The sequence below is a fragment of the Sarcophilus harrisii genome, chromosome 3, assembly GCF_902635505.1.
Source record: "Sarcophilus harrisii chromosome 3, mSarHar1.11, whole genome shotgun sequence".
In the NCBI taxonomy this organism is placed as follows: Eukaryota; Metazoa; Chordata; class Mammalia; order Dasyuromorphia; family Dasyuridae; genus Sarcophilus; species Sarcophilus harrisii.
Window position 1 is genome coordinate 523753843 of NC_045428.1, and position 276514 is coordinate 524030356.

Consider the following 276514-nt stretch of genomic DNA (forward strand, 5'->3'; position numbering starts at 1 on the left):
ACATTTTAATCACATTAACTCTTCTGTAGGTTGATGGATTTCAATTCAATTACAGTTTTTATGAAGAGCCAAGTCTTCAAAGCAATAAATTCTATTCTTTTTTTTTTCTTCTACCAATGGTAAAAATGGATCAATCTAGCCCAGGCAAAGGGAAGCTAGGTGGCACAGTGGATGGAGTGCCAGGCCTGAAGTCAAGAAAATTCATCTAAATCCTATTTCCCTCAGTTTTCTCATCTATAAAATGAACTAGAGAAGGAAATTACAAACTACTCCACTATCTTTGTCAAGAAAATGAGATTAGGAAGAGTCAGACATGACAGATAGCAACTGAAAACTCAGGCAAATACAGATCCATATTTGTTGAAATTTAGCATTCCTAGACTCTCTTCATAGGTCCTGCAGAGTAGCTGCATCTTGCCCATCCTCTGAACTTCATTAGGGTACTCATAGAGGTCCTGAGTCTTTCACTCCAAGAAAGAGGGAAGGGTGGGGGGTGAAGGGATGTGGAATGTTCTGCCCTGACGATTTTTTCCAACAGCAACATTTTTCAATGTCTGACCTCTCCCACAAATGTGGCTACAGTTTGTGTGTGGCCATTTTAAATGATGGCGAGAAAAAGGCTGCCAAAGATCTCATTTATTCTGCAGTTCATTCACAGTCTGAAGGCCATGTCATCTTGCCATGGTTACCAAGCTGGGGTCTCCTTTGTTTTATAACAGAATCTGGATCTCTTCCACTAGAGCATATACTGCAGCAAGCTGGTTTCCAATGCAGGGTTTTCTTATTATCTGATTTTGTTTGTAGAATCCAGTCCACCATGGTACCAAGCCTTGTCATAATCAAAGGGAATTCTCTGTTTATTGCGTTGTTGATCTTTCAGCTATAGATAAAGAAAATCCAATATAAATTATCACCTTCTATCTGGCAGGTATCATCATCCCTCTGACACTTTTTCCATTTAGACCAAAAATTCTTACTTTTTGGTGTCATGGAGTCCTTTGGCATCCTAGCAAAACCTATAGAGCCCATCTCAGAAAAATGTCTTCAAATGCATAAAATAAAATATATAGAATCACAAATTAAACAATTATATTGAAATCCAGTTATCAGTCTTTTAAAAAATTAAACAAGTCCATGGAAACCAGGTCAAGAACCTCTGATCTCAATTCTAAAGGACTCATGATAAAAAATGCTATTTACCGCCAGAAAGAAAACAGATAAACTCTGAATGCAAATTAAAGCTTTTTATTTTTCATTTTTTTTCTTGCAACATGGCTAATATGGAAATATGTTTTGCAAGACTTCACCTGAAAAAAAAAAAAGAACATCTTGTCTTAGACAAGAAATTGAGGCATAATTAGTTTTTTCAAGATAATAAAAGTCTAAGAGGCAATCAATATATTTTGCTTCTCCAAAATGATTAGGCTGATTAATCCCTCTCCTTTTATAAATCTGTTTAGAAGAAAGACAGGCATTGTGTTTCTCTTAGCCTGGAATAACGTGCTTGTATGCATCAATGGTTCATTCTACTTTGGTTCAGTGATACCTGCAGGAGTACGTGTTCCATAACTTAAGTCCATTTCTGACGCAATTGATTTTCAATCTAATATTCTCTGCCATTTCTCTCCATTTTGGATCCTGGATTTCCTCACCTGAGTGTAAATCTTTAATATATATCCTTCTAATCCTTTACCTCCAATCTATTTCCCTGCCCTCCACACCAAACTCTCCAGTCTCTTCCAAATCTGGTATTTTCTTCCCTAGCCATCTTGCAGCCATGGGACTCTTGCAATCAATGACACTGGGAGGTCAAATCTGCCTTCTCGCATTAGAAGCTCAAGTTCACTCTTCTTGTCGCCCTTGATTATACCTTAATTGATAGTGCATGTACCTCCTCCGCAGGGTCTTTCTTGATTATACCCAAATTGATGTTTCCTAATCCTTGTGATTACTTTCTGTTGCTATGCACATATTCTATATTTACTAATCTGTGTATATATTATATTCTCTAGAAGAAAGAAATCCTCCTTGAAAGCAAGGACAATTTCATTTTTTTCTGAGGCCTAACACAGTGCTTAATTTTTATATTTAATTTTGTATTTATATATCTAATATTTGTATTTATATATTAATTTTTTTGTATTTTTGTTTTATTTTGTATTAAATCTAAAGGTGAGGCAGAGATATATGATGACATTATATTCATGGACAGAATTAATCCAATCTAATTATCCATCTCTTTTCTTATGTTTCTGGAGTGTTCTCTCTGACCTTCTACTTTTTGATCTCTGCTTTAGGCTTTTGGAGATTTTAATTGGTGGGGAATTGGGGCAGTTTCTGCTTCCCATATTTTTAACCTTCACTTGAAAGTGCTTTGGCCTTCTGATTCATCATGGCCTTGTTTATGGGATTGTCCTTGGCACATAGCCTAATCCTGCATGGTTTTGGTAAGACTTTTATTTTATCCAGGAAAAGGTCCTTTCAGGAATATGTCAGGAATACTACCAAGCAAGTGAAACCTTTAAAGATGTATTTCATCCAATGATATACACATATTTCTTTGACCTTTTGGAGAAGAGGAGATTGGCTACAAAGCTCCTAGATAGGGGTTCTGCTCTTGATTGCATCAGACACAATGAATTTTAATATTTTAGGGCAAAAATATTCAAGGATTTATAAGAGTCCTAAAAGGGATTTCTTGAATAGGATAATTCATCTGTGGTTTGAGGTGTTTAGCCCCTACATGCCCTGGGTCAATGCAACAATCATCTTTGTTAATGATCTTAATCAGCCATCTTAATAGAGTAGCCAAGGATTTTCTCCAAAACTGCATCATGAGTATTTAGCATTTAGTCAGGAAGAGACTCCACGTTTTGAGCTGCCTGATCAACAATTGTCTAAATTTTAAATGTATTTAAGCTGGGGATAACAGTAAAGCATAATGGGAAGAGCAGTGCTAGCAGTCAAGAGACTGGGGTCCTTGTACCATCTGTCACTAACTAGCTGCATATTCAATCAATTAATGAATTAGCAAATATTTATTAAGTCCTTACTATGTAGTAGGCACTGTGCTATGTCTTGGGAACTCAAAGATAGAGTCCCTTACTCAGGCAGTTTATGTTTTCTTGGAGTGATAGATAACACATATATAAAGAAGAATATACAACATACATATAGAGTAAGTGGAGGCTACTAAGTTAGAGAAGAAATCTTTCAGGAGGTGGTATTCAGTTGAATATGGAAGGGAACCAGGGATTTTAGGAAGCTGAAGTGAGGAGAGAGAGCATTCCAGACCTTGGGAATGCCAGTGTGTACATATGGAGATCAGCGATGGTGAGTGGGAAGAACAATAAGCCCAATATGGTTGGACCATAGACTGCATAAAGGGAACTAACGTGTGAGAAACCTTAAAATGTAAGTAGCACCCCTTCCCAAAAGAGACTAGGGGACCACTGAAGTAGTCTTGTGTTGTTAGATATGTGGAGATGTGACTCCTAAAGGTCTTAGAGACTTATGGGAGAGAAAAGATGAGAGATAGAAAGCAGAGAAAGTATGGAATTTTGATAGTGAACAAGAGTACCATTAGAACTCTAGTTGTGTGAGAAGGCACCAGTTTACCAATATATCTCTTGATTTCCCATCAGCTGCTAAAAGGGAACTCCTGAGACAAGACATTAGACAACAAGTCCCTCCTTGGTCAACAAGAGATTTCATCTTGCACCTGGGTCACACAGTCCCTTAGTTCTTGCGGTTTCTTTCCAATTTCATTTGGCAATGTCAATGACCCTAATTAGCATCCCACTATCAATTTAATTAATTGATATCATTCTGATATCGATAGCTTATTAATTTTTTAGCTTTTATAAAGGGCTATTTACTGAAAAATTATAATAAGGACAAAAATACAGAAATATCTCCCTGAACTAGGGCACACTCTCCTATCTGATGCCTCAGGACCTAAAGAAAATGAGAAAAGTTAACTTTGTAACTTTGTGAATTCACACCTCCCTTAATCCCTCCCTCAGAGGAGGATCAACCTTTGGGAGATCATATATGAAGCGGACAGAGGCTCAGTCAGTTAGTTACTTCGGGAACATTGCCAGGAGTCAGAGAGGAGCACTCTGGGAGGAAGCCCACAAGCCCACAAGCCCACTCTCGGAGGTGGAGTCAGATTCATTCCATTTTCCACCTTTGTGCTGGCTGGAGGCTGAAAGAGGTAGAAGCAAAGGACAAAGCTGCAAGAGCTCTTAGAGAAATAAACGTTTGAATTTTATCAGCTGGCCGTATTTGAAGTGATTATTATTTTGAACCAAAACTAAGACTGCCTCCAGAAAACCTCTCCAAGAAACCTGCTCACAAAGAACCATCATATATTATATAAAAAAAGAAGAGAACACCACAGCATACAAAAAAACCCAAAAAAACAAAAACAGAAAGTCTTAAAGAGTTCACATTTTCTTGGGGTAACCAACACATATGTTACTAGAAAAATACAAGCTACATTTAAGGTAACCTTAGAGAGGAAAGTATGAGTAGCTGAATGAATTGAGGAATGTCTCCTGCAGAAGGTGATAATTTAGCTGAGTGTAGAAGGAAGCCAGGAATTCTAGAAGCTGAGATGAAAAGAGAGCATTATGGGCCTCAGGGATAGTCAGTATGCTGGGACATAGAATACAAAGAGGGAAAAAATGGGGGAGAAATCTTTAAAAAAATTAAAAATCAAACAATGCATTTGCTTTAAAGAATTCAGCTCCACCAAGTTCACTTCTACAATATTCTTACAGCAAACATAACTGGACAAGTCACGCCCCTGCTTCTAGAATCTGGAATTTCAACTAGCTGATCCAACCAACTGCCAGGCTGCATTTGATAGGGAGTTCCTTGAGGCTGTGCTTCCCACAGGGTTGTGATGCTGACAAACTACTCCAGACCTTAGTTTATGAATGTTTGACGATTCTTCCAACCCTTTGGTGCTCACAGGGACATAGCTTAATCTATTCCCTTTCCAATACACATTCATCAATAAGCATGAAAGAATGAGACAAAAGAAAGTGAAAAATAGTCACATGGGCTTATAGCTTCATTTCAGCCCAAGAATACAGAATAGGCTGCTGGTACTATTTCTCCCTACCAAGGGGCTTACAGAAATCCTTCCTTTTGTCATCACCAGAGAGAGATCAATTTGGCCAACTAATGTCTTTTGTATATATAATCCATTTCGATTCAACAACCAGTCAAAAATCTTTTCTTCATTCATCAGTGGATAAGAAACAGTCACAGAATATCTGTGCATTCCATGGAACAGAAAGTCTGGTCTTCTTCATGCAAGTAGGTTCACATGACTCAAGCCTCTTGTTCATTATGAACTCTTGTCATACTCTCAGATCTCTGGACTTTCACTGGTCAGCCTCTATTGCAGTTAAGAGAGATCAGCTTATAAAGGGCTTTAATTGCCAAACAGAAGAGTTTATATTTGACTCAGGTAAGGTACCTATTCGGGTGAATAAATTATTGGAATTTGTTGTTGTGAAAGGGTGCATGATGTGGTCAGAGCTGTGGTACAGGAAAATTACTTTGACAGTTGTGTAAGACAATGAATTAAAGTGAGGAGAGACACGAAGTAGGGAAACCAAATAGGAAGCTATTATATTAGTCCTGGAAAGAGGTGTTAAAGTTCATAATCAGAAGCTTAGGCATGCCAGTTTAATTTTTAAGGTCTTGATTTTCTAATCTGTAAAATAAGGTTGCATCTTAGACTATGAATCATGACCTTATATGGGATCATGTAACTGGATATGGTGGTCATGAAAGTATGGTTTATTATTAGTAATTGTTTGATTTGTTTGCTTATTTTATATACCAGGGATCACATAAAAATTTATTGGGTGAAAAGGGTCACAAGTGGAAAAAGTTCAAGAACTAGATGATCTTTAAGGCCCTCTTTAATTTTAAATCTATCATACTTTCCCTATCCCTAACGCATCTTATCTTTTATCATTGGAGTCCTGTTTTCTGTCTTGCCTTATCACTGTCTTGTACATAGTAGACATGGAAGACTTTTAGAGCTCAATCTGTCTCAGTACCTTATTGAACAGGGATTGACAAATTGTTTTACTCAGTGTATTTTCTCTGTGTCTCATGGGAATGTTGTTGCTGTTGTTTGTCTTTTGTTCTCAAAGGAGACCTCCATCAGGAAGGCACTGCCATGACACACAAGTGAATTGGATTGAAGTAAGGGGAGGCTGTGCAAAGTCACCAGCTTCATTTTTCCTCCACAGCCATCTGGACTCAGTGGTAAGATATAGATCAGGATGACTGGAGATGGCTCTAATTTGTGTTTCTTGAGCAACAACAGGACAACCAAAGTGGCCTGTATTGACCTGAACAATCAGTCAATTCAATGAAACAGCTGGTTTCATTGATTTCCTCCACTTTGTTAGTTTTTTTCACTGAATTGATGGCTATTCCATTGGATTAACTACATCAACTAGTTGGTTTGGCATCCTGTAGACATAACATAACATCCTGGAAAATGAAGAAGGTTTTTTTTGTTTTATTTTGTTTTGTTTTGTTTGCAGAAGAGGATATTCAGGTGCTTTATTCATTCCTAAGATGGTGATTACTTGCTTCTAAATCCATATGTGATCCAAGCATACAGATATTTGGAAAGAAATAGACAAAAAATAGCATTTTCAGGAACAAAAAAGAAATTGCAAATGAGTATCCATGACACTCATTTTCTTATACTCTATATCTTACAATTTGGATCCATTTTCATTTTCTCTTCACTATTTTCAGATACTAACTAGATGGCCCCTTTCTAATGTGAAAAGCTGTGCCATTCTGTGAAGAAAAAAAAAAGATGATTTTTAGTATTTAATAAATCTACTTAAATTTCAATTAAGTCTAAGTCATCTGCTAGCCACTGGAGTGGTATCCTAAGATCTCTGGTTTCTTTTTCTGAAATAGCTTTTCACATTTCTCAGTCAGAAGCAAACTTGCATTTATTGAGAATCACTGACAAAACAAATATCCAAAAAAAAAAAAAAGCGAGAAAGGGATGGGTTAAGAGAGAGGGGTGGCCCAGTAATGGCTGAAAGTATAGATGCATTTGAGTGAATTCCAGAATTCTTCAGTTTGTTCAAGCCTACCAGGCCTCTTATCTATAATCACCGTGTGAAATTGAGGAGGTGTCCCTCATCTGACAAATAGGTCTTTAACAGGTCTCACTTTGACTGTGCATTTTGACTGAAGCATTTTGATTGAGTGATTAGGGCTAGGTTGACTTTATCATGGTTACAAAAAGATTTTCCCCAAATTAATGTTAGATATTCTTTTTATTTTATTTTTTTGTCAGATATTCTTAATAAGGTAAGATTGCTATTCATCTGCTTCTTATTCAGGGGAGGTTCAGGACCGAGAAGTAAACAAACCTTACAGAGGAAATTCTGGCTTCTGGGAGCATATTGTTGGCAGTCTGTGATGCCATGTTGTTCAAGGTCATCCACTATACCATGCTAACAGCAAATATCTGGGCGGAGAACGGAATGGAGCAAACTGCCAACTGGAAACAGTATCTTAACATCCAAATGGTTTCTATCATTTTCCTAATCTTCATTTATACCTTTGGTTTTGTTCCTTTTTATTTAAAAATTTTTATTGCCTTTTTAATTGTTGAGAATTAAATTTAATTTATTTTCATCTAATTAAAAGAAAAACAAAAAAACCCCACTTGTAATAATATGAAAAATCAGGCAAACAAATTTTAACATTATCCATGTCCAAAAATGTAGATCTTATTCTTCATCTTGAATTCATCATCTCTATCATGAGACGAGTAAGATGCTTTATCTTCATTCTTTTGAAATCATGATTGGTCTTGGTAATGATCAGAATTCTTACATCTTTCAAAGTTGTTTGTTTTGACAATGTTGTTTTTGTCTGTTTTTTTATTTTCAATTATTTATTTCTGCCAATTTAAGAGGGGTATTTCCCCAACAAAAGCCAATGGCTGAGACAATTAGCAAGTTGCCCATGTGAAGATCATGAACTCTTAAAGAGCCAGGTTCATCTCCTGCCTTCCCCTCTTCCCCCCACTGCATCCTGGACTACCTCCAGTCATTCTGATCTATATTTAATCACTGGACCCAGATGACTCCAAGGGAGCAAGTGTGATTGCTGACCCTCACTTAAACCCAATGTACTTGAACATTATGGCATCATGTCCCTGATGTCATGGTCTTCTGTAAGAACTAAGGACAAACAACAACAAAACCAATCTATATTGTGGCCCTGAATTTCCATACAAAGGTGGCCACTTTGTGATTTCAAAATGAATTGTATCTACTCCATAGGCTACATTTGCTTTTAGGCTATAAAAACACTAAAGGAGCATCTAGTCAAAGAACATCATGAGTAGGATGTCATGGCTATTATGAAAGTCTCTTAAGTTACTGCCCTACCAGAGTAGCTGCTGACTCCTGACCTTCTCCATGCTTCATTCTTGGAGCCCCTGCCCTTTTCTGCTTCCCAAAATGTTATTTAGAATGACTGTATTTTATTTCAGAAATCCATGTGTTTTCTATTAAACAGGAAAAAATATATTAAACTTTTGTTCCCATGACTTCAAAACATTAGGTCATGAAATTACAAACTTCCATCATTCATAGTTTAACAAAAATATATAAATGAATTTAATAAGACTTATTCTCTTGGCTTACACTCCATGCATTTTATATTACTGTTATTGTTATATAGGTGCAATTTGTCTACTGTCATTTTTGTTCTATTTTCGTCACTGAATCCCTTCATATGCTCATCACTCCACACTTTCATTATTGCAACAGCCTTCCAATTGATCTCTCTATATCAGTTCTCCTTATGCTAGTCCATCCATCCCCCACTCTGCTACCAAAATGATTTTCCTAAAGCACAAAGTTAACCATGACAGTCTTCTATTTAACAAACTCCAGTCGCTACTTATTACCTCCAAGATCATCTATGAAGTCCTCCATTTGACTTTTAAATCCTTTTATACCTGGTCCTTCCTACTTCTCCAGTTTACTTATATACCTTATCTGTTTCGGTGTACTGGATGATCCAATGGCACAGTGGTCTTTTTGCAAATATTTGCACACTTTTAATCTCCCGATGCTATGCATTTTCACTGCTTGTAACCCATGCCTGAAATGTCCTCCTCATCTCTGCCTTCTGGCTTCCCTAACTTCCTTTAAGTTTCCTCTAACATTCTACCTTCTGCAAGAAGTCTTTCCTAGTACCCATCACTACCAGTATCTTCTTTCTGAGATTATCTCCAAGAATATATGTGTGTACACATATGCATACATACATACATATAACATGTATATATATACACATACATGTCTATATCTTACTAGTATTTAGTTGTATGTATGTTTTTTCTTCTATTATTCTGTGAACTCCTTAAAGGGTAGGAACTAGTTTTGCCTTTATTTGCATCCCTAGAACTTAGCACAGTGCTGGCACAATATATATTTAGATGCTTAATATGTATTTATTGACTATTGTTGATTTGGTTGCTATGCTATGCTATATTATAAAATTAACTTTAAAGTAGGCATTTTAAAAGGATGAAATAAATATTTTAAAATATTTGGAAACATTATTTATTAATGATATAAAAAGATTTTGTTCTCACTAAAAATGATGAATAATATCTTTAATGAGAGTGATTTGATTAAATATGTTTCATTATCTTTTAAAGTCTTGATTTAAGATTTTGTGATCCAATAATTCAAAGGTCTGATTCTAAACTTATTTTATTTTAAAATTTAGTTTTAATGGTATTCTGGTTATCATTGCTGAAAGAAAAAGCCCATAAAGATACATAGATTCAAATGGAAGAAATGTGTTATGGGCCAGAACTCTGAACTTAAAATAAAAGATTCTTACAAGATACTAAGTCAGTGGAATTGATAGAGACAATAGTTATCTAATTTAGCATGGTTCAGTATGATTGATTTAATCCTACAAGGAGATTGTTACAGGCCACAACTTGAAACAAGGTACTAAGTGGAATTGAGGAGACAATGGTTAAATCTAGTTTAGCAGTGATTTAATCCTACAACAAATAATGGTCTCCTAGTGATATAATGATTGGTGTATACTCAGTGTGGAGCATATAAGCTAGAAGGTCTCAGGGTCAAAAAAGACAAGTGCACTAGAAGCTCTCAGAGGTTGAGACAGATGAGGGCAGAGAAGGAGACAGGAGCTCAACCTCTAGGAACCAAAGAGAAAGATAAACCTCTAAGAAAACTGGCTGAGCCTCAAGTGAAGGAGTCAGAACTTTGAAGGAGACAATAAAGGATTTGGACTTTAACACCTGGCTGCACTTCTGGTGATTACTGAACTGAAAGGAAGGCTGCCTCCAAAGACCTCAAGAAAACCTCAACAGAGAACATTGCATTTTAAAGAGAACATTACAGAAATGCACCTTTAGTTATATGTACTAAATTATGGCACTCATTCAAATCCATCTACCAACTATGTAAAGATTTTTGCTGAAATTTTTCTAGCAAATTTTCATCTTCCCAAAAGTCAATGAATTGTTCTTGTAAAGTAATTAAAAATTATTACATTTTTATATTTTCAACAAATAAGTTCCAAACTCGGCTCCCAGAGAGAAGAAGAAAGTAGTCAACAGTGTTAAACATTATGAAAGGATCAAGAAGAATGAGGATTAATAAGAGACATTATATTTAGTAATAAAAGAATCTTTGATAATGTTAGAAAGAGCAATCTCAATTGAATGCTGACTCAAAGATAAAGAGAAGGCTGAAAACTTGGGAGATTGGAAGATATGGATAGTACCAAGGACAGAGATAGGGAAATTCAGAGGAGGGATAATTTAGGAGGAAAGGAGAGAGTGGATTATAATGAGACTTACAATGCAGCTCTCAAACCAACCATGCATCCTTATGGTGAGAACTATATTCCATTCAAAACGAAAATTGAAAATAGGGAGTGATAGAGCTTTTCCTCACCTACCACAGATCTGGAATGCAGAGCCTGACCCCCAAAGGGAAACTCCTGAAGTCATACATAAGGTGATCTTGGGGACAGCCTGAATACATTGGGGCAGGGGGAGGATAGGAGGCTTTTTCCAGTGTTGCTGGTGGCCTGGGTCACAATCCTCGCTGACTCCTTATGAAGAAAAGGAAAAAGCATGACTTAGCACTCTATAGCCACTGGAGGCCAGAAGTAAGAAGAGACAAAGTGGGAGAGTTTTACATGCTAATGACAAGAGCAGGACAAAGTAGTTGTTGTGTAGACCAGCAGCAAAGATTGTTTATCACAGAAAAGCTTGAATGTCCCCCATCTTTCCACCCTCCAATTGGTTATTCTTTGAATCATGTTCTCTTACAAATTATTTTGGAGATACTCTGTTTTCCAGAGCTAAGATCAGTAAGCAGGTTGTGTTCTGAGCTTGGATAACAATAATCCTTTGCACTCAGAATATCACCTTCTGGTAAAGTGTATTGCTAGGACCAGTACCAGGTGTTCACTGAGAAATTTAGCTCTCCCTATTCCCAGGGTCATCCATCACATATTCATAATCCCTGTTCTTTGTCACTGACAGATAATCCCCTCCTGGAGCCATCATAAAACTCTGATTCTGTGCCCCACAGGGTGGCCATAACACTCAAGACTTCAGACAATATTATTTTGAAAAAGCCGATAGGAATAAGAACTCAATATCTAAAAATTATGTCAGTAATCTACCCTAATTGTGGTATATAAGACCTGCGTTTGGTCCAGCATGATAAGCCCTTCTTCTTAGGAGAGACGGCTTCCACAGGAAAACATCATTTTCCTCATTCTAAAACTTTTATTTTATGTCCTGAATTTCCGGTCTCTAGCCTGCTTTATGTAATTCTGGCCATCCACAGGTTAGAAGCTGAGTCTAGTCCAGTTGACAAGATGATGCCAGAGCCCATTAGGAGTATGCAGCCCACACTTTAGGGAGTTGTTTCCTTTTTCCATTCTGTCAAATCTATTTTGTAAGGAGTTATATGCTTTTTCCACTTCACTAAATCTATTTTGTAAGGAGTTTTCTTCAGATAATTTCTATGTTTCCTTTTCCAAGCCCTCTTGCAAAGTTTTCATTTCCTTTCCCCATTTTTCTCTTAGCTCTCTTTTAAGATTCTTTTTAATTTCTTCCAAAAGAGCCCTCTGAGATGGGGACCAATTCATGTCACTCTTTGGGGCTTCATCAGGAGATGATCTACTTTTAGTGTTCTCAGGGTTTGTAATCTGTTTTTCTCCTCCATAAAAAATATCTATGGTCAGAGTTCTTTTTGCTTTTTTGTTCATTTTTTAAAAGATTGATCTCTGCTTTTAGGGCAAAGGAGAGATTGTCCAAGCTTCCTCTACAGGTGACAGACAGTCAGCCTATACTTTGGAGATCAGTGATTCATGGAACTACCAGCTAGGAAACTCATTCTACCAAAGGTGATCTTCAACTAATCTTACCCCAGATACTTACTAGCTGTGAGATCTTGGGCAAGTCACTTAACCTCCTTTCAGATCATTTTCCTCTACTGTAATCTGAGAGTAATAATAGCATCTACTTCCCAGGATTGTAGTTAATATTCTACCTAGGTTCAACTCAGTAGAACAAGATGCCCTTCCAGGATAAGTTCATCACTTCTAAACCCACCTCCATGTGGTTAACTCAAGTTTTTATTGACATCTTCTTCAGCCTCCTTTTCCCCCTAAGGGATGGAAGGTGGAGTACCAAATTCTTCCAGATACCTTCCTTTAGAGAGAGCAAAAACCAGACTCAGCTCACTCCACTTTGCAGTTGGCATCCTGCCTGGTTTCAATTCCACAGATCATAAAACCTCCTGGTACCTTGTTCCCATCCACACTTTTTGCTGCTTCTTTTTGTGTATTCTGTTCCTCTTAGATTGTAAGCTCCTTGAGGACAAAAACTGTCTTTCCATTTTATTAATTATATCCCTAATGCATTGCCTGGAACATAGTAGATGTTTAGTGTTTATTGGATTGATCAAAGGAGAATACTTCTAAAGCCTTCCACACAATGTTCAACATACACTAGACATTTTTATGAATATTAGTTATCTCATTATTTACAATAGCAAAGAGTTACCTGGGATAGAAAGAGTTACCTAGAAGAGAAAGTTGAGTAGATTGTCCAGAGTCCCATAACCAGTATGAATAAAAGTTAAGAAAAAAAACCCTATGTTTTCTTGATTCCAATGTCAGCTCTCATTCCATTGCACCACATGGCCTCTCTAGAACTAGTCATTGTTGAGTATTGGTGATATAAAATGTATGACAATTATTATTGACAACTTCTCATTAACCCCTCGGGTTCCAGAAGGAGTTTATGACTAAAAATTCATTTTAAGTATTTAAGTAACATGGTCTTCAACCATCAGCATCATTCATTAAATCAGAATTCCTTAAGACATGCTGTGTTCAGAGCCCTTTACCTCCAAGTCAACTTTATAAAGATTAGGACATGCAAGGACTAATACAGATTGCACTTATCAAGAAAATGCAGCATATGTTTGTTTGGTTAAAGAATTTTTTTAAAGTATTCTATAAACTGTCGCTGCCTCAGAAATGAGTTTCCCACCCCTTCTCTTTCTTTTGCCTATCTTCCTGACTACATCCACAACTAAAAGATTTTAAGTGACTTCAGAGTGCTATCAGGTAAAATTATACAGTGTATAATGTTTTTATACTAATAGTTGGTGTGAATATAAAACATATAAGTTTTACAAAATGCATAATGGATTTTTACTTCATTTGATCCTTATAACTCTATTAATTGAATTAGCCCATGTAAGCTCTAAACATCCTTAGTCACATTTCCATTTCCGTTGATGAGTCAGATTCCAGATTTCTTCTCTGAGGTTATACAAATACCCTTGAAGAGTCAGAGGTGATTTGCTAATGCTTGAGTCCAAGACATGAAACTTCTCCCTAAGATTATCAATTAAGAATCATTTTTGTTAGTTAGCCTTAAGTAACTTTTAGAACATGGTCATTATTTCTTCTTGCTTCGTTCTTGAAGAGGACCAAAGACACATCATGAGAGTGATATCTTGACTTGCAGGTGATGGCCAAGAATTACTAAAGGTGGGATAGTAATGATAGTTGGTACAAAACTGTATATATGGAAAAGTGTGTCATAGAGTTTTTGGATAGTGTTTTGTACCAACTATTACATCATTCCATCTTCCTCCTACATGAGTGTGTCTTTAATTACAAGTATTCTTCCACTTGTGAATCTCCACTCCTAATTACATTTTTCAACTTGTTTCTTATTCTGAGTTCCCACCCCTGATTATACTTTCCCTCCTTTGTTTATGTTTCCTTGTTCCATGCTAGCCTAACCTCCATTTCTTAGGTTTCAATTTCATTTTTCTGATTTGTTTTATAACTCCGTGGAAACTAAACCCTCATCTATTTCTCACAGTAGCAATAAGTTAAGATACTGAATTGTATTTATATTGTTTTGTTAACATACACTATAATTCTTATATGGTTATCAGTGCTTTCTCTTTGGGAATAAATGGCTGGTCCTATAACTGATTCATAATATACACTTGAGCACTTCTTTTACCCCCCCCCCTTTTAAAGGAAACCGTAATCTAGAGCCCAGGTAGCTAGGGGGTTCAGTGGATAGAGCACTGGGATTAAAAGTAGAAAGACCCGAGTTCAAATCCAGCTTCAGATGATTATTAACTGTGTATCAGCTCAATTTCCTCATATATAAAATGAACTGGAAAAGGAAATGGCAAACCATTCTAGTATCTTTGCTATGAAAATCCTACATAGTTCAGATACAACTGAATAATTTAGAGCCCAAATAAAAACTATTCTTGAAGTAGCCACTTATTTAAGGGTAATATAGTGGATAGAGAGATGACCCTGCAGTCAAAAAAATCTAAGTTTCTGCCCTGTTTCTGATTCATAGGGCAGTGTAACCTGGGCAATCCATTCAGCTTCCCACTACCCCAGGCTGTGGGACTCTATGTGAGTATGTGACTCTAAATAACTAAGACAAAGAGACCTTACATGAGAATGGAAACTGCTTCTATTAACACAGCAGGTTCCTCTAGATACAGACTGAAACAACCACAATAGATAGATGGGGAAGGAAAATGGTGCATAATCTTAATGACCATGGCCAAGCATTTCTCTAGTCTCTATGCTAGACTTTGGGAGAGTGGTTCAATATGTGATAAATTCACATGAGAGACATTTGTAACATTCACAAAAGGATGCTATTTATCAACTGTAATGTCTCACAGACTAAACCAAATATGACTAAGCAAGGTTGAATCATATCTGATTAAACAACATGTTCTGAGTGAAGATGAACTTTTAAAGTGCAGGGAAGAGAAAGAGGAAAGTAAGGATAGGGTCTAAAAGGTTAGGGAGGAAATGGGGAGTTGCTAGGGAGGGACCTAGTCTAGAATAAACTCACAAGCACAGTAAGCAACAAAGTACACTGTTGAGTCTGTCTCAAGAAGGCTAACAGTCTCAGGAATTGGGCTGTCTCTATGTAACAATGGAAAATTGGATGGATGCATTAAAGTCCTGACAATGGAGGCAGAATAAACAACCTATGAAGTAGGTGGTGAGAGTATCAATATTCTAGTTTGTACACATAAGGAAATTGAGGTTTAGTGGGATGAAATGACCTGCCTATATACACAATTGACACAGCTAGAACTAAAATATAAATTCCATTTCAATTGGTGTAGGGACTTCCATTGTAAAACTCAAGCCAGAAAACAAATAGCAGAGGGAGTTATTGAAGAAGCATAAAGAGAATAAGAATCATCTACATCCTCCCTTGAAGGCTGAGGAATCTCTGTCAGGCTATTTAAGAAACATATGGAGTAAAGGATTAGGAGTGAGAAGGGAGACATACAAGTAAAACTTCTTATTGCCATTGTTGTTCAGTCACATCCAATTCTTCGTGATTCCATTTGGAGTTTTCTTGGCAGAGATACAAGAGTGGTTTGCCATTTTCTTCTCCAGCTCATTTCAGAGAAGAGGAAACTGAGGCAAAAAAAGATTAAGGGATTTAGCCAAGGTCACATAACTAGTAAGTTTCTGAGGCCATATCTGAACTCAGGAAGATTAATCTTGCTAATTCCGAGTACAGCTCTCTAGACACATAAGGTTAATTGTCAGCAATATGACTGGTTTGGTTGGACCAAAACCCACGTTGAAGTACATGTTGCCACAGAACTATAAGAAGCCCTCTTATTTTATTTATTTTTTTTTTTAGCCCTCTTATTTTATAGATGGGGAAAGTTTAAAAAATAAATTTGTTTAAGTTCACACAGCTAGTAAATTAAAAATCTGGGATTTGAATCTAAGTCTAAATCCAGTCCTCTTCAAAATATACCAATATTACCTCCTAGCTGACCTGTATGGCAGAAAGAACACCATTGATAGTGCATATGTGATCTTGAGAAAATCATTTATTTAACCTCTTTGAGACTCAGTTTCTTCATCTGTAAAATAAGGGGGAATTGAACTAAATGGTTTCTGAAGTCTCTTCTCAGGCTAGATCTATACACCTCCAAATTAGTTCTTCATCTTTCATGCTAATTTCCTGGGAAGCTCATATGTTGATTCCCATGCTCAAAACCTTTGGAACTAACTTTAGAGATGATTTATAACCCATATGAGAAAATCTGTTTCATTGAAGAAATGTACTTCTCTACTTTTGGTAGAGAGGTGGGGATTTCTATACTGTGGGTATAGAAAATTGAATATATTCTCACTTGTAGTCAATTTATTCCTTGGATTTGCTCAATTGTTTCTCTTTACTACCTGGGAAGGTACTTTGGTTCAGGTTGGTAGAATCTGAGAGAGTCATATATCTAGAAATGACTGTAACATAAAATAAAAGACTTTAATTAAAAAAAAGTAATGAAATAAAATGAATTTGTATAGTGTGACTCTTCCCACTCAGTTTTGCCTTGTCTTTATGATATGCCAAGGGCCTCAATCATAAAGATTTACTATGTCTTTTTACTATTATGACATATGACTATGACTAAGACTATTTACTATATGTCTTAATATATTCATGTGATCATAATGATTAAAAGCCTCCCTTTAAGAAAAAAAGAAAATACACAATTTTTAAAACTTTTATACTTACCCCCAACTTTTGACCCTGAATGGGTTAACCCAGCATGGCCACACCCACCTGACTCCTATAATGCCTCCCTGTAATCTTGGCTATTTTGATGGCCCCCTTTTTTTGGAAGGGAAGGGAAGGGAAGGGAAAGGGAAGGGAAAGGGAGAGAGAGAGAGGGAGGCAGAGAGGGAGGGAAGAAACTCTTGAAATACATCAATCTATCAACATTTATTAAATGCCTATTATGGCCCAGGCAACAAATCCACACAATGGCCTTGTCAAAAAATATATGGCTTCCTTTGCATCTTGAATCCATCATCTCTGTCAGGGGGTAAGTAACTTTTAGAACAGAGGTTTGCTTGAAAACACCCCAACTAGGTGTTTCACGCTGAGAGCCAACAAAGCACCAATCAAGCTAGAGGATTGTGAAAACTTCTCTGATTGACCACAGCCAGTAACAATAAAAACTCAAAAGTGAGAGAATGTAGAGGACCTCATAGATGTAGTCCAAATCATCTTTATAAAGTTCCAAAATTCCCATGTCTTCCAGCATTCCTGGAAAGAACAAGCAAACACGAACTGACTGACTGAAAGCCCAGCTAAGCATAAGTCTGTATTAAGACCAAGAGAGTATGAGAAATAAGTGTACCTCCTGATCTTTTCCTATAACAGGAAGAAGATTCTAATCATGAGAATGAAAGACTACTTCTTTATAGCCTTCTCTTAAAAAGAGACACCCTTCCCCAAAATCTCCTTATAAATGCCCACCTTTTCTCCTTTCTCTGCTCTTAATGGAATGAAAAGGACAAATTGCTCATCAGCAGAGAGAGGACTCTTAAGGTTGGGGCAAAAGAACATAGCTTTATAGAAATATAGATTTATAGAAGTCTAATGATGGAAGAGCCTTTAGGGCTCTATCAATTTTCTCCTATCCTAGATAAAGACATGAAAATTCACTATTTCAGGACTTAAGTTATGGTCACATGTTTAATGGCAGAACCAGCTTTAGAACCCAGGTCTCCTGACTCCAAGTTCAGTGTTCTTTCCTTTGTACAATGGGATATGAGGAGGGTTTCCTGTGGAGTCAAAGAGACTTTCTGAGTGCCAGGCATCTGAACATGTCCAATGTTTTTTGTCCTAGTCCATGAAAACTACTAGAGCAATCCAACGCACTGTGTTTGAAGATGGAACCAGAAAATTTTCTGTCAATGTATATGACAGTATGTTCCCAGTGTGATAATCCAATAACATCTGGAAGCAAAGAGAAGAAATGTACACCTTGAACTCAGAATGTACTCTGTCTAGCAGCTGTAGCTGAAACTTAATATGAGCTTTACATATTTAGGAAATATGCCTAAAAAATGATGCATATGTTTTGGGAAATAGAATGTCATGTAGTTCAATTTGTCCCTCATATTACAAAATTTATCAGCCAAAACAGATGGTTGGGATTCTGGAAGCAGAGGCAGTGTACAGGGTTATGAAAACATTATTCAAAGTAAATGAAGTACAAGATCACATGCCTTTTACAGCTACAGGTAAGTGATACATTCTTAATCAAACAAAGGAAATAGGCAATTATAAAAGATAATATAGATAATGGATTACATAAGACTGAAAAGTTCTTTAAAAAGTTAATGCATCTAGAATAAGAAGAAAAGTAGTCAAATGGGGAAATCCTTTCCATCAGATTTCTCACATAAGGGTTTGGTATCCAAGATGTATAGACAAATAACAAGACGTGTGTGTATGTACACACACACACACACACACACACACACGTACAACCAAAAGTCATTCCCCAATTGCAAGTAGTCAAAGGATTTGAACAGTTTTCAAAAAAAACTGCAATCTATTAACCATATGAAAAAAATGCTGTCCACTAATAACAAAGAAATACAGATTTTTGAAGAAATCATTCTCAAAGGAAAAATTGCAAACTATTAACAACCATATGAAAGAAGACTATAACTCATTAATAAAAGAAATGCACATCAAAATACTCATACTCTTTCAGTTAGGAAAGAGATCAAAAGACAAGAAGAATCAACATTGAAAGGATTGGAGGAAAATAGTGAGTACACTATTGGTAGAGCTGTGAATCAGTACCAGGATTTGCAAAGTGATTTGGAAGTATAAAAAAATGACTAAAACGTGTGTACCCTTTGAGACTCCACTACTAGGCTATGTCCCATCCCAAGAAGGTCATTAATAAAAAGAAAATCCCCTTATCCACCAAAATATTCAAAGCAACACTTTTTGTAGTAGCAAAGAATTAGAAAGAAAGTAGATTTCTATTGTTGGAAAAAGGCTAAAGAAATTACAATATATTAATGTAACAGAATGTTACTAGACCATAAAAACTATAAATATGATAAAGGCAGAGAAACATGGAAAGAATTATTTGATCTCATTCAGAGTGAATGAGTGAACTAAGCAATGCCAAGAAAACATACATAAACAAGGCAACAACATAAATAGAAAGTACAACCACAAAGCAATTGAAAGACGATGTTGCAAAATTATAAAGAATAAGCATGACTCAAAGAAGAAATATAGGAAAAGACTCCCATTTCACTCTCCTGTGTGGACTAAAGATAAACACATATGGCAAATAGTATACACTTTCAGTATCGATCAGTTTTGCTGATCATTGTCTCTTCTTTCTCTTTTTCTCTACCCCTCCCTTTTAAAAACATTCTTTGTTTATATAGAATAATTTTTTGAGAGGAAAGAATAATACTGGAAGACATTCTGATGATATAAAAACAAAAATATCAACAATTTTTAATTTAAATTTTAAAACTAGACGTATGTGTTGAATGCAGTTCATATATATGTATATATATGTATATATGTGTATGAATGTATTTAACTTATAGAAGATGGGAATAAAAGTCAACAACTAAAACCAGACTTTAAAACAATCATACAATTGTGTGGTACTCATATTAATATATTCATTATCTGTTCTATAAGATGCTAAAGTGTAAGAGTTGGTTTGGGTATTTGTTCTATACATAACGTAGAACTATGTAGATGGACCTCCAATAAACTAAGAGCAATAACAGAATTATCAGTTTTTTTCCTAGAAAAAGCTCTGATTTTTCCTTGAGAATCACTCTTGTGCTTCCTGAACAAAGTATAGAGAGATTATTGATCACATGGATATATTTCTCTCTCTCTCTCTCTCTCTCTCTCTCTCTCTCTCTCTCTCTCTATATATATATATATATATATATATATATATCGACAAGTATATTCTTCCATCAATGTTTATGGCTGTGAGCCATGGAACAACTGAAGTTGTAGCTAATCTAGTGGGTGAGGCTACAGGTTGTAAAACATCACTCAAGAAAAGTGATGTTAAGTAAATGAAACAATAGCCCTATTACATGGTGAAAGTGAAAGATAATTTACAAAAAGCCTTGAGTTCCATTAGTATTCTTGTGATATCAAGGGAATGCAAGGAATAACCATAATACATTTAGTGGAATCTCTTGTAGTGAATTATGGGAAGAAATAAGTGGTAATTGCACAGATTGGGCAGACATAGGTAGGCTATGTTTAGCTTCCTTGGAGGAAATGTTTATATAGAAGAAACAAATCACATATCTATTATAGTATTAAACGTTGGCTTATTTAGTCTCTTTCAATGGAAGGCCCAAGAGCTCTAAGCATTACTCACAATCTAAGAGAAAGTTTAAGAGCAAGAGGAGAGATATTGAAAATAAAACAGTATTGCATGCTCCTCATAAAGACTTGATTACAAAGATAGAATAAAATCCCCAATTGGTTTAAGGAGTTATAAACTCTGTCATCTCTTGTGTTAGGTTTCTATTTTTTGAAAGGTAAGTCCTTTCCCCTTTTGCCTTAAGTTTTCCTTCCCTACATCAAGAGACCAGGAACTGCTAAATCCTAAGGACTATATCTTTAGATAGTTCTGTATTGTGCAAAATCCACTCTTTCACCGACAATAAAGTGGAAACCATTCAGTACTACTAGGCCAGCTTTCTCTGATTGACACTCAATGACCCCCATTTTCTCAAAAATGCTTTTAATTTTGTCTTTTTTAAGGATGGCAACTGGATCCCTTTCTATATGTAGCTCCCCTGAAACCTGCTCCAGGTTCAAAACATCTTGTAAGTGGACATCCATTCAAACCTTTAGTGCATAAATTCAGCACTATTTTTTTTTCAAAAATGAAAGACATTTAATCAAATGATATAGAAAAATAAAAGATATTAAAAATTTCTCCCATGTGCCCAAAGTTACACTCTCCCAAGGGCTAACAAAAGTGAGGAAAGGTACACACATTGGTCACACATGTAACTGAAATAGATGGGGAAAAAAGGCACACATGGGAAAATATGTGTACATGGGGAAATATATCTATACATATATATCTATATACATATACTTGTATATAAATAATATATTTACACAAACACAAATATAGCTAAGGAAACCATGGCCAGGAGAACATGTTACTGTTCAGTTATGTCCAATTCTTTGGGATTACTTTTAGGATATACTTGGCAAAGATACCAGAGTGGTTTGCTATTTCTTTCTCCAGTTCATATGGAGAAATTGAAGTAAATAGGTGTTAAGTGACTTGTCCAGGATCACATAACTAGGTATCTGTCTAAGACTGGATTTGAATTCAGGACTTCCAGAGTCCAGGCTCAGGTCTAGCTGCCCCCTCAAAAGACCACGAAGTCATAATAACTCTGTTTCTGTTGCCTCTTATCCCCTATGAAGCTGCTGATGTCCCCTGGCTAACCCTTATTAGATTTAAGTTACTTCCTCCCCAACACTATGAGACGGGAATCTTTGCTTTACTCCCCAACGACGACCAAAAATTGATGCTCAAGGCATGAAAAGATGTGTCCTAGTGTCATATTCTATACAAACTATCAGAAGCAGCACTTAGCATAGCACCTGGTACATGCTAGTTGACTGACTGACTGACTGACTCTTTTTTGGTACTAGTAGCTTTAAGCACAAGATGAATCGCTCAAGTCACCATAAACAAGCATTTAGAAGATTAGCATGTGCTAAGCTCTGGAGATAAAAGATAAAAATGTCTTATCTTAAGTAACATATTCTACAGGAGAATGGGGAGGATGTACACAATAATGTACACACCAAATGTATAAAAAATTAATATCAAGTAATTTGAGGGAAGTCATTAATATTTGGGGAGAATCAGGAATGGATTCCTATGGGATATGATGTTTGAAGTGAGCTTTGAAAGAAACCATAGATTTTAAGAGGTAGAGATATGAGGAAGTATCTTTATGTAAACAAAAGCATATGCAGGACATGTGTAAAGGCACAGATGTGGTGATGGAACATTATGTAGAATAAATAACAAGGACAGATTGACTAAACCATAAAATATATAAATAGGAAGACACACACAAAGAGAGAGATAGGGAGAGACAACAGACAGAGACAGAGAAAGTCACAGAGACAGAAACAGAGAATAAGAGACAGAGACAAAAAGGTAGATATAGTGACAGAAACAGACAGAGACAGAGAGAAACAGAAAGACATATAGAGGTAAGATTATCTTCCTTGAAAATACAGCTCCCAGAAATCCTGAAATCAGCCTATTCCAAAATGTATTATCACATCCTGCCATATACACATGCAATGATACTGCAAAGAATAATCATAGGATTGTATGTCAGCTTCCTATTTCTTTGACCCTTTCATTTGTCCTTACAATTCCCTTCCCTGATCACATCAAGGTTTCTTTTGGCTATCCCTGATTGCATCTTAATTGATCATTTGTTATAATAAAAAAAACAAACACAAATGAAAACTATTAGTACTCACAATTTCCAATAGGACAAAATGGATTTTTTTTTTTACTTATGAATGTTTATTCAGAATGCACAAAGAGCTACCGAACTAGACAAAAGCTCCAAGCACTAAGCAGACCAAACTGTATCCAATTCATCTCACAGCTTCATAATTTTGAAATCTAAGCACTAGTCCTAGAGTCAGGAGGACCTGAGTTTAAATCCAGCTATGTGATCCAGGACATGTCACTTAATTCCAATTGTCTCCAAAACCAAATAGCAATAATTTTGAAATCCAGAAACCAGAACTTTAACAGTCCATCAGTTCCAAAGAACTTTTTTCAAGTTCAGGTTCTGAGGTTATGTCAACACTAAGACCAGTCTTTGTGGATAACCTGAGGGTAGTGAGCATCAACTCATTGGATAACCACCCATACAAGAATATAGATCTTCCATGTCACCATGTGTCCTTTATCATCCAGGAGAACTACAAATATCTTTGGTAATCAAATGAATAGCTTTTCTGAGTATGTAAGGAAGAAATAGAAACTTGACAGAGCTTCAGAAAATAGTCACATAGCACCCTTTCAGATTTCATTTAAAAAGGCATGTAAATATTGATCTCATCTTGTAAGTTAATTTTATGCATACAGTGTATCAAGGACCTGAGATTTCTCAGATATAGAAAAATTTATCTATAATTTATAATTTTAAAGATTTTCCTAAGGGACAGTTCTCAAAGGAAGACAATCTACCTATCTTTAGCCCTATGAAAAAAATGCTCAAAATCCCTAATAATTAGGGAAATGAAAATTAAAATAACTCTGAAGTTCTATTTTATGCCTATTTGATTGGGCATAATGAGAAAAAAACCGAGGGTAAATAATAATTGTTGGAAGAGTTATGGGGGAAAAAGGGAATATTAATGCATTGCTAGTGATCCAGCCATTCTGGAAAGAAATTTGGTATTATTTTTTCTAAGTCACATATAATTTGACTCAGTGACATCTCTGCTAGATGTATAAACTTGAGAGAGCAAAAAAGCAAGAAAGCAAAAGGTTCCACACATAAAGAAATATTTGCAGCAGTTCTTTTCTGTGGTGGCAAAAAGTGGGAAATGAAGTTGGTACCCATCATTTGAGTTTATGGTTGAATATTTTATGGCATAGAAATGTAAGAAGCTACTCTCAGGCTATTAAAAATGATGAAAAGAACAGGTGCAGAAGAACCAATTGTATGAAGTAATACAGAGTGAAGTGAACAGAACCAGAACAATTTGTACAATAACAATGTTGCAAAGACAAACAATTTTGAAAGGTTTAAGAACTCTGCCGACCATAATTCTAGAATGCTAATGATGAATTATGCTATTTATGGGCTGGACGAGAGGGGATGGACTTAAAGATGCAGAATGAGACATATATTTTTAAACATAGATAAGGTAGGGTTTTTTATTACATATATTGGTTACAAAGATTTTTTTCTCCCTTTTAAATTGGAGAGAGATGGAGAAAGAAGAAACAACATATTGTTAATTGAAAAACAATTTTACAAAAGAGATAGTTGCCTCAGATACAGAAAAGTTGTGACTTATTTGGTCACACAGATAGAATGTGTACAAGGCAAGGACTTGAATCCATTCTTTAAATCTGCCATCCTACCCTTTATGATCCACTGATTCTCATATAATTCCCACTATAATCATTATGGCATGGAGGTAACCCAGATCACAGGTCTTTTTTCCTCCCAAGGGAATGGGAGTTAAATGACTTGCCCAGGGTCACACAATTAGTAAGGACAGGTATGCTATAACTATATGGCTGCTTAAGAAATCATTCTTATTCCCACCGGAGTTATTTTTCATACTTGTTCAAGAGCTATGGCGTAGCATGTTAATTGAATCAATTATACTATCTTTTTTAATATTATCATTCCTATCATTGCTACATTAATCACCAAGATAATGCTGCATCATTCATTAACTGACTTCAATAAACTTAATAAAATATACTTATTGTGCACAAAGAACATGGCTGGGCAGTGGAACAAACACATTTAGATAAACCACAAAAGATGGTACCTATCTTTATGGAATTTTCAGTCAAATCATCAAGCATTTATTAAGTGCCTATTGTCTGGGCACTGTATCAAACATTAGGGGCAAAAGTTAAGAGTGTGCTGGATTTGGGATCAGGAGAGACAAGAATGTGAGGCTCACCTTTGCAGCTATTAGTTATATATTATATATGCAGTTATATATTATTATTAGACTATGGGCAAGTTGTAAACTCAGTGATCCTCAGTTTCCTTATCTGTAAAATATCTCTAGCACCTAAAATGAAAGTTCTTTATAAGAATCAAAAATTGTGTATATATGCAAGTATGCATATACATATGTGTATGTATGTATGTATACCACTTTGCAAAGCTAAAAGCAGATATATCAGTTACTATTATGATATTTGGAACACAGATTGGGGCCTTTAAAGCTGTTTTTGTTCCTTCCATTATATGAGATTTTTAACTATTCTAGTTGAAGCACATACTGTTAAAAAAAAAAATACCTCTGTAAACCTGGAACTAAATTTAAATATGATTTGCTGTGCATTTGCCCTTTATTTCAACTACACTTCAAATCCTGACCTAGCTTACAGGTAAAAATAAGAGATCAAACTGTTCAGATAATCCTCTTTTCTTTCTTTTCAGTCTCTTTTGATTTTCAGAAATATTTTCCCAGTCAGCCTGTTTCACTGAAGTCTTCTTCAACTCAGGCTGTTCTTCTTGCAATCCTTGACCTTTGCTTCTCATATGCAGTTTTCATTTCCAATGACTGTTTGATCTCTGCCGTAACATCATCATTCATTTCTAGCTAGTAAAATTTTTAAAAATCTTTTTGACAAATTTCCCAGACTCTTGTCTGGCTTTCATCTCCTTTTTGGCTGGCTTTGATTTCTGCTAAAATGGAAGCCACGTTCCCTCTATGTCTCCGAGTCATAATCAGAGATCTTGTCCAAGTTAAAATTCAGTATCAGGACATATATCAGTCATTTTCAATCTTTCCTGACTGTATCTACATGACACTAAAATATCTGTATAAAAAAGGAAGTAAGTTAATCAATCATTGGCTTATAGCCTTCAATAAGACATTTTAAAATGTCTGTTTACTATTAGCAGAGTACATATTAGGTGTTAACTGGGAAAAATGCTTTTGAAACCTCAAAATACTACATATTTGTGTCTTGTGTACATATTATGTATTAATATAAAATATTTTATATAATATATAATTATTATATGTTATATAAACACACATGTATTGTGTATTAATATTAACTGTTACTATTGCTGATATTATTTACAATTTGAAAAGACATGGTTCTTATCTTCATGTAACTTTAAGGAGATAGGAATATGAAAATGGCACTTCTGGCTCTAAATCTGGGACTGTGAACTATAATTCAAAATAATATTTACCAATTATTTGACAGGTAGGTGTCATAGTGCAGTATTTCTCAAACACTTTGGTTTCAGGATGTTTTCATTATCTCAAAAATTACTGAGAGTCATAAAGAGCTTTTGTTTATGTGGTTTATATCTATTGATATTTAACATATTAAATTTTTTGGCAGCTGGGGGGGACATTAAATAGAGCTCCAGGCCTGGAGCCAGGAAGATCTGAGTTCAGATATGGCCTCAGACATTCACTAGTTGTGTGACCCTGGCAAGTCACTCAATAAATTTTGCCCCAGTTTTCTCATCTGTACAATGAGCTGGAGAAGGAAATGACAAACCAATCCAAGGTCTTGGCCAAGAAAATCCCAAATGGAATTACAAAGAGAAATATACAATTGAAATGACTCAACAACAACAAAAAAAAATAATGTATTAGAAAATCAAATATCTTCACACAAATAAAAATAGTTTAGGGGATTTCCAGGGATCCTTGGAAAACTACTAATGTTGTAGATATAGTGCTACGTTTGAAGTGAGGAAGGTCTGAGTCTGAATCCTGACTCATATACTTATTAACCATCTTACCCTGGACAGGTCCCTTAATCACTTTGAGCCTTACATCATCTCTAAAATAAGAGAGTTGATGCACAATATGACAAATATGAAAATATGTTGGAAAGGATTGCATATATTTAACCTATATCATATTGTTTGCTGTCTTGGGGAGAGGGGAAGTAAAGAAGGGTGAGAGAACAATTTGGAACACAGTCTTACAATTTACCATTTCCAATAAGATCAGGGGTGAAACAAGGTTGCCCATCATCACCATTATTATTCAACACTGTATTAGAAATGCTAGCTTTGGAAATAAGAGAAGAAAAAGAGATTAAAGGAATTAGAGTAGGTAATGAGGAAACCAAATTAACACTCTTTGCAGATGATATAATGGTATACTTAGAGAACCCTAAAGAATCACCAAAAAAACTATTAGAAATAAACCACAACTTTAGCAAAGTTGCAGAATACAAAATAAATCTACATAAATCATCAACATTTTTATACATCACTAACAAAATCCAACAGCTAGAAATACAAAGAGAAATTCCATTTAAAATAACTGCCTATAGTATAAAATATTTGGGAATCTATCTGCCAAGGGAAAGTCAGGAACTATATAAGCAAAACTACAAAACACTTTCTACACAAATAAAGTCAGATCTAAACAATTGGAAAAGTATCAAGTGCTCTTGGATAGATCGAGTGAAGATAATAAAAATGACAATACTACCTAAACTAGTCTATTCATTTAGTGCTATACCAATCAAACTCCCAAGAAACTATTTTATTGAACTAGAAAAAATAACAAAATTCATCTGGAAGAACAAAAGGTCAAGAATTTCAAGGGAATTAATGAAAAATAAAAAAGCAAATGACAGTGGCTTAACTGTATCAGATCTAAAACTATATTATAAAGCAGCAGTCATCAAAAGCCATTTCATACTGGCTAAGAAATAGAGCAGTTGATCAGTGGAATAAGTTAGGTTCACAGGACAAAACAGTCAATAACAATAGCAATCTAGTGTTTGATAAACCCAAAGACCCCAGTTTTGGGGATAAGAATTCACTATTTGACAAAAAATGCTGGGAAAATTGGAAACTAGTATGACAGAAACTAGGCATTGACCTGGACATAACACTGTATACTAAGATAAGGTCGATAAAGAATGATATTATAAACAAATTCAAAAAACATAGAATAGTATACTTCTCAAATCTGTGGAGGAGGAAGGAATTTGTGACCAAAAAAGAATTAGAGACCATTTTTTTAATTACAAAATAGATAACTTTGATTTTATTAAATTTAAAAGGTTTTGTACAAGCAAAACTAATGCAGACAAGATTAGAAGGGAAGCAATAAACTGAGAACAGAATTTTACATTCAAAGATTCTGATAAAGGCCTCATTTCTAAAATATATAGAGAACTGACACAAATTTATAAGAAATCAAGCCATTCTCCAACTGATAAATTGTCAAAGGATATGAACAATTTTCAGATGAAGAAATTGAAACTATTTCTACTCATATGAAAGGGTGTTCCAAATCACTATTGATCAGAGAAATGCAAATTAAGACAACTTTGAGCTACCACTATATACTGCTCAGATTGGCAAAGATGACAGGAAAAGATAATGTAGGAAAACTGGGACACTGATACATTGTTGGTGGAACTGTGAACAGATGCAACCATTCTGGAGAACAATTTGGAACTATGCTCAAAAAGTTATCAAACTGTGCTCCCTTTGACCCAGCAGTGTTTCTATTGTGTTTATATTTAAGATCTTAAAGAATGGAAAGGGACCTGTATGTGCAAAAATGTTTGTGGCAGCTTCTTTCATAATAGCAAGAAACTGGAAACTTGAGTGGATGCCCATCAGTTAGAGAATGACTGAATAAATTATGGTATATGAATGTTATTGAATAGTATTGTTCTGTAAGAAACAACCAATAGAGTGATTTCAGATAGGCCTGGAGAGACCTACATGAACTGATGCTGAGTGAAATGAGCAGAACCAGGAGATCATTATAGACAGCAACAAGACTATACTATGATCAGTTCTGATGGACATGACTCTTCAACAATGAGATGATTCAAAACAGTTCCAATTGTTCAGTGATGAAAAAAGCCATATACACCCAGAGAGAGGCCTGTGGGAACTGAGTGTGGAATATAACATTGTATTTACACTCTTTCCGTTGTTGATTGCTTGTATTTTGTTTTCTTTCTCAGGTTTTTTTTTCTTTCTTGATCCGATTTTTCTTGTGCATTAAGATAATATATGTATACATATATTAGATTTATCATATATTTTAACATATTTAACATGCATTGGACTACCTGTTATCTAGGGAATGAGGTGGAGAGAGGGAGGAGAAATTTGGAACAGAAGATTTTACAAGGGTCAGTGTTGAAAAATTATCCATGCATATGTTTTATAAATAAAAAGCTTTAATAAAATAAATAAATATATGATGGAAAAAATTTTATTATATCACTTAATCCTTAAAACAACCCTAAGAGGTAGGTTTTTGTTATTATCCAGATTTTACAGTTGAAGAAATTGAGGTAGACTGAGGTTAAGTAAGTAACTGCTAGTAAGAACCTGAGACTAAATTTGAACTCAGGTCTTCCTGACTACATGCTCAGCATTCCGTCCACTGTGTCACCTAGCTGCCTTGATGGATATTATACTTACTATTGAGGGGGCAAGCCCAGTTTAGTAAGGGAACAATTTAGAAGTGGGGCAGACAAGCCACTCCAATATCAACTTAATCAGCTGAGATGCTCTGTCCAGTGGAGTTTTAGTTCAACACACCCCATGTCAACTGTTTAGCAGTGGAAATACTTACTTGTCCAACACAAAAGCTATATTATTAAAGAAACTTTTATGAACAACCCCCGAGACAAGATGATACCTACATTGGCCATTGAAACTGATCAAAGTTTTATCTCTTCCTATTGACTGTTGTTTTTGTTGGAGAAGTGAATAAGTCAGGTGACAGAACAAATTCAAACTGAAGATGGGTAGGTCAGGAACAGCAGGTGGTAATAGAGACAAAGAATAGATACTGAGTAAAGTAATTATTATGAGTAATTAATCATTCAAGTAGTAGACCATGAAGTCAAAATTAGGTTTGAAGTATAGTGATAGATCAAGGGAATAGAAAGGCTAGGGAATGGGGGTTTACAATAAAAACATATTTATTAACATGAATATAGAAGACCCCCAGAGTATTAGTAATACATGGAATAGAAAGGAAAACCATAAGCTAAGAATGAAATTGATACTAAAAGGGACTTCAGAGACTATTTAGCCCAGCTCCTTCATTTTAAAGATGAGAAAGCTGAGGCCCACAAGAGTTAAGGTAATTATTCAAGGTCACAGACTCAGGAGAAAATATTGCTCATTGTTTGGGGAATGATGAAACAAAATGAATGGATGTAAAATAAAACCATTTAAGAAGCTACATTGGGAGAATGAGACCCTAAAGATTGATATAGATAGCAATAGCAAGGATGGGATGAGGGTAATATATAATCTTACTCTTCAATACTGGGATTTAATATCATGAAAAGCTTAAATGTAAAGTGTGAAGGGATTTGTAACTTTTCATCTGGATATTTATTAACAGCATGCATACACAGCTTCTGTGTGGGCCAAAAGTTGCACAAGTAAGAGTGAGGGCAAAGTATTGTCCTAGCATAGAAAGTGGTATACAAGCCTAAAGAATAGCTACAAAGGTACAAAAATTCAACCTCTCAAATTCTTCTAAACAACAGCAACAATAAATCTTCAAACTTGAGCAATATTTCCAAGAAAACTGCACAAATCATCTTTGCTATCCTTATTTTTGTCAGGATTTCACCCAAGTCATTTTTAGTGATTTGGACAAATTCTATTATTATTATTATTATTTTTGCTGAGGCAATTGGGGTTAAGTGACTTGTCCAGGGTCACATATCTAGGAAGTGTTAAGTGTCTGAGGCCAGATTTGAACTAGGTCCTTCTGACTTCAGGGCTGGTGCTCTGCACTGCACCACACTGAATCACCTAGCTGCCCTGAAAAATCCTATTTTAATGACACCCAAAAGAAAATTTTAAATTCTTTCTCACTGACATTTACTTCCCTCTGCCTCTAAATCAGGGCTTAACAGCCCTGTTGTTGTGCAAAAAGAAACAAAAACAGAGCCATCGTCATGGCCTAATTTTTTGTTTTTAAGTGTATTTTCTACTTATTAGGTAATGTAGCATAGTGTTAAAGGGCTGGCCTTGTTACAGCTGACACTTAACAGATGTAACACAATGGGAAAGTCATTTATCCTCACAACACTACTCAACACTATCACTCAACACTACAACACAATTCACTATAATGAGGAGCTGATGGGGAAGGAACTGTTTTATTCTTATGAAAAGTCTGGTAGGTCTAGATTAATTTTTTTAAAATTTTCTAAATATGATTTGAAAAAGAATAATAAATAATCAAAAGGCTGAATTTAGGGATATCACCAGTTTTAACTATGATTTAACTTGGCTTCATTCCCCTTTCATTTCCCTCATCTCTCCAATTTTATAGAAACCTTCTCCCTGGCTTGTCTTTGCACCTAAATCTATGATCTAATGTAGTTGAAAAATTAAATCAAGACTATTAATCAATTCATTAAAGAACATGTGCTATTCTGCTTAACTTCCTCCCTTTTCAAACTCTAGATTTTCTGCTTTTCAGGAGGTTTAATAATAGCAAATAATAAACAAAAAGCAAATAAAGGCACAGCAAATTGAAAATCTGGACCTGGAGTTAGGAAGATGTGAATTCAAGTGCCATTCCTACCATGGACTCAGTGCCACAAGCAATTCTTTTAAGTGTATAAATTGCAAAGAAAACATGAATTTGCATTGGTGAAGGAAGTTTCTCAACAGAAGTATCTCACCCCCATGAAATCATAGAAGTGATAACAAATCTTCACTCCTACCCTCCAAAAGAGAGTCATAGATAAGTTGCCCTACTTGTCAACATGGCACTAGAGTTTACTCAGAAAGGAATATTTCTTCTATTCAGCTGTTTCTCCTAAATCATGAAATCAAGATTTGGTGATTGGAAAGGAGCCTGAGCCTCGGTCATATTGTTTCTTCCCCAGGTTCCACTCCTGGATCCCTGAACTTATTTCTCCACCATTGACAGTTGTCCACTCATCCTAGAAGATGCTTCTGTAAAATATGCCTATTTGGCATAGCTGTCAGGACTCCTGCCCACTGGGAAGACATTCTCTTCTCAATGCCAGCTTTCATTTCCCTAATAAGACTTTGCCACTCAGAAATCAGTCTTCCTAGCAAAGCTGACTTCTCATCCAACAATAAACTTCCCTTTTGCCATTCAATATTTCAGGTTCATCAATTCTTTCACAAAGGACCTGCGCTGACCAGAAGGGGATTCCCACACCTCAATTCTCTGCACTGCCACTAACTTCATCAATAGGGATATTTTAGGAATATGTGTTGTTGGAGATGACCTAAAGCCTATGCTAACTTTCAAAATCTCTGATTGAAATAGCTTTATCTCCTGTGGCTGATTGGTAGAAATAAACACATCAGTGGATTATGAACTGTGCTTTTTGAGTGAGTTACTAATGCACAGAATATCTTAAATTTGGGGTAGCTTTTCTGGAGCCCAGTAATGAACAAGGGGTGTTACCTAAATGATACTGATAATCGTAAATAATCTGGTTTATTTTATTTAGCCAAAATTCTCTTTGTCACATGGGGGGGCTTGTTTTATATTATTTTTTGCTTTGGTGACATTTAATTTCTTTCATGTCTCCTGATGAAGTATCACCATTTTTTTTGTTGTGAACCCATCTGGCATTTGATGAAATCTATTGACCACTTCTCAGAATAACATTTTTAAAATAATTAAAGGAAATTCTAAATTTCATTTCAAGGTTAGTGAAAATAGAGACCCAATTTTGTTTCCCTATTCAAGCTCATGGACCTCCTGAAATCTCTTCATAGGAGAGGCGGGGTTAAAAACCTCAGTTTAGAAGACAGATCTAGAAGCTCCAACAGCCAGGGTGACCATAGGGACAGGACTTGTCACCCCTTTCCTAACTGTGGTGACCCTGATTCTATGCAGGCTAGGTTTATCTTTTTCCTCTTTGAAGAACAGGCACAGGGTGAAACCCCACAGCAAGGCAACCCAGCTAGCCCCAGATTCCTGGATGCTTGCCATCACTATTTCTGGGGCCATAGGACTTTTCTTCTCTGTGCTAATTGTGTGTTCAAGGAGTGCCTCAGTGTTGGGCACAGCCAGGCCACCAGGAGCACAGCCAGAATCTTTCCCCCGCTGAGATTCCAAAAAGGCTCTTCTCCTCTTTTTTCCTCTTTGTGACTGAGGAATGCATTGAGGATTACACAATAAGAAGAATTGACTCCATTAACTGAATGCTTATTGAATCAAATTGAATTATTAATCCAATTCTGCCACTGTGCAAATGGTACTTCAGAGTACTATTTAATAAATTACAATTTCAGCATGCTATCTGCAGAGATATTAAACATCTTCATTACTGAAGTAAGAAAATGAGAGATGGAGGGACCAGCTCTGTCATTCATTGGCACAATTGTTCAATATGGAAATACAACTAAATTTTTCCTTCTGACAAACAAGCGTTTTTAGGGGAAAAAAACCCACTTTTAAATTTACCTGTGATGATATTTTCCTTTCCTCTCCTCTCTCCCCTAAGTTGATACGGGAGACTGGTAGTAAACTTGGAAATTGCAATCCTAAGGAGGGTATTACTAAATATTAGCTAATGTTTTTATGTCACTTTAGGGTTTACAAGATGTTTTACTGACCTTCTCATTTGATCCTCACTGCAACCCAGTAGGGTAATAACAGGTGTTATTATCTCCCATTTTGAAGGTGAGAAAATCAAAAGACTCCATTCTCTTACCATCATTAACTGTCTTCATAGCTCAACTGGGTTGTGCAACTATTTCTGGATTCCCCTAAGTGTTAATGTCCCTTCTCTCCACAAACTAATATTTGCTTATCTATTTACATACTAAAATCTCCAAAAGAATGCAAACTCTTTATGGAAGGACATAAGTGAATTGATGCAAAATGAAGTAAGCTGATCTAGGAAATAATACATGCAATGACACTGACAACATAAATGGGAAGAAGGGCAATCACAAAACAATTGAAATTGAATGTTCTTCAATTATAAAGACTAATCTTGGCTCCAAAGAACAGACACCTGCTCCAACTCCTATGGGGGTGGGATGGGGTAGTTTCTACATGCAAAACATTGCATGTAATTTTTTTTCAATGCATTAATTGGTTTTATTTTTCTCATCTTTATTTTATTAAAAATTATTTGTTATAAGGAAAGGATCTCTAGGAAGGCTAAAGAGACAAATGTATAGATTGCTTTTGCTTAATTTTTTTCCTTTTAATTGTTTATTCTTTATAACAATCTACAAGGGAATCTGGGAAGTGGGGAAGAGAAGGGATGTGAGAGGAAATGCAGGCGATATAAAGTCAAAATAATAAAAACTTTATTTTGTTTTTATATCACCTACATTCTGTCCTATATCTCTTCCCCTCTTTCCATAGGCATCCCTTATAACAAAGAATTTTTGAAAAAGAGGAAGAGAAAAAATTCAGCAAAACTGATCAACATATCAAAAAAAATCTGACATTATATTCAATGTCTACACCCAAAGACCACTCAGAATGGCAAGAAGTTTGTCTCTTCATATATTTGCTTGATTTTTATAATTATGTTACATTTAGTTTCTATTGTTTCATTGTATTTTTTTTTCCATTTGTATTGTTAGGGCTATTGTGGGAACTATTTTCCTGACCACTTACTTCTATTTTGTATTAGCTCTCATAGATATTTTTCCCACCACTCCCCTTGTTCATCACATCCACAATTTCTTACAAAAGTGTAATATTCCATTTTATTCATGTAACACAATTTATTTAGCCACTTTCACAATTGAATGGGTACTTTGTTTCCATTTTTTGCTACCAAAAATGCTGCTTTAAATATTTTGGTGCATATGGAACCTTTTTTTTTTTTTTTGTCCATACCCTCTTTGGGGCATAGCAATGGATTCTCTGAGTCAAAGAGTCTACATATTTTAAGTCACTTTATTTCCCTAATTCCAAACTGTTTTTTTCACAATGGTTGCACTAAATCACAGTTCCACCAACTATGCATTAATGAGCCTCTTGGAATTGCAAAAACAAAAAACAAAAAAATTACATCAATAAGATATCTAGTTTTTTTTTTAAATGTAAGTTTTTGGAGGGGAGGAATTGTTTTCCTCTTTTTATACCCCCCCCAAAAGGACACTATTGCCTATAGCCTATATAATTTAAACTATATTCTTTCTATTGGGGAAATAAATGTATTTGTATAGTAAACACTTAAATTTTTATCAAGTGACTCATCCAATATTATTCATCTAGTGTGAAGAAGAGGATTTGCACCAAGTCTCAACACTTTCTTTCCACTTCTCAGCATTTTTCTTTCCATTACATGATGATGTCTCCCTAAACAGGAGGATCCTGAAATTCAAAGAACACAGGAATTATACATTTTAGAGCTGAAACAAATCTTAAAGAGTTCACCTTTTCCAATCTTTTTGTTCTATAGGTAAAGAAACCAAGGCCCAGAAAAGTTGATTGACTTGCCTGAGATCAACCAAATTCAATCTTCTTTTTAATAAACCTCCCAATTTCTCAGTTGCCATGCACAGAGCTGACACATGATAGCAGTTGATAGATGGGTAACAATGATCCTGCTGTTGTTAAGCTGTTTTCAGTCATGTCTGACTCTTTGTGACCCCTTTTGGGGGTTTTCTTGGCAAAAATACTGGAGAGATTTGCCATTTCCTTCTCCAACTCATTTTATTGTTGAGGTGATTGAGGCAAACAGGGTTACGTGACTTGACCAGGGTCACCCAGCTAGGAGTTGTCTAAGACTAGATTTAAACTCAGAAGTAGAAAAAGAGAATTAGAAAAAGATGAATCTTCCTGACTCCTGATCCAGAATTCTATCCGCTGTATCACATAGCTCCAATTGTAATTTCAAGTTATTTTCACTCCCCATGCTGATTCCAAAATCCTCTTAAGGTTCAATAAAAAAAGACAAGTCTTCAATGTGCAATTCCTTTGAACACATTTTTTTCCTCCTAAGACTGTCACTAGGAGAAAAGGAAAAAAGCATATCTTTTTGTTTATTTTCTGAGCATATTTTTCAGTGATTAGGACAATTATTTCAACATTTATAATGCTGACAATGCTAAGATTACTGCAAATCTTATACTACTGAATTGGTATTTATCTTAGAGAATACATACATTAATATGCTATCTGTAAGTCTGGGAAACCTGTATCTGGTCATTGCATAGTTATCCAAAGAATAGAGATCCATGAACTAGTAATTTGCACCCTTGCATGAAACTAAAGAGGTAAGAAATTGGATCAATCATTTTGAGAAAAGAAATCATGATTAGAAAAGTCTTAAGCAAGGGCTCAAAACAAGATGAATCGTGAAAAAGTGGATCAAATACTTGCATGTATTTACATGATGACAAATATCTAAATATTTTGAAACATTCAAATATTTCACAGAGACATGGATAAAAATGTCTGGATGTGTTTTTAATTTTTCCTTTAATTTTTTCAACAATTTCCTTTTGTATGTGTAGGAAAAGATATGTTCTATTAAATTTGTTTCTTATCTGACATTCCACATACATGGCCAATGGTCGTCTTGTGGACCCTCTAGTCATGTTTCTATCTTACTAACTTTATCAGAGCTCCATCTTGATCTTTGAAGTTTATTCATTCTCCAAGATATCCTCAAACACTGTAGTTGTCACTTCTCCTTAGCACACAATTAGAAACAAAACAAAACAAAACAAAATTATATATTCTTTTTTCTTTCTAATTTATTCTTCAATAGAAAACATCAGAAGCCTCATAACACTGCTATAAATTTGACCTTCTGCTGAACATGGGATTGTGCCATTTTAAATTTACATATCTAAAGCTGAAAGGAGCCTCAGAATCCATATAGTCTACCCCATTCCTATAGATAAGGAATCTCAGGTCCAAAGAGTCAAAGTGATTTCCCCAAACCACAGCATAGGAGGAAAGGTTGAAAAGTTAATCTATCCCATTTCCTTAGATAGAACTACACAATCCAATTGTTGCCGTATGAGGATAAGAGTGAGAATCAGCTGAAACTTCTGAGTGTCAAGGCAGAATAGAACCAACAGAGCAAGGCAATGCTAGGAGTCTTGTCCCTGGGCACCTTTTCCTGAGTGTCCATATTTCACCAGCCTGTGTGTATTAATAATCCCTTTCAACTTTTAACAAGCTCTATCTTCCCAGAAAGCACTTTTGTGGCTCAGTGCATAAAAAGTCTAGGCCTTGAATCAGGAAAACTCATGTTCCTGAGTTCAAATTTGGCCTCAGACACTTACTAGCTGTGTGACCCTGGCCATTTCACCCTGTTTGCCTTAGTTTCTTCATTTGTGAAATGGGCTTGAGAAGGAAATGGCAAACTACTCCAGTATCTTTTCCAATAAAACCCCAAATGGATTCATGAAGAGGCAAACACACCTGAAAAATGACTGAACAACAACATTCCTAGATCTATGGGTCAATAAACCACAATATGCTGCCACAATTGGAGGCGAATGATTAGAAAGATTGAGAAGAACATGAATTAATTTGGAAAATGAATTAAAAAATTGTCTTTTAAGGTTGTTTATTTTTATTTTGAGTTATTTTGAACTTGAACATACCAACAGAGATGAACATTTCTGCTTGGAAGAGTAGAAAAAAAGAATTAGATATAACACCATCCATCTCAGTTGGGGATAGGTTATTCTGCTTTCTGTTTTCTTTTCTGAATTTTTTAGAATTCTTCAATGACATTCCTTTCTTTCTTTTGTTTTATTTCCGTTACTATCATTACACTTTTCCACATACCCCAATTTTTCTTGTAATAAAGAAACATAGTCATATAAAAAATTGACCATGTTCAAAAATAAGTGCTTCATTTAATAGGTCCAGTCCATTACCTCAGGAAATAAGGTATTTTAATTGGTCATTGCATTTATCATGGTTCTTAAGTTTTTCAGTTATTTATCTTTACAAAGTTGTAGCCATTATACAAATTGTTTTCCTGATTCTGCTCACTTCACTCTTTATTAGTTCATATAAGCTTTCAAAAGTTTTTTTTATGAATCCATTCTTTTTATCATTTTCAATGTAGAACAGTATTCCATTGCATTTATATACTATAATTTATTCAACAATTTTCCAATATTTTGTACACTTCTCCCTCCTCCAATGCAGTTCTTTGCGACAACAAAAAGTGTTACTGTGAACATTTTTGTACACATGAGTTCTTTAATCTCTTTGTGGTTTATGCCTAGTAGTAGCACACTGGGTGAGAGAGTACTTATACTTTAGTGACCTTGGTGACAAAAATCCAAACTGCATATCAGAACAATTCTATCACATCATAGCTTTATCAAGAGTATGTCAGTGCATCTTACTTACCATAGTCACTTGAACAATAGAATTTTCCATTTTATTTTCCATGTGGCTGTCAATAGATTAGGTTTCTTCCTTTGAGTACTACCTATTCAAATGCTTTCACCATATATTAATTGGATAATGGCACATATTCTTGCATATCTGAATCCGTTCCCCTATCCCATAACATATATTGTATTTCATATATTTATCAGAGAATCTTGCTTTAAAGATTGTTTCCAAGTTTTGACAGTTTCTCTTCCAATTTTAACTTCACTGATTTTCAATTTAATTTAACCAATACTCCCCATTTTATCTTTTTTGATTCTCTTTCTTGTTTGGTAAAGAAATCGTCCCCTATCTATAGCTGTGAAAGTTATCTCCTCTACTTCTCTAATTCATTTATGATATGATTTAATATACTTAGTTGCTGTATCCACCTTACTTCCTGGTCACATGAATGCATACATAATCTTCCCATTTCTTGCTCTTCAACCCTCTTAAATATGTTTTCTTATTCTATTAGAATACTTCTTAAAGTCAGAATCTGTATTGCTTGCTTATATTTTTATTAGCACAGTGTCTATCACACAGTAAGTACTTAATAAGTGCTCTATCTACTCAACTCTGATCTTTCTTTAGAAATGCTTGAAAATCCTCTATTCCATCTAAGATAACATCATACACACACACACACACACACATACACACACACACGCACACACGCACACTGCTCCTACTCACACTCCCATAGGATTATACTTAATCTTGTACACTAAATTATCACAATCCTGTCTATTTTTGGCCTTTGAGAATATCGAATTTCAAGATTTTCTCTACTTTAAAAACAGTGACTTTTAGGTCTTCTGTGATTTTAATGTGGCTCCTGGTTACTTGGAATCTTTCTAGCTTCTTGAAAAAATATTTTTCTTTGGCCTAGAAATTGGATTTTGGCTATGACATTCCAGAAGTTTTCATTTCAGGGTTTTTAGTTTTACTTTGCTTTCTGATTGTAAAAAATCTGCGTAAATTCCCTGTATTATTTACCAAAAAAACAGTGTTCAGATTGATTGTTTGGCTATGGTTTTCAAGTTTTACAGCAAATCCATTATGTTTTATTTATTTTTAAAGCTATTTTGTTCTAATATTTCTCATTGTCACACTGAGCCATTGAGTTCTGTTACTTCATTCTAATTTTTTCATTATTGGGTAAGATTTTCCATCATCAGTTCTAAGCTATTTATTTTCCTATTAAATTTCAGAGCTCTCAGGGGATAGGTATAGACTATGAATTGATTTGTATAGAACAAGTGAAGTAACTCTCTTTACCAATGAAGGTCAGCCCTTCCTTTTCAACTTATTGTATTACACTGTTGTGTAGAGCATTGACAAGGTGAATGACTTGCCTAGAACTGGCACTTGAACTCATTTCTTCCTGGCTTAAAGAAAAAAAATCTCTATCTTCTCTAACACCAGAGCTTCCCTTATAATTCCGTTTTTTACTATCTTGCTTCATTTTTTCCAGGTATTCTTACAGTCTTTATGGTCAAATTATTTTTCCTCTGAGGCTTTGCTTACAATTATTTTGGAATTATTATCTTCTTCTTGGCGTACTTCTTGGTCATCTTTGGACCCATATATTTCTTCAGAATGTTTGATGTCTTCTACTCGTTGTCCAAGCTCAACGTCTAACAGAAAATTGTGCAAAGGGCAGACTCCCACACTTTTGGATGCAGTAATTTTGTCAAACTGTTTGATTCTGATCTCAGTTTTTGAGGTTCCTGACAGGAAGGAAGGAAGGAAGGAAGGAAGGAAGGAAGGAAGGAAGGAAGGAGGAAGAAAGAAGGAAGGAAGGAGGGAGAGAGGGAAGGGGGGAGGGAGGGAGGAAAGAAAACTTGTTAAATGTTGATTAAGTGTTCCGTTAATAGACAGAAGGATCTGCTCTTTACAAGGTCCAAATAGGTCACTCAAATCCAAGCCTGTTATGGGCCAGAACTCCATACTAAAACAAGGATTCTTACAAGGTACTTACTCAGTGGAATTGATGATACAATGGTTATCTATTTAGCATGGTGATTAATAGTTCTCTAGTTCACTACAAGTACTTAGTACTTAATATAGTTCCACAAGATTGACACCTATTCTACAAGATTCACATTATAATAGAGTATATAACAGCCAGCAGGAACTGAGAGACAGATTCATTCACTTCATCTCATACCACTTTGGTGGTTGGCCTCCTGCACTTCCCCCACTGAGATCAAGGCTGGTCTTAAAGGGCTCTCCAGAAAGCTGCCCAGCCCCAGGAAGGAGATAATAAAGAATTTGGCTATTCTCGTGGTGATTACTGAACTGAAATGAAGGCTGCTCCAAAGACCTCCAGAGAACCAACAAGAACACTACATTTTGGCACTTGAACAGGGACTAAGGATTTACAATCAGCAGTTCAGACTGACACTATCCTGAGTTCAGTGAAAAAGTCTCTGTGACTCAGAAATTAGGGCAAATATAAAAATATACAAGAAAGAAACTTTGTTAAGGACTAAAGTAATCTTTCAGCTGAAATGGGACAAATGTTTAGAAAACAGCCTTCTTTTCCACCTCAAGGAAAATGTGTCAGAAGGCATAGTTAAACTCATAAAAAACCAAGGTTTGATTGTAACTTGGGATCAGTTCACTGAACTTTTAGAAACATTAAAATACACATCTCCTTGGTTCTCTAAGGAAAAAGAATTAGATCCAGAGGAGTGGAAATTAGTTGGAGAGCAATTAAGTGAATATTACAATGATAATGATTCTAATTCAATTCCTAAAGAAACACTCTATACATATAACTTAGTACAACTGGCTTTAAGAAATTTTATAAGTATTAGAATAAGAAAAAAGAAGAAAGAACAGGAGGGGAGGATACTGACAAAATAGGTGAAAAGGATGAAGAAATAAACAAGAAAATGGAGTTAAGTACAATTCTGATGAAATTAAGGAGTGTGGTGCTTCACAGCAGGAGCCATTAAGGCATTCCCCATCCCCTGACCTACCCCCCTCAATTAACCCTTTATGGGTTGAGGGAGAAAGAGGAGGGGGAGGGGCAGTAACACAATCAGCACCATGCAGGAGCTTTGTCCACCCCCTATGACAAGATTACAAAAGGCACTAGTTAAAGTTAAAAAAGAAGGACAGGGTATATCTGATTTGATAAATGCATACACTGTGATTGAAGACTTTGATTCTTCAAGTCAACAAAGGAGAAGATACACTCCTTTTGATATGGAAAAATCAAGGATTTGAAAAAGAGTTACACTCTTTATGGGGCTACATCATTTTATGTTAAGATGGTATTAGAGAATTTGTCTTATGAAATTTTAACCCCTAGTGATTAGAAATCTATAGCAAGGACATGCTTAGAACCTGGACAAAACTTGTTGTGGCTTTCGGAGTATAGTGAATTATGTAGGATAAAAGCCCAACAAAATAGGCAAACTGGAGTTAATATACAAATCACCTTTGACCAAGTAGCAGGTAAAGGTCAGTATGCAGACACTTCAGCACAGATTTATTACCCTTTGATAGCATATGAGCAAATTGCTGCTGCTGCCATCAAAGTATGGGGCTCCCTCTCAGGAAAAGATAGAGGAGAACCCTTCATGAAAACAGAGCAAGATCCAAATGAACCCTTTGCTGATTTTGTGAGACGTCTGCAGACAGCTGTCATGTGAACGATTGAGAAAATGCAGCAACATGAATTATGATAAGACAGCTGGCTAAAGAAAATGTTGATGAGGTTTGTAGAAGAATTATTCTGGGACTACACAAAGATGCTCCTTTAGAGGATGTCATAAGACACCGTGCCACAGTGGGCACAAATGCCTTTTATACCCAGGCTATGATGCAGAACATAGGAAGAAAGGGTTCCTCTTGACAAGGGACTCCCAGAGAGACTCATTGAGGCTTTCAGTGTAGTAAAGTAAGGCATCTGAAAGCTCAAGGTAGGCATAGAGATAGAGTGAGAGAACAGGATGGGAGAACAAGACCCAAAACCCTGTGTCCAAAATGCAACAGAGGCTTCCACTGGGCCTCAGAATATAGACTGACCCAGAGAAATGAGAGGCAGGGCCCAGCTCCAAAACCTCAGACAAAAAGCAGGTGGGGTATGATGGCAGCCGAGGTTACACCCAGAGAGTCTTTAGAAGGTCAGGACTCTGATATGATCAATCAGCCAAAAAGCAATCAGTGGAAGAAAGGGATTACGATTGGGGAAAACACAGGCTTTTTAACCTGACAGAAGGTCAGTGTCCAGTGTGAGCAGCTTTAATATAATCATCAGGTGATGAGGAGAGATCCAGAAAGTGGTGAATAGAAGGGACTAGATAGGTTAACTGTTTGGACAAGAGGGTTTGCTTGTATCTCTCCAGATGGAGAAGGAATCAGATGGGTGCCAACAAACACCTTGAAAGAGACAGAAAAAGAGGAAAAACCTCTAAACAAAGGAGACAACCTAAGAAACAACTGACACTGAAAGAGCATGGCTGATAATGAGACTGTTACAGAACTTCAGAACCAGCAGGAATCATTGGATTCCCTGAGATGAAAACTTGTTGATAAGACTGTTGCAAAACTTCAAAACCATCAGGAATCATTGGATTCCCTAACACATGATAAGAATGATACAGGACTTTAAAATCTGCAGAAATCATTGGATTCCCTGACACAGGAAATAATGGACAATAGATTGGTTTTGGACTATTTTTAGGACTTTTGAACATGTATAATTCCTCGTGTTGATTCATGTTGTCTGTTACATCACTACTAGCTTATGTTACTATGTGCTTATGTAATAAGCTCCATGTTGATGGATTTATGTATACCTGTTTGAAGTAAGCCCCTTCAAAAACCCACTAATCTGATTTGATTTCCCATTTCCTTTGGTGTTTTCATCTCCCTTCCTGAGACATCGGGGAGGGCATAATCACCTCCTTTTTTGGTGTTTTCACTCCTTTTTCTGAGAAGTCAGGGAAGATCTGATCACCTCCTTTTTGGGGTTCTCACCTCTCTGAGAAATCAGGGAAGGTGTGACCACCTATATTCTAAAACAAAAGAAAGTGGGAGATGTTATGGGCCAGAACTCTGTACTTGAAACAAGGATTCTTACAAGGTGCTAACTCAGTAGAATTGATAAAAACAATGGTTATTTAGTTTAGCCTGGTGATTAATAGTTCTCTAGTTCAGTACATGTACTTAGTACTTAATACAGTTCCACAAGACACCTATTCTACAAGATTATACTTATGATAATGTAATTATAATAGAGCATATAAGCTGGGACAAACTCAGCCAGGGTCAGACTCAGAGAAGACAGAGGACTGGAGGTGGGAGTTCAAGCTTTTGGAGTCAAGGAGAGAGATTCATTCCATCTCACTCCACCATGGTGGCAGGTCTCTTCTCCTGCACTTCTTCACTGAAACCAAGACTCAGGAAGGCCTCCAAGAAAGCTGGCCCTGGCCCCAGGTAAGGAAACAATAAAGGATTTGGACTTTAACACCTGGCTATTCTTGTGATGATTACTTTGCTGAAACAAAGGCTAGTCCAAGACCTCCAGAAAACCAACTAGAACACTACATGAGCTTCTCATTGTCTTGGTTACCTGACTTTTACATTCTATAATTTCATTAGATAAACTGGGAAGATTCAATTGATCTGTAACCCTAATTAAAATCCACTACACTTTTGATTTTTCCAAGCATTTTAATAAATGGTACTCCATTTTGTCCCTGGAAGTTATGTAGTACAAGCTTGAGAATGTGGTGCTCCACTTGGGAATCTAGACTGATGATTTTGCATATTCAGAGAGTACATAGCATAAGCAGGGCTGAATAGCACCGAGAGCAGGAACTGAGCTTTCATTCATTAAAAAAGAGCTATTTGTATTGTCCTGAGACTTTCTAACTCTTAACAGCTTATCTTTAGCTTCATTTATCCTTCTGCCATCTGTCCTTCTTCCCCTTACATGTAGCACTAGTGCTTTCCTTTGTCTAACTACATTTGCCAATAGTTGATCATTTTTCTTGTCATGGTCATAATATTTACGTTCCATGTGGCAGGCTCTTCCAGGACTTGGCAAAAAAATTATTTTCTGGGTTTTTCTCATTTTTTTCCAAGGCTTTATTTGTCTAGAAAAAGACTTTTCTAAAACAAGATAATTGTTCTTTCAACTCTCTTCCAACACTTAGCACAGGGTCTAGCACATTGTAGGTGCTTAACAAATGTTTAGTTATTAACTCTTAATTCTTCCGGTTTCATAGATAACAAATGTTCACCTCACTTAAAAGCTTTTATAGTTACTGCTGACCCTTTATCAATTGAGGTAGCAAGGTTGAAAATAAGAAATGGAACTTAGGTGGCCCAGTGGATAGAGCAATGGTTTTGGAATTAGGAAGACTCAACTTCAAACTTACAAACTTCAGACACTTACTAGTTGTGTGACTCTGAAAAAGTAAGTCACTTAACTCTCTTCATCTATAAAATGAGCTGGAGAAGAAATGGTAAATTATGCATTATTTTTGTCAAAAAAATCCAAATGTGGTCATCAAGAGTCAGGACTAAAATGACTCAATTACAGTCACAACAACAACCATTACCACAACCACAACCACAAGAACAACAAATTTGGCCACTTTTATTCCTTAGTCTCTTATCTATCACAGGGCCAACTTATGACCTTTTGTTTTTTTCAACAATTTTAAAAAATTTTGCTCTAAAATTCATGATCTATCCTTTGATTATTCTTTGGCATACATCCTCAAGAAGGACAAGAGTAAAAGAAAAGTTCTTCCAAAATATTCATAGCAGCAAGAATTATTGTATTACATACATATGTATATATGCATGTATATATTATGTATGTATGTATGTATGTAAATGAGAAAACAGTACAATAGCCAAATGGGATAGTGAGAAGTGATGGCCAAGGAGGGATAATTTGGTTTGGAAAATTCCAGAATTTATTTGGAGCGTTTCTTTTTTTGTTTGGGATTTCTTCCCCAAGAGCTGTATGTTCAAATCCTTAGACTCATAAAGTGAGTTGTGTATCTACTTGATTCTACAAACAAAACTCTCTATTTTTCTAACTGGGACTAAATAGTTTTGAGAATTACTGCTATACTACATAGCACAGCTAAGTTCCTTTTTCATACTTCTTTTCATCATTTCAAAACAATGAAAAAAAATGCTCCAAATCATTACTAATTAGAGAAATGCAAATTAAAGCAATCCTGAGGTTCTGCCTTATATCCATAAGATTGGCAAAGATGACAAAAAAAGGAAAATTATAAAAAATGGAGAGGCTACCGGGAAATGGATGCATAGAAGCACTTTTGGTGGACCTGTGAATGGGTACAATCATTTTGGGAAGCAATTCAGAATTAAACATAAAATTACTTCTGACCCAGATATATCATTGCTAGGCCATTACTCAAAAGGAATTTAAAAAAATAGGAATAGATCTTACAAATAAAAAAAAAATTATAGCATCTTTTTTTTGGTTGTGGCAAAAAAAAAAAACTGAAAACTAAAGGGATAGCCATCAATAAGACAATGACTGACTAAGTTATGGTATATGAATGTGAGGGAACGATATCTTGCGTTAAGAAATTAGGAAATAGATTATTTCAAAAAGACCTAGAAAGACTTGTATGAGCTAATGTATAGCAAAGTGAACAAATATATTAAACACAAGTATATTTGTATATAGCCAATGAGAAAATTTGTTTCGCTTGATTATATATATTTGTTATGAGATATTTTTGCTTTTTTTAATGAGGTGGGGAAGGAGTTGAGAGAAAATAGATTTCTGTACATTAAAAAAAAAAAAAACAACTAAAAACAAAAAAGCCGGATGGGTGCTGCAGATTAGCTAATTCTTCTAAGCATCTACAATTCTGGTAAATATCTAACTATACTTTCATCCAAATGTAAATGTAAAACAGTGTAGAGCCAAGTGCTGATTTCTGGGATGCAGAATTGGAGACCTCCTTCCATTGCATACACTTGACCACTTGAACTGAAAAGAAAAATAGGTAAGAAGTTGAGAAAACAGAACACAAACTTCAAATGACACAATGGTGGTGAGGTGTTTGTGTATATCTGTGGGAGTGAGATAATCTATTATTAGGACATCTGCTGGCAAATTCTCTTCTCCTAAAGCAGAGCAGTCAATAATTTATTGACTTACCTTAGTGATCATTTCATCTTTCAAAAAAAGTACAGAAAACAAAGACAAAGTTCTATTCCCCTCCAACAAGGAGGGTCTGTTTGCTAAGGTGGCAATAATTGTAGAGTCTTTTAGGGAAGTGATATCTACTCTTTTCATACGTAAACTGTGAGACAACATATCCTAGTGTGTTGAGGAGATTTATGTCATTTGGTGAAATGGTTTTTGTTTTTTAGCAAATGTGTCCATTGGCAAAAGGTGTATACCCGGGGAATGAGAAACAGTTGCTCTTAGGCTATGATTAAGAATGGGTGCTGACCCACAGAATGTCTCCAAACCGGGAGAGCTATGCTAAGGGCCCAAGTGCTACATAAACAGAAAACAAAACCCATTATAGGCATTCTCTGATTCAACTTCATCTGATCCCTCTGCCAGTTTATTTTACCAGCTTAGAGTGAAGAATTTAGTTTAAGTTTTCCCCAAAGTGTTAGTTAGAAAGAAAAAGAAGAACCAGGCGCCTTACATGCATAGTAAGGCAATCTTTAGAAAAATATCCAAGTCCTGCCTGATTTACACAAGATAATATTATGGAACATCATCAAGGGGTAATTTAAATGAACTCCAGCTTGCCAGCTGGGGATGAACACTACTCTGACCTCTGGAGGGCTTTTCCAGCCTTCAGGTCTGCTAATTATCTTCAAACAGACTAGCCTCCCACTTATTAGGTCTTTTTCCTCTGGAGTTGAAGGTGTTTTTCTGATATTGATGATCTCATTAATCCAACTAACCCTGGAGACAAGTATGATTCCAGTTTTGTTGTTTGTTTTAAAGAATGCTTTTTTTAAAAATGAAAACAAATTAGGATAGAGAGGGGAAGAGTCTTGTGGGATGGATAGCAATTAGACTGCTTTTGAAATAGGTAATAATTAATTCAGTGTTGCAAACTATGATGAGAAAAAAAGAAGAAAAACATCTAGGTGTCAAGCCTAGGTCACTGGTGGAAAAGATACTGGAGCATCTTCAGCTCAGCTTCAAAATTCTCTTCTCTATTTCAAACTTATAATTTGGGGAGAGTGGGGAAAGCGGGTCAGTAGAAGTTCCTTGATAGACATTTATAGAAACGCTCACTCTCCTGGTGGCCTTCTGTGATTTAGCGCTCCTTAGAAGGGAATTTGGCAGTCAAAGAGTTCGTTTGATGTGTTTGTTTTGCAGATAAGAAAATCGAGGCACGGAATCATAGATTTGGAGATGGAACTTTAGAGCCCATTGAATCGATTGCACCACATCATAGATAGATAGAATATATGGGACCCACCCTATTCATTTCTCAGAAAGGGAAACTAAAACACAAAAGTTTTGTCCAGGGTCATATATTTAGGAAATGAATGGAGTAGAATTTGAACTCGGGCCCTCCTGCCTCCAATACCCTATACACTACATCATGTTCGGTCTCGTCCTACAAAAAGCCCTTTGGGAAGGAAATTATAGACAGGAGGGGAAATATACCCAGCGAAGGCAGCACACGAACGTCCATCCATGCACACGCGCGCGCGCACACAAAAGCACACAAAACACACTCACAAGCGTTGGGAGGGAGGAGCGTGGCCATAGTAGCAGGAGAGGAGGTGGGAGGGAGTGGGAGGAGGAGGAGGAGGAGGAGGAGGGAGGGGGACTCTGACACCCAGTGTGCACAGCCTAGCGAGGAGAAAGAAGGAGGCGGAGAAAAGAGGTGCAGGCGCCGGCCGCCGCCGCCGGAGCACGGATGCCAGAGTTGCGATTGGAGAGCGGGGAGCGACCGCTGTCCTCGGACAGGAGCCAGGCGGGCCCCTGTGGGAAGGAAGGAGGGAAAGGATAATGTCACTGCTGCTGCTGCGGCTGCCAGCCCGGGATCCCGAGGAGGAGTCGTGACTCGAGCCTGCCATGGACCCGAAGGCGGGCGGGGGCGAGGAGGAGGAGGATGACTGTGTGGACTCGGGAGCTGAGACCGGAGGGTGAGGAGGGATGGGAGGGATACCGATATTGGAGCTCAATTGGGACGCGGGGAGTGCGAGCGCGCAGGCTCAGCTGTAGCTGGGGACGCGAAGAGAGAGGGTGGTAGGGGCTCCCCAAGCTCGGTGGGGAAGCGGGCGTCGGAAGGGCGCGGGTCGGGGACCATGCCCCCCCATCTCCATCCTTGGAAACTCCCCTCCCCCACTCCACCGAGGGAGGGGAGAGAGCTAGAGTGGAGTAAGGAGAGTTTCCATGTGGGTGTTACCTTGCTCTCCCCGCTGGGCTGTAGATCAGGCTCCCCCCCCATGGGGGAAAGATCAGTCTTTTTCGAGAAGTTTTAGGGGGTTGGCGGTAGTCACGAGGGAAGAAGAGCCCCGGACCCCAGGTAAAGGCGGGGGGGAGGGGAGGAGGGGAGGGAGCTGGGACCTGCTGGCCGGGGCCTGGAGAGATAGGTGAGCCCTCTTGTGTAGGGGAAAGAGTCTAGGAGTGGGTGTCGAGGGCACTTCTAATGCCCCCTCCACCATCCGCTCTCTGCTGCTTCGGAACCTCCTGCTGAGAGCGGCTGGAGATGCCGTTGCACTTGTTGCTGCCCTGGCTTTCTTCTTGCCCAAGCTATTAAAGTCTGTCTAGGACGTTTGGGCAGGATTACAAAAGACTGTTCGCATCTGGCACTTCCAATTAACACACACACACATGCGTTTTTTGTGTGTATAAATGTATACATGCAAGTGAATGCATATATGAATATTTCTATGGATACATTTATATTAGGTATTTAAGTACTACAAATCAGGATATTTGTTTGCTCTGTCTGGCTTTAGTGCAGACTTCCTGGTCATACCCTCCCCCAGGAGTCCTCCACACCGCAGTTGAATCATTAGAGTGTCTCCCTCCCTTCCTGAGTCTGATTCTCAACTTTTGAGATAAAGGGGAGCGGGGTAAGCCTAGTACAATACACTTTTGATTATCTAGAAGACATATTTCCTATCAGCCAGCAAAATAAAATAATAAGCCCGAAATATCAGTAGAAGAATAATTACTCTTTTCCTAACCACCACTGTTTTCCTGTGTAGGACAAAAGGCTGAATGCTGCTGCCAGTGCTTCCTACCCACCTCCTATCTCGGCCTGGACTTCCCAGTGCCTCCCCTGCCCAGTTCACAGGATATAGTAACAGACCTGGGATGACCTGGAGTGGAAAGGGATGATATCTCTTATGGGGAAACCTTGAGGGACAGAGACTTGCTTAAGAAGCTTGTTGTTTCCAAACTAGAAAATTAGTCTGGGGGCAGTTAGGACTCATTCTGGAGTTTGGCTGAATTGCAGGGCAGACCTGGGGGAGTTCCTACAGAGTTCACCCCCAGAATGGACCTATTAGTCCATGGAGTATTTACTCTGGACTTGGAATGGCCTCAAGTGCAAGCTCTCCTGGGACTTCCCCATCCCAAACTTGAGAAATTTAACCATTTATGGTATTCATTTTGTTGGAGGGCTTCCCTTTTAATGATCAACTTTGACTTCGCAGCTAATTTTAATCTAAGGGATAATATAATTTGTGATTTTCAACTCTTGTTTTTTTTATAAATTTGTGGGGTTTTATCAACTTTCATTTTAGGGTTTTGTTTTCTATATGCTATGACCTGGAATGTGAATCCAAGAAGCCATAAAAGCAATCTATTCTTAGTTGGTTCAAACCTCTGGCATTTCAATTCACTTCCAATTTGCAATTTCTAACGAGAAGAGATAAAAAGGGTCTTTAGCTAGGCTGGTGGAAGGCACTGACCCAGATGGTGACATTATCCTTTAGACTGAGACAGTCAGCAGGACATCTGCTTATGTCTGCCAGCAATGGGCTGTTAATGCTGATGATTTTATGGAGCTCTTTAGTGCCTGTGGTACTAAAACTGTGGCTACCCCAGTGCAGTTGAAAATTTTCTATTCTTTCAATATCATCCTTAAACTTTGAGGAGAGAAATGAACAAGATATATCTAAGTAAAATATTGTTATATTTGTTAATGCGACTAGTCTTTAAGACATAAGCTTTATTTTCTCTTCTTTTAAATGAGCATTTTAATTTAAATCTTCGTTTTGTCACTAGAGCTATTTCTAGTTTCTCTATGCTTTTTTTTTTTAGTTCCCTGTCACAAAGCAAAATTTCTTTTGCCAAATGTACCATGCTTTATTCTTCTCTCCAATAGTTATTGGCTACTTCAGCATTCAAGTCTGTTTTCTGGTATCTCAGCCAAGAGACAAAATTTGTTAACTTTTGAGTTGAGTTTAGTAGGATTTACATTCTGAAATCTTTCATAACAATTTTCTTTCTCATCTACCACATTCCTTATTTCATGGAGACCTGTAACTCCAGACCCTCTGGTGTGAAAACCTCCTTTTCCAATTAATACTGATTCTATATTATGAATTCTATATTATGAAACTATATTATGGTTACTGTGTGTGTGATTTACCAATGTTCATACAGCTCGTGTGTCAGAATCTAATTTTGAATTATAGTCAATACTACCATTACCTCTGGAAAAGGCTCTATCATTCCACACAATGTCTTTGTGACTTCCCAGACCATAACTCCATGCACTGGCCATAACTTTACTATATATGCTGCCTCTCCTACTAAATGTAAGATCCTGGAACTCTCTTTCATTTGAAATCGTTTTTGTTTCTCACTCCATCCTCTGCCCTTCAATGAGACATGTCTCCCTCCTGATAATGTGACTTCCCTCATTACTTGCCACACTTCCATATCCCCATAATTCACATTAGAATTCTTTTAGTTTATCATTGTCACTTCTGTACAATCTTTTCTCTTTTGACATTCATAATTTCCAAATTTATTATCGTTTCCAGTTACTGATGGCCATTATCACTGGACACTCAGATTTACTGTTTCCTTCTTCATTGAGTTCAGTGTTTAGCTCATAGCCTCACCTCCTATCTTACTAGAGTTCTGCAACATGCCTAGTAATATTCCTTCAAACATCTTAGCTTCTTGATTTCTCAATTTTACTCAGTTTCCATATTTCTTCATTCTATTTCCCACAGAGATGATCAAACCCTTGATCTTACCATTAGCCAGAAGATTCTACTTTTTTCTTCATGGCCCTTGAAATTCTTTTCTCTGATCATAAGCTTTTATTGTTCCATATTTTCCTATGCTTTTTAACACACATATACACACACACACACACACACACACACACACACATCCCTTTTTCTCCTTTCTGTGATCTCCATATCTTGCATTCTGCAGCTCTTTCTCAGGCAACCATCCTTGTAATACTTAAATTCTTCTTTCTTCCTTCTCTGTCTCTTGCTTAACCAACTCTTGGTAGTAAAATAGATAGTAAATAACTTCATAATCTTCACTTGATTCACTATTCTCTACCTTGAATCTCTTGCCTACATGTCCTATTGCTGATCCTGCCTTACCAAATCTCAGCCTCAGTTTAATCTCACTGTCTACCTCCTCAGTTATTCATGTGTTGTTGAATGGAACTAACATAATTCATGAAACTGTACAGATTTTCAAATTTTTGTTATCTACTCTCAACTGGGTTCTTACTACAGCAGGGCAAGCATTCTGTTCTTTATAATTGTGTTAAACCTTGTCTCTCTTTAAGCTTCCTACTTTCTCTGCTAATAACCTTAAATCATATTGAGAGAGAGAAAGACAGAAGATACAGATAGAGAGAAACAGAGACAGAGAGAGAAATAGAAAGAGGAGAGAGAGAGAGAGAGAGAGAGAGAGAGAGAGAGAGAGAGAGAACACATTTATCAAAAGGCTCCCTCTATATTATCTTTCATTACCACCTCCTCTCCAGTTTTAACTTATGAGATTGCCTTTATGCCTACCAAGGCAAACTCTTATGTCCTTGAAACCATCCTTTTCCTAACTTCTCTAGCTGATTTCTTCAACTATCATAACTCCTTTTTTATTAATCTTTAGTCTCCCTCTATCTACTGACTTGTTCCTTTCTGCCTATAAACATGCCCATTTTTCCCCATCCTTAAGAAAAACTGTCCTTGATCCCACTATCCCCACTAACAATTGTGCTGTGATTCAGGAAGATTATACTAGATTTGTGATGGAGAGAGATCCATCTGAACTCAGAGAAAGGTGTGTGGGGACTGAGTGTGGATCACAGCATAGTATTTTCACCTTTTTGTTGTTGTGTGCTTGCTTTTCATATTCTTTTTCATTTTTTTCTTTTTTTATCTGATTTTTCTTGTGCAGCATGATAAATGTGGAAATATGTTTAGAATTGTACATTTAACATATATTGAATTTTTGTCATCTAGAGGAGAGGATGGAGTGAAGGGAGGGAGAAACTTTGGAACATAAGGTTTTGCAAATGTGAATGTTGAAAACTGTCTTTGCATATATATATATATATATGTATATATATATACATATATATAAATTTAAAATAAAAAGCTATTATTTAAAAATTGTCCTATGTCTCCCCTCCCATTTGTAACTAAAGTCTTTCACGCTTTGCTTCTATTTTCTCTTCTCTCTCTCACTTCTAGATCATCTACAATCTTGCTTCTGATTTCATTATTCAATTGTAATGTCAATCTCCAAAGTTACTGAAAGTTTCTTAGTAGGCAATCCTAATGGCCTCTTCTCAATTTTTGTCTTTCTTGATTAGGTGGTGCAGTAGATAAAGGACTGAGTTTAGAATAAGGAAGACTTGAGTTTTAATATAAAACATTTACTATCTGTATGATTGAACAAGTCAACTTTTGTCTCAGTTTCCTTATCTGTAAAATGGAGAATGATAATATCACCTGCTTCTCAGAGTTGTTGTGAGAATCAAATGAGATAATATTAGCACAATGCTAATTTTGTGCTAATTTTTCTCCTATCCCTTTTTTTCATTTTATTTTATTACTGTCATAAATCCAATGATTCCTGAGGGAGCACCACTGTCCTTCCAGACAACATTCAAATAAATATATAAAGCAATCTATAAACATGATAGATAGGAAATAGTACCTGACATAGTAGGTGCTTAAATATATGCTTCTTGTTTCCTTCTTTCTAGCCTTTGACACTGTTGATCATTTTGTATAACCTCTCCTAACTAGGTTATCATGATATTGACCTCTCCTGGTTCTTTTTTTTTATCTGTCCAACTACTCTTCAGTCTCCTCTGCTGGTTCTTCATCCATATCACCTCCACTGTCCATGAATATCCATCCCAAAAAGCCTTTTTCTGGGCCCCTTTTTATTTTTTGTTTTACATTATTTAACTCAGTGGTCTTATCTGCTCCCGTGGATTCGATTATCATCTTTATGCATCTGATTCCTAGATCTCTATATCCAGGTCTAGTCTCTCATTTGAGGATATCGTCCATTTCCAGATGCTCTTGGACATCTCGAACTAAAAACATTTCAAACTCAGCATATTTGAAACAGAACCCATAATATCTTCCCTTTCCTTTCTTCCCATCTTTCCATCTTTTGCATCATTGTCTATGCATTCTCCCAGTCACCCAGGTTCACATATTTGGTGTCATCATTGACTCCTCATTATCACTTGCCTCACTTATCCAATCTCTTTTCAAATTCCTTTATGGCATGTATTTTTAAATAATAATAGCTTTTTATTTTTCAAAATACATGAAAAGATAGTTTTCATCATTCACTCTTGCAAAACCTTGTGTTGTACACTTGTCTTTTTCCCTCTCCACCTCCCCCCTTCCTTGGACAGCAAGTAATTCAATATAAGTTAAACACATGTAATTCTTCTGAACATATTTCCACATTTATCATGCTGCACGAGAAAAATAAGAGTAAAAGGGAGGGAAATGAGAAAGAAAAACCAAGCAAGCAAACAATAATGACAACAAAAAAGGTGAAAATTCTATGCTTTGATCCAGTCTCCATAGTTTTGTCTCTGGATGTGGATGGCTTTCTCCATCACAAGTCTATTGGAACTGCCTTGAATCACCTCATTGTTGAAAAGAGCCAAATCTTTCACAGTTGATTATTGCTGTGTACAATATTCTCTTGGTTCTACTCACTTCATTTGGCATCAGTCATGACATGTATTTTGAAAAATAAAGTTACAAAAAAAGATAAAAGATCCCACAGAAAAAGATAAAAAATAAAAAAAAGATCCCACAGAAGGCAAATTAATTCTATTTAATGAAAAAAAAATCCTTCATGACATCTCATATCCACTTCTTTCTTTCCATTCATATAGAAGCAACCTTAGTTCAGAACTTCATTTCTTCTTGCCTGGGTTACTACAGCTTCTGGTTCTCTTCTGGTCCATCTCCCTGCTTCAAGTCTCTTCCCACTCCAATCTATTCTTTGCTAAGTTGCCAAATAAATCTAACTGTGTCAGTCCCCTATTTTGTGTTTCCAGGTGACTTCCTGTTATTTCTGGGATCAAATAAATATAAACTTTGTTTTGAATTTAAAATCTTTTGTATTCCAGTCTCTTCTTATTTTTCCTGTCTTCCTTTGCTTCAATCCCCTCTGAAGGCTCTGCTATCAGAGACACTGACCTTTCTGTTTTTCATATTCAGTCACAGACTTTGTCCTATCGCATTGGCAGTCCCCCCCAAGCCCCAAATGCTCTGCCCTCTCACCTTCATTTCATAATTTCTTGCCTTAAAAATTCAGAACAAAGTCCATCTTCTTTTTCTTTTGTGGTCAATTTTTCCTATCCCTAATTTTTCTGTCCCCTTGGAGTTTATTCTCCATCCATTCCCTATATCTTATATGTACCTAGTGATTTGTGAGACATATAGGTGCACAATGGGTTAAGAATTAGGAATACTAATCTTCATGAGTTCAAACCTGTCCTCAGGCACATACTAACTGTGTGACCCTGGGCAAGTCAATTTACCCTTTTTGCCTCAGTTTCTTCATCTATAAAATGAACTAAAAAAGGAAATGGCAAACTGCTCTAGTATCTTTGTCAAGAAAACCTCAAATGGGATCATGGAGAGTGGACATGACTGAACAACAGCACCTAGTAATTTAAATGGTATTTCCCCCATAAGAAAGTATAATTTCTGTGACCAGGAACTTGTTATAATTAGTATCTTTATCATTTAACACTATTTGACACATAGTAGATACTTGTTAACTGACTTACTGAGGGCAAAGACTATTTGCTTTTGTGTCTGTATTACCAGTATTTAACACAGGGCTTGGCACATGGTAAGTACTTGTTATCCTTTTGTTAATTCATTCATTTCATCTTTGGCACCTGGTGGCTCAGTGGATAAAAAGCTGGGACTGCAATCATGAATATCTGAGTTCTAATGTGCTCTCTGACACAGTTGAGCTTTGTGACTTTGAATAAGTCATTTAACCAGTTTGCCTTAGTTTTCTCAATTGTAAAATGGGATAATAATAGCAACTATTTTTAAAGGTTGTTTGAGTATGAAATGACATAATATTTATTTAAAAGTGTTTAATACAGTGTCTGGCCCATAATAAGTGCTTGATAAATGCTTATTGCTATCCTTTCTGCCTCCCTCCCAAATTTCTAACTATATAATAATAACTCACATTTTTCTAGTAGTGTGAAGCTTATAGAGATATTCCTCAGCCCCTTTAGCCTTATTTACCTGAGTTACCTTCACACGTGTTGCGTTTTAACTAAACTAGCTTTCTTGCTGGTAAACACTTAAGACATTTTGTCTTCTGTCTCCCATGAGTGAAAAGTACATCCTCCTTCCTTCTACCTCTTAGAATATCTAGCCCTTTTTAGAGCTCAGCACAAGTGCTGCCCTTCTACACAAAGCCTTTCTTCATGCCCACAGTTACTCTCTCCTTCCCCTCTGATAATTGTTGTTCAATCACATCCAATTCTTCAAACCCTATTTGGGTTTTTTTGACAAAGATACTAGAATGATTTGCTATTTCCTTCTTCAGTTCATTTTACAGACGAGGAAACTGAGGTAAACAGGGTTAAGTGACTTGCGTAGGATCATATAGATAGTAAGTGTCTGAGGCTGGATTTGAACTAGGACTTTCTAACTCCAGACCCAGAACTCTATCCAAGGTACCACCTAACTGCCCATATGGTAATATCACCATAAATACAAATTGCAATTAATCAGTTTGGATGAAAGTGACAGTTAAAAATTTGCCATGTATAGATATAAAGAGAGAACTATCAAAAGGATAAACTTTGTCTTTTCATTATTTAATACTCAATTGGCTTTTTGCCCATTAAACAAGTAGCAAATGCTATAGACCAGAATAAACAAAGAAACATATTATGGACAGTGTTATCTACAGCTACTTATATGCTGTTGATTTGTTCAAATAATTATAGTCTTTCAGTCTTTAATTAATTCTTGTGTTTTTTGCCCTGACATTTTTCTCTTTGCTTGGTATGGCATTGCCACTGCCCCACATATCCTTCAAGCCAACATTGTAAGCAAGGCAGTATTCTTCAGTTGTAATTGCTTTCGATTGGAAGCCACAATTTCCCAAATCCACTTGAAAGCAAGCTTTGTACTTCAGCATGCTTTTTATTGCCTACGGCTGACGAGCAGACTGCTAGAGAGTAGTAAACTATTTTAAGTAACTGAATCCCCTTAACAAAGGGACAGGCAAGATTGTTTTATATCTATATAAAAGAAATAGAACAAATGAAGCTTGGCTTTAGAATGGCCATCAGTAAGATTTGTCCACTGAAACACTGTTTCAAGTAGAACTATATAAAGTGGATTCATTTCTTTGGACATTGTAGTCAAGCATTACAGAATCACCCCCTTTACGTCATTCCTGAACCACTGAATCAGGGTCATACAGTGCCCCTTACCTAGGCTTCCCTCCAGTTGATGATATCATAGAATTGGGAGATGAAGCCAGACCATCTAGTGCTTTTAGAATGGGTAGATAGACAAAGAATAAACTGAAGAAACCAACTCTGAAATAGATAAGGAGAAAGGCAAGGAGAAGTCATAGTATTTCTTCTTTCTGATCCAGAGAAGGTGATACACTTAATACTCACTGTAGATCTTTGTTTTCTTTTACATAGTATCTGGTCCAGTGCCCTGGATTTGCTGAACATTAAACCAATGAGGTTTGTGTTTCAGTGAATGATATTATTGATAAAGGCAAAGTGGCTCATCAATTCCAATTTTAAATTTTATGCCAATTTCCTAGAGAAAATTTTAGGAAAATATAATTGGAAAACCCAGAAATTAGCCAAAAAAAACAAAAAACAAAAACCCTAATGTTCACTGTTTGTGCTCACCAAGTTTCCACTGTGCTTGATGGGGAGTTCCCAGGTCAACTGGATGAGTTTATAAGATGTGACCTTTTGTGTCTAAACTAGGACACATAGCTAGTAAGGGCCAAAGATATGATTTAAACCTAAAAAAAGTCTTTTTGATTCTTTATTAGACCAGTAGTCTAGCCATTAAGCTAAACTGCCTCATATTTCTGTTATACACAGAGTTAGTTTCATCTACTAATTAAATAGCCATGGAGCCAATCAATCTTAACTTTCAAGCCCCTATAGTGTTGAATTGAATAAGTTATGCCCTATTGGAGGACACTTAAGAGGCTCCTGATTAAGAATCTGAGTAGAGCAAAAAGTTCTGATATGACAGCTAGCTAGTTTTCATATCTAGGTAGCTAGATATATACATAGATATAGACATATATGATATATATTTACATATAAATATATATAAAACAAAATTATATATGTGTGTATGTATATATGTATATACTCACATATCTTAATGCTGGTTCTAACGTACAACCATACCATTTTGCTACTCATAAAACTTGTATGCATAAAATAAGCATACAAAGTTCGATAAATATTTCAGTTGATCATTAAACAAGCATTTATTAAGTGCCTACTTAATGTCAGGCACCATGTTAATATACTGAGGATACAAAATCAGAAATGAAACAAGCCCATATGTATTCAAATCCACTGAGACTAACTGGAGATGAATGTGGTGGGGTAAAGAGTGAAGACTGGTTCTGGAATTATAAGACATGGATACAAATTCTCATCACTTACCCCGTAGTGATCCTAGGCAAATCATGTTATTTTGGAGGACTTTAGTTTCCTTACTTCTAAAACGAAGGAGCTTGAGTCCAAATGAACTTTAGTTCAAGTTTCTATCTTAAACTAATAATAGAATGAACCAAATAGATTTGTCATATTTTGGCATTTGCAATAATGGAAGTTCTTTGAATAAAATGTTGCATTTGTGTATTTAAAATGTTCAAATCTGAAATTGTGGTCTAACAGAATGGGAAGACAGAAAAGTTGAGCTCTTGCCTCAGCTTTGTCACCAATTGACTATGTATTACATATATAATATATGTATATAAAATATGTACACATACATTATATATATACACACACTATTTATATATAGCGTATATGTGTATATATATATATAAATCCAGCTTCATACATTTCTTGCTGTGTGATCCTGGGCAAGTCACTTAATCTTATTTGCCTTAGTTTTGTCATCTACAAAATGAACCAGAGAAGGAATGACAAACCACTTCAGAATTTTTGCCTAGAAAATCCTTAAGAGGGTAGTGAAGAATCAGACATGACTAAAAAACAACTAAAAACAAAATGATTATTATGTGAATATATAGCTTAACCTAATATGTATCTATGTAATCTATTGCATCTTCTCATGTGCTTTGGAATTAGTCATTTTAACTGAGAAAACTAGAAAATTATTAAACATTTTATTACAAAATTGTTACGGTATTTTATCTCCAGGCATTAAACATCTTAATATTATTTCTATCTTAAACTAATAATAGAATTAGCCAAGTAGATTTGTCATATTTCGGCATTTGCAATAATGGAAGTTCTTTGAATAAAATGTTGTATTTGTGTATTTAAAATGTTCAAATCTGAGATTGTGGTCTAACAGAATAGTAAGGCAGAAAAGATGAGCTCTTGCCTCAGCTTTGTCACCAGTTGACTGTAACTTTGGAAAAAACACATAGTCCTTTCTGGATTTCAGTTTCCATACACATTAAACAACGTAATTGGACCAGACGATCTTTAAGATTTTTCTATTTTTCAAGTTCTATAATTAGCAAGGAATTTCATTTGATAAGAGAAAGCCAAATGCTATTTTCCTAACATTCTGTTTTGTTGGCATTATGTTCTCTGTTAGGTCATTTAAATAAGCAACAGAAATAGTTTTCAAAATATTTTTAGTTCAATATGTTCAAAATTTTTTAATTGGAAAGAAACGTGACATTTTAGCTTTTAATGACAGCTGGGGAGTTGAGAGAGTATAATACTCTTTAGTCAAACTAAGAGGAACACATTAATTCATCCTAATGCCTTTGTCATTGAGTTGCCCAAGTCTTTAGCTGATCAGCATGACTGACTTGGAATCTATGAAGTGCTGTTAGGTGTAAGTCATAATAGAAAAAGTACATGACTTGGGGTCCAGAAACCTAGTGCAGAACTGTGACTCAAACATCTGCCAGCTTTGACATTGGAGAAACAAAACCAAAAAAAACCAGTTTCCTCATCTGTAAAATGGGAATAATATTTCTACTGTTTACCTTTCAGGGTGGCTGTAGGAGAAACGTTTGGTGAATCTTACAGAATCATAAAGATGGCCCAACATAACAAGCTCTGGGTTTACATAAATAATAATTTATGTAAATAATCTTAAGGGCTGAACCAAGAAATTAGTACTTTAGCCACATATCTAGAGAAATCTTGTTAGATATCTTGCATCTAAGATGCTACGAATGTGATTCACAAGGTCACTGGTTTAGAACTGGAAAAGAACCTGAAAGGCTGCCTGGAATATTCTCTTCATTTTACAATAAAAAGGTCTCTTCAGATACCATATAAGTCCTGAAGGCAATGAGGATTTTATTGGGTTCAGGGCAGATTTTTTTTTCATCTTACAAAAAAAGCAAAAAATTCAAAGGAGTCATAGAGGAACCCATGATCAAACAGTACATTTCCCTTCCCTTCCACGGGATCCTAAAATTATCTGAACTTGTGATGGATTTGGGCTCTGACCTCAGAAAGAAACTGAGATTGAAACTAGTAGGTAGGTAGATAGCACTCTAACATTACAGTGAGCCCTTCTTGAATTCTACACATGCCTTATGGTACTGCTCTAAGGACTTGGACATCCCTGGAAAGGAAACACATCTGGGAATGCTAGGCAAATAATCTTACTACCTTTTGGACCCATTCTATCCAAATAACTCACTGTAATAGCAATGAAAAATCTAAGTCCCTTACTTTTTTATATTATATCTTTAGTCCCTCTTCACTGCTCCCATGACCAAAGTCAAAGTCTTCTCTCCTCTTCTCTTCCTTTTCCTTCTCTCTTCCTTTCTCCTCTCCTCTTCCCTCCTGTCCTTTCCACTTCTCTTTCTTTCTATCCCCTTTTCTCTCATCTTCTCTTCTTTCCTTTTCTCTTTTCTTCATCCCTTCCTTTCTCCTCTCCTCTCCTTTCCTCTTTCCTCCTCACCTCTTTTCTTCTTTCTTGTCCCCTTTCCTCTCATCTCTCATCTTTTCTTTTCTTTTCTTCATCCCTTCCTTTTCCCTTTCCTTGCCTCTTTTCTCTACTCCTCTTTTCTTCCTTCCTATTTCCTTTCCTCTCCTCTCCTGTCTTTTCTTCTTTCCTTTCCTCTTTTCTCTTCTTTCCTTCTAATTCCCTCTCATCTTCTCTTCTACCCTCTCCTCTCCTTCTCTGATTGATAATTCTTGAATAATTCCTATTTTTTTCAAAGAAGACTAGATTTTTGAGCTCTTAAACCTGAACTAACTTTTAGGACAACTTCCATGACCTGTTACCTATGAAGTGTTTCCTTCTTTAACTAGAAAGCTAGAATTCAGGAATGACATTGTCTGAGAACTTGATCTTGGGCCATGTGGATAAACATGCCGTCTTACCGTGTGCTTCTGCCACAAGGAAGCTCTCAGGTGAAGTTCTCCTTCCTGTTGTGCTCTCAGAAATTCTCCAGCAGGAAAATAGAAGAGAAAAGAGATGAACACTCTTCTTGATTTTTTCCTTATAGAACATATAAGAATTGTTCTTGCCAACAAGGGTTCATCTTGCCAAGAGTCCAAGTCAACCAGTTTATCCTGCCCTTATCATGACAACTTGCCCTCTAAGAGAAGAGTTCTTAATCTTTTTTGTCTGGTAAAATTTATAGATCCCTCCTCATAAATTTTTTTTAAAAATACATAGTTTCACAAAATAAATTTTATTGAAATATAGTTATCAAAATATTTTCAAAAATAAGTTCCTAGACACCAGGTTAAGAATTACTATTTTAGGGCAGCTAGATGGTACAGTAGATAGAGCACCAACCCTGAAATCAGGAGGACCCGAATTCAAATTTGGTCTCAGACACTTAACACTTCCAGCTGTGTGACCCTGGCTGGACACTTACCCAAATTGTCTCAGAAAAAAAAAATGCTGCTTTAGAGACATATCTATATGTTTTATGGAGAATTGCAGTCCAAAGTCCTAATCAAAGGCTTGCTTACAGCATGCAGAGCTTATCAAATTGATTCATTCATAAAATATTTATTAAGGACCTATTAAGTGCCAGAATTTGTGCTGGTGGCAGGAATACAAAAACCAAAGCAAAACACTTCTTATCCTCAAAGAACTTATGTTCTATTAAGGAGAAGCAACATATATACACCTAAAATTAAATCTAAAATATATAAAAAAGTAGTTAAAAGACAGTTAAGTGATATAGGAGGAAGAGCACTGTGCTTGGGCATTCATCTTCCTGAGTTCAAATTTAGCCTTAGACACTCATTAGCCGTGGGATCCTGGTCAAGTCACTTATTAAATGGATTGAGAAGGAAATGGCAAACCACTCCAGTTTGTTTGCCAAGAAAACCCCAAATGGGATCACAGTGAGTCAATTATGACTGAAACAATTTAACAACAGCAAGAACAGGCTAAAAATAATTTCCAAAGAGAAACCTCTAGCAACCAAGGGAATCCAGGTGGGCCTCCTGTAGGAAGGGGCACTTGAACTTGAACTTGAACAATTTTTTTTGTTGTCCAGTCATTTTTCAATCATTTCTGACTCTTCACGACTCCATTTGGGGTTGGGTTTTCTTGGCAAAGATTCTCAAATGGTTTGCCATTTCCTTCTCCAATTCATTTTACAGATGAGATAACTGAACCAGAGTTAAGTGACTTGCCCAGGGTCTCCCAGTTGGAGGCTCAGGCCACATTTGATGAATCTTCCCAACTCTAGACCTAGGGCTCTATGCACTATGGTTCCACTTTAGCTGCCCCAGCAAGCAAATAGGCAAGTTTAACTAAAGCAAGAGTATGTGAGGGATAGAAATGTGCAATGAGATTTCTAACATAAGGAGTCAGATGGTAAAGGGGTTTTAAAGCCAACAAAGACAGCCTTGATTAACTGCACCTTTGCCCCAGTTAATTATTAGCAGTCCTTTGCTATCAAATAACAATGAAATCCATAACTTCAATTCTGAGTGACCCTCTGAGGCTGCAGGAAGGCTCCATGATGTCAGGCAGCTTGCTTGATGCAGAAACTGCTTTTTTGGGGGGACCGCTTTCTTTAATCACTGTATGCCTCATAGCTAATGCCTTTGAGCTTACATTCATCCCATTCCATCATTGTCATCCCCCAAAAAACCCACATAATCATACAAAGTTCCCCTAGGCTCATACTTCCTATTGTTTATCTCTCCCTCCCTCCCTTCCTTTGCCCTTTCCTCTCTCCTTCCCTCTTGTTCTCTTTTTCTCCCTTTTCCTCTCTTTCTCTCCTTCTCCCTCCCTCTCCTTTTCTGCTTCCTTTCTTTTCCGTTCTTCCCTTCCTTCCTCTCCCTCCCTCCCTCTCTCATTTCCCCTCATTACTTGCTTCTCCCCTTCCCTCTTCCTCTCTCTCTCTCTCTTTCTCTCTCTCTCTCTTTTTTCTCTCCCTCCCCTCCCTCTCACTCTTTCCCCCTTTCCCTCTTGCTGTTTCCCTTTTCTTTCTTCCTTCCTTTTCCCTCCTTTTCTCCCTCCCTCCTTTCTTCTCCCTCATTCCCTGCCTCTCTCCCTCCCCCCCCCTCTCTTTCTCCGTCTCTCTCTTTCCATTTGCATATATGTATATATACACATGTATGTATATATGTATGTAAATACACATTTATGTAGTGCTTTAAGACTTATAAAGAACTTTACAAAATTCTCATTTGATTCTTAAAACAACCATGGGAGGTAGGTAGATTGGTTATATCATTATATCAAACTAAAGTGATTATATCATTATGTCATATTAGATATATGTGAACTAGAAAACCATTATCTCCTCAATTCCACTTAGTTAACACCTTGTTTCAAGTATACTTCTCCAAAGTTCTGCCCTTTACAGGTATGTACTATCATTATCCTCATTTTATAGATAAGGAAACTGAGGCAGGTAGAAATTAAGTGGCTCACCCAGGGTCTCACAACTAATACATATTTGGATGTGGCTTTGAGCTCACATCTTCCTGACTCTAATCCAGATCTACCAATTCTTCACCTTTCCTTTCCTTTTTTTTTAGGAGGAAAACTAAACTAAAAGGAAAAAGTGAAACTATGAATTTTACATTAGGAAAAAATGGTCAATGAAAAAAGAAAAGACTTTTCCTTTCAAAAGAAAAAGAAAAATTAAATCTAAAATATATAAAAAGTAGTAAAAAATTAAGTCATATAGTAGATAAAATACTGTGCTTGATCTCTCATCTTCCTGAGTTCAAATTTGAGATTTGCTAGGGAGTCTGGCAACCCCCTTTCTATAAACTTGATATTAGTAGGAATTCCTGGACAGCCCTGAATGTTGTCTCTTGAGTTCACACTATAGCAATACAAAGAGTTTAGGTCTATAAAACAAACAAAACAAAACAAAACAAAACAAAAAATCATGAGTCTAATGTAATTCCACTGGCAACTATCAAGTCCTAGACTCATATAGCTGAGATATATCCTCAGGATTGGAGGATACCCTGAAATCTCATTAAGTCTTAATCCCATGGCTCCAGTCCTCTTAACAGGATGTTAATAAGTATATCCATACCTGCTACAGGCATATACATTCTCAAATCCTAAAGGCTTACCATCCTATAAACTCATCAAAATGATCAATTGAGCCCCCTAGGTCATTCCCTATATATAAATCATTTATATTATAAATCAACTTCCAAATTGGGGAGATCTTTGAATCCACATCCAAAAATAGCAACTTAATGAAGATGAAGTCATGAAGGATTCTTAGTCAAGTTCCCTTTCTTCAGGAAACAAATTCCGTTGAGTTTTTTTTTTTGTCTGGATGCTTGCGATTGGCAATTTTATACCTATTCTCACATCATCTCTCTTTTCCCTATTCCCCTGTGGGGTTGCTTATTGAGGTCAAATATATCAAAACATCCTTCTTCCTTGTGTCAAATAACCAGACATAACAGTGGTACATATCTTCTGCCGCCAAGATAAAAGGTGTGAAGGATACCATGATACAGGGAAGTTTTTTTTTCCCCTGAGGCAATTGGGATTAAGTGACTTGCCTAGGGTCACACAGCTAGGAAGTGTTAAGTGTCTGAGACCATATTTGAACTCAGGTCCTCCTGACTTCAGGGCTGATGCTCTATCCATTGCACCACCTAGATGCTCCAATACAGGAAAGTTTTTAAGATTTATGTTTGTGTTTTATATTTATGCATATCTATTTCTAATATTATGGTACTATAGTTTTACATTTTCATAGAGGCAGCTGGTGTAATGGTGAAAAGATCAAATTAAGTTTCTCCCATATTGATTTCTGCTGTATTGATTCTACAATGTATTTGATTTTTTTTTTGCTGTATTGTTTTTTTATAATTGAGTTTGCATCTGCCTAAAGCCATATGTCTATGCCCTTGAGTTGAGCTCAAGAATTCAGCTTTCCCTCTGAATACAGGCTTCCCCTCTCACACAGATAGCCCCTGAGATACCTCCAGGACATCTATTTATTATCTTTAAGCACCAAAAGTTGACTTGGTGGCATCCCCAAAGGACATGTCAACTGTCCTTCCCTGTCCTTGTATAACTTTCTTCCAGGAAGATAGCAAATCTGGTAGATTTGATCCCCTAACAAAGGTTACAAGATGATGGCTGGATCCCATAAAACCATTAACATTCTTTAATTGTCAAAGTGAAGTAGTTACTAGCCACATATAGGTGGTAGCCCACTTTCTTTGTTATAACCAATCATATTGTCCCCATCTCTATGAGGTTATCTACTCTGTAACTATTTGCATTGTTTTTCCCACCTTCCAAACCCTGTTTTTTTCTCTTTTAATCCAGAAATATACAGAGGCTAGTAAGCTTTGCTTTGGGTCTTTGGTTATTGGTACTGGTAGCCTAGCTAATAAGTTGATCATGCTCAGACCATTGTCTCTCAGTTTCCCTTAATTTTCAAGTGCAAAAGTGCACACTACATTGGATAATTGGGTTTAAAACTTAATTTGCTATTTATGAGACCATAGCCAAATGATTTAATTTTCCTATATTGTATTTTCTTCCATATATATGGATTAGGGATGATAATCATTGAACTAAAGAGTTTACAAAATTATAGTAAGCAATCTTTTATGTGTTTTATTCATATTTGAGGAGGTTATACTCTACCCCTTTACTTCCCTTAGATTTCTCTCTTTTAACAAAAAACAGTGAGTTAAATAAAATCATGTTAGATATAATATGTAACATTCCACACCCACAGTCTCCCCTCTACCTAGAATATACTTCAGTTCCATCTAATAAATGCAAGAAAAAACATTTCTTAAGTGACTCCTAAGTGAAAAGCATGGTGCCGAATAAACCCTGAGGTCACAAATACAAACCAGTAAGACTGTTCCTGCTTGCATTCTAAAGGGAGAAGACATCATCAAAGAGAGAGCAAGAAGTTGGGTGAGGAGGATTTGAACACAACCCTTTGATTTAGAAATGAATCACATTGTTGTGGTGGCCTGATTAAGGGCAAGAGAATTCAGAGGTTACCTTTCAGAGATAAATACCCCAGGAGCAAAGTCTGAATTCTTATGGGAAGAGGATAAAGAAGATGGCCAGAGCATGGGTAGAATGGCTTGAAAATGTCTGGGAAATGATTGATCATTGAAATTAATCTGAGTTTAATTGATTTTAGTGTTGTTTTCATTTACATCATGTAGTCATTATGGATATTGTTTCCCTGTTCTTTCTTTATTCTCCATCAATAATTCTCTTGTTTTTCTCTGAATTCCTTATATTTGATGGAGTAATACAATCCCTTTACATTCAAATCCCACCATTTATTAGCCTCTTCCCTAGGTGTTTGACACTTTGTTTTCAAATATTTTTTCTGGGTACCTAGACAGGTACAGTAGGTAGAGCACAAAACCTGGTGTCAAGTAGACAGAATTCAAATCCAACCTCAGACACCCAGTCACTTAAAAAAAAATTCATGTTTGCATTAGTTTCCCCAAATGTAAAAATGGGGAATTACCTTCCAGAGTTGAAATCAGGATCAAATGAGATAATATCCTGAAAGTTCCTGGAACAAATTAAGTGATTTATAAATTGTAGCTATTATTATTTCTATGGGAAAAAATGATACTATGAATATTTTTCATATCAACCAATCAGTAAACATTTACTAAGCATGTACTAAGTTCCAGGTACGGTGGTAAGTGCTGGTCAAACAAAAAGAGGCAAAAGACAGTCTCTGTCTTCAAGGAGATTACAATCTAGATCTTCTCAAAATATTGATCTATTAGTAGATTATTTCTAGGTCAAAGTTTAGTGACTTTTATTGCATAATTGTGAAGAATATTTATACATTAAATCACAATCACTTATCAAGAATTTACTATGTGCCAATCACTATGCAAAACACCAGGGAATACAAAGATGAAAGTGAAATAAATGAAGCTTGTCCTCAAGGAGTTAAAATTGTCTTGGGAGAGACAACATGTAGATACACAAGGATATACATAGAAAATGAATACTAGGTTGTTTGGGGAGCAACTGGAATACTAGCAACTGAAGACAAGGACAAATTTCATGAAGAACTTAAATTGCTTGAGCTGCTTTGTAGGAAACTAAGGTTTCAGAGAAGCAGAAATAAATAGGAAGTTTATTCCAGGCATATGAGACAGACAGGGCAAAGACACCCAGATGAGAAATTTGTGTTTTGTGGGTGGAACAATAAGTAGGTAGGTTAACATGACTAGATCCTATAAGAAGTTTGAAGTGGTAGAAAAGAAACAATTTGTGAAGAGATTTAAATGTTAAGCAGAGAAGTTTATATTTGGTCCTCAAGTTTGAGCAGAAGGCTGACAGGGGAGCAATATTTTACAAAAATCACTTCTATAACTATGTCAAGATGGATCAAGGAGAGACCTGAAGTAAAGAGACAAATAAATAGTCCTGGCAGAAAGGTGATGAAGGCCTGAATTAGGGTGATGGCAGCATGAATACAAATAATAGAAATCTTAGAGATCTTTTGGAGTTCAAGATGATGGGATTTGGCTACTGATTATATGGAATGAATGAGAATGAGGAGTTTATACCAACCAAGATTTTGACTCTGTTGATAGTAAAGAGGGGAGTTTGGAAGTAGGGGTGATGGGTATGATGATTTGTCTTTTGAACATACTAAATTTGAGATGCTTATAGGACATCCAGCTGAAAATGCCCAATAAGCAGTTTATTATGTAAAACAGGCACTCAGGAACGAGACAACGAGAGAATATAGGGCTCAATCTATAAGTAATCTGCATAGAGATAGTACTCAAACCCCTGAGAGCTGATGAGAGTCTCAAAAAGAGTAGAGGGAAAGAAGAGAAGGCCCAAGACAAAGCCTTGGAAGATATCCAGTTAGTGGACATGCTATAGAAATGTCAGTTCTTACTATTTGGGGGAACTTATTCTAATGAAATTTTGAACGGCAAATGACCAACTCCAATATAAGCAATTACAATAAAAAAAAGTATATATTTTAATCTGGTAAATTTGCATAAGACTATATGTATAACATATGTATATGCATAAGACTATATACATGTGAATCAGTTCATATAGTAGAAACAGCTTTGGTTTTAGAGTTAAAAGTCTTGGTTTTAAATTCTGGTTTTATTGTAATGCCAGAGAAACTGAGGCAAGACAGAGACTGGTTTTTCATCTTTTAATGTGGAGAATTTTAGGCCAGCTGACTGAAATGGGACTCTTATCCAAAAATCATTCCATCCCTGAGCCAGGGAACTTATATAGGGTTATAACTGATTAGGATTTGCAAACAGAATACATAACCTGAGAATACAATCTTATAGGGGCAACAAAGGCAGATAAAGGGGGTGAGAACACTGGGTGGATAGATAAATCATAATTCCAGAAAAGGATCATAACTTAATCCTGACTGGATGAGGGTCAAGATAAGGTCAAAGGCAGGAGACAACGAGGTGAGAGGCAATGGTCAAACAGAAGGGGGAATTATCCTAGCAAGGATCAAGATAATGTATCTGGACTTTATGACACTATGGTATGTAAAGGTGAGTTCCAAGGTTTTTCCAGACTCAATTCTCCCAGTCCTGATGGCAAGGAAGGGGACAGGGTTGGCCATAATAACTTTATTCAGAACATAACAATTCAAGGCATAACATTATGATTACCTTAGCTATATGATAATGGGCTGGTCACCTACCTTTTCAGAGCCTGTTTTCCCATACACAAAAGGAGGGGAATCATGTTACCATACAAGGCTGTTATTGGGAAAGTGCTTTGGAAAGCTTAGTATGTAATATGAATGTGAATTATTGCTATTGTTTGGATAAAGAAAAATTAAATTGTACAACTATACTTATGTCATGGTTTTTATATTTCAGGTCAGACTACAGCCATATGTCCTCTACTAGCAGTAAGTATCACTTGAAAAACCATTCTTTATTTTCTTAAAAGTTACTCCTCTTGTTGTTTCAATCTCTCTAATGTATATATGGGACAGTGAAAGGACTACTGATCTCAAGCCAAAAGCCCCCGATACCAGTCACAAATCTGACACTTGTGATTTGTGGGGCCAAAGGCAAATCTTTTATCTTCCTTGAGCCTCAGTTCTCTCATCTATAAAATGGGAATGATAATACCTCACAAAGAAAACACTTTGTATATTCTAAAGTACTATATGGAAATTAGAGGTGATTATTTTATTAAAATAGTGTGTAAACTATAAAAAAAAGTTCTTCAAATGTGAGAAATTATTAATAATGGTAAAAGTATCATAAATAATGTGTTACCAGACTTATCATCCAAAAATCAAGTGCTAAAGATCATACCTATATCTGAAAGTTCTTTGGTAGAGGAGAAAATCTTTGAGAGTATTATGTACAGCATGGAATAAGTAGCGAAAATCACTGAATTTAGAATTAGAAAAATATTATGCAAGTGCATGCATTTGGAATCAGAGCATCTATATTAGGTCTTAGTCTGCTCATTTTTAAAATGGAAATATTGGGTTAGAGAGTTTCTAATATCACTTCTAACTCTAGATTCACGATCCTGTGACTTGATTTTAAGCCCTGGTCCCATTATCAGAGTTGTTGGAACTACATAAATTCTTTTATCTGATCACAATCATTCCATGTCTCCTGTCTTGCAACCCTAAAAACTGTTCTTCATCTTCATCATGATCTCTGAATCCTCCAATCCTCAGTTCTTTGCCATCACCCCTATACTGGTTTCACCCATCTTTACCCCTTGATGTAAATAGTTCAACTCTATACTGATCTCTTCTGTTGAATCCTTTGCCCTCCTGTCCTATTACCCCTCTTGTGTTGCCAACCCTTGCTTTGGATTATTCTCAGATTTACTTCCTTAACTCCTATTTATATAATCCTAAAGTAAACTGGAAGCAGTCATGAAACTACCAATTAGATCCACTACAAATTTATGTTGCATAATCTCAACTGAGCACTTGCTGCAGCAAAGCAATCTTTTTATATCTCCTTAATTATTTCACTTGAGAACAACTGGGTGGTGCGAGTAAATAAAGCACTGGGCTTGGAATGAGGAACATTCACTCATCTTCATGAATTCAAATCTTAATAGCTGTGTGACCCTAGGCAAATCACTTAACTCTGTTTGACTTAGTTTCTTCATCTGTAAAAATGAGCTGGGGAAGGAAATAGCAAACTAATTCAATATCTCTGCCTAGAAGACCCCAAATGGGATTACTGAGAGCTAGACCAGAATGAACAACAACAAATTGTCTCATTATCCTATTCACCATAATGTCTTTTGTAAACTTTTTACTTAATATTTCAATGAAAAAAACTGAGGTCAAATCCAGGAGTTTTCTTTTCTCTTCTCTCCCTTACCTCAAAACACTTATAGTTCTCTGAACTGTGAGACACATGGGGAGTAAACCCCATGCAAACCCCTCTGCATGCACAAATATCCCATTCTGTCTTCGCCAACAGATTGCCCTCCATCATCCTCATTCTATCATTTCTCTTTAACCTCTCCTATCTAATAATCATTTCCCAGTTGCCCATAAACATGCCTTTGTCTCCCCTATTCTCAAAAAACCATCACTTGATCCATCCACCCCTACAAATTATTGTTCTACCTTAATCTCTGCTATCCAGTGGCTAAATCCTTTAAAAAAGTTATCTTTAATCAGTACCTTTACTTTCTTTGCTCACATTCTAGTCTTTAACTCCCTATTCTAACTTCTTACTTCATTGTTCAATTGAAACTGGTCTCTCTAAATTTACCAATGATTTCTAAACTGCCAAATTTACTGACCTGTTCTCAATCCTTATCTTTCTTGATTTCTCTGTAGCCTTTGACCCTCTAATCATTCCTCAGTTTCCCTTATTGTGGTTTCAGCCAAGTCACACCCAATAATACAACCTAATATCTGTCAGGGGTCTCTATTCTTTTCTTATCTTTTCCCTCTAAACCACTTTGTTTGGTGATGTCATCTGTTACCACGGATTCAGTGATCATCTCTATGATAATGATTCTCAGATCTAATTATCCATCCCTAACCTACCTTATAACTTCCAGACTTGAATTTCCAACTGTGTATTTAACAGAATATCCTATAGATAGTTTAAACTCAACTTATTCAAAACTGATTTTTTTTCACTCCCCCTTCCCCCAAATTATCCCCTTTGCTATCTTTCCTATTACTATGGAGAGCATGACCATTTTTCTAGTCACCCAAACTTACAATCCCAAGTGTCTTCCTTGACTCTTCCTTCACTTTCTTTATCATACATATTTATTATGTTATCCAATCCTGTTAGTTTAACCTTCAAAATATCTCTCCAATGCCCCTTTCTTTCCTTGCTACCACCTGGTACAGTCTGTCACCTTCTCACTCCTGGGTTAATTTGAAAGCTTGCTGATTGGTCTTCCTGCCTCAAGTCTCTCTCCATTCCAGTTCATCCTCAACTTAAATATCTAAATCATTTTCCTAACACACATATCTGAGCATGTCATCCCTCTATTCACTCAATCCCAGTATCCCTCTATCACTTGCAGAATGAAATACAAAATCTTCTGTTTGGAATTCAAGACCCTTTATAACTTGGCCCTCTTTTACATTTCCAGTTTTCTTACATTTAATTCCCAGCTCCCCCATACACTGCAATCCAGTGAAATGGCATCCTTGCTAATTCTTGCATAAGATTTTGCTATCTCCTGACTCCAGTTTTCACCACGGTCTCTCATGCTCAAAATTATCTCTCTCCTTATCTCCATACCTGGACTTCCCTGGTTTCCTTCTTATCCCAGCTAAAGTCCTCCCTTCTACAAGATACCTTTCCTGATACCCCTCAGTATTAATGCCTTCTCTCTGAGATAATTTCCAATTTATCCTGTATATATTTTGTTTCTATATTATTCCCCCCTCTCCCTCCATTGGACTTCAAGCTCCTAGAGAGCAAGTCTTTTGCCTTTCTTTATATCTCCAGTGCTTAAATCAGCACCTAGGACAAAGTGGGTGCTTAATAAATGCTTCTTGACTTGACTTGTCACTTACCTCCTTGGGAATCAGTTTCTCCTTTATAATATGAGATTGTACAATGTCCTTTAAAGTCCCTCCTAACTCTGTAATCCTTGAATTTAATTACCTTGAAGGGCGCAGTGGTTCTCAAACTTTTGTTTTCAGTATCTTTATCCTATTAAAAATTATTGAGGATCTCTCCAAAGCATTTTTGTTTATCTGGATTATATTTATAGATATTTACCATATTGGAAATAAAAACTATTTTTGAATTTGTAGACCTTCTAAAAGGGTTTCAGAGATCCCCAGGATTCTCTAGACCATACTTTGAGAACCGCTGGGCTAGAGAATATGAAAGAAAATTTGTTAGGATATTCAGCAAGGTCAACTTTTAATAAAGCATCTAAAGATGGAAGTACATTAACAGAAAACAATTTCACTAAATCCACATAGTTGTACTCTCACCTAATTTACTAAGAAATCTCATGGGATTTCCCCCTCTAATATATCTGTATCTGGAGAGAACTGTGGCTGTGTTTAGAAGATATTCAGTATTTAGAGAAACCTTTTCCTGTGAATGAATACTTTAGACATAAACATCAGTATAAATGGGGAGAGTGTAGCCAACTTTTTAAAACTTTAAATATGGTTTGAAAGAAAATAAGAATAGAGACAAGAGAATTTTGAAAAAGTCTCAAATGACATGCTTCCATCGATCTCTAAAGGTTTTTCTAAGTCATGTTCTTAGCCTGGAGTTGCTCTTTAAATGAAAACAATGGAAACATAATTATTTATGTTTATTTTACATCAGAGATTTGTTCCTGAAATGAAGAACTGGTTAGAGTCTGGGGACAATTTATTTTACTGACTTATTGTCCCTGCTTATGGGGACTAGTATGTCTTACACGTGCTGAGTCTCACCAAGATCAAAACATAGGACAGTCTGTCATTATTGCCCTGGGTAGGATGGGGGCGAGAAGGGAAGATTCTTTCCAGTGATACTTCCCTCTGAGGTCCTTTACCTGGACTGTTTGGGGCTGTACTGTACTGCTGCCTCCTCTCTACCTTGCTGCCTTCCCTGACTTCTGGAGTCCCTTCTTGCTTTCTTTCTGATGGTACTGCTCAGTTTAAGCAGATGGCACTTGATAGGGATTCTTCTGGCACTCAAGAGATGAGTAGATGGGTAGCCTATATCAGCTTTAATGATTTGTGTTATCAGTATATTTTAATAATAGCTTTTTATTTTTCCAAATACATGCACAGATAATTTCAGCATTCATCCTTGTAAAATCTGGTGCTTCAGATTTCTCTCCCTCCCTTTCCTCCACACTTCTCCTCTAGACAGCAAGCAATCCACACAGGTTGAACATGGGCAAGTCTTTCAAACATATTTCCATACTTCTCATTCTGTGTAAGAAAAATCATATCAAAAGTGAAAAGTAAACACGAGAAAGAAAAAAACAAGCAAACAACAATAACAAAAAAAGTGAAACTATTATGCTTTGATCCACATTCAGTCTCCATGGTCTACTCTCTGGATGTAGATGGCTCCCTCCATCACAAGTCTATTGGAACTGCCTTGAATCACTCATTGTTGAAAAGAGCCAATTCCATTATACTTGAGCATCACATAATCTTGTTTTTGCTTTATACAATGTTCTCTTGCTTTTACTCACTTCACTTAACATCAGCTCGTGTAAGTCTTTCCAGGCTTTTCTGAAATCAGCCTGCTCATGCTTTCTTATATAACAATAACATTCCATTACATTGATATACCATAACTTATTCAGTCATTCCTCAACTGATGGGCATCCAATCAGTTTTAGTTCCTGGCACTGGTAAAAGGGTTGCTACAAATATTTTTGCACATGTAAGTCCTTTTCCTTTTTTTATTATCTCTTTGGGATTCAGACCCCATCAGTACATTTTATTTAAAAAGGCTTGGGAGCAAAAAAATTGTAACTACTTTGTGTCACATATAGGCATGTCCCTCGACTAAGGAATGACCGACAAATACTTCTTTTTCTTCTCATTTTCTTTGTTATCTTCGAACTTGACCACCCTCAACAAACATGAATATTTCAATATTCAGAGAACAGAATAATTGAAGACGTTGTATATTAGACTTGAACTTCTATTACATATTTTGGTTTAAAAATATTACATATTTTGATAATAGCAAACTTTTTTCAGTGCTTCCAATTTTACTTTATTTTTAATTTATGGGTTAAAACAAACAATCTATAACATAATATAATAAAAAAGTCATTATACCTGAAACTGCAAATACAACAATAGCAAACTTAATAGCAACAAAATTTCCCTGCTGCCTGTACCCCTCTTGAACTTCCTCCTGCTTTCTTCTATGCATAATTTTAATGGCTCATTAATACTCCTTTTCTTTCCTTCTTTATTTCATCACTAACTCTACCAACTAACTTCTCAAGATCCTTTCTCCTAACAAATAGAAGTGCTCTCTTATAAAAATTGAACATAGTCAAATATAAAGCTCAATAAAAATATCTCCCACATGTAAAATGAGTCATGGCACCCCACCATTTAATGAAATTAGACTTGTTCCAGTCTCCTACATACAAGTTTGGAGAAGATTGGTCTCTTTGGGAAAAACTAATAATTCCATGGATGCTAGACTCCATCTATAATATAAAATATTGGTAATAGGTAGATATGGAGAGTCACTCATTCTATAAGTCCTTGACTCATCTGTGAAGTGCTTCTAAAAAGGGAGGGAATCTAGTATATACCAACAAATGATTCCAGAAGGATACTTATCTCTTCTTATTGTTCTGGGAAGGTTTGCAAAATACTTCTAGTCTAAGAGATTTTGATTCCTGTTAAGAACATCCTTCTGCTTGCCCCCTGCTAAAAATATTAGAGCAATGTAACTGAAAAGATCTGTAATCTTCCAAGGAAGAAATTATTATTCAGCTATCACCCATCCCATACCTCATGTTAAGTGCTGGATGTGCCATGGAATCTCATCCTGCCATTCTATTTTCCATCGCTGTGGATAACATTGGCCACCCAATGGGAGTTAGTAGCCTCTAATTTCTTTCTATGAAAATGGAAATAAGCAGCTTTGAGGGAAAGAACAGAGAAGTAATGGGGGAGGGGAATAATCTCTGGGTGTTTGCAGGCAGCATAGCATAGGTTGCTGCCAACTGCAATAGAGAACTGGTTGGCTGCTTTATTTAACTTGTTTCTCTCCCAGAGAGAGGTCAAGGCACTTGCTTCCTTTTACAGCTTGAAATTCTGGAGAAGAATATTGTCTCTACGGAGAAAATGGGAGATCATCTCTCCAAACTCGGTCTAAGTCAGCATCACATTTACTGCAAATTGGATTCTTTGGAGTCTCTTTCAGTTTAATGTTAACTATATTGCTAATGGTGACAATTGCTACAGCTACTTCTCAGTATCTTTTAGGGAAACACAAAGGAGCACAAATCAGCAACCAGCTCTAGACCCTGAAAAAAATTCCATCTCGTAGCAATACGGAGAAAGAAGCTCCACAATCTCCAGTTGTAGATCTGGTTTCTTTGTCTTTCTCCCAAGATTCTCTGCAAACAATCCTAAAAACTCCATTGATATCACTAGGCAATGGATTTTACATCTTCACCAGCATGGTAATTCTGACAGAAGGTTACACAAGTAAAACAAATCCATACATTCTCTATGTCTGAAAATTTTTGTCTCGTTTTGTGCCTCTAGTCCATCTCCTGTCTGTTAAAGGAGAAATGGGGGGGGGGGGGAGGAGAAAAGTAATGACTGGTTGCTAAACAATCAGTTTTCTTTCAAAGTTGTTTACTTGACAGTCATTTCATAAATTGTTCCCTTACTTCTGTTCACTTTATTCTGTATTAGCTCATACAGGTCTGTCGAAGTATCCTTGAATCCACTTGGTGTATATTTCTTTGTCCTATATTAACATCTGCTCAAATAGATTGCCCCCATCTCAGGTCTTTTTTCCACTTGTATTACTTCCTATTTTCTCTCCATTTTTCTTCTCTTGCTACAGAAGTCTTTCTTGCCTGGAACCAAGTGCTCCCTAACTCTATCCCTTAATTTTCAGTTCACACAAGGATCAACTCAGGATATGTCTTTAGTGGAGTTATTGGTGAGGTTAAAGGGGAGAGAAAAGCAGCCATACTCCCCTATCCCAGTGATTCTAAATTCCCAGTCTCCAACTCCTACCATCCTATAGTTCTTTAAACCAGTGCTTCATCTCTCCCAATTGTTCTCCAGATAGAGCATTAGATTTGAAGTCAGATTAGCCCAAATCTTGCCTTGTGATCTTAAAAGGCAATTCCCCCTCTCTGGGCAAAATACAAAAATTTTACTGAATGATCTTTAATGTCTCTTTCAGCTCAAAAGCTATGGTCCTGTAACCCTCTAGTTGTCACTCTGTAAGAGCCCCATGCCAAGAGAGTCATTGATATTATCTTGGAGCTAAGGAAGTCCCTAATCCTACATTTAGTTAGAAAAGAAAGTGGGAGAAGTCATTGATGCCATTGCAAGGGGCAGGACAGTGTGCTTCTGGCATAATGAGTTGTTATTAGAGATACATGTTCCCTATAGAAACGTTGCTACTTCTAGTGGTTTACATTGTATTCAGTCTGGTTAACAAGATTCTTATGAACTGTTCTGGGACAAGAAACAACTTGTAATATTTTTTCTGGGGAAAATATATTTCAAATTCCAACTAGATGACAGTAATGAGTTCTGTTCTATTCATGAAGTATTCAAAAAGATTACTATCGCTGCTTAATCAACCAAAATCATTAAAATTGATCATTTTCTTTAAGTATCATTAAATAATTATGAAGCAATGAAAGATTTGAATTTTTTAATGAACCAGTAAACAGAGTTTTTAGTTCTGGTCCAATATGACTTATTCATTAGTATACCAGGGCATTTTTACAGAGTAAACAGTGAATCATTTTATTCTCAGATAATCTGATTTCTTTTTTTAAAAAAAAAAAGTTTATTGATGTTTTTAGCATCCTCATTCATCACTTCCCATAGAGCTATTCTTAATGACAGCAGATTAGAAAAAGGAGAAAAAAAATGAGTTCAGCAAAACTCTTAACACAGTGAAAGAGGTTGACATCTCATGTTCAATACCTCAGATCTGCGACTCTGACATTATCTGCAGTACCTTATATCCCAGTTCCTTACTTCTGCAAAGAAGGAAGAGAAATGACTTCTCATATTTTTTTTTCTTTGGAGTCAAGTTTGGTCATTTATAATTTTACAGCATTCCACTGAAATTATTTTATGGTTGTTTCATTTACATTGTATCATTACGTGTGTGCATATTATATTTTATCAGATTCATCATTTTTAAAGCAAAATAATATTTCATTACATTCATGTATCACAATTTTATTAGCTATCCCCAATTAACCTATCTTCTAACAGTCCTTTATTATTATTAAAGTGCTTCTGTAACTATTTTGGAGTAGATGGAACTTTTTTTTTTTAATTTACCTTTTTTGGGTATATACCTAGCACTAAAATCTCTAGGCTATCCTTTTTCTGATACTAATGACATATGTGACTTTGAGCAAGTAATTTCACCTCTCTGAGCCTGGGATTCCTCATCTTAAAACAAGAGAGTTGTACTGTATGGCCCTTGAGGTCCTTTCCAGTTCTAATATAGTTATCAACTTATGATATTTTTGTTGTATTTTTAACATCATTCCAATTTGCTTTCCAAAATGGTTAGACCAATTCATAACTCAGCCAATTATACATTATTCATTAATGTATACATCTTTCCATAACCTTTCCCTCATTTACTTTTCCCTTCTTTGGTAATCTTTGCCAACTTACTGGTTGTAAAGTTATTTTCTATTAGAAAAAGAAAAGGTGTATTTGATATTTATATGTTCTGAGGCAATAAGTTGGTGCCATAGAAACTCTGGTTGTTGTTAGAAAGGGATTGAGTAATTGCTCATAGCTCTATGAGCAGCTGCTAGCTTGACAAAGCAAGGGAGTCATTTGTTTCCCCTCAGTCACCTAGGACTGTGAGTAAGAATCAGAAAGAATGACAGACAGCTTTGCCGGTGTGCCTTTTCATTCCCCAAAGGGCTCTTGCCTTCTAAAGTTAGGGAAATCCCTAGACTTCTGTCACTCATAAAGAGGCTACACTTCCCTAGGCATCAAATTTGAAAAGTGGTTTTTTAATATGTCTGCTGGATTTGTAAATCCATCACAGTGATCTGGGGAAGATCTTATGCATATTTTCTAGCCAGAGAAATGCATAGTTTGTTTTGTGAAGGCTTTTTTAAAAATCACCATTTAAAACAATTTTATTGATGATTTTTGTTTTACATCATAAGTCATTCCAGAACATATTGTTTGCATCTTTCCTTCCTAAGAAATGTTCTCTTTTAACAAAGAAAAAAAGTTAAACAAAAGTGATACATTGGCCATGTCTGAAAATGGAAGGAGAATTTTCTACTCAAAGTCCTTCATATCTTCACCAGAAAGAGGTAACATCTTTCAACAACTTCTTGTTGAAGGTAAAGATGGGGAAAAAAAATCTTCCCTTTTGTGGTTTCGGTGGAAATGGGGGGAAAGACATTAATGCGAAAGATTACAGAAGTACAATTAAAAGGACTTATTAGCATAGAAGACATGGGAGAGGGAATTATCAAAAGCAATTCTTGAGTTTTAATCCTAGGTGTCTAGAAGGATGGTTATGTTATCAATAGAAACTGGGAAAGTCAGAGGAGGGATGGCTTTTAGAAGGAAGATAATCAGTTAAACTTTGGTGATGATACTGAGTTTCAAATCTAGTAGGGCAGATAGGAAATAAGCATTTATTAAGTTCTTACTAAGTGCTTTACAAATATTATCCTTTTTGGTCCTATGTGGTGCTATTAATATCCCCATTTTATAGTGGTGATATTCAGTAACCAATTGAAAATAAATTCCTGGAAAAAGTTGAGTTGAAGGCCAATTTGGGGATCATCTGCATAGGAAGTGATAATTGAAGCCAAAGGAGTAGTTCAATCATCTTCTCTTTCCTAGTTAAAGCAGAATGTCTATAGAGAGAAAGAGGTTCACCAACTTAGTGAGCATTTTCATATAAGGGAAAAGAAGGAGAATGAGCTAGAATTCTCCAAGCAGGAGGTAAGAGCTAAGAAGAGAATCCTGAGAATATAATGTTTCAAAAATCTCTTAAAACCACTAGTCTCCTATAAGACTCGGCTTAATCACAGTCATCTACAAGGAGCTTTTCCTAATTGCCATAGCTAGTAGTTCCCCATCCCAGATGAGTTTATATCTATTTCATAGATACTTATATACATATATGTGTGTTTGTATGTATGTAGGAATATACATAAGCATAGTGTTTATATAGATAGGTACACACATATGTATTTAAAATATGTATACATATATATGTATATACATATACAAATATGCACATATAAATATATCATAGATTCATATTGTGTGTACATATATTCATATTATAGAGAGAGCAAAACTCCATTGTTCAAATGCTAAATGTATGCTTGCCAAAAAGATTATTTTATGGAGAATTCACACATAACAAGCGCTCACAAGATGGTCAGAAAAAGTGACACAAGGACACTCTCAAGGTCTCTCTTAAGAACTTTAGAATTGATTGTATAACACAGGAGACACTAGCACAGGACTGCCCAGTACACTGTGCCCTCATCAGAGAAGGTGCTGTGCTCCATGAAAAAAGTATAATTGAATTAGCTCAGAAAAAACGTGAGATGTGCAAAATTAGAGAAGCCTCTTCAAATGTTTGTGGGACTATTTATTTCGGATCTGTGGCAGAACATTCAGAGCTAATATTTTTCTGATCAGCCACAATTGGATATATTAACTTTATTCTAGCATAGTGATGTCATTATGGTCCTCTTCAAGAATGAAGGACAACCAATATGTGTGTGTGTATAAATATATGCATATATATCTCATATACGTGTGTAGTATATGCTCTTCATATACTATGTTGTTGTTCAATTGTGTCCAACTCTTCATAACCCATGGCTTTGTTCATGGGGTTTTCTTTTGTTTTCTTTTTAAATTTTTTTAATAATAGCTTTTTATTTTCAAAATACATGCAAAGATAGTTTTCAACATTTATTCTTGCAAAACCTTGTATTCCAAATTTTTCTCCCTTCCTTCCTCACCCTTCCTCTAGACAGCAAGTAATCCAATATATGTTAAACATGTGCAATTCTTCTATACATATTTACAGAATTGTCATGCTGCACAAGAAAAATCAGATCAAAAAGGGGAAAAAATGAAAAAGAAAAAAAAAGCAAGCAAACAATAATAAAAAAGGTGCAAATGTTATGTTGTGATCCACACTCAGTTCCCCACAGTCTCTTTCTGGGTGCAGATGGCTCTCTCCATCATAAGACCAATGGAACTGGCCTAAATCATCTCATTGTTGAAAAGAGCCATGTCATAGCTTTTCTTGACAAAGATACTGAAATGATTTATCATTTCCTTCTCCAGTGGTTCTCCATTATACAGTTGAGGAACTGAAGCAAATATTGGGTGACTTGCCTAGGATCACACAACAAATAAATGTCTGAGGCTAGATTTAAATTCAGATCTTCCTGACTTCAACCTTGATACTCTATCCAATGTATCACCTAGCTGTCCTATATATAACTATTCCTATTCATATATAGATGTGTGTGTGTATATATGTTATTTGCCCTAAGAGACTGTGAGTATCTGGCAAATAGTAGGAGCTTAATAAATAGTTATTGATTAATTCTACGATATCACTATTATTTTCTGTTGCATTTACCTGGTTAAGACTTTGTGTGTGTGTGTGTGTGTGTGTGTGTGTGTGTGTGCGTGTGTGTGTATGTGATCATATAGGAATCAATGTCTTGTTATCAATTCTTTTTCCAACTCAAAAATCACCAGAATTCTAACTTTTAGATGTGTTATTTATTGGTGAGTACATACAATGTTTCTCAATTCCGCCTGTATTCTTAGCCTCTGATTATTTGCTTCAATGAACAAAACATTCCAAAGTGACCTTTCTAAAAATTTTTGCTTGGGGGCTCAGAACTTCAGTTTAACTTCAACAATATAAATCAAGGCATAAGGAAAACTACATCAAAGTAGATCTTTGAAATTTCACCTTCATAGAAGTAAGACCTTTGTTGACAAATAATTGAGTGTTTTCAGGTTTCTCTGTTCAGTGAACTGAAAGTCGTAGTGTCTGACTTAAATGGCCTTGATTAACCTTCTTATAAGGGTAATAACTTTATTATTTATCCTATCAGAAGCTTCTGCTTCATGCTTCTTGCAGCTGGTAAATGTAGCTCAGAGGGGCTAGCCTCCCCCTTCTACTCCCACTTTACAGTGTTACCCAGAAGGCAGGGATTACCCTGCACTTTCACAAGCACCATTTGTCAGTCCTGAAAGGGATTAGTGTTTGGTGCTGGCAGCCTGTTCAGCCAATTGTTGTGATGTAGGTTTCTGCCATTGGAATTGTTTACATGGGAGATTGACCATGTGACATATTCTGAGCTTGTATAGTGACTTCTGTATTGATACACCATGCACAATGAGTACATACAGCCTTGGCTCATCCTTTGCTGAAGAGGATGAAGGAAAATGGAATTTTTTTTCCTTTTGTTTCATAGCTATTCTTCAATATTCACATTGTACTCCCTCCTATATACCTCATGTATTTACTGTTACACACACACAAACACAGGACTATCCAGGGTCCAGAGTTCAGACCCTCCAATATCTGGCCACACCAGCCAGCTTGATCTTTATGCAGTTCTTTCTGCTACGTTAGCAGATCCATGATTCCCTTAGTATGGGTGATCTTTCCATTTAAGCCAATCACCACCTTAAGAAATAGCATTTTTTGCCACAACCATACATACATTTATAGAGTAAGATACTTCCTATATAATAAATGCCTCAAGCAAATGTGTATAGCTTACATACTTATCCAAATGATAACATAAACTATATTTTATCTCTGTCTTATATTTGTCTTTATAAGAAATTATTATAACTTCTTTCTTCAGTATCAGGCATTAACATTTCTAGCCAAGCAACAGATCCTGTTCTCTCTCTGCTCATTCTTCTCTTAACTGAATCAGATTTAAATCAATTTGCATGTCACTGAGATGATCTTCTGAATAATAGAAATCCTTTTTCACATTGCTTCCTGTGAGTCACATTTAAAAACCTGAAGTTGGTGAGCAGAGTGTGGAAAGTACCTATTTTGGCCTTCAGCATTAATGAGAAAGCACAAGCCAGTTCCTGGTGAATCCATATGCTTTTCTCATCTATATGTCTGTTACTATAGCAACAGCACGTGTGTTGGAACAGTGGCCTTTACCTTATTCCCTTAAGTACAAAGATCCTTTGTGAGGTAGGGATGTGTGAATAGTGAAAGGTGTGCTGTGGCTAGGTCCACCATATGTGCCTCTGGCATTGGAGGTTCCCAGCCATAGTCTTCCCCTTTCTATTAGGAGAGTCTTATCTGATCCCTCTCCTTTGGGTGCTTTATTTTCATGGCAAACATCAGTTTTGTTTAGGGTTTTCTCCTATTCTAAATGTGTCAATTTTCAATTGACAGACCAGACAGGATTTTTCTTAACATTTTCTAAAAAAGCGAGATATACCATTGGCACTTGGTGAATCTTTAGGAATCACAATCTGTCCCCAGGAATACTGGCTGAACTTACCTTCTCAGAATATTAAACTGCTTCCAGAAGGTCTGGTTAGGAGATTAGCAAGCCACAGTGTATAGTTTGGGTTCTTATGGATTTAAACAAGAGGGGGAGGATTTATAAACAGGAGGAAAGAAAAACAACAATTATGCCAAGGAAACTCAATACTTCCATGTCATGCTAGTGAAATTCTCATCATGATAGGACTAAATATTTCCACATAAATAAAACCGTGGTCTTTAAACTATTCAGAACTGAATCTGAAGGCTCAGAATTTTTTTTCTTTTCCTTTTTCTTTTCTTCCTTTTTTTGTTAAGGGTAATGTAACCTTGAACATTCCACTTTGTATTTTCATATTGTCATCAGCATATTTATTTATACAGATGTAATAGAAGGCAACATATAGGCTATTAGACCAGAAATTTGAAAGGGAAAATAGTGACAACTCTTTTTTTCTTCTCCACTAAAGAATATATTCAGATGTAAGGGAGGGCTAAAGGGAATAATCTCATTTGCCTTGTTCTTATTCTGGGTTATAAGATCTGATGATTAAGGGTGCCATGATAATAATAATAGTTAGCATTTATACACCATTTAAAGGCATGCAAAACACGTGCAGTTAGGTTGTTTAGTGGATAGAGTCAAAAAGACCTATAGATAGATAGATAGATATAGATATAGATACCTGTCTGCCTCAGTTTCTCTCAGTAAAATTCAACTTCCATAGAAGTATTTGTTATAGTCACTTCAGTCCTATCTGACTCTTTCTGACTCCATTTTGGGAGATTTCCTGGTAAAAATAGTGGAGTGATTTACCATTTCTTTTTCCAATTCATTTTACAGCTGGGGAAACTGAGTCAAACAACATTAAAGTGACTTGTCCAGAGTCATGCAGCTAATAAGTGTCTGAAGACAGATTTGAATTCAGGAAGATGTCTTCCTAATTCCAGGTTCAGCAGTCTATCCATTGTGCTATTTAGCTACCTCCATTCTAGAAGTATTATGAGGATCAAATAAGATACTTGTAAGTGTTTTGTATACCTTTAAGTGCTGTATAAAGCTATTATTACTATGGCACCCTTGATCATCAGATCTTACAATCTAGAATAAGCACAAGGCAAATGAAATTATTCCCTCTAGCCTTCCTTTACATCTGAATATTTTCCTTTTCAAATTTCTGGTCTGGTAGCCTATATGTTGCCTTTTATTGCATATGTATAAATAAGACAATGTTTTTCAGTACACTTTGAGACACAGAAGGTAGGGATCGTGATTTGGGTTGAATGTTCTGCCCGCAGAAAAATTCCCCAGTGTTGACCATGGCTTCCATATGTCTATGGCACATGGAAACAGATGGTTATGAGTAGTCACTCCTACACTGTCCAGAAACTGTTTATCCCCTCCTCAGCCCTGTCTAAACTTTGAGGTTTACCATAGTTCAGTGGCAGACCCATAACTGAGAAAGCCACCATTTTGGAAAGTGAGAAACTGAGGCATGTAAAGGTTAATTGTCTAGGTGGACAATACAGGAAATCTAGAACTAGTACTTATAAGCTCATTCTGTGTAGCAGACTGCTTTTTCATTAGAAAGGTTTAAATTCTCTTCCTGAGTAGCCTAGAAGGAATCTATATCACACATTGCTTTTTCATTCACTAACCTCTTTCCCCAATAATTATGGCAATGGTTCTTTCCCTCACTCATGTTTGCTAACCTTCCTTTAATTACATCATTACCTTGTAATTTGAAGAAATGGAAACATAGCATGCTTTGATAGCTGAAGCTATAATAGGAATTTTGAAAGCGTCAAGTGCCCACATCTGCTTTTGTGCACATCTGTTCAGCTTTTCTGCATTAAAAAGAAATTAGCTAATGTGAATGAGCTGATTTTTTAAAAGGGGTGGTTGAGGGTTTTTTTTTCTTTTATAAGCAAGGAAATTGAAGAGCTGATTACATGTTGCAAAATTAATGGATGATTTAGAATATTGTATATGAGCTGTGTACAACATCCAAGAGTCAAATTCAAACTAAAAATGAATGACAATCACTTGGTTTTTCTTCTGTTCTATAACAGGAGGTAGTGACTTACAGATTTTACTCACATACAGAGAAAGCATTTGTCAGAAATTCCCTCAAAAAGATAACAGAGCTTACAGTAGTTATATTAGCTTCATATTTCTTTTGCGAATTTAACACAGTGGAAAACATCTTATCTTCTCCATTATATATCTGTGCCTTACCTGGATGCAGTTTTAAACAGAAGCTATAATTCAGCATTTCTAATTCATTCTGTGTGTTTAAGTACAAAGTATTTTTCTGAATAATCTCTATTGTCCTAATCACATAAAATTTGGATAAAACAGAAACCTATTTGTTGGGCTTTTTATGAGGAGTAATTTTAGCTATTGAATTGACTTATCTTCAGCAGCAATAAGATATTTGGTGCTGCTTATATATGTTTGGAGTTATTTGAAAGGTTTCCAAGAGTATCACTCATCAGGTTATCAATTAAGAAACATTTACTGACCACCCAATATGTGTCAGTAAATATGTTATGTCCTGGGTTTATAGACATTCTAATAGGAGAGACAAAATGGACACATGAATACTTACAGAATATATAATGAATACGAGATGATTTTTCTTTAATTTATTTATTTTACTACACATTGCTTTATGAATCATGATGGGAGAGAAAAATCAAAACAAAAGGGAAAAACCACAGTAGAGAAAAAAAACAAACAAACAAACAGAAAAAAGAAGTGAACGCAGTATGTGTTGATTTACATTCAATCTCCAGTTCATTTTCTGGATGCAGATGGCATTTTCTGTCCAAAGTCTATTGGGATTGCTTTGGATCACTGAACCAGAGAACCAAGTCTTTCACAGTTGATCTTCACACATTCTTGCTGTTATTGTATACAATATAAATGGATTCCTAGTTCTACTTATTTCACTCAGCATCAGTTCATGTAAATCTTTCCAGGTCTTTCAAAAATTACTTGTTCATAATTTTTATAGAACAATAGTATTTCATTACCTTCATTTTTTATAGAACAATAATATTCCATTACTTTATTCAGCCATTCCCCAATTATTAGGCATCTACTCATGTTCCAATTCTCTGTTACCCAGACTATTACTCAGAAAAAGAACTGCTATAAACAATTTTGCAATGTTGGTCTTTTCCCCACCTTTATAATTTCCTTAGAATACAGACCCAGTAATGGCACTGCTGGGTCAAAGGGTACACACAGTTTTGTATCCCTTTGGGCATAGTTCCAGATTATTCTCCAGAATGGTTGGATCATTTCACAACTCCATCAACAATCCATTACTGTCTCAGTTTTCCCACATCCCCTTCAAAATTTATCATTATCTTTTCCTGTCATCTTAGTCAATCTGATAAGTGTGAGGTGGTACCTCAGAGTGGTTTAATTTGCATTTCTCTAATCAGTAGTGACTTAGAGCATTTTTTGATATGACTACAGATGGCTCTAATTTCATCTGAAAATTGTTTGTTCATATCCTTTGACCATTTATCAATTGGAGAATGACTTGTATTCTTATAAATTTTGACACTTCTTTATATATTTTAGAAATGGGATCTCTATCAAAAACATTGGAAATATTTTCCCCCAACTTTGTACCTCCCTTTTAATCTTGTTTCTGTTGGTTTTGTTTGTGTATAAACTTTTTAATTTAATGTAATCAAAGTTGTTTATTTTGCCTTTCATAATGTTCTCTAGGTCTTCTTTGGTCATCAATCCCTCCCTTCTCCAAAGATCTGATAGTTAAATTATCCCTTGCTCTCCTTTATACCTTTATATCCAAATCATGTGCCCATTTTAATTTTATGTTGTTATTTTCCAGTTTTCTCAGCAATTTTTGTCAAATAGTGAGTTCTTATTCCATTTTGGGAATTTGGAGTTTGTCAAATACTAGATTAACAATAGGCCTTGGTTATTGTGTCATATGTATTTAATCTATTCTACTGATTTACCACTCTTATGGTAGTACCAAATGGTACTTAGCCAGTACCAAATGGTTTTGATGACTGCTGCTTTATAATAGTTTTAGGTTTGGTACTGCTAAGCACTATCTTTTGAATTATTTTTTTCATTAATTCCCTTGCTATTCTTGATCTCTTGTTCTTCCAGATGAATTTTGTTATTTTTTCTAGTTCTATAAAATATTTTTTTGCAGTTTAGTATGGCCCTGAACAAGTAGATCAATTTGGGCTTAATTGTCATTTTTATAATATTATCTCAGGCTATCCAGGAGCAATTAATATTTTTTCAGTTGTTTAGATCTAGTTTTACATGTCATTTGTGTGAGAAGTGTTTTGTAATTGTGTTCATATATCTTGGGTTTGTCTTGACAAGTATTTTGTCTATACTTTTTAATGAAATTTCTCTTTCTATGCTCGCTGATGGGCTTTGTCACTAATATAGAGAAATGCTGATGACTTGTGTGGGTTTATTTTATATCTTGCAACTTTGCCAAAGCTGTTAATTGTTTCCAGTAGGTTTTTGTTTGATTTTTCAGGATTTCCTAAGTATATCATCATATCATCTGAAAATAGTGATAGTTTTATTTCCTTATTGCCTATTCTAATTCCTTTAATTTCTTTTTCTTTTTTTATTGCTAAAACCAACAGTTTTAGTATAATGTTGAATAATAGTGGTGATAGTGGGCATCTTTGTTTCACATCTGATCTTATTGGGAATATGTCCACTGTGTATCCATTAGAAAAGATACTTGCTGTTGGTTTTAAATATATATTGCTTATTATTTTAAGGAAAGCTCCCTGTATTCCTATGCTCACTACTTTGTTTTAATAGGAATGGTGCTATATTTTGTCAAAAGCTTTTTCTGCATCTGTTGAGATTATCATATGATTTCTGATGTTTTTGTTATTGACATATACTGCATATAGTTGGGCAAAATAGCTCTTAATTATTTCTTTTTCATTGGTGATAAGTTCACTCTTTTCATTTTTTAATGATGATTTGGTTTTCTCTTTTCTATTTGTAATCAAATTAACCAGAGGTTTATCTATTTTTAATCCATTTTTTCATAAAACCAACTCTTAGTTTTATTAATTAATTCAATAGTTTTCTTAATTTCAGTTTTATTACTCTCTCCTTTGAGTTTCAGGATTTCAAATTTGATATTTAATTGGGAGTTTTTAATTTGTTCATTTTCTAGTTTTTTATTTATTTATTTTCAATTCATTGATCTCCTCTTTATTTTATTCATGTAAGTATTTTTTAGATATATAAATTTTCCCTTAATAACTGCTTTGGTTACGTCCCATAGGTTTTGTTATCTCATTGTTATTCTCTTAGATGAAATTATGGATTATTTTTCTGATTTGTTGTTTGACCCACTGATTAATTTTTTAGAATTAGATTATTTAATTCCCAATTGATTTTTAGTCTTATCTTTTCGTGACCCTTTATTGAATATAATTTTATTAAATTGTGGTCTGAAAAGGAAGCATTTACTATTTCTGCCTTTCTACATTGATTGTTTTATTTTTATGCCTTAATACATAGTCAATTTTTGTGTAGGTTATCATTTACTGCTGAGAAAAAGGCATATTTCTCCCTGTTTCTATTCAAGATTTTCTAGGATCCTATTAACCTTCCTACTTTCTTTCTTGTTTATTTTGTGGTTAAATTTGTCTGATTCTGAGAGGTGAAGGTGGAGGTCACTCAATAATCTAGTTTTGCTGTCTCTTTTTTCCTTTAATTGGCTTAATATATTCTCTAGGAATATGTATGTTCTACCACTTGATACATATACATTTAATATCTTCACTACTTCACTATTTCAATGGTACCTTTTATCAAGATGTACTTTCCTACCTTATCTCTTTTAATTAGATCTATTTTTATTTTTGCTTTATCTGAGATCAAAATTGCTACTCCTGCTTTTTTTTTTAATTCAGTTGAAGCATAATAAATTCTGTTCCAATATTTTACCTTTACTCTATATGTGTCTCTCTGTGTCACATGTTTCTTTTAAGCAACATATTGTAGGATTCTGTTTTTAATCTACTCCATTTTATGGGACAATTCTTCCCATTCACATTCACAGTTGTTTGTTAAATCCGGGCTAGCTCCCTGGAGGCCTCAATATCAGCCAGAGCCAGAATAAGGTCTTTAGGGGAAGAAACAGGCAAACTTTCAGGAGTTTTGCCGAAGATCTCTTCTCACTTCTGGAGTCCAGAATCTCCATCTTTCTCCTCCTCATCCTGCTGCCAAGTGAGTTTCTGGCCTCTGTCACCCCACCCTCTAATCCTTGCTTATGATTATCTTAACTCCATACAGGCACCAAACACTGAGAAGGGCTATTTTTCCAAAAACATGCTAATAGAGTCATTGTCAAATAGGAGTGCACCTTTTTATAGTTTCAGCCCTTTACAATTATTCACACTTCTGTATTTTTCTACATTCTTTTTTCCCCCTCTATATACTTTTGCTCTCTTCACCCTTTCCTTAGTAGTATTTTTGACCCATCCCATCCACTACTTTATCTTCTATCACACTCCCCCCTTCTTTTACCTTTTTTCCCCTAGTTTTTCTGACCTACTTCTTATCTAGCCCCTCCCTTTTCTTTCCTCTTTTTTCTCCCACTTCTTTATAGGGTTAAAAAAAAAAATTCTACACGCAACTGAATGATTTATTCCCTCTTTGAGCCAAAACTGAGGAGATTAACCTTCAGAAAATGTTCATCCCCTTCCCTTTTTTCCCTCAGTTGTAATGGATCTTTTGTGCTTCTTCATGTGATCTGATGTATTCCATTATACCTCTCATTTCCTCTTCTTCCAGTAACGACCTTTTCCCACCTCTTAGTGTTTTTTTTCTTTGATATCATCACATTGGAGTCCATTTATAACCATACTTTTTGTCCATGTGATGTCCCCTTCAGTTTGCTGCAGTAATGGGTACAATTCTCAAGAGTTACAGATGTGATTTTTCCATCTAGGGATGTAAACAGTTTAACTTTTAAATATTATATATTTCTCCCTTGTTTACCTTTCTATGCATCTCTTGAGGTCTGTGTTTGTAGATTAAATTTTCTGTTTAATTCTGGTTTTTTCAATAGAGATAATTGAAAATCTCTTACTTCATTGAAGATCCATTGTTTTCCCTGAAAAATAATGTTCAGTCTCACTGTTTAGTTAATTCTTGGTTGTAACTCCAGGACCTTTGCTCCAGAATATGGTATTCAAGGCCCTCTGATACTTTATTATACAAGCTGCCAGATCTTGGGTAATCCTGACTGTTGCTCCTTGATATTTGAATTGTTTTTGTCTGTCAGCTTGCAGTATTTTTCCTTGAGATCATAGTTTTGGATTTTTTTCTCAATGTTCTTTGGGGCTTTTCCTTATGGGATCTCTTTCTCAAGGTGATCAATGGATTCTTTCAATAAATATTTTCCCCTCTATTTCTAGAATTTGGGGGCAGTTTTCCTTGATGATCTCTTGAAGAATGCTATCCAAGATCTTTTTTTGGTCATGGCCTTCAAATAGACCAATAATTTTTAAATTGGATCTATTTTCCAGATCATCTGTTTTTCTAATAAGGTATTTCACATTTTCATTCATTTTTTTCATTCATTTTAGTTTGCTTGACTGATTCTTCATGTCTCATAGAGTCATTAGCTTCCATTTGCCCCCTTCTAGTGTGTGATTTTCTTCAGTTAGTTTCTGTGTTTCTTTTTTTCCAGTTGGTTAACTCTACTTTTGAAGATGCTGTTTTCTTCAGTGGATTTTTTTTTTTTGCATTTGGCCAATTGTGTTTTTTAAGGAATTGCCTTTCTTTTCAAAGCTGTTGACTTTCTCTTGCATACCTCTCATATCGTTTCTTATTTTTTCTTCTACCTCTCTTATTTGCCTTTTAAAGTTTTTATGAATACTTCCAAGAAGCATCTGGAGGTTTGAGACCAATTCTGTTGACATTTTGTACTCATCTGAATTGGTGTTTTGGTCTTCCTTGTCACTATAGTAGCTTTCTATGTTCAAAGTTCTTTTCTGTTTCTTGCTCATTTTCATTATTTTTATTTTTGTATTTCCTCTTTTTTTTTACTTTTATGGCTGAACTCTGTTCCTGTGATAAAGAGAGTCCTGTCCAAAGCTTCCTGTGCATTATACATAATTGGAAAAATAAAATACTTTCAATCATTAAAAAGAATAAAATAAAAGTTTTACTTGTTTAAAAAAATTTCACAAGCTAAGGTCACAGTATCTCCCAGTTTACTTAACAATTTCAAAATTGATAATATTTCATTAAGGAAGTATTAAAATTATCTTACTGAAAAATATAAAAAGAAAACAGATTACATGCTCTTTCTCATTCCATGCCCCTTCAGTGATTTGGTTTAAAACTATCATTTGGGAATTAAGCTAGAATTACTTAGAGTCTTCTAGATGAGCAGGAAGCAGCAGCATGGGCTGAGTTATGGAAAATAAGAAGGGAAATCTTAGAAAAGAATTAGATTTCGCCCTTTTGGTTTATCTGTGTTAGAGAGAAAGTGTTGGGCTCTGATTCACTAGGGTGGTGTGTAATGCAGCAGGAATAGTGCCAAGAGCACTGGACATTAAATCAAAAAACTTGGATTAGAATCTCAGATATGCTGCTTATTCTTTGATTTTAGGCAGGTCATTTCAAAGCTTTAAACCTTAATTTTCTCGTTTATAAAATGGGGAGTCTGGTAGGTGATCTCTAAGGTTTTCTCTAGCTTAAAATTCTCTAATTCCCTCCCTTTGAGGTTTCCATAGTCTTTCCCATCCATCTAGTTCCTCACCTTACCCCCATCTCATACTCCCACTAGAAACTGGAGTATTGAATTTGAAATCAGAGATCCTGATTTCAAATCTCAGCTCCCGTGTATACTGATTGTATTTATTTTGGTCATATTTCTTACTTTAAAAATGATTTTGGGGGGAGCGAATTATAAATTTTGAGATCTAAATTACCTCAGTGCCCCCAGCATTACATAACCTAGTAATCTGCACACAGTAGGTATTTTACATATGCTACATTAGTGATCATTCATTTTTAGAGTATTTTAAGATTTACAAAATGTTTTCTTAACAATGGCCCCCTAAGAAGCAATAAACTGGGAAAATATTTTTACAGTCAAAGGTTCTGATAAAGGCCTCATTTCCAAAATATATAGAGAATTAACTCTAATTTATAAAAAATCAAGCCATTCTCCAATTGAAAAATGGTCAAAGGATATGAACAGACAATTCTCAGATGAAGAAATTGAAACTATTTCTAGTCATATGAAAAGATGCTCCAAGTCATTATTAATCAGAGAAATGCAAATTAAGACAACTCTAAGATACCACTACACACCTGTCAGATTGGCTAAGATGACAGGAAAAAATAATAATGATTGTTGGAGGGGATGCGGGAAAACTGGGACATTGATGCATTGTTGGTGGAGTTGTGAACGAATCCAACCATTTTGGAGAGTAGTTTGGAACTATGCAAAAAGTTATCAAACTGTGCATACCCTTTGATCCAGCAGTGTTACTACTGGGATTATATCCCAAAGAGATTATAAAGAAGGGAAAGGGACCTGTATGTGCACGAATGTTTGTGGCAGCCCTTTTTGTAGTGGCTAGAAACTGGAAACTGAATGGATGTCCATCAGTTGGAGAATGGCTGAATAAATTGTGGTATATGAAAATTATGGAATATTACTGTTCTGTAAGAAATGACCAACAGGATAATTTCAGAAAGGCCTGGAGAGACTTACACGAACTGATGCTGAGTGAAATGAGCAGGACCAGGAGATCATTATATACTTCAACAACAATACTAGATGATGACCAGTTCTGATGGATCAGGCCATCCTCAGCAACGAGATCAACCAAATCATTTCTAATGGAGCAGTAATGAACTGAACTAGCTATGCCCAGAAAAAGAACTCTGGGTGATGACTAAAAACCATTACATTGAATCCCCAATCCCTATATTTATGCCCACCTGCATTTTTGACTTCCTTCACAAGCTAATTGTACAATATTTCAGAGTCTGATTCTTTTTGTACAGCAAAATAACGTTTTGGTCATGTATACTTATTGTGTATCTAAGTTATATTTTAATATATTTAACATCTTACTGGTCATCCTGCCATCTAGGGGAGGGGGTGGGGCGGGGTAAGAGGTGAAAAATTGGAACAAGAGGTTTGGCAATTGTTAATGCTGTAAAGTTACCCATGTATATATCCTGTAAATAAAAGGCTATTAAATTAAAAAAAAAAAACAATGGCCCCCTAAAACATAATTCAATTATGCCATTTTGCAAATGAAGAAACTGAGAGATTACATGTGTTTTCCAATGCTTCATAGCTATTAAGTATAGACCTGTGACTTGATCTAAAGTCTCTGAGTGCAGGTTCCCTGTTCTTTCTCACTATACCATGCTGCTTCCTCTCTTTTTTTGTTTTCCAACTAAAAAGATGTGATATACTGCTATAGCCCATCCTACCCTAAAATAAAGTAGATAAAAAAGCATTCTTATCAAGGTAGTCTATAAAGTTGGATAAGGTGCTGTTCTCTGGTTATAACAGATTCTATCTTTGTGAACCAATGACTGTTTGAACTTCACTGAAAGAGAAGAAAGGTGTAATTTCTTGTGGGACTATTATAACACTAAGAGCCCCGGACAATAAAATTAGCTGAAGTTCTAATTTCTTGACATGAATGTCGATACACTTTTGTAAATTTTTATGACATAGATGCACAAAGTTCCAGATCATTGAAGAAAGCAGAATAGCTCTTAAATAATCTAGTTTTTGCAATCTGGGAAATTGCTTCACAAATCTGCCTGTGTCATTGCCCTTATGAATAGATTCTGGTGGCTCCATATTGTCTCTAGGATCAAATGTAAACTGTATTTGACATTTGAAACCAATCTGTCCCCCAGTCTACTTTTCTAGTCTTATTGTATAGTATTCAACCCCCATACTTTATGATCTAGGTAAACTTCTTCTCATAAACAGGCTTCATTTCCCATATCTGTGCATTATTGCATTGACTGTCCCCCCATGCCTGGAACATATTTGTTCATCTCCTCTGAATCTTCAACTCTCTATTATTTTTCAAGTCTTAATTCAAGCATTGTCATTTACTTGTTATGGGAGAAATATCTCCTCTCTGAATTCATGTGGTTAACAGCTGCCAAATATATATTTTTACCACAACACAGAAATTATAGATGCAAAAACCTAGGTTTTATTATTATGCTCAAGTCTAGCTTCAGGCCTCAGAGATAATCTGATCCATCATGAGGATTTTGACAAGGATTCTCAGAGGCAAAATTACATCAGAGTGGCAGAGAAATAATTCTCCAACATATTGCAATCTTGTACATTCCTCTTACATCATAAAAGTTAAAAAGAATATAGATTTATAATTCCATGCTTTTTTCTATGTCATTTGGATGAACTTTGTTAAACTGAGTCACAATCTCACACATCCTCTAAGAAAACAAAATTTCATCAAACTATGGGTGAATTAAGCTAGGTTACAGATTACACTATATTTTAGAGGATTTTTAAGCTGATTGGGGAGTCTGGGACTATCGAGATTCTTACTCTGACTTCTTATCAATACTTAAGTTAATTTTTACATCCCATAGGACACTTTTTATTCAGGTGAGGTTAATATTAAAAGAATTTTAGTTAACCAATTCTCATGAAGGACATGGTTCTGAGGTCCAAATAATAAAGGGAAATTTAAAATTCCTGTAATATACTTAAGAATTTTTCAGACACCTACAACTAAAGGGGCTTAACTCTTTCATCACCTTATATCTATTGGGTATATTAATGTATTTAAATTTTATGTACCTACTGTATAGGTATAGAGGAAACATGGTGTAAAGAGAGAACTGGCCTTAGAGACATACAGGACTGGAGTTTTTTTCCCCTTCCCCATGGCATGAAATTTTAATTGGGAAATATTTCACAAAATAAATAAAAATATAACAGAACATAGAAAATGTTAAATATGTGATTTTCTAAGTTTTTATGGGGCCTACATGGATCTTTCTGTATGGGTTGAAGGCTCTATTTTCTATTTGAGTTGTATTCAGCTATTTGGGTAACACTCTGAGACTCTAAAGCTTAGGGGAGCAAGCCTTCATTGAAGGGAATTTCTTCATCTAAGAGTTCCCCACAACAACAGAATTTTAGGTCCAGTCCCTATCACATTCTTATCTCTAGAGGGACAGCTAAGTGGTCCAGTGGATAAAGCACCATATCTGGAGTCAGAAAGACTCATCTTCCTGAGTTCAAATCTAGCCCTAGATACTTGCTAGCTATGAGATCTTTGGGCCAGACCTCAAAGTCAATGAAATTCCCTCCTCCTTCTCCCAGGTACCATTTTACAGATGCTAAAACTAGGGGAGATGATGTGCTTGAATGTGAATCCAGGTCCTTTGACTGCAGTGGCTACTGCAGTATTGGAATAGAAACCAGGGAAATCTGAGTTCAAATCTTTCCTCAGACTTGTCTAATTGTGTGACCCTGGCCAAGTCACTTCATCTCTGCCTCAGGTTCAACTGGGAAAAATACTAGCAAGTCACTTAATCTCTGCCTCAGTTTCCTCAAATGAAATAATAATACCTAACAAGATTATGTGAGGATCAAACAAGATGACATGTGAAGCTTTTGCAAACCTTATTAAAACACCATATAAAACATTTTTATTACTGTTGTTATTGTTATTGTTATATTTCCACTGTACCACTCTGCTTCTTATTAAGGTCCCTTCCAGTTTGAGGTTTATGAATCCAAAAGATAATCAATAAATACATACTGATCCAAAGATTTTACTGGTCCTTTCTACATCCTTCTGGGGAAAAAAAGGCTTCACAGAATCCTATACTCTGTCAAACTGAGAAAAAGATGCCAAGGCTGACATATAGTAGTAATATAAAGTAAAGCATTATCAAAATAATTTGAGAAAAAGTATTTTTTCCTTGAATGGTATAAATCAGTGATGTCAAATCTAAATGGAAACAGGACCACTAATTCATGCATAAACATCCCTGCTGGCCTTATACTAATATAGAAAACTACATATTAACTATATTCTATTATATTTTTATTTATTTTATTATATATTTTCCAATTACATATTTATCTGGTAATGGGTCGCATGCCACTCTGGAGTGTTGTGGCTACACTGACAATATGATTGACACCTATTATAGATAATTGCCTTGGTTCCTTTCTTAATTACTGTGATATTAAAAGATCACTAACAAATATAAATGTTTATCCAGCATATTTCTTGATTGCTATTAAGCATGTCAAGCATAATTTCAGATCTTTTTTGGTATAAAATATCCAAAAAACTACTTGATTTTAACTTGCAAAAACTTATTTTTATGCTAAAATTAATTAAAATTTTCCAGATGTCTTGGAACATGTAATTTCAGAGGCTGATGGATTGCTTGAGCTCTAGAGTTATGGAGGACAATAAGGCTAAAGTGTCCCTGCTAAATCTAACACTTATATGATGAGTCACTGGGTTTCGGGGCTTTCTGCCTATAAATAGTGAGAAATGGGATTGCCCTGTGAGTGACCACTTCCTGCCTGAGCAAATTAAGGACATCTGCCTCATAAATAAAAAATTAAGTACACAAGAGATAGATAGATGAGTAAATTGATGGATGGATAAATGAATGAGTGAGGTTAAGTAAATGAAATAATGAAATTTGAGAATGTGCTATCTTGAGATTAATGATTGATCTAAAACTGGGAGATTTGGAGCTTTGTGAATAAAATTTCATACTATATTAAACTTGATAGTATTTTAACTCTAACATCTTTTATTATTGTTGTTCAGTTGCTTTCCAGTTGTGTCCAACTCTCCATAACCCCATTTGGGGTTTTCTTGGCAAAAATACTAGAGGTTATTTTCCATTTCCTTCTCCAGTCCATTTTACAGATGAGGAAACTGAGGCAAACAAAATTAAATGACTTTCCCAGTGTCACACAGCTAGTAATGTATGAGGCTGTATTTGAACTCAAGAAAATGATTCAGCCTAACTCCAGGCCAGAGCTCTATTCACTGCAACCCCTAGTTGCTCTAATATCTTTTATATTGCTTTTAAATTCTTGAAGAGATTTTTTCTTAGTATCATTGTTTAAAAAGCAAAGAAGAAAACAAAAAAAAAAGGCAGTAGGAAAAGAGCATTTGCCATGAAATCAGGAAAGACATGGGTTCAAAATTTGGCTGTGCTACTGACTAAGCTATATGATCATGGAAAAGTCATATAAATTTCTTGAGCCTCCTTTATAAAAGGGGTAATACTTGTAGCTCTTTACATTTACTCTGGGCCATCAGAATCCAAACAATGACCTCTTGAGTTTGGACTGGGACCTCTAGGTGGCCAATCAATAAGACCCAGAGTGTTTTGCGTATAAGGTTCTTAAGAAAGAAATGTAGACCCTAAACCCCAAGATATCTTGTGATATATTGGAAGTCCCCAATCAAAATTTGCATTCCTTTGGACAGAGCACTGGCAGATATATACCTTATGTAGACAGATTGTTTCTGTTTTGGCCATAAATCTGGAGGGTCTAATCTTCTCAGATTGATTTTTCTCTTTTTTTTGACTTAGTAAAAGAGGCTATTTTCTGCCTCATTTCTTACACTTAATTACTCAATGGGCTGTCCCTCAGTCAAACATAGCTTAAAAAGGCCAAGGTCTCCCACTGCATCTAGGGCCATCTCCAGTCATGGTGGTTTATATCTGGCCACTGGACCTTGATGGGTTTTAGAGAGAATGTGAGCCTGGTGACTTTGCACAGCCCTCCCTTACTAAATTCCAAATTACTTGCAAGTCTTGACATCACATTTCTGATGTAATACCTGTAGTATTACGTCTCCTTTATAGTATTGTTGTGAGGATTGTAGTAAGACAATTTTAATATTGCCTCCAAAATTTTTAAGACAGTTAATCACAAGCTAGAGCTTGCAGAATTTAGCAGAGACATCAAATTTTAACTTAGGTAATTAACTGGGCAGTGATAGAAGAATTTCTGGCTCAGCTTTATTACCCCTGTTTACTTAAGCTGAGACATCAACTGTAACCCTGTAGGATCTGCTAAGTTCAGTTAAATCTCCTAGCATTTGCTCATTAATTTATCATTTTCCCTTTTATACATCTTCCCCTTTTTGCTGTTAGTTCTTTGATGTGTAAATCTTTCCCTATGGCTTCTGTGGAATTCCAACAGTATCCATCTTGCTGATATAATTAGAGACTATATAGGTTTGCTGAAAATCATATTGGAGCCCATTGATTTTTATGTACTATAAGACTGTGCTCTGAAAATATAATAAACAGATACTAAAATGTTTATGTTGGTAAATATGATTGGCATCAGTACCTATCAATGAATTTTTAATTTTATATCAGGATTATATCAGTATCAAATAAGACAATGTTTAGAGATATTTGGCAGACTTTTGGGGGACCAGATAATGAAAGTCATTATGGTTTTTTTTTAGTTGAAGGTTCTAATTTATACCCTCATATTTACCATTGTCTATTCTAATATATATATATATCCATTCTCTCTGGATGCTAAATATCCAGAGGACCCCTAACTGTCTCTCTTAGGAAGACATTTAGAGTTGGACAAGCACAGAAAAGGTGATCTTCTAGGGTTCTCACCCCTTCTTAATGAAATGAGTGATGAAGATGCTTTTGTTCTCCAGCCCCTCCATTTATACATGTTATGATATTGCCCTGTTGTTCTCTACCTAAGGAAATTCACCTCTAGTTCTTGGGTTATTTAAATTAATTTTCCTTGATAATTAAATGCCTTTTTCTTGACTCCCTCCAATATTGTTTGACATTTATATCATGAAGTTTAATTGTATTTTAATCACTATTCTTTCATTATTAAATCTTGGGATTTATCTGTTAGTAATTATAAATTTTATCAATAAGTACTTTAATATCTGTTTTCAATATTTATAAATAATTTGCTTGTATTATTTATTACAGTATAATTTTCAAGTTATTCAATTTGTTGTGTTTTTCTGGGAGATCCAGGATCCTTAGATTATCTTATGTATCCAGCCCTCAAGGTTGATTGCTTTGAATTCTAAAAAAAGTTACATGTTCTTCCAATGATATTGTCCTTTGTTTTATCAAATTTTCTCCCACATCCATATTTTTGAATTCCCATAATTGTCTTTCTCTTTGTCAGAGCCTCTATGGTTTTGGACAAAATCTCCAATATCTAAATTGCCTACCCTCTCCTTTGTCATATTGGGGTTTTTTGAGCGCCAACTCTGATTTTGCCTCAATCTTGATTGTGATCTCCAACTTTATTTTCTCTTTTAATTTTCTTATTTCTCTTTAGAACCATTCTGGGTTTTCCTACTGTCATTCCATTATGCCTAGTAGTCTGTCTTTTTTTCTCTCCTGAGAATTTTTGCCCTGCTTTCTCTCACTGCATATTAATCCATTGTTTTCCATACTTTTCTAGTGTTCATTTTCCTTTCTGTCTTTGTGAGCCTCACCCATTTTTCCCAGCTTGGGGTCAGAACCTATACTGTGTGTGTGTGTGTGTGTGTGTGTGTGTGTGTGTGTACACATAAATATACAGAGAAATATATAAAGTATAGCCTTTTTCTGTTGACTCTGTTTCCTTTTGTTTCTGTTCATAACATTATATTTGTTGGGCTTCAGCACAGTTTGCTCCCTTCCCCAGCCATTCTGTAACCATTTTTTCCTATTCAGACCATTATTATGAGGCAACTTGAAAACCTGCCTTCAAAATATTCAAAGCATTGAAGGTGAAGGGATGGAGCCAACTGGTACTGAACCTCCCTGATTGTTAAAATTTCCAGATGAGTATTTACACTTCAACCAAAGAACTAAAAATCACAGCTTGATTTATTGTTTTGTGGGTCATCTAGAGTTAAGAAAATGATGAAAAAAATGTTAATTATGTAGATTAAACTTTGAAGTCATCTTTTTTTCCCTCCTGGGGAATCAGACTAGCTCACTACTAATCCCATGCTGCCCTTTTTTACTTTGCATTTCTATTTAGTTATTTAGTTCTACTTTTTTCAACGCTGATGTTTTTTCCTTAGTCTTCTGTTCTGCCTTTCCACAGTCTGAAGCTTTATCTAGCAGTGGACTATTCGTCTTAATGTTACATGCTTAGTATGCTGTACGTGGCCTCTCCTGGGACTTTTGCCACTTGACCTCTTTCTGGGAGACGAGTCCCGGTGGCGTAGTAACTGAACTAATAAGCGACATGATGCAATCAAGATACTTATTCACCCTCTGGCATTTGAGGTGGGAAAGGTCTCCAGCTAAGTTCTGGGGCCAATTTTCCAGAAATAAAGTCCCAGACACCATGTGTCAGCGGCTTGGGTCAGCCAGCCTCTGTCCTTCTGCCCATTTTCAGGTTCCATTGGCCCAACACCTGGGGTCTGGGAGAAGCTGTACTGATAGTAATGACAGATCCTATGATTAATGTCTGTAATCTCTAATCTCCATGTTGGGCAAAGCTCTTCATCTATAGTGTAAGCAGAAATCTAAAAGAGTAAATGGTTTTGCTTCTTTCATAATAATAATCATCATCTGTATTCATGGTATTCTGAAATCTTAATGCATTGTAAGCTCTTAAAGGTTATAACTGTCGTAAGCTTTATAAATTTAATTATATATATTTTATATAATGTATATTATAATTTTAATTTTAAAAATTAAATAATAATTTTATTATATATGTAATTTTAAAAGCTTAAAACCACACTGAGACTTTTGGGACACCCTGTATAATGTTTGATAATATAAGCATTTAAGCTATTAAAGTTTACAACTGCACTGAGACTTTTGGGACACCTGTGTAATGTTTAACACTTTTTAATAAGCATTTAAACTTTTAAAGCTTACAACTGCACAAGATTTTTGGGACACCTTGTATAAGTGTTTAATACTCAGTATAAGCATTTAAGCTATTAAAGCTTACAGCTGCACTGGGACTTCTGGGACACCCTGTATAATATTTAAGTTTTGCATAGCCCTTTCCTTATAATCTCACATGAGGCAGAACCTGACAGAATTGTTATCTGCATTATTGTTGTTAGTATCCATTGGACTGTGTCTCTGGCTGAGTTGTTTATTAGTATATTTATTGGTGTCTGAGATTGGACTCTGATTTATAAGGCTCTAATGGAGAATCCACTGTTCCCTTTAGCCCTGTCCCCTAAGTCAGTTTTACTGGACCCTCTGCATGGTCTTTCTGGCTTCTTGTCCATGTAGGGACGGACTCCTGGCTTTAGGTCAGTGAGTGGGTGGATAAAGTGGGGCAGCAGGTGTATACAACTTTTTAATGAATTTAGCTTGGGAGGGGAGAAAGGATATAAGAAGATAGCTAATGGCTAGAGGGGATGCTCAGATCAAATGAGGATTTTTTAAGGATGTGAAAGTAATGGGAGTGTTTGTAGACACCGAGAGGCAGATAGAAGACAGGGAGAGACTAAAAAACAAAGAGTAGGGATGATAAAAGGGCCAATTTCTGGCAAAGATGGTATGCAGAGGAATTAAGGATACAGTAAGGGCCACATCCTCACATGAGATAGGGGTGAGAAATAGTGAGAGGGGATATTTAAGTGATATGAAATGAGGAAGTGGGTAGAAAAGGGAGCTGAGAGTACAAAAGGTTAAAAGGTGCTGGGATTACAAAGGCAAAAATAAAATAGTTCCTAGCCATATTTAGTCAAAGTTTGCTGGAAAATAATTGAAACAAGAATAAAATAATGTTTGTGTTTTTAAAAGTTTCCCTTTCAGGTTAACCCCATTAGTTAAGTCAGAATCACAGAGCAAAAAGCAAAATATACTAAAAAAAAGATACAAAAATAGGAAAAGAATAATAACACATTAGTGATATATATATAATATATATGCTCATTTTCTGTTTAGTTGCTTGTTGGATATGAAGGCAGGAACAAATATAAAATCCTTTGGCTTTCAAAACCCTTTACAAACTGCCTCCTCTCTCTTAATAGTCTTAAACATCACAGCCCACTCTTCTTTATTACCCTTCCCACTCCCATCACATCACTGTTACATCTAGTGATACTGGCCTCCTTTGCTCTTCCTTAAACAAGACCCAATCTTCTAAGAGTTTTCTCTGGCTATTCCCCTTGCATAGGATGCACTTTCTCCTCATCACCACCTCCTAATTTAAAGTTCCTGCTAAAATCCTACCTTCTACAAGAAGTCTTTTCTAATTCCTTCTCTATGTTGATTATTCCCCATTTATCATGTAATATAGCTTGCCTGAGCCAACAAGCCCACTTATAATGCTTTATTTTGCTGGGGTTATTAGTCACAATAGGGGTCACAGAATTACAAAAGCACAGAATTTAAAAGGGACCATCTCTGCCCTCAACTCCAACTCATACTTGAAAGGAGTGCCCAAATGAGCATTTGTCCAGTCTCGGCTTGACCTCCAAGAATAGGGGAGCTACCACCTCTTCAGGCAATAGATTCAAGCAGCTGATCAACAAATATTTATTAAGCACCTACTATCTTTCAAGCATCATGCTAAATGCTGAGGATATCAAGCAAGGAGCTTACAATCTAATGAGAGAGACAACACGTAAACAATTAAATACAAATTATATACAGAATAAATTGTTCAACTCCAATTATTGGGAAGTTTTTTTCCTGACATTAAACCCAAATTATCTTGTTTTTAACTAATTCCCATTAGATTAGATTAGATCTTTATTCTCTCCAAAAGAGTCAAATAATTCAGTTTTGTGAAGATATATTTATATATACTCCAAAACTGTTATTTTCTCAATTCACACTCTTCTCTATATCAATTTCCTTTGTTTCCTTTTGAAGCTTAATTTCTCTTTCCTTTAGGAAAACCTCATTCTCCTTAAAAATGTTCTTTAAGACTTCTCTTCCAGTAAGGAAATAACTTAGTTATATTATAACATAAATGCAAACATCTCACACTGTGCAAAGTCTACTTTCCATAATGGTAGAGATTTTTAACCTTAGCTTTTAAAAACTATTTGCTAGTATTTACATTTATTTCAATCTAGTTAAACTTTTTATAGGCTGTTATCCCCTTAAATTACCTGCAGGAGCCCTCAAACTATGGCCCATGGGCCAGATTTGGCAGCTGAGGACATTTATCCCCCTCACTCAGGACTATGAAGTTTCTTTATTTAAAGGCCCACAAAACAAAGGTTTTGTTTTTACTACAGTCTGGCCCTCCAACAGTCTGAGGGACAGTGAACTGGCCCCCTATTTTAAAAGTTTGAGAATCTCTGTTTTATAATATACTCAACTTCCTTTCTTTAGCCTTAACAACATTTCAGTCACATCTATCCTTCTTCAGTCTTATGTCAGCCTTCTATTTCACTCATTTACACTACTCACTAGTCTTCTCTATCAGTTTAATTTACCTTCTAATTCTTTCACTTACATTTATTTTTTACTTTGCCTTGCCCCTTCTCCTTTTTCTTGAGTCTACTTCTTGGAGATCTTCCTTCTGGAATAGCTAGGTAATGCAGTGGACAGAGCACTGGTCCTGGAGTTAAGAAGATCTGAATTCAAATTTGACCTGAACCACTTGATATTTCTTAATTGTGTGATCCTGCGTGAGTGACTAATTCTGATTGTCTCATGCAAAAAAATATATAGATAGATATATAGATATAGATATAGATATCTTCCTCCTAATTCTCCTTGGTTCTTTTTCATCTTCCTTAATCCTTTTCTCCTACTTAAATTTTGATTCTTCCCTTCAGTCCCAAAAGTAGGATCTCATAAGGGGCAAAAAGCAAGGGAAAAGGAAAAGAAAGAATATAATTATGTGGAAAGGAGGTATATATATATATATATTTTTTTTCTTTTCTCCATCAAATTGTGAACCTCTTGTTGTATCTCCAGCACTTAAGCACAGTGCCTGGCATACAGTGGGTACTTAATAAGTGTTGTTAATTATGATGATGTTCTTGTGTAGCATAATTATGGAAATATGTAGAGAAGGATTGCACATGTTTAATATATATTGGATTATGTGCCATCTAGGGGAGAGAGTGAGAAAAATTTGGAACACAAGGTTTTGTAAGAATGAATGTTGAAAATTATCTGTGCATAAGTTTTGAAAATAAAAAGCTTTAATAAAAATAAAGAAATATTCTATTAAAAAAATAATTATAATGATGGTGATGATTTTGGAAGGCAATATCAGACTCATTTGAAAGCCTAACTCACTGTGAAAATAAACTCTCTAATCCACTATAGAAAAGTTCAGCAAACTTTTCAGATTCATTCTTTCTTTTGCATTGGTGGTACTGGCAGTGGGTTGTTTTGGTTGGGTTTTTTACCCAACTCTCTGAACAGCTGGCATAAGAGATCCTTACGGAAGATGATAATGGAAGGCATGAAAATAAAATAGCTGTGTCTCTGCTTCTAGAAAGCAAAACTGTTATTAATTATTAATATCATTAAATATTGATGAGCAACATAATTTTCTCCTCTTTTTTCTGTTGTACTGAATTTTTGCTAGTTCTACTGAGCTCATTTTCTCTGGTGGGTAGATAATCTTAATATCTAATATGATTACTATGTTGTCCTAGGAAGCCTTTTCACCTTCAGGTCCTGAGGGGCTCCTTCAGTTCTGGAATACTCATGCCAAGGATGATCTTCACACAGTTCCTCTTCTTTAGGGATGGTCTGGGTATTCACATCCACTAGTTCTTGCTGAGCAAAGGGAAGGCAGAGAGGTCATTTTCAATCCTATTTTCTTTGCTTGCTTGCTTGCTTTTTGGCTACCAATAGAAGAGCTCATAGGAAAGGTGTTTGCTAAAATTTCCATCTTGTCTCTTTGCTTCAGTGTTCGTGTCTTGGCTCCTTTCAAGGCAGCAAGGTTTCATATAGACATCAAGAATGACCTTTGTTATGTCCTGTCAGAAACTTTTGCTTCACTAAGGATATTGGGAAACTAACCACATTGATGGCTTTGTTTAGAGAAGAACAAATTTATCTTTATTTTAATTTTCAAGCCTCTTCTTAGCACTGGATCAATTCACTTGACTTCACTGCTCTGCTTTTTTAATTTTAAATTTCAAAAATATTCTTTTCAGCTTCAGTATTCTGACACTGCCCCTTTTTAAGAGGTGACATCAAAAAGAAAGCGCCAGATGAAAGAAGAGGTCTTTCCCTAAAAGATTTCCTTGCTTCCCAACTATTCAGAGGTCTTTATTCATTCTGTTTCATCATGATGGAGCATCAATTAATATATAGACAAATCACAATTATTCATAGTCATGGAAGACAATCCCCAAACCTCAGTTTAGTGTATAGTGTCAATCCCCCCCCTCAGCTAAATCTCTTGCCAGGGTGGCTGACAAGTGGAAAAATTAATTAGTTTTAGTTTGAGCATTTTTTTTTGTTTCCCATGATCTTCTGATAGTAGCATAAATATCAGTGAAATGGCCAATGGGCATGTAGCCAAAGAGAGAAGGCAAAGTAATGGAGCTGACTAAATTACAATTTGAGGCTATTTTTTTCCTAGGAGAGATTAAAAATATATGCAAATCCATATTCATTCTCCCACCAAGTATCCCTTATGGCTAAGTGCCCATATTTGCCATGCAGCTGATTGAAGTCAAGGACACAACTTGTGATTAGGAAACAGATGGAAGCCAACTACCCTCTACACGGATGTAGCCCATGACCCTATTAGCATTGTGTTCTGATAACTTCCCTATTTCTGTCAAGATTACTGTCATCCTTCCAGTCACCCAGAGTCCCCCTCTCATTTTTATCTTTGTTTCTTTATTCTCCTTTACCCCACGTGGAGAATCAGTTGCCAAACCTTTTGTTTTTCTATTCATGGCGTCCTTCTTTTTTCTACTAGCATGACCACCATCTTAGTTCAGATCTAAATTACCTCTCATCTGGACAGTTGCAATAACTTTCTAATTAGTCTCCCTGCTTCAATCTCTTTCCTACTTCAGTTAATTTTCTATAAACCTACTAACATGATTTTCCTAAATCAAAGTTCTGATCATATCACCTTCTTACTCATTATTCTCCATTGGTTTCCTAATGATTTTCAAATCAAATATAAGCTATTCTGGCTTTTAAAAACTTTCATAATATAGCTCCAACTTATATTTCCAGTATTTTTCTATTTTGTTTTTCATCTCATATGCTATAGTCCAACTAGATTAGCACAGCCTTTCCTCACACATAACATTCCCTCTTCCACCTCCATCTCCCATTTCCATGCCTTCTTTTTTTACTTTTTAAAAATTTTACTTTAATAATATAGTATTTTTCCAAATATATTTAAAGATGATTTTCAACAATAATTTTTGTAAGATTTTGAGTTCCAACTTTTTTTCTCCCTCTCTCCCTTACCTCTCCTCTCCCCAAAATGGCAAACAATCTGATATAGGTTATATGTGTACAATCATTTTAAGCATATTTCCACATGAGGCATGTTGGGAAAGGAAAATCACAAAAAAAGAGAAAAACAGTGAAAATAGTATGCTTTGCCCAATCCCTATATTTATGCACACCTGCATTTTTGATTTCCTTCACAAGCTAATTGTACAATAATTCAGAGTCTGATTCTTTTTGTACAGCAAAATAATGTTTTGGTCATGTATACTTATTATGTATCTAAGTTATATTTTAATATATTTAACATCTACTGGTCATCCTGCCATTTAGGGGAGGGGGTGGGGGGGGTAAGAGGTGAAAAATTGGAACAAGAGGTTTGGCAATTGTTAATGCTGTAAAGTTACCCATGTGTATATCCTGTAAATAAAAGGCTATTAAATAAAAAAAAAGAAGCAAACTTCAAAAAAAAAAATAGTATGCTTTGATCCACATTCAATCTCCATAGTTTTTTCTCTGGATGTGGATGGCATTTACTATCCAAAGTTTATTGAAATTGCCTTGGATCACTGAATTACTGAAAAGAGCTAAGGTGATCATAGTTGATCATCACACAATCTTGCTGTTTCTGTATACAATGTTGTACTGCTTCTGCTTGCTTTACTCAGCATGAATTCATGTAAGTCTTTCCAGGCTTTTCTAAAATTTTCATGTTCATCATTAGAGAACAATAGTATTCTATTACTTTCATGTACCATAACTTATTCAGCCATTCCCTAATTGATGACATGCCTTTTTTTTCCCTTTTGGAGGTAATCGGGATTAATGACTTGTCCAGGATCACACAACTAATGAGATATCTGAGGTCAGATTTGAAATCAGGTCCTCCTGATTTCAGGACCAGTGCTCTATCTACTGTGCCATTTGGTACCTCCATGCCTTTTCAGTGACTCTCCTATATCCCAAGAATGCAAACCTTCCTTACTTCCATCTTAGAATCCTGATGTTTCCTTCAAAAAAATTTCAAATACCATCTTTTACATGAAGTATTTGCTATTCTTTCCAGCTTTTAGTACCTTCTGTCCTCCAAAAATTGTCATGCATTTATTATCTCTCTCTCTCTCTCTCTCTCTCTCTCTCTCTCTCTCTCTCTCTCTCTCTCTGTGTGTGTGTGTGTGTGTGTGTGTGTGTGTGTGTGTGTGTAAACTGTGAGTTCTCTAAGGGTTAAAACTACTTTCTTATCCCAAACATCTAGCAAAGTTCTAGCATAAATAAATGTTTTAATAAATACTTATTGATTCATTTATTCTAACGCCAGAGTTGATAGGGAAACTTAGATGTTAAAGGGTTATAGATTTAGGGCAAGAAAGAGTACTTACAGATAGCTTCCCATTTTATAGATGAAGAAATTACCATTTACAGATAGTAACCTCCATAGAGATTAAGTGATTCTACTCAACTATGTGAGTGCAGTTAATTGTTGAACTAAGGTCCTCTGATTCCGAATCCAATGTCTCACCATGTGTTAAGATCTCCTGAGAGGCCTTTTCTGAAAGCCACATGCCTCAGACTCTTTAGCTCTGAGCCATACAGCAGCATTGCCCTAATTATACCAAAGAATGAAAAATTTTCCTGTTGGAGATACAGAACTAATGGCCCAATGATTAATTTAGTCCAACCATCTCTGTACATATTTTTAATTTGTTTAGTATTGCTATCTTTTGTGTTAGATCATCCTCATTTACGATTACTGCCTCCATCTACCAGTCAGTGAGTCATCATCCTTCATAACAAAAGTTAAGAAATTATTTTAAAACTGTTCAGCAAAACCAATTGACATCTCAATCAAATCTAACAGTATATGTATAATTCCATTTTTGTATTCCTCCACTCCTATAAAAGGGGATAAGGAAGTCTTCTCTGGGACCAATATTGACCATTAATACTTTATATGAATATTCCTAAAGTAACCATGCACAAGGTTTAATATAATCTAGATGAGTCATCTGAGCAGCTGAGTGGTGCAGTGGAAAGAACACTAGGGCTGGAGTCAAGGAAACCTGAGTTCAAATCCAGCCTCACATACTTGCTACCTGTCTGACCCTGGGCAAGCCATTCATCTCTGCCCATTTCCTAATTTGTAAAATGAGCTAAAAAAGTAAATGGCAAACCAAAACATTATTTTCCAAGAAAATCCCAAATGGAGTCATGAACAGTCTTCAAACATGATTGAAACAAGTTACAATGACAGTAATAAAGAGAAGTCATTACTAAATCAAAAGACATCTCTTGGGTAAAATTCACTTAATCTGTCTGAAAACTTTTGTAAATACAAATTAGTTTTCTTTTGTTTAATATATCCTTTATGGGACAAAGTTAAATGAATTAAAAATCCCTCCTTGTCTCCCTCCCTCTGTCTCCTTTTTTCCTATTTTTTACCCTAATTCAGGATCAGAAAGTTTGTTTTGCTTGTGGTTATTCCCTCTTGGATACTATCCTACCACTTAACATCATTTCTTCTCACTTCTACTAGTTTCATTCTTGAGTTTGATGTATTTCTACACCAAATTTCATGTGTGTGCATGCGCGTGTGTTCAACCATCTTTTGTTTGTATAAGGTAAAAGTAAGGCTCATATGATACTCACTTCCCCTACTTCTTCCTCCAATGAATACTTTTCACTTGCACAATTATGAGAAATAGCAAGTTTCACCTTCTTTTCTCTCTTTTCTCTATTCTTTTTCATTTCTGTTCATTCAGTTGCCCTCCCTTCCCTTAATCTTTTAAAAAACCATCATAATAAAGTCAACCCTTCTATCCCCTCCAATATTTTTCTTATTTAACTCAATCAATGCACATGGAAGATATTAAGGTCCTGAATAGGAATTTGTTATTTCTCCCCCATTAGGATATTAACACTACAACATCATATGGCCTCTTTCAATTTGCCTTTCCAGGTTTTTCTTGGCTCTTATAGTTGTATATTAATTCTGCTTATTTTTCCCCTACCTGGAATTCTTTTTCAGTAAAGATCCTTATCCTCACACAAACAGTTATAGTCAGCATTGCTAAGTTATTCTTGGTTATAAACCTATCTCTTTTGATTTGGGGGATATTCTGTTCCAAGATTTTCTCTCATTTGTAGTAGAAGCTGCCAGGTCTTCTGTGATTCTAATTGTGATTCTTTGGTACTTGAATGGCTTCTATCTGGAAGCTTATAACATTTTGTTTTGTTTTGTTTTGTTTGATGTGGGAGCTCTAAATTTTGATGATAACATCATTGGAATTTTTCCTTTAAGGATGTTATTCTTTTTTCTATCTTAACTCTTCCTTCTGGTTCTAATAGATCTTAATCTATTGGACAATGTTCATTTATGATTTTTTGAAATATAATATTCAGGATTTTGTGGGAGGGAATCATCAGTTTATAGGGAGTTCAGTGATTCCTAATTTATTTGACCTGTTTTCCAAGTTACTTATTGTGGATATCATATCTCTTACATTTCATTTACTTTTTTTCTGTCTTTTGATTTTGTTCTAGTATTTCTTGTTGCCTCATGTAGTCACTGATTTGTTTATTCTTTTAGGAAGTCATTAGATAGACAAGGTTCACTACTTTTTTCTAATTATCCTTTCAATTTTTCCCCATAGTTTATATTTCATGTTTTTGTTTTGTTTTGTTTTACCTCTTGTTCAGTTCTTTGAGATTTTCATGTAATCCTTTTAGAAGAATATTTTTTTAGTCTCTGCCTTCAGTTCTATAACAACTATTCCTTTCTTCTATGGGGAGAATCTCTATATCTGATTCCTCCCACAGTTATGTTGATGTCTTTTTTGGTTTAATAATCTCTCTAGCTCTAGTTCCCAAAATTGGGCTCTTTTCCAGGGTCAGGATCTGCCCTCACTACACTTTTGCAGTGATAGGTCTTCTGAGTCAGCTGGTTCTTGTTCTGACCTCTGTCTCCTAGGGTTTGGGGTCCTCTGAATCTTTTGAGATTCAGAGCACTGGATCTTCAGGACCTTCTTCTCCATGTCAGAAGAGTTCTGGGGACCCCAGAGACGATGGGCACCCAGAACCTCAGGTCTAAGCACTGCTTCACAGGATTAGTTAGAGTCAGTCCCTGGAGGACTTGAGTCCTCCTCATCCTGAGACTCTTTCACCACCATGGAACTTTTCAGAGTTCCCTGAAGCTAATGAGAGATTCAGAGCTCTTCTCTTTCTACTTCGGGACTTAAAGTTTTTAGAGGCTACCTGTATTTGTGTTTTGTCTCTGATTGTACTGGGAAGCCATTATTTGCCTATGTTGGTGCTGACAGTCCTTTCCTAATGCTTGACATGTAAAAAAAAAACCACTATGTTTTTCATTGAATTTCTTGATTATTATTAAGGCTAGTATGAATTTCACATTTATTGGAGAAAGTGTATGGTAGTTTGCTACCTCCTTTCATGCAACAATCTTGGTCAGGATTTGTGTATTTTAAAATTTTTGTATGTTTATTATTACAACTTTTTCTTTTTTTTAAGCTTTTTATTTTCAAAACATATGCACAGGTAAATTGATAACATTGACCCTTGCATAGCCTTATGTTTCAGATTTTCTTCTCCTTCCCTCCACCCCATCCCCTAGATGGCAGGCAATTCAATATATGTTAAACATATTAAAATGTAAATCCAATATGTATAAATATATTTATACAATTCTCTTGTTGCATGAGAAAAATCAGATCAAAATAAGAAAGTAAAGAGTAGGAAAACAAAATGCAAGTGAACAACAACAAAAAGAGTGAGAAAATTATGTTATGGTCCACACTCATTTCCCATAGTTCTCTCTCTGGGTATAGCTGACTCTCTTCATCACTGAACAATTGGAATTGGTTTGAATCATCTCATTGTTGAAGAGAGCACTTCATCAGAACTGATTATTGTATAGCCTTCTTGTTTCTGTATATAAAGATCTCCTGGTTCTGCTCATTTCACTCAGCATCAGTTCATGTAAATCTTTCCAGGCCTCTCTGAAATCATCCTGCTGGTCGTTTCTTTTCTTTTTTTCTTTTTTTAAAATTTATTTATTTATTTTTTAATAACTTTTTTTTGCCAGAACCCATGCCAGGGTAATTTTTTACAACATTATCCCTTGAACTCACTTCTGTTCCGATTTTTCCCCTCTCTCTCCAGCCCCTCCCTCAGATGGCAAGCAGTCTTATACATGTTAAAGAGGTTACAGTATGTCTTAGATACAATATATTTGTGCAGAACCGAACAGTTCTCTTGTTGCTCAGGGCGAATTGGATTCAAAAGTATAAATAACCCGGAAGAAAAAACAAAAATGCACTGCTGGTTACAGAATCATCATATTCCATAACATTCATAAACCATAATTTATTCAGCCGTTCTCCAAATGATGGGCATCCATCAGTTTTCAGTTTCTTGCCACTACAAAAAGGGCTGTCACAAAAATTTTTGCACATGTGGGTCCCTTTTCCTCCTTTAAGATCTCTTTGGGATACAGACCCAGTAGTAACACTGCTGGATCAAAGGGTATGCACACTTTATCTCTTTTTGGACATAGTTCCAAATTGTTCTCCAGAATGGCTGGATCCATTCACAACTCCACCAACAATGTATTACAATTTTTTCTATCTAGGTCATCTACAAGGGGTTGATGAGGGAAGGTCTTAATTATTTTACTAGTGAGAGAAAAGGAAATAACATGTGCCTTTCTCCCTAGTTTCCATGACATGGACTTCTCAACACCAAGGACTTATATTGGCTTACTTCAGTGTACCTTAGAATAGGAAATAGTTCCAGCTATTCAAATCTCAAATCCATCCATACTTGTTATTATTTTTTCTTTTTTCATCAGAGTTTTTGTTTATTTGGGTACTTCTTTCAACATCTTGATCTTGTTAGGGATTTAAGATAAATATTTTTGTTTGAATTGAATACTTTTTTCTTACCTTTTTAACCATGTTTAATATGTCTCTGTTTAAAAAAAAATGTCAGAAGCAAACTTGTATAGTGGATAGTGTTGAGCTCAGAATTTAGGGTGCTGTGAACTGTGAACTGATCTCTGAATCTTACTGCTGTATGACCTAGGACAAGACATTTAACCTATACTAGCCTCAGGCAACCCCATAGGATTTATCCGAATCAATGACTTATTCCAAGATCTGCTTTTGGTAGAGAGAATTCTGATGTCGAATCAGAATCTTTTCCCATGACATATTGAAAGCATTTACATGGTTGTAGGTAAATCTAGACATGATATTGTCTAAAAAGAACCCAGAGGAGGAAAACTGACTCTGCTGGTAACTCCTTATATGGCCTTGATCAAGTGGAGGTGTTGATGTGAGTTAATGAAACTCTGATTTGAATCCCTTGAAAGTAGATACTCTATTGTTATTAGATAGTAGGGCAGCTAAGTGGCACGGCAGATAGAATGTCAAGCCAGGAAGACTCATATTAAATATATTTCCACATCAGTTATGTGGTGAAAGAAAAATCAGAACAAAAAAGGAAAAACCATGAGAAAGATAAAACAAAAAATAAGTAAAAATAATATGCTTCAATTTGCATTCATACTCCATGCTTCTTCTCTAAAGCAGAAATTTTTAACCTGGGGCCCATGAATATATTTCATGAATTTGGGTGGGGAAAATACATCTTTATTTCAATATGCATGATTTCTTTTGTGATCCTAGGTATTTTATCTTTTTATTTGAAGACATTGTGAGAAGGGGTCTCTTTAGGCTGCACCAGTTTGTCAAAGGGGTCCTAACAACAGAAACATTAAGAGCATAAGATGCAGAGTATTGCTAATTTGGATTGGTAAAAGGGAATTTCTTTTTCTTTTTAAGTTTTCAAATATTTTTCCCATTACATGTAAAAACAATTTTTAAGATTTATTTTTTTTAAAGTTTGTGTGCCAAATCCTCTCCCTATCCTCCTCCTTATGAGAAAGCAATAACTTGGATATAGGATATACATGTGCAGTCATGTAAAATATATTTGCATATCAATCATGTTGTGAGAGAAAACACAACCAAGAAAAAAAGAAAAAAGAAAAACAAGAAAAATAAAGAAGAATATGTTTCAATCTGCATTTAGACTCCATCAGTTCTTTCTCTGAAGGGGACAGCATTTTTCATCATAAAACCTTCAGAATTGCTTTGGATCATTATATTGTTGAGAATAGCTAGGTCATTCAGCTTATTGCCATATAATATTGCTGTTTCTGTGTTCAATGTTCTCTTGGGTTCTGCTCATATCACTTTGTATTGGCTCATGTAAGTTTTTCCAGATTTTTTCTGAAAGCATTTTGCTTGTAACAATAATTTTCCATCACAATCATATACCACAATTTGTTCATCCATTCGATGGGAGTCCCCTCAATTTCCAATTCTTTTCCATCACAAAAAGAGTGGCTATAAATATTCTTGGGCATATAGGTCCCTTTTCTTTGATCTTTCTGGGGTACAGACCTAGTAGTGATACTTTTGTACAGTTTAGTTACTCTTTGAGCACAGTTCCGAATTGATCTTCAGAATGCTTGAATTAGTTAACAACTCTGCCAACAGTAGAGTTCCAATTCCAATTCCAATTTTCCCACATCTAGAGGGTTTTTTTTCAATGTGAATTCTCTATGACAATGAAGACCCCCATCTCCTCCCTCAAAAAACCTAAAAACAGAAAAATAAAGTATTCATTAAGGATAATATTTGAAAAAAAACAACACAATGAAAAAAAGTAGAAACATAGAGAATAGGACAGGAGCAAATTAATGAAGAATACATTGCATACTAATGTAATGAAGAGGATGCTGGATTTAGAGTCAAGAAGACCTGGATTCAAATCCAGTCTCTATCATTTACTATATCTATATTACACTGACCCAGTTACAAGTTTCCTTAGTTTCAGTTTCCTCATCTATAAAGTGGGGTTAACAATAACACTTATCTCCTAAGGTTGTCCTAAGGATCAAGTGATATAATTAATATATGTGAAGGAAACCTCAAAGTACTATGTACATGTCAGTTATTATTCTACAGGTGCTTTTCGTTGTCGCAGTTCAAAATTCTGAGACTGATCAAACACTGTATGGTCCAAGCAAATGTTGAGCTGCAGGGTTATTTTCCCTCTCTTAATTTAGTCCCATCTCCCAATGATGCAGACACTTGTGGAGACGGAACTGATGGAGGGCAGCCTGGCTGGTGTGCCTTTCCTTTTTCTGTCCAGTCTTTACCATAAAAATTTTTTGAATTTTTTAGAGAAAAAAATTTTCATTAACACTATCTTTCTATTGGTTCTTTCAGGTGAGCTTTCTGTGGAAGATACCCAAGATCCCTTCCTTGTCAGTGTCCACGTTATCACAGACCCAGGTGAGTCCAAAGCCCTCCAGGAAGCCATTGACAAGGTATTGGCTTGGGTCCACCCAGATCTCCAGCTCTTCCGTGTGTCTGAAAGAAGAGTGGCTCGGAAGCGGAAGAGGCAGAACAAGGCTTCCCAGCCAGCCCTTGCTGTCGTTCTCTTCCTACAGGAGGAATATGGAGAAGAGCAGATTTTAGAGCTCCATGAAACTTTCCAGAGGCCACCGTGGCACTACCACCACACGGAGCGGGTGCATGGCAGGTTCCTCCCCTACCTCCCCTGCAGTCAGGATTTCTTCACCCTGGCCCCAGGAACCCCACTGTGGGCCACTCGTCCAGTGCATTACGGGAAAGAAATTGTCCGGTTCACTATCTACTGCCGCCATGAGAACTTTGCTGACATCTTGAAGCTCTATGAGCTGATCCTGAAAAGGAACCCAAGTCAGAGGAAATCAGACTTCTGCATTTTCCCCATTTACTCAAATCTGGATGTGGACATCCAGTTCTCTCTGAAAAGACTCCCCAGTGGTCAAACTCCAGTGCCCACTGATTCCTCCGTGCTAGAGTTCCGAGTGAAGGACATTGGTCAGCTCGTCCCTCTTTTGCCCAATCCCTGTAGCCCAATAAGTGAAGGAAGATGGCAGACAGAAGATCATGATGGGAACAAGATCCTTTTGCAGGTACCTGTGTTAGATCATGTCTGTCTGTGGGTGAGGGAAAATTTAGCCAACTAGCTCATGCTGCCATCTTTAGATCCTCTAAGAAATAAGGGGAAAAAATAAGCACTCATTCTTTGTCCACTCACTTTTCTTTACTCAAAAGTACAAATTGGGTGGTTCATACTCCATCTCAAACAAAGGAAGAAGCCTGAAGGAATCTCTGCTGGATTGTTTCATTTTCCTGTTGTGCCTCCAGTCGGTGCAATCAGCTTTCTTTGAGTGGCTTTTCATTTACTCTGTTGCAGCATCCACGGCTGCACTTACAGAAAGGAATGCCAGTGGGTTTTAGTTGCAATGACTATCAAGTTCTGATAGAGCAGATGTTGCATGGTTTTCAATGTGGCCAATTCATGGTTTAAATATTCCTTGAAGTAACCTCTTGAAGTCAGTGAGTTGTCAGCAATTTCAGTTCTGAGCCCCCAAGCAGAAATGGCAGAAAAGCACCCACTTCCAGCTTGTTGATTGCAAAATGCATCATTTTGCATTAGATTTATTCATTGTTCCATACCCTCTTGTCCCCAGTTGTTCAGAGGACAATGTGGGAATTATTAGTGATTGTTAGATTGAGCAATGCATTAGGGAAAAAAATACTTCTTTTATAAACTTATTTAAAGAGTATGTTATTTTTGAGAAGTTTATGGACCTGATTTTATTGATTATCCTTGAAAAAGAGAAAGAAATGAAGTTTAATGAAATCTACTCACTTGACTTTTTTGCCTTTCTATAATAGTTACACTAATGCACAACTTGAAAGTCCTTCTCCCCTGACTCCCTTGCCACTAGTGGGTTTCCTAGATCCTTTTAGCCTTTTGGTCACAATTAATTGTGCTTCAAAATTCAGAATTCATAACTTAAGTCCATCATACATCTCTCTGGGATCATGAATATATATGCTTTCAAGATTTTTTTGAACCAAAAGTGATTAATTCTAAAAGTTAGGAACCACCCTGGAAAGCATAAGTCATAGTGTTAGATGGTACTTAAGAGTCAACCAGTATCATTCTTTTGTTGTATAGATAAGGAAATTGAGGTCCAGAGGTGTTAAAATGATTTGCTTTGTTACTTGCCACCATTCCAAAGTTGCTTCAGTGGTTAGCTTTTGAGTTCTCTATATAATAGCTTTGCAAGAAAGAAAAAGCTCTTTCCTATTAGGAAAATGCTATTAGCAGTTCTTATTCCTGAAATCACAAAAAAGTTAATATAACTCCAGGTAAAGATATAGAATTTCTATTATATTTTTATTACATATTATATAATATATTTATTATATTACATTATAATAATATATAATATAGCATTATATTGTTATAATAATACACATTATAACAATATGTATTATGTTATAATAATATTTATTATATTATATATATATATATTTATATATCTTTAAATATAGACATATTCCCACAAAATGAAAGGACATTACAATTTGGCAATGATGGGGTTAATTGCTTAGAACAAGCAATCAGGCTACATAATTCAAGCCAAAAATAGGGCTACCGAGAGATCTGAATTATTCAACCTGATTATCAATGCTGGCTGAATAATGTTCAAGAATCCGGCTGAATACACGGAGCCATAGTAATATGATACTCCCAGAGTAAGAACTTAATAGATGCTTTTTTATTTAATCATTTATTCCTTCATACTCAACAACAACAAAACAATACAAATCTAATTTTTGATTTCTAATCATTTTTGAATAGGGATGGAGAGTAGACCTGAGATTTCATTGGCATAATGAAATTTTAAACGAGGAATCTCCCTTTACCAGTGCACCCACTCTGTAATTTATAATTTGAGAGCTTTGCCAAGGTCAGTGAGAGGGCGATTTGCCCAGCATCATCCAGTCAGGATGTGTCATTGGCAGAATTTGAACCTAAGTCTTCCTGATCTCTATCACCTTTTCCATGCTGTTTCTATGATAACTTTTTTCTAATATGAAGAAATTTCTCTTCGGTTTTTTCAATTAAACCAGATTCTGCATTGGTCCAAGCCGGTAGGTTGCATGGACTCTGTTAGCATAGCTCATCTCAGGTTGCTCATGCTCTTTGTTGATCTGTATTTGCACCATTTGGCAGGACAGCAAAATTGAATCAGAATTCATGAATGCTATAGCATTTATAATGTTGAAAGACCAGAAAGAATCAGATGTTTGCTGGGATGATTTTTGCCAATGAAACAATTCAGAAATGGAGGATCTTTTCCCCCTTTTTGATCCCCGAGGCAGAGTATGAAAGCTTGACCTGAGTTTGGTTCAGAGTGACCTCTAAGATGTATTTCCAAAAGGAGCCCCACAAAACCTAGACCCTCCAATTTGTCCTAGTTCAGCCTTTGGCATCAAAGTGAAGAACATCAGAGAAATGAAGCCGTGCTCTGGGCTCAGTAATACATGACATCAAAGGGAACTTTGTGTGGAGGAGAGAAAATCAATGTGGACAGAAAGGAGTGACTGACCCTTTTAAAATAGCCATGTAAGAATCATGATTCATGGTTAAAACTAGTTTGACAGGGCAACATTAATGGATTGTGGTAGAAAAGAATATTTTGCTTTATCACAAAATATGAGCCTCTAGGGTCCTTAAAGGAATCTCCAAAAGTGGGTTGCACATTGTGTGGTTGGCATAAAGTTATTGTGAATGGGGATGGATAAAGTAGAGGGAGAATTTATTTATTTATTTGTTCGAATTTATTTATTCCTATGCTTTAAAAAACCTTCTCCCCACTCACTCACCCTGGAAATGCAAGGACTTCGCAGGAGTCAATACCATTTATGATGAGCATGGAAGCCTTAACCAGCTCCATGTTTTTTTTTCAATCTAGGCCAATTTGGCGCTCCTTAGGCTGCCAGGTACCTCACTTCCCTTTCTGGGGGCTCACCATATTTATGACAGACCCTATCAACTCTAGCCCTTGAGCCATTTGTGACTCTGAACTCCAGCCTTAGCCTTCCTTGTAATAGGGACCACAACATCTGGTGGAAGGATAGTAATAGAAAACCTGTTTTTATCCATATTTTCCAGAAGTTTACAATAAAAAGCATTCCCTCTCCTAAGCTGCTTTTTCTACTAGAATTTCTGCCAAAGTCTTTTGTTCAGTTTGTGGGAATTCAGTGTGGAAGACCAGCTCAACTGAATATTGTTTAATTGCTTGCTTAAAATACAGATTGTATTTCATTGTCAGACTAATCAACTTAACCCTGTTCCCCTCTCCCATGTTTCAGGAAGACTGCTTCCCCTAAGGTAGATATTTGTATTTGAAGTAAGATTATATTTCCTCTTCAAAGGAAGGAAAAAATTGACATTAAAATATGTTTATAAATTCTCTAAACATCATGTGGCTTACGAGAGGATCGCAGAGATGCTTTTCTTAGAGCATTCTTTTTCTTTGGTTTTTCACCAACCAAAAACTTAGATATAAATAAGTCTAGGTTCTGGTGGGCTGGTGAGATGCTACCTCTCCTACTCCTCATTTCTTTAGAGGCAACTAGATGCACAGTAAAGTACTCTGCCCAGAATCAGGGAGTCCTGAGTTCAAATCCAGCTTCAGACATTCTAGCTGTGTGACCCTGGACAAGTCAGCCTGTGTTTGCTTCTGTAAAATAGGAATGATAATAGCACTTGCTTTTTACAATTGTTGTGAGGATCAAATGAGATATTTGTAAAGCATTTAGCACATAACCTGCCCCATAATAGATTTTATATAAATCCTTATTCCTTTCTCCTTCCATTTCTTCTTCATGCTATCCATAATTGAAAGATGCAAAAGCTGTGACAACAGCAAAAGCAAAGAAGTAGATATGAAGAAACATACTAGGTCCCATAAGAAAGCATTTTAGTCGTTAATTTAGAAGATTTTGTGTTATTGTTTAACAGATATCCAGAATTTATATAATTCTTTGCAATTTGCAAGGATATGGAACTCATAATAACCCTGAGAGTTTACTACTGTTATTATCCGCCCCCCCCCCATGTTTACAATTCAGGAAATTGAAGCAGACAGGGATTAAGTGATTTGCCCAGCATCATACAGCTAATAACTATTTGAGCTCTCTTTGACTCCCAAATCCAACAGAATTCACTGAGCCTACCTGGCTGATACTTTTAGATTGTAAGCATATTTTTATATTCTTCACAGCATCTAGCTCAATATCTTGCATGTAATAAGAATAGAAATTGGATCTGTTATTTCACTGGCATGAAGAACTTCCAGGGAGGAAACTCCCTTTAACCAATGCAGATTGGCAATGTCTTTGCAATGTTATGTCTTTTGCCTTAAGCACTGAGAGGTGGTCTGTCAAGGATCTCACAGCCAGTATTCATCTAAGATAAAACCTGAACTCATGTCTTCCTGCCTCTGAGCTCAGCTCCCTAATTACTGTACTGTCCTGCCTTTTTCAAATGTAATCAGTACTCAGTAAATCTGTGGAATGACTACTGTGTGAAACAAGAGATGATATGTATTAGAGTTGGGAGTGGGGGAATTTGTAGCTAGCTAAGAATTTATTTTATGTCTTTGAATGTGGAAGAAAGATTTAATGATGATCTTCATATATATATATATATATGAAAACTCCTTTCACAGAAAATAGAGAGCAGTTGTTTATCAATGGGCTTGTATTGATGCCATAGGTTAGGTTCAAATAGAAAAAAATTAACTGATACAAAATGAAGGATTTAAATACTGAGTTGAGCTCCTCCAGAGGGTTCTGAAATCTTCACTGAGAAGCTTTAAAGCTGTCATCTTTGGTGTAATTGAACTGTAACTCAGTCTTTACTATGGAGAACTGAATTAAATAACTTTTTGTGAAACATTTTGACCTTGAAGTAGAATGAAAAAGAACACTAGTGTGAAAGTCATGTGGAATGGGCTAGCTTGGGAACAGAACTCATATGATTAGTACCTACTAGCACCTTTAATACAGTACCATCAATAAAGACAAAGCTTCCATTGACCTTGCTGCATAAATTCATCAGTTAGGTATGGGTCTGGAGTCCCAGCTGGATCAACTTACAAAAATACAAACTCAAAAGACTTCACTAGAGAAAATAGATGGACAAGATTGAGGCTAGGATGGAGAATAGGAACAATAGAATCAGTTCTTATCGTGGAATTGGGAAGACCTGAGTTTAGATCCAGCCTCGGACACTTACTACCTGTTTGACCCTGAATAAGTGATTTAACTTCATTTTACTCAACTAGACAAAAAGATAATAGCAGCATCTATGTCCCAGAGTTATTGTGAAAATCAATTGAAATATTATTTGTAAATCATTGAGCACAGTACCTGGCACATAGTTGGTAAATACTAGCTAAAATTGTTAGTGTTTAACAGTGGTGCAAAGGAGCAGCTAGAAAGTGTAGTACTCAGTCTTAATTTCCTCATTTATACAATGTGGAATTGGAAGTAGATGATCTCTAATCTATTAGCACTGATTGTATAAATTGCTTAATTTATGTAGAGTATTCTGGGAAATTTAGAGCACTATATAAATGTTAGCTTTGTGTTGTTATTATTACTATTGTTAATTTTGCTCAGTGTGGGTTTTATTTTTCCATCCATGATGCCCAGAGTGGTTGGAAAAGTTATCCCAGAAAAAGACTTTGCAAGAGCATGGTTTGATGTTCCTGCCAAAAGAGTTGGTGATGGTGACCTTGTTGTTGCTCCAGACTGGGAAGGGAGAGTGACTCTCTTGAAAGATGCAATGGACCTTCACCAGTGGTCTTGGGGATGATTTAATGTCAGACTCTAAGGGCCATTCATAGCTTCACAGAGTTGGAAATCACCTCAGAGGTCACTCTGCCCAACCTTTTCCTTGTCCAGATAAAAACTGAGGCTCAGAAAGCTAATTGATTTGGCAAAGCTACAAAGGTACTAAGTTTCAGAAGTGGTGTTTCAACCCAGGAGTTCTGCCTCCAAAACCACTTATTGCCCTTTCCACTCTACTTTGTTTCCTCCCAGAAGAAAGGAAGAAAACAAGAGAATTTAAAATTTCTGCTTGAACTCTTTCAAAAAAAAAATCTCTTTGTCTCACATGGTCCATTTCATTTGTTCTCTCTAGGGCTTCACTCTAAAACATATCATATTCTGCATGTTTTAAAGAAACAGCTGCTGTCAGTTATCTGTGGGTACTCTTAGAATAGCAGGTGATGCTGTGGCAGCCGGGTGTCCAAATCCCCACCCAAGCATGGGACTTCTGCCAAGGAGCACAAAATTCCCTTTTCAGTGGGTTTCCAATAGGGATTAGCATTCCCATCCTTTTAAAGCTGAGTTTTCAAATGTTGTTGTTGAAGCCATTCAGCAGCATTTTGTTAATAGAGTGCAGATCCAGTTGCTCAATCCTTTTTTTAAAAAAATTTATTTCATTAAATATTTCCTAATTACATGTAAAAAACTTAACATTCATTTTTTTAAAATTTGAGTTCCAAATTCTACCTCTTTTTTGGCCAAAAGGTAGGTTTATTTAGGAGATGAGTTTACCAAAAAAATGAAGAGATAAAATAGGAACCAGGAGTGGTGAATATGAAATAGATTTGGGAGAGCAACAGGGTTACCAAGGAAAGGAGTTGGGAAGAATTAATTAAAGGAATATGCTTAAATATACCATTGACTGGCACATTAAATCCACACAGGAATTTAACAATCTAACTGGAGTTAAAGTAAGGAAAAAGAAACCATTAAAGGGAAGGCACTATGAGGAAGGAGAGAGTAGTTCATAGTCCTGAAAAGGACAAAGCCCAAATGCTCCCTCTTTTCTGTCCCTCCCCCACTCTTTGAGAAGGCAATATCGATCATATATGTGAAGTCAAGCAAAACATAATTCCATATTAGCTGTGCTGAAAAAGAAAGCAGACACAAACAAGGAACATACATACAGTATGTTTCCCTGAACTCAGAGCTGGTCAGTTCTCTCTCTGGAGATGGAGAGCATTTTTCATAATGGGTTCTTTGGAATTGTCTTGGATCATTGACTTGATCAGAGTTTGCTCAATCTTTTTAAAGATCTTTTTATTTCTGAAAAATGTGTGTGTTCATTTAATGGTCTTCCAACACATGATGTGGCCATGATAAAGGAGTCTAGATGATAGTAGATATCTGAAAGGGTCAGAGTAAAATTTTTCAACTTCCTCTTAAAAACATTTATTTTTGAGCAAGTAATTTGACTTTCAATAATGCATTTTTTCTTATTTCCTTTCCTTTTAACAAGAATATATTGTTATAGTCATGCAAAGTAGTTCCATCTTCTGAAAAACACATTTTCACTTTGTTGTTATTTGATAACATGGTTCCATGTCAATAGTTCTGACTTTGAAGTCAGATAGCCCAGGTTTAATTCCCAGGTTTCATATTTATGACCTCAGGGACCTTGAACAAGTTATTTAACTTATTGAAACTCTGTTTCCTTACTGGGAAAAAAATGAAAAAATTGGACTTCAATACCCTCTGAGTTCCTTCTAGCTTTGCATCTTTTGATTCTATAACAGTAAATCTGAGAATATAATACAACTAGAAATTATAATATGTATTTTGATATTGAAGTATCAAGATAGTTCTTGTTCCCATGTTGGAAGATGAGATGGTCATGAATCTCCAAATAGATGTCTTCCAGAGATTTAAACAAATGGGAATGAATATTTCCTCCTCTGAGGTCAAGAAGAGGACCATTTTTTAAGAACCTTCTGTATAAAACCAACTCTTCCCAAAGTTTAAGGTCATCATTTCACTGCCAAAATTTTCCATATATAGTCATCATACAGTCCCAGAACTTACTGAATTGAAGGTAACCTTTTGGAACTAGTTCCAAAACCTACTCTAAGGTAGTAGCTAACTTCTAAGCTTTGTTCTTTGGTTATGAAAAGGTAAAGGGTAGAATGGTCTGAAATGCAACTCTTGTGGGAGTCAGGTGGAATGATAACCAAGAAAGAGAGTTTATAAATTGACTGAATCTTTTTTTGTTTTATATCACCTTGATTTTCAAATATCTGCCTCCTTCCTTACCTACCCAAAAAGGCATCATTTGTAGCTAAGAAAAAATAAAAGACAGAGTTTTAGCAAAACTAATCCACACATTATCTGAGTTGGATCATCCATGCAGTATTGCACCATAATCTGCCACCTCTGCAAAGAAAAGAGGGAATTGCATCATCTCATCTCCTTTTTGGAGACAAATCTGGTTTACTGATTCTTTCCAACATTGGATATGTATGTCATAAATTTCCATTCCCTAATCTAGGAAAATTATTTTCTCTGGGGAAAAAGATTCCGGATTCCTTCTTTAAGAGGACTTTCTCACCTTGGTTTTTGAGAATGTAGGAACCCTACTTTCTCTCTTGTATGTTTGAAGAGGACATTTAGGATTGAGACTACATAAAATATTACAGGATAAGTCCCCACCAAAGTAACTGAACTCTTATTTTTCTGCCTTTTTTTCCTATGGTGATTTTACTGAATGTCTCAGAGCATCCTGCTTCTCACTGTGCTATTGTTCCTCAGCTAGGAGAGTGCTGCATCTGTTCCACAGCTGACAAGTCCCAGATGAATTGCCAACAATGACATCCCATCACTACATGAGTTACAATGAGAATGTTAATCACACATATAAGTGTGATGCTAAATTGATTCAGTGGATTTATGGGTGAGGGAACCAAGGGTGAAGAAGTATGAATGATTCCCTTTGGATGCAAAACTACATTGCCCACTTTGTTTACGAAGGAAGTCAGAATACATTCCATGAATATGCTCTCAGCACATTGGACGATTTTTTTCTAGGTGATAGCAAGGGTTCAAGAGAGAAAGCATAGAATTCTGGTAGTTGGGAAGACCCAGATTCAAGTTTTACCCACTGACATGTACTGGGCCTCTTTGTGCCTCCCAAAATAAGCTAAGATTATAAATTGCAGAGATGAGTGGGAATGGTTAGAATTCTTTATTTGTATTTCAGTTTTTTTCTTTTTCTTTAAATAATGTACATAAGTTGCTGTAGAGGTAGATATTATATAAAAATGGATGGATTGCCCTATAAATGTGAGCATCATTGTACATTGTAATTACTATTAAAAATCAGATAAACGCCTCTTAGATCTTTAGAGGTTATGACATAGACATAAGTTATATTAAAAAAAGACCATAGGCTCTTATTTTAAGAAACAGAAAGGAATCTTTAGAAAGCATCTAGACAAACTTCTTCATTTAATAAATGAAGAAATTGAATTTCAGAGATATTAATTGACTTAGCCAAAGTCATACAGATAATAACAAGGCAGGATTCAAACTCATAGTTTTTAACTTCAAAGTTGATTCCTGCTAGAAAAAAGCTCTGGAAATGGAATCAAACTAAATTCTTCCTTTTGGCATTTAGCATGTGACCATGAGTAAGTTGTTCAAATTTTCTGGGACTCAGTTTCCTCATCTGTAAAAGAGGAGAAATACTTCCTGAAATACTAACAGTGAGGTTGCTAGGAAGTTCAAATGAAACAATTATATAAGTTGAACTTGAACTTGAAAGTGTTTTATAAATGTCAGTTTTTAGTTTGTTGTTTGTTGTTTCACAATACACATGAATTGTTTTTGACAAGGCTTGAGAAAGGGTGGAAAGGACTGCTACATGGTTATGTTTTAGTAGAGAGGAAAAACCCCTCTCCACTAATCATTGTGGCCATCTGTGCCATCGAAACTGTGACAGCTGTCAGCACCCTATCATGGTTAAATCCACAAACCTTGACTTTCCATCCAGAGTGCCTCATTAGGACTGTGGTTTTCCTGGGAAGCAGTTCTGTATATGACCATAAAGAAGAATCCGTTCTCCCTTTGTATAAATCTCAACAGGAGGCCTTTCTGATCATCTTCCCTTCCTACCGTGGGGACTGAGTCTGTAGTCAAAGAATATATTTCAACTTCTGGCTTCTAAGAAAAATGTTCTGAGATTGCCCGTATCAATTGGAGAAAAGTGAAATGATAATTTTTTAGAAGATGGCAAAACATTCTTTCATACTGGAAGCACCTTTAAAACTATAATTGCTTTTAAACTATTTACATGTAACCTTAAGCTGGAAAAGTCCTTTGAAGAAATCTTTTGAGGTGATTAATCTTTATAGCAGTCATTGAAATCAGCACAGGAACATAATGTCTGCTTGCACCCTAAAAAGTTATCTCAAAAAATTGACCATGCCCAAAATAAATCACAAGATCTCAATGTTGGGAGGGATATCAGAAGTCATGTAAGCCAACTCATATTCAAATATCTCCAGCAATGTATTATAATACCCTATTAAGTTTCTTGAAGGCAGGGGCTTTCGTATTTCTATATTTGTATTCTTAGAGCCAAGAACCTAGTAGGTGCTTAATAAATGCTTATCAGTTGATTTATATCCCTCAGTTCTTCTGCAGAGAGTATTCATTTGGATAATTCCAGTGATGGCGATCTCAATACTTCATGAGACAGCTCTTTTTTTTTTTCATTTTTATAATTATTAGGAAGTTTATTTTCTTTATAGTAAGCTCAAGCTCTAATCTGCTTCCCTGAAACTTTTATCCATTTCTCCTAGTTTTTTACTCTGCAATCAAAAAGAAAAATAAATCTAATCTCTCTGCCACATGGGATTGTTTGGAATACTTAAAGATAGCTATAGCATTCTGCATCCCCGCCTATCACGCTAGGATTTTTTTTTCCTGTGCGATAGTGAGCAAAGCTTTGGCCCTGGAGTCACAGGACTGAGGTTCATATTTCATACATTTGTTCCCTTGACTCTAGACTAATAAGCCACTTAACTTACCTACTTTAAGGCCCTCATCTATAAAATGAGAAGACTCAATCTGATGACTCCGGAGGTCTCTTCCAGCACTGGATCTGTGATCTTTTAAGAAAAAATTGAGCCCAAATATATTCTACCTGCTTTGCTAAACTTTTAGTCCCTGAAATAATTCAATTCTTCGAAAAACCTTTATTTCATCTTCTTTTCTTTGAAATATATTATTTCATGATTAGTTTAAACATAGCCTAAATAGCCTAAAGCATTTCAGAGAAACAAAATACAGTATTCTTGAAAAGGGAGAGAAATCTTTTACTGAAATAGCAGAGAAAATAAAATAGCTCGTTATTGGACTGATGTCACATCTGAATCATCCCAGACAACTGCCTATCTTTTCTCTTTCTGAACATTTCTAGGAAGAAAGGTTACACAATTTTCCTAGTCCCATAATTTTCTTTCATTTGTGTCAGGAAAGATTATCTCCTTTCCTGTTATGAAATTACATTTAAGCAAGTAGTTATATGAGTTAAAATTCAGTCTCAGACATTTACCAGCTGTGTGACCCTGGGCAAATCACTACACCCTGTTTGCCTCAGTTTCCTAATCTGTAAAAATGATCTGGAGAAGGAAATAACAAACCCCTTCAATATCTTTGCCAAAAAAATCCCAAATGAGGCATGACCGAAATGCCTCAATAATAGCATATAAGTGGGTAATTCAATGTTTCTGTTTAAAATATTAACAATTTTGAGCTTCTGAACAATAGTGGGACAGTTAAGATTTAGGAGTGAATTATTCTTTTCTATTTGGTACTGGTCAATTTTGTCTTAGGAGGACTGAGTCCACTTTTGTTTGTTACATATGCAAATCAATCAAGCAGCTCATGCTGTGGGTCAGACGCTATTCCAGGTGTGGGGGTTACCCACATACCATCAGGACCTGCTTTCAAGAAGTTTACATTCTGCTGGGGAAACATGTATGCAGAGAGCGCTATAGGAAGGATATGCAAAATCAATACTAGGTAATTTTAGGGGGTGAATGTTGCTGTTAGTTATATTCAAGTCTTTGTGACCCTATTTGGGGTCTTCTTGGCAGAAATACTTGAATGGTTTGCCATTTCCTGCTCTCAGATGGGAAAACTGAACAAACAAGGTTAAGTTACTTGCCCAGAGTCACATAGCTAGTAAGGGTTTGAGGCTGGATTTGAACTCAGGAAGATGAATCTTCCAGACTTCGGGATGGTCCTTCTATTCACTGTGCCAGTTAGCTGCCCCCAATATTGGAAGTAAGGTCTAGCAACTTAGGGGTAATGAGTAACAGCCTGTTGTGGAAGGTGAGACAAATCTACATACATGCAAAACACATTTACTCACACACACACAATTTTACCTACAGGTGTATCTTTGCACAAATACAAATATAAACACATTTTTAAATGACAAGAAAATGAGATCAAGAGGAAAAGTATGAAGGAGCTATTCTTATTGACAGAATTTAAGGGGAAATAATAACTTGTGAGAGCATGGCACTTACTGGGAATTCTATTTATAGAGGATTTTGAAGTTTGCAAAGCATTTTGCAAATATTACCTCACAACTTTGGGAGGTATACATTATAATAATGTCCATTTTATAGTTGAGGCAACTGAGGCAGAGAGGTTAAATGACTTTCTCAGGATCACATAGGTAATGTCTATGACAGTATTTGAACTCGGATCTTTCTAACTCCAAGACCAGCCCTCTATCCAGTGCACCACTAAGCTGTCTGTTATTACCATGTGCTTAAAGCATTTTTTCCTGTAAATTTATATTGATGAAAGTCTAGAGGTGGGGGATTTTTTTGCAGTTTTTGAGAAATGATTCATCAGAATAAATCTGGCAAAGTTGTTAGATTTGTGTAACTGAGATGGGAAGAGTAGATCAGACACTGAATTTGGAATCAATGTAGGAATGATGCTCAGGCAGTCAGCAAGTTCTCACAGTGGGATAAACCCTGTGACAGCCAGAAGCCTTCTACTCGGGGGATCTAAAAAGTGAGTGAATTGCTTTAGAGAAATTAAAAGAAGGAAGAGACCTACTTGGGTGGTCAGTGGCAGTGGACCAAGGGAGACTAAGAGCCAGGGCTCTGGAGAAAGAAAAATAGAACATAAGCTATGGGCAACTGGCCTGGCATTGAGAAATGTCTCCCAAAGGTTTAACTGAATCATGGCATTCTGGATGTCCACATACATTGCTTTCTTCATGTTATAAAGAAGACTTTGGACTGGTTTATTGTTCATTTTTTTCCTCCATAACTAGAAGACAGAAGTTTAAATTAGTGCTAAGAAAAAAGGTTTCTTGATTTCAGATTAGTCAACAAATAATTGACCATTTGTTGTGTTAAAACATAGTACTGGGCATTTAAGAAGAACTTTAAAATGGGAGAACTGCCTGAAAAATAGATTTTGCTCTAAAGTGGTCTTGAGATTCAACTATGGTTTTCAATTATTCCAAAAAGAACTGGTACAAATTTGCTCTCTGAAATGAGCTTAATCCCCTAAAGTAGTCCTGAGATTCAACTGTAGTTTTCTCTAGAAAGAACTGGTACACACTGTGACATTTTAGGAGTACAGGACCTGTAGACACATAAAAAGTTAATGGTGGAAGATGATATGTAATAAGTGTCCAATCCAATCATGGTGATAGGAAGGCAGGAAAAGAGATCTATGGGCTGGACAGCAGAGCTTTCATGAAGGAGTAGGGACATGAACTAGATGGGAGATAACTGGTAAGATTTGATGAAGATGTAGAGCTCATTCCAGGTAAAGTTAGCAGTGTGAGAAGGTATTAATTAGGGATAATCAGAGGCAGTGAGACAACTGTAAGAGATTGCCATGCTGGGAAGTATTGGGTTGTTGTTTGTCCTTTGTTTTCGTGATAACATGACATGCAAGTGAATTGGATTAAGGAAGGAAGGACTCTGTAGGGTCACCTGCCTCAGGTTCCCCTCCAGAGCCATCTGGATCCAGTATATGAATCAGAATGGGACATATTTGGGAAAGGGAGTTGGAGCTGCATTGTGAAGAGATTTTAGTCCTAGAATAAAAAGTACATTTAACATTGAAAAACACATGTCAATTCTCATCCCTAGGGATGTTTAATTATGGACAGCCATTTGTGTCCGTTAGTTTATGTGGAGCTGAGATGGGTGACGGAACCAGCTGATCTTTAGAAGTTTGTTTCACATTTGTGCTTCTGAAGACCTATGGCAATCATGGTAATAAACATTGATATGGCACTCTTCTTAACAATCCTGAGAAATGGGTAATATAAATATTATTTATCTCCATTTTATAGATTAAGAAAATTGAGGCTATTGGAAATTAACTGAGTTGCTCAGGATCAGAGCAAATATTGGAACCAAGATTCAAAATCAGATTTTTTTATTTCAAATACAGTGCTATATACCATGTGACAATCAAATTATATCTTTTTAAAAATAGTGTTACACTTAAGGGATTAAAAAAGAGAAAATCAACACAAACCTATACTATAATTATAATGTATAATTCAAGAAAAGATGAAGTGAATTCAAGACTTTTTCTATTATTTGTGACTCTTCAAATACAATGGGAAAATAAACTTAGATATTGAGTGTTCATGTTACAGAGACAAAAGGAAATTGCAACAGTTTTAGCCTCTAGTGAGATAATAGATTTAGTGCCAAAAGGGAAAAAAAAAAGACTCACCTTTAAGTTTAATTGCATTATTAATTTTTTTTCATTACTTTCTTTAGACAATTGACAAAATACTATATCAAGCTTTGAATAGACTAGTGTTTTCTGATTTCCAAGGTATAAATGCTCACCTTGAAAAGTTAACAATTTTGGCTGGTTTGGGACTGGCTCTTGCATACTCACCCCTATAAATTACAAGGACCTTTACAAGTCATTTTATAGATAAGGAAACTGAGTCCCAGAATAGTTAAATTAGATACCTTGAGGAATGCAAGTAGTAAGCAGAACACCTGGAATTGGAATCAGATTTGAAATGCATCATGCTTTCTAGTTCAAACCTAATAGATAGAACTCAAATACATATAAACATGACATATGAGGATAAAGAGAATTACAACTGTAGAGATTTATTTTAAAGGCTAAATTATTACAAATTATAAATTATGAATTAGGTTTCCCACATAGAACTTGTCCGTTTTATTGATTCACATAAAAATAATTAAGGAATTTAGTGACCTAGATTTTGAGGAAATTAATAGAGGGGATACCATAATTGATGAGGTGGCTAAATGGCACCATAGTACATAGAGTGCTGGGCCTAATTCATCTTCCTGAGTTCAAATCCAGCCTCAGATACTTACTATTTGTGTGATCTTGGACAAGTCATTTAATCCTGTTTGCTTTCGTTCCTAATTTTAAAATGAGCTAGAGAAGGAAATAGCAAACATTCTAGTATCTTTACCAAGAACCTCAAATGGGATTACAAAGAGTCAGACATAATTGAAATTACTGAACAGCAGAAGCCATGAAATGCTAAGAGGAAGAGAGAAAAAATTATATTATTAAAATCAGTATCTTTTGCTTATGTCAAAAGCATAGAATTAAATGAAATGTATGAAAGTGATTAGCTACACCTCCTGGGTCAATTAGTGTCAAGCCTTTAGATTTGATTAGTAGTTACTGAATACTAAAGAGGATTATCCCAGAAGTTTAAGGAAGATGGATTTTTATTAACCTTATATAAGTTAGAAAGTGGGAACTGATCATTGGAAGATTATTGGTGTTAGATGTCCAGATCTTCAACTGTAAAGCCCTAAATGGAGGCTATAGAAATAGTGTCTTCTTTACCTGGATTTGGAGAGGTAGGGGGGATGAAAAATATATCCAAGATGTAAGAGGCAGAAAAATACAATATATAATTTTATAGGCTCATAGAGACAGCTCAATGGTACAAAGAGTGAGAAATGAAATTGGAGTCAAGAAGGCTCAAATTTGAATTCAGCCTCAAACATTTATAAATAGTTGTGACTCTGGGCCTAATTTCTATTTCTTCATCTGTATAATGGGGATAATAATAGCATCTACCTCCCAAGGTTATTGCGAGGATCAAATGAGATAATTGTAAAGGACTTAGCACAGTGCCTGGCACATAAGAAGTTCTATATAAATGCGAGCTCTTTTTTCTTTTTAGGAATTTCCAATTACATTGTTACCATCTGAGGTTTATGTCTTTTCCAAGCTCCCTGTTTCCATCACCCCCCAAAACTCATTAATTTTTTTCTGATTATACCAGTCCTTATCAGGACTTTATCCTAGGAGCACATAAATTGAGAGAGTGAATGGGTAGTCCCCAGAGCCAAGGTGGGAAAAGATGCCAAGTCTGCAGTTTTGGAAGGAGTTGATTGTTACATTTTCAGTGTAATTAATTATATCTTGGAAATCATCAAACTAATCAGGGCTTGATTTATTGTTTTGTTGATTGTCTGGATTTAAGAAAATAATGGAGAAAATATTAACAATGCAGATCAAACTTAAAAGTTTATGCATATACATCAGGGCACACACATTTTCTCCCTAGAGTCAGTGTTAACCATTTACCGAAAACTCAGTGTTTGGGGTTTTCTTTTCCATTTTCTAGAATCCAGGGATCAGGAATCAGTTTTGCTTTTTCATTTCCTACTTTTCTCTTCACTCCATCTTTTCTTTCAGACCATCCCCCAGTGAGTGGTGTGAGGTGCTTTTTGATCTGAACCCTCCCAAAACAACCTCAGGTCTGACTTTAGCTCAGACTTCTAAATCTTCTCCAGTTTAGGATGCCATTCCATTAAGTCAAAGCCAATTAAAGAATGAATTCCTAAAGCCAATTAGAGAATTTTATTTAGGATGCCATGTTTGGGAACTGGGAGAATAGTGCCATCTCTGAAAATATAATCACTAACAAACTCACTTATGTATAATGTAAAGACTTTTCAGTGGATAGAGCATCGCCTTGAAGTCAGAAAGAACTGACTTAAATTTAAATTTAAATCTGCCCTCAGATGCTTTCTATCTACAGGACCTTAGGTAAATTATTTAATCCTGTTTACCTCAGTTTCCCCATCTGTTAAAGAAACTGCAGAAAAAAATGACAAACCACTGCAGTATCTTTGCCAAACACACACACACACACACACACACACACACACACACACACACAAAACACACTTCAAATGGGATCACAAAGTCAACAAATTTGCTGCATGTCTATTTAAATGTCTTTCCTGAGGTGCTTATGTTTACATGAGTAACTTAACTTGCCCTCTCCTTAAAGGCAAAGTTCTTTCCTTAACTTGCTTCTCAGAGCCCCGCACAGCATCATGCTCCTGTGTGCTAAGAATCAATATTACTGTTGATTATCTGATCTGTCACACATCTCTAACAGGTATCATGCTCTGTCCTGCCATGTAGATTTTGGAAATATAAGGCAGCTAAATAAGTCCCTGTCCATAACTGAGCAGATCTGGGATTTCTAAATTCCAAGAAGTCACAGATATGTGTTGTTTGATCATCCCCAGGGAAGGCTGTAATGGGAAGGGTCTTTTTGTACTGCAGAGCTATTCATTTTGCATTTAACAAAGGGCAATGAATTGCTTATGAAATATTTGTTTGGATCCTAGAATTGCTACCAATTGGACCCAAGCTAATCAGCACACCCAACAATGGCACCCATTCCTATATGGCTTTGAAGCTCACAGAGTACTTCCTTTTCCTATAAAGGAAAAAGGCAAGAATTATTATCCCCATTTTATAGATAAACAAAGGCTCAGACAGGATATTTTTCTTCCCCAAAGGCCATGCAACTAGTAATTGTCAGAATTCAAAGCCAAAATTTCTGATTCTGGGTCCAGTGCTTTTTCTATTTTGATACACAGTGATGCCTCCTATCTTTCATTGCTTTTATTATATATTTCTATCAAAAATAATCATTCTTAGGTTTCAAGAATTAAGCAAATTGGGTAAGATTTGTTTGCATTATTTTGCCAAAGAAAATTATTTCTAAAAGCTCAAGAACTTGATTTTCATATATATATAAAACATAGAAATGGAATGAATTGCAAGATAAAACAGAAAATCCTTCTAGGATAACAGTTATTAAGCAGGAAAACAAAACTCCAGAGAATATGTCAACCAACTAAAATTAATTAAGAGCTTGTTTTCTATATGTCAAGCATTGGGCAAAGTACTGAGGAAACAAAGAAGGGCAAAAGCCATTCCCTGCCCTCAAGGAGTTCATATTCTAAGAAGAGAAACAACATGAAAAATAATTTATGTATGCACAAGATATATACACATATATAATATATATGTTATATATGAAAATATATATATTTCATATATAACATATATATTATATATGTGTATATATCTTGTGCATATATTACATATCTCATTAATGTTAATGTTAGTTATTTGTGTTAATGATGCTAATGATAATGTCAATCATTAACAATTCTTTTCCTGTTAACAATAATTAGATAGATAGACAGATTATAAGCTGGAAGTAATTTCTGAGATAAGGCACCAAGATTAAGCAGGACTGAGAAGTTCTTGCAGAATGTAGCATTTCAGCTGAGATTTTCTTGAGGAAATCAAGAAAGCTAGGAAGCAGGGATAAGAAAGGATTCCTGGAATGAATGACTCAGAGTAAAAAATCTTAAGAGTCAGGAAATGGAGAATGTGCAAAGGAGTTTCCTCATTACAAATAAACTAGGCCTAATATCTCTGAAATACATAACTAATTTGACTCTACATGTTTTTTTTTTCCAACCTTGAGATCATAGATTTGAAGCTGGGATTATGGAACTAATAAACTTTTTCCACTCACAACCCCTTTTTGCCCAAGAAATTTTTGCATGACCCCAGGTATATAGGTATATAAAATAAATATTCAGATCAAACATTTACTGATAATAAGTCATAGTTTCATAACCCCCACATTCAATTATGAGACCTCATATGGGATTGCAACCTACAGTTTAAGAAACTATCCTATGCCATTTTCATTAAACCATATTACTTCCCTTTGTATTAGGCCCCTTCATGTACTCTTGACTTTTAACCAAACTGACCTTAATTCCCATTCCTTGTACACATCATTGTACATCTTTGTACAAGCTATCCACTCACTGTGCTTCTCTACCTCTTGAAACTTTTCAAGGCTGAGCTATGAGATGCCCTTCCTCATTCCACAATGCTCCAAATTGTTAATACCCTCCTCACCAAAATTATTTCAGATTTCTTTTTGCTTTCACTATAGAAATTTAGCTCTTTAGAGTATCTGAACACAGGAACTATCTCATTTTCATCTTTGCAGTTATTAGTCAGTCAACACTTACTATGTGTCAAGCATTGTGCTAAGCACTGGAGATGGAAAGAAAGGAGGGAAAAATCTCTCTTCTCAAGGAGTTCAGTGTTAACTAATCCCAGATTGTGTCCCAAGAGCTTAACACAGTGACTTATAAAAGCATGAACTTATTAAGTGTTCATTGAATTGGATGGAATGAAATTGAATTCTCCTATCTGTTTAAGTAATAGTTTCAATTTAGTAAGAAATCTAGCATCATATTTCTATAGTGTATTTGCAAGGAAAGGGAATTATTTATTATAAATCGAATCTATCTAATTAAGACTTTTTCATTTTCCAGTTAAGCAAAGTCAAGGAAAGGATTAATTCTGCTTTTGCTATGAAAAGTTTAGACTGAAGTCTGTTTTCTGTGATAGACTTTTGTTCTTCTGGAGAACTAAGTATCCTCTGATCTTGGTACTGTTTTATTTCTAGCATTGACATTACAAGTATGTTAGACAGCTCTGGGTCAGTCTCAAGGGAAGTAATAGATACTCCAGAAAACATCCAAACAGTGAAAGAAGAGTGAGATCCATTTGGGCTTTGTTATCCAAATGTAGATTTGCAAAGTAACTAGAGCAGACCCAGAGGATGAAGGAGGCGGGGCAATGAGGAAGCTTCCATAGGAAAGGGTCTTCTCTCTGACTTTTAAGTTGCATTTTTCCTTTCCAGCTATAATAGAACCGTGAATTGTAGGAGCTACAACACTCAAAAGTAGAGGAAATAGTAGAAGTGAGTGTCTAATCAATTCAAATGGAAAAACACATACACAGAGAGAGACTCACAGGTTCTAATTCTGGTCTGCCACTAAATTACACATTGTTTTTTGTTGATTGTTTATTACATTGGGGGAGGGAAGTTTTTGTAAACTTAAAAGACAAATGGTCATTAAAGTAAGCAGATAGCTTAGCCATGTGGGAAATAAGTTTAAATGAAGGGAAATCGAACGGAGCACTGAAGAAATTAAATAAAGTCTCTCTTCCCTTTGTTTTATCTCCATGTGAATCTATTCTGAGAGAACCAACCCCGAGTATCTTTTTCTCTCAGACTAATGATAGCTGTCACAGGAGAAGAAATTAGCACTGGTTGGGAGGGAAAGGGGAAAATGCCGGTCAGTGTGACTGTAGCCAGAGTCAGCTTTGCAAGCTGTTTTGTTCAATATGTTTGCAAAACCAACTAACTGAAACTGGGAGAGATACAATGATAGGGGTATGGCTCCAGTCTAGAGTCTTATAATAATAGTTTCCATTTACAGGGTGTTTTGTGTTCTATAGAGCTCTTTCTTTTTATAACCTTACAAATTAGGTAGAGAACATTTTATACTCTCCATTTCAGAGAAAGGAAGTGAGAGAAGTTAAAAGATTTGGTTCATCCAAGGCCAGATCAGTAGGAACTGAAGAGAGAAAAGGTATCTACTCAAATAGATAGGATGCAAATTAGAATGTGATAAGCATATTAGGAAAGCATGAAACATCTGTCATGTGAGAGAGATTGCTCTTTGCTGGGGGGTGTCAAGGAAGATTTCATAGAGTCAGTGACATTTCAACCAGACCTAAAGGTTCAGTAGAAGGGTAACAGATGGAACCAATAGGTGGATATTCCAGGTTTAGGCAATGACATTAGCTAAGGCTAATGTGTCTGCCCACAGCAAGGATTCCTATTTAATTAGAGGGTAGGGGATAGGAGGGAGGATATGATATATAAATGATAGATAAAGGCAAAAAATAACTCAGAGAAAGATGAGAGAAAGTAATTAATGGCAAAGTAAAGTGTCTGATACTTATTGAGTAGGCAATTGGAAGCATGGAATGATGGGATATTTTATTTATATAAGAAAGACTAAACTATTGTGATACAACATGACAATGAAGCCTGATGTTTTTTGTCATAGAGAAACTATACATGAACATTCAAAGATTTCTGAGTTACTAGGCCTTGTCAGTTCTTTCAAACTCCTGCTGGGATCACAAAATTTCAGAGATAAAAAGAATGTTAGAGATGAATTTATTTTATAGCTGAGGCTCCGGAAGATTAAAATTCAGTTCAATTAATCAAATATTTATTTAGCATTTCCTAAGTGCCTAGCATTGAGCTCAATGATTCAGTCTGAATATGATAAGAGGAGGGAAGGTAGGTCTGTCTCTCCAATTTCCATCAATTTCCATGATGTAAATGTTCTTCACTTATTTGTTCTGTGCCTAATGTGTGCCAGCCTATGCTAAGCACTTTACAAATGTCTCATTTAACAACAATAATAACAAAAGCTATCATTTATATGGTGTTTATTATATGACAGTGTGCTAAGCATTCTACAAATGTCTCATTTAACAACACCAAAAGCAGCAGTGATAACAATAACTAACATTTATATAATACTTACCATATGCCAGACACTATGCTAAGTGCTATACAATTATCTGAGGAAATGGAGTCAGACATTCAGTGACTTCCTAATGGTCATACACTGACTCGGTGTTTTAAGAAGGATATGAACTTGGGTTCTCAATCTACTTAGCCACTCATGAGTGTGTGTTATACAAATTGTGACACCAGTTTTGTTCTTTGGACAATGTATCTCATAATACCTCATACCCTCCAAGGCAATCCAACTTCTAAATCAAGAGGATGATGACTAAAACCCCTGAAAGTTTCTGCCATGGTGATTAGTTTCCCTCTTGGAGAATTAGTAAGTCAATAGTCAAAAAATTTTTTCTCAAGACTAATCCTACCTTGAGACTCTTTTACTCATATTTGTTTGATCTGTGGATCTTTGGCCTCATCTAATATCCCTTGATTTGATAATTTCATCTGAAGTCTTTAGGGATAGGGACTATACCTGTGATTTTATTGATTTAGGGAACTCTCAAATAAGGAATGTTTTCTCCCTTTGTAGGTTGGCATCTTCTCTACAACTTATAGTCTTCAGTCTTGAGAATACAATCAACATAGTTATCAACCATGATTCTGAAGGACTCATGATGAAACAAGTCACCTTCCACTTGATAAAAGAGTGATGTACACTTTTTTATCAGAGTACAGATTGAAGCATCCATCCATCCATTGAGATAGGAAGAAAGAAAGGAAGGAAGGAGAAAAATAAATATATCTATATAATATATACATGTATTTTTGGACATGGCCATGTTGAAATTTGTTTAGTGTTACTATACATGTTAGGAATAAAAGATTTGAAATTGTATACTTTCTTAGTAGGGAAAGTGAAAGGGAGAGAAAATAGATGTTTGTTTATTTTTTTTTTATTTTTGAGAGTTGCCTAGAAAATTGAGAGGTTAGATGGTTTTCCTAAATACTAGTATTTGTCAGAAACAAGACATGGAGTCTAAGTCTTTTCAGCTCTGTCCACTAAAGGGGGGGGGCAGTAAATCACAGTTTCAAAGGTCAAATTTTCCCACCTGGTTTCAGATAGTCCTGGAGCTAAAAATGGTTTTTATTACAAAAATGTAAGTAAATGTTCTTAACTGACAAAACCAGGAAACAGGCTGGATTCCAAACTCAAGCTATAATTTTGTTGTTATTGTTGTGTTGTCCCAGTCCTGCTCTTTAGGACCCCATCACTCTGCACTCAAGCATGACCCCTTTGAAAAATATCAAACAATGTAATGTCATAGAGAAAAGTGACAAGATTATCTTTGATAATCTAAGATAATTGTCAAATCAGCTCTACTTCCAATGATATGAGTAATCATCCCAGCCTTCTTCTCTCACCAAATTTCCTTCCTATAATATCCCGTTATTTTTTAAAAGTGGATTTTCATTTCTCTTGTCTGGTTAGTTGCTTTTTATTTGGCAGTGTAGATAAGTCCATAGAATAATATGAAGGGATTCTTCTTTTCCCAAATTCAAAATATTCTGATGGAAAAATTCTGCCCACCCTTCCTGAAAACAGGAATCTCCTTGTGATAGTAACAATTAACTTATTTATGTCATACTAAAAATATTCAAATAAACAAAAATATCCAGGAATAACTTCATCAGATTTATATAGATGGAGAAACAACATCTTCTTTTGTCAAAGAAATTTCCTCCTTTGCACTTTATTATTCTGCATGTCTCTCCCTTGCATCAAATATTTATGTTTCAGCTCATTTCCCCCCAGATATATGAGTTAGCTTATTTGACTTAGGTGTCCTTCTGTTGTTTCCTATTTAGATTTATAAGCTTTCTAAATATATAACACAGATTAATAACCTAGTTGTTTCTCAGCACTTCAATGCTCATACTCTTTTCAATTTAATATACTTTGAGTTTGACTTAATGCGCTGCTTCCTACCTTTTCCCAAGTGTGACTGTGGGTGATAAATAAGACCAGTCCCTATGGCATCCCTGTTGGCAATTCTCAACCTGAAAAATGTCATTTATTATTGGCTCTTGTTTTCACTCTTGCAAGAGTTTAGTCCTCTGACTATTCATAGCAAAACAAAATTATAATGGGTTCTTGGTTGTATAGTAGGTTTTTGAATAAACATGGAAAGCAAGGATTAACAGAGTCCCTGATGAAATATTTGATAAGAATTGCTCACATTTCTATAGTGAATTGCATCTTACAAAGCACATTCCTCAAAGTAGCATGGTATAATGGTCTTTTAAAACCAGAGATATGTGAGTTCAAATCCTGCCTCTGACATATACTGGTTGTGTATATGGTTTATAGAGTTTAAGTAACCCAAATTATCAGAGTTTAGAGCAGCTCTCTAGACTATTAAATGCAATGCACCTGCATAGATAGAAGAAATGCCTTTACTCTATATCAATGAAGTCATATATCTAGTATCTCTCCCTAACCCTATGGAGTAAGTATCATCATGCCCATTTTATAGATGAGGAGACTTTGGCTCAGAGGAGCTGATTTGCCCTGGGTTTCAAACTATGGAGATTTGAACTTGTTTTCCTCCTCCAAATCAAGCTTCCCCTCCCTCCCCCACTACATTGTAATATTATCATGTGTTTTTCTTTATTATGAAATATTACTTATCAAGCAAAATGTTTTGTGCCCAGAGGGATATTTATCTGAATATTCAGAGAATCATTGAGATGGGAAAGGTCAATTAAGTTCTAAGTCCTAATCATCCAGGGAGCTCTAACCATCTAAGACAAGCAACCTTCAGGCCTCTTTTTCAGTCTTTCTCAGACTGTAAATCCCACAACCATCTTCAGTGGCCTGAAGTTCTAAGTAAATGAGCTCCCCTTTGATTTGACTGTCTATATCCATTTATGGATACCTATGAGGTAGATTGTAGAAATAGTGAAAATTCTTGTGAGGACTGTAATGCAAATTAGATGGCTGGGTTTTATCCCCCAGTCTAAGAATTTAATGGAATTTTTTTTTAAAGTGTCTGGAAAGGGTAGGAATTCCATAACTGAGTGTATTTTTTCCATAGGTGTATAGCACCATCACCACCCCCTCCTACCCCCAAATCCTGTAAAATCAGGTCTAGAATTTCATAAATCTAAGATTATAGGCACTCTGCAGAATCACTAAGATACTGATGATACTCTGTATCTTTCTTACTCTGATACAGAGGGAGGAAGTTCACTGTGTATCCACTTTCCTGCTGGTGTGTGTCTGTGTGTCTGTTTCTGTGTCCGTATTTTTGTGCTTTGTTTCAGATTCCCTGTTAAGGTGTATTTATTTATACAGGGGCAAGGAGTAACAGATCTCTAAAGCAGAATACAGAATTTCAGAGTTGAAAGGGACCAACAGAAGCCCTCTAGTCCAATCATACCCCACATATATTCCCATTACAAAACATGTGAAAAGGGGTCACAGAGTCTTTGATTAAAGAATTCAAGTGAGAAGGCTCCAACTTCTTGTCAAAGCCACTTAGTCAAACTTTGGATAACTCTTATTTTAGGAAGTTTATTTAATATTGAACCACAATTTACCTTTTTTTCCACTTCCTCTCCTTGCTGCTGGTTCTGCCTGAACAAACTTAATCTCTCTTGAGTACTTAAGCTTCAATATTCAAAAGTAGCCACCATATTGCCCCCATAGGGTCTTCTCTCCTCTAGGCCAAACAGCCCCAATTCCATTAACCAGCACTCACATGACATGGATCTGAACTATTCTTGTTGCCCCCCTCTCTGTGGTTTTCAGTTTATCAGTGTCCTTTCTAACTGTGGCTCCCAAGAACTTAACACAACACCTAGTTGAAGTATGACTAGGGCAGGACAGAGTAAAACAATCTGGGACATCATTTTTATCTTAATTCAGTGTATGAATATATGCATTTTTTGCCTGCCAATCATATTTTTGTTCACATTGAGTTTGCAGTCCACTACCTTACCCAGGTATCTTTTTCCAGATGATGAATTAAGAATCTTACATGTGGGTTCAAGAAATCAACTTCACATTTCATTTTCTTATATTCAGCTCAATGTTCTGTCTTATCGAGGTTTTTTAGAATTGTGATTATCACTAGCATATTTGCTATCCATCTCACATTTGGCTTTCTGGATATTTAATGACTTTAGCTCTATTGAGGGATTTGATACAAGATGTCCCAAAAGTCTTTGTGTACTTTTCAAGCACATGAAGATTTTTGGGACACCTGGAATTATTCCTTTTAAACTTCATGTTATTCAGCTCACTCAACATTAAATTCTGTTGAATGTTTCTTGGATCTAGATTCTTTTATCCAGCATGTTAGCCAATCCTCCCTATTTTGTGTCAGCAGACAACTTGATGCTCATACCATTTCTTACTTCATCTAAGACATTGATGAGGATATTAAATGCAAAGTCCAAAACAGTTTCCTAGAGTTGAGGTTAAGATTATTCTATTAGAGCTCTCCCCGCCCATTGACATTAATTCACCAGTAACTGCTCTTTGGATCTGAGCATTCAGACAGGGTTGTTTTGGATTATATCTAGCTCTTTGAAGAAAGATAACAGGATTTTAAATTTTATTTTAAACTTAAATACAAAATGAGAAAAGAAAAAAGAGAATAATTTCAAGTATATAGCAGAACATGAGAGGATGAAGATAACTTTTTTATAAAGTTTCATCTTCATTTAATGATTCATAGCTCCAAAATCTAGCATTGAATTAGACATAACTGACCTGATTCATACTTACTGAAGGAAATGATGAAGTATAGAAAGCTGGGAGGGAAGAAAAAGAAGGAAGGAAAGATGGAAGGAATGACTTGCAGTCTCAGTCACCCTAAAAATCATTTTAGATGGACTGTTACAAATCTGGAAGGGTCAAATTAAAATCTCCACATTCAAAAAAGAAAAATGCCAAAAATGTAAGAAGCATAGATGAATGGAATCCCTCCAAATACACAAAATATGCCTCCATGGCTATTTTAGCAATTCATATGGATAATCTTATATCTTACTTTCCTTAAGAAACACAACAGTCTGGGCTAGTACGTTGCTATAAGTGGATAATTATTAGAACCTATGGCAGCAAAGTAGAACAGTGGATAGAACTCTGAGCCTGAAGTCAGATCAAAATATAAATCCAGTCTCAAACACTTATTACCTGTGTGACTGTGGGCAAGTCCCTTAACCTGATTACCTCAGTTTCCTTAAGTATAAAATGAGCCAAAGAAGGAATGGCAAATCATGCTAATATCTTTGCCAAAAAAATAACACAAAACCTAAATGGGGTCATGAAGAGTCAGCCATAACTTATTACCTTTTTTTAAAAAATAGAACCTGTTCTTGAGAAGCAGTGAGGTATTGAGTATGAGTCTTACAGTCAGGAGTTCTGAATTCAAGTCCTTGTAAATACTAACTTTGCTATCCCAGAAAGTTATTTTCCATAGCTATTCCCTTTGTGATCCTGGCAAATTATGTCACACTATAGAGCCTCAGTTTCCTTAAGTGTAATTTCCAAATTATAGGCAGCTATATATTATCAGGGCTGTTGTAAAGAAAGGGGTATAGTAGTGTTAGTAATTATTATGGGTGAGAAGGGAAGAAAGAGGAAATTGTAATTTAAAAGACTTTATTAATCATTGTTTTCAAGTTTACTTACATCACAAATCTTTGGGGGACCAATATTTCAAGATCTTCTAGGTATAGTCCATGTGAATATCTGGAAGCTGAATCCCATGAAATAAAGATAAATTTTCCTCAAGAGAGAGAAAAAAGGAGAGAGATTTAATGGAAACTATCAGGCACATAGACTACCAGGGGAAATTATTAGCTCAATAATGAAGATATAAATCCAGTAAAAGTTGAGACCTATCAAACACATAGACTACCATGGGAAATTCCTAGCTCAGTACAAACATACAAATCTATCAAAAATGACTTGTATATGATGAAAATAGAATTTTTAACAATAATCCTAAAAATATAAGGCAAGAAATTATTCCTGAAAAGAGGACAATGTATTAATAATAGATATCTGGTGGGGAATGAGTGGCAGGGGTTGGGGGGAGGAAGTCTACCTTGAAATGACTCCACATTGATTTCCCAACTCCATGTAGAGAGCAAAGAAGAAATAGGGAAGATAAAGACTGATAGCTACTCTGTCTACCGGAGGAATAACTTTATATCCAGGCCTATATGGAGCAGTTGATAAGCTTACTATATTCTTCATTATTTTGTCCTCCAGAAGAGCAAAGAAGAGAGAGAAGGAGACAGAAACAGAGAGAGAGGAAAGGGAGGAAGGGAGAAGGAGAGGAAGGGGGAAAAGGAGAGGGAAAAGGAAGGGAGGAGAAAGAGAAAAGGGAGAGAGAGGGAAACAGAGAAAAACAAAACAGACAAATACGGAAAGGAAAAGACAGAGATAGTGACAGAGACAGACAGAGACAAAGTAGCAGAGAGAGAGAAAGACAGAGAAAAAGTGTGTCAGTTTCCAACTGACAAGGAAGAGAGGAAAAAAAGGAGAGTCCACAAGAACATGACCACGTCTCTTCTCTTCATCTCTATCCAAGTTAAAAAAGAAAAATAGAGAGAATGTGAATTCATGGCTAACCATTTGCTCCTCTGCTGAACCTGAGAGAAAAGGGGAAGACCAATATCTTCTCTGTTTAACCCAAGAGAAATGAGAGAAAGCTCAGAACAGAGCCAAGAAGCTTCTGCTTCCATGGCTGACTAGGATATAAGATGGGTCGAGAGAAAGTTTTCAGATAACCCTGGTTTTGAAGCCCAGTCTCCTTCTGCTGGTCATGCCAGATCACAAGCTCCTAAACTCATGGGCTCTTGCTAGCATCCCATGACTGTTCCCGTTCCAATCCCAAGGGTAGGGACAATGTCTCTTTCCTTCTACATTGTGGATTTTTCTAGGAAGGGAGCCACCTTTCAATTAAAGGAAACCTACTCCATCAGTGAATCAAAGACTAACTTCTCAATCCAATCCACATGATGCATTTAGAAACCACAATTATGAATTAAGAGGGTCCTGTCCTGTTAATGAACAGAAGTGTGCTCCTTCAATTCATGACCTTGATTGCAGTCCACTTGAGTGGGAGGTTATTCCATACTTCCCCATTACCATTCCAAATAGATGGAAGGTATCAATTTTTACTTATAACATTGCCCCAAATTATGAAGCTGAGGAAGCTTCATGATATTATAGATTTGTAACGCCATCTTAGTCTGATACTTCTCTATGACTGTACCCGTAGATTTAAGCTCTGGCAGTTCTAACCCAATAAGGAAGGCTTTGACTACAGGTCTGGTAATGGACCATTTGTCATCCAAGAGCCAGTCTCACCAGAGAGACAATAATGACTTATTATTAAGGTTCTTGTGAGCATTCCCTCCACCAAAGCATTTAGCAATACCTCCAGGGATTAGAGGGCAGCCAGATGGCACAGGAGAAAGAGTATCAGATCTGGAGTCAACAGGACCCTTCTTCCCAAGCTCAAATCTGGCTTTAGACATTCACCAACTGTGTGACCCTGGGCAAGTCACTTAACCCAACTTGCCTTAATTTCTTATTCCATAAAATGAATTGGAGGAGGAAATAGCAAATCACTCCAGTATCTTTGCCAAGAATGCCCAAGTGGGATCACAGAGTCACAAATGATAAATAACAAATAAATCTACCTGCACACACATACATGTATATAGCACACATGTATATATGTGTGTGTACAAAATACATGTATATATCTATATTTTCTATATTCACCATTCAATGATCACATTCTTATAAATAGTTTCTTATTTTCTTACTTATTTAAAAAACTAATTTTCTAAAAGTATTCCTCAAAGAAATTATTTATTTTTGTAAAATTTGAAGCAATATTTTCAGTAAAAACAGCATGATGCCAAAAGACTGTTGGACAGAACATCTGGATTCTAGTCCCAACTCTGCCATGTTACTAAGCCATGGGTGTCATTCACTCTCTTTTAGTCTCTGTGGAGTCACCTGTAAAATGAAATTATCATTAGTCTAGTCAACACCAAATGAAATAGCAGATCATAGATTTAGAATTGGAAAGGGAAATCCCATCTATAGCATTTTCTATATAAATTTGAGGTATTCTTATTACCAGTATGCCATTTTCTTCCTCTCCAAACTGTCTTCATATTTTTCTACTGGGATACATAGTACTAAGTTGGACAAAGCCCAAGCTTTGCCTGAGCCCACAACATTCAAGATAAATGGAATAACCAACCCCCTGAAGGCTAGTAAAAGGCCAGATAAGGCATATAAATGAACTGTGCTTCTCCTTCTAATGGATTGGTTTTTATTAATCCCTGTAGCTGATTGCCACTTGACATTCTGAGATTTCTTTTAGGCTCTGGATATGTGATTTTCTTGGCCAAATCCTTACACAGAAACTGATGCTATGATATTGCATTGTTCTGTATTGCCACAGGAGAGAACAAAGGAAAGTGTTCTTATGCTAGAGGAAAAGGAAATAAGGTTCCAAAGTAGTAAGAGGGGAAAGAGAATGAGAAGACAAGTTACTGAAAATCACTAAATCCTACAGGGAATGATAGTTGAAGATGTGAGATGCCTTTGGTATATTTTATATATTATACAAATATTATATATATTTCAGCTGTCCATGTATTGGGAAGTGGATTAAAACAGGAGTTCTTAAGCAATTTGGTGTCATGGCCTTTCTAGCAGTTTAGGGAGAATTTTTTCTCAGAACACCTAGATGGCACAGTCAACAGAGCACTGGGTTGGGAGTTAAAAGGGCTCATCTTCCTATGCTCAAATACTGCCTCAGACACTTATTAGCTGTGTGACCCGGGGAGAGTCACTTACCCAGTTTCCTCAGTTATAAAATGAGCTGGAATAAGAAATGACAAATCACTCTAGTATTTTTGCCCAAAAAAAACCCCAAACAACACAACTGAACAAGAACAAATTATCAGAATAAGATTATTTAATGTATAAAAAGAGCATTACAAAGGAAAAAAAAAAACTATAGCGAAATAGTTGATGTGGATGATGTAGACACCAGATGATGGTAGGCACCAAAAGTTGGGATTGAGTCATGTGAAGAATTCATGTGGCCATTCTCTTTGGCAAAAGGTAGATTTATTTAGGCAAAATGAAGGAATACAATGGAAACTGGGAATGGTAAATATGAAATAGAGAGGGAGAATATATGAAAAACAAGTTCCTCAGTAGAACTCATAATTACCCAGAAAAAGGATAATTATGAACCTAAAAAATCCTTTTAGGTTGGGACATATCCTTAGCTGGCAGGCTAAATCCTGAAAGGGCTTGGTACCCAAAAAGAGTTAGTTAGCTGTAAGGAGGAGAAGTGGGGTGGGGAAGCATAGTGGATTTAGGAGAGATACCATATGGCATGGATGAGAAGTAAGGAGAAAGATATCATGAGGCAGAATGCTATGCCAGACTGACCCAAAGGAAGGGTTTTTTAATAGGAATTATAGGGAAAAAGTTTTTATAGGAAAAAAAATTAACCTCAGGGGCATGACTGGGATTTCTGACAGGACATTGCAAGGTAAGGTTGCCCAAGATTGCTACAGAGAGTGAAGCTCAGGGATTTGACATAATTTGGATTTCTGCCTTGGAAGACCTTCCCAGAGGGTGGGACTTTGGAGCTAAATTGATCTCTATTGGTGCCTTCTCCCTGCTTGTCTTGGGGATCAATTTTTTAATTTTTTTCTCTATCCAACACACCATTAAAGACCTCTTCATAGTTATCAAAATATTTTTAAACAAGAATTCAAAAATCTATTGATTAAATGATGAACAGGCTCTTTCCCTTTTACTGGCTATTATATTGTCATTAAAAATCATGAAAATGCATAGATTCGTTTCTGACCTCTGCAACTATGCTAATAACCTTCTATATTCTAAAAACATTCACCAAATATATTTCCACTTGTGTGCCAGCTGTCTGCAGAAGCTAGATCAAAAACCCTTAGGACTTGCCCTGAAGTCTAGTTTTATGCTGATTTCTGGGAGGGAACCAGATATCTCTGCCAGGAAAATCCATCTCCATCCCCTTGGCATTCTTGGGCAGGTTAATTTGTGGAAAGCTATTTGGTTACTTAGTGAAAGGTGTTTACTCCAAACATCAAAGGAATTCCCTGAGCCCATGAACCACTTGAGTAGGGATGTCTGGGAATGTGAACTCCTGTCTCTCCCTTCTCCCTTACTTCAAAAGGAAAGGAAGCAGATAGAACAGTAAATTTGTTAATGTCACTGGGAATAGCCTGTGAGAAAAATTCTAAGGTAACCCTAGGGAGTTCAGGAGAGACTTCCAATATAATGAAGCTCACCAGTTATTATTCATTCTGGAAGGACTCGTTACTTTTATACCCTGGGTAATTGTTCATTTCTAGTTTCTATTGTTTCCATACACTTTCTTATACAGTAATTGAATCCCTCGAGTTTATGAGCTGCTATCCCAGCCTACCTCTCCAAGAATGAGGGTCAATCCTGATCTTGAAATCTTGCCACACCTGATCCCAGGACTACTTACACCCAGATGAAGATTGACACAATTACTTCAGGAACTAAAGAGCATTTGAATATAATCCTTTCCCCTGCTCCAAAATCTCTATTATTGTCTATTTCTGGCACTCAGTTTATGTGTGCATTTTCTCTGATCTAGCCCTGTGTAATCATGGAATTATATGACCATTTCAGCCAGGGAAGAACCTAAAGGCCATCTAGTCAGCAACATAGAATGTTAAAGATAGAAAAATTATCCAGTCTAATCCTACCAGTCTTCTAGAGGATAGCAGAAATTACTTGTCCCTGATCACACAGAAATTGGATCAAGCCAGAGCTACAGCTTAATTCTTTGGAATCCTTCTATAAATCTCCTGCTCTTTCTACATTTTTCCTTTCCTTTTGTAGAAGGAAAAAAACCAAGGCTGAAAAAGACTTAATGCCTTGAAGAAGATGTCCCTGCTAGTTAGTCAATAAACAGTTATTGAACGCCTACCATGTGCTAGGTACTGTGCTAAACATTAGGGATACAAAAAGAGACAAAGACAATCCTTGTCTTCTAAGAGATAACAATTAATCCATTAGGTACAAACAAGCTTTATGCATGATAAACAAGAAATAACAAAAAGAAGGGAAGATATTAGAATGAAGAGCTGAGAATGGCTTCCTGGAGAAGATGGGATGTTAGTTGAAACTTGAAGGAAGCCAGGAGGCAGAGATAAAGAAGGAGAGCCAGAGAAAATGTCCAGAGCTGGGATGAAATGCCTTGTTTGGGGAAAAGGACAGAAGCCATTGTCACTGGGATTGAAGATTGGCAAGAAAAGGGCCAAGTTGTGAGGGGCTTTAAATGTCAGGATTTCCTATTTGGTCCTGGAGGTAATAGGGAGCTCTATAGTTTATATGGTTGAATTCATGGGTGTGGCAAGTAAAAACCATCCATAATTATTAGTAATAATTATTAGTTCAGAGATCTATACTAGAAAGGGACCCCAGAGATCAGTTAATTCAACTTCCTCATTTTAGAGATGAGAAAGTTGCAACTTAATCATGGTCATACAAAGAGCTAAGCTTTGAATTTAATTCCCTGGGTTTAAATGAAATGCTTTTTTTATGCATCACAGAGTACCAGTGTGTGCTTGGACTCATTCGGTTTAAGAGTAGACTGGGAGTGGCTGGGAACCCTAATGATCATCATAATGTATATGTGGAAGTGAGATGCATGTTTAATAAGGATACATTTAGGGCTTGGTTATTAGTTATCTCTTCCTAGCCCAGCAAAGCCAAGCTTAAACCAGTGGAATAAGTAATGATGGGAGCTATGAGAGCAAATTTGGTGGGATACAATGTATCTGAATCATAGGCAGTCACAGGTTCTTGCTTCCAAGGAAGAGCATCTGCATAGGGACTGACATCTTAGCATCTTAAATCTTAAAGTGCTATATAAGTATGAGTTTTCAACAGTGGAATTGGGACTTAAAACCAGATCTCCTAATTCTTATGCATGAGCTCCTTCAGCTATACTTTACCATTTAGCTGGAGTTCACATTTAGTGGGAGTTCTCTTCCTACTGCATAGGTACATCCCCTTTACTGATATACCTATCTTCTTTTCAAAAGAGTAATATATGAGTCATTCCAACTTTGACATAAATTATATAATTAAAAAATTAAACAGTACACCATTCCAAATACCATAGTAACAAATGTCTATACAACAAATATTCCCAATTCTCAGACAGTGGACCAGTATTTTGAGCTATATTCAACACAATCAAATTCCAAAACAGTGGAAAAATTTGGATAGCCTCTCGAAGGGTCATGCAATGAACACTGCCCTTTAGCTCATCATGAATTAATAGCAATAGGGACTTTTTAGAAACATAGACTCATGGAGCAGGAATCCTTATGATGATCACATTCTTTGAAAAGCCTAGGGGAAAAACCTGCAAAAGTTGAAAATAAAGACAGATTTTTTCCAAATAGTAAGAGAGGGACATAGGGAACCAGAGAGAGCTGACACTCCTGGGAAAGTACAGCAGAGTTTTAGTTTTACTCTCTTTTGCCATAGCCATTACAAAGTTTTCTGGAAGCAGAGTTCATATACAAAGTCTTCCTTTTCTGGAAAACTTGTGACTTACTTATTTGCCAAGCTGAAATCATGAATAATTTTTTCCTTCTATAAATATATGACATTCGTGTACCCCTTCCTCATAAATTTTATTCCAAGCCATACTAGGAGTCCTCCAAGCCTTGATAATTTTGGCAGATATCCAAATTATTTCAGCCCTTGCTCATTTGGTGACAGTCCCCAAGTCCCCTTCTGAGAAGATGGATCTGTCCAAAGTCAGATCGGCATATCAGGTCTCAGCTGGTTTTAATGATCTGAAGCATTGACTTCTGATCTGTCCAACTACATTCAGAATCTCTCTTTTTTAATTGTAAGCCACCTCCTCATTACACACACACACACACACACACACACACACACACACACGTTCTTACTTTAATTATTCTCTGAATTAATATACTCTGAATTATTCTGTTTATCATTGTCTCTATTTGATGTAATATTGATGCAAGTCCTTTTTCTCCTTTTGAAGATAATTCTGATTTTAAGATTGTCCAGAGGTCTTTTGCATAATCCTGAAGTTTATCAGCTATTATGTTGCCTCCTTTTTCTGTTTTACAAACTTGTGGATTAAACATGAATTATTTTTCATTATTTCAGCATTCTGTCATAGACAAACACAAAAATATTAATCCTTCATTATTATCCTCATTTTATAGATAAGGAAACCAAGGCAGACAGAGGACTAATCCAGCACACAGCTAGTAAATCTAAGATCAGATTTGAACTTTGATCTTCCTAACTCCAAGTCCAATAAAATTAATCCTTCATTATTATCCTCATTTTACAGATGAAGAAGCCAAGGTAGACAGAGGACTAGTCCAGGGTCACACAGCTGGTAAATCTAAGATCAAATTTGAACTTTGATTTTCCTAACTTCAAGTCCAATACTCTGTCCACTGTACTATCTAGATGTTTATGAACAAACTGATCTCAAAGAAGATATGAGAAAATATCTCTTATTCCCCTCCCTTCTTGCAGAAATGAAGGAATGTGAGCATGGAATATTGCAAATATCATCAAACTTCTTTTACATGTTGGTCATTTTTACTGAATTTTTTTCCTTTCTCTTTTTTTATTCTTTATTATAAGGGAGAGATTTTTGGGAGGAGAAAAAGAATATTGGAAAATCCTAGGTATATAAAAACAAAAGATATCATTGAACCTTTTTAATATTAAAGGAATGAGTAGCAAACATGGAGAATTGGGAGAATCCTTTGGGGAGGTTTTATGAATATAGTGATAAGAATTACATAGGATGCTGAGATATAGATGAGTTCTGATCTCTGTTGATACAGGGGAGGGGTTTTCATATCGATGTGATCATAGATTATTGAAATACAGAGAGAACCTTGGATGTCCAACTGAACAGTCATCCTGTCCAACTCTGATCTAAATCATAAGCCCTGTCCAATATCATCAGAATTACATCAAGAGTTTCAAAGCCCTCTTGATCCAACTTCTCATTTGGAGTTTCAGACTTACGTACCCTAGCTCTGATCTCACTGAGAATTGTTTTCCTGACCTCTTGGGTCAATGTTGGATTGTTCTTAGAAATCCTTTACTAATCTGTCCTGATTTTGAGACTGATCAGCCTCAGAAAGTTTCCCTTACCTCTGTTTAGTTTTTCCAGCCAGTTCCTCCTTATGGTCTCCTTTTTTTTTTTCATTTCCTCTACATTCCAAGGGATGAAATGATCAACCTGGCAAGTCAAGAATTTATCAGCTTTTATATGTTGCCAAAGTGCTCGATGGAAGGATTTTGATGATAGCCTCATTACTGTCTTCAAGAAGAAAAGCAAAAAAGCCAGCTGAAACAACCATTATATTTTCTCACTTCTTTCCATTGCTGACTCCTAGAAGAGTCCTTTTGAATCATTTAAACAAAATCTTCATCCATAAGCTTTTAAAATTTAAGCATTTTTTATGATGTTACAGTACTACAGAACTTTTTTTGTGTCAGACACAACAAAAGTACTGGAAAGAAATATCATCAAGTACAATGATCTTACCAAGGTGTCTGATACCATAACAGATCTCTGAACATATTTAATTCAGCAAGCATTCATTCATTTACTAAACACCTACTATGTGTCAAGCACTGTGCTACTCCTGGGCATGCAGAGACAAAAACAAAATAGTTTCTGCTTTGAAGAACCTTGCATTCTATTGCAGGAAAACAACATATAATTAGAAAATTAAATACAATTAATCAATACATAGTTATTAGGTGCTTACTAAATGTCAAGTATATGCCAAGGGCATATTCAAGAGAACTAGCCTATCTGATCTAAGGGCTGCTCATCTACCTTTGTCCCCTCACTTGTCCACTTGTCCCCCCACTCTCACTTGTGGCTCCAAGAAGTTTATAGCATGAAAAGCAGCCTCATCCCAGTAAACTATCTCAGCAGATGGAATAAACCAGATTGAGGGACCTGACAAACTAATGTACCTGTAGGTGAATTAGGGGAATGTCTATTCCAAGTAAATGATGACTTGCAGTGGAGATTGAAGGGTCTGACAAACTAATGAATCTCAAATCAATAGCTGAGTTAGGGGAATATTTATCCCAAATATGTGAAGATTTGCATAAGGATAAAACTATAAAAAGGGATTTGAATGAAACCTCGAAGAAAGATAGGGAAGGTACAGGATGAAGGTGAATAAACAGTCTACAGAGTAAATAAAAGTAATTTCAGAGTCAATGAAGAGCAGTAGCAATCTGGGAGATTTGCCTGTACAGAAAAAAATTGCACACTTGCTAGAAGTGAGAAGGCTGAAGTTTTCCCTTCACAGATATGTCCTTCAGGTGAGTAACTGTTTGATCCAGATTTATGATGCTGCAGCTGGCCAGGGTTTGGGATACTCTAGGACTATGAAACAGATGAAAGCAAACTGGACATGTAAAGCCATTATGGGCGTGCTTATCAGGACCAAACTTCAACTGCTTCTCCTTTCTTTCTTTGCTTAGCCAGCTATAGATAACACATCTTATATACTTGCAGACCCAGATTTATCAAAACCCCAGACCTCTTCTTAATTAGACAAGTAATATATTCCTGCTACTTAGTGTAGTACCTGGCACCTTGTAGGCTTTTTAATAAATGCTGGTTAATTGATTGACAAATAAATCCTGTTTAACTTTTTATCTATTGTTTTACCTGGGAGTGTACCACACAAAACATCCTTAACAATTCCAGAATTTTATCTCTTCATTTCTTTTGTTGTCACATCTGACTCTTTGTGACCCCATTTGGGATTTTCTTGACAAAGATACTGGAGTGGTTTGCCATTTCCTTCTTCTGCTCAGTTTGTAGATGAGAGACTTAGGTAAAAAGAATTAAGTGATTTAAAATAAATGTCTTAGGCTGGATTTGAACTCAGGAAGAGGAGCTCCCCTAATTCCCAGCCCAGTGACCTATCCATTGTACCACCTAGCCATCCTTACTTCTTCAGGTGACTGTTTGTAAAATTTAAGTGAGAATTATGTAGCATGGCATGAGAGAAAGGGAAGAATGGAGAATAAAGTCACAGAATCTTAAAGTCAGAAGGAATATCAAGTTTCCTCAAGATCAAGTTACTGGACCAAGAATTCTCCATCAGGACTTCTTACATTTTTTCTACTTGTAATTTCTTTCCACCTGAGAAATTTTTATGTGACCCCAGGTATATAGGTATACAAATCAAACATTTACTGATAATAAATCCCAATATCATGACTCCCACATTAAGTTACAAGATCTCATAATGGTCTCTATATCATCTTCATAAGTCATATATAGATTGTTGGAACAAGTGTACTAGAACAACTGGCTAATACTTTCTGCCCCTTTTATGTCCAAAAGTGATTATTTAAGCTTTGTCTGAAGATTTCAAGTGAAGGAGAGTTCACTACCTTCCAAAATGGGCCATTTCATTTTTGGATTCTTCATTGTTAGAATTAGAGGTGGGAAGGGGTGTTTTTTGTTTATGTTTGTTAATTTATACATGGCTTTGACGTGGTTTTGCATCAAATCTAAATCTCCCCTCAGCTCAGTATTTTCCTTCATTGCTCCTAGTTTTTCAGAACCAGGAGCCAGATGGAATGAGTTTAATCTGTCTTCCACATAACAACTCTTCAGATACTTGAAGACCTCATTTGCTTCAGGCTAAACATAGTCTAGCTGAAAGAAAAGGTGACTGGGTAGTCATGACTGCCTATTCAGTCAGGGAATATATTAGAAGAGATCAAAATGGAGGAAATACACAGAAAGCCCTGAGATCAATGGAAAACCTCTAGAAGGAACTTAAAATGTGACCAAATATCCTTTTGTGAAGGAAGTGTTTGACTGCAGGATTTAGAAATCCTTGGGTTTGAGCAAATCAGACTTGAGGAAGCAGGGAAAAGTTTCTGTGGAAATGAAACCTGATTAAGCCTAAATAAAGATTTTGGCTGAAGGGAAATGGGAATAAGGATTTCTTCTGTGAGTGGTCTAGACTGAGGCAAAAGAAAAGCACACAGGTAAAATTTGGAAGGAAAAGAAAGAGCTTTTGAATCACAAATAACTCAGGTGGTGTTCACTTCAGAACAGATTGTAAGGCCCCAAATCTTTTCAAGAAAGACACAAGATGGTTTGGCAATTAGTTGATATGAGGTGTAATGAAGTCATATCTTGCATTCCTCCATATGACATGATTCACTTTATAAGACAAATGTGCTCCTAAAACCTCATTTGTAAGATGAGTTTTTATAAACAAAATAATTTCCCCATTGATTTCCATCATAATTTAGGTAATGGATTCAATCAGAACATCCCATCTGGTCTCCCATCCACTCCTAAACATTCAGACCATTGCAACTAGTTCCACTCAGATCTTGAGGTGTGGACCTCTTGTGATCCAGAGACATTATCTATATTCATATTGAAATGATAAGAAACTATAGTCATTTGCCATTCAAAAAAACATGACCTAATGGAAACATTTCATGGCACCCCAGGATTGCTGTGGCTGTGTGTGCTAAAGGCACAAGGTCTCAAGCCTTCTATTCATTTCCTTCTTAGTTCCAAGCCTAGTGCAGAAAGACCGCACTTTCAGACCTGTCCTAATGGCCATGCTAACTCCTCTTCCTCACATAATTACCCCCAGAGCTCCTGAAAACCATCTCACTTTCTGCTCCAATACACCAACATTTTTCCTGTTTCCCAACACAAATTACCTAGGTTCATGCTCTCAGTGTAGTCACCCATCCCTCTTCTGGTCTCCTATTTGAGCTGTCCCCCTGCCAGTTACAGTAGCATTCTCTGTAGCCCCTCAGTCCTTATCTCATTTTGTAGTGAACACATTCCCTCAGTCTTGCATCCAGAGATTACTATCTTCCAGCATGTGTTTTTTGACACCATTGTCAGAGATATGTCTCCTCCTGCCTGAAAGGGAAGTTTTTTTCCTGACATATCTCACAAGAGTTATATTTGGGACAAAAACACTCTTGCCTAATTGTGTAGCTGGGTATTCTCTGGTGTCTAGAAGTTTTCAGCCCATCATATTCCAGGAATCATCTCATAGAGACTGATAATCTGTTGAACTAGAAATAGCTCCAGAAATGAAATTTAAGAGATTGAATTCAGTTCCTTGCCCCAATGTTTATCTGGGCAATCATGAGATGTCACTTTACCTCTTAGTTTTTCCCTTTGTAAAACAGAAACAATAATACCACAATATGATAATAATGTAATAATAGCAAAGGTTTTATTTGTGCCCTAGACAATGAGTCCACCCCATCAATAAATCTGTCATTATGAAAAGAATCTGACAGTTGGAATACTTAAAGAAAAAAATGAAAAATAACAGAGAGCTCAACAAAAATTTTTAAATGAACAAAGTATAATCATGACAAAACCAGAGGAACTAAAAAGAACTTGCATGCCAACAAAACCAAGACCTCAAAAGAAATAGAGGAATACCTTCAAAAAATATAAAATACCTAAATTAACAGATCCCAAATAGCAACATTTAATCCAATTTCATAATCCAATTCTCATTGAAGAATTAGTCTACAAAGGTAGGGGAGCAGAAATCCTGGCCTAATGAATTTTGAGAATTATATCAAAATTTTAAAGAAAATTTAATATCTGTGTCATACAAATTATTCTCAAAAATTGATAAAGAAAGCAGTTTACCAAGCTCCTTTTATAAGACAAATATAGTCTTAATGCCAGAGAAGGGTAAGGCAAAAGATTAATATTATTTCTGATTATCAATTCAACAATTTTAAAATAAAATTTTGGCAAAAAATATCACAGCAATTTATTCAAGAAATCATTTATCATAAATTTTTGTATTTCTTTATTGTATTTATACTATAAATGTAAAGATTATGAATTTTTTTGGAAAACAGTTAAGGTAATAAAAAAACACCTAAACCCACATGTTTATAACAGTAGTTGCAGAAAAAGTTGTTAACAGAGTATGATATTGATTTATACTAGAAAACCCAACAAAGTATGGACTTCTGTTATTTTTTATTGTTTCAATCATGTCCATCTCTTCATGACCCATTTGGGTTCTTCTTGGCAAAATAATGGAGTGTTTTGGCATTTTCTTCTTCAGCTCATTTTTTAGGAACCTGAGTCAAGCAGTTGACTGCCTAGACACACAAAGCTTACATCTTGAGGCCAGATCAGGAAGTTGAGTTTTTCTGATTCCAGGCCTGGTGCACTATCCAACAGGCCACCTCTCTGCCTACAGTGTAGATATATAAGTATTTTTTTTAATATAACAGAAGTATCTATCCTATGGGATAGCATAGCAATCATCCTATGGGAATGCAATACACCGGAAGATTTTCCATTAAATAAATCAAATAAAGAGATGCCCTTATCCTGATATTTTATAGACAGGCAGAAGAAATTAAAGGCATAAACATGGACAGAGACAAAAAGTATCCTTCTTTATTTATAAGATTTTGGTTTACAGAGGAAATTCTAGCAAATCAATAAAAAAGCTATTTGAGATGATTAATAGCTTCAGAAAAGTTTCAGGCTACAAAATAAATCCACACACAAAAAAAAAAAAAAAACCAACAGCATTTCTGTATAATAACAGAATCTAAGAGGAATGACAGGAAGAAAAGTTTCATTCAAAATAACTTCATAATGCACAAAATATTTGGGAATCTGTCTACTAAAACACACAGAACACTTGTATAAACTGAATTACAAAATGTTTCTTAAAGAATAACTTAAGCATGTATATTTATTGTGTATCTAATTTATATTTTAATATATTTAACATCTAGTGGTCATCCTGCCATCTGGGGGAGGGGGTGGAGGGTAAGAGGGGAAAAATTGGAACAAGAGGTTTGGCAATTGTTAATGCTGTAAAGTTACCCATACATATAACCTGTAAATAAAAGGCTATTAAATAAAATTAAAAAATAAAAAAAAAGAATAACAAGTAGCTGGCGGGACGCTTAGTGTTCATAACAATGGTGAGCAAACATAATAAAAATTACAGTATTTTCAAAGTTAACTTGTAGTTTTAAAGCAATATCAGTCAGATTACCAAAGGGAGACTTTATAAAACTAAACCATATATTTGGACAAACAAAAGATCTAGAATATCAGGGAAAATAGTGTGGAGAAAAGCTAGGATAGGAATGGAAAAGGAATAGCACCTCCAGTACTCAAACTATATCACAAAGTAGCAATCATTAAAATTACTTGGTATTTTAAAAAATTAAAAAGTAGTTTAAAATAGATAAAGATGAAGCAGAGATAATAGAACCTCATAAGGGGTGTACTAGAGCAGCTTTTACCAGCTAGAGAATTCCAGTTCTTAAATTTTCAGTATGAGCATTTATACTTCAGAAATGTAAAAATAATTCCAATCAGCGCTTGATTTCTTAAGTTGATAATTTAGATTTGAGAAAAGGATGGAGCAAGTATGAATAATGCAGATCAAATTTTAAAGTGTGGTTTTTTTCCCCAGAAAGTTAGCTAGCAACACATCCTTCTCCACAACTCAGTATTCGATAAATCTGAAAACAAATTATTTATGAGAAAATTACCTATTTGATAAGAACTATTAGGAAAACTGGAAGAAATTAAACTTAGACCAACATCTTATACCATATTTCACAATAAATTCAAGATGGGTATATGATCTAAATATTATATCATTAAAAATTTCAAGAGGTAATTATATGCCTTTCAAAGCTATGAATAGAGGATGAATTTTTAAACAAATAAAGAGTAGAAGATTTTTTTTTTCTTTTTGCTGAGACAATTGGGTTTAAGTGACTTGTCCAGGATCATCACATAGCCAGGAAGTGTTATGTGTCTGCGCTCACATTTGAACTCAGGTTCTCCTGACTTCAGGGTTGGTACTCCATCCACTGCACCACCTAACTTTCCCAGTAGATGAAATTTCAAAAGATAAACTAAATAATTTTGATTATATGAAACTGGAAAAACTTTTATACAAATCAAATGAGTTCTTTTAGGGTAACAAGATAAGTGGCTTAATGGGGAAAAGATCTTTGTATCATGTTTCTTTGATAAGAGCTTACCATACAAAATATCTAGACAACTAAGAGAAATATTTAAGACCAAAAGCCATTCCCCAATACAGAAGTAATCAAAAGATATGATTAAGCTATTTTTTGATCCAAGGAAGAATTTAATCAACAGATATCATAAACAAATCAAAACTAGTTATAAAATGTTACCAACTGTATTTTAAAATGCTCTAAATCACTAGTAATAAGAGAAATCAAGACAGCTCTAAGATTTTACTTCACACCCTAGCAAATTGGCAAAGATGAGGAAAGATAGGAATAGACAATGTTGAAGGAGTTGGAGAGAAATAGACATACTAATGCTTTGTTGTTGAAACTATGAATTGGTCCAACCTTCCTGAAAACTAACTGGAATTATAGATAAAAATAGCTTAAAATACTCATTTCATTTGATCTAGAGGTTTTGTTGTTAAGCATATAACCCAAGGAGGTCATTAATAAGAAAGCTGAGTTGAGTAGAAAATCAGGGTCATCAAGAGTGGATCTCAGTTCCTAAGTTACTCAACTAAGCGGACATTGACCTATTGTGAAACTAAGTGGGAAATGACTAGAAAATGTTGTGTAACAGTTGGAAGATCAAGTGGGAAATGCTAATTTCTGATAGGAGCAGCCAACAGGGAAATTTGAGACTAGGTCCATGAACTATGTCCAGCAACTTCTAGATCTAGGATTAGTTTATAAACTGTAAAAAGATGCCTGAGTTTGGGAAGAACTAAAGTATAACTAACATGATAACTATTGTTTCATATTTGAGATTTTTTTCCCTTTTGCTTGTTTGAAGTTGAACTGTCAAAAGTTAAGCTATGCTTCTGTGTTAACTCCATTATTTTATATACACATGGTTAGGATCCATTATTATATAACACAAAATAAAGAGTGGCATTTTCCCAATAGTGGGAGCTGGAGCCAAGAGATTAATTGAATAAATCCATATAGATCAGACCCTTACACTATGATAAGCATTGCCACCTACTTCAAAGGAGAGAGTTAAGATAGAAAGGTCACTTATTCTGCAAGAACTATGGGGAGGTCAGCATTTTTGCTAGGTGCTCTCAGATACTGAGTAGTATGCACGTTTCCAGAGTGAAATCCTTCATTTTATACATTACAAGACTAGGACCTGAGCCTTCATCACAAAAAAAAAAAAAAAAAAAAAAAAAAAAAAAAAAAAAAAAAAAAAAAAAAAAAAAAAAAGGTTAAACACGTGCTCCCTACCTTACAAGGTTGTGAGGAAGATGCTTTGCAAGTTTTTTTTGTAAGTCTGGATGCATTTTGTAATTGGGCAGTAGTAACAAATTCTAATCAAAAGGGGAATCTTAGCAATTTACAGGAGATACCTGAAGTTTGCATATTGACTTAGAAAACTACATATTAATATCATCTAGTTTATTACATTTTTATTAATTTTGCTAAATTTATTTATTTTGTTGAATTTTGTATTTTGCCTATTTTGTTAAGTTTCTCCATTACATTTTAATCTGGTTCCAATATTAGGGAGTGTGATAGAGGGCGGACATTGAGACACAGATAAAACCACTGTCTCCAATCCCTTTGCTTGGGTCCTTTGTGGAGAGATACATAGTCAATCAATGAGCATTTATAAAGTACTTACTGTGTGTCAGGTTGGAAAAGACTCTGAGTATACAATAGGGAGAAAGCTACAAATGGCTGTCTGGATTTAAGGCAATGTTTGCAGATTTTAAGCAGCAGTAAGCAGCAGGCTTCTCTTTTGAATTTCTGAAAGCAATGGACAGAAAACAGAAATACAAGAAATAAAACTAAAGAACAGGCAAATGCCCAAGTCCCCACATAGAATCTGTGGCAGGTGGGATTAAACCTGGTAATTAATGATTCCCATAACTTATTGGACAGTGCTGTTACAAAGTGGATAGAGTATTAGGGAGAGAGCAATATCTACTAATTGTTTCTATGCTTCTGAGGTGAAATATGTGGAATACTTGTTGTTTTTAAATTGTGCTCCACTCATTTTAGGGCTTATTTAGTATTCTCAGTTATGACAAGTTCTAGAATTTTATCTTAATTTTGACATAGGTTTTTAAATTGACAAGCTGTGACTTTCCAATCTGATCCAGCCAAAAACTACAAGCATGTTTGCATACATTTCTATAATCCAATGTAATATAAGATGTTACTAGCTTTCTTTATATATGCTATAACACTAAAGGGCAGGGAGTGTGAGGAGCCACTCTTGCTTCCTTTTTATTAGGAATTTTTCTAGAAATTTATTGCTCAGGAAGGGCAAAATCTTTTTTTCAATACATTTCATTTCACTATAATTTGGATCATCTGATATAGTTTATAGAATATGGTCAACATTTTTTGCTGAAATAATTACAATGCACTTAAATTATTACTATTATCAATCATTGATATTACTGTTTTGTTTTCATATTACTAATGTTGTTGTGCATCTAAGTATAATGTCCTGTTTCCATTGAGTTATCTTGTTGTTCCTTTAGGCTTTTCCAATGAGATTATAGCAAGTATAATATTGCAGAGGTTGACAATTCCACATTAATGGAGTGTTTCCTGTCTTCTTCACAGGCACACAGTTTATATAGAAAGTCTAGAACCAGCAGGCTTCACTGCTTCTCAGAGAAGGCTTCTTCCTCCATCCCTTCATCTTGCTTCATCCCTCGGAGTCGCACCCTCAGCAGCAGCCAGCAGCAGCCGTTCGGTGGTCCAGCCAACGGGCTCCCCAACCCCGACCTAGCCCGTAGGGATCGGGGAGGACGGACTCAAAGAAATGCTCAGTCCCCTCCCTGGTCATTCCAGAGGAGCAAGTCATTGTTTTGTCTGCCCACCGGAGGTGCCATCCTTGCCCCTGACTCTTTGCCCTTGGCTGACCCACTCTGGGGGGTCAAAAGGGACTCCCCAGCAGAAGAGCCATCAGAGCGGAAACAGAACCCCAAGCTATCTATGGATGACCTGGAAGATGCCCAGGAAACGGATGTGGACACGGGCCTAAAACTCTCCTTCTCAGATCTGTCTGTGGTCTCAGCCTACTCGGCTCCTAGTGGGTTTTGCAATAATTTGGAAACTTACCTTCCCTCAAGAAAATGTCATCCCCCTCAGCCAAAGCAAGGAGCTTCCAATGGAAGGCCACTGTCTGCTTCAAGCACCCCACCAGCCGAGGCTTCCTGCACTTCCCTTTCCTGTCTTACTGAGGGGTCATCCAGCTCTCCCCCATCATCTCCCTTTGCATCCTCCTCCACACTCAAGGAGACCTCTGAGCCCCCCGCTGCCCATTCTCCAGAAGACAGAGGGACCAGGGACAGCCCCCAACCACTTGCAGAGTCCTCTAGACCCCCAACTCATGAAATAGAAGAGTTCTACATCTGAATTTTCCCTTGCTGTCGCCCCATCCTTGGACTCTCAAAAAGTCTCACCCACCCTTGTCTCCACAGTGCTGCTGAGTTAAAAATATTGCGAGTATTTATGTAGCAACATCTGGAAATGAATCCCTTGCCCTGTTTCTAAGAAATTCATAACCTTTGTGATATAATCGTTACTTGTTAGCAGAGAGCTGTTCTCTTTCCAGAGACAGTAGAGAAGCAGTGACGTTAAGCCAATATTGTGTATCTTTAAATTGCAAAATATTGTTTTAAAAAGAGACTCAACTTACAGACATAATTTATTACTTGCATCTTTTTACCACTTGAAATGGACAAAAATAAGCCAACCTATGTAATTATGGTTTGATAATTTTTACAATTATGAAGGCAAAATAATTAAAGCCAGGATGCTGAAATTTGAAAAAAGTGGAAGATGCTTTATTACTTTCATAAAAAATATGCAAAATACTTCATATATGATATAATGAATAGCATTATTCACATGATTAGAGTGAATACAACTTCATATATTATTATGATGAAATATCATATTCTGTATCTTGTTAAAGATCTACAAAAACTCTTTCTGTTAACCAGAAGAGATTTTATGGATCTCTAACAAGGTAAATATTTGTAAATTCAATCATCAAAAAACACCTGGGTAACACAGATGTAGGTGCCTACTTATTCATAGCATACCTCACTTAAGAAAACCCAATATATGGGGAAAATTAGATTTACAGATGTCAGATTGTCTACTTAAAAAAAAACAATTTTTTTTGCTCATGAAAAGATTTACAACAGGATTCCTTTTAGTCACACTGCCTTAGCACATTTAAAATGTGACTTGCTTCACAAAATTTGAATTTGCTTGAGTCTTTCAGGAATATATACCTACTATGTAAAAGGAAGCATAGTAGTGATTAATCTACTATCCTAAATTTGTGGTGCTCTCTTAAGGTATTAATAATACATCACACTAAACATTATAAGCTTGGTATATAATATAAGCACTATTATCTCATTTTTCAGTTAAAGAAAGAAGGATTCAAAGGGCTTAAGTGTTAAGTAGTATTTGAGGCAAGTTTCAAAGGTCTTGGAGGCCTTCCTACCTCCAAGTCCAGTGGGTCTAGTCGCTGTACTTGGACTAAATCATAGTCTTTGGCGAGGAGGACTTCTTGTGTGAGTTCACAAGTGTGAAGGATATATATATATATATATACACACACACACACACACACACACACACAATAAATCTGGACCTCCATTAGCCCACAATAGTATTCTCTCAGTTAAGTGTAAATCTATTATTTTTGCATTACTTTCATATCTAAACACATCTGCTACTCTACCCATTGAGCCATCTCTTATAATAAAGAATTAAAGAGAAAGAGAAAACAATCAGACCACCAACAAAGCCTGACAGCATATTCATCATCCGATACCCAAAACTAAGTGGCAGAGTGGATAGAGGGGGTCAGAACAAACTGGATGTAAATATTGTCTTGTATACTTACTAACTGTATGATCCTAGGCAAGTCATTTAACCTCTGTCTCAGTTTCCTCATCTGTAAAAAATGAGAATAACAAATAGCACCAATGTTGTCACGAGGATCAAATGAGATAACACATGTAAAACACTTTGTAAAACCTTAAAATGCTATGGTAAATATTAGATGTTATTGTTCATTTTCTTTGAGCCAAACTTCCCAAAATTTTCTTTTAAAAAATGTGAAAACTAATCACAGTTCAATTACAGTGGGTAACAGAAATGAAAATTAAAAATAAGAAATTTAACATAGCATCCACCCTACCCTCACTACCCCCAACCCCATCCTCAACAGAAATTGTGGAGGTTTTTCATTTATAGGTTACTGTCCTGCCTGCCTTCATTGAATTAAGAATAGGAGTCAGCATGAACATTTCCTGCCTTTTGTCCACGCCCATTATAGCATGAAAAATGTTTAAATCTCATCCTTTGTCCCATAGGGTTGTGTGCATGGCTTGTGCTGGGCCCTGGCACTAGGGATAGGGTCGGGTATGCCCTGGATACCAGACACATTGCCTGGGAAGGGAGGATGAATTGACTTTGTCATTTCCAATTTGTTTCATGAAGGTGACATTTTCTTCTCAGTTAACACTGTGCAAACTCATGCAATAACTCACCCACTTCCAAGGGAAACACAAATAATTAGATTAAAACAACCTCTGATGTGGATAAGTTCTGCCTGTTTTGGGTCTGTTATTCCCATAAAACCACCTAAATCAGGATTGACACAGTACAAAGCCCAGAATTACTGAAGACTAGTTTCTAGCCCGGCCCTTTCCCCCACCTTCCTTCTATCCTGTAAATTTGGCACTCAGTCAACAATCATAGTAATCATAAGTAATACTTTAATGGGCAGAGAAGAATTAAGTGGACCAAAAAGAAAAAGGTTAAAAAAAATGGAAAAGCAATGATTGAATGAATGAATGAAAAAGGGTGTATCATGTGCTTACTATTTGCAAAGCACTGGGGATATACATATAAAGATAGCCTCCACTCTCAAAATGCTCATGGGTGGGAGACAATTATGTCAATTGTAAATCAAATGAAAAAGTCCCATGGTCCGCAGCACAGCAGATGATAATACATCTTTAATGGCATTTCCACTGTTAAAATCACATCAGTTTCTGTTGCTGAAACATTTCAGAACGCCAAGGACTTTGGCTATAAGATCTGCCCTTTGTGGCTCTTCAGTAACTGTGGCTCTACGAAGAAATTTTCAGGTCACATCCCCATGATGCTGGTAGGATCTGAGCTGGTAGCAAAACTCTTGACAAATTCTGGCAGTCTAATTAATTGGATGGGAGAGGGGGCTACCATTTCCAGTGCTTTTGAGTTCAAATTTCTGATATCTCTGAGCCTAAAAAACAGTGGTAGTTGCAGGACTGGTGGTATTTCATCCTATCTGGCAGAGATCACTTTGTTTCTCCCTCAGGATACTTTGTTGCTCCAACTGACTCTTCCTGAGTTCAAATCTGCCTCAGAGACTTTGCTAGCTTTGTGACGCTAAACAAGTCACTTTATCCTGTTTGCCTCAGTTTCCTCATCTGCAAAATGAGCTGGAGAAGGAAATGCAAATTACTTCAGTGTCTTTGCCAAGAAAACTCCCAATGGGTCCACAAAGAGCAAGACATGACTGAAATGACTGAATAATAACAAATAACAAAAATACCCCACAGGTCGTAAGTATCCGAGGTGGGATTTTAAGTCAAGTCCTCTGACTTCAGGACCCCTCTTTCCACTTGCCAAAGTTCTGTCTATGGTCTAAAGGTCAGGTGACTTAGAGAAAACCAATTCTTACCATAGAACTATAGAATCCCAAGAGATGAACTGGAACTCAAAAGTCACATAGTCCTACCCAAATTCTACAGAGGCCATTAATTCTTTCTCTGTGTTTAAATAGAACTTGACTAGCCACACACAGGACTTAAGCTTGAATATACCTCTTCTACCCCTGATCCAGGGCAACAAGAGAGCATCTCAAGCCTGAGTAAAGATTTATATTGATCAGGAGCTCAGAATCTCCCCAGTACCCCATTCCACGTGGGGACAGCTGTAATTATTAGAAAAACTTTCAAGATCACGTATTTGCCCAGTCGTCCCAGCTGTGTACTCTGGGACTGTCTTTCTCTTGAACAGCCTAGTAGGTTCATTAGGACAGCCCAATGTCACATATAGGGTCCTCACAGAGTTAATATTCTGGATGCAAATGTGGTCAGAGGCAGCAGATGTTTCATTGAAATCACCAAGTAAATAAATATGAGCAAAATATCTGAATATTCTCAAGTGGAAATTGTTTTATAAGTACAAAGAATACTTAACAATTTATTGTGTGTTTATTGCTCTGAAAACCATATTTGCTGATTAAGTACTATGTAAATTCCCCTATCTTTTTTTGAGATTTATTATCTGAGATTTAGAGTCATGATTACAAAACACATTTTCAAAGCTATAATTTACGTGATTTGTGACTATAACCATTTTTTAAAAGTTCAATAACATTTTATTTTTTCAGTTATGTGTGAACATAGTTTTCAATATTCATTTTTCTAAGATTTAGAGTTGAAATTTTTCTTCTCTCTCCCTTACCTCTCCCCTCTCCAAGATATGGAGCAATCTGATGTTAAGTTATGCATGTACAATCATTTTAAACATGTTTCCATATTTGACTATAACAATACAATATTGTTACATTCTATATGTAACTATATATATATATATATATATATATATATATATATATATATATATATAAATTTGGTTGTAATGGAGGACTTGGAACGAGTTAAATCCTTTATTTAGCACCAGCTGTCACATTAGACAAGTCATTTGGCTCTCTAGGTCTCAATTTTCCTAACTGTGAATTGATTAAATGATTTTTGAGGTTCCTTTCAGTTCCAATGTCCTATGACTCTATAAACTTTTTTTATATTTTTACATTTCTAGTTTAGCAATAATAAAAGCTATTATCTAGTCCATGAACTGCAAGCTGCTGACTTGCAGGTTAATTTACTATGTAAGAGGACAAGGAAAAGAAATAACTGGAAAAAATGATTTCTAAAGTCTCTCTTCAGACTCTCAAAATCCATATTCCTATTGTGCTAGTGTATTTGGTAGAGTGGGCAATCTAATCTACCTTGTGTTGCTACATTTTACTATCTGCTCTTTTTGTCTTTCTGATAATTTGTATGGTAGTTTAGGGTTCGGAAAAGACTTTATATACATTATGTATTATTTGATATATTGAAATTATTTTATGTATAAATAATGTTTTATTATTTATATGCTTATAAATATATTATGTTCTGCTGTTTATATGTAAACATGTTATTTATATGCATATAAATAATGTTATATTATTTATATGTATATAATTTGGTATATATCAAATATATTGTATTACATATGTATGTATATATATAATATACACAAATATAATGGATTTGTGTGTGTGATAAAATATTCACAGAAATCTTGAAAGATAGGTGCTATATCATCCCCATTTTAAGGATGAGAAAACTAAGGTTTAAGTAAAGTGACTAGCTCAAGATATACAGCTATTAAGTATTTGAGGATTTGAACTCACATCTTCCTAATTTTCAGTCCAACACACTATTCAATGCACTACCTAGCTGGAATGATCAGGGAAATTCCTTCTCAGACTCCTGCACTGCCGCAAGAAAGCACAGGATGTATACCAACCTACATATAGATTGTTCCCCAGCCCACTTACTACTGCTCCTTCCTGGTGTTTTTTGCATTATTTACCAGTGCTCTAAATCTGAGTGGCTAAAAGTAGAAAGAGCCACCCTTATTCCCTTTTGAAAGCTTTGTCCAATGCTAGAACTAAAATGAGGTCAGTTTTGATGGTGACTTTATAATGCATGGATGGGGAGGCAGAGTGATGTGGTACAGTATGAAATTCTTGGCTACATGGAAGCATCTTTCAAGAAAATGTCATCATCTCCCAGTGAAACATCACAAGGAAACCAAGTCTCGGGAATGGAGACTCAGTTGTTCTGAGGGTCAGGGACTTGCAGACCTGGGCAGCGGGTCTAAGGGCCGGCTCTAGAGCTCTGGCTAAGATGTCTCTACTCCTGAGAGCAGGTGGTCTATGGCCCAGCGCTCCCGACCATCCCTTACCTATAGTTCTGCTCTTTCTTCCCATCTAGCTCCCGCACCTTGCCTCAAGTGCAAACTTTTCAGCTTGCTCCATGAAAGCTCTTAGTGCCATCTGGTGGCTACTGTTCTCCTAGAGAAGGTCCTATTTTTGTTGTTAATTAATGTGGAGAACATGCAATGTGAGTGAGCACTTAACCTGGGAGACAGACAGCAAGTCGGATTACTTCTCTTCGCTGACCACCAGGGTTTGGGAGGCAAGAGAAAGAATATTGTGTTCAGAAGCTCATAGTATTGAGCTGGGAGATCTATTAGAGATCAGAGTCCATTCCCTTTATTTTTCAGAAGAGGAGACTATTGAATTGGGGTAACTGAGCTGGAGAACTGAAAGGTGAGGTCACTGCTGAAGGGGCCCAGACACAAATCATCTCTTGTCTTCAGAGGTGAGGTGATTTACCCAATGTTCCACGGCAGGAACAGAACGAAAATATGAATTTCTAAAGATAAATCCAGCATCTTTTTGTGCTGCAACATCTCCTGCTCAGCCTTAGCAATGGAAAATGCCCTTAACCCACCTTGCCACTGAAAGGTCCTTTAGGTTCTATCCTAAATATTCATGGAAAGAAGCAGGAAGATCTGCTCAGATTCTTGATCAAAAAAAATATTCTATGAAACTATGGAGATGATTCATGAAAATCTTTTACCTACCTCTCTACCCCATGTAGAACAGAGGTGGTTGATAGGGAGGAAACATGGGGACTATTCTATCCTGTGAACTCCTGAAGAAGACCATTTTTCTCTGATCTTTCTTTTGTATCCCATGCATTTAATATCGCACCTGGTACATAGTAGGTACTTAATTTTTGCTGGATGGCAGACATTTATGTAACTGAGGTTTTCAGACTGGCATAGTACTTAGAATGATGGGTCTGGAATCACGAATACATGAGTTCAAATCTTTTTTCAGAGCTTTAGTATTTGTGTTGTCCTAAGTGACCAACTTGACCTCCATGTACCTCAAGCTTCTTATTATGTTTTCCCATTACCTAGAGTTCTCCAAGCTTATAAAATCACATATTCTTTGCATATTCTAGTTTTCCTCATAATCCAATAAAATATGCAGGTTCTCTAGGATCATACACATTGTAGAGATGTATAAACAAAGGCTTCAGAGAAGATAGTGACATGAGAAAAATTGGACTCTCCATTCTGGCTGCCAGGGGGTTTTGTTTTTTGTTTGTTTTGGGGTTGGGGTTTTTTTTTTTTTTTTTGGTTTGTTGTAGTTGTTGTTGTTTATTTTTTGTTTGTTTTTGCTGAGGCAATTAGGGTTAAGTGACTTGCCCAGGGTCACACAGCTAGGAAGTGTTAAGTGTCTGAGGCTAGATTTGAACTCAGGTCTTCCTGACTTCAGGGCTTCCAGGGGTTTTAAATAGATAAGACTATATAACCTTAACTTACTGGGAACCTGGCCTTCATGACATTTTCTGCAATTTCCTCGTGGGTACCCACATTCACCCCTCCCTTCCTATATATGTTATCTCACCTCTTTAGAATGTAAGATCCATCACAGCTGGGAATGTCTTGCTTATATTGGAATCCCTAGTACTGTGCACAGTCCCTGGAGCATAGTAAACACTTAATAAATACTTTGACCTATCAATCACATCTAATAACTAGCAGAATTTAGATCTGAATCCAGCTTTTGTGACTCCCAGGGAAGCACTCATTTCAGCACACTATAACTCTATATATAATTTTTCTGTTTTTATAATTCTATGACTTATTTAAATATGAGTTTATTTTATATATATTATATATAATAAATGTAAATTTATTTAAATATAAATTATAAATATTAGTAAATATAAATATCTATTTAAATAGTTCTACTTAATAAATACTTGCCTGACTGGTGCTGTTTCCACAGCACTTTGTTGGGCTGGTGGTTGGGGAAACCTTAAGAATGCCATCTCAATTCCTAGATCTTCAGAGGGAGGTTATAAGAATTCTAATCCTGTATCTATAATCCAAAAATGCATGGGGAGACCTGTACCATCTTAAAGAACCTGTAATTCCATTCTCAGACTAAAGAGAAGGTCTTAGAATACTCAGGTTCTAAATTCAAAGGAATTGAAATCATTGATTCCCTTATATTCAGTTGTTTTTCAGTTATTTCTGACTATTTATGACCCCATTTGGGGAATTTTCTTGGCAAAGATACTAGAATGGTTCACCACTTCCTTCTTCAGCTCATTTTACAGCTGAGGAAACTGAAGCAGGTAGAGTTAAATGGCTTTCTCAGGGTCACACAATTTGGAAGTGTCTAAGACTGGATTGGAACTCATGAAGATGAGACTTCCCGATGTCCTGCACCATCTAGCTGCCTCATTGATTCCTTGCATGAACACTACTGGACAAGTTCTATCCCCTGTCTGTGGTGACAGTTGGCCCTGGGTCACTTCCTCTGCCTGCTTTCTCTGATCCCAATGTCTAAGCATTGCCAGTGAGAGCCACCAGTCACATTACGATCTCTGACTATCCAATTCCAACTAGAACCTCGCTGAAATTTGGCAGACCTTTCCTGCAGCTAATCCAATTCTCCACAGGAACTGCTCCAAACCTTTTCCACTTTCCATAAATTCCCTATCGCACTCCCACACTGTGCAACACTCATGGGATAGATAACTTGCTTCCTACTTTACCACAAAGATTAAGGTCATCCGAAGTAAGTTCCCTCGATTTTCCACCTCAGTATTTTTCTATTTTTACTCGTTCTTCCCTTCTTCTCTCTGACTCAGAGGAATAAATGTCTAACACCTTCCAAGGATGTGCTTGTGTAAAATTTCAGTCACGACTGCTCTTCATGACCCCATTTTGGGTTTTCTTGTCAATGATGCTGTAGTGCTTTGCCATTTCCTTCTTCAGCTCATTTTTACAGATGAGGAAACAGAGACAAACAGGGTGAAGTGACTTGTCCAGGGTGTCTGAGACCAGACCTGAACCCATAAAGACGAGTCGCCCCAAGCCCAGCATTCCATTCACTGCACCCTCCAGGCAGTCATACTCTAAGATAACCCTCTACAAGTAATCTTCACCCATGTTTTCCCTTCTTCTCTTCAAGACCCTTGATCCATTAATTATCCTCTTTCTTAGATCAACAGTCTCTTCCCTACTGTGTCAACCTTTTTCCTATCCAGCCATCTCTGAAGCATCCTGGGACTCACTCCAAACTAGTCTCTTTCCTTTTAAAGTTTCTCTTTCTTTTCACTGCCTAATTTCTGGAAAGGTATCTCTAAAAGTATTCACTCTCATCTTGCCCTGGCCGTCTTCAGCCCCGCTGACCCCTCTTCCCCAAGCATCCCCTACCTCTTTCTCCAAATGCTATGACCATATTGTTCATACATCAAGGACCACCTTGTTATTTCACTCTCCATCCTTTTGACTTCTCAGACTGTAGCTCCCTTCTGTGGTCGCACACCACACACACACATACACATATGCACTAATATATAATATATATTGTATATATACATATATGATTCTATCTATACATTCTATCTATACATGTATGCCATGTATGTTTGGTTGGTTGCTGTCTTTTGTTCTGGAAAAGGACCAAAATGACATTACTATCTTAGAGTCGAGTTCCAGTGGGTCCGACTGTGGCCGATCAGACCAGTACGAGCTCGGAGCGCTCTGCCACAGGTTGGACACAACTAGTCCCTGTGAACATGCGGGGTGGACTCTCTAACTTAGCTCACCTCGCGTTTCCTCTGAGCTAATTCAGTTCTGCTTTGTTCGTAGAGAACAGCATCTTCTCTGATGAGGGGATGCCACGGTGGGTACCGGTATCTCTCACATATGCAACATGCATACATATATAACATGTGTGTACATGTACATAATGTGTATATTATATGCACATTGTATATAAATGCACATACATCATGTGTATATCTAGGCTATGTGTGCATACAATATATCCATGTATTATATACATGCATATAAGTATACATATATACATGTATTATGTATGTATATAAATATCATATGTATGTTTATTATAAATAGACATTGTATGTATGTCTAGAGCTTCCAGCATCATAATGTAAGCTTCCTGAGGGCTGGGACTCTCTGATATTTGTATTTGGAATATAATAAGCCCTTGACAAATGCATTTTCATTCTTTCATTTATTTGTTCCTTCCTTCTAGGACTAGCGCTCCATGGGAGACAGGGACAGCATCCTATTCACTGTTGTAACCCTTGGCTTACAATACAACTAATCAACATTCACTTGTTACATATCGTGCCCATAACAACGCCACTCAGTTGGCCTGAGGGGGTCCTTGGGTCCCAAAACCTAGTGCCATGAAGCTGACCAGATAAGACATCCAATGTTGACTTAATACAAATGCATTAAAAGGTCAGAGAAGCAATCAAATGGAAACACCCTGCTCCTTCCTTCCCTCCCCAACAAGTTCATGTTGACCCTCTCCATGATCAATCAAGATATTTAAATTTTTGCTCCAAATGACCTTCTTACTGCCTTACTATCAGAAACTCTCCTTATACCAGGAAATGAATGAGTGCTTCCAGAAGCACAAAATCTTGGACTCGGTGTTTCCTACTGTAAATTTCAAAACTGACCTTTTAAAATAACTGATGAATCTTAATCTCTTTAGCCTATTCCCTATGATCCTGTTCAATGCTTTTCCCAGATCTTCATCTGTTTGTATCTTCCAGAGCAACTCTATACCTTATTCCAGGTGCAAATGTACCAGGGCTCCATACAAACAGAAGATTATATTGCTTATAATGTTTCCAAACCCTTCTAACATTCTCTATTTGCTCTTTGGGTTTTTTTTCCCCTTTGGCTTATGGACACAGGCTTGCAAAACCTGTTTTCTCAGCTAGACTGTATGCTTCCCCCACACTGCTACATTCCCCTGCAGCTTTGGGCAGGGTTGGGTACTACCATTTTCCTTGACCTTTACCTACCAAGCTATTGGCAAAGACCACAAGCTGACTTGGGTCCAGAGTAAACCAGCTTGATTCCACTTGCTTGAAACATAACATAAAAATTGCCTACATGCACTAATTTACTCCTAATATATTGAGCATATTATATTTGCAGAATTTTCCCTGGAAAGGATTTTGGTCTCGGTAGAACTGGGGTCAAACCCAGTTTAGCCATTGCCTGGCTATGTGAAATTTGGGCCAATTGTTTAATCTCTTTGAGCCCGAGTTCCTACAGGAAAAAGTCTGGATTAAATTCTCTTTAAAAGTCCCTCACAGCTCTAAAATTCCATGATTCTATGATTCTTCCTGTTTCCAAGTACTAGGACAGGAAATCAATTTTCATCATCACCTTCAGCATTTCTCTATAGACTATCCTTTCCTTAAGCCCCAAAGCCATATATAAAACTTAGAACAACATTAAGTTGACATGTATTTTGATGTGGTTACACAGAAAAATCTCTCTCTTGCAGTACAGTGACTTCATAGAGGAAAAAAGGCAAAGTTTATATTAACAAGACTCTTTGGACTAAGTGACTCCTATCATATTTGTAGCACTCAGACTTTGCCCACAGAGCCCTGGGAACCTCACAGGCAGTGAGTGTGAATAATGAAAAGACAGTCGGGACAGGGCTTTTCAAAGGGACCAATTTTGAATAGAGAAAGAGCAAAGAGCTGCCCTCAGCTGATCTTGCCATAGTCGTTCTCTTGCTGCCTGGGCAAGCCTGTGATACATGGTCAGTTTCCACCCTGTGGGAGATAACCTCCCATCTGTAACATGCCTTAGAGTTACATGTTGGAAAGATTCATTTGCTGGGAAATATACTGTCCTTTTTAGTGGCGTTGTGGTGAAAGGATGATGGGGGAGAGATGCTGGCAGATGACTTAGAAAGATCATTCCTGTTCTATATTCAGATCCCTTCTGTATTCAGAAGCTTCTCTGGTTGACCTTTCCTATGTGTTAATTTAAACCATCAAATTAGTTTTTGTGTACATGTCCTAATTCTCTTTTAGATTGCATGCTTTTATCACAGTGCTTTTTCAATGGCAGTGGGGTAGAGAGGAAAGAAGGGAGAAAATTTGTAACTGTAAGTTTTAAAAACAAATGTAAAAAATAAATATTCATTTGCTATACTGCATACACTTGGACAGAATCAGCTTTATCCAGCAGTGACCATAGTAACACAGACTAATTTTAATATATGTGGCTCCTTAGTCCTTCCCTCATTGTTCCAAGTCAAATATAAACAATTCCCTGGGGGAAAAAAGGATGTATGGTTTTGAGGGCAATTTTATCATACTTCATTTTCATATACTCTCTCCCCACCTTACCAGCCCCCCCAGCAGAAAGTAAATCCTGTCTCAGACATTCAGCTATATGATTTGTCTCTCAGTTTTTTCATATTTAGAATTAAGGGGTTTGATTCAATAGTTTCTAAGATCCTTTTCAACTTTAAATCTCTGACTATGTCCTATACCTAGTCTACTATCTAGGATTCTGAATAGGAGTTCAAATCCAACCTCAGATACTTGGTAAGCGTGTGACTCTTGGCAAGTTGGCTAACCTCAGTTATTTATTTATTTATTAGGTTTGCCTCAGTTATTTCAACTGTAAAATGAGACTAATAATAGCATTTATCTCATAGTATTATTGTGAGAATCAAGTGAGATAATATTTGTAAAGTGTTTAACATAGTACTTGACTCATCGTAGATACTATATTAAGACTTATTCCTTTTCTCTCCCTTTTCTAATAAGTGACTTTAAAAATGTTTTGAATAAAACTTTGCCTCAAATTTTACTGCTGTTAGAAAGACTAATCCCCCCAAAATTGAGATTAGCTCATTCGAGGAGCCCATTAGACTCCAAAGAGAATTGAAATCTCTTCATTATCTTAAGAGATTCAAGTCAGGGGCTATCGACTGAGCTCTTTATTATTGAATGAAACTTTCTCACTTTGGGACATTTTTATCCAGAAAAATTCTGTGCAGATAGAGGTCAGAGGGATTGTGGGGGGAAAGCCAAGATCAGTTTATGGGATCTAAGTTCAGAGTCCATAAGGTCATGTCAGTTGTGTAAGTCAGGGCAAATCAGGATCTCATTTTGATTTATTCTTTATTCTCTGAGCACATATATGTATTTGTGCCTCATTGTACATGGTTGGCTTACTTCCATCTTCTCCTGAATTCACCATACCCTTGTGATTCTTGTTTCTGGCTTAATTGATCCCCCTGAATTCACCATCCCGTTGTGACTCATGTTGCTAGCCTAATTGATCCCCATGGAAATGGCCATCCAGAAGTGGCTGCAGGCAGGAGCAAAATTGACTGATCCTACTCAAACATAAGAGAGTTCTACTTCAAGATCATTTATTTCAAATTTATAGTAAGAAATAGAACTGCCAAGCAGACTAGATACCCCAGAAGCCAATGTAGTCCACTCGTTTCCCAGTGAGGGGACTAAATTAAGAGATTTGAGCTTTTGGGATCAGGAAAAGAAGGTAGAATTCCTTGTGGAATTCTCTCATTAAATTACTTAAACCTGACAAATAACCAGGAGTCACTATAAGAATACAGCTGCTAAGTGGATATACCTGTAGAAGAGAGTACAACTTATGAAGATCCTCCCATTCCCTCTTCTTAGTTCCCCCATCACCTTCCTCTTTGTCCTGAGCCATTCTCACTTTTTCTAATTCCTCATACATGACTATTTAAATTAATTTCATTTATAATTTTTCTTCTCCAAGATGTCTCCAGGAGGGGGGGTGGATGTCTGTATGCTTTCCTTCTTAGTTCAGACTGATAGGATCATGAAAATCTGGTAAATAAAAGTCCAGTAAAGAACATTAGTGTCAGAAGGAAACTTCAGTCCTTTCATGCTTAAATTGAAAAATCTATGACCTAGAAAGATGGAAAGATCTTGTTCAGGGTAACAGAGCTTATTAGAGTCAAGATCAAAATCTTCTGATTCCAACTTTGCTACTTTTTCTTTAAAAAGAAACCTTTTTTTCCGTATTTTACACAATTACTGTCAATTCCCAATGACTCCCACCACCCCAACCAATAGACTTCTCTTTTATCACAAACAAAACAAATTAAGTTATTGATAATGGCTGACAGTGAATGCCCCATTCTGCAGCTAGAGTCCACCACCTCTCTGCCAAGGAATTAGAAGCATGATTCGTCAACTGTCTTATGAGGTCATGGCTGGACATTACTGGATTGGTCAACCAGAATACTGAACAATTTCATTGAATGAGCATTTTTAAGCACCTATTGTGCACCAGGTACTGTACTAAGCAATGAGGCAAATTTTAAGTGGCTAACACAAGATCACACAATTTATAAATATATGATTTAATGGAATTTGAACTCAGGTGTACCTGACTCTAGACCAATGCTCTATTCACTGAATCTCTTCACTGCTTATAGATGAACATTCTTTTCATTCCTCAAAATATTTATTGCTTGGCTTACAGTTTTTTTTCTCATTCTAGAGGACTTCAAAACTCAGCTTAAATCTTAAATCTTGCTTTCTTCCAGAGTCCTTTTTTGGCTCCCATTGCTAATGCTTTCCCCTTTAAAATTACCTTCTATACTGTAGATGTCATATAAAATATATAATAAATATGCTTATTAACATAAATATATGAACCCAAATATAATATAATAAATATAACATAAAATATATAGTCAATATATAGAAATGTATTTATTAATAAATACATTGATATAACAAAAATAATATCATAGAATTAAAATTGCATTTACTAAATGTCAGGCACTGTGCTAAGTACTTTACACATATTATCTCATTTGAATGTCACAACAACCCTAGGAAGTAGGACAAAGGAGCATGGGTAGTCAGGTTCCTCTCCTTTGCCTCTCTCAGAGAAAAAAAGAGTGAATTTAAAGCAAATGGCCTATTAGTTTTAGAGCTTCCAATACAATGTCAAATGCTATGTGACATTGCTGTGAATATATGAGGTTGAAAGTCAGTTTTATCTTTCTGCTCCTGGTAGCCTGGGGTCACACATGAAAACCATTTTTTGCTGTACTAAAAGTTAATCTGTTCTGTTATGTCACATGGGGAAAGGAGCACAGCTGAAAAGGGGGAAAAGAATAGGGCTCCTGGCCCTGAGTTTCTGGAGTTTCCATTAGATCTAGCTCCTTCTGCAGAGAATGCATCATCATCTATCCAAATCTTCAATAGACCAGCTAGAGAACTTGGGTTAAGGATGGCAGAGAAAGCTGAGAAAAGAATGAATTAACAGGACATTATTTTTCTACTAACATTTTTATGACCTGATTCTAAGCAATAACATTTGTACCTTTGAATAAATTAAGAAACTGGACAAAAGTAAAGGAGAGAAATGTCGGATCAGTCCTGGATTTAAGCATATTTTTCAACAACAAAAAAAGTCATCATTCTTAACACCACAATTGCCACCACCAATAAAAAAAATGATAAAATATCTAACACTTGGATTTAGAATACTTCTGTTTGCTGCAGGGAAATCTATCAAGGGAAAAAGATGGTGTCAGTTCAAACTTGCCAGACAGCTTATTCAAGAGTTCTAGGTCATCTACATTCTTTTATGTATTTCAGGTACTCTTTATAATTCATTGGAGTCCCCTGTATATATAACTGATGTACAGGATATACTTATGCCCATTTCACAAGTCTTGGAGCACAATTTTACAATCATTTGGGGAATAGTAGGAAAGAAAGTTGGTTGGATAGGAAGGGAAGATCTCAAATTATGAAGGGCCTTGAATGTTAAGTCTAAGGATTTTGTACTTTTATTTCTTCAAAAATGGGGAGCCTTTGAAGGTACAAATTAAGAGTTCATTACAACAAAAATATAGATTGCATTGATGGTTGTACGTGGTATAGTTTGGATATGATTAACTGGTAGGGAAACCACTTAGCAAGCTATGATAATAGTATAGATGAAAGGTGTTAAGGATACAAATTAGGCTGGTGGCAGTGGGGGCAGAAAGGAACAGATAGATTCCAGGAATATATTATAGGAAAATGTGAAGGCTGCCTGTACACTAGACCCAGAGGATTCCTGACACTTTATAGAGAAAGCAACAAAAGCCTTGGTGAATAAATGATATTTGGTATAATACATTAGCTGGAAATGAGTACTGGCTAGGTTTTCATTTATTTGTTCCCATCTTTGTAAGCCATAAAGTGCAATATAAATAAGAATTATTATACTACAGGCAGCAAGTTATCAAGAAAAGAAGAATAGATGTAGAATTGGGGAGCTAGGATTTTTGAGTCACAATTTTGTCACTTGTATGACTAAGCAAGTCACTCTTTCTTTGCCTCAGTTCCCCAACTGTAAAATGGGAAAATAACAGCTTCTAGCTCAGAAGATCAATTGAAATACTATTTGCAAAGTATGTAAAGTGCTTAGGACATTGCCTAGCACATTGAAGGTGCTAGATAAATGCTTATTCTCTTCCCCCAGTGTCAAGAAATCTCTCGTTAGTAGGTCTTGTACCCAAAGTTTCAGACTTAAAAAATCTTTAATGTGATGTTACCCACAAGGCAGTTCTTAAAGCTATTGCTGCCTAGGAAATCTTTCTTTGCTAGAAGTCTGGATTCTGGAATCACATTGTTTGAAGAATGTAATACCTTTTCTCCTCTACTAAGAGCTTGGGGTTCAGGACCAGGGCTCAGGGGTCCTGGAATTTCCTTCCTAGGACACATGTAAGCGCTTTCTCCTACTTCCATGTCAGAGGATGGGAGGGAAGAGACAGAAAGATGGACAGAAATGGGGAACTGGGTAAGGGGGAGGTAAGAGAGGGACAGAGAGAGATCGATGCTCCAAGGCCTCAGAGAATTTTAAAGTTAGTTTTACTGGCCAGAGGAAAGGTAACTGATACTCTGTTTTACACGTTGCTTCCAAATAATGACCCTTCTCCTCAGGTTGAGGGGATGGAAGTGTGGAGGGGGCTCTCAATTTAATCAGGAACCCCCTTGATTCACCTTGCCCTTCTCCTTAAGCATCAGTGCAAAGAATAGGATAAGACTCATTTGTTGTTGTTTTTTTTTATAATAGCACCAAATCAATGGCAGGTTCAATTCCCCCTCAACTCTGCTTATAGGCAAAGCCCTGGTAGTCCTGCTTCCTATCTCCCTACCTTCCTCAGCACCTTCTCCCCTTGTAAAGACCCAGTAATCAATAGAGCCATAACAGCAAGAATAAATCAGTCGTCATCCAACACATAGGAAGGAGGATTAGCTTCTTAGAAAAAGTCTAGTGGAAGAGGCAACCCATCCAAGCAATAAAAGAGTTAGGTCCGGAACCCAGGCTTCAATATTTCCAGTTATTTCCAGAGTGTCATAAAATTCTCCCCTCAAAAATCAGATTTTATTCACTTTTTTTTAAAGAGGAGGAATCTCAAACACTTTGTTGAGTGTCAGGGCATAGAAGTGAAGGTGACAGCTGGCAGCTCATTCCACTTATCACCTTCCCCATGGATCTCATACTTTAGGGAAGGATGTCTGAGATCAGTGTCAGATTCAGGGCTCCCTTCGATGATGGAAGTCTGGTATTCCTTTAGTTCATCAGATGCAATCAATAGGAAGATGTGAGTTTGATTATGTAAAATCTGAGTACAAAGTTCCTAAAACAAATTCACACCTGTCTGAATTTCTTTATTGTTTAATTATGCTGTTTGAGATGCCTTCTGGCTCTGTCACCTCACATCATGAAGGAAGACATACCTATTAGCATCAAAAACCATGACAGTTTCGCTGATTTGTAAATGTCTTTCATTACATCTGACAGGTGTTTCTAGAGCAGAAGGCACCGTAAACCATCATGGCTTACATAAGTGATGAGAGTGAGAGATAGAGAGAGGGACAATTATAAAGAAGACTTGGAAGAAACTGAAAAGACTGGGCTGGATGCAAAATATGTGTTGTGCCAAAAAGAATGTGGGCAGGATGAGATACAAGAACAAGGAGAAAGGTTTTTCTACATTTGTAAAATGTGGGGAAGGACAGCTAGTGGAGGGAGTACTGGACCTGGAGGCAAGAAACCCATCTTCCTGAGTTTGGATAGCTGTGTGCCCCTGGGCACATCACTTAACCCTTTTGCCTCAGTTTCCTTATCTGTAAAATGAGCCAGAGAAGGAAATGACAAACTACTGCATTAACTTTGCTAAGAAAACCCCAAATGGGATCGCAAAGAATTGGACATGACTGAAAAACGACCGAATGAATAACAACTGAAACGTGGATGGGAAAAACAGCACAGAATTTAATGCTTTCCTATCATTCTCTGTTATAGCCGCTCCCAGGAGTTACAAAACAGCAGTTCAAAACAGAAAACTGAATGGTGATAACCAAAGTATTGCTCCCAGAAAGATTGCCCGGGCCCCTGAAAAGACCACTCATTGCTCTTTGCTGCTAAAGAATTTCCTGAGGCCAGTTTAGAGAAGCTTGTGCTCAGGTTGGCTCCAGCATGGAATACATCAAGGTCCGCCAGGTGGGATGGCAGAGGTACTCTCTCAAACAGTGCAGGAAATTCTCCATCTCCCACTACCCATCCAGGAAGCAGCAGGCACTATTTTATTTCTCTAGGCATTTTCAAGCTGTGCCTTGGCTTTTTCTGTGGAGAAATATTCTGAAATTAAATTAAAGCTAGACAAATATATACATGACTCCATCTACTTTTGGCCAGTACATTTTTTTTCTCCTATAATTAAATTGGCTTGGAGAATTCTCATAAACAAAATCCTCCATAACTGTTAACTAACCTGGAGTAGATGGGGGGACATTGCAATCCTACGGTTCTCATTCCCCCTGAATCAAATATAACATTTAAAGATCACAAAGTAGGACTCTGAAAAAGGATTATATTTATTCCTCATCAATCTCCATCTTGGAATTCTGGATAAGGAGAGTATATGTCAGAGATGGGAACTTTACAGGACAAAAAAAAAGGCAATCAGGAAATCATCTTGGGAAGATGGACAAGTGGATTTGGAGGACCATAGTGACCATCTCCCTGCTTCAACCCTCCTGTGGCCTCCAGCAGCAACACAATCTCCTTTATTAACAACCTTCTGGTAAGGCTCAATCTGGCCATCAACAAAGGGGTTTAACTTGCTAATGACACTAGGAGATTAATTTCTTCCCAACAGGGAAAGAGAGGAGGCAAACCTAAGCCTCCAAGAGAAAGCACAAGAAGTGAAAAATTAAAAGGACAAAGTATAAAACTGCTTTTTAATAGAGCATTTTCTCTCAGGTGGTCAGAATATCACTTTAAAAAAATAATACAGAGGAATTACCTCTTATCTTATCTTACCTTCTTCCTCCGCTCACTTTAGAAGGACGTGTCTTCTAATTATGTCCTGTTATTTGATTGAATGCTGCATCAGACTGATCTCATCATATTTCTGATAAATACCGGTGGCTGATCCTTGCTTTTGCATTTCATCGTCCCTTTTGGTGGGACGTCTCTGGGAGCCATAAAAAGAGAACGACCTTTCCTAGCTTCTCCAGTTAGAGAGTTTTTGCTCTTTAACTGGGGGCCTTATCATAGAACCATTCATATTTCATAATAACTATTTCAAGATCAAAATTATAAAATTGGGATCTTTAAATTTCCTTCATATCAAGAGTCTAAACCTATTGTAACCTCCAGTGGTTATACCTTAATAAATCTCATCTGGACATGAAAGATTGGTGAACAGACTTTTTCCTTTTCCTTTCCCTGAAGCAATCTCTGATTTATCACATCATCATTCATGTGGAGAAGCCTTTGAAGAAATGAAGGGAGAAGAAAAACCAATCAGGTCTTCTCATTTTTATAAGACCTTAGATTTAGAGATGGAAATTATCTTAGAGGATGTCAACTCCAACATCTGTATTTTACAGATAAGGAAACTGAGACTGAGAAAGGTTACATAACTAGTTAGTGTCAAAGACTGTATTTGAACTCAGGTCTTCTTCACTTCAAGCCTAGAGATCTATTCACTATACCACCTAATTCTTCAAATTTACAGAGTCCTCATTTGAACTGTTGCAGACTTGCCCTAATTTGTATTCGTTTGTCAAACTCCTACTCACTGAAAAGACAGGGCCTGGATATAAAAGATTAATAACAAAGTACCATATGGCATCAAATGAATGCTTTAGACCAGGGGTATGTAGGAGCCAGCTGGAGGGCTCAGGGGAGACCATTGTTCAAATTTCAGTGTGAACATTTATACCTCAGGAAATTAGCAAATGCTACAAATCAAGGGCTGATTTAAATCATCTAGATTTAAGAAAGTCTTCATAGTACGGATTAAATGGAAAAGAGTATCTATTTACATAGTATCTTTCCTTTCCAGCTCTTCTGTGGCCCTTTAAGCAGAATTGGATGCATTTTGTTTCTTGCCGCTGCCTTCCCTCAGCTTTAGCCAACTTAAAACTAGTGGGTTCCTTCTCCCATGGCTGGATTGTCCATTAACCCTCCACCAGGGCAGGAGGATTTGGCCAGGCATTCTCAAAATGGGATTATTGAAGCCACAAATGTGGATGAGGTCTCCCAGGTTGAGCGCAGAGTATTTGTACCATTGATGTGACCCTGGGCAAGGTTGCTAGCCTTTGTATACCACCTACTATGTGCCAGTCACTGTGCTGAGCACTTTATTGTTAATCAGTCCTTCCACTGGGGCCGGCTCTTCATGACCCTCTAAATCTCAGCACAGCCATGGGCTTTTCTTGGCAAGGATACAGGAATGGTTTGCCATTTCTTTCTCCAGAGATACAAAGAGTTTACTTGACTTACCCAGAATCACACACCTAGTAGGTGTCTAACTCTGAATTTGAATTCAGGATTTTTTAACTCCAAGCTCAGATCTCTATCCACTGACTTTGCCACAGCTACTATGTATCTGAGATTAGATTTGAACTCGAGTTTCCTGACTCCTGGCCCAGCCCTTTCTCCACTGTACCACTTTCCTATCTACATCCCCTCTCTAGGTCTCAGTCTCCTCATCTTTAAGATAAAGGATTTGGATGTTCCCTTAAATCCCTCAAAGTTGTAAACTTCCTTACAGCTTTAAGTCTAGAAGAAGGTTGAAAACTCACCCTTTGAATATACCTACAAGAAGAAAGAAGTAAAACCATCAAAGAAGATGAAGAAAAAATGAATGGCTCAAGATTTTTGGTTAAAAAAAAAGAATTAATTGAAAAATTTTTTAAAAACAGGAAAATTCAGACTTTGGCTGTAGACTTTAATATCCCAGATGCCAGGGATGAAGACAACTGGATGAGGAATAGCAAGAGAGTGAGATGCTGCTGAGAGACAAGAGAGGGGGACTCAAGATGCCATTGATTTGGGGGTTAGGAAGCACAATTATTTTGGGGAAATCCATTGTAGTAGAGAAGGAGGAATTCAAGCCAGGTTGTAAGGAGCTAAGGAGGAAATGAGAAAGAGGTGAAGAAGTGGAGAAGGCCCTCTACCTCATTTCCTTTATGGGAGCCAAGACATTCTCCAAAGAAAATACTTGTTATATTTTAAAAGATTGTGCAGATATAACCTATGTCAGATTGCTTACTGGCTTGGGTAGGAAGAAAATAAGTGAGGGAGGGAGAAAAAGTTTGGAACTCATCTTATCAAAATGAATGTTCAAAGCTATCTTTTCATGTATTTGGGGAAATAAAATACTATTGGAAAAAAGAAAGGATATTTGTAAGAGACTTCAAATGGTTAATGCAGGTAGAGGCCATCTATTTTAATTGCTTCATTTTACTGATGAAGAAACTGAAGATCTGAGAGGAATGTGAGCTGCTGGGTGGTACAGTGGGTAGAGAATTAAGCCTACAATCAGGAAGACCTGAGTTCAAACGTGGTCTCAGACCCTTACTTGCTGTGTGACTCTGGGCAAGTCATTGTGACTTCTATTTGTCTCAGTTTTCTTCTGAAGCAAAATAAAGATAATAATGGCACCAATTTCACAGGATTGTTTGCTGTGGGGTGGGAAAAGACTGGAGAGTTCTTCATACCCACCGAAGTGAACAAGGGATGCTCCAACAATAGCAATCTTATCTTTCCTCATCTTTTCTTCTCTCTATGGCATAACTCCAACCCATCATCAATTATCATTACTCACTCATTATGTACCAACCACTATTACCTGCAGTCTGAATGTCTTTGTACTCTCCCCAAAATCCTTCTGTTCCCTGCTTTCCAGTCCCCACCTTGAATTAGGGATTGCTGATAATGCTTAATGCATCATGCATCCCAGGGAAAGTTTGCATTTTTATGGAAAACAAAGTCTTGAACCAAAGGAATGAATCTCTAATTGTGGAATCTTGGTTTTTTCATCATCTGGAAGGCAAGTTATGGGGGTTAGGGTTTCCAACCTTCTTCTAGACTTAAAGCTGAAGTTTACAACTTTGAGGGATTTAAGGGAACATCCAAATCCTTTATTTTAAAGATGAGGAGACTGAGACCTAGAGAGGGGATGTGGACCGGTAGGTGGTACAACGGAGAAGGGGCTGGGCCAGGAGTCAAGCTGCCCTTGAGGTCCACTATCCCTGCAATGGCAGAATTACATGAACAAGAGAACCAGCTGAGACATTCTTCATAGCAGTTCCCTTCCAGGGGGCTGATATTCCTGAGTGACTTTTGCTGTACATCTGTGTCCTCATGTTGCGTATCTCTCTTGGGGTGAACTTATTTTTCTTGGTCTCAGGCACAAGGAATACCAAAAAGTTTGATAATGGTAATCAATATGCCACAAAGTTAGGGATAAAGCAGATTCTTGGCCACATAACCTGAGCTATCTCCTATTTTCTCCTGCATTCCCCTGTCAGAAGTTTGGGCACTTTTTCAATCAGAGGTCCTGGGACTGTGACAATGACTGTTAAAGAAGTGCGGGAGATGGGGGAAGAGAGCAAAGGGCTTTCCCAGCATCCCTGCAATCCCTTCCCCCCAACAAGTAACTGTCTTCCAAGCTTCTGTATATATTACATCATTGCTTCTAAAACTGTCGTCATTGGAATTCCTTTGACACCCCTATTCCATGTCCAATTTAAGAACCACTATGACTCTGAGATGCAGATCTGGTACCTTTTTTGCATTCTGGGTTTTTCCAGCCTGCCCTCCTGAAGAGAAGGGAAAATGCATTTCCAGCTGTAATGACAAGGAGGGGAAGGAGGAGCCAGAGCCTTTTCCTTCCCCATTAAAGTCCTGATTGGGAGCATAAAACGCCATCTGTAATTCGGTACCTGCTGTGTAGAAGATGTGCATTCAGAGCAGGGAATCCATTTGCTTTTATGAGAGAGAGAATTTTCCCCCCTGAAAGTCCTATTATAAAAGCAATTAGTCTCGTTGAAGAATCTTACTTTCAAAAAGAACTAATTCTGAGCACAGCTGCTCAGCTGTATGAAATACCTAGATATGATGGTGGTGAATGGATCCTATCTGTGGAGCTTCTCTCCCTAAGGGTCAGTCCTGGCTTTACCCTAGACTGGGCAGGGAAAAGGAAGTCCATTTCTCTTTCTCTTGTCACCTATAGTAGTACTTAGTGCACTCTCTCTGTCTCTGTTTCTCTTTTTCTGTCTCTGTCTGTCTTTCTGTCTGACTGTCTGTCTCTCTCTCTCCCTCCCTCCCTCTCTCTCTCTCTTTTCCTCCCTCCTTCTCTCTTTTCTTCCCTCCCTCTCTCCCTCCCTTCTTCTCTCTTTCTCTCTTTCCCTCCCTCCTTCCCTCTCTCCCTTCCTCTCTCTCTCTCTCTCTCTCTCTCTCTGTACTGGGGCCATCAAGCTGGAGGTGAGACCTGAGCTAAGCCTTAAGGAGCCAGAGATGAAAAAGAAACACATTCCAGAAATGAGACACAACCTGGGGGAAAGCACAGAAGTGGAAGATGGAGCAGAAAGGAGAGCTGTAGGGTCATCAGTTCTGCTGAATTATAGAGTGTGTTAGGGGAAATAATGGCTGAACAGTTTGGAAAGGTGAGTTGGTGTCTTATTGTGAAGGACTTTTCAGACAAGTGGATATTTTGACTCACTACAGCTTCTTGGGCAAGGGGATGATATGGTCACACCGGTGCCTTAAGAATTTGGAAGTCATGTGAAAGACAATTTGGAAAGGTCAGACTCAAGTCAGGGAGATAAATTGGGGGGCTACAGCAGTGGTGCAACTAAAAGGCGATGAGAGCTTGCCCTAAGGTGATTGTTGTGTGAGTAGAGGGGAGAAAATGTATAAAAGGGATGCTTTGGAAACAGAATCCATATATTTGGCAGCTGATTAGATAGGAGAGAAATAGTTTGTAGATAGGATTTACTGGTGGGATGATGGTACCCTTCACAGAAATAGGTAAATGTGGATGATTTGGGAATGGGAAAGAAGATAATGAATTCTGTTTGAGGCATATTGAGTTTGAGATGGTTGGTAGATATAGTAATGTTTGATTTGGCACTCAGGAGAGAGATGAAGGAAATATACATAGATTTTGGAGTCATCTATACAGAAATTATAGATAAATATAGGGGAGCTGGTGAAATTATGGGGAGAGAATGCACAGAGACAAGTCCCAGGACAGAGAATCCTGAGCTATAACCATAAAAAGAGGCCAAGAAATGGACGATGGCTCATCCAAAAAAAATGAAGAAGAAATGGTTCAACAAATTGGAGTAGAATAATATTATAAAAACCCAGAGAGGAGAATTTCTAGGAGGAGAGAGTGACCATCAATGACTTAGATCAATGAAATTCAGTTAGGAGAGTGGTGATAATCTCAGAGAGTGGAAATTCAGTGGATGGCAAGAGTAAGACCTCAGATACAAAGAAGTTGAAAAGTTTGAGGTAAGAAAGTGAAGATGAATATGTAGAGATTCTTTCAGCACCACTGCTTCTGCTGGTAGTGGGTGGTTCCTTCTTTCTCACTTTGCATCCTTCAGATGCTTTCCCTCACTATCTCCTCCTTCACCCATATCTCACATGAACAAGATAGCCTTTCTCCTTGCCAAGCCTCAACCTTCCTTGTTAAAACAAAAATCCAGTTTGCCACTTAAATATTAAATTTAATATTATTGAATCCAAATTTTTGTTTTTCAACATACACAAATGATGCATTCTAACTTATTTCCTTTGGCAAATTACTCCTTCTACCCCCTCACTAATTCTGTTTACTTTCAGCTTCCCTGGTGTTTTATAAACCATACCTATTTCTCATCTATCCCTAAAAATTAATTCTCCGATAAACCACCCATCCCTGCCATCTTCCTGTATCTTTCCTCCTTTTTGTGGTTAAACTTCTTGAGAAAGCCATGTACAATTAATGTCTCCATTTCTTTCAGTCCCTTTCTTCTGAATTTCCTATAATCTTCCAACCTTATCTTTCAAGTGAAATGGCTTACTCCAAAATTACCAGAGATCTCTTCATTACCAAATCAAATGGCCTTTCTCAATCTTTATCCATTTTTACTTCTCTGAAACCTTTGACTCTGAAAGTTCATCTTCTTCTCTTTGATATTTTCTTCTCCCTAGGTTTTTTTCTTCCTTTTTTCACACTGTTCTCTTTCTATTTCTCCTATCTGTCTAATGACTCTTTCTCAGTCTCCTTTGGTGGATCTCCATTTAGATTGTATCCATTAGTCATGGACACCTAATGTTCTTCTCTTCCTCTATATTTGTTTGATGATATCCTAAAAAAAGGACATCTACAGTAACCATCCCCCTACTAAATAAACTCCAGTGACTCCCTGTTACCTCTAGAATCAAATATTAAATGTAAAATCCTAAAAACTCCTCATTACCTAGCCCTTTCTTACCTTTCTAGTCTTCTTACCTTTCACTCTCTTATAAATACTCTAAGATTCAGTGACATTGCTCTCCTTGCCATTCTATCACCAAGTCACTCTATCTTAGTGGAGTGCATTTTCACTGACTGTCTCCCATGCCTGGAGTACCAGGAGAGCACAAAAACTTACACAAGAATACTTCCTACGGGAAAGGGACCCACATGTTGCAAAAATGTTTGTGGCAGCCCTTGTTGTAATGGCAAGGAACTGGAAACTGAGTGGATGCCCACCAGCTGGGGAATGACTGAATAAGTTGTTTTATATGAATGTTATAGAATATTATTGTTCTGTAAGAAACGACCAGCAGGATGATTTCAGAAAGGCTTGGAGAGACTGACAGGAACTGATGCTGAGTGAAATGAACAGAACCAAGAGATCATTATACATGGTAACAAGAAGATTACACCATAACCAACTATGACGAACGTGGCTCTCTTCAACACTGAGATGATTCAAACCAATTCTAATTGTTCAGTAATGAAGAGAATCATCTGCACCCAGAGAGAAGACTGTGAGAACTGAGTGTGGACCACAACATAGCATTCTCACTCTTTTTGTTGTTATTTGCTTACATTTTGTTTTCTTTCTCATTTTTTTCTTCTTGATCTGATTTTTCTTGTGCAGCAAGATTACTGTATAAATATGTGAACATATATTGGATTTAACATATATTTTACCATGTTTAACATATTTTAGATTACTTGCCATCTAGGGAAGGGGTTAGGGGGAAGGAGGGGGAAATTTGGAACACAGGTTTTGTAAGGGTCAATGTTGAAAAATTATTCATGCATATGTTTTGAAAAAAAAATAAAAAGCTTTAATAAAAAAGAATACTTCCTATAATAAATATTTGCTGATTTGAATTGGAGACCCTGGAATCCCATGGTGTTATATTTTTCTGCCAAGGGAGTCCCACTTGACTCCTTTCCCTCCTTTCCCCTTTCTTTACTCTGCATTGGCAGAATTGCAAAAAGGTGGTAGGTTTACAAATCAAACCAAAACCATTAGCTGCTTCCCAGACAGCAGTGCTAGCTATTCATTGTCTCGGCCCACTGGAGGTACATTACCTCCTCCTATGCTGCTAACAAAGTTGGCAGAACCACAGAGCTTTATACATTCTTAGTTAACTTGCTCCTAGCTGGGCCTAGGTAGCTCATTTGCAAGAATAAGGAAACATCAGAAAGAAAGAGATTTTCTGATGAAAACATCCAAGACCCATCTCTAGGATCCATCATCTATGCTCTGAAATATTTGCTTCAACTGATACAGATTCTTAAGAGAGAATGAAGACACAAGATTATAAATTTAGACGATCTTAGAGTCCACAAAGTTCATTTTACACATGAGGAAACTAAGATTTCCTTGGCCCGGGTCACACTGCTAATAAGTGCCTCAGGGAAAATTCCAAACTAGGTCTTCCTGAGCCAAGCCCAATGCCCAATCTACTCTGCAAACTGTCTCTGAATGCTTTTTATTTCTTTTATATGGAGCTCAGGTAGCTGTACTTCATTAACAGCAGTACCACAAACATGGAGACATCACTCCTTCCAATCACACGTCTCTGAAACCTCTATTCACATTCTTAATGACACAGAAATCTGTTTAAAAATGACAAGAGGACTATCTGGAAACTTCTCCCATTTTCTTTCAAGACTGAAGTACAAATCAAGTTTACATTTGTCTCTTGATACCCTTTAGAAGGGCACCATGTTTGTCCTAAATCAATCAATTCCTTCAAAACTTTAATTGATGAAGTGAAACATCTACCGACAGAATTCAAGCAAATCTAATTGCAATCAGTCAAGTGCTGTCTTCTCAGCTTCAATTAAACACATTGTATTAGTCACCAAAAAGTGGAAATGACACTAAGATAAATAGCAGCCTATTATCCTAATAAGCTACATGAGAATAGAAATAGGGAGTCAGGTCCTTCAACAGAATAAGAATTTGCTCTGCTCCCTTAATTCCTTTTAGGACATTAAAAGGAAAGGTCTGGAAAAGATACAACTCACAATTAAGGAAAAAAGTGTGGTCAAAATATAATTAAGTCAGAAGTGAAGCCTTTGGGTATAAGATAAGAAATTTGCCTGATGGCAAATTCATGTATCTTGACATATTTGACCCTCGATGGAATCTGAAATGAATAGTATTTAACTTTATTGGGAAGGGAAATAGAGGGAGGCAAACAGGGAAAACAGTATTGGAGTTTACAGAATGGTATCGCTTTAAATTCTATTATTCCAGCTGGTGGGGATTCTAAACACAACACAACAGGCCCAGGGAGAGAGAACACTGAAACAAATGACAACTTGCATTACAAAAGCTATAAAGCTCTCCTATCAAAGTACAGAGAGGAAAACCCTAACCATAGAATCACAGGAACTAAGATTCCTAGCTCTGTTACTCTAGCCATGTGAACTTTGACAGGTTCCTTAACCTCACTGGGTTTCAGAGTTTCCTCGTCTGTTAAATGAAGGTATTGGACTAGATGGACACTGAAGTCTTCTCTAGTTCTAGAGAGATAATTCTGTCTGGTTCCATGTTGATGACTTTCCATGATACTTTGGGTTTAGCGTCTTTTATAAGTGACTTCTGCTCTGGACATGGTCCCACGTGCTGCCCTTTTTTGATAGCCACCGGAAGGAAATATGGAATAGAGTAGCTGAAGAGCTAAACATGTAATCTGAAACATCTATTTTCAAAACCTACTTTGATTAGAAAATTCTGATAATGTAATGACCAATTAAAATTCCAGAGGATAGGTGAGAAAACATACCACTCAACTCTTAACAGAGAAATGATATCACTGAGGCTAATCAGGTTACAGATCAAAACATACATTTTTTGAACATGATCAATATGTAAATTTCCTTTGCTTGAATATTCATATTTGATTCAAGGATTTTTCTTCTTTTAATTAATATGATATTTTATTTTTCCTCCAATTATGTTAAAGTAATTTATAAACTTTTTTTTTGTTTTGAGTTTCAAATTCTGCCTGAAATGATAAACAGTCTGATGTAATTTATACATGTGTAATAATGTAAAGCATTTCCATTTTAGTCATTTTGTACAAGAAGACTCAAATTTAAAAAAAAAAAAAGGATGAAAGAAAGTGAAATCAGGATGCTGTATCAGTCTGTATTCAAATAGTATCAGTTCTTTCTGTGGAGGTAGATAACTTGGTTCACCATGAATCTTTTAGGATTATGTTAAATCATTGTAATGCTGATAAGAACTAAGTCACTTCAGGTTCTTTATTGTACAATAATGCTGTTATTATAAATGTTCTGGCTCTACTCACTTCACTTTGCATCAGTTCATGTAAATCTTTCTAGGCTTTTCTGAAAGTATCCTGCTCATCATTTCTTATGACACAATAATATTCCAGCATAATCATATATCACAGCTTGTTTAGCCATTCCCTACTTGACGGGCATCCTCTTGGATTTTGTTTTGTTTTTAAAATGGGAATAAGAGAAAATAGATTTTTGTTCAGTTAAAAAAAATTAAATTTGACTTAATCCTACTTCCACCACTAACTATGAGGCCTTAGGCAAGTCACTTAACCACTTTTGACAAATTTCTTCAATTGTAAAATAGAAGTGGAGCTTGAATTAAATCACTTCTAACAGCCCTTCCATCTCCAAATGCATCATGCTATAATCCCAGGCTTGTAGAGGGAGGGTTTCCCCTGGTCAATCCAAGTACCACCTTGTGAGTGAAGGGAAAGGAATCACCTGGGACTACTCTGGAACATCAGAGATGGAAAACCAGTAAGATTTGCCCTAATGAGATCCTGTCCCTTTTCTTTCAAACTTATTGTCCTTGACTGCAATACTGAGATGTACTAGTCTAGAAGCTACAAAAGAATCACCCTTCCACCATATTCCCCCATTGATTAAGCAGACAAAATAAGATTTTGGTAGAAAGTGAATATATCATATCTGAAATTTGACACTTTTAAGATCATCCCTGATTCCCTCCCTCCGCCTGTATGACCTGAAACGCCCAAGAGAAAGGGTAGAGAGGAAGAAAGAAAATTACGTACCTCACTTGGGGAAAGTATTATTATTATTATTTTCTTTTTACAGTTAAGGAAACTGAGGCAGACAGAAGTTAAATGACTTGCCCAGGATCACACAAGTAGTTGCAGTAACTGACTTCCCCTCCAGGGTTTGAGACAGGTGGTATCCATCACACTCATTTCTCCTTCCTTTCCTCTGTTTCCCCAAGTCCCAATCCCTGTTAATACTAGTGCCTTTCCTCTATTGGATAGTTAGCAATTTATTCTGCATGTAGGTTAAAACCTTCCCTTTCACATTAGGCAGAGCTCCTGGAGAACAGAGATTGCCTTTTGCCTTTCTTATATCCCCAGCCCCTTAGTACAATTTCTGGAGCATAGGAGATCCTTGATAAATATCTATTATCTGACCCTACTTACCCTGGTGGGGGAGGAGGTCTTAAATTGGACCTTAAAGGAATTAAAATGTATTAAAAATGTATTAAAATAAAATGTAAAAATGTATTAAAAATGTATTAAAATGTAAAAAAACAGTGTATTACTGGTCTGTCCAGATTTTCTATGACCCTCCCCCAGGTCCCCCTAGCTAATGTTAACAGATCAGAAGAGTTGCCATCTTGGAAGTGGGAGAACAAGACCCACCCTCCCATCACTCACAGTCACAGAGAAAATAAGACAGGCCTACAAATAACTACCATACCAGATAGACTCCAAAGAAATAAAGTGGTCTCAGGTTAGAGAAAGAATAAATCTTTTCAACTGTGAGGATTCAGAAAGAATTCAGGGCATAAAACAGTCACAATCAACAAAACTGGGTGTCTGCCCTTGTCCCAATTTTGAGTAAAAGCCCAATTTGACAGAAAACATCCCTGTTGCTGTTGGATCCAGATCGATAAAGGGCAGAAGAGCAAATAGAATGCTGGGTTTGGAGTCAATGACATTCGGGTTCAAATCCCAACTCAGCCACTCAATCGCTTTGTGACTGGGCGACTTCTCCGGGCCTCGGTTTCCCCATCTGTAAACCCAAAGGTTGGGCCTGAAAAACTCTTAGGTCTGTTCCAGCGCTAAATCTATGATCCTATGATAATATTTGGTGAGCTCCCACGAGGGCCTTTGGCAAAGAACAGAGTTTCTTCTGCAACTTTTTTTTTTTAATCTCCTAAAGAAGCATTTGTTTCTGCACCACAATGGCCCATTGACTCAGAATGCCCAGTCCGGTTTCTCTTGAGCACAGAAAAAAAAATTGTCCTTGTTCTTAGTAGCAGTTCAAACATAGAGAGTACTGTCGTGTCACCTTATTGGTGGAGGTGAATCAAAATAGGCGAGAATGGGTGCAAATGCACATAAAACAGCTGTCCAGGATCTGCTTGGACAGAGAGTATTTTAGACTCTAAGGCATAAACCTCTTGGGAACTAAGAACCTGTAATCATTTCTTTCTGGTACTTTGACAGACCTTAAGGAAAAGCTATCAAGTCTTTCCTTATTTCTCAGCTTAATGAGGTGTTGGGTTTATCGAAGGAATTCAAATGAACATTGATAAAGCATTTAAAATTCTTTGAGCTCCTAAAGATCAAAGGCAAATTGAGCAGTCCAGAGATAATTGAGTTTGACAATATCCTAACTGTTATTGTTTCTTGCCTTGCAGAGTCCAGGAAATTTTCATTTTCCTTCTAAAACTGTGAAATAAATAGGAAAAAAAATCTTCATCATCAAGTAATAGAATAGAATATATTGGTTCCTGGTCGTTTGGGAATTAAGATAAATACTTGAGTGAAAAGAAAGAAGTTGCAACTCGAGATTTCCTTGGAAATGACCATTTTCTTTGTGGTCAAATAGAGAAATCAGTCTATCTAAATTAAGTCTATCTGCATCTACTATCTGTGAAACCAGAGGCAAATCACTTTACTTATGTGAATTTATATGAGTTTATTCTTATAGAGTCCTAGGACTAAAGTCAGGAAAGCCTAAGTCCAAATCCAGCCTTAGACACTTCTTGCTGTATGAGCCTGGATTAGATACTTAACCTCCATCTGCCTCAGTTTCCTCATCTGTAAAACGGGGATACTTGAGTGAAAAAAAAGGCAGTTTCAGCTCAAGGTTTCCTTGGAAATGGCCATTTTTTTGTGTGTGTGGTGAAAATGGGAAATCAGTAAGTCTATCTGTATCTACTATCTGTGAAACCAGAGGCAAATCACTTTACTTATGTGAATTTATATGAGCTTATTCTTATAGAGTCCTAGGACTAAAGTCAGGAAAGCCTAAGTCCAAATCCAGCCTTAGACACTTCTTGCTGTATGAGCCTGGATTAGATACTTAACCTCCATCTGCCTCAGTTTCCTCATCTGTAAAACGGGGATACTTGAGTGAAAAAAAAGGCAGTTTCAGCTCAAGGTTTCCTTGGAAATGGCCATTTTTTTGTGTGTGTGGTGAAAATGGGAAATCAGTAAGTCTATCTGTATCTACTATCTGTGAAACCAGAGGCAAATCACTTTACTTATGTGAATTTATATGAGCTTATCCTTATAGAGTCCTAGGACTGAAGTTAGGAAAGCCTAAATTCAAATCCAGCCTTAAACACTTCTTGCTGTGTGAATCTGGATTGGACACTTTAACCTCCATCTGCCTCAGTTTCCTCATCTGTAAAATGGGGATAGTAGTATCACTTACTTTCTAGGTAGTTGTGAGGATCAAATGAAATAATATTTGAAAAGTACTTAGCACAGTGCCTAGCACATAGAAAGTACTATATAAATATTAGCAATTATTAGTATTTGTACTATCTACATCACAGGGTTCTATCACAGCAACTGGGTGGTGCAATGGACAGAGTACTGATCCTAGAGTTAAGACCCGAGTTCAAATTTGGCCTCAGACACTTGCCAGCTGTGTGACTCTGGGCAAGTCATTTAACCTTTGTCTGTCTATTTTTCTCAGGTATAAAATGTGGAGATTAATATGTACCTGAAGCATCTTTAATGTGAGGATCAAATGAAATAACACTTGTAAAGCTTTTCTGTATAATGCTTAGCACATACCAGATGCTTAATAAATGCTTGTTTCCTTCCTTCCTTCCTTTGTTACTTAACATGAAAGTACAATATAAATATGAGTTATTTCCTCAAATACCACTATAATAAAAATCTTTATTTAAACCCCAAACAATGATCCATGTATTTCTTGTAAAAGTCAACAGAAATTTTATTACCTTCAAAAGAATTCAGATTATAAATTGAGGCTTTGCCATATTTATTAGTTTACTGATGGGTATTCTCATGTTTGAAAGCTGCCTTGGGCACTTCTTAGCAGTTGGCAAGTTACTTAACCCTTTTTGCCTCAGTTTCCTCATTTGTAAAATGAGCTGGAGAAGGAAATGACAAACTACTCTAGTACCTTTGCCAAGAAAACCCAAATGGTGTTATGAAGAATCAGATCAACTGAAACTATTAAAAAAACAAAAATAGGAATAATAATAATAGCATCTATCTCACAGGGTTGCTATGAGGATTAAATGAGTTAAGACATGTAAAATACATTGCAAGTAAATTATTATTCATATCTTAGGAAATGCTCACCTATATTTTTTCCAAAAATTTTATTACCCTATGTTCTTATTCTCCAGAGTAGCAACATACAACTCGGACCATCTATGTGTCGACTGTCTTTCTCACTGACCCAGTTCCTCTTCAGTCCCACCCATCCTCAAAAAGTATCATTTTTTGCCACTTCCTAAATAAAATCAGTCTTAATAATAAATGAGTGAATTTATTCTCATCTCATCATCACAGAGCTTAATACGCTGACTCACAATTTACTCATCATGCATTTTTCTGTTACGTTTTGGTTGGCTTATCATTTTAATTTTTTCAAGCTCATAGTTTCCATAATTTACATTTGGGTATTGCAGATAGTTGGTCAATGATCTTTAAGCTGTTCTGACACTCCAAACATCTTGCTAAGTACTAGGGATATAAAGAAAAGCAAAAGACATAGGATCATCATTTTAGAGCTATCAGGGACCATCTAATTTAATTGTTCTTTTTGCCAATGAGGAAATTGAAATACTGGTTGATGAAGAGACTTGCCTAAACTCACCCAGGTAATAGGATCCTACCTAATCGATTATTGCCATAGGCCCAACTTACTAGCCTTCTGCTTTGACTATCCAAGATATATCCCCAGCACTTAGCACAGGCCCTGGAACATAACAAAATATTAATGAATATTTATTGACAAACTGACTAATTGAAGAATTGATGACTGACTCTCCCAACTGCAGGGTAATCTGGGAAATGAGTGTTTTTGATCCACTTTCTTTTTCCAGGCAGAAAGTTAGACCAATTTCTTTTCACTGAGGTTTTGTATCATCCTGTGACTTAATGCAATTAGTATAAAGTCAGCTTTGAATTTATCTCTGTATTCCCCATAGCATCTTGCACTGTGCCTTACGTGGAAGCATTTAATAAGTGTTTGTTGAATGAATGAATGAAAATTGGTCAAATTTTATTAGAGAAAAGTTTAAATGGAGTAGGTTGCCCCCTGGAATTTCTCTAATGAAATTTGAGTTATATTCATTCATTCATTCATTCATCAATTATGTATTCTATGCCTTAATAATGTTATGCAAAAAAGCTCTTCTCTAATAAAAAAATTAATAAAAGGAAATATAAAATTCCCATAACAATAAAAGGCACCATTCCAGTTTCTTAGAGTGATTCAAGGATAAATGATACAGGACATAGCTCTCATGATATTCAGCTTTATAGAGAAGATATTAATAGTTATAAAAATGATAATTAATATTTATATAGCACTTTCTATATGCCAGGTATTGTACTGAGCACTTTACAATTGTATTATCTCATTTGATTGTTACTACATCCCTGGATCATAGATGCTATTATCATATCCATTTTACAGAAGAGGAAACTAAGACTGAGAGAAGTTAAAATCTGCTAGTAAGTGTCTGAGGCTGGATTTGAATTCAGGAAGATGAATCTTCCTGCCTCCAGATTAGACCTTCTGACTCTATCCACTTTACCACATTGTTGTTTTTTGTCCTTTTTTCTTGAAGAGGACCAGGACATCTAAGAAGGGATGCTATGACATGCAAGTGAATTGGATTTAAGGAAGGAAGGGCTGGGCAAGGTCCCCTGCCTCACTTTCTCCTCCAGAGCCATCTGGGTGCAGTGGCCAGATCTAGATCAGGATGACTAGAGATGTCCCTGGATGCAGTGGGAGACCCATCTTCTACTGATACAATCCCTCTCATCTCCATATGGAAACAGATCCTGTCAGCAGGGCAGGGGCACTGACTTGGGAGGGCTTCAGTTTTCCACCAAGTTAGAGCACCCCTTCCCCACCTTCCTCTCCGTATCCCTCCATACACATGTATATACCTAGGTATATGTGACCAAGAAGCTTCAGTAAAGGGAGAAAAGCATCTATTAAGTGGCTACTATCTGCCAGAAACTCTGCTTCGGGCTGGGGATTCAAAGAAAAAACAACATATCTATACTTTTAATGATCTTACAATCTAATGGGAGAGACAATATGTAAACAGTTATGTGCAATGCTGAATTATAAATAACCTATAGAAGAGAAGCACTAGACTTAAGGGGGATTGGGAAAGCCTTCTTGTAAAAGATGGGATCTTTGCTGAGAATTAAAAGAAACCAAGAGGTAGGGATAAGGTGGCTCAGAATTCCGGTCCTGGGAGTTAGATGGAATAGCAAGTAGGCTAGTGTCAATGGATTTCAGAGTGGTTAGGAATAAGTGAGGTGGAACAAGACTGAAAAGATAGAAATAAGACAGGTTAAGAAGGTCTTTGAATGCCAAATAAAAGATTTCATATTTAATAGGGAGTTATTAGAGTTTACTGAATGGGGATTAGATGATAATATCTATGATTTTGGAAGATTTATTTGACATGTGAGTAGAGAATACACTGAAATAGGAAGACATTTGAGTTTTCCATTAATTCTAATAACCTCTTGGTTTGTCTTTCATAATCTGTCTTGACTACAATTATATCCATGCCAAATAATGATAAAGTAGTTTTGTTGCCTTTTACAGAAAACTAATCCCTATTAATGTTGGACCTGTAGTTTTGTTGCCTTTTACAGAAAACTAATCCCTATTAATGTTGGACCTGTAGTTTTGTTGCCTTTTACAGAAAACTAATCCCTATTAATGTTGGACCTGTCCCAACTGGGTATTCAGGATAACTACTTGTTTTTATGTTATTTCAGGTGCCAATTAATGTATAATATATAAACTACACATTGTACCTATATGTTAGGCACATTAAAAATTAATAAAAGGAAATATAAAATTCCTATGCCAATAAAAGGCATCATTCCAGTTTCTTAGAGTGATTCAAGGATGAATGATACAGGACCTAGAGTCACTAGGGGGAAATGTAGGGTGGCAGGAGAGGAGAGAGGGCATAGTACTGGTTTGTGGAGAGGGAAGGACAAAGGTGACCAGCTCCACTCAGCCCCTGAAGTGAAAAGTCTTGCTCCTGAAATGAGTAGCAGGAACTCAGACTAAAGAGCTAATGCATTAGAGGAATAGGAGTTAAAAGACTTCTTGATCACAATTCAAATTCAGTTCAAAAGTCAGATTTAATGCCTAAGGACAAATTACAAAAAGCTGAAATAGACTCTGGAACGATGAACTAAAGGAGTTTAACAATTCCTTTTTTGCTCTGGGGACAAAAGACTCAAACAGTCTTAAAAAGTAGCTGATCAAGCATAGAGAGAAAAGATTAGTAGAGGACCCATGCTTAGTGGGGAAAAAATGAGTTTAGCCTTTATAGATTCCTGCCATCTTCAAGGTCATCCTGTGGATATTCCACAAGGCACTATCCTGGGCTCCCTTCTCATCTCCCTCTATACTGCTTTACTTACTGATCTCATCATCTCCCATAGGTTCAATTATCATCTTGAAGATGGTTCTGAAATCCAGCTTTATCCTTCTCTTCTGACCTAACCTTTCATACCCAGCTTTGGATGATGGGAATGAACAAATAAGTATAGACAAACACTACCTTGGGCCAAAAAGTGCCTCCTTAGAGAAGCTATTAAACACCCACCACCTCCAGCCATTGTAACCTTAAACTTCCTGCTACTTCTGGAACTTTGGTCAGGGATCAGTCATCCACACCAAAAAAGAAATATTATTTGACCTGGAATTACCTTAATTCTTAGAGCACTTGCCAAATAAAGGCGAATGTCTTGCCTTCTGTGAGCTAAAATTACACACACACACACACACACACACACACACACATATGCTCCCTAGTTTACTCTTGAAAAGATCTGCAAGTGATATAATGAGATACAATACAACACAACCCAAAATAACTATTGTTTGAGAGGACTGCTGCAGCTGGTAGAGACGGAACAGATGCTATAATTCTACCTGAGTTATAAGACATTGCAAGCCTGCAGTTTTCTGTTTGGAATATTGATGTTTAGAGGGCAGACACAGGTTAACAGCATCTCCTTCTATGTACAAAATTGTTCAATTTAGAAAAAAAATTTCCTGGGATGAGCAATGAAATATTGAGGATATAGTGCAGCAACATAAACCTAAGATTTTGGAGTCAGAGAACCTCTATTACAAATACAGCTCTGCTATCTTATTTCTGTTACTTTGAGCATTTTCTCTCCTTGAGCCTTAGTTTCCACATGTGTAAAATAGGAGAGAAGTTTGAACTAGAGTCCCTTCCAGTCTTAAATCCACAATCCTATGAATTACTTGAAAAAGGAAATGGCAAATCCCTCCTGTTCCTTAACAAGAAACCTCAAATTGTGTCATGAAGGGTTGGACTTCATGACTGAAATATAATAAATCAATATAACATATTTATCAAATATACATTTTATATTAATTCACATACTGTGAGATAATTTGCAGAAGAAGCTAAAAGCGAAATATTAAGTGAAGAACTCTAATGATCCCTTTTCCAGCACAGGAGTTAGAAGTGAGGGATACATCCATGTGTGGGTAATTGGCAATAGCAAGCAACAGACTGGAAAGTGAGTAGAGAAAATAATAATAGAGGCAAAGGGAAGAGGCCTTCCCAGAATGGGAGAAATAGGATGGAAAGATGTCCCTCAGGAAAAGCAGAAAAGACAGGGTCTGTATTCTTGATAGAAGCAAATTTAGTAGAGGGTAAGGGAAGATGTTTGAATAGGAGACAGCTTTGTAGAGATGAAACAAAAAGGTCAATAACCCCTATGAAGGCTAGCACAGTCAGGAAGGCTTGAAGTTCATCAAGAGGTATGAGACCAAGGTTCAGGTATAGCAGTGACCAGTTGGCTATCAAGCGCACCTGTCTCTAAATTCGCCCCAGCTCTATTCATTGGGAATAGCCTATTTACTTTTTGAAGTAGCAGAGAACCAGAAACAAATAGATGCCCATTAGTCATGTCCAACTCTTCATGACCCCATTTGGAGTTTTCTTGGCAAAGATACTGAAGTATTTTGCCATTTCCTCCTCCAGCTCATTTTACAGATAAGGAAACTGAGGCAAGCAGGGCCAAGTGACTTGTTCCAGGCCACACAGCTAGTTTGAGACCAGATTTGAACTCAGTCTATTTGACCCAAGACCTGGAACTCTATCCCATGTGCCACCTATTTGTTCATATGACTATTGGGGAATGGCTAAACAAGTTACAGTCTAGAATCTGATTTTCACTGGCTGTCCCCTTTGCCTGAAACTCTTCCTCCTCATCCTCCCTCCCACCCAGTCCCCAACTTTACTGATTTCCTTTAAGTCTAGGCAAAAGTCTTACCTTTTTTCCAAGAAGTCTTTCTCAGTTCTCCTTTCTTTTTCTTGGTATCTTTCCTCTGAAACTTCCCCAATTTGTCCTGGGTTGTTTGTATGTATAGGTACGCTTCATTGTATGCCTTGTTTTATTGCATTTATTGCATTTTTTTCACAAATTTAAAGTTTGTAGAAACTGTACATCCAGCAAATCTATTGGCGCCATTTTCCCAAGAGCATGAGCTCACATCGTTTCTGTGTGAAATTTTGGTAATTCTCACAATATTTCAAACTTTTTCATTATGGTTATATTTGTTACAGTAATCTGTGATCAGTGATTTTAGATATTACTATTGTAAAATTGTTTTTAAGCATCATAAACTGAATCCATATAAGACAGCAAACAATCAGTAAATCTTATGTGTGTGCTGACTGCTCTACCAACCTGCTTTTCTCAGTCTCTTTCCCTCTCTTTGGGTATCCTTATTCCCTGAGACATAACAAGATTGAAATTAGGTCAATTAGTAACACTACTTAGGCCAAGTAATAACCTAACTTCTCAGTGTTCAAGTGAAAGGGAGAATCAATCAATACGGCAAATTTCATTCTTGTTCTAGTTTAAGAAATCGGCAAAACCATCCCAATCCTTACCAACCATCACCCTGATCAGTCAACAGTTATCAACATAGAGACAACACCTTCTGTCAACAAAAAAATGACAATTTGTTGAAACCTCAAGTGATGGCTTTTAGTAATAAAATATTTTTAATTAAAGTATATACAATGGAGTTGTTAAAGACATAATACTATTGTATACTTAATAGTACATTGGAGGGTTTTTTAGATATAATATTATTGTATACTTAGTAAACTATAATATAAACATCATATAAATATATGTAAATATATGTATATATCCTGGGAAATCTAAAAAACTTGTAATGACTCATTTTATTGAGATAATGGCTTTATTTCAGTGATGTGGAACCAAACCAACAATATTTCTGAGTTATACCTGTTTGTTGTTTTTTGTATGTCATGTCCCCCATTAGATTCTGAGTTGCTTGAAAGCAGGGATTATTTTGCCTTTCTTTATACCCCCAGTACTTAGCACAATTCCTGGAACAAATTAGGAACTCAATGAATGTTCATTGAGGTAATACATAAAAGTAATGAAACATTGCCCTGACACAAAAAATAATGACTGTAAAAAATATGGAGAAGTATGGGAAGAATTAAATGAGCTGATGCAAAGTGAAGTTAGCAGAATCAGGAAAATAATATGCCCAATAACTACAATAATGTAAATGGAGGGGAAAATAGAAATGGAATGAAGTGTAATTAGTCTGACCACCTCTAACCATTCTTTTAAGAGGTTAGGGAAAGGTCTATAGTTTGAGGACCCTCAAATATATTGTCAGATACTGTTGATGTGACTATTAGTTTTCCTTAACTGATTTTTTTTCTCTTTTTTATTTTTACTCTTTGCTCTTTCAATAGGGAAGTGAGGAAGAAAGAAGTATTAAGAAATGAAGATGATATTAAAGAAACAATAAATATTAATACAAGTTTTTTAAAAGAATAAAGATATTTAAGGCAGAATTGGAGGTCGACTTGATGATGGGGAAAACAAACCAATTATATTGTACCCCAGCAATGGATTTACAGATCAGGGAACCTGGGGAGGATAACAGATGCAGGGAATACAAACAATCTTATGTGTGAGTTACTGTAACTGCCTAAGGATTCCTTTCAAACTCTACCACTGACTATGATCTTGTACAAGTCAATTGATCAATTAATTAACCAGCAAACATTTCTAAAGCACTTATTATACATCAAGTGCTGTGCTAGGTACTAAAAATTTAGGTATAATCAAAGAAAAAATCCCTACTTTCAATGATCTTGTCCCCTAATGGGAAAGACAAGAAGTGCATGTATAAGCATAAACAGAATAAATACAAATATAAAGTAATTGTAAGCAAGGGAGTTTGGGCAGGAGGCATTAGCAGCTTTTTGGGGGGGTGGGATGGTGGATAATCAGAGAAAACTTCATGTAGAAGGTGATGCTTAAATATTGTTGAGGAACAGAGAACTTTGTGAGCTGGAAGTAAGAAGGGAACAAACAGAAATGGGAGAGAAAGTATCATTTATGAGGGACAGAAAAGGGCAATTTGATTAGACAGCAAGATATAACGAGGAGAGTAATGTTCAATGAGGCTAGAAAGATAAACTGTATGCAAATTGTGAAGGGCTTTCAGAGCTAAACAAAGTGTATGTGTTATTGTAAAGACAATAGGGAGCCAATGAAATCAAATGGGTCAGAGAATCCCATGATCAGATAAGCACTTAAGGAAAATCAGTTTGGCAGCATTGGGTTGGCTGGACTGGACTGAGACAGTCAGCAAGAAAGACCAGTGAGGAGACTTTTACATGATCTAGGTGGGAAATGATGAGGGCCTAAAGAAAGATGGTGATTTTGTGAGTGGAGAGAAGGAGTTAGATGTGAGAGCCATGGAGAGAAAGATTTGGCACCTGAACAAGCTATAAAGGGCTCTGAGAAAATGTGAGGAGGTGAAGATAATGTTGAGATTGGAAGGGTGGGGATGCCTTAGCAGAAATGATTTGAAGGACAAAATTTGAGACGAAAGCTGCTAAGTGCAGTTTTGGAGATGCTGAGTTTGAGATGTCTCTAGGATATCCAGTTTGATGAAGCTTGGGAGACTAGGGCTGGATAGACACACAGAGCTATGAGTCACCTCCAAAAAGATGATGGTTAAACCCATGAGAGCTGATAACAGAGAGAAAGAGAGAGACAGACAGACAGACACAGACAGACAGACGTAGAGACAGAGAGAAGGAGAGAGGGAGAGGAAGAGATAGAGAGAAAGGAAGAGGAGGAGGAAAAGAAGAAGATGATGATGATGATGAGAGACAGACAGACAGAGACAGAGAGAATAGAAGAGAAGGTCTAAGACAAAACCCAATGTAAACAAATAATTAGGGATGTGATTAAGATAATGAACCAGCAAAGGAGAAAAAAGAATACGCAGTCCGATAGGTAGAGAGGATAACCAGAAGAAAAGAGTATCCCAAATGCTCAGAGACTAGAAAGTATCAAGGAGAAAAGGGTGGTCAGCAATATCATATATGGCAGAAAAATTGAAAAGGGTAAGAACTGAGAAAAGAATGTCAGATTTGGTAATTCAATGATCATTGGTCATTCTGGAGAGAGGCAATTTCAGATGAGTGATAAGGTGGGAAATCAGGCTGCAAATGATTGATGGATGAGTGAGGGAAAGGAGATGAAGTATAGGAATGAGTGTAGATGGCTTTTTCAATAAGTTTTGGTAGGAAGGGTAGGGAGATATAATATGATAGCTTGAGGGAATGGCAGGATATAGTGAAGAAGGTTGTTTTGTTTTGTTTTTAAGCATGGAAGAAGGCAGGACTCCAATCTCTTTACATGAAGACAAAAAAAATCAGTTCAAATTAAATTTTACAAAATGGCATGCAAAACACACAATTCTCCAGAAGTTTGGCATTTTCTCTCTGTAACCAAACTCTCCCCCTAACAGAAATTGTTTTTAAAGTATGGGGGAGGACTTGAGTCAGAAACCTTAAGCTCTCTGGCTTAAAATGAGAACAATATTACTTGTAGCATCTACTTGGCAGGATTGTGAAGAAACTGCTTTGTGGACATGAATTATTGTTATTAATCATTTCTCTGGGCTCCAGTTAACTCACCCATAAAAACAGTGCTGGACTAGATCCATCTTCCAGCTCTGATTATAAAGAGTCCTGGATGATGTTGTCCACCAACAAGAGCAACTAACTTACAATAATGTCGCTTAGCAATCCCTCTGCAATTTGGGATTTCCTTGGGATCTTCTCTATAATAGTGGCAAAGACTTTGGGCATATATTATGGAAACTTAGTATTAATGAACACATGATCTTCAAACAAGTTTATCTCAATTTCTCTATCTTTTCAGAAGTAACTTTATGCATATATTTTCTTTCTACATCATCTAAATTTTCAGCACCACCCCTATTCTTTTCCCTTCCCTCTTCCCAAGAACCATCCTTTAGTAAAAAGCTTTTTAAAAAAGAAAGAATGAAAGAAAGAAAGAAAGAAAGAAAGAAAAGGAGAAGTCAGCAAAACACATCAATATATCCAAAAAAAATCTGACATTTTATATATAATGTGCCACATCAATGGAGTCTCCTCAGAAGGAGTAGGGGAAATGTCTTCTCATATGTCTTTTTTGGGGTTGACTTTGTTTTCTGTAATCATTTATCATTATGTTTTTTTAATGTTTTTGTATTTGTTCTTTTCATTTCCATTGTTGTAGTCATTATGTATTTTGTTTTCTTGGTTCTATTTACTTTCACTCTGCATTGGTTCATGTAAGTTTTTCTATGCTTCCTCGGTATTCATCATATTTATCATTTTTATATCATAATAATAGTTGATTATATTTATGTTGTGATTTGTTTAGTATTCCCCAACCAATGGGCCTGTACTTTGTTTTCAATACTTAGACGCTATAAAAAGTTCAACTATAAGTATTTGGTATAAAGAGAGAGAGCTTTTAAAATCTTTATCAGTGATCTCCGAGGCATAACACAGTCAGTGAATCTCATTAAGTTGTAAGCTTCTCTAGTACTGTATAGTTTTTTTTAAACTTTCTCTGTATTTCTAGCCCTTAGTGTAGAGCCTAGCACATAGTGATATAATAAATGATCGCTAATTTATTAACTATGTCTTATTGTGACTTATTGACTAGGGATTTTAGCCATTTAGTTGCATAATTTCAAATAGCTTCCCAGAATGGTTATAATAATTCACAGCCCCACCAAAAATGTACTGGTATGACTCTCTACAATCCTTTTGACATTAATAGTCCTATATTTTTGTCAACCAATACGAATTTACAGGATATGGAGTGAAATGTCATGTTTGGGTTCTTTTGCATTTTTCTTATTATTAGTCCTTTACAGCATTCTTTCGTGGGGATGCTAATTGTTTGCAATTTGGGGGGGGGGGGCATGAAATTGTTCATATTATTTAATTGCTGCTATATCTCTCAAGGAGTTTTATATAAAAAAGAAAATACATTAGTCATGTATCAAGAGCAAGAGATCATTGACTGATTGGCACACAGCCCATTTGCTCCACTGGCAACATGTTATGTCAAAAGGAAAAGAAGGAGGCTTCTAGGACATTGATTGGGCACACTAAAGTGAAATAATAGAATATGGACAGTTACTAGTTGTGTGACCCTGTACACGTCACTTAACCTTGTTTGCCTCATCTGGAAAATCAACTGGAGAAGGAAATGGTAAACCATGTTAGTAGCTTTGCCAAGAAAATCTCAAATGAGGTCCCAGAGAAATGACTCAACAACAATGGACAAGAGAGCTGGTTGCAGGGTCCAGAGCCAGGCCCCATGGATTGCAATCTGCATCTTTGGAGGAACTGTCCACATTGACAGGATCTCAGATGCTGGGAGTGTTTGAGGTTAAAGAGTAAGGAAAAGAATTTGCCATTAGCTCCTCAACCCCCTTCTCTGGAAAATAAAAATAGGTTTGCTAAAGAGACTCCTTAAGCTTCAGTTGGCTACACCACAAGTGCTATCATCTTCACACCAGGCACAAGTTCTCACTGCACTTCTCATCCCCAATCTTAAAAGCAGAGAATTAATTACCAGGATTTAATTTGCTTTGCAAGATCACCCACTCAGTTGCTGCTGCTGAGTGACATACTCTGAAGCTTTATCTGAGAGAATGAAAATTAGCCCAGGCTGGCAGAATTGACCCTGAGGATCTGGGGTGAAACTTGCCACTTTCCTTTTTTAATCATGTGGGGGTTTCTTCCCACCTACCGGCTAATTTGCAAAATCCAATCATTCTTAGCAAGTCTTTCCACCAACTCTCAGTTCAATGGCTGCCCTTTTGAATTTCGTATAAACCCAGGATCTCTGATGGAGGCCAGGAACACAGAAATCATTAACATTCTTTTCTACAGATTTCAGGAAAGCACATCACAAAAGATAACACAGATGCAGAAATATGTCAGGATGACTTCTGATACATCTGCCAGGGGATCAGAGCAACCAGAGATATTTACAGGCAAAGCATGAAGTTGCTTCTTTCCAGATCTAGATAAAAAGAAAAGGGCAAAAAAAAAAAAAAAGAAAAGAAAAGAAAAGAAAAGAAAAAAGAAAAGAAAAAAAGAAAAGGGCTACCCAAAAGTGGGGGGTCTTTTGTCTGATGGCTGCCTCCATTAAAAGGCTACTGCTAATTGAAGTAGATTGGTATTTGTCATTTATCTGGGTTCTATGTGAGTCAAAAAGTATGTCTATGGTTTTCCCCACAATAATGCTGGATGTTGAGCACAATAGAATCCTAGCGTTCATCTGGTACAATCATCACATGTTATTGATGAGGAAACTGAGACTCAGAGTGGCCATGAGTGGCCCAGGCCACAAAGCTACTGCCAGAGGCAGGGCTCCCAAAGTCTTTTCCTTCAGCAACCTGAAGTTTGGCTGGTGTCTTCCATCTTGAAAGGGGAAGCCAGAAGCATCTGAAGTGACTCCAGAACCTGAAAAACCTAAACCACTGAAGGGATTCCTTTCCCTCTCCTCCATTCCTCCCCCTCTCCCTTTCTGTCTCTCTCTCTGTTTTTCTCTGTCTCTGTCTGTCTTTCTCCCTCTCTGTTTCTGTCTCCATTTGTCTCTCTGTCTCTGTCTTTCCCTTCCTCCTTCCCTCCTTCTATCTTTTTTCCTCCTTGTGTCCCACCCTCCCTTTCTCTCCATCTTTCTCTCTCTCTCTCTGTCTCTCTGTCTCTCTCTATCTCTGTCTTTTTGTCTCTTTCTCTGTGTGTGTGTCTTTCTCATTCTCTGTCCCATCTGTCTCTGTTTCTGTGTCTGTCTCTCTGTCTCTCTCTGTCTCTCTGTCTTTCTATCTCTCTCTCTTTCTCATTTCCTCCTTATCTCCCTCCCTCTCTCTCTCTCTGTCCCTCTGTCTTTGTCTCTCTCTCCCTTCCTCCTACTCCCCTCGTGTCTCTGTCTCTCTTCCCTCAATCACTTTCTCTCCCCACCCCTTCTCCTGGTCTGTCTGTCCCCCTCAACTCCCCCACCCCACCCCTTGGATAGGCAAGAGACCTTGATTTCAGACAGAGTTCCAGGCCAGTGGGTTTGGGGGCTAGGGTTACACACAAGCCTTTTCAGGTACACGTATCACACAAACAGAACATGCCGGGTTTTGGGGAAAACAAGCCATTTTCCAGATGCTCCAGAGTTGCCCTGCTTTGCCTCAAAAAACCTTTCCTGGCTTCTTTCTTTTCTTTTCTTTTCTTCTTTCCAACATAATTTGCTCTATAGTCAGACTATAAAAGACAATTTAGGGAGTACAAGCAAGGGATCTGGACTCTCTTTGGTTGTATGTACTCCCTAGAGGAAACCTCCAATTTGGGGAGAGAAGCTGATGTTCTCATTAGAGTTACTGGCAGTTACTGGCAGTACCTTCCTCTTCCTACATTTCAAGTTTGTTCTCTGTCTCCCCGATTGTTAACAATCTGGGTGGCTTTGATGGACCGAATAGAACTTAGAAGATAGATCTGATCACTTAATTAGTATAGAATGGTCTTAACATATTTGTATCAATTCAGATACATGTGCATGCCTATATATGAAGGCTATGTAGGGATCTAAAGCAAAGTAAATTTTTATTTAAAATACTCCAATATCAAAAGAATCTTTTATCAAAGATAAAAGACATTTTCTCTTTTCATTGTCATATAATATATAATATCAATATAACAATTAGTCATGAAAAAGCTTTTTAAATCTTATGTCATCAAAATTGTCTCCCTTATATTTTATAGTTTTCCTATATCTTGTTTGATTAAATGTAATTCTCTTTCCACTATGCCAAACTGCCTCCAAAAAGTCTGTCTGGACATATCAACCATAACATTATGTTCTGTTCTAAAGCAAGGATTTATAGCAAGGATCTGATGATGCTTTTTACAGCAATGGGTATCCAAGATGGAGTGATAATGCTACTCTGTTGTGTTCCAAATGATTTCTCTAGAGATCATCACTGAGACACAAGAAGGATGAATCTGATGGATACAAAACTCCAAGACAGTCAGTCACTAACTAACTAAGCAGGAATTTTGGGAAATTAGTGAGTAGTAGAGGACAAAGAAGAAGAAAGAAAAATGACAAGGGACTTTAGTATTTGTTTTCCAAAATGATACTGTGAACATTTCCCTAAGAATTATTACTTGAAGTAATTCCAAACCCAATTTTATGTCAATTTTACTTATTTACTAGGGACTAAGTCTCAAATTAGTCAGTATGAACCAGGACAGTGGGTCAGAATTAGATTTTTTCTAGAGATGCCTGGATATTCCCTTGTCCTAAATACTTTTTCTACAAATCCTTTTGGAGGCTGTTTGTACACTCCTAGGTTTTTGTGGTATTGATTTAAAAGGCAGCATTATTGAAATAGCCAAGAATAATGGGGGACAAGTCAATGGGGGGGTCAATCCTGAGAGATTGACAAGCTTATTTCTGAAAATGTCTTATGATGAGGAAATAGGCTTGTCAATCTCTCAGGACAGGAGAGCACCAGGGATCCAGGGATGGGTATCTATACCAGAATGAGTGGGCAACCCAACCCAGTGAAGAGTAAAGCTTCCAATATCCTGTTTGGCTCATTAGAGCAGACCATTGAAAGCAGACAGGAAGAAGTGACTTATTCCTCATCCATAGTGCAATCAGAAGGGCATTTGGTAGGGTCAAATGCTTTGTAGCAACTGTTTTAAATTTGAGATTATATAGACACAGAACTGCTACAAGGAAGACTGTGCCCCAGACATTGGGGAGCCATGTATTTGTGAATTTGTCATTTGTCAATCTTGTCATTAAATATCACTTTTGTAAAAGCTAATGGAGGTCAATAGGTTAGAAGTCACTGGGATGCTAATAAAGGTGATTGTCAATGGAACGAACCCATCAGAATGAGAGTTTAAGTCAATAGTATAAGAAAAAGATACCCCTGGAGCAACTAGGTGATTCAGTGGATAGAACACCAGCCCTGAAGTCAGGAGGATCTGAGTTCAAATCTGGTCTCAGATTTGCTTCCCACTGTATGACCCTGGGCAAGTCACTTAGCCCCAACTGCCTCAGGAAAAAAAAAAAAAAGAAAAAGAAAGGAAAAAAATGTACCGACCCCCAAGCCCTCTGGAAACCCCTAGAACCTGAAGGGACCTTGTACCCAACAGCTTTCTGGGAAACCTTACTTGTCGGGGAGTGAGAGTTGGATAAGAACTCCCAGAGTTCATATAAGAACCCCAAAAGACTTCTGGTTATCTCCGATCTCATTGCTGTTTAGATAAACCACAGATGATAAATCTGATCAAAAATTATAATTGGTACAAATCTGCAGGGGTAGTTCTTTCACTAAATATATGGGCAGTCTTAGTAATAGTGGTTACTGTGGACAGCCGAAGCTGGCTTTAAATAATGAGCTCCCAGAGGACAAAAAAGCATGTTCCTCCTTGTTGTCAGGCTGAGAGGCTCAGCACCAGCATGTTCTTTAGTTTGGACTGACTTTGGAATATTTAGATATTTGGTATGACATCCTTAACACGGAATAGGTGGAAGCAGGTCAAGAGAATTTAGATTCATAGTGCATTGGGAAGTGTTGGGTTTGGAGCCCACAAATTTGATTTTGAATCTGCTCTTTATTCTCTGTATGACCCTTGAATATGTCATTTTGACTCATCTGTGAGATGAAGAATTTGGAAATTATGACTCAGGTCAATTTTTGATCCCATGACTTGAGAAACAGGGCACATACATGAAGAATATCGGAATAGAGATCAAGTAGACAAACCAGAATCAGAAAAGCACAGCTAATGGAGGAAACCAATTCCTAGGAAGTGATGAGACAAAATCAGTTTAATCTTCAAAAAGTCAGGAAACTCGTGGGAAATCAGGGAAGCAAAGACATTGATGGAATGGAACAAAGCAGGTTGAACAGCTAGGTAAGATCAACAGCAATTGTGGTTGATTCAGATGGACATGGCTAGAGTTCAAATTCTGGGGAAAGTTACCGAGCTGCTCTTGGTTCAGTCTCCTCATCTGTAAAATATGAAAAATTTGACTAGATGACCCCTAAAGTCCAACATTTTTTCAATCATTTTAGTTACATTCAACACATTTGTGGCAGGAGTCAGCTAAGTCCTGGCAGGAGATGGGGGAAAGGGGGTTTCTTGGCAAGATATGAGTATGGTTTGCCATTTCCTTCTCCAGCTCATATTACAGATAAGGAAACTGAGGCAAACAAATTTACGTGACTTGTCCAGGGTCACACAGCTGGTAAGTGCCTGAGATACTTTGATTTGAACTCAGGTCCTCCTTGACTTTAGAGTCAGTATTCTATCCATTGAGCCACCTAGCTTCCCCAGCCAGACCCTCTCTTCTTGATCATAAACATTCCCGTTTCCTTTAAATGATCTTTCTATGACATAATCCAGAGGTCTATTCCTATTCTAAGCAAGTTTCTCTGGTCACTTTTAAGATCATGAATGTCCTCCCTAAATGTGGCACTCATAATTAAAAACAACTCTCCAGATGTTGCCTGAAGAAGAGCCAAGTGTGGAACAGCAGGACCACTGCCCTCTCCTTCCCCACTCTAGTCCTGAACATTGGACTTCTCTTAATGTACCCCAAGATCCCATTAGCTTACTTGTTCACCATACCACCCTTTGACTTACTGAGCTTACAACTGACTCAAGACTCCTATCTTTTATATTACTACCTGGCCTTGACTTTCTCCTACCCTTCTGGAATATTTTTAAAAGAGGAAAGAGAATGAAATTGGTCAATTATAGGTCAGTGGGAGGGGCAGGAGAAAGAAGCTTGAATCCAGTGATTCTCAAAGTAAGGTCCTTTCTGGGTGTCTGCAAGGTCAAAACTCCTTTCATAATAAATAGCATTTTATGCCTGTTAAAATACCACTCCCTTTTCCAACAATATACCTGTATGATAACAATTTACATTATATACTTCAGCTGAAATAACATACACTCATAGAAGCAGAGATGAGAATCCAACTGTCTTCTATTAAGCTAGATATTAAAGAGATTTGCAAAAATAGGTAGAAACAATGTCATTCTTTTCACTATTTTTTGTTTTGGAATACATATTTTTTCTTAAATGTTAGCATGTAATGGGTATTGGAATTTTATGAATTATTAAATATTTTTAAATTATCAGTCCTAATTTCAAATATAGTGAATATTAATAGTTATAACCCAAATTTTAAAAGCTCCAGGTCCTCAATAACTTTTAAAGAATTTAAAGGGAATCTGAGACCAACAAGTTGGAGAATTGCTGGCCTGGATGAGTTCTAAAGCTCCTTCAAACTTTAGTCTTCTCTGATTTGCTGTGTTGCTATTTTCTAAGATGTTTTTGATCTCCCAGTGAAGAAACTCCTGCCAACATGACTATGAACTTGTGTATATTTATATATGGTGAAACTTAAAGATCACTTCCCCAACTAAAACAAGTCTCTCCCCTTCCTGCCCCACTTTCTTTTTCTCTTCTGTCTCTGTCTCTCTCTGTCTCCTTCTCTGTCTCTCTCTCTCTTTATGTCTGTTTCTCTGCCTCTTTAATTCTCTCTGTCTCTGTCTGTCTCTGTTTCTCTGTCTCTTTGTTTCTGTCTCTCTTTATCTCTCTGTCTGTCTGTTTCTCTCTCTTTGTTTCTATCTGTCTCTTTCTCTTTGTCTCTCTGTCTCTCTTTTACTCTGTCTCTGTCTGTCTCAATCTCTCTCACTCTCTTTGTCTTTGTTTCGCTGTCTTTCTCTGTCTTTTTGTCTCTCTCTATCTATCTTGTCTTTCTCCCTTCCTTCTGTCTTTCCCCCCTCTCTGTCTCTCTTTCTGTCTTTGTTTCTCTCTGTCTCTTTCTCTTCTTCTCTCTCTGTATCTATCTCTGTCTCTCTCTTTCTGTCTGTTTCTCTCTCTCTCTCTCTCTCTCTCTCTCTCTCTCTCTCTCTCTCTCTCTCTCTCCCTTTCTCTGTCTCTCTCTCTCACCCTTTCTCTGTCTCTCTCTCTCTCTGTGTCTGTCTCTCTCTCTCACCCTTTCTCTGTCTGTCTCTGTCTTTGTCTCTCTGTGTCTCTGTCTCTGTTTCTCTGTCTCTGTGCGTGTGTGTGTCTCAAAAATCGCTGTTAAATAATATCAGTGTTAGACTAGCAGCAATAGCTGATAGTTACACAGCATGCTTAGGCTGGTAAAGCACATTACATTTATTATCTCTGAATCCTCACTCTCAGTGGTTACTGCCAGAGGCATTATTATTTTATTATCCCCATTTTACAGAAGAGAAAACTAAAGGACAATGAGTTTAATTGGCTTACTCAGGGTCATATAGGACACAAGTAGCAGAACCAAGCAAAGATTAACAGAAATCCCTAAAGGCCTGTAGAGACCCAGAAGACTGACACCCTCCTAAAATATCTTGTTATCTGGCTTTGTGTTAGTGTAAATCAGTTTGCTTTATTTTTAGCAGCTCAAGTCCAAAAATAAATGAGCACAGTCAAAAAAGTGTCTCCCACCCCCAAAGCACAAGGAAAGTCCATAATTAGCTGTTGAGATAATTAATTGATATATGAACAGAGGAAAGGTGCTAAGGAACTGAAAAGAAAATGTTGTGAATTTCTTTTATGTGGAAGAAAAACAGGGGAACAACATTGACACAAATATTAATGAAGTTTTTGGGAAGTTTTGAGAAGCAGCAAATAGAAGAGTAGGAAAGAATTCATAAAGATCCGGACCCAATCTCTGGTTCTCATTCATAGCAATTGTGACATCCCCAGGCGCTCTTAGACTGTAAATTACAAGTGAGCTGTCCATAGAGAGAATTTCAGCCTACATCAGTCAAGTAACAGGTCTGGATTGGGAAGGAATGGAAGGACCTAAAAAATAGTTATGGCTGTGATTTCTTCTATAACAGGAGGGCACGTTATCTTTGACACTGTTCATAAGAGATGATATTCTCTACTGGTACATCTATTGATTGACTGAAGGTACATCAGCCCAAAATTGAGTGCCCTGGGTCTACCTGGATGCTGCGGCACCAGCTCTTCTGAGGATTACTCATACAACTCAGTTACTTATGAGACAATGACTAAGTAGAAGGCAAGTAGAAATTAGAGATTTCGCTTAATCTAGTCTTTTCTGGGGCTGTCATGTAAACCTTCTGACCTAGAATATTCTTCTTGTGTTAAATCAGGAGTAGAGAGGGGGAAGAGGAGGAGAAAGAAGAGTTGTGTAGCAGTTCTAGAGGGAGAGAGAAGGAAGGAAGGAAGGAAGGAAGGAAGGAAGGAAGGAAGGAAGGAAGGAAGGAAGGAAGGAAGGAAGGAGAGGAGGGAGGGAGAGGAGGAGGAGGGAGGGAGGAGAGGAAGGAAGGAAGAGGAGGGAGGAGAGGAAGGAAGGAGGAAGAAGGAGAGGGAGGGAGGGAGGGAGGGAGGGAGGGAGGGAGGGAGGGAGGAGAAGGAAGGAAGGAAGGAAGAAGGAAGGAAGGAGGGAGGGAGGGAGGAAGGAAGGAAGGAAGGAAGGAAGGAAGGAAGGAAGGAAGGAAGGAAGGAAGGAAGGAAGGAAGGAAGGAAGGAAGGAAGGAAGGAAGGGAAGGGAGGGAGGGAGGGAGGAAGGGAGGAAGGAAGGGAGGGAGGGAGGGAGGAAGGAAGGGAGGGAGGAAGGAGGAAGGAAGGAAGGAAGGGAGGGAGGAGGGAAGGAAGGGAAGGAGGAAGGGAGGAAGGGAAGGGAGGAGGGAGGGAGGGAAGGGAGGGAGGAAGGAAGGAGGGAGGAAGGAAGGGAGGGAGGAAGGAAGGGAGGGAGGGAGGAAGGAAAGGAGAGATTTACAAATCGCAGAAGTGAACTTCAGGAAAACCTGTTATTTTCTAATAGGAATCCAGATGATAAAATCAGAGATAAACAATGCTATTCTCAAAATCTCACTCCCAGTGATATCAAGTGCAACTGAATGATAGAATATTTGTAAAGCACTTAGCACAGTGCCTGGCACATAGTAGGCCTTAATGAATTTGTTTTTTCCCTTGCCTCCCCCAGCTCCTTCAGGTTGCATTTTCTCACTGAGCTTGCGTAACAAATGACCTTATACTGAACTCCAACCCCAACCCAGGTTTTTCCTCAGCTCCAAGCAATAAATGTTTTATGGTGGGCATTTTGACCACTATGGTAGGCTAGTGTACCAGAAACTTTTGGAATGGCAAAAAAAAAAGGGGTGGGGAGAAAAAAAGATTTTTAGGGGCCTCTCTACTCACAATACAAAAATAGCTTTCTCTTCAGCCTATGCAAAGAGCTAATTGTATCTCAGCTTTACAGGTGACCCCGAAAAAAAAAATCTAACCTCAAGGGCACTGGCAAGAGCATGAGAAAGGAAATTCCATTTGGGTATGTGGACTGAAGAAAGCCATACCAAGAGAATAACATATACAGTGCCTCCAATAATGTAAATAACACTAAAAGGCAGCTGAACTCAGATGAAATGCAATGACTATTTTTGGTCCCAGTGAGCGAATGAAGAAAAATACTTCCCTTCTATATAGAGATGAAAGACTATGAATGTGGAATCAATAGGGTCAGTTTTACTTAACTTTTTCCTTGTTAGAAAGGAAGTTTCTAGGGGGAGGGTAAATAATCAGAAAACTCTCATAGTATTTTTTAAAAATCAATAAAACTTTGAAAATTAAGGAATCCATCCCATTTGGCTGACCCCCTCCTGACAAGATCACCAAGGTATACGAAAAGAGCGCCCTTTCCACTTTTTAGATTGATCCGGGCCAGCCAGCAGGTGTGTGGGACTTCCAAGCTGAATTCCCTCTTTCATAGCTGCAGACATGGCGCATGTCCCAGAAGCCGCAGCCCCAGCCAAGTCAGATGAGGAGCCGTGCTTCGGGGTGGGAGCCAAGCAGCTGGGGAGCACTCGGCTCTTCCGAAGGGGGAGCACTCTGCTCTTCCCAGAGGGGAGCACTCTGCTCTTCCAAGGGGGGAGCACTCTGCTGTTCCGGAGTGGGGGGGCACTCGGTTCTTCCGGAGTGGGGAGCACTCGGCTCTTCCTAAGAGGGGAGCACTCGGCTCTTCCGGAGGACGGAGCACTCTCCGAAGGAGGGAGCACTCTACAAAGGAGGGAGCACTCCGCTCTTCCCAAGGGGGAAGCCCTCAGGATTGTGACTGTCACCAAGCTCTACCCCAAACCCCCTCCGAGATAGAGCGGTCCAGGGCTCCAAAACAGTCCCTCCCTCCAGTTCCCTTCCAAGCCGCTGGCGAGCCCTTGCTTCCTTCTCAGCCTGGCATCTGTAAAGGGCCTTTGGAAGGAAGGGGCTCTGGCACAGCGAAGTTAGCCCCGCAGACCCATTTCCCTTAGCAGGACTTGAAATGCTTTCGTCCCCATCTGCATAAGCTCAGCTGTCACCGCTAATTAGACAGAATGGACACTCTGCACAAGCCGCGGAGGAGAACATGCTTCCTGTGCAGAGAGAAATCGCACTGAAGAGTCCAGCGGGGAATTAGAACAACGTTGTGTTTGTGAAGGAGAGGAGCACGGGAGGGGGGGTTCTGGGACTCGGGGGCCCACCTGCCCTTTTGCATAAATTTGCACAGCCGGCGGAGGCGGCCTTAACTCTCGGGTACCTGAAGTGAGATCCATCAGTAAAAGCTAACGCGACCAGGTCCTTTTGGCCTGCGCGCATCTCAGAGCGGAAAGTCTAGGAATCAGTTTCATCCTCAGGAACCAGCTGGGGCCTAAAGAGAGCTTCGGGGAGTCGGTCAGGGGCCTGTGCCGGAGAGGGCCCGGGAGCCCCGGGGCGCTCGGGGAGGAACGCCTTGGGGGGACTGGCTGGCTGCCCGCCGAATTAGCCGCGCTAGCAAAGGGGCTATCCTGAGGAGCTGAGTCACAGGTTTCCGTCCTCCGCGGGTGGCAGCGGGGGCGGCTCAGTAGTTGGAAGTTACCATTCCCGGGCTTTTCTTAGGGAAACTGATCTTCCTAAGGATATCCCCCCTCTGATGTTCTTTTTAAAACTGGTTTGTCTTACAAAATCAAATCTGCTCAGAGTTTGAGAGATCTTGGAACTTCAGATTTTTCACAGGAAGTCCACTAATAATCATTCATTCTGTTGTGCCACAGTTCTCTTTTATTGTCCTGACTCAGTTTCCCTTATTGCCCTGCTTCAGTTTCCCTAATTGGTCCTTCCTCGGTTTCCCTAATTGTTCTGCCTCAGTTTCCCTTATTGTCCTGCTTCAGTTTCCCTAATTGGTCCGTCCTCAGTTTCCCTAATTAGTCCTTCCTCAGTTTCCCTAATTGTTCTGCCTCAGTTTCCCTAATTGTTCTGACTCAGTTTCCCTTATTGTCCTGCTTCAGTTTCCCTAATTGATCCTGCCTCGGTTTCCCTAATTGTCCTGCCTCAAGCCCCTTCGTTGCAAAGACCCCCTCTGGTTCATGAAGACTGATATATAACTCAGGGCTATTTGTTCTAAGATTACAAATTGTCAATGTGTAAACTTAGAAAGGGGGACTCCAGACTTTGTGTCTGTAGTCAGACACTATCTTGAACTCCCAGTTTGTAAGAATTTATGGTCCTACCCCCCAATCTGTCAGAGCCAAATTGATGGTTCCTGCCTGGAGATTCCCGCTCACCAGAGTTTGGACTTCACCCCCCCCTGCCTTTGTTTAGCTACTGTGTATAAATATGTCATAGAGAACTCGCATGGGCTGCTGTATGCTGGCTGGATGCTGGAGAGACAATAGTCTCATTCAGCCCTGGGACCAAACTATGGATCCATTTGGTCCCGGTAAATCTCTCCCATTTAATAAATTAATTTAAAACTCTCTGATCTCTATCTTGCCTCAGTTTCTCCGGCATTACAATTCAACAAACATTTATTTGAAGCATCTATTCACATTGCCCACAGTTTAAAGAGCACTAAGCCTGGAGCTAGGAAGACTAGAATTCAAATCCCACCTCAGACACTTAGTAGTAGGGAAAGTCACTTAATTCTATTTACCTCTGTTTCCTCATTAGTAATATGACAGGGGAACAGACTAGCAAACAACTCTAGCATTTTTGACAAAATGAAAACGAAAACAAAATAAAAACCCCAAATGGGTCACAAGTCAGGTTCAATTGAAACGACTCAACAACAATAAAGTCCAGAGAATAAATCCATAATTGTGGAATTCCCAATGATGATGAGGAAGATATTTTATAGACAGATTTCTCTTGCCACTATAATCTCACCACATCAGTTGGGCTTTAATTCAAACTCACAAAGCAGTTGTTAGGTGCCTGTTATGTACTAGGCATTGTGCTAAGCACTGAGGATATAAAAAAGAAAAATAAAATTCCTGCCCTCAAGGAGTTTACAATTTAATGGGGAAAGGAAGCTGTAAAGGAAGGGCCACCAGAGGGCATTCTGAATCTTAGTGGAAACCAAGCAGAAGTGGAGATGGAAAATGGAGACAAAATGCCTTGCCTGATCCCTCCTTCTTAAGACTACTTCCAGAAGACCACTGAATATATGCATAGTAAATTGTGATTACCATAACTTTTTGACTTTGGAGTCCAGGTTAAAGAAGGAAGTGAGAAAAAGAGAGCAATAATAGTCTGTTATTTGCAACAGACCCACTAGCAGTGTTCTGTAGAAATTTACTTTATTTGCAACAGACCCACTAGCAGTGTTCTATAGAAATTTACTTCACTTCTGAATAAAGCTTGAAGCGTACTTTTAAATTGTCTTTATTTTTCTAGAGATTTTTTTTTGGCCTAGGTTTTCTTTCGTACCCTATTATGGAAATGTTTTGCATGACTACACATGTATAACCTATATTGAACCGCCTGTCTTCGCAATGAAGGGGGCAGGAGAGAATTTGGAACTCAAAGTTTTAAAAACAAATGTTAAAAATTATTTTTTCATGTAATTAGGGAAATATAAAATACTAAATAAACTTTAAAAAGAAATTTATCTCAGTCTATGATAGAGGTGTTTTTTTCCTCTCCAAGTCTGATACTTTCCCTCAAAAAAAGTGAAAGCTAAATTACACAATTAAGAAAGCCAACATACATGTAGCTACACAGTCAGAAAAATGCCAATTTTGGAGGAGGAGCAAAAAGCAAAGGAGTAAACATGGATTTATGCCAAGGGTGGGGAGGAAACAGCAATTCTGATCTAATAAAAGGAATGAAGGACAAATGTCATCATTCATTAGTTGTCCTTCTAATATTACGAAATAGGAACTCTTGCTGTGCTAGCTGAATTGCAGCTGCTGGGCTGCCTCTTCCTAGAAGAGGAATGTTAGCAACTCCTTGGTGAATTACCCCATAGTCTTAGGGTTTGTTTAAGCTATTTTGTGAGTTAGACTCACAGCCTCACCTAGCCAGCACAGCAAGAATCCCTCAGACTAAATCAATCTTTTTAATAGATTCTTCTTCCTCAACTATAAAATGAAGGAGTTGAACCAAAAGACCTTTAAAGTTCCATCTAGATGAACCTTTATCCCACTCAATATTTTAGTGGGAATTAATAAATTTCTTCAAATTCTAATCAGGTCCCCAGTGACTTGCACCCAGTCACTGCATATTACCCTGGTGCTTTCCAGAGCAATAACAGAGGGGCAAAGTACAACTAGTAAGTAACCTTTATCCAGAATTCTTGCAGCGAAAACCAAATCATGTCCTCTCTTCCCTTTATACATGTGTTAATTAAAATTTTTTTCTCTATGACACTATGAGAGGCAGTTCTTGTTGAACTCAGTATTGGAAGAAACTTGGGTTCAATTCCTTCTTCTAGTACTTATTGCTTATACAGTCCTGAAAAATTCACTTAATTCCTATAAGCATGAGTTTCTTCATCTTCAAAATAAAGATAATAATACTATTATTTACTACCTATTTCATAGGGCTGTGTGAGCAGCAAATGAGGAGGCATAAACAAAGCTTTGTGTAAAGCTGAAAATAGAAATCTTTTTGTTTGAAAATAGAAATCTTATTACTATTACCAGTTTAATTCCAAGATCATACAAAGCTACTACTGTAGCCAGTATCTGCTTTTTCATTCTAGAGACAGTCTTGTCCATAATTGGGCAGATAGTGGTACTGACCTGGAGAAATTCCACAGATAAACACAGCTTAAACAGACCAGGGATTTTTCAGAGCTACATCAGCCACACTTGCAGAATTTTATCAGGAAAGCCTCATTTCAAAAAAGAGAAATATAAATGTAACAAGAGTATTCTAAGGTAATATCCTTGGTAATAAGCATGTGTCCCAGATTTTTTGGGGGGAAAATAGGGTCTAATATTTAATATATATTGGATTACTTGCCATCTGGGGAAGGTGATGGGGGAAAGGGGGAGAAAATTTGGAACACAAGGTTTTACAAGGATCAATGCTGAAAAATTATCAATGCATATGTTTTTTAAAAATAAAAAGCTTTTAAGAAAAAAAGAAAATAGAGTTTAGAATGGATTTAAGATGTCAAAGTACAGGATGCTCCTTCCTCCTCCTATTCCCCCCCATCTCCCACCCAGACACCTCCAAAAAGATCTAGAAAAAGCACCAGACTATATTCTCACAAGGAAATCAAAGGAAAAAATCACTGTGAGCTATGGAAGAATGAACCAGAAAGGCAATTAACAGTTTGGTACAAGAGCTACCTTTCCTCAGTGATTATGGCTTGAAGATGGTGGACTTATAATAATACTTATCAAAATGGTACTTAGATGGTATCATTGAGTGGAATATGCATTATATATTCTTCGTGTGAAAATTTAACACGTAATGGTATCTGTGTGATATATTTCCATGTTAACTCTTTGGTCTAATGTATACAACTCTTATTTATGTGGCTAGACATAATGCATTTATAAAGGACACATATATTTGATCAAAAGTATGACTCTGAATATAATGTTCTAAACTCTACACCTATAGGGCAACAAGGTGGCTCAGTGGATAGAGCTCTGAACCTGGAGTCAGGAAGATTTGAGTTCAAATCTGGCCTCAGGAACCTAATAGCTATGTGACCCTGGGCAAGTCGCTTAATTCTGCCTCAGATTCCTCATCTATAAAATGAGCTGGAGAAAAAAAATGGCAAACCACTCTAGTATCTTAGCCAAGAAAACCCCATATGGAGTGATGAAAAGTTGAACATGACTCAAAACAATTCAATAACAACATATATCTATGCAACCAGGAAAAGTGCCTGTAAGTAAGATATATGTTAATTGATATATATATATATATATATATATATATATATATCAATTAACATATAGTTTATATATATATATATATATATATATATATATATCCCTATAGCCAAGAGATAAGGTATGCTTACCTTGGAGACAAAATGTCTTGAGTTGAAATCCTACTTCTGATATATATTACTTGTGGAGCCATGAGCAAATTACTTACTGCTTAATATTCCAGGAAACCCTCTAAGATTATAAGCTACAAACAGCTGTTGATCTGCTTCATGTGGAAAGGAGTTTCTATACAAAGAGTTCCATGCACTGTATGAAATCATAGTCCAGATGTATGGCCACAGATGGATACTCAGCGTGATTTTTTGAGAGGATAGATTTATTTTTTTTGGAAAAGGGTAAGGATATAAGTATATATCCCAAAGAAAGGACCACATTCTCCATGATGCTCTTGACTTCAAATGACTGAAATTCCTAGGACTTCAGTTCAACAAACATTAAATAGATATCAAGTACCTACTATGTCCAAGGCAATGTGTGCTAGTTACTACAGAGACAAAGGGAATAAAGGAAAACATGTGAAGAGGAGGGTGGAACAGAAATACGAGAAGGGTAACAACTTCACAAGCTGGAAAGACTCTTAAATTTCATTTCTTCTCATCAGCACCAAATATAGAATATTCCACCTGTTTTTTCTTATCTGCCTTCCATTAACCTTCTACTCTGTTTTGATTTAGATATTAATTCAGTTCTATTTAATAGGCCTGGTTATTTCTCCAGCGCTCACCTGGGTATGTTGGAGTCTAGATCTTAGAGCCTTTCATCCTTCAGCCTTCTAGCTCAGCCATTCTAAAGTGACCCTGACTCTTCCACTGGCCACAGCCCAACAAAGTACTTCAATTGAAGTTAAAAAATTAAGCATCTACAACGTACAGAAAGCTATATGAAATATGTACTTCAGATAAGATGAAATTCCAAGCCGGAGGAAGTTTACAATTCAGTAATCATCTTTATTCTATTGAAAAATGAACTCCTTATGTAACTTTCTTTCACCACAATTTCAGATCTGGGCACTTCCCCCATCCTGGCCTGAGGCCATCTTGTTCCCTGCCTCCCCAACCTCCCTCCCTCCAAGTTGCTCTTTTTTGCCCTTTCATATGCTCTATGTTCTGGCTGGTTCATCAGAAGCAAATCTTCTTAGACAGATCTTTCCTGGCTTACTTAGTCCTTGATGGTGAAATAATTTCTTCCACCTACACTGTGCCTCAGCCTCAGGGCCTTGGCCTGGATCCCCCTGCTGCTCATAGCACTGCTTTTCATTTTTGATTCATTGGCTGGAAAGAATAAAATGAAAATAATTAAGATTGAATTGAAGCACAAGATAGGTAGGGAAATAATAAAAGAGTAACTAACATTAATGAGCTCAAATTTTCTAGCCAGAACAAATTACATCCCAGGGTAAAGAAAGAACTTGCAGATGTGATAATAATAATAGCTGACATATATTACTCTTTGAATTTTACAAAGTGATTATAAACTGTGTCTCATTTGATACCAAAAAAAAACTGTGAGATAGGTTCTTCAAGTATTATTATTTTCATTCTACATATGAGAAAATAGAGTCTCAGAAAATTATATTATCTTACCCAGCATTACCATGCTAGTAAACATCAGAAGAGTGATTCATTTTTTTCAAATCTGAACTTAGATTCCCCCCAAAAAAGAGTATTTCCATAAGCACAACAGAATACAAAGAAAGGATTATATATGACAAAATGAATTTCTTTCATATTATTTGCATAGAAAAGGAAAAAAACATACTATAACTGCCCAAATTATTTTGAAAACTGTCCTCCTTGGATGATCAAATATGGCTCTTCTCAGTGATCCAGGGCAATTCCAATGGATTTAGGGTGGAGGATACCATCCACAGCCAGAGAAAAAATTATGGAGACTGAATACAGATTGAAGCATGCTATTTTCACCATTTTTTCTTTTTTTCTTTTTTGTGGTTTTTCCCTTTTGTTTTGATTTTTCTTTCATAACATGACTATTATGGAAATATTTTAAATGATTATACATGTATAAACTCTATCAGATTGCTTTACTGTGTTGGGGAGAAGGGAGGCAAGGGATGGAGGGGGAAAAATGTGGAGTTGAAAATCTTACAAAAATGAATATTGAAAAGAATCTTTACATGTAAATGGGAGAAAATACTATTAAGTGAAAAAAATAACTAAAAATGAATAAAAAAATACATTGAAAAAAACTGTCTTGCTTGTCTTTACTTCTTTTTGAATTTTTTCTGTTCCCTTCTGTGCATTAAAAAAAAAGTTTCTTTTTTTTTTTTCTTTAATAGCCTTTTATTGGCAGGTTATATGTATGGGTAACTTTACAGCATTAACAATTGCCAAACCTCTTGTTCCAATAAAAAAAAAAGTTTCAGTGGCTATTTTTCAATATCACTATTGCTGTCCTCCCTCAGGTTCCTGCAATCCTACTTCTAATTAATACCAAGAAAAAGAAGAAGGAAAAAATCCTTGCAACAAATAAGTATAGCCAAGCAAAACAAATCTAAGTCTTTGTATACTCTGAGTCTATCACCTCTCTGTCAGGAGTTAAGTAAAACACTTCATCATAGGTCTTTTAGAGAAACAGCTGCATTTCAAGATCAGAGTCAAGTCTTTCAAAGCTCTCTTTTCTTTTCAGTGTTGCTGTCCTTATATAAACTCTTTTCTTATTTCAGCTCAATTCCCTATGTATCAGTTCAATTACTCAAGATTCCTTGAAAATGTCTTTTATCATTTCTTATGACTCAACAATATTCCCTTATGTTCCTATGCCACAGTTGTTCAGCCATTCCCCAACTGGTGGATATTCCCTTAGTTTCCAGTTCTTTTCTTGTTTGTTTTTTTTTAACTCCACATTCAAGATCCTGAAGTTTGTTTTGCTTGTAGTTATTCTCTCCCCAGTATTATTCTTCCTCTTAGTACCCCTCATCCCTACCTACTGAGTTGGATGTTTTTCTATACTAAATCTTATGTGCATGTTTAACCCTCTTTTGCCTGTGTCAAATAAACATGAGGTCCATACAATATCTGCTCCTTTCACTTTTACCTCAATGTTTGCATATTCTTCTTATACTTGCTCCTGCTATTGAGAAACAGCAAGTTCCATTCTCTTCCTCCTTTTGACATTGATTTATTCCTTTTATTCTCTTTCTCCTCCTAAAACCCTCAGCATGGAATCCACTCCCAGTCTGTTAGTTTTAATTTAAATCCCTTAATACTCCTTGAAGAGGAGAAGGTTAGAAAAGGGATTCTTTCTACAGTTGCTTAAATTTACCTTATTAGATTTTTTCTTCATTCTCAAGCTTGCATTGCAAAGTTCCCACTCAATTCTAATCCTTTAATCAGGAATTCTCTTAAGTCCTCTGTTCTATTAAGATTCATCATTTTCCCCTATTTTGCTCTTTAGGGTGAATTATTTTTGTTTGTAAATCTATAATTTTTGGTTTTGATATTACTATGTTTCAAGATCTTTTCTCATTTATAGTAGAAGTTGCCATTTCTGTGGCAGTTCTATGATGGTGATTCTTTGGTATTTGAACTGCTTCTTTCTGGATGCTTGCCATATTTTTTGTCTTGGTAACTCTGAATTGTGGTTATAACACCCCTGGGATTTTTTCTTCTGGAGTTTTTATTGGGAAATGATCAGTGGATTCTTTCCATATTCACTTTGTCCTTTAGTTTTAATAGATCTGGGTTGTTTTAGTTGATTTCTTGAAATATGGTATCTGTTGGTTTTTTAGTTATAATTTTGATGGAGTTCAATGATTCTTCAATTATCTTTTTTTGATTTATTTTCCAAATCAGTCATTTCTGAGTTCACATATTTTACACTTTCTCTTTTTTTCAGTCTTTTGATTTTGTTTTAATATTTCTTGCTACTTCATGGAACCATTGATTTCTGCTTGGTCTATTTTAGTTTTCAAATAGTCTTGTTACTTGAGTCAAGTTTTCCAGAGGTTTTATTTCCTTTTTACCTTTTGTTTAATTTTTCTAAGTCCTGTGGAAATTTTTTCCACTTTTGAGTCTTAACTTGTAGTTGTTAGTTATTTGCTCATTCTTTTGGAGACTTCTATTTATATGATAATTTTTTTTATATTTGTAGTATTTTCTTTGATGTACTCAGCTTTCTAACTTTAGTTCTTAAATTGGGTTTCCGCTGTACATTGCTTCTTTGGTGAAATGGTTGGTGCTGGTCTCACCAATGCTGACATCCAATACTGATCCTTTCCCAGGTTGGACCCCTTGGATCTTTGATATTCAGAGCAACAGATATTGAGGGCACTGTATGGCAGGGGTTCTTAACATCTTTTGTAACATGGACATCTTTGGCTTATGGGACCCTTCTCTGAATAATACATAATTCAAATTTAATTTAATTACATATTCAAATACATAAGATAAAATACATAGGAGTACAAAGGTAAATAATTAATTAAAAGTAAATTAAACTAAACTAAAATAAATAAATTAAATGTTGAAATAGTTATCAAAATATTTTTAAAAACAAGTTCACAGATGTTAAGAATGCCTATTCTGAGGCATTTCAGGATAGAGTATTGGGAACTTTGCAGTCTCTGGGCCTTGGGTGGCCTTTTCTTAACACTGCATAAGATACAGAACCTTCCAAGTCTCCTCCTCTCTCTGATCTCCTTGAATCTTTGTGGAAGTTCTCTTCTTGTGTGGCCTTCTGACAAAGAACTAGCATACCTCATGGCTCTTGAGTCTGGCCCATCCTATTTGATCTATAAAGCTGGCTTTGTTTGCCTACACTGGTACTCGCTTTTGTAGATAATTCTCTTTCCTATTGTCTGCCACATTCTGACTACCTTTTTCTTTTTGCAGATTTGAGGTGAAAGGAGTCACTTATTATAATTTTTAATTGGATTTCTTGATCATTATTCAATATGATGTGAATTTCAGATTTCTACTTTCATAGTTGTATGGAAATTGGACTGTTTGCTTTCATGCTATTTAACTATTGTTGGTAATCCTAAAAAATTCATGGAGAATAGCAAAGATGCCATAGGGTCACAGGGGATAAATATAGTCTTACTTTTTTTTCCCAAAGGGAAATAAAACATGAATTCCACAAAATTAGGCTGATTCAAATAATATTGATTCTTGACAAAAATTTTTAAAAGATTATTAAATTACTAAGCTGTTGAAAACTTAGAAAAGAAAGTAATAATTACTAAGAACCAAGATGGATGATTCCCTAGAGCTAAGTCATGCTAGACTAGCCATTTTCTGCTTTGCTGGGATGCTCACCTAAGGGAAAAGACTCTTTTAGGACACTAAAGACATAGGCTGTCTAGATTACAGCACCCTTTTATCAAATCTATTTGTTCAATATGGGAACCATAATAAACCCAACAGACTCCATTAGTCATATCATATCTGGGAGTATTATGTTTATTTCTCTGTGTCAAATTTTGTATTTATAAAATGGGGCACATGAAGGAGGTACTTATAATGAGATAGTGAGGAAACTCAAATTTTTGTCATCTAGTTTAAAGAAACTGGGAATTTTTTTTAAACTGAGGAAGATCGACCATACAGAGGTACATGATAGTTCAAACATTTTAAGGAATGTTATGTAGAAGAATGATAAAGTCTACTCTTCGTAGATCTAGAAAGCAAAACTAGGGCTAAACATGACAGAAAGGCAAGTTTCAGGATAACGTGAGGAAGAATTTCCTTCAATGCAGTTGTCCAGAGCAACTTTCTGAGATGAGTCCCTGTCCTTCGAGGTGTACCAGCAATCAGTCAGTAAACATTTATTAACCACCTACTGTGTCCCAGGCACTGTGTCAAAATCCAGATATAAACACATATAAAAAGAAAGCCGGTCTCTGCCCTCAAAGAGCTTAAAAACAAATGGGGGAAGACAATACACAAAAGGAAGCTGAAAAGGATGTATGAAGGTAAAGGGAAGGAGGGGAGGTAGGGAAAAAGATACTCGGAACAAGGGCAAAATGGAGAAGTTCAAAAGCAGTATAGGTGGTGGGAAATGGAGAGAAGGTTGTTCTGAGCAACTCCTTCATTAAATAGATACCCTGAAACCCATGATCTGGCCTTCCAGTCAATGAGTCTAATCAGAAGGGAAAAGGAGACTAATGAGATGTATCTGTTAGACTCACTCAGAGATTCAATTCAGCAGAGGCTGCATAACTATTTAAATGAAAGTATTAAAGAGATAATTGATGAATTGAAGAGAAAGATGAACTAGACAAATTCTAAGGTTCTTTCAACTCTGACACTCTAAGAGTCTATGAGTTATTATCAAGGTTCTAAGACAAAGTTGAATGAATGATGAATGAAATGCAAAAGCAGTTATTAAATGCTTACTGTATTCAAAGAGCTGGCCATACAATAGAGAAGTTTTTAAAATCAAGAGTCTTATATTCTAATCGAGGAAGACATTTGGGAGGTTTCAGTCCCTCCTCAGATGAAGAGGTAAAATGGTCCTTAGGTACAGAGGTAAAGTAAATGCTAAAGCATCTTAAATGCCATTTTGTCATTTCCTCTGATATAATTATATTCATTGCTGATGTTGAGCCATTTGACAGTGCCTGAATAATAAGAACTTTCTTTTCCAGATCTTAGTAGCAGAGGCTGCCGTAGAAACAAGGGATGCAGCATCCATAGAAACAGTTGCTAGGATTCTCTACAATGTTTGCACCCCGACAAATGACTGCAGGGCCTAGGCTGGAAGGGGATCTATTTCCAAGGCTTTGAGGCTTGCCTGCCAAGTTCAGGGGCTGCTATTGGTAAGGATATTAGGCTCCTTCACCTGTAAAATGAGAATAATAATAGCAACCCTCACAGGGTTGTTGTGAGAGTTCAAGAGATAATATTGGTGAAATGCTTAGCACAGTTCCTCACACACAGAAGGTGCAAAATAAATGTTTGTTCTCCATTTCCATCAGAGTCTGAGGAACGTGGTAGTTAAATTAGTGGAGGTGGTGGTTAGACTCACCTGATAACTACAGCTTCCTGTTTCTCCCTCAGGATGCTTTACTGCTTCAGTTTCAAAAGTTGATGATGATCAAAACAGACAGGTAGACTAGTTTATAGCTGGCCTAAATTATCATAATGATTACTTATGGCCTTGTTTCAATCCACCAATATTCTACTAAACCCCTTATGATCAACAGCCTGTATTTCTAAAATGTCTAGACAAGGGTAGGTCTTTATGGTCAAGGGATACAGTAAAGCTTGTGAAATGTAAGGAAGATTTCAAAACAAACTGTGCTTCTATCCTACTGAGCCAGATATCCCAAATCCCCTCTTCCCCAACCCATTAATTTTCTCTTCTCTCCATAGCTCAGTGCTAGCTGGAGAGCTTTTTGGTATTTAGTGCTAAGGCTCACACTTCAACTAAATCCTTCAATTCCTGAGGATTGTACCATTGGCTTTCTGCTGAGAAAATCTGTTTCTAACTCAGAGTACTCTTAAAGGGATCAATTTTTTTCCTTCCTAGACATTTTAAAACAGCACTTGAATGTAATAGAATAGTTTTTTTAAAGCACATTTAAGAAATAGTCTTTAAAGAAAATCTAACTCTTTTCAGTCATACTACTCAACAAAAAAGTTGCTTGGTTTTTTGATATATGCAGCAACATTATTTTGTAGAATGTTATTTTGTTGTTAATTTTCAAGGGGGAAGAAAGTCATGGAAATAAAATCTTTTACCAAAAAAAAAAAAAGGTATCTAAGGAATAGTCCCTCTTTGAAAAGAGATCTACATGACAGAGACCCAATAACAATTTCTTTATTATTTTTTGTTAAATATTTCTAAGTTACATGCAAAAATTTTAATATTCATTTTTTAAAAATTTTGAGTTCCAAATTCTCTCCCTCCTTTTTTCTTCTCCCTCAAGAAGGCAAGCAATTTGAGATCAATTATACGTATAAGTCGTGCAAAATATCTTTCCACAATAGCTATGTAGCAAAAGAAAATTCAAAATAAAACAATAAAAATAAAGCTTTTAAAAAGGATGCTTCTTAATTATATTAAATTAAAAAGGTTTTTGTAAAACAAAACCAATGAATCCAAGACTAGCAGGGAAGCAGAAAACAGAAAAAAAAATTTTACTTCGGGATTCTGATCTAAAGGCCTTATTTCTAAAATATATAGAGAATCCATTCAGATTTATAAGAATACAAGCCATTCAACAATTGATAAATGGTCAAAGGATATGAACAGAATTTTCAGACAAAGAAATTAAAGCCATTTCTAGTCATATGAAAAAATGCTCTAAATCACTCATTGATTAGAGAAATGCAAATTAAAACAACTGTGAGATACCACTTACTACATGCCTCTTAGATTGGCTAAAATGACAGGAAAAGATAATCACATATGTTGGGGGGAATATGGGAAAACTGGGACACTGATACATTGTTGGTAGAACTATGAAGGCATCCAATCATTCTGGAGAGCCATTTGGAACAATGCTCAAAAGTCTATAAAATATGCACACCCTTTGACGCAGCAGTGTTACTACTGGGGTTATAGCCCAAAGAGATCTTAAAGGAGGGAAAGGGACCCACATGTACAAAAATGTTTGTGGCAGGTCTCTTTGTAGTAGCAAGAAACTGGAACTTGAATGGATGCCCATCAACTGGAGAATGGCTGAATAAGTTGTGTAATATGAATGTTATGGAATATTATTGTTCTGTAAGAAATGACTGTCAGGATGATTTCAGAAAGGCCTGGAGAGAGACTTACATGAACTGATGCTGAGTGAAATGAGCAGAACCAGGAGATCATTGTACCTGGCAACAAGATTATATGATGATCAATTCTGATGGACTTCAACAACAAGGTAATTCAATTCCAACAGACTTGAATATAATGAAGAGAACCATCTGCATCCAGAAGAGAACTATGGGGACTGAATGTGGATCACAACATAGTATTTTCACTTTTTAAAAAAGTATGCTTCAATCTGCATTCTGAATTCATTCATTCATTCTCTCTTTGGAGATAAATCATATTTTTCATCATAGTTCCTTTGGCAATGTCTGGGGTTGTTGTCTTGATCAGAGTAGCTAATTCTTCCAAAGCTGATCTTCCTTACAATATTGTTTCTTCTGTGTACAATATTTTCCAGGTTCTGTTCACTTCACTTTGCATGAATTCATATAAATCTTTCTGAAATTCTGGTACAATAGTATGCCAACATATACCACAATTTGTGCAACTGTTTCCCTAGTTAATGGATTTCTCTGCAATTTCCAATTCTTTGTCACCACAAAAAGAGCTGCCATAAACATTTTTTGTATTATTTTTGTACAAATATGTTATTTTCCCTTTTCTTTGATGTTTTTGGGCTATAGACCTAATAGTGGTGGTATTGCTATGTCAAAAGGTATGTATAGTTTTATAGTTCTTTGGGCATAGTTCCAAATGGTTCTCCAAAATTGTTCAACTAATTGACAACTCCACCAACAATGCATTTGTGTTCTAATTTTTCTACATATCTTCCAGCATTTGTCATTTTCTTTTTGTCATGTTAACCAATCTGATAGGTATGAGGTAGCATCCTAGAATTGTTTTAATTTTCATTTCTCTGATTGGTAGTGATTTGGAGCATTTTTTTATGTGACTATTGATAACTTTTTTTTGAAAACTGTCTTTTCATATACTTTGATCATTTATCAAACTGGGGAATGGCTCATTTTTTTTTTTTTTTAGAAATTTGAGTTAATTCTCTATATATTTGAGAAATGAGGTCTTTTCCAGAGTAACTTCCTGTAAAATCCCCCACAATTTTGTTTTCCTTTTAATTTCCTTTTAATTTTTAATTTTATTTGTGCAAAAGATTTTTAATTTCATGTAATTAAAATTATCCATTATATTTATATCCTCTCTGTCTCTTGTTTGATCATAAACTTTTTCTTTAGATCTTTTATTTTTCCATGTTCCCCTAATTTACTTGTGATATCACCCTGTATGTCTAAATCATTTATCCATTTTGACCTTGTCTTGCTAAATGATATGAGATGTTGGTCTCTGCCTTTTTTCTGCCAAACTGCTTTCCAGTTTTTCCAGCAATTTCTGTTAAATATTTAAAATAATTCTTTCCCCAAAATCTTGAATCTTTGAAATTACCAAAAATTAGATTTCCATGGTCATTTACTACTCTGTATTGTATACCTAATGTATTTTATTGATCCACCACTCTATTTCTTTGTCAGCAGCATATTTTTTTTAATGATTATCAGTTTGTAGTATATTTTGAAATCTGGAACTGCTAGGTCAATTTCCTTAACTTTTTTATTGATTTCCTTGATATTCTTAATCTTTTGTTCTTCTAGATGAACTTTGTTACTATTTTTCTAGGTCTATAAAATAATTCCTTGATAGTTTAATTGGCATGGCACCAAAATTTTGTTAAAAAAGCTTAGGTAGAACTGTCATTTTATTATCTAAGAGTAATTTTTTTATCTAAATGGTGATGACTAGGGGCGAAAATGTAAGAATTTATTTCTATAATGTACCGTAGTTTCTAGTGAAGAATAATTTAAAGATTATGGATAGAATAGATGTTAAGGCAATGAAACTAAAGCAGTCCTCAAAATAAAGCATTTCTTTCTATCTCTAAAGTAAATTAATCAATCAATAGGTATTTATTAAGTACCTACTATGTGCTAGATATATTAATACAAAGAATGAATTCATCTTTACTATCAAGGAGCTTATATGCTATTGAGGAAACTGACAAATACATATACAATGGGAGAGGGACCAATGAGCTCAGTCCTTATGAACTTGTAGAAAGTTATTCAGCTGATACAACTTTTTTTTCTATTTTATTTTATTTTTGATAATATTTTATTTCTCATCAATTACCTGTCAAAAAATTTCAGCATTTATTTTTTATAAGATTTTGAGTTCCAAATTTTGTTCCCTCTCTCCCTCCCCTCCCCTCTTCCGAAGATGGTAGGCAATTTGATATAGTGTATACATGTGCTATCATGTAAAACATATTTCCATGTTAGTCATGGTTATAAAAAGAGAAACAGATCAAAAGGAAAAAATGAAAAAAGAATAAAGTAAGTGAAATATTATGTTTGGATATTCATTCAGAGTCCATCAGTCCTTTATTTGGCTATGGATAGTATTTTCCTTCTTGAGTCCTTTGTACTTTGTCTTGGATCATTGGGTTTCTGAGAAAAGCTGAATCAATCATAGTTGATTATCACACAGTGTTGTTGATACTGTGTACAATGTTTTCCTGTTTCAGCTCATTTCACTTGGTGATGCAATCTCTTTATAGGTTTGGAGCAGGTATAGATATTCTATAACTGGGTCCAGTCTGCTAACCGTGTGATGAAGAAGAGGCTTTATTTGGCTTCAAAGCTGGAACTGGGGGCACTCAAAACTTACTAGTTCACTAGATCTAGCTCTCTTTCAGGGGACTGCTTCCTTTTTAGTGGCAAATTCCAATTAGTAAAGAGAGACAATGAGGGGAAAGGCCTTGGACTGGCTCCATCTGAGACCAACATGTGATTTATGAATAAGGACCTCTCTTTGGAGACTTTTTGTTTTGTTTTGTTTGGCTTCTTTTCCCTTAGCAACTTTTCTTTCATTTTACTGGATGCTAAAACCAGGAGACTGAAATAGCAAGACTGGATCCCTAATGGAGCCCATCTACATCTGAGCCACAGAGAAAAGGCTGGTGGGGCTGGCTGATAGGGTGCCAGAGGGAGAATAACAAATAATGTGTCTGGAAACAGGTTGAAGTCCAATAGTTCACAAAGAGTTAGTCCAGCTTTGAGACCCCAAGCATCAACTCAATATAGCTGAGTCAAGGGATGCTGCATGTAGATGTGAACTCAGTGGGATCTGAAGGTGTGTTAAATCTGAGCATACCCCCAGAGACTGATGCAGTATAGGGAAGCATAGACCCATCAGGAGTTGTCAGGTAAATGTATTTCTGGTTTTTATATATCTTTATTTCTTAATAAAGGTTAATTCATATTTATTAAATGGAACTGGAGTGTTAGTCACTGGAGGTAAATTTTGAGATGACATATTAGAATGGGGTGTTAAGCCAATAGCACTGGAAGACACCCATAACCCCTCAATAATAATTCTAGAGTCCTGAACAAGAGATGTAGCTGGCGGATGGGAGGCCAGAATACTCACTATGTGAATATAAGTACATATCAAATAAACAGAACAGGTAAAGAAGGAAGGAGATAGCAATTGGGAGAATCAGGAAAGACTGTATAAAAGGTAATGTTTGAGCTACTTACTGGAGAAAATGAGGGATTCCATGAGATGGGCATGAGGAGGAAATTCATTCCAGACATAATTGATGATCAGCACTTAAGTGTGGGCAGGAGATGGAGTACCACATGAAAGCAACAGAGAAAAGGCCATTTTGGCTGGATAAGAAAGTACCAGAACAAATAACGCATAATAAAGTTAGAAAGGTAAAATAGTATCCCAGAGTTTAGAAGAAACCAGTAGTCTTAGTTCACTCATTTCACAATGAGGAAACTGAAATCTGCAGAGATTAAGTGACTTGCCCAGGAACACACACCTAGAAAGTGTCTCAGGCCGAATTTGAACTCAGGAACAGGTTTCCTGACTCCAGGTCCTGAACTGTATCCACTGCATCACCTACCCACCTGTCTGGGTAGTCCCCTATATTAGAATGAGAGCATCTGGAGAGCAGGAATTGTTTTATTTTTCTTTTTGTATATCTGACACTTAGCATAGTGTTTTCACATAGAAACCTTTAATAAATATATTTTTTTGTTTATTCATTCAAGTCTAGCACTTTATTACCAAATTTTCTCAAATGAATATAATGCACTATTATTGAATCAAAAGCAACAATGAATATGAGGAATATAGTGTGAGAAGACTTAATTGAACTGATACAGAGCAACGAGAATAATAATAAGTGCATACATCTAGGGGAGGGGGTGGGGGGGGTAAGAGGTGAAAAATTGGAACAAGAGGTTTGGCAATTGTTAATGCTGTAAAGTTACCCATGTATAAATCCTGTAAATAAAAGGCTATTAAATAAAATAATAATAATAATAATAAGTGCATAGGTTTAGAGCTGGAATGGACCTGTTTTTAAAACAAGAAATTAGAAATTAATTTAAAATGTAAATCAGAGTTCTCAGTACAGAATTAATAAATATAAATAGCAGAGTAGGAAGAAAATGTATGTGAAAAGAGTTCCTATATCCATTCCCTTCATCACAAGTCACAGTACAGAGTGAGTTGGAAATAGGAACATTGAATAGGACATCTAAGTGTCCTAAAGTTCTCCAATTTTATTTCGTGATTTTTAAAAACCTTATATACTATTATATCTTCTTACAGATTCAGCTGTAATTATTTTATAGTAGATAATACTTTTTGACATTTTTGGATTGCTGATGTTTAGGTAACTTTGAGATCTTTATATTATTAAAAATTATTGTGGATCTGCCCAAAGAGTTTGTTTACATGGATTATATTTAAAGATATTTACCATATTTCTATAAAAACTAATTTTGAATTTGTCAACCTTCTGAAAGTATTTCAGAGACTCCCCAGAATTCTTTGGACCATATTTTGAGAACCACTGATCTAGATTATTCTACTTATTCTATGGATGATAAAACCAGCAGATAGTTATGACTTCTATAACATCATCACACAATTAATGATAAAATCAAAACTTGAATCTAGGTCCTCTCACTCTATATCTAACACTACTTTACTGGTAATCCCAAGACCTTTGCCAATTAGAAAGCAAGTATGTGTTTTTAAAAAAATTTAAGATGATATCTACTTCACCCAATAAGTTCCTTCCAAATACCTTGGAGCATTTTTTTAAGTTATTACTCCCCATTTTTAATATCATCAGCAGCAATAAAAACAACTTATATTAGCTTTTAGTTGTTTTTAGATGGACACTCTAGGAATTTACAACCTAAGACAGACAATGTCATGGTCTGAGTATTCAGATGTCACAATGAACTTACATATAAATTTAGAAATGAAGGCAATTTTATTTGATAAAATTTACTTTTCTTATAGAATCCTAGGTTTAGAATCAGAAGGGATCTCAAATATTATTTACTTGATTCGTAGAATCCTAGGTTTAGAATCAGAAAGGATCTTATCTAAACCAGTTTTCTCAAACTTTTATTCTCAGTAACTTCTATATTATTAAAAAGTATGGAAGATCTGTCCAAAAAGTTTGTTTATATAGGTTATATTTAAAGATTTTGCCATATTAGAAATAAAAACTAATTTTGAATTTGTAGACCTTCTGTGAAAGGATTTCAGAGACTCCTCAGAATTCTCTGCACCATACTTTGAGGACCACTGATCCAGGATCATTCTCCTTATTCTATGGATGATAAAACCAGCAGAGTTACTACTTCTGTAACATCATCACATAGTTAATAATAAAACCAGAACTTGAATCCAAGTCCTCTAATTCCAAAACTAACATTCCAAGATCTTTACCTATTAACATGTCTTTTAAAAAATAAAAATTAAAAAAAAATCAGTCCATATCTTTGGCTCCTCAGATATATTTTCTATTTTACTTGAATTAGGTGAAAGAGCAAAAGTTTAAGCCTAAGAAAACAAGAGACTTTAATTTAGCCCAAGTACCATGTCCCACAGTAGAATGATGTATTATCTTCCCTAGCCTGGGGATAGGGGAGGAGGAGGGGAATCATTAGGTGCCTGGTACCCAGAAACCTTGGTGACAGGAATCAATGGAATTCATGAAAAAACAATAACAAGAGAGAGAGATAGGGGTTCCTTACCGAGTACAAGTGGGTCACAAGTCTAAGAAGGCTTGAGCAGGGCTTGAACAGGGGTTGTCGGCTCCGTCCCCGGATGTACCTTTTGGTTCCTGTTCTTGCTTTCCCGGCCAAAGCCATGGCCCTCTGCTCGGTTCTTTGCAGAACCTCCGGCCTCCAGGAATTTGGGCAGAGTGGTACCGACATCACCAGCAGAGACTGCAGTCCCTGACGCTCCCCGCCTCGGCAATCTTGTGACTCAGAGCAGACCCTGCTCCCCTTTAAAAAGGAAGCCGCACTGGACCCAGAGAGCATGGTGACTGGATCGCAGCAGTAGGTGAGTAAAGGCGAGGGCCACGAGCGGGCCCTTCAAGGCTCAAGAAGCCAGCCTAACTGGGCTGAAAGAAGGGAAGGGAGGAGGGTAAACCAGCCAGCCGGGTGCAGGATCAAAGACAAGGCCACATCACATTCTGGCTCAGGGAATCCCTGAGAGAGACCCTGAGTCCCAAGATCCACTAGTTCTCAAATTCCCCAGATAGACACAGGCAGGCGAGTACTGTCCCAGAAGCAGCGATCCACCTGGGCTGGACTGCCAGGAAAGGGAAGATGCTTACCATCCTCCCAAGTGCATACCCCTAGGGACGTGGCATTCGGCCTGTACCCCTTTTATATCCATCAAAGTCAAAGAAACAGCGTGGGGGAATCTGCTCTTGGTCATCTCTTGGGTTTATTTTGCTTTCACTGCATTGTAGAAAAGCAGTTTGTTATGGTGAAAAGAATCCCAAACTTGTGGTCAGAAGATCTGGATTTTCATTTTGCCTCTTCTACTAACTGTATAACTTTGGAAGTCACTTCACCTTTTACCATTTTGTTATTGTTGTTGCTCAGTCATTTTAGCAGTGACTTACTCTTTGTGACCCTTTCTGGCCGAGATTTTAGAATAGTTTGCCATTTTCTTTTCTCATTTATTTTACACATGAGGAAATTGGGACAGATAGTGTTAAGTGACTCACCCAGGGTCACACAGCTTGTAAGTGTCTGAGACTGGACTTTAACTGAGGTCTTCTGACTCCAGATCTGGCACTCTATCCACTGAGCAACCTGTCTACCCCCTTTACCATTTTTACTCATAAGAGAGGACATTTATATAGCATTTTAAGGGTTGTTAAGCATTTTACATATATTATCTTATTTGATCCTCAAAAAAACCTTATTAGATGCTATTAATATCATCCTTATTTTATAGATATAGAAACCGACGCAGAGATGGGTTAAGGGAATTGCCCAGGCTAGTAAGTGTCAGCTGGGCACTCCAGCCACTGCAAAACCACCTACTGATTATGGGCCAAGATTGGCTAGAACAAGAGTAAGAAAACGAAGCTTTGAGCACGAGAGAAAGGATAATATCAGTAGTGCTATTGGCAAAATAGGGAAATAAATCAGCAAAAGGAATTGGTTTGGGAGGAAAGATGAGAAATTTCATTTTAAACCATATCCAGGATGGCATGTCTAACCGGGAGAAGGAAATGTAGGTCATGTGCCTGGGACTAAAATTCAGATAAATTGCTTAGATGAAGGATTCATCCAGGTAGAGGGAATAGTTCAAGTCATGGTATGAGCTTGTCAACAGAGACAATATAGAGAAAGAAAAGAATAGGATAAAGAAAACTTTGGGGAATAACCATATTAAGACTGTCTAGGAAGGAGCCAGTGAAGAATACCAAAAATAGATTTACCACATCTGCCAACTGCCACGACCAGCAAATTAGGTTTAGGTAGGTTCTACCTACACTTATATTTCTGTTTCTAATCTCATAGCTTATTCCAGTGAGGACTGCTGTCCTCATTTGGGCCTGTGTGCCACCAGAGTTTGCCCATTGGACCCCCAAAAAGTAAGCCATTATATTTGTATTTTAACATCCCCAAGATTAACTTGTGGGTTTTTCCACCATCTCTAATGGGCTAAATTCTTAAAAATCAGATTGAGAGACAGGTTAGTTTTTCAGATCCTATGATATGCTGATGGCTAATAAGCATTAATTAGTCCATAGTCACATATATGTATAAATATGTGTGTGGTGTTATATTTTTAATCTCCATTCATCAGACAGAAAAGAAATGTTTCTTTTTAATTGTAAAGTGAACTGTGCTATTTTCAACTACCTGGATAATAAATACCTGGATAAGTACTGGTTGATCTGGGGAGAGTAGCACTTAAGAGTGATATTTAGAATAAATAATGTGATCAAAGAATAGAAAATTAAAATAAACAATTTTATTTTGGTAAAAGGAAAAATGTGAAGGCCAAATAAATCACCCTTTTTCCTATATTATATTTTTTCCTATACTATATAATAGTTGATTACTTATTTTATCAAGCTATGCTACAGTTTTCAGAGCACTTTTCATATAAATGATAACCATTTAATCTTCATAACCACTCTAGGCCTGTTTCTTACTCTGTCAGATGTGAATAAATCCTATCCTGCCTGCCTGCCTAGTTGTCCAACACAACCCTTTTCATACCTGTGTTTCCATCATCGCTCTCCAAAGCCTGTCCCCTCTCCCTCACAGGTGGCCTTCCCTGGGGGACAGTCAGCAGCCTCAGCTTCCATGCTGCCTTTCACCTTCCTCCTCTTCCTTCTTCACTCTGGCTGCCTCCATGGAGGAAATAATGACCTCCGAAAGGACTTGAAGGGATTAAAGACTGAATTTGCTGTCCGCCTCTACCAGAGCTTGATGGGAAGTAGAAATGGGACAAACTTGGTCATCTCGCCAGCCAGTGTGTCTGTCCCTCTGGAGTTACTACAGTTTGGAGCTCGAGGAAACACCTGTTTGCAACTTGAAAGGGCCCTGGGGTATACAGTTCATGGCAAGTACTGCTCCAGGCTTACTATATTTATTTGCATAATTTCCTCCATTACATTTTCTCCTTTTTCCCCTGATGGAGAGAAGGAAATTGTTTCCCCCTGATTCTTAACTTTGGCAGTGGGCAGAAGACACTAGGTCTTTGAGTTCACATTTCAGCACTTTTTAAGAGATGATTCTCAAGTAACACAAAGCTCCCTGGACCTTTTTATTTTCCTAGAACAGTCCCGATAGTCACTTAATCTAGGATGATGTTTATGCTTTCTTATTAGTATTTATGCTAATCTACTATTTTTTGAAAAAGTCAACAAGAACCAAAAGAACAAATGTATAAAGTGTCTGATAATCATGGGTCAATTTTAGGACAGTCTTTTTGTTTAATTAGTTCAATTAGGTAGTGCAATAGATAGCTCCTGGGGAAAGCACTTAACCTCTCCTGAGTCTCACTTTCCTTTGGAAAATGGGGGGAACAGTAGTATCTAAATGGGGGTAACAGTAGTACCTACATGGTTGTTATAAGGATAGACTAAGATATAAGTGAAGTGCTTTGTTAGATGTCATGCTATTTAAATTTTATCTATTATTATTATTAACAAAAAGATTTATTCTGATGCAAATAACAATTTTTCTGTATTATTTTGTTCTTGGTTTTCTGGCTGCCTGGAAACCAGATCTCTTGAGAGTCCCTCATATAAACACAGCATGAGTCCTTGGGCAAATAGCTGCATCCCAGAGCAATATTGCTAAATGCAGAAGGTCTTAACCAGAGGTCAGCAGATCCCCCCGAGGAGTCTATGAAAAGATTTCAGGGATCCCTGAATTTGGGTGAAGAAAGTAAATTTTAACTTATCTTGATCTCAAAGAAGTCTCAATTTCCCAAAGTTCCACAGATTCTTTTTATTTTTCTGCACTCAGATGCAACCCTTCATTTGTCCTTATTATGAATAATTTGGTAAATGGTGATTTGCTAAAATTGTTATTCTGGCTCAGCCTTCAGGTCATTAATTCAGCTGTTATGTCACTCATCTTCTGGGCAGACATTTATTTACCCTCTATTCCTTCATCAACCACTGACTGATTTGCCTTTTCAGCTCTAGACAAACCTTGCAAATAACATTAATATAACTGTCTGCTCCAATTGCTTTCTAAGCAATTATGATAGTAACATCCTGCAATGATTTCACCTATTTTATGGACATTTTCCATATGCTACTAAGGACCCTAAAGCACTGTAATATTTTGGATTTCAGCCACCCTTTCATGTGCAGGCAGTACTGCTTTTACATTTTCCTGAACACAGAAAGAAAATCCTCTCTATTGCCCTTTCTTTATTGTACAATCATCTCGGTCTCAAAGAAATAACAGAGAAAAATCTAGCTGTGCACAATCAGCTCGTGTCTATACTCCCATCAAAAGTATTTCTGGGAAAGAATTAATTGATGAAAATAAACAAGGATACTTAGGGAGTTTCTTAATGGGAAGACAAGCATGGAAGGGAGGACAACAGAATGAACGTGTATATAAAGTGCCTATTTTGTGTCCAGTACTGTGATAAGCATTTTACACATACTATCTATCTCTCAGAAGAAAATTTCCTGCCCCAAATTTGTTTTGAATAAATATTTGCATCGGTTTTAGGCTCAACAATTATAGGCTGTCTGGAAAATAATCAGGTGACATAAGGATAAGAAATTTAGAGTTGCAAAAGACCTTAGACACTGAGTTCCATACTCTTATTTTATAAATGAGGAAACCAAGATTTTGAAGTCTGACTATAAGATTGGAGGCCTAGTTTGGCTGTCATGTACTGGCAAGGTATTTACAACCACTCTACAGGGTCCTTAGGATAGAATTAAGCTGATCATGTCTACTGAATAAACATGGTGGGAAGAGTGCAATATTGATTTTGGAAATAAGGATGCAATCTTCTACAAAAGGGTATTCCTAAAATCAGTGCACTTTTAAGCTATTAAAGCTTAAAATTCCACTCTGTATAAATACTAATAACAAGAAGTTATGAAATTCTGAGATGCAAGAAAATAGAAATTATTGATTTTTAAAAATCCTTATTTTCCAAGCTATTAATGATATTAATAACATGAACTCTCTCCACTTAGAATTAAAGACTTTCTTTTTTTTGGCATTTCTAGAACTGGAGATTTTCATTGAAAAACTTGGAGCATCCAAATACCAGGTGGACTTATACCATGAAACAATCTGAATAAGTTTACAATTCAAAGAATTGCTGGACTGCACCAGAATCCCAGTCACTTGTTCATCATGATTATCTATATCATTTGGAATAATTAACATCTGGAATTTAGAAAAAGTCACTAACCTACCCTGAAATTTTCTCCAGGCTTGTTCCTACTTGTCATTAGTATACTTCTGAGATAGAAATGTGGGTAATCTTAAAAAAAGATATCATCTAGTTATATAGATGACATTTTCTATAGCCTGATTTTATTTTTTGATTCTGTCTTTCTAAGTTCATGCTAATTTTCTACCCTGGCTTGGGTATAACTTTAAAAAATAATCATTAGTGAAATAGGGTGGCCACCAGTTCCTGATCCTTTGGATCATGAGTAAGTTTCTTAATCTTTCTATACCATAGCCATCTGTGAAAGACTACAAATTATAAAGCTGATTTCCACTCAGAGTTCCTATATTAATGAAATTTCAAGGATAGACTCAACAATAACAACAAAAAAGTTTTAATGACTTTTCCTCAAATCAACAGGATGAAGCAATTGTTCCAAAAAACAAACATGAGAATGTGGAGTTCTAATTCAACAGGCTTGCTCTAAAATGATGCTTCCTCGCTGGTCCAGGTGTTTGCAGAAGGAATAACCTGGATCCATCTTTTTTTCTGCTCATCTACTTCATTTATGTATAACCTTTTCCTTGCTCTCCTTCCAACAGACAGAAGGGTGCATGATTTCCTGCAAAATGCTCAGGCACCAGCTACTACTTCTGGCTCAGGGACCACAATTCAACTGACATGTGCCTTTTTTGTACAAAATGGAACACACCTGTCCTCTCATTTCACTGAGCACATCTCGCTGTGGGCCAACAGCAGCCTGGAGACAACCAACTTCAGTGAACCTAACAGGACCACAGCTCAGATCAATAGATGGGTCTCTAGGTTTGCTGCAGGTAAAACCAAAGCGAAAACAAAAATTCAACCAGCTAAAGTTAATAACAGACAGCTGCTCAGCGAACCTCTCCAAGGGCAAGGTATATTTAATGCCTGCATACATGTTAATACTTAACTAAGAAACTGCACTGATTAGCAGCTCTGGATTCGCTCTTCAGTGTCTTGCTACCCAATTCTGTAGCCAAGGTCTGCCGTTTTGATTTCGTAATCTTTAGTCATGGATCTGTTTTGTAGATAGAAATGAGGCCATAAGTAAAATTTTAAGATATTCCTACAAGTTATTCTTCCACTTTGCCCTCTTGTCAGAGCCCTAAACCTTAACCTTCTTGTTTAGTACTTTCCTCCTCTCATTCAGCTTGACCATCCTCATTCCCTCAGGCATTGGGTTGCTGAGCCCTAGTATTAAGGAGTGTAGGATAATTAAGGAAAGCTAAAAAAAAGTCTGAGGAAAAGAGAAATATGGAAAGTGATTGTGGATCAAAGCATACTATTTTTTTGTTTGCTTTTTCTTTTATATAGTTTTTTGTTGTTGTTGTTGTTTTCACAAATATAAAATTAAAAGGATTGTATATGTTTAACCTCTATCCGATTGCTTGATGGCTTGAGGAAGGAGGAGGTAAGGGAGGGAACTAGAAAAATTTGAAACACAAAATCTTACGAAAATGAATGTTGAAAACTACATATGTTTGGAAAAATAAAATACTACTGAAAATTAAAAAAAAAAAAGAGTCTGAGGAAGAATTCATTTAGAGAAGGGTGGGAAGGTTGGGGAGGAAGTCAAAGCCCATGTTCCTCAGAGCCAGAGATCATTAGAAAGCAAGTCCAAAGGAAGCAAGAAGCAGGATCACTTAGATGAGTTTTCTTAAATTGGGGAGCTAGCAAGCAGTTTATGAGAGCAAAGGAACAACAAAGAGATAGAATACTATTGGGGAAGGAGTAACAAACATCTGTGCCCATTTTCTACTGCTTGCATGAATCGGAGCAAATCATATGACCTCCCTGAGCTCCAGCCAAAAGATATGGATAATGACACTGGGGGCACACAGGGGATGGCTGTTGGAAGAGTCACATGTAATGATCCACATAAAGCATTTTGCCAGCCTTAAGATTTCAAACATAATAGAACCTAATCATCTAAGCTAGGGCTTCTCTACTTTTTTTGTGTCCAGGATGCCTTTGGCAGTATAATGAAGCCTATGAACCTCTTCTCAGATACACGGTTTAAATATATCAAGGAAATGCTCAATTCTAGCTAGATGTTAATACAAAATAAAAGTAGAATTTTTTTTCTCCAGGGTAAGCTCTAAGCCAAAGTACTAACAAAAACCAGTTAGAGGAAAAAAACTGATACTCTGTCCAGGATGTTCCTAGACACATTAAAGGGACAATATTCCCTTTTCTTGTCCAATCCAAGGAAATGGCTCTCAGGGAATTCCAGGAGAGGAACACAACCCTAAACTGGGACACATTTGTTGGCTTAGCAGAGCTTGGCAGTATTCTATAAACAGACCATCTAAGTGGCTGTTAGTTGCACCTCTGTGTAGAACTAACCCTGGAAAGAACATTACTAAAAATTAAATTAAATTTTTTAAAATCCTGTTTCCTTAGGCTTTTTAAAAGGAATATATAGGAAAAAATTAGTTACTGGGCTAAGAACAAGGACCGGAGCTCTGGTTTCACTGGTGTGTAGGGATCTGTGATATAAAGAAAATCCTTCTATCAAAATATGTCAGAACCTTCTTTTTGACTTAGAAAATAGTCTTACAATTGGAAACAAGGATGGCGGAAACTAGGACCTACGTCTAACACCGTGTACTAAGTTCATGATCTAGACATAAAGAATGATATTATAAACAAATAAGAAGAACATAGGATAGTTTACCTCTCAGAGCTGTGGAGGACAAAGGAATGTGTGACTAAAGAACTAGAGATCATTATTGATCACAAAATAGATAATTTTGATTGTTAAAGTTTTTGAACAAGCAGACAAAATTAGAAGGGAAGCAATGAATTGGGAAAACATTTTTATGTTCAAAAAGAAAAAAAAGAAAAGAAAATAGTCTTATAAAATTGCTTAGAGTAGAAATGAGATGCAACACTCATAGCCAAAGACCCTACTTAAATTCAAGTCTTCCTAGATCTAAGATCAGCTCTATTCATTATACCACACTGCCTCTCGCTAGTCACTGTAATGATCTTACTTAATTATGAATATAAACTGATTTGTTAGCTTTTTATGAGGTTATAGTCCTTTTCTCACTGATCTCCTATGGAATTCTCCATAGCCCAAAGACATATGCAACATTTCACTGGCCACATTAGATATGTTTGCTTTCATTTCCTATTGTCTGTCCTCCTTATGATTCTCTCTCGGTGCAGATGAGAAACCAGAAAATGTCTCCTTGGAAAGGATCCACTCGACCCTTGCTCAGATTGTGCTGGTGAGCACCATGTCCTTCCAAGGCATCTGGCAAAAGAGATTCTCCTTCACAAACACCCAGCTGTTGTCTTTTACCAGCACAGAAGGCCTTATTCTCAGAGTACCCATGATGTACCAAACTGCTGACGTCAATTATGGTGAGTATTTTCCACATATGGATGGCTAGAGGCACAATGGAAAGAATAACAAATTAGGAAGACCTAAGTAAATTCAAATCCAGTCTCAAACACTTAGTAACCATGTGCCCCTGAACAAATCATTTAGTCTTTTCCTCAGTTTCCTCACCTATAAAAATGAGTAAAATAATAACACTTACTTCTCAGAGTTGTTGTGAAGTTCAAATGGGATAATAATTATAAAGCAGTTAACATGATATCTGGAACACAACAGGTGATATATAAATGTTAGTTACTATTATAGTAGGAGCAAAATTTCATTTTTTTTAATGAAAAAAATTCATTTTCCCTCCCACTCATTCACTACCCAATTCCATTGGAAAAAAGAAAAGCACAAATTTTGTTACAAACATGCAAAGATAAGCAAAATGAATTCCCAAATTGGTCATGTTGAAAAAATATGTCTTTAGCTTCCTGTCAAGAGGTGAGTAACATTTGTTTTAACAATACTGTTGTATTATAGAAATTATTCTCCTGGGTCTGCTCACTCACTTGGCATCAGTTCATCCCAGATTTCTCAGGAATTAACCCTGTCATCATTTCTTATAGCATAATAGTAAAATCACAGAATTTTAAAGGAACTGTTACTTAGGTCCCCTGAAAAATCATGATTTCTTATCCAGTGAGGTCTTTAATATTGCACAGAAATGTTTTTGTTCTTTCTAGATTGACTTCTGCATTTTCTCTCCTTCCCTCATCAAAAGCTGTCCTAAACCTTTTCCTTAAGCTATGGTCAGTTTCCGCCAGATGTTTCTTAGGCATTTCAAAGGCAACGGGTCCACAACAGGAATGATCATATTTTCCTCTAAATTCTGTCTTCTCCAAACTTCCCATTTCTGGGGAAATACTTCCCATTCTTTTTTTTTTCTCTGAGGCAATTGGGGTTAAGTGACTTGCCCAGGGTCACACAGCTAGAAAGTGTTAAGTGTCTGAGGCTAGATTTGAACTCAGGTCCTCCTGACTTCAGGGCTAGTGCTCTATCCACTGTGCCACCTAGCTGTCCCAATAACTCCCATTCTTTAGGATCATATCATCTTCCCCATTTCATGTTACTTCCCTTCCATATCTGATCGATGGCCAAGTTGTGTCAATTCTATCTCTAAAATTTCTTTTGTATTCACCTCTTACTTTGCCCTCATATAACCATCACTCTTATCTGGACACTCTCAGGTCTACAATTATCTATTGTAGCATCTTCCTAATTGGTCGCAGCTTGCTTCCACTTTCTCCCTTCTTCAGTCCATCTTTCAACAGCTGTCAAAAAATCATCTTAAAATACAGATCTATGTCAAAAAAAATCTTCAGTCACTCTCTTTTACTTCCAAGATCAAATACAAACTCTTTCACCTGCCATTGAAGGCCATCTACTATCCAGCTCCAGTCTGACATCATTAAAGTCTTATTCCATTATCAATCTCCTTTATAGTCTGTCAAATTGAACTATAACTGTTCCCCTAAATCAATGCTCCATATGTCACTTTGTGCTTCCACAAGGTGTCTCTCATACTTAGAACCCTTCTTTATTTCTACATCTAAAACTCTTCATTTTTTTCAATATTCAGCTCTGTCATGTTCCTCCTACCCCCAATGAAATTGTCCCTGATTCCCTCAAGTTAGTAACTCTCTGTCTCTATCTCTGTCTCTTTCTCTGTCTCTTTTTCTGTTTCTCTGTTTCTATCTTGTCTTTCTCTTTCCTTTCCTTTCTCCTTCTCTCTCTTCCTCTCTCTTCTTTTTCCTCCTCTCTCTCTTACTCTCTCCTCCTCTCTCTTCCTCTTAAATTACATTAATGCTTAAATATATTGTATCCTATTACTAGATTATAAGTTCCTTGAAGACAGGAACTATTTCATTTCTTTTTTATATCTGGCACCCAACTCAGCGCCTGGTACATATTAGGTGCTTAATAAATACACCTGTTTGATGAATAAAACTGAATAGAGACCATTCACTCTTTTATCCCCTTAGTTTACAAAAAAGACAAATAATCCCAAGGACATTCAGTTATTTGCCCATGGTCACAAAACACTTTACATCAACTCTAAGAGTCTTGACTCCCAAGAAAATGTTTTAAATCCAGTATGAAGAATTTAAATCAACCCCTTATTTTAGCTAGTGAGTTAAATAAAATTACTACCATATGTAGGAATATTCTAAACACAGAAAAGTAAAAAGTAAACCTCTTATCAATAAAACCAAACACTTTTTAACAAATTTTCCTTCAGTTACATTAGACTATAGGCAATCTTACTTGATAACATTAAAATTTTCTTTGCTGACAAATCTCATCTCAAAAAAATGTGTCAGCACCAAGACATGAAGTTCAGGACCACAGTTTAAAAATGATTCAGTTGAGGGAACTCAGTGCCTCATGACAAACAGCAGCAAAAATATTCTGTTTAGGGATGGGTCAGATGGACTATCTCCCAGCCTAGTAGCAGAGATAATGGCAATGACATTCATTATTCTGTCAGTCCAAAAATCATCAGCTGAAGGTTGGCATACTGACTAAAGATGATCCAAGGACATCGTTCTGCCCCATGGCATGCCATATCCATCCAGAGGGACGGGAATCATCTTACCAAAATATTGACCATTAATGGTTGTGGAAAACTCTGTCAAGTACCATCTGACACACTTGAATAAAACATAGACTTAACATCTGACAATTTTATAATTCTAGAGATGACTCACATTTACAAAGATCGATTAAGGTCCTATAGTATTTAGAATCCTGGGTTAGGTGCTGAAAAAGCTACAGAATCCTTACCTTCATGGAGTTCACAATCTCACAGGGGTGTATAAGACACTGAACACAGACAGCAAAGCTAATGGACATGGCTATATTGTAGTGGATTGTGCATGCTAAGTACCTAAGAGAGCAACCAGACCAACTGTTCTGCCCTATCTAAGGGAAAGAATCTATTGTCATTTTCTGTTGCTTCATATGCTATATAGTCTGTGAGACATCCTCAGAGTTCAGAATATTTCTATTTAATGTCTCTTTTATGCACATTCCCCAAAAAGGCAGACTTGTAAAGCAAAGGGTGAGATCTCACATTTTTTCAGGTTTGACATCACCCATTGCACTTTTAAAAGTGAGGATATTTTTAATAGGATTCCTAGAGCCACAAGAATAAATCAACTCCCATGGACTTCTGTAATTTCACTGCACTTTTAAAAGGACCAGTTTCACTGATAAACTATTTGCCATGATGGAGGGTAAAAGGGCCATGCAAGAACATGGGTGATTCTCCTGATTGTAAAGCTTCTCCCAGATGGAAATTCCTAGATGGAATCCTAGTGACAGTTTTGGAATTGTAGCACTCTCTGATTCAACATAGCTGGCAATGATTCATCTGTCACATTACATCTTGTGCCAGAGAAGAAGGGAGATGGCTGGAGAGGTTCAGTCCCCCTAGTAATGCAATGATTTCATTGCAATGCTGCAATGTGTGCTGTTCATTCTTCTCCTAAGGACAACCTTGTTCCTCAATACATAAGCAATTATTGTTCCTTGGAATAAGAAGAGTGGACTATGTGCAAATCAATTAAACAATAAACAGCTTTAGAACTATGTTAGATATTGTGCTAAGTGAAGGGATTTAAAGACAAAGAGTTTTAATCCAGTCCATGCCCGCAAAGAGCTTACAGTCTAGCTGGGATGGGTAATATGTACCATATTTTATATATTTGGATAAAAAATAGAGACAAATTAATTCTTGGAAGAAAACATTAGAAATTAGGTGGTACTATATTTGAACTGAACTTTGAAAGAAAAATAAATTATATAATATAATAAATTAAAATACAGACGAAAGAAGGTAAATAATAGCAATTATTAACAATTATAATTTAATTTATTATAATTAACATTATACTTAATAACACCTTTAACATTTGCAAAGTGCCTTACATGTGCTATTTCCATCAACCAATAAATATTTGTTGAGCACCTACTATGTTCCAGGCACTATGCTAAGCACCAGGGATATAAAAAGAGGCAAAACACAGTCCTTGCCCTCAAGGAGCTTACAATCTAATGGGGGAGACAACATTCAAACAAATATATACAAAGCAAACTGTACATAGAATAGGAAATACTTAATAGAGGGAAGGCACAACAACCCCATGAGATAGATGTCTTTTTTTTATCTGTTTTACAGAAGAGGAAACTGAGTCTGAGAGAGGGTAAGTAACTTGCCAAAGCTAGAAAGTACTTGAGGCAACATTTGAACTCAGGTCTTCTTGACTCCATCTACAATATTCTTATCTATATGTTAGATATGGAGATGGGTCAGCAAGTGTCTTATGTGAGGACCGTATAAAGGCTAGTTTAGAAATAACAAAATGAGAAAAAGTGTAGGGTTAAATTGTGAAAAGCTTTAAACTTCAGACAGAGGAGTTTATATTTATATTCAATGATAGAGGTAATAGTGAACCACTAGAGTTTATAGAATAAGAGAAAGACACGGCCAGATCTGCATTTTAGTAAAAACACTTTGACTTTTGGTTAACTCCAGTAGTTGGGATGGACAGTAACCCCAATCCAATGATTCCCTCAGGTCAGTTCCAGGTCACAAATAAGCAACATGTTGGGGTTCTTGAGCTGCCCTATCGAGGAAGCTCAGTGAGTCTGTTCCTGGTACTCCCTCGGTATAGAGGAGTTCCCCTGGCCCTTCTCGAGCCATACCTTACAGCTAGAGCCATTCACATCTGGACGCGTAGCCTGAAGAGAACAAAGATGGATGTTTTCCTACCCAGGTAAGCAGCTTTGTTCTAAAAGGGCAATAGGTCTATAAAGACGCTGTCCATCTGAGCAATTTCATGCTTTTTAGGACTACATCACTCATTTTCAACTACCCAGGACACCAACTAAGTTTCTCCCAAGGGAGCAACCCATATGTTAGAACTGTGGCAAAAGAAAAGAGCCTTCACGTTTTTCTTTTGGTATTTTCATTGATCACCTTCAGCTTCATGTTACCTTGTTATGGAATAAGCAGCCCCAAAGATTAATTCTAGAATGGTGGTCTTTCTCTATTTTTAAAAGAAGCAACCAAACTTATAATGACCAAATTATAATTGCCAAAGAAAAGGTATAGGTATTTACCTCCTTCCCTTCTTTACAGAGGGCAGGATTTAATATCAGACCTGGATAATGGATTGCTTAGTTCTGCTGAACTGTTTTATTTTCCCGTTTTAAAAAGGTGGCCCTCTGGGAAAGAGATTTTTAAAAATTTGCCTAGTTAATATTTTCAGTTTTTACATATGAATAAGTTATGATATATAACTATCAACAAGAAGAAAGTTCATTTTGGAAACAGATTTTTAGAACTGGAAAGGATCTTAGATGACTTAAGTCTTTTTCATTTTACAGATGGAAAAATTGTGGGTCAAGGAACTTACTTGATTTGCCACTAGAATATAGGTTGCTAGACTGAGGACGGAGATTGTTTTTCCTTTTGTTTTGTTTTTGGTTTTGGGGGGTTTTTTGGTATCCCTACAATCTAGCACAATATCTAGTGCTTAAAAAATGCTTGAGGAATTGAAATGATATGCTCAATAGCATAGAGTGAGCTAACAGAAGAGAAAGGAGTAAAACCCAGATTTCCAGACTCCCAGAAGATCAGCCTTTTTCTACCATGTCATGCAAAGATCTACCAGAAGCCAATGTAAGTCCAACAAAAGTCAGTCAATAAATATTAATTAAGCACCTACTATGTGCTGGACACTTCTGAGTACTGGAAATACAAAGAAGGGCAAAAGACAACAGCTGCTCTTTAGGAGCTCACAGGCTGTATCCCCAGCAATGAGCTCCTGAAACAGAGGAGGAGCTGCTTAATAATTGCTTCTTAACTGACTGCAGGTCTCCTCTGTTGACTGTGTGCTCATCTCCTTTAGGAGAAAGTAGGATCTTTTGGGGCCTTGGCAGTGATCTCTTGGAAGCTAAAAATAAGACTACAAACTATTGCAAAAACATGCAGACACATAGGGAGTTAAGCCTTAAGGTTTAATGTGGGGTTAGGCAGAATTGGTACAAAGACTAAGCCTAATTCTGAAATAAAGCCTTTACTTGCCTCTCAAAGCCAAATATACATGCCACAAAATCAAAGCAAAAACCCAGGTTTTTTGGCAAATCTCTCAAGAGGACCTCCAGAATTTAACATAAGGGAATTTTGTCTTATATATGACAGGAAATCAAAGCAAACTGTTTTTTAAAAAAAAAAAGTGCTAATGGCAAAAGCTAAGAGAAAATATCCTTCTAAGTCCAGAATCTTCAATAGTAAGCTTAATACCAAAAAATGGCAACCAAGCAGAAGCCATCATTTGGGGAATGGCTAAATAAATCATAGGGAATGTAATGGAGTATTCTTGTACTGTAAGAAATGATGAATACAGAAGCATGGACAGATTTATACCATCTGATACATAGTGAAGTAAGCAGAGATAAGAAAATTTATATACACATAATGACTAGTAATGTAAGTGAAAAAAATAATCATAAAGCAATCTGAGGTGAATAATGTATTAAGATGACAAAAAATAACCAAGGCTCCAAAAATAGCTATAAGCTAACATTCCCATCCTATTCCTTTGCAGAGGTAGGAGACACAGTTATGAAACATTACACATATTTTCAAAGTTTTAAAAAATATTAATAAGTTTTACTGATTTTCTTTGATTTCTTTAAAAATGTTATATGGGATAGCTCAAGGAGGAGGGGACTGAAGGAAAAATTAGTGATTAAATAAACAAAAGACATCAATACAATTTATTTTTTAAAAAGTAAGTTGAATTTTAAATTGGCAATAGCAATGAGTCTATAACTACTAAACATAGAGGAGTCTGGGGAAAATGTAAAGTTCCAAAAAGTACACTGGTTTGATCCTAATTTGGGGGGCTTCAGCAAAGCTTGTTTTCAAGACTCTTCTAATACTTCTAGGGCAGTGGTTCTCAAAGTCTGGTCCAGAGCATCCTGGGAATCTCTGAAATCCTTTTAGAGAGTCTACAAATACATAATTAGTTTTTATTTTGAATGTGATCAATATCTATAAGTATAAACCACATAAATAAAAACTCTTTGGACAGATCCTCAATCATTTTTAATAGGATAAAGATATTGAGAACAAAAGTTTGAGGACCACTGTAATCTTGATAGACATGAAAGAAAACCTAAGATACTGCTGCCCTGGGTTTAAATTGGCAATCTCTGCATTTAATCTTAATGAGTTACTCTTCAAAACAGCATTTTCCTTAGAGGCCAGGCCCTTTAGCCCAAGAGTAGGAACAAAACAAGCTCATCAATTTGTTTGTTTTTTTTCCTTTTAAGCAGAACTGGTCTACTTCTCACACAAAATCACCCAAGTATAAACATTGACTATAAAATGTGGAAGGATAGTTTTATTCAAAGCTCCCTGCCTCAAACTGGCCCTATCCCAGAAGTTTGGGGGAAAATGCAAATATAGATTCAAAATTTTCCTGAATCTAGCGAAAGAAAGAAATGATGGCTGTGAGAATTTTGAGAAACTTAGGAAGAGTTGTATCAAGATGTAGAATGAAATAAGCAGAACCAAAAGAATAACATACACTATTACTGTGACACTGTACATAAATAGAACAGTAAAAGGAATATGAACCCTGATTAATGGAAAAAAATCACTGAAATTGATTTCAGAAAGAAAAAAAATAAAGCCTACCTTCTCCTTCATAGAAGGTACGCAATTGGTGACAGAGAAAGAAATATGTTATTATTTTTCTTTGTAACAGGATAGGGGGTCAATCTGGGTAAGGGATGCAACATGAAGGTGACTAAGAAATGACAGTCAGATTAAGACAAAGGATAACAATTAGACATTTTTTTAAATTTAGGGAAAAAGTCAACTATGATTCCAGAGGCCTAATAATGAAGCATGCTTTCTATCTCCTGACCGAGAGAAGTTCTTAGGTTATATATTGAAGTATATTTTTGACCAAAGCTAATGAAGTGTTTTACCTTACCCTGTCACAAGGGTTTTTGTTTTCTTTTTTCGATGTAGGTGGTAGAATAGTGGAAGAAAGAAAAAATGGATTTTTATTCATTGAAAAAAATTTGAAGTTAAAAAACACGATATGAAAAGCACTAGGCATACAAAGATAAAAAAAAAAAATGAAAGCCAACCAAAAGAGTGAGATTTATTAAATATAAATACGCAAACAAAATTGGATATTCAGTAATTTATTCATTCAGCAAATATTTATTTAATATTTACTGTGTATTAGGTACTGAGAGAGATGGAAATATGCTCCAAAAATACTTTAAAAGTCTACTTAAAAGTCTATATGATTAATCTAGAAATCACTATAACACAAAACAAAATGTTATCAGAGTAGGAAGACAGGTACAAAAGAATTCAGAAGAAATTCATCTATTTGAATAGACCAGACCTTGTGATGTAAGTAACACTTGTGGTGAGCCCTGAAGGATAGACAGAATCTCAAAAGCTAGAGATTTCAGGCACTATCTAGGGGAAAAGCACGAACAAAGATGTGGATGTAAGAAAGAACAAGAGAATGATAAATAATTGAGTCTGGCTAGAATATAAAATGAACTCATGTAAAAAAGACTGTAAAGGTAGATCATGGACAGCCTTGAATGCCAAGCTATGGTGCTTGACTTGGTAGGCTATTTGGGATATGAAACGTGAATATTCTTATATAAAAGATATCCTTTGTTTTAGGTTCAGGATCCAAAACCACTTCAACCTGAAAGATGTTTTCAGTTCTTTGGGAATCACAGACCTGTTTGATCCATTCAAAGCTAACTTGAAAGGAATTTCAGGTAAGAAATATTCTTTCTTCTCTCACTCCTGGGTTCTGAATCAGTTTCAGAATATTTTGATTTAGGATTAGAACAGCAAAACTTTCTAGGTTAAACAGATATTGTGTAACTAGAATAAATTTTGTCCTGTGGATTGTCATAAACTAATAATATGCTGCCTATCCCATGCAAAAATTGTGCTTTGAAGGGTTAAATGTAACTACTTATCTTCACCCTCTTCCTGAAGAGATTTTTGGAGATTGCTTCCTTTTTTTAGGCTAAGGGTCTCAGGTACCACTCTAATTCACTAGTGATGTCATTCAACAGAAGCACTTGTAAAACAATGGATAATTTTTTTATTCTTTTCCCCTGATATTCCTCAGTGCTCAGTCTTTCTTTGTTCCTGTCACTTCTCCGTTCCCTGCCTTCTTTAATCCTCTAACAATGCTGTAAGCTTGAAACTTTCAATTATCTGATGTTCTCTCATAGTCACAATTCTTGTAACCTTTCCCTAAAAGATTCTATTTCCCAACTAAATAAGTGAATTTCATTATCCGTCTACATCACCATAACTTAACTAATAGATTCTGTCATTTGGTGTGGCCATATTCTTTGCCAGACTCAAGATGGTAGTGGACTACCAAGATCCAGTCAACTAGTACCAAAATTCCTCTCTTGTAAATCCAACTAATTCTCACTTTTAAGCAATCTTGTTGTTCAGTCATTTCAATCACATCCAACTCTTCAAGACCACTTTGGGGGTTTTCTCGGCAAAGATGTTATAGTGGTTTGCCATTTCCTTCTCCAGCTCATTTTAAGATAAAGAAACAGGTAAATAGAGTTATGTGACTAGCCCAGGATCACACAGCTACCAAGTTTCTGAGACCAGATAAGGAGTCTCTCTGACTTCAGGCCTGGTATTTTATCCACTGTCACCATCATTCCCCTTTAAGAAGTCTTAAAAACAAAATTAAAAATTTAGCCCCAGAAGGGGATAATTCACATATTAAAATCAATCCACCTCATTTTACAGATGAAGAAATTAAAGAAGGTAAGTAATAATTTAGGCAACTCAGTTAGTGGTGGAGTGAAGGATATAAATTTAACTTCTTGTTTCCTCTGGAGAGTATGTTTTCTGTGGAATGAAGTCACAGATTATAGGCCATTTCCCTATGAACTTTCTCTGAAATTTAGATTAGTTGAACATTAGCATATCCAAGAGATCTCTGAAACTTGGAAAAACTGGTCTTCAAGTAATTTAAAGGGGAAAAAAAATGTAATACTCCCTGAGGAAACTTGATGTAACCTTCATGGAAGGATTGCTTTTAAACTTAAGAATGGTCTTTAAAATCCTGAACTCTTGCCCAAGGTATTCAAAAGTAATAGACAATTGTAGAGAATATAGGCAATAGACTGGACATAAATCCAGAATCATACTTGGCACAGTTTAAGTTGTTTAATTTTGTTGATGGATCAACCCATATAATCAGTGGTTTGGATTGGTTTCATTTTTTTCCTGGTGTGGCAGTATCAATCTGACAAAACACAGAAAAAGGAGAAGAAACGGAAAAAATGGCAAGGGCTAGAATCGGACAAGGGAAGAGAAATTTCTCATTTGCAAAATCAAGGGGTTGAAGATGATCATGTAAGGTTCCATCTGGGAATAGGATATTCAAAGTCTCTGAATCCTAGGTTAAATTAATGACATGCAAATGACACGAAAGGTCAGAAAGTAACAATTCATTCCAAGTCAAAAACTTTTGTATAAATGTTTTCAAATTCAGCTACTTATGGCACCTGGGACCAACCAATAATATTCTATCAGCAGAATGCAAGTTCCCTGAGGGCAGAGGATGCCTCACTTTATACTTGTTTTCCCAACACCTCTAGTACAGTGTCAAAGTTTTGAAGACCCATACTAGGATATTTTAACCTAGAGATTTAATCTGGGATTTGTTAGTCAGGTACTTAAAATGCGTAATAATTTGAAATTGGTCATTCTCTGTATTTATTGAACAGTCACAGTAGATAAGGAATTGAACTTTTCATTTCTGACTTTTTTCTCCCTAGCCTTTAATTCTAATAAAGGGCTTTCATAAAATATAAGGCTATGACCAGTGGGGCACCAGTTTTTAACACAAATCTTTTTTAGGCCCTATAATAATTCTTAATAAAATCTGCTTCCCTAATTCTTTTTTAATGTCCCATCTTGATATATAGGTAATCCATCAATAGGATTCAACTTTGTGTCCCCCAAAAGCAGTTAGGTTCCCTTGGGTCAATAATCCTCTGCACTCCCCCTATGACATACCTACCCTCCTATTTGGCCAGGATTTGATGGAAAATCGGTGGCCCTAAATAACCAGGGTCTGCATGGTTATGACAGTCAGCCTCAATTCTTGGGGTTTGGTCCTGTGGAAGATTGTTCCTCTTCACTTTTGCTATCACCCCAACGTGTCCTTATAGCTCGGGTACCCCAGGAGAGGCCCTGGTTGTTGGCCACGGGAGCTCAGGGCCCAAGTGCCTTAGTTTCAAAGAAGTGCCAGTCCCAACTGCAAACTGCCCCTGCCTCCCTGATGCTCTCCAACATTGCCTGAGGGAAGCAGCTAAGGTAGTTAAAGCAGCAGCAGGTGTGGGGGGACAGATCCATGACAGCAAGGCCCCTTGGGGACTAATCCAACCACCATCTCAGCTGGAGAAGCTGTCATCCCAAGGCCCATTGTTCCTACTGAGACTTGAGAATGCAGCAGGTGCGTCTTGGAGCATGGAAGGAGTTCACCCTTTTTAAGAAAACAAAACCTTCTGGTTCCTCACATACCCCGAGATTTCAAATAATCCCCTATGACGTGGTTTCCCAGTGCTTTTAGATTATGGATCATTCTGTGGGGCAAAAGACCTTGGAGACTGCTTGTTGCTTACCACCACCTATAAAAAACAAGGGTTAAGAGCAAGTCCTAATGTTCTACCTTTCTAACATCTCACATATACTCCCCCTTCCCTCCCCTGAGATTGCCACCCCTCCATTGCCTCTCACCTGGACTATTAACCTCATTTCCTCAAGTTTCTCCCCAGCTGAATCAACTGTCAAGTGGATCTTCCATATCACCCTCCTATTCAATAAACTACCTATTGTCTCCAGGACCAAAAATGAATTCAATTGACTTTTAAGGCCTTTAATAACTTGGCTCCTTTTTTCTTTTCCAGGCTTCTTAAATCTTAGAATCTCCCATATAGTATATCATCAAGTGACACTTGTCTCTTTGTCATTTCTTTCGTACAATATTGTAGCTTCCAATTGCAAATATTTTCTTTCTCCTCCTCTCTTCTTCCCGACTTCCTTGGCTTCCTTTGGGTCCCAGATAAAGTCTCACCTTTTGTAAAAAATCTTTTCCAATCTTCTTTCATCTTAATCTCTTTCCCCTGAGATTACCTTCAATTTATCTGCTATATATCTTGTTTGTACATAGTTGTTTGACTCTTGTCTTCCCCTTCGACTGTGAACTACTTCAGAGCAGGGACTATTTTTATTTTCCTTGTGTATCTCCAGAGTTGGGACTATTTTTATTTTCCTTGTGTATCTCCAGAGTTAAGCATAGTGTCTGGCATGTAGGAGGTGCTTAATAAATGTTATTTGACTTGACTTCTAACCACATAGCAGTTTGTCTGGATTGCTGAGGAAGTTAGCAACACTAAACAACTCTGATGACTTTTGAAATGGGCAATGATAGGAAAGGAAACTACTATGATCTACCTTTAGACTACCATGTTTTATATTTTCTTAGCAGTTCATCTCAATGTCATGGCCTGGCTGATCCATGATTCCCTTTCAGGGAACAAATGTCAAGGGTAAAAACAGGAAGAATAAAGTAGAAGCTAATCTTGGCAACTGCTTAAAACACACACACACATCTTTATAAAAGTACATCCAATTCTGAATTTATCCTGTTCCTTCAGAGAGGTGAAAATTACGCGAAAGATTGTATGGACATAGAATCCCCAGTGTTAACAATCTTGTGTTTACAGCTCATTTCATTTCAAACTCTATTATACATTATACAACAATATCTACTGACAAAGGGAAAAAAAGCATTGAGACAATTAATTGGAGAAGAGCCAGTAGAGACAAGTTCTCTATGTTGTTCAATTAGAACCAACCCCAATATAAGAAAAACTATCCAGGATAAATTGTGTAGATGAAATAAGGCTATTCTCATAAATAAAATTAAGTCAAGAGGAATATTACAAATGTAACGAGGGGACATTTTTATATTTGTTTTATTATAATGGAAGGTGGAAAGGAGGTATATAAGAGAACTTGAGAAAAGTGTGGAAGGGGAGAGGGAAGATTCCATCATTTTGCTTCAGCAATGATGCAGCTTTATGTGTCCAGAGAGGTGTAACAGAAGCATACCTCCAAGAGAAGTAACCTGGCTTTAGGTCCTTATTCTGGTGCTCCTCAGCTTTGCAACTTTGACGAATAGTAGAAAAATTTGTAAGGTCTGAATTAAAGAATTCTGTTCAAATTTTAGCTCAGCTACTGATTGTGATTTTTGATGAGCCAATTAATTTCTCTGGGTTTTGGTTTTTTTATATGTAAAATAAAGGGATTAGATGAAATCATCATTAAACTTCTCTGATTCTCAGTTTCTTCATCTGAAAATAAAATAGGGATAATAAAATTTGTACTACTTATCCCAATTTATTCTGCTTACCTCCTATTCTTAGGAGAAGAGCTCTTTACAAACTAGCTATCATTATTATTATTTATCACCAACTAATAGAGCCACCACTTCCCCAGATCAGGCAGATTATTCTCTTCCACAAATGGCCAGGTGAGAATGTTACCCACTTAGATCATAGAATTGTTCCTTTTCTAGACTAGGGTACTTGGATTGGAACATCAGAACTGAACCAAATCAATCTTCTGCCTCCACCTAATCTTGGCGTCCAACATCACTTTGAGACTCACCATGAGAGTCTGGAGTGAGATGGCTGACCAATGGCATAGTTAACAAAGCAGATTTGAGTCTTCTGCAACATTCACAAAAGGCAAGACTAGAAAGGAAAATGTGAGATATGTCAGATAACTAAAATCAATCAAGAGGTGAGTCAGTCAAAATGGTGGAATAGGAAAAAGCAGTAAAGGAAGGGCAACAAGCAGATAATCTTTTCAGTCCAAGTTTGCCAGCTTAACCCACAGGCAAACACAGCCAGGAGAGGAACTCTGAAACATCAAAGCCTGTGTTCAGAAAGCTCATCTAAGCCAGTAGCACAGGACATGCAGCCCTAGCCCAAGGCAGGAGCCTGGGCTCTGAAGTGTGCACTCAGAATTCAGAGCTCCAGCAGGAGGTCACCTACACGCCCCCAGAGCCCATCAGGGGAACAATTCCCTCACCAGGAAAGTACCACAGTGTTCTACCCAGGAGGTCAGGATCACAGACAGTCCCAAATGAGCCCTATCTCCAGAAGAATGGCTAACCAACAAAAAGAGAAAGGATTATTATGCAGCCGAGAATACCCAAAAGCACAAACGGGAAAATGAGAATAACTCCCAAACACTTATAAAATCTAATACCCACACACTTATTTGAGCACAAAATCAAACAGAATGTCTAAAAGAAATAAGGCAAGAGTTAAAAATGAGTTTTTAAATAGTGTTAGAGAGGAAAGAAGTTGAAAATAAATGATGGAAGAGAAACTTGGATAGTTAACAGTTTGGCATAAGATGTATAAAACCTTTCCCAAGTAATAGACTCCTTGAAAATGAGAACAGAACAAAATTCATTATCTTCATGAGCCCACAAGAAATATAAAACAAAATTAAAAGACTAAAACAATTAAAGAAAATGTAAGATATTTCACCCCAAATCATTGACCTAGAAAATAGATCAAGGAGTGATCATTTAAGAATAATTGTACTCTTCCCCCAAAAAACAATGACCAAAAATAAAAAAGACCCTGCATATTACATTTCAAGAAATCATGGGGGAAAAAATGTTCACTGCTCTGAGAATCAAGAGGGCAAATTTAAAAAGAATATAGGTGCCATCCAAAATGAGAATTTCTAGGAATATCAAAGTTGAAACTTGGGAGTTCCCAGGTTAAAAAGGGGAAAAATAATGAAAAAGGAAATGAAATAATGAAATTTCTTCAGAAATGAAGAATTTTAAGTTCTGAAAAAATGTATTCAGGGCCAGGTGAGATTTAGCCGCTATCATTATAAAGGAAAGAAAAGTATGTAATACAGTATTCTAAAAGACAAAAGCCTAGATGCTTACAACCAAGAATAATTTATTCAACAAAACTAAATATAATTCTACAGGGCTAAAAGTGAAGCTTTAATGATATAGAACTTTTAAGCATTCCTCATGAAAAGATGAGAACTTAGTAAAATCTTGAAATATAGAACATGTGTATAAAGAGAAATATAAAAAGGTAAATACAAGTAATTAACTAAAAAGGACTTTATAAGAATGTAGTGTTTGAATTTAAATAGGTAAGGAGGGGGATGATACAGCATCCTTTAAGACCCATGAAGTCAGTATTAGAGAAAGTCAAATAAGATAGAAAGCCTAGAAGTCATTTTTTCTTATATTTGATTATCTTAAAAGGGGGAATTTAAAGGAATGAGGAGGAAAAAGATATACTAGGGAAGAAAAGTAAGAAAAGGAAAGGATTTATATCTCACATCAAATTGGGATATGAATAGACAAAAGAGGTAGGAAAAATTGATATTACTTGAACATCACTTGGAAATGATGCAGATGTGAGCAGTATCAAGAAAACAATTTATACCATAACAACATTATAAAAATAAGCATTTTTGAAAAAAGTCAACCATGATTCCAGAGGTCCATTGATTTAGAATATTGCCCATTTCTAGAGAAATGGGAGTAAACTAGATATGAAAAATGAGAGATGTCTTTTTAGACATAATCAATGGAGGAATGTATTTTGTTTGACTATGTGGTTTTTGTTACAGAAGTTTACTTTTTCTTTTCTTTTTTTTAATAGCAAGGAAGGAAGGTGTGAGACAGGAGGAAAAGAAGGCAGATACTGATTGATAAAAAAATTAAATTTAACGTCCAAAAAAAAAAAAAAAAAAAAAAAAACACCTTAAGAAAAGGATTTCCATCTTGCTATGTAGTTTTAATAAGTACATGATTCAATAAAACAGGGATTAAGAAATGGACTCTTTATCATAGTTCTAACTATACCAATTATGATAATGCTTATTCTCTCAAAGCACCTTCTGGGTATTAGGGTACCCTGAGGTTTGTAAGGTTGTCTTCTTCTTTACTGACATCCATTCAGCCTCCACTCTTAGGGGACAGTGATTAGCCCCCTGCTTCCATTTAGCCATTTAACACTGATCCGCCTTTATAAATGGATATGTACTTCATAGATAGAGCAAGAACAAACATGCATTTTTCCCAATACCTCAGGGACATTCTCTTCCCACATCACTTTGGTCTCTGAGGGAAATGGGCTCAAAACCTAGTCCAGTTCCTAAATAACATCAGTCCCATCAAAGTTCATGTCCAAAAGTGGTATTTCTGCTGGAGGAGTTCTTGTCTCCGCTACCACTGGGCTGGGCTTCCAAAGGTCACTCTTTGCTTCTTGGGACTCCAGACTCTAGATGCCAGAGACCTTTCTGACCTTTTAAACTCACATAGTCAGAGGTTCCAATCTCCTTCTCCTAAAAGGAAAAACAAAAACAAATGCAGAGGTCAAAGACCAAAGCCCTTTCCTTGGGCCTCAGAAGGGAGAAGGCTCCGTTGCTTCCCCCACCCCAATACAGCCTTGTCTGCTAGGAAAGGAGTCACCAAATGAGGTAAACAAAATGAGATGAAGCAGCAGCTAGGCCTTTTGGAATACCTCTAGGAAGATTCATCAAAGAACCTCTTCTTCAACAGGTTCCCACCTGTACCAATTGGGCAATATCTCTGGTCTATCCAAGGCACTTTCCTTAGATATTATGACTATCCCAGAAGCAGGCTCCCAGCCTCTCCATGTGAAGAGATGACATCCAAAACATGCTGTATCTGTGCCAGAATACAATGGCAAAATCCATTGGGGCCAGTTAGCATTTCATAAGGGAGAATGACATTTTTTTTTTATTCAGACTCTAACAGAGAACAAAACTGATAATAGGGCCAGTTGGATTCTTTAAAAGACCTTGTAAAATTATCTTAAAGTGCTTGTTTTCAACTTAGAATCTGTTTCTTATTCAAAAATTATTTTAAATTCTTATCTGGATAGAGTTTAAAAAAAAAAAAAGATTGCCTTTGGTTTTATTCCTTTCCTCCAATTTTTTTTCTTTACTCAATTTATCAAAATGATTTTTTAAAAATGCAGGTCTGACCATATTGTTCCCCCTCCCCCTACTTAATAAACTTTAGTGGCCCTTTTTATCTCTGGGATGAAATAAAAATATCTTGTTTGGTATTTAAAGCCCTTCACAACCTAGTCCCTCTTACCTTTCCAGTCTTCTCACACTTTATTCCTCTCCATTGATTTTGCAATTCAGCAACACTGGTCTTTACCCATGGTGCTCCATTTCCCAACCGTGTGCATTTTCACTGGCTGTCCCACATATACAGAATGCTCTCCCTCTTCATCTCCATCCACTGGCCTTCTTGATTTTCTTAAGACTCAAATCCTAACTTCTGCAAAAGATCTTTCCTATACTCCCTCTATAGCTAGCCTTCCTTATGAGATCACCTTCCATTTGCACAGGATATTAATCTATTTTTACGTTTTACATGTTGACTTCCACATTAGAATAGGCACTCCTCAAGGTCAGAGACTGTGCTTTTTGTCTTTCTTTTTATTTCAACTGCATAGCACAGTGTCTTTAACAGAGTGGTGATTAGTATTTCTCATTAACTGAGAACCCAGGGCTAAAAAACGGAAACCAGAGATGGAGAATTTTGAGGCTGTGTAGGTCTTATGACACTTCATCATTCAGCTGACTCCTTGCATTGCTACCTAGTCACTCATAGTTATGGGAAAAGGAGGATGAGATAGCAACACAGGCAACTTCTTGTAAGTGAATACCAAGAAGCTGGGTAAAAGTAACCTATTAACAACAGAGATGCTGGGTAGTACTGCCTTTGTTATCTAAGATAAAAAGGAAAGCCAGGGATAATTAAAAAACAAAACAAAACATAGTAAATCAAGCATCCTGATTTTAAACACGAATTTTAACTGACAAGGAAGGTTTTCAATGAAGGGGATATGCAATAAGAATTGTTCATAAGATTATCTTGTCATAGACTCAAGTGCAGGACCTTAGTAGTCCCACTGTTCAACAGAGAGGAACAATAGAGGATAAAGTAATCCTGAATGGTCTTGTCCAAAGTCTACTTTCTTCAGTGTCATTGACTTTTCACCCATGGTTATTTAGAGATGCAAAAAAAATCACTTCTGTCTTCCATGGGTCAGGAGATTGTGGAAGAAGAACCAGAAATAGGAACAAGAGCTTAGGGTAAATGGAGATGGAATTGCAAAGGTTAGAGACTGAAGAATTTGAAGGAGGATAACAGAGCTGAAGCAAGAAAAGGAATAGAGCCATTGGAGCAACAATCAATTCATCAATAAATATTTATTAAATACCTACTATGTGCTAGGCATTGTGCTAAGCATTGATGAATTCAAGGAGAAAACAAATTTTGGCAAAAGTACTTAAGGAGTAAGAACAGAAAAAGTTTAAGGGGTGGCAGGAGGGGGGAGGCAGAGAATGAAAAGAACTTGATTGGATGGAAATTTCATCAATGAGACTTAATGTCATGCCCAAACTTTGGCTCTGGAACAATAGACCTGATTCAAAAAGGAGCAGTGGAGATAAGAGGTAGGGGGTATGAAGTAGTAATTCTATTTTAAGGAGATATGCTCATTTAAAGAAATTCAGAAACCAGTGGTAAGATCATATGGATCAAAATCAGAGAGAAACAGAAGCAATATCATCATCTAAATATCATGCAGAACACTTAGGAAGAAGAATTAAACAAGTTTGGGAAACAGATCAAAAATCTGGCATGGAGGTCTGTTTCAGTAGTAATGGAGGGCATTTGTTATCTAGATAATTGTTAGATCTCTCTTCCTCTGCTAAAAACAAAGCAATTAATCATTTCTTATATTTCCTTAATGAAAATGTTATACTTCCAAAACTGAAGAAATCAACAAGAGGAAATTCTGTTCTGGATCTGATTCTCTACAACAGGGAAGAACTGTTTACTAAGATGGAAATGACGAGAACCTTGGGAGGAAGTGACAACAACACAATATTAGAATGGTAGAGAAGCAAACTGGAAAAAATTTTGACTTATACCCAAAATTAGGGGAGAGCAAGTTTCAAAAGATTAAGAGAATAAAGATAGACAGAAATTCTGTGTACTAAAGTTCTATAGGATATTAGCTCAGGAGGTACAGGAAATTAATTAAGAATGAAATTCTAAAGACAACTTTTTTTTCAGGCTTACTATAATGCTTCCAATACAATGATCTTAGCCCTACTCCTACTACCTAGTAGGAGTATTTAATATTGATTTGCAAATATAAAAGACTAATAGTAAATAGTAAAATAATAGCAGATTTTTAAAAGACACAACTTACACATTTCCTATGAAAGACTTCTCTATCCCAACTCTGCTATTTACAGAGATGGTTGAACCTTTGATCTTTCCATCATCCCAAAATGCATCACTTCCATGATTATCTAATCACAATCTGTTGTCATTTTATTTCTCCCTTGCAACCTCAACCCTGTGACCTTCAATCCCTTGACCCCTGAGTTCTTTCCCAGGCCCATCACCCCAGCCCTGGCTGCATTTTCTTCTGGTCCGCATCTTGACCCTTTGATAAGCCCATTCAATTTTACGCTCTCTACTTAAGTCCCTTGCCCCCTTACCTTACCTAGTGTTTTTGCCTTGCTGAGCCTTAGGCATGGGTCTTTCCCACCACTTCTACTCACGTGCTGATGAATAAAAATGGAGCAAATCATGAAACTGATGAGTGGTTCCACTATACACAATCTCAACTCAGCCCTTACAACAAGGCAATCCTTTTACACCTCCCTAATTGACTCACTACCTCATTTGCCACAATTACTTTTCCAAACCTTTTAATCTTTTCCTCAAACTTATCATAATTTCCCTCCACTACTCAGCCAGCTCATTTTTATGTCATATTTCACTGGAAAAATAGAGGCTCTTTTCTCCCTGCTTCTTCATCTACTATCATTCAGACTACTATCATTCAGATAGTAGCCTTCTGTAACTATGTCCCCCATCGCAGTCACACATGAAGAGGTGAGCCTTCTACCTGCACAAGTGACCTCCCTCCATATCTCACTGCCAGCAGACTGCTCTACCACCATCCCCTCTCTGACATCTTCAGTTTTCCCATCTCCTGTTACATGTCCCTGTCTCTCTTATCCTGAGGGTTGCGGGGAGAGAGGGGAGAGGAAGGAAGAAGACTTGATCCTTCCATCCCTAATAGCAACCTCCTATTTCTTCTTTTCGTGAATAAACTCTTCACAAAGGCCATCTACAACCAGTGGTTCCATGTTTTTCCTCTCACTCTAGTCTGCCTTCTATTGACCACCTTTTCTCCTTGATACTTTGTTCTCTCTAGGCTTCTATATTACTCAATCCTCCTTTTTCTTCTATCTGGTCTTTCCTTCATGTTCACTAATGATAGATATCCTCTAGAGGGGTTCTTCTCTTCTCTCTTTTATATTATTGCATTTGGTGATGTCAACAAATACAATTCTCTATGCTGATGATTCTTAGCCCTAACTTTTCTTTCAGCTTCCAGACTCGTGTCTCTAACTGATTATTGGACATCTTTAACTGGATGCCTTATAGATATCCTAAAACCACAGATCCAAAATTGTATTCATCTTTCCACTTAAACTATCCAATCTTCCATCAAGTGCACCTCCAACCTCCTCCTAGGCTTATAAATTAACTGTTATGCTCATTTCCTCACTCTCATTCCTTACTCCTTCCCCATATCCAATTTAATAGTAAGTAAATAGTAAAATGATAATAGCAGATTTAAAAAAAAGACCTTTGTAACATTTCTTGCCCTGCTCTCCCCTCTGGTTCAGGTTCTCTTCACCTTATACATGAAGTCCTACAAAAGCCTTCAGCTTCATCTTCCTGATTCACTGTTTCCCACTCCAGTCCAACCTCCATTCAATCTGTCAAACAAATCTTCATAAAATGCAGATCTGATCATGTTACCTCCTTCCCATCCATTGTTTCTAGGATCAATAGAAAACCCTCTGGCACCTAATATTCTTTATAAGTTATCCTTCTCCCATCTTTCCAGTCTCTTACTCTCACATACTCCATCATCCAGAAATACCACATTTTTATCTCCTGACTCCCAGCCTGGAATTATCTCCCTCTTTTTTCGGCTTCCCTGGCTTCCTTCAAGTCTCAGCTAAAATCTCACTTTCTGTCAGATGCTTTTCTCAGTCTTCTTTAATCTTAGTGCCTTCCTTTTGAGATTATCTCCAATTTATCTTGTGCATGTATTTTGTTTATCCATAATTGTTTGCATGTCGTCTCCCCATTAGACAATGAGCTATTTGAAAACAGGGACTAGTTTTTGCCTTTCTTTTTATCCCCAGCACTTAGCACAGTGTCTGGAACTTAAAAGCTTGTTGATTAACACAAAGAAAAATAATTTCAGTAAGAAGAAAAAAAAACAAGTTGCCCAGAGAACTCAAAGTGGTTGCACAGGAAACACATCAACAAACTTCCATTTTTGAATATGTAGACAACAGAATAAAGGATAGGTTATGACATAATAGGTAATAGCTTAATATTTATATAGTGCTTACTGTTATTCATTAGGAACTGCACCAAGTCCTTTACAACTATTATCTCTTTTGGTCCTAAAAAGAACTCTAGGAGTTTAGGTGTTATCATTCCCATTTTACAGATAAGGAAACCAAGGCAAATAAGAGATTAAATGATTTATCTGAGGCTGGATTTGAACTGACTCCACTCTATCCACTATGACAACTAACTGCTCCAATGAATACAATCTTGGGACAAAATTCTACCAAAAAATCATCAGAAATACAAAAGCTCAGAAGGAGTTACAATTAATAAGGCAAGACAAACAAAAAGATGAGTCCTTTCCATATGTTTTTGTGATACTGGGGTAGAGTGGGAAAGAGAATGAAGAAATAAAACCAATATTGGGGGAGAATGGTATATTGTCAATTGACAACTGTAGAAAAGTTCTATTTATTCTGCCAAGGAGAATGAACATTGACTAGGGAAAGGACAAAACAAAAACGTTAGATGATAGAGTAATGCAATTATGTATACCTGAATTGACACAAACATGATCAGAAAAAGAGACAGTGATCCAAGCTAACAGACTATGTTTAGGTAGAGCTGTTTCGAATTGTATGTTACATTTATTTTTATTTTTTTTTGAAAAGATACTATAATGACAGAGTGCCAGTCATTTTCAGTCATGTTTGACTCTTTGTGACTCCATTTGGGATTTTATTGGCAGATATACTGGAGTGATTTGCCATTTTCTTCTTTAGCTCATTTTATAAGGGAGAAAACTAAGGCAAGCAGGGTTAAGTGACTGCCTGAGTTCCCATAGCTAGTATGTGTCAAGGCCACATGTGAACTCAGGTTCTCCAATGCTTTATTCACTGCACCATGTAATTGCCCCTAAAGAGTACTTACTACCTCTGAAGTTCTGGAATTGTTCCAGACAAACTACTTCCTAGAATGTTAAAAGAACTAGTAGATGTGATCAATGAGTCACTTTGAAAGATCATGGAGATCATGAAATGTACCTGCAGTGTTGGAAAAGGTCATTTGCTTTCCCAGTTTTCAAAAAATCATAAACCAAAGGCCTGTGAGTTAGACTTGTTTTCTAGGGGAAATTCTAGCACATATTACTAAAGAAATGATTAATGGTATCTAGAGAAAGAAGTTGTAATACAAAAGAGTATGACTTTGTGAAGAACGTGTTATATTAGACAAACCTTATTTCCTCTTTTGACTGGGTTTTTATCTTGGAAGAATAAGGGAATGCTATCAGTATCATCCACATGTTAAAGCATTTGATTTAGTTTTTCATGCTTGAGGAAGATATGAAGAGATGTGTTACATGATAGTACAGTGAAGTATATTTGAAACTGACAATGAATCAAAAAATTAATCGTTAACAATTTGGTATCATCTTGAATAGGCTCCAAAGGAGTATACTTAGGTCCATGTTATTTAACCATTTTATTATTAACCATTTATTAACCCTGACTTAAAGGGATAGATAATATGCTTATCAAATTTTCAGATGATAAAAAGTAGGATAACTACCACACAATGAAATAACCAGGATTCAAAAACATCCTGACATACTAAAACCTTAGGCCAAATCAAATAAATATGATCAAAATAAAGATAAAAAATCTTGTTAAAAATAAAATCAACTTCACAAGTATAAGTAAAAGAGGCATACATACACAGACAGCTATTCATTTGAAAGTAAAAAAAACCCACTAGATTTCAATAGACTATCAGTTCAATCTGTCATTTGTATGATACTGCAGACAAAAAAAAAAAAAGTAATATTTTATGTTGTATTAAGAGGTATATAATCCAAACCTACAAAGCTAACAGTCCTGTTTTTCTTAGTTTAGATCAAAGCTTCTTAAACTGTGATTCATAACTGAATGTGGAGGTTACAAAAATGTGATTATCAATAAACATTTGACCTATCTATTTTATATACCTATATATTTTTGATCCCTTAAAAATTTCTTGGGCAGAAAGAGTTGCAAGTGGACAAAGTAAAACTTGCAAAGTCCTCCATGAACTTGGACAAAATGAAATATACTGTATACAAAGTAATAACAATGTTCTGGGATGACCAGCTGCAAATGACTTTGCTACTCTCAGCAATACCATGATCCACAACTACTCTGAAGGATTTATGATGAAAAATTCTATCCAAACTCAGGAAAGAAAATGTGTCTGAATACAGATTCAATCATAGTCTCTCTTTTTAACTTTATTTTTCTTAAGAGTTTTTTTTTTTTTTTTTTTTTTTAGAGTGGGCTATTCTTTTCTTTCATGTGACTTACAGAAATGTTTTGTATAACTTCACATAGTTTCTTAATAGGAGTTGGGGGTGGGGATAAGGGAGAAAATCTGGAAGTTTAAAAAAAATGCAAGTGGAAAAAGTTTAAGAAACACTAATAGAGACCACTTCTGCATTTCAGAGTCTGTGTAAATGAATGTTCAGATTAACACAATGAGAATGATGATGTGAATTTGTTATTGTTCAATCATTTCAATCCCCATATAGTGTTTTCTTGGCAAAATGGTAGAGTTTCGTCTGTTTTCTTGGAATGATTTGCCATTTCTTTCTCAAACTCATTTTTCAGAAGAGGCAAAGCCTCTTTGTGTTGTGATGTGTCCAAAGACACAGGGTTAGAAAATATCTGATGCCAAATCTCTAACTCAGATGTTCGGGCTTAGGACTCTTATCTACTTTGCCACCAATTCATGCCAAATCAGGATCATATGGAATAATTAGGAATTCTTAGACTGGAAAAGAGAAGACTTAAAGGAGAATGTGATTATCAAGCACATCAAGAGCTGGAAAAAGTCTAATTTTGTTCCAGTTGGCCCAAGTGGTCACGAAATTACAGGTTGAAATTACAGACTCAAATTAGGTTTGATGTAGGAAAAAACTCCCTAACAATCAGAATCCATGTAACTGCCCAGGAAAATAGGGGGTTTATCCTGATTGGACAGCTTTAAGTAAAAACTAAATGGCCACTTGTAAGCTATATTGGAAAGTGGATTTTAATTCAAAAATAATCTGGACTAGTTGCAGTTCTCTTTCAACTATCAATTACGATTATGCTAGTTGCTTATTATTAGCTTATGGTAATTCCATCCCTTTCCTCCCCCAAAGTTCTGCATTGTAAAAGACTCACTAGTAGAATAAATCAGAGAATGTTCAGTTTTAAGGAAAAACAAAGGATTACTTCAAATACAAATGGAAAGAATGAAGCTGGAAACAAGCTATTTGGGAAATGAGTATCTCTCAAAGATGAACACAAATCTGGAAGAATGACTGTCAAACACAAGGCCCAAAGCCACAAGTCACCTACAAAATTCCAAAGTACTATGGGAACCAGATCAAAATGTAATTGGGAAATGTGAAACAAAATAAATAAAAAAACAACACAACACCTTATTTGTGGTTTTGTGGCCATTATGTGACCCTGTTTCTGAGCTTGACACTATTGATGAAAGGAGAGTTCTCTTCTATATATCAATTAGATTACAATTTCAATGATTTCCTTAATGTACTTTTGCATTATCTGGCTGGGACTATACTCTTGTCTATCAATATTCCTTTTCTCATCAAATAATCCCAGCTCCCTTTGCTTTATTTCTATATTGAATTAATTTTCCTGGTGCTAAAAAATAGCTGTTACATTCTTCATAACAAACTTTTTCCATTCTTGACCCCTTTTTTCTCAAGAAATGTTTATGCAATCCCATCTCGAATCTAAATCCAGGTGTTTCTGGTAGCATTTGTGCATGCACAATGCAAAGAGTACATGCTCTATGTTCACAATGAAAGCTTCAATGAAGTCACATGATGCAACACAGGCAAACACTACCAAAAACACTCTGGATTTATTATTCACTTGGTTTTTAATTAATTTTGGGTCACTATGTTCAGAAACCTTTTACTGTTGCCAAGTTTTTTATAACCCCTCACTTTTAGTTACATGACCCCAACCCAGTTTAAGAAGCTTTGCTTAACAGGAGATAAGTCATCTCTCAAATGTATCTACTACATGAATTACATGTAATATAGTTTAAATTCTAAATTTTCATCCTATTGTTAACTCTCAGTCTGTGCCTCCTCCTCCTGCCATGCACAAGAAATTCCTAAATTCGTACATTAGCCAAAAAAACCAAACAAAGCAAAACTGTTCTCTTCCCCTAAACCAAATAATGTGTTCAAATCTTGAACATGGAATTTAATACTTCTTGTATGACTTGGGTCAAATCACTTCACTGGTCCTCAGTTTCTTTATTTGTAAAATGAAGTGATTGGATGAGAGAGAAATGCTATAGAAAGTCAAAATTATCATCCTAATGAAAAACTAAAACCAAATAATTTTCGTTTACATTATCAGTGCCAGTTTCTCTTTAATAGTGTGGATTAGGTTCCTAATATTTTATGACATTTGAAATTGCATTTAGTTCAGACTCTTATTACCTCCTTGCCAGGATTACGTTCGTAAGGTCCTATTTTCCATGCTTTCAGATTCTCTCAATTGACTTATCAACAAGTTTTTAATAAGCTCTATGCCAGGTATCTTCTTGATAAGACTGGAGACAAAAAAAAAAAAAAAAAAAACAAAAAGAAAAAACCCAAAAACAAAAAAAACCACTTCTGCCCTAAAGAAGCCCACATTCTAGTTTGAGACATGTAAATTCTTAGATAATTCAAGATTGTGAAGTGAGAATACATGAAAAGTAATCCTGGGGAAATGGCTGTGTAAACTGGGGCGGGGGAGGGAGAAAAAGAGTAGAGATTAGTACTCATGTACAAGGTAGCCTTTGACTTAGGTTTTGAAGATGAAGATGAAACCTCCCAAACATGGAGGATAGACATGGTAAATACACAAAAGGAGACAATGGGCAAGGAACAGCAATTAGGATTGTGATTGTAATAGAGTGTGGAGGAGAGCTAAGTGGGAATGTAGAAAGAGGCCAGGTTGGAAAGAGCTCAAAATGCTCCTCAAAGGGCTTTGTATCAGATCCTGGAGCTAACAGGAAGCTTCCAAAGTTACCTGAATAAAAGTGACATTGTTAGATCCACACCTTAGGAAAATCACCTTGTCAGCTATGTGGATGATGGATTGGAGTGTGAAGAGATTTTAACCAGGGAGAACAAGTCATTGCCAAAGTTTAAGAGACAAGTGATAACCACCTGAATTAGAGGTAGCTAGGTACTCACATCACCAAGGAGACTTAGGATAGATATTGTGAAAATATAATGAGAAGATACCACTGCTTCCCTAGTCATCCAGGTGCTATCTTTAACAAGAATAGGGAAGTTTGGAAGGATAAATAGAAAAAAAAGGAGAGATGACTTCTGTCTCACCCACCAATTTAGAGTTGTCTACAGGACATCCAATTCAAATGTCCATTGCTAATGATGAAATGCTCTGAAGCTCAGGAGAGAGACTAGATGTGGCCTGAGAATCATCTGTGGAGGTAATAATCGAACACATGGGAGCTAATGAGATTACTCACTGAGACAGTATAGAGAGAAATGGGAATAGGGCCCAAGACAGAACCTTAGGGGGATATCCAGAGTTCATAGATATGACATGGATAAAATTCTAGCAAAAAAAGGAAATTAAAGAGCAATAAAATGGGTATAATTGACACCAATTTCACAAAAACTTGAGATCCCTCTCTAATCCTTTACATAGTTACCAAAATAATCTTCCAGATGCCAAATCTGACCAGATGATTTGTATGATCAAAATTTAACTTTTTAAAAATAAATTCTCTATTGTCTATGAGTTGAAATATAAACTTCTTTGTCTAATACTTAAGGCCCTTTGTATTCTAACATATCTATTTTTTCAGTCTTATTTCACATCAATCTCCTACATGCGTTCTACTTTCCTGCATAACAGTACTACTATTTACTAAATTTAATAGGTGTTCACACAGGCCACCTCACAACTCTCTCCATCAATGAATCTTTCATGGCTTTCTTCAAAGCTGAAGAAAGGTACTACCTTCTCTGTGACATCTTCCCTCACAGCTTAAGGTTCTCTCCCATTTCCATCACATTCTACCTTATTTACATCTTGTCTATGTCATAAATTCTGTCTTTGTATTATTAGGCTATAATATAAGGTCTTGTATGTAGCAGGTTCTAATTGTTTTTACTATATAATATAGCCAATACCCTGATACATAACACCTTTGACGTTGGTAAATTAATTGGATTATATTTTGAGGTATACCATATCAACTCTCTTTCCTCTCATAGACTTTACAATATTTTGAGTGGATACTTAACTTTAGGGGAAGACCAATATCATTGCCTAAAATTCAAACCTTTTGGTAAAAGTTATGGATCCTTGTTCTCTTGAAATTATTTTGAAAGTGAATTCAATTAAGCCAATGGTATGATACTATCTAATTTCTAGCCATCCAGGAAAAGTTTAACTTATATATTTCATGAAATTTTCACCAATTCTCTCCACCTCACATAACTAACACCTCTCAAAATACACTTCTTTGATACTTACCTTACAGGACTGTTGTAATAAAAGCCCTTGGCAAATCTCAAAGCACTTTACAATATGAGTTGTTAGAATTCTACATTAGTTTTCTTTGTGCTTCATGTTTCGATATTAAATTAAGCTCCCTGACAAGAGACCATGTCTATTCTCAACTGTTTCTTCTTCTAGAATCTTGCCCAGTTGTACAGAATTGGTACTTATTAATAAATGTATTCAATTGAATTATATTCAAGCTCATTAAATATCCTTTATCAAAATTACATAAATTGCTTCAAGTGGTGGAACTATTGCTAGGGAAAATGTAGGAGCCATTTTATCAATATCTATTACTCCTCTTAGTTCAACAGATAAAATCTCAACCTCAGTAAATGGTGTGTATATACACAACATACATGCTGAAAACTGAGGTTACCTTTCAAAAAACAAGTTCTAAATGAAAATCCCACAGCAAAGCCAAAATGTGCACCACACACACCACAAATGGATCAATCAACTCATACATTTCCAAACATTAAAATCCTTATAATCAAATAGCCATAATACAAATAAGTAACTCACAGTTTTATCTTTTCTTGGGTATAGGCCAAGATGACCTTTATGTTTCTGAGGCAATTCACAATGCCAGGATTGAAGTTTTAGAAGATGGCACCAAGGCATCTGGGACAACAGGTACGCTTACACAAGGTATAGAAAAGTGAGAATTTACGTGTGGGACACATACTTGTGTTAAATGTGTCAAAGTTCAGGTTATTGTGCCTTTTTTGAATTTTATTATATTTATTTACTTTATTTGAAATTTAAGTGTGATAATCTATGTTGAGTTCAGGGATAATTGCAATGCAATACAATGCAAGAGCAATGAGTTTGCAAAAATGAAAATGAAGTTAGAAAGATATAATAGCGCCACTTTTAAAAAAATTTCATGACTATTACTATTCAACAATAATGTGTACTTTTACATTTTAAATTTAATTTCAGCACAAAGTAGCTTCTGCCTTGAAACCTATTGTTAGAACTTTGCTTTCTTCTCATTACTGACACTTAACCACCTGACCTTCCCTTCTGCCAAATATTAGGTTAATTTCAATTTTTGTAAATAATATGAAACTAATGTCATTAGAATATCTTTTATGTTCAAAAAATAAAAAATATATTTTATTTTTCAATTTAAATGTAGTCTTTCTTCTGGGATGCTGTGAGAGGTAGTAATTTTCCATTCACCAGTCACTTCTGGCAAAGGTTTAAACCTATTTAAGGACATGATATAATAAAGATTTCAATACTGGACAAGTGGAATCGCTAGATGACCATCAACCTATCTTCTATCTAGTTCCAGTAAAATCCTAAGAACAGATTTATCACATTAATTCCTCTATTTCCTCCCATCTTTCCGACAGCTCTAGTGCTACTGAGAAGATCTAGGACTCCATTTTTTAAGGCAGACAGACCATTCATCTTTTTCCTGAGAGAATCCAATACAGGTACTTCAATAATTTCTTTGATGAGATTCACCAATTGCACACAAATGATTGGGCTCTCCTATCTAAACAAGGGCTCACCTGTTTTACTGTTAGATTTAATCTGTTGCACAATGAAATGACATGTTCTATAACATATGAAAAAAAGATAAGCCATTAACATCCATTCTGTGTCAACTGTGAGGCTTTGATTTGGGTTCCTTCACTTATCTGAAGACTCTTGGCCTTAATTTCTGAGGCTGTGTTTAGAAATCATTGGAGGCACTAATCCTCACAATGACTGTAGGATCAAAACAATTCAGTGGCATGCTGACTGTTGCTTATATTTTTGGACTGAAAAAAAGTATGAATATTAAGAACATTTGCTTGGTTCATCAGTGATTTCCCAATACTAAGTCCAACAACTTGGGGACTTAGGCTACTTTTAGTCCACTAGAGTGCACCAGAGCAATTCTTGACTACCTGAAGGGAACCCCTAACATCATGAAAAGAAAAGTATTAATCCAAGGAAGGCACTTTGAGGTGCATTTAAGATCATTATTTATTTATTTTTCCTGAATTTTCTATACTGATTTTCAGCCAAAGAGCTGGACCACCCATCTTACATTTTCCACACTCTTGTTGAAATAGCACAAGAAACAAAATATCTTTCCCCTAAGCACTTTTGGGCACCACACAGCTTTCATTACATAGGCAAATTTACAATATAAGGCCTTGGCAAGTCAGAAGAGGCCGAACCTCTCAAATTTGGCAAAATTGAACAGTGTTTTGTTTCTCTTTGCATGCATAGCTTAACTGTTTGCTTTTTCCCTCCTTTGGCAATCTTTAACATCCCAAGAAGGAAAAGGTATTTTCAGCAGACTGGCGTTGGCAAGTAAAAAGGAACAAAATGGAATAAGACTTAAATCAGGCAAAGGTGATCTAACTGGACTCAACATTAGGCATGATTTTTATCAACAGAGGAAAATGATAATGTTTAAGAGTTTAAATAAAAAAATAGGTACACTTAGGGAAATGTTTACTATACAAACTTGCTAGGGAAATTCTGTCAATAGCATTTTATCTGAGAATTATTAACTTTATATGGTTCCTCAAGCTGAAAGTAAAAAGAATATTTTCTAATGAAACAGATGAAATTAATTCTTTAGTAGAAGGTAATCTCTGTAAGAAGAGATTCATAAATATACTTCCAGTATTTTGACTTTTGGCAGGTTTGGAGTGAAGGTGGCAATATGTGGAAGGAAAAGGCAAAGCCATTAACTCCTCAAAGGCAGGAATTTAATGAATCCTCAGCAAATGGCTCATCCCAAAGAACATAAAACTAAAGTTAATTTTGGGCTGTCTCTCTGAAACAACAAAATATAACAGGGCAGAAATACAACAGAATAGCATGGCCAGGGTATGCCCTGCTATGGCTAGCTATGAGGTCATGTTCAAAGTTAGAGGTTCCCTCTGAATGAATGTAATCTTTTTGGAAAAATTACATCAGAACTTTTAAGATGTGTGGAAGAACAGAGCACTGTCTCAAGTATCCAATGAGATGCCAAAATCACTGCGTTAATCAGGAATTGCAACGTGAATATAAAAATCTATTCAAAAGCAAGTTCCTGAGAGTTTAAATGGTTATTTCAAAAGCCAAAAAACAATGAATACACATCAAAGCACTTTTAGGTTCAATTATTTTCTCTCCTTCCACCCCTAACAACCTCTAAAAAATTAAATAAAAAGGTCTTTGCTAGTGTCTCAAGTTGGTAGTTAAAAGTTCTAATGGAGACAGTAAAGGTGGTAGAGGAATTTGCCCTGACTGCATAATTTTAGGTTAAAATAATTCAACAACATTATTCTAGATAGAAGTACATTAAGTTGATCATTTTTATAGCTGTTGAAACTGAATTCCAAAATAAGGCAATGGGCATGAAGATAAATGAAACATAACAAAAAGGACTAGGGAATTGGGATAATGTAAAACTTGAAGACAATCAAATCTTTGGGGCCAGTCTTACAAATTGAATCGAGGGGCTAAAATTACTTCTTTACTCTTTGCCGATAAATAAAATTCCACAATTAAGAATCCACTCCTTTGGCTTAAAAGATAACAGCTTGATAAAATGCGAATATCCCTGTAAAAGTATCTTCAGCCTTGTAAGACTGAATACAGTATAAATGAATTTACTCTCTCCTAACACCACTAAGACACAACATAAAGGCATTTAGACAGCAGTACGAGCACTGGAAACAGTAGGACACAGACTGTACTTACTGACCTAGAGAGGCAAGCGGATGACAAAGAGAATGAGGGGGAATTGGGAAAGAGAGCTCCTTTTGCTAGTGACAGCCTGGGGAGAGCCAGCTAATCTAATTTAAATTGAGTGTGATGACTTAACTCATCTTCCAACAGATAACATAAAAGCAGAACTGACATACCTAACATATGGGAAAAAATGTTTACATGATCAGTTATTGAAAACCAAAATGAAATGAACCTGTTCCACAGGTATTCTGATAGTCCTATCTAGAAGGAATATTAATTAAAAGACTTCACTTTGTCTATCCACCTCATATTCAGCTTTTACGATTGAAACTTAAATAGCAAGTCAATTACTCTAGTTTTCATTTTGCAACAATTTTAAGTGACTAACTTCTCAACAGTGAATTAGATGCTACTTTACTGGTAGATATTTTGTATAGATCAGGGGTTTTTAAAAGCTTAGAAAAATAAT

General features: G+C 36.5%; 2 protein-coding genes across 2 annotated transcripts; both read left to right on the forward strand.

The window, feature by feature from the left end:
- The first annotated feature begins 48452 nt into the window (after nucleotides 1-48452).
- Nucleotides 48453-163652, forward strand: FAM124A (family with sequence similarity 124 member A). Its single transcript, XM_012545267.3, has 4 exons — nucleotides 48453-48769; nucleotides 69655-69686; nucleotides 115264-115997; nucleotides 161286-163652. Exons 1-4 carry the CDS (start codon nucleotides 48699-48701, stop codon nucleotides 162081-162083), a joined length of 1635 nt encoding a protein of 544 aa, XP_012400721.2. The 5' UTR covers nucleotides 48453-48698; the 3' UTR covers nucleotides 162084-163652.
- Nucleotides 163653-235450: 71798 nt separating this feature from the next.
- SERPINE3 (serpin family E member 3) lies at nucleotides 235451-273916 on the forward strand. The gene is made up of 8 exons (XM_012545270.3): nucleotides 235451-235867; nucleotides 238105-238402; nucleotides 241321-241554; nucleotides 243935-244132; nucleotides 248734-248932; nucleotides 252886-252986; nucleotides 272899-272985; nucleotides 273714-273916. Exons 2-8 carry the CDS (start codon nucleotides 238144-238146, stop codon nucleotides 273914-273916), a joined length of 1281 nt encoding a protein of 426 aa, XP_012400724.1. The 5' UTR covers nucleotides 235451-235867; nucleotides 238105-238143.
- Nucleotides 273917-276514: the final 2598 nt, after the last annotated feature.

Excerpts from the sequence above, each read along its gene's own strand:
- FAM124A (XM_012545267.3), top strand. The coding sequence starts at position 48,699 with ATGGACCCGAAGGCGGGCGGGGGCGAGGAGGAGGAGGATGACTGTGTG. Across the intron at positions 69,687-115,263 it reads CCATATGTCCTCTACTAGCA|GTGAGCTTTCTGTGGAAGAT; the intron begins GTAAGTATCACT and ends TGGTTCTTTCAG. Across the intron at positions 115,998-161,285 it reads GGAACAAGATCCTTTTGCAG|GCACACAGTTTATATAGAAA; the intron begins GTACCTGTGTTA and ends TCTTCTTCACAG.
- SERPINE3 (XM_012545270.3), top strand. The coding sequence starts at position 238,144 with ATGCTGCCTTTCACCTTCCTCCTCTTCCTTCTTCACTCTGGCTGCCTC. Across the intron at positions 244,133-248,733 it reads AACTGCTGACGTCAATTATG|GTCAGTTCCAGGTCACAAAT; the intron begins GTGAGTATTTTC and ends TGATTCCCTCAG. Across the intron at positions 272,986-273,713 it reads CAAGGCATCTGGGACAACAG|CTCTAGTGCTACTGAGAAGA; the intron begins GTACGCTTACAC and ends TCTTTCCGACAG.